The 288,358-nt window shown below is 45.0% G+C and overlaps 1 protein-coding gene, 4 long non-coding RNA genes and 1 other non-coding gene across 14 annotated transcripts; 2 read left to right on the top strand and 4 right to left on the bottom strand.

Annotated features, from left to right (window-relative positions):
• Positions 1 to 97,483: 97,483 nt before the first annotated feature.
• Positions 97,484 to 156,642, bottom strand: LOC118907089 (uncharacterized). Its single transcript, XR_008997304.1, has 6 exons — positions 154,824 to 156,642; positions 153,536 to 153,600; positions 129,915 to 130,019; positions 106,646 to 106,822; positions 100,081 to 100,218; positions 97,484 to 97,932 (listed from the first exon to the last, which is right to left on the bottom strand). It is a non-coding gene; the product is annotated as an uncharacterized LOC118907089 (long non-coding RNA).
• On the bottom strand, positions 133,525 to 145,532 carry LOC118907029 (uncharacterized). The gene is made up of 3 exons (XR_008997305.1): positions 145,422 to 145,532; positions 141,335 to 141,429; positions 133,525 to 134,590 (listed from the first exon to the last, which is right to left on the bottom strand). It is a non-coding gene; the product is annotated as an uncharacterized LOC118907029 (long non-coding RNA).
• An 18,003-nt stretch (positions 156,643 to 174,645) lies between the features above and the next one.
• On the bottom strand, positions 174,646 to 186,570 carry LOC130683553 (uncharacterized). The gene is made up of 5 exons (XR_008997321.1): positions 186,221 to 186,570; positions 185,623 to 185,701; positions 183,270 to 183,316; positions 182,657 to 182,862; positions 174,646 to 174,946 (listed from the first exon to the last, which is right to left on the bottom strand). It is a non-coding gene; the product is annotated as an uncharacterized LOC130683553 (long non-coding RNA).
• Positions 186,571 to 195,834: 9,264 nt separating this feature from the next.
• Positions 195,835 to 211,386, bottom strand: LOC118907002 (uncharacterized). Of its 9 annotated transcripts, XR_008997319.1 has the most exons (10): positions 211,310 to 211,386; positions 210,583 to 210,867; positions 209,857 to 210,084; positions 208,297 to 208,482; positions 206,419 to 206,543; positions 206,202 to 206,269; positions 206,054 to 206,130; positions 205,726 to 205,901; positions 204,650 to 204,814; positions 195,835 to 196,688 (listed from the first exon to the last, which is right to left on the bottom strand). It is a non-coding gene; the product is annotated as an uncharacterized LOC118907002 (long non-coding RNA). The 9 variants fall into 9 exon arrangements; XR_005022652.2 differs by lacking the exons at positions 206,202 to 206,269; positions 206,419 to 206,543; positions 208,297 to 208,482 and having other exon boundaries at positions 195,835 to 196,173; positions 196,535 to 196,688; positions 209,761 to 210,084; positions 211,310 to 211,377; XR_005022646.2 differs by lacking the exons at positions 209,857 to 210,084; positions 210,583 to 210,867; positions 211,310 to 211,386 and adding an exon at positions 209,761 to 209,839 and having other exon boundaries at positions 208,297 to 208,489.
• HES1 (hes family bHLH transcription factor 1) lies at positions 210,946 to 213,422 on the top strand. The gene is made up of 4 exons (XM_036875136.2): positions 210,946 to 211,296; positions 211,430 to 211,525; positions 211,731 to 211,818; positions 212,502 to 213,422. Exons 1-4 carry the CDS (start codon positions 211,189 to 211,191, stop codon positions 213,050 to 213,052), a joined length of 843 nt encoding a protein of 280 aa, XP_036731031.1. The 5' UTR covers positions 210,946 to 211,188; the 3' UTR covers positions 213,053 to 213,422.
• A 41,443-nt stretch (positions 213,423 to 254,865) lies between these two features.
• On the top strand, positions 254,866 to 254,972 carry LOC118907118 (U6 spliceosomal RNA). Its single transcript, XR_005022713.1, has one exon. It is a non-coding gene; the product is annotated as a U6 spliceosomal RNA (small nuclear RNA).
• The last annotated feature ends 33,386 nt before the right edge of the window (positions 254,973 to 288,358 follow it).

Genomic DNA, 288,358 nt, shown 5'->3' on the forward strand with positions numbered 1-288,358 from the left:
GGAGAGAATGGAGGAAAGAAGGAAGAAAGGAAACTTGCTAGAATCCCAGGCAGATGCAAATTCACTAGTTTCTTTCTTAGAAAATAAGTTTTCTTTTTGTATAATTGCAAAGCTAATTCTCACCTCTAATAAAATATTCAAACACTTAAAAGAGAATATACAGTGAATAGCTTTCTTTCCTATCCCAGATGTCAGTCTCTCTCCCTGAGAGGCAATTACTATAAGGGTTTCTTGTGTATTCTTCCAGAAATGTTATGCATATAAACATATATGTGTGTTTCTTTTAAAATACACATACTGTGGACCTTTTTTTTTCATCCTTTTGTTTCAAGGATTGCTTCATGTAAACATGTGTAATTAACTCAATTTTTTAAAAAGTTCTGTCATAATTCTCCATCAGAATAACTTTCATAATTAATTAAACTAGTGTCCTTTTGATGGATAGGTAGTTTTTTCTTTTCATTTTTTTTTCTCAAGGGTTACAAGGACCTGTTGAATATTCTTATGTATCTTTCTCTGTTATGTGTTAAGAATATTCGAAAGATTTCTAGGAGCGAATTTTTTTTTAAATGTGCAGTTAAACTCTTAGTAGAGATTGCCAAATGGCTCTTGAAGGATTCTTGCAGATTTACACTCCTACCCCAGAGAGGCAGTGCCTCCTGGTTTCTCCACTTTCTCAACCCTGTGCTCTTTATGAATTTAGTAGGTAAAAAGTGAATCTTGTTGTTATTTTAATTAGCATCTGTTTAATTATGAGTGATGACTGACATGTTATCATTTATTTATAAGCCAGTTGTTTTCTCTTTCTGACACTTGCTGTTGAAGAGACAAAGTAAGGTAAATACACATGCTCTGAATATAGACTATGCCTGGATGAATCACAATTCTTTGAAAATCATCACTGGCATGTGCCACAGGCATTGTGCCAGATGTGGGGTGACAACAGGGACACAGGTGATAGAGCCCCTGCCTGGAACCCTCACAGTCAGACGGTGGTCATCCAAATAACCCCACGTGGAAACAATGTGCTTAGGTGTCACAAGGGGACCTAGAAAGTGCCACACAGCAGGCGCGAGTCAGCGGACCTGCGCACCTTTCCCCAAGGGAGGGAATTTAAAAGTTAAAAAGACAAAGCAGATGGAGCAGACCATTATCAGTAAGAGATGTAGGACTGCAAGTGTGAAGCCCCAGGCGCCAGACAGCATTAATGCAAGAAATTCAGACCGGGTGAAAATAGTGGGGATGGGGTGGAGGGGAAGGAGAAGAAGAGCAGAGTGAAGGGCCAGCTGGGTTTCCAGGGACTGAGGGGAACCCAGGGCTTTCAGTGCTACAGTCAAGCAAGTCTCTGGCTTATCGGGTCGAGTTGGTCACCCAGGGGGCTGAGGCCACATTACAGGGGTGCTTATAAACGACTGAGGATTTTGGACTTCATCTTTAAGGCAAAAGTGAACAATTTGAGTTTTCGATAGGGAAGTAATATGTTTGGAGTCACATTTCTCAGGCTCAGTGTGGTAGAGCATGTCTGATGCGAAGAGGAGAGAGGATGCCCTACAGCAAGGCTGCAGCAGGCGAGACTCGCTGGGAGGCAGTTTGCAGGATTATGGATGAGAGATTATGGTGCCTCCCACCGTGTTATTGGCAGTGGACTCCAGAGCCATGGGCCTATCTGAGAGGTCCTTAGGAAATAAGATTAGCAGGATCAACACAGAGAAGGCAAGTAGTGATTCTACAACATTTTGCTATGCTGATGGACAGTGACTGTAAAGGGGTTTATGGGGGAGACCTGGTATAGGGGAGAGCCTAGTAAACATAATATTCGTCATGTAAGTGTAGATTAGTGATACCAAAAACAAAACAAAAAAAATAAAAATAAAAAAGGGCAGTTCCTGTGTGGTAACCTCCAATGAGTTCTACACAAGGGTATAAAGGGCATATAAAAGTGTAGGCAAAGGGTCTGTTTGCGTTTATACAGAAGATCAAAGCCTAATTGGGCTACCCCGAAAATGAACTATGATACGATATGAAAGAGAACTTCCAACATCTGCACTCTCTGGAAGACTCATGCCAGAAGATGATCATCAAAAAACCCCAACAAAGATCCACGCACTGCTACAGCTGTAGATGCACTCATCCCACCAGTTCCTGGACTTGCCATGGGAATGAGGAAGGAGATATCTAAGCTGGCTGTGCATACAGTAAAACAACAAATTTGACTGGATCTATACTGTTGGAACTCAACCAAGAATTAGGAGAAGTGCAAATTATAGCGCTCCAAAATCTTACAACTACAGACTATTTACTGTTAAAAGAACATAAGGGATGTGAACATTCCCCAGGAATGGGTTGTTTTAATTTGTCTGATTTCTCTCAGACTGTTCAAGTTCAGTTGGACAATATCCACCATATCATAGATAAGTTTTCACAAATGCCTAAGGTGCCTAACTGGTTTTCTTGGTTTCACTGGAGACGGCTGGTAATTACAGGTATGCTTTGGTTATGTAACTATACTCCTATTATGTTAATGTGTGTGCGCAATTTAAGTAGTAGCTTAAAACCTATACATGCTGAAGTTACTCTGCAAGAAGATATGTCAAAGAAATAATCAATATTCCCATGTTTTCTTCCGCCTGCTACTTCTATAGCTTTTCTTCTTCCTTCCTAATTACAACCCTTAAATAGAATTCGTGCCTCATCTCAAATTTACCGAGTATCATAATTCTTCCAAGTGGTAAAGATACCTCAAGACAAATGCTGGGCATAGAAGCTACAGGGCATAAATATGCAAAGAAATAAAAAGCTAACCATTTCAAACAATAAGGCTTCTCTCTCACTTACCAACTTTACATTTCCCTGTATGGCCCTGGAAGATGACTGGTTAGCCAGAGACGGGTAAGATTCCTCAAGGGAGGAACAACCTAAGACAGGCACGGTTGCAGGGGGGTCATCAGGTGAGAAATTGGGGATCAACAGAGGTGAGGCTTAGAACCTCACCCCCCCGTTCTGAGAGAAATCTTCTGCATACGTGGATGTTTTATTGCCCTTGTCTAGCTTGGATTAACACATAGTCTACAGGCACACACCTGATCATCTACATTTGCTCTCTTACAACACTAAACTATGTTTTCTACCTTTATCTTGTATCTACCTACCACTTCAGCATTTTATGAAAAATAATAATAATAAAGAGAGAAATGTGGTATCCACATATAAATCAAGTATAAAAACCAAATGAGTATTCATATTTGAACTGACTGTTTATAGTTCATAATGCATGAGCAAAACCGAAAGTTTCTGTGATGACTGCCCTTGTACTGTTCACTATGTAACTTATTCATTATGTAAGAATTTGTTCTCCATGTAAGAACTTGTTTGTTATGCCTCAGAAGATTGGAGACTGATGAAAATTAGGCTTGGGGTGGATTAATGATTGTGCATTGAGCATTGACTCCCCTATACAGAATTTTATTGTCATTAACAACCATTTGATCAATAAATATGAGAGATGCCCTCACAAAAAAAAAAAAAAAAAAAAGATTAGCAGGATCTCAGGACTGGGTACCAGGAGTGAGAGAGATGGAGGGTGTTGGGTGGAGCTACTGCTCTGGAGCCCAGGAAGAAGCTCTAGGAGGTGCTGCCTGGGGGAGGGAGCTGATGGCTTTAAAATTCACTGCTCAGAGGCAAGGGGCCTGAGAGACTCCCCATGGTCACCTGCAGGTGTCAGTTTGATATGTGGACTGCACCTCAGGAGATAAGATCAGAATGGAGATAAAATTTAGGGCAACTTCACCTTAAAAATGTTAACTGAAGTCACTGGAGTAGATAAGAACATGCAGTGATGTCTAGGAAAGTCTGAGTCAGGGCTGTAAATATAATGACATTGATTAGAAACAAAATTTTAAAAAAGCTTTCACAAAAGCTCAAAATTATTTGGTTTAGAAGAACTTCCATATATTTAGGGAAATTTTCTTTGGTGAATTTGTGTTCCGGCAGGCATCCATACCTGCCAGAGTGTGTGTATATATGGGGAGAGGGGTCAGGGTTTGATAAGACATCTTCTGGACCCCCTTCAAATCATACTCTGTTTGGCAATGTTAATCCCCTCTGCTTACAGTAAGCCCACAGTGTCAGGAGGGAAGTTCTGAGGATGGAGACCTCAGCACACAGACCAGCATGCTGTCTTCAGCTGCCCAGGCCAGAGGCATCATTTGCCTGTGGTTGTGTGACTGGTCACAGCCTCCTGACCCCCACCAGTGCCCTCCCTCACACACGTGTTCCTGGAAGCAGCACAGTCCATTAGCCCTTGAAGGTGTCCTGGTACACTTTATTTTACTGGGAAAGTGCTGTTTTTATGGGGAGAGGAGAGAGCAGAGCTTACTCCAAATGAGCTGGACAGGCTTAGCAAGGGGGACCCCTGGGAGGTCTGCTCTCCTCAGTCCCAAGGCAAGTTTCTCTGCGTCCACTGTGGCCTGAGTGTGGCAGCTCTGGGGAGTTTCACTCCATGCTCTGCTCTTTACAGAGGAGGCATCCAAGGCCTGACCAGCTGGAGCAGACTGCCTGGGTGCCTGGGTGCCTGCTAAGGGAAGCAGAGGAGTATGCAGCAGACCTGCCCGTCACAGGATGTCATGGCCCTCTTTCCCGGCAGGTAGAACAAGACTGGATCCTTCAAACATGCAAAGTACTTCAGCTTTTCACAGGAGTGTCATATGCAGTGTCCCCTTGTCAGAGACAAGGATACCTGTCCAATGCTACCTAGCTAAGAAGTGGTAAAGTGGGACTTGAACCCAGGTCTTTCTCATTTATTTCATCATCCATTCAACCAACAGTCACTTTCCCTGGGCACCTATCAATCCCCTTATACTCTTCTAGGCCCAGGATAAAAAGAGTACAACTCACAGCCACTGTCAAAATCACTCCACGGACAATATCCCCACCCTCCTCAGGCCAGATGCCGTACCAGGCCGCCTCAGTAAGGACACCAGCATCCTCCCCTGGACCACCCCTCCCACACAGATGCCCTCCCCACCCGACTCGGGCCCCAAGTTCTGGGGAATCCCCCTGCACAGACACCCTGTGGCCTGAGACTCATCCCATGGCCACCTGCAGGTGTCAGTTTGGTATCTGGATATGCAGTTCAGGAGACAAGATCAGAGTAGAGATAAAATTTAGGGAAACTTCACCTTAAAAATGTTAACTGAAGTCACCAGAGTGGGTGCCTGGACCACCCTCTTCACCCCCTGGGTTCTGACACCCTGCTGGGACCACCCTCCTATGCAGACCCTCCTCACTGCACTGAGGGTCTGAGACCTGTGCCAGGGACACACACACAGGGACTGTCTTCTCACCTGGCTGAGACCTGACAGCCTGCACTAGGCCTCCCTTCCATGAGACTCGTCCTGCCACACCTGGGCTCTGGCACACACAGGGCCACGCTCTCATCAGGACACCCACCTCACTTCACATGGCCCCAACCTCACAGTAAGCCACCCCCCCCACATTGTGTGGACCTCTGCCTCACCCCAGTTGATGCTACCTGCCTGCTCTGGGTCACCATAGCCCCTCCCCACTCGGTACAGAGGCCTCCCTTTCTCCACCTCATTTAATGGCTTCTAAGACAAATTTTTTAGAAGAGAAAGGAAGAAGAGAGCTCATTGTCTTAGCCTGTTACTGTGTCCCATCTCTCCCCTTTGTCTATACCTCCATTCTGTAGGCGCCAACATCCCCTGGATTGATGGAGTTCTCCGGTTCAGGGAGGTCTCCGCTGGGTCCCACCAGGGCTCTCCCGCCTCTTAGCTCATTTCTCTGCCATTTTTGATGACATGGAACTCTTCAGGTGCCCAAGGTATGTGGTTCTGCCAGAAAAATGGAAAAGAACACCTCTTCTCCCACCCTGCACAGTTTGGGCTTAAACTGGACCCACTTCTATGACCTGGCTGAGCATTCTGCTCTTGGGCTGTTTCCCCGCCCTTCAGTGCGCTCCGTGTACTGCGGTCCTGTGTCATCCCTGAGGATCCTGAGGGCTGAGGAGTTGGAAAGGCTCATGGAGAAACAGACAAGGGCCCGTCTGTTAAAATTCAAGTCCCATTACAACCTAGAAGGCACCCTGGAATGCTTTTCCCTCCTACTTATCTGGCCTTTAGCCAACCTGGAGTAAATTAGGATTTGTTTTCTTATTTTATGATGAGTTAAGGAAGAATTAGATACAGGAACATTTAAGCTACCTACAATCGTGTAACCATCTATGGAGAGAGATTTATCAGACCATGGCCATGTCTCCAGGCTGGCACACCTTGTTACTAAAATACACACAGGGGACCAGACTAAGTCTCTGAGAAGCTGTCATGGCCTGGATAAACCAACTTGTTTTCTGTTTGCCATCTTTTTAGACGTCTGAATTCTAAGGTAGAATGGGCAATTTTTAAAAGGAGCGATGACAGGAGAAGGAGCTGACCCAGTTTATGAGAGAGCAGAGGAAAGCCCCAGCTGCTGAATGAGCCAGGTGCTTGCTGACATGGATGGCAACGGGAAGAGTGTAGCCCCGCTCAGCCCAAGCATGTCAGGCAGCCTCCACCCACATCAAGGACCCTCTGGCCCCGCTAGGAGTCCCAGGGAATGACCCATGCTGCTCAGGGACAATCCTGCTTTCACTCCCATCAGGGCCCCCCCAATCCCAAGGGTGCCACCACCCCTAGGCACTAAAGTCCTAGCCCAAGGAGTGTAGGAAATTGGGGAGGAAGAGGGGAGAATCCATTCTCAGGCACCCACCCGTGGGGAACTATAATATCTTTGCAGACTCTTGGGCAGGAGTAGCACACAAGGCAGGACCACGAACACATTACATTGCCCTGCCCCAAGTGCCATCGCCCTCTTGGGGTGTCATTACCAAAGCCCTCACAGCACTGCTAGCCCACGGAACTGTCTACAGTGAGGGACACATTCTCTAGCTGTGCTGTCCGGTAGGGTGACTAGCCATCTATGACTACTGAGGACTTGATATGTGGCTACTGTGGCTGATGAACCGAATTAAAATTTTTCTTTAATTCTGATTATTTCACATTTGCGTTTACATAGCCACATGCAATATGTCTACCATATTAGCCCTGGACCAGGCCCTGCTCACCTCGACCCGTCACCCCACTCAGGGGTTGTCAATGTCAGCCTGAATTCCTTGGGGCCCCAAAAGAGTGGTTCATGGGGGAGTGGAGAAGAATCCCCCTCTCCCTGCATCATGCTCTGTTATGGGGGGGCCCAGAGAGAGCTGCTTCTGCATTGTTTTTTCTTTCAAACTAGCCCATTGTGTTCAACACATCTCCTGACTCTCCACTGAGCCTGTGAGTCCAACAGGGTCTGAGGCTGGGTGCTGTTCAGAGGTGGCTAAAGCTACTGGATAAACTGCTCAGATCCAGAACCCCTCTGTTCAGCAGGCATTCACCCAGGAGCCTGTCAGCTACCCGCTAATACCCTGGTATTAACCAGCTGCTTCCTTCAGGAACCTCAAACACTCCTGAGAAGACACAGAAATTCTCTCCTTGGTAGAAGTAGAAACAAAGCAACTGAACAGACCAGGGCAACAATGGAGAAAGAAAGAAATTTTCTCTGGAGCCCTGTCCTCCAAATGTAGTCATCGAACCAGCAGCCTCAGAGTCAACTGGGAACTTGTTGCAAATAGAAATTTTCAGCCCTGCCCAGATGGTTGAATCAGAAATTCCAGGGGTGGAGCCCAGCAATCTGTGCTTTAACAAGCCCTCTTCTGCTCTGAAGCCCTCTAAAAGTGTGAGAACTGCAGGGTGGTGATGGGTGGGGGCAGAGGGAAGAGGGCCGGCTTCTCAGGAGTCCCGAGGAGCTTGCCCAGGGGCCTGCAGAGGAGCCCAGGGACAGGCCGGGAGGGAGGGAGCGCCCGGCGCAGCACCTGCCCTCACCCCGCAGCTGGAGTCCAGGCTCAGCTCACCTCCCGCTGTACGTTAATAATCTCGGGATCATCATTTTATTGTTCTTATACTGTTGAGAGTACATAGCAGAAGTTTTTTAGAGTCAAATAAAACTGCTCTAACCTGATTTGGCCTGTAAACTTAAGAATTATCTTTACACTAATTTTTGAAAGTTTACAAAATTTACCTGATGAACTTATGCAACCTTTTTCCTATGACTCCTTTAAAGAAAGCATATAGCTTTTAATACAAAAATTCCAAAGATGGATACTGCTTGTTTAGTAATTCTTTGTCTTGGACACTCATTTCTCTATCAACTCTTTCCTCCTCTGCAATTCACCTACCCACCACCTTCCCCCCAACTCTCCACACACTTCCCACACACTTTCCCAACAAGGAAAGCAGGTAAACAGCTTGTTAAAAATGTACAAAGGTTGAAGCTCTAAGCAAGAGACTGTCTCCCTTATGCGTGTTTTCATGCATGGACCCTACTCTGAAATGCCATGTTTTAGTGAACAAAAGCACAGGTTTATGGTCAAATTAAGGTTCAATCCTAGCTATGCATCTTAGTAGCTAATCACTAGACTCTAAGTCTGTTTCCTTGTTTCCTTGGATATATAGCATGGGGACAAGGATGTGTTTGGGAGTTAAATGAAATAATCAATGTGTAAAGTAGCCGGCGCTTAATACACTGTTTGCTTGTTTCCTTCTTCCAGGATGAAGTGGAATGTGAAGAGCTCAGGCTCAGAACCAGACAGTTCTAAATCCAGCACAGCCACTGAGTGGTCACATAACCTTGGATAAATTACCGACTTTTCTTCATCTCACTTTCCTCATGCTTAGATTGGGGATGGTGAAATAAGAACTACCTCATAGAGTTGTTGTAAGGATTAAAAATCTTGATAGATATGAAGTCCATAGAAGAGGGTCTGGAATATATTAAGCACTCGATATAGGTTAGCTAGTGTTACTGATGTTATTAATCTCAGTTCTCTCCTCTCGTGAGCAAGTGAGATCGCCAAAGGTAGTAACATGTTCCCCTGCAGTGAGACTTCAGGAGCCTTGATCAACTTCTTAGCACCACATAATTCTTTCCATGGAATATGGAATAAAGACTCATGTTCCCTCCAGAACTTCTTTATCATTCCCTGATTTTTACAATTTTGTTCTGGTGGGTTTTGATGATTTGTGTGATCTGAATCACTACCAATTCCATGAAATGATTTGGAGAAAGTATTTTTTAGGAAAAGGGCAACAGACTGACCAATTGATTGATTCTCCCCCTTTGCTTCATGAAAGATTTAAGATGATGAAGTTGGAGGGGTCTAATTTTATGCTAGTACAGCATTTTATTTTTCAATTTTTATCCATAATCCCCCCCCAAAAAAAACTTACTCAAGAAGGTCACTGGATTAAATAAACTGAACTTTAGTGGAGTGGTTTTGCACTTAATAAATGCAGAGTGCCACCACCAACCAGCTGAACTCGGTTCTCCCCCGGTGGGGCCCAGGCATCAGTATTTTTCAAAGCTCTCAAAGTGCATCCAGGGCTGAGACCCACTCCTCCAACTGGATGCAGGCTAAGTGAGCCTTAGTGACTCAGAACTAGAAGTAGAACCCATGTGGCATGATTCCTTACCCTGAGCGCTTTTTGTTTTCAACTTTATTGAGGTGTAATTGACATATGATAAATTGCATAAATTGCACATAGACTATACAATTTGATGAGCTGTGGCTTAGGTATACATATGTGAAACCTTCACCAAAATAAAGATGATTAGCATATCCATTACTCCTGCAAGTTTCCTTGTGCCCTTTTATAATCATTGCCTCCCTCTCCTCCCTGCCCACACCCCATCTACCCAGCCCACAGTCTTAAGGCAATTGCTGATCTGCTTTCTGTCCCCAGAGATTAGTTTGCATATTCTAGAATTTTATGTAAGTGGAATCATACAGTATGTAGTCTTTTTGTCTGGCTTCTTTATCAGCATAATTGTTTTGAGATTTGCCCATGTTGTTATATATATATATATCAACAGTTCATTCATTTTTATTTCTATATAGTATTTTGTTGTATAACCAAACCACAATTTTTTAGTCAGTCATCCTGTTGATTGACACTTGAACAGTTTCCAATTCTTGGCTATTACAAATAAAGCTGCAAACATTTTGCACAAGTGTTTGTCTGAACATACACTTTCATTTCTCATACCTAGGATGAAAATGACTGGATCGTATGAGAGGTATGTGTTTACTTTTTAAAAATAAACTTCCCAACTGTTTTCCAAAGTAGTAGTACCATTTGCATTCAAATACCAGCAGTATTTGAGAATTCTAATTAATTACTTCATATCCTTGCAAACCCATGGTTTGGCCAATCTTATTAATTTTTGCCATTCTAGTGGGCAGTTAAGGGTACTTCTCTATGGTTTTATTTTGCATTTCCCTAATAACTAGTGATGTTGAGCATATTTTCCATTTGCTTCTTTGCCATCCATAATCTTCTGTGGTGAAATGTCTGTTCAAATCTTGGCCCATTTCTACATTGGGCTTGCCTTCTTATCATTGTGTTGTAAGAGTTTTTTAATATATTCAAGACATGTCATTTATCAGATATATATTCTGCAAAATATTCTTTTGCAACTTGCATTTTTTATTTTGTAGCTGTATTTTTGAATAGCAAAAAGGCTTCATTTTAATGAGGTCCAATTTATTGTTTCTTTTTAAATTTTTTATAGTTGACGCTTTATGTATCAGATTTAGGAAATCTTTCCAAATTCAAGATCTCTAAGATCCTCTCCTATGATTTCTTCTAAAAGTTTTATAGGTTTATGTCTTATATTTAGGTCTATAATTTGGCCTACGTGAAAAACCTGAGACTCATGTGTTCGAGTGGCTTGGCGAAGGTTACATGGTAAGTTAGACCCCAAGCTGGCCCCATATCACATGACTCCTTGTCCTGAGCACTTTGTATTTATATTTTGGACTTAGTTATAGAATTAAATTTATCATATTCCTTAATTCATAAGTGCACTATCACCAGCAGTACAAGACAAAGCTCCTATTTTTAATTATGTTTTATTATTTTTATAGCATTGGGTATTTCTTATTATCTCTGAGCCCAAGCCCATATTTTTGTATTTTGCTCTATAATACTGGGCTTGGCCTCTAAATTCACTTCCCAATTTCTGCCAATTGGCTTCTCGCAGTTTCTACCAATGGGACACACTGGTGGGAGATGGGAAAGCAAGAGGCTAAAAAGAGCTCTCTTTCAGATTTCCGGCTCTTGTCAGCATCCCTCCAGCAGCAGAGGAGAGAGAGCCTTAACTCCAGTCTCAGCCTCCTCCAGCTGTAGTCCCCAGCATCCTTCAGTGCTCCCAGCACCAGCTGTCAGCCATCAGCCTCTGTGGTACCCCTACCCAGAGCTCTGAGCACCATGCCAGCACACTAATTTGACATTCCTTCCTTTGAACTCTATCTGATGATGTCTGATAACACCATCTCTTCCTTTTTGTTCTACCAGCCTTAGATGTGTTAGACTTTCTGTGCAATCAATAATATTTTAGTTCTTTCAGTGACCCCTTTCTCACCACTTGGTCTTCCATTCCCCTTGTAATTATTTCCCTGTATTAAATCCCCTCTGTTTAAAATACCTGGAGTGCTTTCTGTTTTCTTCATTGGACAATAAATATACATTATCCCCATTTCTTGCTCCTACTTAGCTGCTCAATCTAGTATGTTTGGTATATATCTTTGGATATGAATGAATCCTTGCAAAATATATATATTTTTTCCATTGTGATTTTAATTTATATAAATGCTATTGTGCTATATATCTCATCCTATTTATTTTCTTGCACTCAAAACCATTTTCCTAAGATCTATTCATGTTGGTGTTTTACTTCCAGTTCTCTGTTTCTGATTATTGCATAATATTCCATGGTATGTGTCCACCTCACTTCATTTATCCATTCCCCTAGAAATGATCTCTGAGATCATCACCAACTCCCTGCCACTGCAAACAACATAACTCTGGCTTATGTGAGTGTTCCTATGGTATTTACCCGTGGAGTGAGATCTGGCCAGATATTGCAGCCTTTTGTCAATTAAGTACACACTGTACATGAAGTTTGTCTTCAAGAATGACTGTTCTTGCAAAGCTTGCGTGTGCCTATTGGTTCACATTTTCCCTGATAGCTATGATCTGATCCTCTAAGTTTTTGCAAATTTAGTGAGTTTAAATACAATTTTGTAATTTTACTTTGTACTCTTCTTTGATTATTACTAAGGTAGGACACCTCTTTGTGTACTTGTTAACCTCAAAATTTCCCATGTGTGATGACTTGCTTACACATAGTCTTCAACCATTTTTCTTTTGGATTTCATATACTTTTCTTGTTGGTCTTCAGGAGTTCCTTGTCTATTTTATTTACTCCCATTAATGTAAGACATTGCAAACATCTCTTCATCTATTGTCCTTCTTTGATATTTGTCTAATGTATCCTTTTGTGAACACAAAATTTAATATTGTAACCAAATCCATCAATATTTTGCCTTAAGATTTATGCTTTTAGATTCTTCTTAAAAGTCCTTCTACACCCAAAGTCACAAATGTATCCTCTCATCTTTTTTTCTATAGCTTCCTTTATAGCTTTTAATTTTATAGCTTTTTTATATCTTTAATTTTACCTTTCCATGTAGGTCTTTACTCTAAAATTCACCTTTTACATAATATAAGGGAAGGATTCTAACCTTATTTTTCTTCAAAGAATAGCCCATATTCCCAACTCTACCTGCTCCTTTTCCATTTTATATGTAGAAAAGTCAGGCCCTCCTCTTTGTGGTAGAATTATTATCTAGTTTAATCTATGTTAAACAACTTAAATTTATCATTTATCTAAATGTTTTAAGTGAGGTTTGACTAAACTGGGATGATAAAATAAAGATAAAGAGATGATCATGTGCTTCAAGATCCATTACCAACTAGTTCCTTCCATCCCATGCAACTACCCAATCTCTGATTTCACCACACGGAAGCTCTTGACTCTTGTCAAACACACCTCTGACCATCCCTCAGGGTTCCTCCCTCCAGATGACCTGCCTTCACACACGCCACTCCTGCAGAATGTCTATGCCAGGCCACTTCCTTCTTCCCTATGCCACACTCACCTCTCCGAAGACTGCCCATGGGAATCTCTCCAAACCCAACCCTTTTAATGCTTCATTAGCACTGAAGTCTGTGCCTGGTCCTAAATATCCTGGACTCAGTAAGCTCAGAGTGTGTGCGTGTGTGTGGGTGCATAAATATGTGTGTGTTTGATCATAGTTTATAAAAGCCTTTCACATTCTTGCTCATGAATCCTATAAAGCAGGCAGAACACTAAATGCTGTCCCATTTACAAATGAGGAAACTAAGATTAAATTTTAATCTCTTAAAATTTAGTCAGTTTGATTAAGACCTGCTGCAGGAACAAGGAATGGCTGGGACTAGACTCCAGATCTTCTGGTTTTAAGTCCAATACTTACTCAGCATACCACACTCTTAGCATGAGTACAGGGTCTGGCTCTACAATTAGATGGATTGTTCCTCAAGGGCAAGGCGGAGTTTGAACCTCCAGAAAGCACTGGCTTCAACTGATTCCAATGAACTGAAGGCACAGAGGCACTTGGAGCCTGGCCCTGAACTCCTGCCCTTTTGCTTGAAGCACTTACACTATGCTAGCCACAGAGTGGCTTTTGTAATACTGTGTTTATCCTTGTCATAGCATTGATCATGACTATAATCAAATCATCCCAGTGCCATTAATATTTAACACCTGCCTTCCCCACAAGTTCCGTGAGGGCAGTGACCCTATCTGTCTTGTTTATAACTGCATTCTCAGTGCCAAGTTCTGACTCAATAAGTATTTTTTAAGATATTATAAGATTTTTATATATAAATTTATAAATCAAAAAATTTTTTAAATATTACAAAAATAAATCTGTATTCAATAAATATTCTGTACTCAAATAAACACTGAATGCATGACTGAATGTATGAATGAATGGGTGAGTGTATGTTTCCACGCCTTCTCAGCCACTACCTGGGCTTCTGGGCTAAATGAACCAAGCTACTGTATTTGCAGTGCTGACACCCATCCTACTTCAAGCTCCTCTACCACCCAAGACCCTTTCTCCAGTACACCCCTTCCAATATACCCCATACACTTTCGGGTTCATCGTGAAGTCCATCCAGTGCTACCACCAGGACATTCCTCCAGTCCGGAGCCTGCCTCACTCCCCTGCTGGCACTGTCTCCCCGCTGTGCGTCCCAGCACACCCCCATGGTCAAGGCCTTCCAAACCAAGGTCCTCTGTGGCTCCTTCAAGAGCCCAGCCGTGGTCGCACAAAACAGACTCTCAATAGATTATGATGAATAATGAGCTCTTTATTTCTCTTGGAAGTCAGATTTTTAATCTGTCTCATAGATACGAATGGAAAACACAGCTGATTGGTAAATAGGAAAAAATGCTTCCCACTTCCAGTAATGTGCCTACCCCTCCATGTTCAGAAATGTCAGCCATCAGAAAACAACATATCAGCAGTAAACAATATCTCTTGAACAATTACTCTGGAAAGAAATATGGCTCTAAGCACTCTATAGGATGTGAGCCTGGGCAAGAGAACCACTAGAATATTCTTCCAGGAACCCAAGACTGTCTAGGTGCACTTCCCATTTTCAGGTGAACCAAATACTAAAACATACAGGGAGACACACACACAGTCACATGTGCACACATATGGAACTGATTCAGAATGGCAAAGTGGTTTGGGACACAGGTTTGAAGTCTGACAATAGAGTTCAAATTCTGTCTCCAATTCTTCCTAAGTGATTTATCTAAGGCAAATTACTTCTCTGGCATTGTTTTCTCATCTATAAGCTGAAGTAATAATACTTACCTTATAATGCTGTTGCAAGAATTAAATGAGATAAAGCTTCTGGAATGCAGTAAGGGGCAGAGAAATAGCGGCTGTTATTAGCATCAGAACAGGATTTTTAACATTTCAAAGCTGAACATGTAGATATTGAGATAATGCAGAATAAAGATGGCAGGGAAGGGATCTGGGGAGAGGTCAGCCCAGAGCTAGATTTGGGGGAAGGGGAAGAAAAAGGTTTGGAAGAGAGAGGTGAAGAGGTTGTGTGAGGTGGAAATAAGGGCCCATGAGGACACGGTGAGGAGAAGGTTCAGCTCCAGGCCCCAGTTCTAGTTGTGGTCACTGTTGAATAGTCCCAGGGGGCAGTCTTGTATTTCCTCTGGATCTTATGCAATTACTTGCTTTTTTTTTTTTTAACTTTCCACTGAAGTAGCCTTCTGCCCAGCAGCCTGTGAAGCCCTGGGGGGTGTGCCAGGGTAACTCATGAGATATCCTGCCCTTAAACACACCCTCCAATCCAGCCATCATCTCATCCTGCTCAGGGCTCAATGGGACAAAGCTTATTAGTGAGGTCAGTGAGCGGCAATCATCTCCAAAGCTCACTTGGAAAGGCAATCTTCATCTTGTGTCTTGTCTTTTAATTTTAACGAGCTGGAGGAAATATTTTTGTGTTCCAAAGTCTCTCTTGCTTAGGGAAAAGATAATATTTAAGGGCTTGCTATTCCAAATGTGGTCTTTATTTAGGTCAACAGTGTCACCTGGGAACTTACTCAAAATGCTGATTCCAGGGTCCTACTCCAGACCTACTGAATGAGAGTGTCTGGGGGTGGCTGCCAAGAACTGGTGTTCAAACAAGCTCTCCAAGTGATTCTTAGGCACCCAAAGTTTGAGAAGCGTTGCTTTAAAGCACAGTGCCAATACAGCAGCCTCTCTTGAGCTGACTCACAGCACTGGAGCTACTTTTCACCATGTGATTCAGAAAAAGTCCATTTCTATTCAAGGCAACAGGAAGTTCACTCAAAGACACAGTTGCCAAAGCCTTCATTTCAAAATAGAGAAGATTTTTAGAGAGTTCCACTGTGGATCAGCCAAGAATAATCACAATGTAAGTTAAGCTTTAGAAATATAGATATTTGGCCTGACCTACTAAATCAGTTAAAATTCTTTGATAGCAGGCAAGAGAAATGGAATCCCACTAGCTTAAACACAGAGAGGATGTAATAGATCCAGGACCTCTTACAGAGTAAGAATCATAAGAATCAGTCTCAGACGGTTAGGAGCCAAGGCAGGCTGCAGGTAGCAGGGCCTAATGGGCAGTCAGGGTAGGGAAGTGCTGCAGGGATCAGAGACGTCCTGGCTTTCTGGGCCCAAGACACAGATTCCCAGGAGAGAATGTGACTGGTCAAGGCAGAGTCAAGTGCCAAGTCCTGGCCGGTGGAAGGCAGGACCCCTTGACTGATGGTCCCAGATCTCCTCCAAGACTGCATGCAGTGGGTCCTGGATGGTTGCTCAACACAGAATTGGGTGTGGCTCCCAGACATGTGTGGACAGAGCCAACAGGCAAAACAGCCCTCCCCGGGCTGGCTGGGTTTGACTGGACATCAGCAGGAGCCATCCAGATGTGTAAGCCTTAAGAGAGATGAAAGGAAATGTGAAAGTTTTCTTAGAGCAGCTGGAGGAGTTCAAAAGCTCAGAAAAGCAGAGTGGAGACAACAGCATGATTGGGTGTCGCTGTGAAGGCCAAAGAGAGTGACCTGAGGTAATGGCTTCAAGAAGCTCAGTTCCTGGAAGCCGGCAGGGGCAGATGCACTGCACACTCCTGGCAGGAAGGGAGGGAGAGACAGGCTCAAAGAGGGGTCTGAGAGCCACCACCACAGAGCATGCCTGGGTTCCTGGCCTCTCCAGCTCATGCCCAGTAATCTGAGCACCCAGGAAGAGGGGACCTCGCTCCCTCAGGACAACAGTGGGGTGGTGCTGGGGGGCAGTGGCTGGGGCCACAGAAGGACCTGTCAGCTACATTTGGGCTGTGGGAGGGTACAATGTGACAACCAGGATCCACAAGAGGCAACATTGCCAGGATGTTCCAGAGACTGTCCCCAACACTGCCAGTGGGTAAGGGCTTACAGACCTTGATATTTTTTAAGAGAAATGCTGAAAACACCAATTTCTATATAAGATAGAAAAAGCTGATCACAGCTATTAAATTCCAATTAAAGGTACTAGAAAAATATGTAAAAAGTGGAAAAAGTCATAGCATTTAATGAGTACCTACTACATGACAGGCATAATGCTAAATACTTAATGTTATCTCATTTAATTCACTGAACAACCCCGAGATCTCTGTTTCACTTGCTCGTGGTCATGCAAATAATATGTAGCAAAGCCAAAGTTTCAACCAGGTGTGTTTAACTACAAAGTCTATAATACATATTACATTAGCAGAGTCATTATTATTCAATTCACTAGCAACTTGAATTGTAAAACTTTCTTCAAGGTGGCATCAGAAATAAGGCTTTTGCTCATCGGAGCATATATATTTTTGTACAAATAAATATTGGAGGAAAATATTGCATTTTTCTGTGGTATTTGTTTGCTTTTTACATAGTAGGCATTTTAAATATAGTTGTTTAATGGTTAAGCATCCATAGATATGTGTATGGTTAAAGATACAAAATACGTTTTATATTCTAATTTATTTTTATCTAGCTAAGTCTGAAGAGAACGTATCAGAAGTTATGTAACTAAAATACACTTGTCCAACTGTAGCATTAAACATGAAAATCTAAAACTTCCCTAAGAAAAATCTTGAACCGTTTCCACACCAAATAAGGCAGGCACCATGGCTCAGTGTTTGTTACACGTTGGCCCCAATGAAGTGAAGTGAGGGTGGGGTCTGTGAGAGCCAGTCAACTGATGATGGCCCCAGGCTGATTTAAATCATGAGACCAAGGCCTGTAGTTCACCGACTGTGACCATTTATTCCTGAGGCCACCACACCCCTGTCACAAAGTCAATGGCAAGCCACACCAAGGTCGTGAAGCCATCCAGCGGGTGTGGCGTGACCGGGGATTGAGTGGGGGCAATGGAGCAACAACCGACATGAGACTTTGCAAAGTCCTTTTCGTGTGGGGTGGGGAGATATCAATAACAATTAGCATTGTGCTGTATTTTTGTCTAGTGCTCGATAAATACCCAGGAAAATGCCGAATAGAGCAAATTATGAGGCAGGGAATTGAAACAGTCTCTTTGGAATCTTCAAGAACGTTGTAACCCACCACCAGGAGGCCTGCAGCCTAAGTACTAGGCAGAGACTGCTCTCCAGAGTGTGGTCTCCTCCCTTAGTGCTCGGGAAGGGTTCCCTAATACTACCACTCCCCTTGGACAGCGTTTTAATAGCACCTCCTTCCACATCAGAACGCTGACATTCTGATTTGGTATTTGGAAGTTGACAAGTTCACCCTTCAGCCCAGTGCCCAGGGGATCCCCTTTCCCTGAGCATTCCCCGCACTCCGCCCACCCAGACATGCTCACTCCCTAGGGACGCTTCTGAGTGTCCCCCCTTTCCCGATCCCCTTAGAAAGCAGTCAGTACATGATTCATCTTCCTGCTCATACCAGTGCTTAGCATTGTGCTGTATTTTTGGTTAGTGCTTGATAAATACCTGGGAAAATGCTAAATAAAACAAATTATGAGAATAGCTGTATAGGAAGATTCTGTGTACCTAATTTAGGAACTCTTCCTGACTTATGCCTTGGGGGACAAATAAACATGTTTTTTAATGCCTGCTGCAGATTAGAAGTGTGGAAGCAGAGTGTATGGCACATAGTTGTTTCAATGAATATTGACTGAATTAATTGACTGAAGAATGCATGCAAAGAAAGGAAGGTTATTATAAGCATTTCAGCAGTCTTCGAATTAAGAAAAGTCAGTAGTAAGACTGTGGACAGACTCCATTTCCACTGAAATTTGTTAAAAATCCACAATTCCACAAGTTCTGTGAACAACTAAAAACCTTCTATGTATCACTCCAGTATCATTGTACTATATTATCAACATATCAGGAGGATGTGGCTTTTAAAATTTCTCAAGTTATCTTAATTAAAATTACCATATTGTTAAAAGAAGAATTCCTGTCCATGATGGGAAACTTTGAAATACAATTTAGCTATAAACAAATGTACTTCAATTCCCTTCTAGATTGCAGAGGTCAGACAACTTTCTAAGGTCTGGGTTTTCTTTAGTGAGGAAGATGTGCAAATTAGGAATTAAACGATCAAGTCAGACCTCCTCTTCTGGAAGCATGGCCTCTCTGATTTTTAATAGGACTGTTTTCCATTTGGTTTGAGATAAAGTGGCCCCAATTATTTTAGAATCCTTTAGAGGAAAAGATATCCATAAATTAAGCTACAGTCCTCTCCTTATTTCCCAGAGAAATTAAATTCTTACCTTAAATGACTTAAACCAGATTGCACAGAACCAGACAAACCTCCCTTCTGTAGTGTTATAGAGATGGACACAGCCGCACAGAATTTTGGAGCTAAAAAGATAAATGGAAATAGATATACCCATACCCCACTAGCAAAATTCAATAGTAAGATCAAAGCTAAACTTTCTCCTTCACAGAGCTCCTGTTAAGATTTTTTTCCTCTTCTATACCATAATCTGAGTCTTGGATACTTTCGTTCCTATTCAGTCTCAAGATCAAACAGCTCACACACATCTGCTGGGGGAGGTTTTTTTTTTTTGGAAGGCATTCAATAATTGATGCGGGTGAGGGGAGAAGAGGAGTGAGCATCAACACAAAGGCAACGGCAAAGTACACCATCACACGCCTTCTGCCCATGGAAATGAGGGGCCCCGTGCAAAATGTGTGTATTTGAAGATGCAAATATTTGTAAGAGGTAATATATCAACCTGTCCCAAAGAGGATTTTCTTAGACTGCTTGCCCCACCATTTAAAATGATCTTTTTTTAAAATTGGAAGATAGCATTTTATTCTATCTATCCAATGGAATCTTGCCCCTGGCTGGTTTTGAGAGCAGCGAGGTCAGAGGCCTGGCCTCGGGAAGCATGCAGTCTCATGCAGGAGTGAGATATATACATATACAAGTGGAACAGAGGGCAAAACGTGGCCTACAGTCAACAGGGATATTTTGTGGAAGTGCAGGGCAAGAAATACTGGATTATGACTAGGGAATAGAGGTGGCTTGCTGGAGGAGGTGGCATTCAAACAGGGCTTTGAAGTTTGCATGAAGTTTTGCTAGAGAAGCAGACAGAGCATGCCCCAAGCAGAAGGACTAAAGCAAAGTGGTGCTGGAAAATACTGTCATGTTCAGGATCCAGTGTAACTGGGGTGCAGGGGCTGGGATTCTGGAAAGACCATGGAAACCAGTGAAAATTCTGATGTTGGGATGGGAGATCAAGGATACTGTACATGCTGATGTTATATTTATTTACCCTTAACCTCATCTTCCCTTGTAGTCCCAGTTACTCCCTGTCGCATCCACCTCTGGTTTTGTCCTCCTGCTTTCCAAACCATAAGACTCAGTAGCATGCTAAGGTCCTCTGTTATAAATGATGCAGCTTGAGAAGAGCAATATTCAGTGATGAAATAACAAAACAACCTGTGAAGACCCACCAAGCCTAAATGAGCCCCAAAAGGTGAGACTTCATAGTCTCTTCTCCTACTACCTCCTTGGTGGGTAATACAGTTTCTCCTCCAAAACCCATGAGCTCTGCTATTTGAAGGGCATTGTCCTGGTCTCTCTGCCCCTCTCCTAGCCCATTGTATTAGTCAGGTCAAGTAGTGCTGGCTGCTATAATAAATAACCCTCAAATCACAGTTGCTTAATACAAAAAAAGTTTATTTCCTGCCCAGGAAAAGTCTAGTGCAGATCAGCAGCTCTTCTGGGTGACTCAGGCTGCTTAGGGACTCAGATTGCTTCCATCTGTCACTCACCTGCTATGTGACTTCAGGCAAATCACTTCCCTTCTGTGGACTTCAGATTCATTTACAAAGTGGTGCTACTAGGCCTAGCCCACCTACCTTATAGGAATATTGTGACTGGCAAACACTTAGTAAACAATAATTATAATTATAAAAGTGGTTAACATTTATTCAGTTCTTACTATGCAAAGACACTGTGCTAGGTTTTACTTAATCCTCATAACAGCACTGTCACAGCAGTCTTACCACTATTATTGTAGTGTTAAATGGGTTGTTTTACATTCATAAATGAAACAGAACTGTAAAAGAATATTCCTCAAACATATCAAGCACATTCTCACCTCCAGGCCTTACACTTGCTAATCCCTCTTTTAGGACTGCTCTGCCCTTTATCAGCATGGTTTATGCTCTCCATTCAAGTCTCTAGCCTCAGGTCCTTATCAGAGAGGATGTTCCTATCCACTTATCTATCCAAAGTATCACCTCTACCCCATCATCCTGCTTTATCCTCTGACCCTGTCTGAGTGTTCGTTATAGCATTTTAACTCCCTGACATAGGGGGAATTTATATGTATAATTATTTCCTTGTCAACAAATTAAAAATAATTTTATAGAATAACTATATAAATAATTTAAAACAAAATACAAGACAAACTAATGAAAAAAATACACAAATCCAGAAATAGAAACTTCATGAATACAGAGAATCAACTGGTGGTTATCCAAGAGGGGAGAAAAGGAGAGATAGTGAAATAGGTAAAGGAAATAAAGAGGTACAAACTTAGTTATAAAATAAAATGTCACATTGACCCAGGAATTTCACTTCTAGAAATTTACCCTAAGAATGCAGCACTCCAGTTTGAAAAAGACAGATGTACCCCTATGTTTATCGCTGCACTGTTTACAATAGCCAAGATATGGAAGCAACCTAAATGTCCATCAGTAGATGAATGGATAAAGAAGATGTGGTACATATACACAATGGAATATTACGCAGCCATAAGAAAAAACAAATCCTACAATTCGCAACAACATGGATGGAGCTAGAGGGTATTATGCTCAGTGAAATAAGCCAAGCGGAGAAGGACAAGTACCAAATGATTTCACTCATATGTGGAGTATAAGAACAAAGAAAAACTGAAGGAACAAAACAGCAGCAGAATCACAGAACCCAAGAAAGGACTAACAGTTACCAAAGGGAAAGGGACTGGGGAGGATGGGTGGGAAAGGAGGGATAAGGGCGGGAAAAAAGAAAGGGGGCCTTACGATTAACATGTATAGTGTGGAGGGGAACGGGGAGGGCTGTGCAACACAGAGAAGACAAGTAGTGATTTTACAGCATCTTAATATGCAGATGGACAGTGACTGTGAAGGGGTATGTGGGGGGGACTTGGTGAAGGGGGGAACCTAGTAAACATAATGTTCTTTCTGTAATTGTAGATTAATGATACCAAAATTAAAAATAATAAAAATAAATAAAATAAAATAAAATGTCACAGGGATGAAAGGTACCACATGGGGAATATAGTCAATAATATTATAATAACTTTGTATGCTGACAGATGCTAACTTACACTAATTTTGTAATATATAATAAATATTGAATTACTGTGTTGTACACCTGAAACTAATATATCAACTGTACTTCAAAAATATATTTTATATAATTTTATATAAATTATAAAGACATAAATGTATAAAAAATATATGTAAATATAGTTTTGTTTAATTATATAAGTAACTATATAAAATTATTTATATAGTTATTTATTTGTCAGTCTCCCTTAATTAGTCTGTAAGCTCCATGAAAGCAGGGACTTTGCTTGAAGCATCCAGGGCTGTATCTCCAATACCTACAACAGCGCTAGCACATAGTAGGTACTCAGTAAATTCTTGCTAAGTCAATGTGATCCGATCTTTATTTTATGCTACAATTTGGCTTGGGGAAACAATCCTCTGTTATTTGACTTTTTGTGCAAAGGAGCCATAAAAACAACTGCAGTTATTTGACTTTTTGTGCAAAGGAGCCATAAAAACAACTCAGTGCAGAGGGTTCTGAGTCTAAAACATTGGCCCCTTCAAGCTTAGAGTGAGGAAATCTACCAGTTGCAACCTGTCACTTTCCTTCTGGTGAAAGGTTAGAGTCAACGCATGCTCTTTCAGGCAATTCCCAGGCATCCCCGTCGCCTGGGCAAGCCTTAATCAAGTTATCATATCTACCCAGTGTCTCCTGGATCCCGTCACTTCTGAATGAGAAAAATTTGCAGACAAATTTCTAGCAGCAGGAAATTGGTGCTCTCCTGCGAGGCTGCCTGAAAAGGCCTGCAGCCTCAGCAGCCTCCCTCCCATTCCTGCTGGGAGACAGCTTCACGCCTCTGGCTCCAGGACTCCAGGGTGCTCTGCTCCTTCACTTCCAACCTACCTGGCCCTCTGAAATACTGCTATGGGGCCAAGAGTGCCCTGAGACAGGTCCAGATGAGACATGAGCCCATGTCCAGGCTGGTAATGTCTTCCTAATAGGCTTTCCTGGATTGCTCTGGTCAAAGCACAGGGCTCTGCCCAGAAGTCAGGATGCCTATCACCACCAGCAAAACCTGCCCTCCTCATTGTTCCCATGCTAAGGGGCATTTTATTAAGTGCCAGGAAAGCTCACTTTAACTTACAAGAACCTTCGTTCAGTGTTTCCAAGAAGGAAGGGCTGTGCTGGCCTCCAGGCTTTATCTATAATGTGTACAACCATTTTCACTTTTTACTAAAAACTGTAACTGCAAGAGAAACAAAAAACACTTTTCCCCTTTCATTAGAAAGGAGATTTTTTCTTTTTCCTAGGAGAGAGAGTTTTGCTGGAGAAAAAGAACTGAGAGGATAAAGATATTGGCAGAGTTTAATGCTATAAATCTGATTAATTTATCTTGTGACACTCTGAACAAAAAAGTTAAGGGTCAGAGTCTTGCTTGCAAAGTGACCTTTCACCTGCAGGCAAGGCGGTCACAATGGGGGCCAGAGCTGCCTTTCACAGCTACCTGCTGCTTCCTACAATGAGATTGGACACAGTTTTCATCATGATGGAGAACACCTCTAGAGCAAGCGGCCTTTGTTCTTTCTGCCTACACAGTGGACAGCATCCAGGCCAACATCTTCACCTTCCAATGTTCACATAGGACTAGACAAGGGTTTGTATCCCTGCGACAGGGTGGAAGGAGACTAAAACTAGAAAGATCTGTCTATGACTCATCACATGAACTATATTTAATAACTTACAGAATATACCAAGATGAATAAGTCTTGGTCCTTGCCCTAAGGGCACACAAGGGACGGTATCATGAACCAAAATAGGATACAGTCAATGCCTAATGGATGGGAGGTTCTTGATGCTGATTTACATGATGGATGATTGAGTGATCTCTGAGAGTGCTTTGTACAAACACCCTGTGAGACGGAGTCTGGAATTCCCAGACGGAGGAAACTCAGAGAATGATCTTCACATCTGTATCTTAAATTATGCCTATACATGTAAAGGATGGAAAATCAGATGACCCTCTCCCTTCTCACATGTATGTTAAAACATCTCAGATTAAGATCTCATTAGGCAAACAGCTCACACGGGGGCCCCTGTCATGCAGCTCTTTCTGGGAACGTGCAGCCCCATGTAGAACACTTAGAGGTTTCTCTGTTCCTGTGCATTGCCACATCATGCTGCCAGCAATGCTCGCAGCTTTCTAGTTTTGTGTTTCATCTCGGCTATAGCAGAATATATATTAATAAGGGTGAACATCTGGCAGAATGGCATATGAAATGGGAACCAGATGCTCAGTCAAGCGCCACAGAGAGCTGTCTATCTGTGGAATCAACCTTTGGTTCGACATTTGTTTTGTGGTGGTGTGGTGCTGTGTTTTTAAATTCACATTTCTCCCAGTCTCTTTGAAAGTCACCCACTTTTGCTGATTCAGCACTTCACGTGCCTGGCAGAAGGCCGTTGTGAACAGCTGGCAGCCATGGAGTCTTGCAAGCCCTCCCGTGGGCAGTTGAATCTGGCTCTCTGTAGATTTACGAAGCCACAGATGGGCCCAGGTGGGCTTATGTGAGACTCCCAGGCAGGCCCAACTCCATCTGAACATTGAAATTGTGTCTAGACAGGAGGCTAGGCACACTTGCCTTCCAAATTCACTCTGAAACAGCTCAAAGTGTGAAAGAAATTTATTGCCACTGAAAGGTCTGTAGCACGCAGGCAATACACCAGGAAGTGCTCAGAAAGGAAGATGGGAAGGAAGGAGGGAAGGAGCGAGGCAAGGAAGGAACGAGCACTTAGCAGAAAGTGTGCCTGCCAAATTAGCCCAGAGCACCCCATTACCCCACGCTTGTCTGGTCTCCTGGGTGTTGGGGACAGGAGCCCCGTCTGAGGCAAGTTAACCTCCGAGGCTCAAGAAGGAACAGCAAATCCTCATGTGTCACCTGGAAGGGCCCCTTAGGGGTCATCTATGCCAGACATAGCCCACAGAGGCGGCTACTGTTGTTCTGCCTGCGTTGGCACGGAAGCCCACATATAAAATAGATCAAAGTGAACTGGCTCTGACTGAAGTAGGAGTAGGAGATGACCAGGAGCCACTGCCTGAGGCACTTCTTCCACCTTCCCCACCAACACCCAGGCCAGGTGTGGGCCTGGGTATCTCCATTTCCCAATTCTGCAGAAGAGGAATGGAAGTTTCTACAGTAAAAGGAGAAGCAAAAGGAAGCCAGTGGAGGACTGCAGGTCCTCCCCACCCTGGCACGTATTCCCAGCTGGCAGACATACTCTGCATGCAGCTGAAACATTCTAAAAGCACCTCTAGCCCCAGATTCAGACAACCAGACTTCAGCTGGGTGCCATATGTCTGGCGTCTTAGAGATTTCATTTTACATTGAAAATATAAGTATCATAATAAGGGAAAAGCTGAATTCATTCAATGTTTATTCAGTGAAGGGTTTACTTGTGATTTATTGATTTTTTTAAAATAGAAAAGTAAAAGAACAACAAAATAACAGATCACATATTCTCTAAGTCATTTATGGCCTGATGCCAGCATTAAGGCTGTCTTAAAGAGGATAGCCTTGACTTGTTGAAAGGTATATTTCAGTAGGAAAATCAATGAAAGAACATGATACAATTTGAACAGATGAACAATGTGAGCAAAAGAAGTGCCCTGGCTCTTAGATAACATTTTTGGAAGATTATATAGGCTTGCAGTTTAATACCAGATGTTGGCATCTGGAGAGAACCTGACTGAATAATTTGGCAGGAAATATGAAGAAAACACAAATGGCAGTTAAAAAAAAAATGTTAAAGAACAGATTGCTGCAACGGCCCAGCAGAGCAGTCCTGGAACGTCAGAAGCAGGGTTTACCACCCGTGAAACTCCAGTGATGTCAAGTGCAGCCTGGGCCCAGGAAGGCTCTGGAAGGGTATCTTAGGGTGAGGAGGGAAGGTTCCCTGGTGAGCTCCATGAGGCAGCCAGTGGTGGGGGAAGCAGGCCAGAGGGTGTGGCTAGTCCCTGTGATGTGGCTGCAGGGCTGAAAGGAAAAGACTCTCCCAACCTGCTATTACAGCAGCTGTGGCTGGACCCAGGCTGACAGCTAGGCTCTGGCAGAGGACACAGGAAGCTGGCTGATGCAGCCATTTGCACAAACGGGAACAAACAGCAGCGCTTCCAAGCTCTGGATTCCAGAACATACCACTGCAAACTCCCTCTAGCAGAGTCCTCACCTCACATACTCTCTTCTCAACCAGAGTATTGGTATTGTACATTTCTATCAGTGGCTAGAAATTCATTAAAAAAAAATTTTTTTTTTAAGGTATGACTTATATGCAGTGAAATACTCAGATCTTAAGTGCTTGATCAGGTTTGACAAATGAACACACACATATGCCCCCTATCACCCTGGAAATTTCCTTCCTTCCCCTTCCTAGTCAATGTCCCTCCACATACGCACAATAAGAAGCAACCATGGATCTGATTTCTGTCTCCACATATTAATGTTGCTATTCTAGAACTTTATATAAATAGAATCACACCACATTCCATTTTGTATCTGACTTCCTTCATTATGTTTTTGAAATTCATGCCTATTGTTGCATGTATTGGTATCTCATAGCTTTCTTTTCTTTCTGAGTGGTATTCCAATGTATGGATATGCTACAAATACCATAATTTGTTGTTGGACATGTGGGATGTATCCAGCATTTAGTATTTATGAACAAAAATGTCTATCTATGGGCATTCCTGTACAAGTCATTGTGCAGACATATTATTTCATTTCCCTAGAGCAAAGACCTAGGAGAGGAAGTGGTGGGCTGTAGGGTAGATGCATATTTAATTTTCTAAGGGACTGCCAAAAAGATTTCCAATGTGATTGTTTGGAAGTTCACATTTAGAGTTCTGACTATCATGGTGCTGCAATGTTTCAAGGTGTGTGAAGGGCAGCGCTGCTATGTTGGGGAAACAGGCTAGTCTGGGAGTTTCTGCTTGTGGCTCTGGGAGTAAGGGGGTTCCCTGGACCCAGGCAAGTTCCCTATGAATCCGATGAAACTGAAGGAGGACAAGGAGGGGGCAGGTTGGGTAAAAGGGGTTTCTCACAGCTCATGGGTTCCCTAGCCAGGCCCTGCACTGTCCGTCCCCTCGGCCAAGGCACATGCTCTCCTCTACCGCCCTCCCCTTCTGGGAGGAACTCCATGGGCAGGTCCTTGGTGACTGCTGGGCACCAAATCATTTAGGTATTAGGAGCAGAGGGGAGGAGAGGATAGCCATTTTCTCTCCACCCCTTGACCTGGATAGACGGGAGGTTCTGCCATGGTAAACATGCACTGGTACATAAATGGACTAAGGCCAGGTAGGAAATTCTGGAAATTCTGGGTGAAAACTTCCATTTACCTAACACTGCTGAAGTGTCTGGGTCTCAGTTCCTTATCTGTTGAATAAAGTGGGTGAACAGATGATGTCCAGGGGTAATCTAGTTCCATGCTGACATCATGAATCATATTTCATCACTTTCTAGGGAAGTGAAACAAAAATGCATTCTTTATTATTCTCTTTCAAAGTCAATATCTGATTAGTAACCTACTAATAGGGTGAATGGATTTGTCACCTAGCAACTTCAAGCCCTGGGTTACTTATGGTACTTCCCACTGCAAATAACAGAAAATCCATTCAAACTGGCTTAGCCAATAAAGAGGAGTTACTGGCTCATGGACTTGAAACAAGCCCAGAGGAAGAGGTCAGGCATCTGCTCCTCTTCTCTGTGGTCCCCTCCTGTAGTTTGGTAACAAGATGGCAGCAGTTCCAGGCTTCACTTCTCCATACAATAGTCCTTTCTTAAGAATGAGGATATTTCTTTCCCAGAAGTTTCTAGAAAACTTCTCCTCATGTCTCATTGGCCTGCACTAGATTATATGCCTCTTCCCTTCCATCTCTGTGGGCAGGATAATGCCGTGAGTTTATTTGTCTAGGCCTGGATTCCTGGGCCAGTCTGTGATGCATTAGACTTATCAGACCGACTAACAAAGAACACACTCATGTGCACACGTGAGCATGAGGCCAGTTTCCCCTAAAGCATGAGATGGTGTGGAGAAGGAATAGGTACCCCAAATAAAAGAGGGAGAATAGATATTTGGTAGGGAGCCAGTATCCACATAAAGCCCTCCTTCACGGGTATGGAATGTAACACACAGCCCTTACCCAGGGCTAATGGAATCTTAAGGGATCACACAGAACACCCAGAATCAGAGGCAATTCAGGAAGGAAGTAGATTAAATTTGATCACACATATTTTATGGTGCCCCCTGTCAAACAGCAAGTCTATTTCCCCATCCCTTGAACCTGAGCTAGTCTTGCTTTGGCCAATAGCAGGTGGCATGAGCAATGTCGTGTGTGCACTATCACCCATGCTGGCAGCTTCTTCTCTTCTCTCGCAACACTCCCAACACCATGTAAGGAAATGTGGGCTAGATAACTGACAGGTGAGGGACCACACAGAGAGGAGGCCCAGCTGACTGCCAACACCGAGACCCCAGATACATGAGCCAGCCATTTTATGCCCTCCAGTTCCAGTCAAGCTGTCGAATGACTCCAGTCCCATGAGTGACTCAGGGCAAGAGCTATAGAAAAATGGCCTGGCTGAGCTCAGCCAACCAATAGACTCATGAGAAATAATGAACCATTGCTTTAAGCCACTAAGTTTGGGGTGAGTTATTATATAACAATAGGTAACTGAGTCAGGTGGTTGTCTCCTGAGCCTGATAGGTATGCCCACTTCCTTACGAGGTACAGGGCAGCCTCCTGCCCCCATGTTTTGAGAGCTCCAAGAGGATGGTTTCCTACTGTGGAGGCCGACGCAGCCTCCTGGCGCTTCCACCTCCCGCCTCAGTGCTAGCTCCCCTGCTCCCTGGAGTCCCAGGGAATTATGTTAACCCCAGTAACTCAATCACTTCCACTATCCGGTCACTCTCATCTATTCACAAAAGGATATCCTTTTCCAGGCTAAACAATCTTTTCTGCTGCTGATAGGATGGAGGACAGTGAGCCTATCCAGTTAGGAGGACATTTCAGTGACCAAATGATGCCATGAGGGCATCCTGAAACCCTGGGGCAATGGCCAGAACACCCCCAGGCAGGAGCTGGCCACAGTGGAACACCAGCCAGCCTGCTCAGTACACAGGTGGGTTTCTGGTGAAGACAGTTTGCTGAGCTGCTGGAAGCTGTTTAGAGAGGGTGGCAGGGTATCTGAGGGGTAGGGCGCGGGGCCTATGAGCTAGTTCTGTGGTGGGTGGTGGGGGGCAAGGGGGTTAGGGGAAGATAGGAGATATTGGCCAGAAACCAGATCAGCAGGGTATGTGCTAAATGGAAGAAATAGGCAAAAAGGCCCAGACTTTGGTCTTGCTTTAAGAGAAGTGAGGCCAGCAAGAAGGGCAGAACTGGTGCTCACCAGCTGCTGCTTGAAGGTCGAGGGTGCGCTGGCTGGGAGTGAAGGCCGGGGCTCATCAGACAGACACCACCTGCGATTTCTGTGCCTTGGAGGAGCTGGGCCCTGGGCAAGGCAGGAGAGGCCACCTGCTTTACAATATCCTCAGGCTGGTCTCTGCCATCCTTTCTCCCTCCCCACTGTCTTGTCATGGGCGTCCTGGGCCACTGGCAAGCAGGCCTCGAGTGTCCCAGTAGATAAGGAGCCATGGTGGTTGGCCCTAGGCTCTCACAGAGCGAGGTGAATCTGTGGGCTACCCCAGCAGCCCTCAGGGCCCTAGGACCAAACCACATTTCCTTCTTCTCTTCATGCTGTGAAGCATACTTGAGCATGGGGCTTCTAGGAGTCCTCAATAAATATTTGCCATGAGAACGTTGCTGCAGGCAAACAGAAACTGCACGTTGAGTCTTGGATGAGATTACTTCAAGATGCTCCTCAGCCGCCCCACGGCATGTCGTAGGTGGAGGAAATGGAAGTGTGTTCAGGATGTGGCTCCAGAAGCAGGCTCTCCCTTCCGCCCTGGAGGCCCTGCTCAAGATCCCAAAGCCCCGACCAGACCCCAGGCTCAGAAACCCCAAAGACAGAAAGCCGTGGAGAAAGAAGGTAAATCCTGCTGCTCTGCTAGGAGTTCAAGGCCTTCCTTCCACAAGGAGGCCTTGGAGAAGACAGGACAGTGTAAGGAATCGGGTGCCTGAGCTGACTTTACGGGGGTGAAGGGACCAGCTGGACAGCAGCAATCTGAGTCCTACAACTAACTCCCACATGCTTACTTCCTTCAGGCTTTTTCATGAAAATGTTATGCCTTGACTTTTCTTGGTTTATCAATCATGACATCACAAGCTACTTTCCACATACTCCCTCCTCCCCCTGACACCCTTAGGGGTGCATGATTTTGCAATTTTTCCCCTCACAAATGTGTATCTTCACACCCTTGGGTCAGGAAATGAGAAAATAAATTAGCAAGTGATTACACAGTGAACAACTCCCCCTCTACCATTAGAAACTATATCAAAAAATTATTGTGAATCTTTAGATGGAAATTACATGAATACAAGCACTTAAAACTTGATGAGCCTGATCAGGATGAGCTCAGACAAGTCTGGGAGCTCTGTGTGCACAGAGCTACTCGTGAACCACGGTGGGGGCGGCGGGTGGGGGGACCTTAGCGAGGTCACTGTTACTAATACTTGCCTCAAAATGGCAAGATGTATTTAGCAGAGATAAGGTGGGCACCAAGGCAGCTTTTCACTTCAGATAAAACTGTAACTTTAAGAAATAACCCTAAAATGTCCCACAGTAGGGTGGGGGAAAGAAAGGGACTTAGCTTATGCCACCAAAATGCTGAATTATCCTATCTAAAAACACGTTTTGACCACTCTTAAGAAAGAAGTGTCCTCCAGGGAAATGAAAACCTATGAGATGAAGAAAGTGAGGCCTGGAATGCATAAGTGGTTTATCCAAAATCAAAGGCACTTATTTATTATTTCCTTTGCGTTTCACACCACAGGATCAGCAGGCATCCAACTGGATGGCACTAAAACCCAGTTCGTTTCAGGCAGAGAAAGGGCTGAACACTATCCTAGAGCCAGGAAGTCAAAGGACTGATGGAACTGCTTCCTTGTCTGCCCCACCAAATGTTGCAGTGCATTAAGGGTTAAATCAGACAAATCCCTGAGTGCTCAGATGCGTGCAGAGCTGCACGTGGCAGCCAGGGAGACCGGCCCTTCGGACTGGACTGCTCCTTCGTCTTATCTTGATGGCAGGAGTATTCAGTGCCCTTTGTGTAACCCCAAAAGCCTTGAGTCTGCCCGCAAAGTTTGCAAAGACTGTCTCCAGGCTGTAGCCCTTGCAAGAGCTTTTGTAAAGATTAGGCTGTTTGATAAACAGATAAACTTGGATCTGGAGGGACTTTAGAGTTTGCCCAGCTCAGCCCCTTTAGACTCATTTTTAAACAGAGAAGGAGCTGCCTCCCTGAGAGGAGACAAGCACCACCCAAATGCACACTGTACCTTCCCAGGAACCAGGATGAGGATGCAGGCTCTGGCCCCGCCATGCATAGCCTCACCTGGGAACAGCTGCTTCTCAAAAAACACCCAGAACTCTCCCTCAACCCCATGCCCTACTCTTCTTCCCGCCATGACTGTCAGCCTCATCTCCTGCTCTGCCATTGCTGACTTTGCATGAGAACCGAGAGCAAGAAAGCATACTGTCGCTTTTAACACGTCAGTCAGTAAAGTCCTCGGCAGTTGACAATATCCCCATTCCAACCCTAAGTTAAGAAAAGTTTCTTGAGCAGCATTAGAATCACTGGGGACTCCTGCTAAACCTCACTTGCCTGGGCTCCATCCCAGGGAGGGGCGTGGGAACCTCGCTCATTTTTGGTGAGTCTTACGACCAGCTCGTTCTGGGCAGCCCTCCCTCAAAAGGTGGGGTGGTGGGGCTTCTGCTGGGTCTCCACAGCCCGGCATTCAAGGCTTTTCACTGCCAGGCCTCAGCCACCTTCCCAGCCTGATTTTCTAGGTTTCTGCCCATCACATTCTTATGTCTCAGCCTCATCGAACTCTCTAGCATTTAATAAAAATACATTCATGTTAGTGAGAGCTGTCATCTACTGTGTGCCTCCAAAGCACCCACAAGCACCATCTCACTGCAGTGCCTCTCTGAGGAAGACGATGATTCCACCCCCATTTCATGACTCTGAAGGCCGGCAAGGTGAGTAACTCCTCTACGGGCACAGCCTGAAGCCCTCAATCCCAAGCACCTCACGCACTGACTCCATGAACACTGCCTTTGTTTTTCTCACATGTATCTTTGTTGACACTGCTTCCTCCACAAAGCTGATGCTCCCTCTGCCCACTATCTTGATAAAGTCCAGCTCATTCTTCTCAGGCCGCACCACAAACCTATGCCTCTTTCCAGGCGTCTCTGGCTTGGTGCCTCATGGTGGAGGTGATCATGGGCACTTCACCCACTGCCCTTGACCCAGGCCTCCCTTAACCATCCCATATAGGAAGATAACTCCTCTGGGCCTGCACAAATGGGGAGGCCAAGGCCAGAGAGGGAAGTCCATTTTCCCAGGTCATCTGAGCCAGTGGCAGTCAAGATTGGAACCTGGATCACTCAGCTTCTTGTCGATCCTTTTGCTGACAACCTATCTGTATGATCAGGAGGTCCCAGCGCCCTTTCTCCGTAATGCGTGCTTTTGTCCACTTTCTGCCATACATGGGCTATATGAACCCAGAGAGAGAGTTTTGTATCAAAGCCTTAATTTCCTTAAACATAGTAGGGAGGGGGAAACAAGAAGCTTGGATGTAGTTAGTTTCCAAGGTCCCTCTGAATTAAACAATCTTTGAGGAAGGGTCAAGTTTTGCTGTAGGACACCCGCCCCCAGACAGATCCAAGTCACATGGGGGCTAAAGCAAATAGAATTTTGAGAGCCTTTTATGAGAAAAAGCATACAAAAGATTACAAGTAAAAACTTAGGTACAAATGTTGATATTTGTTTAGGAAGCTGGTTAATACCATAAACAATCAAAATCCTAAAGACAGCTTCATATTTTTAGTAATTAACTGCTTTTTAAGGTATACAATTATTTATATACTTATATTTACATATTTATTTATATATTTTTTAACCTAGATTTTTACTAACTACTCTTTGATTGCTTCTTAATATGGCAATAGTTTTATTATGACATATTCAATAGAGATAATGGAAAGATAATTCACTCTTTCCTCTAGTATGGTTGACTAGAGTTTGTCTCTTTATTGTTATTGAAAGTCGAGATGCCTAAACTTATGATTTCTCACCAGTTACTCTTTCTTTTTGTAGCACTCCTACAGGTCTGCATCTTTAGCCACAGAATCGTGATGAATACTATTTCAGACGAGTCTCATTTTAAAACAAATAAAAATATGGTGAACTTGTAATTACAAATAACACCTTATTAAGTATAGTCCTGACAGGAAAGAACTTTGCTTTCACAAGGCATCATTGAAATGGCATCACCCATTTACAATTGTATACACATGATGATTAGACACATTTTTCCACAGGCTGGCCTTGAGTTCCATACCTGACAGACCTTGCTTCTTCCCCACCCCCCAAGACCTAGTGTTTATTTTAACTCTTGATGGAACCTTTGATCTGCAGCGCTGTGTCATGACAGCTGGTGAGTTGGCACAGTGGAGGAAGCAATTCCTGGAAGTCATCCTTATATCAGAAAGTCTAGAAGTAACTTCATTATACACCAGAGGGACAGCAAGTCACATAAATATGTCCTGCAAAGCCCAAACTAGGGTAATCCCAACTCAAGGTCCTCTCAGCTAAAGTGCACAATTGCTCTGGGACCACTTTAATGCCACTTGACTCCCTTGGGGTTAAGATAGAAGAGAAGTTAGAGTAGAAATAGCAATCGTGGTTAAAATGTCTGATTTTTGCAAATTTTACAAAGACAAATAGCATGAGAATACCTTGGGAGGGCCTGTGCTGATTAGAAGCTAAAATTTCATTATCCTCCCTGTGAATTTACTCCTGCCCTTGAATCCAAGGACTGCCCCTTATGCCTCCTGTGTGAGAGGTTCTAGCCAGGTTAGCCAGTGAGTTAAATCTAGGGTAAAGAAGCCTCCTGGATCCCACAGGAATATATTTTCCTCTCTATGGAATAATCTGAATAAACTCCAGACAAGAACTCAGGTATAGAACAAAACCTTGATAAGTTCAAATACAAAGGATTATGCAGAGTCCTGCCTCAAATATTGTGGCCTTGTATTTCATTCTCAGTGTCCAAAGTACTCCACACATCATTTATAATCCTCATGACATTCTTGCAAGGCAGCTGGGTGGCAAGAATCATTCTTTATAGTGTTGAAGCCATGGATCAAACAGGGCCAGAGTCTGGCAAATAAAATATAATCAGCAAATTTTAAGAGAAAAAAGAAACCAAACATTTAATTTTTTGCTTAGGCATGTTTTCTGCTTACCCTAAATACCATGCTTTGTATAGTTGGGGTACACAACTTAATAGCAATATTTTCACTAGATTGGTGACAACGACTTTTAGAAAAGGCAAATTTTTAAATCAATTAAATATCATCAGCTACCTTCTTAATATATCTCTTTTTATCTTTTCAAAGGGATTACAGAGTAAAATAGCTTGAAGATGAAAGAGTGTGATTTTCCATTTAAGGAGCAGTCTGCCTTTTCTGTTGACCAAGAGATGGTTGATACACATCTGAAGATAAATAGTTAATAAAGGTGTTTGGATTGTAACATCTGTTGCCATTCTTGGAAGCTGGGACTTAATTGCAGTCTAGAGCATCAAATCTTCAGAGAGTTTGTAAGACAGAGATTGATTGGGGTCACCAGGTTAGCCAGAAGTAAAATCCCAATCCTTATCTTTAAAATGCAGTGTCCAATTGATTCTCTCTGGATCATTACACACAGCACATAGAGGCAAAGCCAGGAGAGGAGTGGTCAAACATTTCCCTTTTCAAGATAATTTCAAAATAAACCAGAATGGTGTTCTGATTTTGGCAAGGAGTCCTGAAGTGAAGTGCCAGCCTAGGCTTAGAGATGGAAGCAGCAACATTATATTACTGGATACACCTCCTCTCTTACATCCAGGGGAGGCGATGGCCCTGAGAGGCCTTCTCCACTCTCCACCTCAGACCAGACCTCAGATGCCAGATCTGTCCAGCCAGGAGCGGCAGGGTGCAGCCTCAGCCTATAACCCAGAGGGTCCCCCCGCCATCAGCGATCGGTCAGATCAGAAGAGTGACATGCCTCTATGATTAAGGTGTGATCAGCACTGATGGCCAGGGGCCATTCTTCAAATGAGTCAGAAAAACCGAGTTCCGATCAGGCTGTACCACTGAGGCACCACGTGACCTTGAATAGGTCCCCTTCCTTCCCAGCTGCCAAGGCTCCATCTTTAATATGATGGAGTGGACTTTCTTCTCAGAATTTGAACTTGAGGGCCTGTTATCTTTACTGCAGTTGGTATCCATATTCTGGGTTTTAACTGAATACCTTTCCTGGGACTATGGCCCCTGAATTTGGGAAGCTGTCCCCTCAAAGACAGAAGAGATAGACAGAGGAGGCCTAAGCCCTGGTCAGACGTATTGTGGACCAGAGGGCCAAAGGACGTGATTCTCCAGCTCTGAGAATTACACCAATGGTCAGAAATTCTAAAGGAAACCAATAAACATATCTCTGAAGTCTCTTTCATAGATCTCAGAAAATTCTAGAGAGATGGTAGCATCAGCAAAAGACAAAATGTTGCTTCATCCACAAGAGCTTTAGGGAACAGACTTGCAGCTTCCTGGAGACTTTAATTTCACTAGGTGGTCCTTTTTGATGGTCACAACCAAAAAGTCAAATATGGAAGATAACTCCTAACACTCCCAGAGGGTCAGGGGAGGTTGTCACATGAAACCATCTGATTCTACTAGTTGGAGGGCCAACAGTATCCAGGGCAGTGTCCTCTCTGAAAGCGACATGTGCAAAAATGCTTGCGTAAGTTCAGTGCCATGTTTTACGTGCTCAGGAAAGCAGGGAATTCAAGGCGGCTACTGTTTGTGTTCCCTTTACGGTGCATAAAAGGTCAGCTCTTACAAGCTGGGATCTCAAAGGCCAAAAAATACCAAAAAGGACTTCCCTGAAGAATCCTGTCAACCTCGAGGTACCATTAATTACCCTTTTTTAAATTAGAATTAAACTAATTTAAATTCATTTCTATTTCACAGTGGTCAAATAAGAAATTTATCTTGTTATAAGGATCACAAAATGCAGCACTTTATATAAAACAGAAAAAACATTTAAGCAGTTCCATACCAAAGTCTACTGACCATATCTGTGATGTAGTTATACTATGGAGTGTTAGTCCCCTTTTTTAAATTCTTGCTTTATTTTTAATTTGGAAAATATGCACTTGGAATTGTTACATAAATTTTGTCATTTGTCCATGTTTATCTGAGCCTTAAAAAAAAAACTTTGGAAAGAGAAGAAATATGAAATCTATTCATAGTATAGCTATTTGCTCCTTTAAGCTCACTACCCCTCACATGTCACCCCTTTTCAGATTCCTCCATAACTATTTAAATTTCTCTGGCCTTCTCTGATCACCTCACAAGTCTGTTGCCTTAATTAGCTTCTGCACATTTTCAGAGGTTTAGGAGGGTAGAGATTGGTGCGTTTCCATTTAAAGGCTAGGATGCTTTCTGCTGCCTGGCCATATAGTAACATATTCTGCTGAATTGTGCTGTAACCCAAGAAAGGGGAGATTCATACCGAGGAGACAGCTTGACTTTAGCTCCCTTTTCCTTTCTTCCCGACCAGGGTGCTTCAGGCTGGCCCAGAATGAAGTTCAGATATTGTGCCAGGCAGTCAGAGAATGGGCTCCTTAGTGCTTTGCACTAATCCTCCTCTTTACTAAATAAGCAAGTCAAGCTTTGGGGGTAGGAGTGGGAGGAAAATTATATAATTTGAGTTAATTGGTTTGGGGCTACCTAAAGCCCCAGCTGTCCTGAAGGGAATTGTTTGGTCTTCAAGACCCAATTAGACACATTCAGCTGATGTAAAATAGATTTTATTCTATTTTTTTCAAGTCATTGTCAAGAAACTCAGACTATATCCTTTAATCACAGCCTACCCAAATGCATCCTGAAAACATGTCTGGAAATAGGTATATCTAAAGGCATGGGAGAATATAAAGACATGCTAATTAACTAGTTTATTCTACAAGTTCAAGAATGCACTCTTGTGATAAAACAGGAACTCCTTTCAGTCATCCTTCAGGTAGCATAAAGTGTGTTTTAGCTAATCAAATTGTTTGAACAAATGTCCCAACCACTATCTTTTCTCCCTAAATAGAAATTGGTTGGACAGGTTTGAGAAATTCATGTTTGGCCTCTCTAGATCTGAACAAAGCCCCATGAGACTGCTGTCTCAATGATCGATATGTAAGCCATGGCCAGGGGGACAATAACATGCAAGCGGTAGCAGTTGAGTTTCCAGATATTCAGACAGAGCAAGAAGAGTTGCATGCTTAAAGCGATCTGAGATGGCTTTTTACTTAGGCAGCTTAAGCAAATGCTGAAATCAGCTTTTGTTGATGACAACAAAAATCATTCCTTTTGTAAAGTCCATTCAACCCAGAAAGAAATGAGAAACAAGAATTAAGTGTACAGGTAGTGCCAATATTTGCAAAATCGCTACTTTATCAAGCAGTTGTTCAGTTTAGTTACATCCTGAAAGAGTGCCATGTGCACAGTGCTGCAAAGGATAAAGAATTAAAGCCGTCCTCCTTCTCAAAGAGCTTCCAGTCATACAGGGGTGGGAGGGGATGAGAGAATTTCTGAGACATTTGGAAAAGGTGTGAAAAACAAGGAGGCGCACAGATGCACATGCTAGAGGATAGGAGGAAGAAAAGACCTCACCTCATTTTGAGATAGTATAAACAAAACGGTATGAAGCTGGGGCTTGAAAGCTCTAAGGGATTCCAGCAGGCAGAGGAATCCCTTACAGCTTTCAAGAGTCCTCATGAACATCATTCTGTCAGGACAGTTGTCTCAAACAGAGGGAACAACATGAAAAAAGGGATGACGACAGAAAGGTTTGAGAGGAACATCTGGAGACCATTGAGCAATGCAACTGAAATGCAACCAAGTGCCCCTCTGGGGACCAAATAGAGCTTGAGTTTGGAGGGCGAGGTTGGGGGCAGACCCAAGGTCTCAATGACCAATGGGGCAAATTTATGCTGGATTTCAACAGCCGTGGGGAGCCATGTAAGGATTTGAGCTGAGAAATGGTGGGATGAGAACAGTGTTTTTACCTGGGAGGCCCTGAGACCAGGGTCTAAGTGAGGATGAAATCCAAGCCTGAAGAGCAAACCCAGAGTGTGGAGAGCATGAGCCTTGTGTGGGTAAAAATCATCTATCCAGGAGGAAACCAAGGCACGCCACCTTCTACAACCAGCCAAAGAACTGATTCTGAGATAAACAAGACACTTCCTTGAGAAGTAGCTTTTATCCATTTGAGAGACAGGACTGAGCACCCACTGTGTGCTGGGCACTGTCCTGGTGTTTGGGATACATCAATGAATGCAACACATACAGACCCCTGCCTCAGGAAGGTAATAATTACCTCTCCCATGACCCTCAGAGCCCCCTTCCTAAACAGCAGAGAAGAGGGGCCAGTTTCCAAACAAGAACTTCCACAAGTACAGTCCTGTCGTCTGGGAGTCTGCAGCTGCTAAACTGTTGCCTGAGACCACGACATGTCTCCATGAAAGTAGGAACGCTGCCATGTGCTTTACAGAGCTAAGCCATCAGAGTCTGTACATGATGGGCGACATCAGGGAGACAGGGGTGCCCCCAAAACCAGAAGATGACAGAGGCCAGAAGCAGGAAGAGCAACACTAGGAGCAGGTAAAATCAAGGGCCTGAACTTAGGCAAAGAAATAAGAGAGGTAAGTCATCAGAAAGCAGCAGAGAAAAGGAAGGACAGTGTTGGAAGTTGGCATTGTTTGTACATCAGAAGAGCCCTGGCTACGTGCAGCTCTGCCCAGACCCTGGTGAGGGTGGATGCGTCAGGCCGTCCGTACTGCCCTCACACATAAGGCAATCACCTCACTGCCCTCTCTTGCTGTGAAACTCTGCTCATCAGGCAAGAAGCTGGCTCCAGCTGGCTTCCTTGGGGAGCTTCCCTACAAGGAAATGATGGGCTAGACGTGAGTTTGCAGTCCCCAGAAGAGGTCAGCTCCACCCATAAACGGATGAATTGGAGTTCTCATCCACACATCACTTGCCCACATGGCAGGCTCTGTGACCAGATCCTCTCAGTGGCTCAACAAGGACCAGACCTCAGAAAGGGTGACCTTCCCAAAGCACAGCCAACCCTTATAGGGTCAATATATACCAGGCACTGTAGCAAGCACTTCATGTGCATTATTTCGTCTTCTCCTTACAACCATCCCATGAGTTAGTTCTCATGATTCTGAGTTATGGCTAATATTAAGCAAACTACTCAAGGTCACACTGCTAGTTAGTAGATCTGGGATTCAAGCCCAGCTTCTCCTGATTTCTGACTGCACTGCATGGGTGCCCAGCAAGCCTCCTCAGGATTCCTCTCTGCTGCCCCTCCACACTTTGACCATGTGGCCCACATCTGGGTGAGCACACTGAGGGTATTCTTCAGCGCCACTGTCACCTCACCTTAGCAGAAGCATGTCACTGTGTCCAAAGGCCTCTGCATGCATGTATATCATGATCCTTGCTAGACTCCTGAACAGGACAGGGTAGAGCTCATCCTCTCCTTTTGACAGAGGACATGGAGATTCAGGGAGACGAAGCAGCCTGCTGAGGCAGTGTGACTGGCATGAGAGAGACTTGCCTCCAGAAGTCATGGCTTCTGAATCCCACCCAGGAGCTCTCTCCAATTGCTCTTTAGGAACAGGGCCTCTTTCTCCCATTGACATAGCCGGTGCCTAGCAGAACGCCTGGCATGTAATAGTGCTCAGAAAGACTTTGTAGGAACCAAAATGAATGACATCAGGCCAGCCATCCCTCACACCTGCAGTCTGAGTCTGACCTTAATTTCAAGGGACAGTCCCTAGTAGTGGGACCGTGGAAGGGGGTGTGGACCATAATAATCATAAAATCTAAAGCTTGCTTAAGACTGCCTTGGTCCAGACTTCTCTCCAGGAGCATTATGTCTATTAGTGCACTTAGACCTTACAGCAACCCTGAGAGCAGACTCTACCCTTGTTCCCATTTTACAGATATGGGACAGGGAGGACAGGACGCTTGGTCATTTGCCCAAGGCTTCACCATCAGCAGCAGCAGAGCTAGAAGCTGGTCCAGAGCCCTCTCCTCATCACACCATGTGACCACACCACACTGCCCCTCAAACAGTGGTTCCTGTCTGCCCCAAGGAAACAGTTTCTTCTGAGTGTCCTTTTAGAGTCCTTCTGTGGGCCCCAGTCTCCCCATCTGAGAAGTGAGGAGATTGCACTCTATGCTCAATAACAGCCTCTGATTCTCCAATAGATGCAGGCTGACTTTCTGTGGAATATGGCCCACTGAAAACCCCCCTGCCCCTGCTTATATTTTTATTTAGGCCTGTTTAGTATTAAGTTCAGAAACAGTTTCGATATGTAAAAACTCTAAGAAAACTGAGCAGGAAGCCCACCTGTAACTCCTCTTACTCCGACGAAAAGGTGGAGCATCTTGAAATACAGCTGCTAAGATTAATCCATCATTAGGCCCCGCCAGGAGCCGAGCGGCGCGGCCTCTGGGGGGTCCTAATCGGCCCTTGTGGGAACAGCGGCTTTGAATGCTCCTCATTACCGCCTCACAGGCGCGCTGGCCCCGCAGTAATTGGGCTCCTGTCAGTCGGGCCTGCGGGGACCACAGCTGGAGCACTCAGCCCAGGCTCCCCTTTTCTTTCTTTTCTTCCCCCCTTTTTATTTATCTATTTACTGGGTCAAACAATTGGGAAGACTAAATTCTAACAGCTTTTGTTGTTTCTGCTCCTTCATCCCCTCTAAGTCAAAGAAGTGGAATTGAAAGCGTTGTCCATCTTCCGGAAAGTTAAGCAAGGACAGCAGGTTATAGATGGCAGATAGCACTCATTTGTCAACACTCAATGGAATAAGGACACACTTGGGTGACACGCCAGCACTAAAGCTTCACACCCAGTGGTTTTACCTGGGGGTAAGTGCTCAGCAAGGCGGGCCAGTCTCCTAGGGAGACAGCTTGGACTGTCAGGTAGGGCACTGCCCGCCCTCATGTGGGGAAAGGGGGTTTATTAGCTCACACACCTCGTTTGGTTCTGGCCGAAGAGCAAAAACTGGGGGTGAAACAGAATCCTTGAGACAAAACAAAACTTGGAGCCAAGTCACATTCATTCTTTCAACATTTATTGTGCACTTACTCTGCCCAGTGCTGTTGAAAGTTCTGGAGTGAAAAAATAGAAATTTGTGCTCTTAGGAAACTTACTTACTAGAAGATGGGTTTAACAATAAATAAACATGTATTATTAGGTAATGATAGGTACTATGAAGGGAAATAAAACAAGGTAAAACAGAGAGAGAGAGAAGAGAGGAAGAAGGGGTGTTTTTTAGATTGGGGGTTAGGGTGGTGGCAATTGAATGAAGTATGTGAGTTGTACAAGTATCCCAGATAGACTGCTCCAGGCAGATGGAACAGCAGGTGCAAAGGTCTGAGGCAAGATACGGTTTGGCTGCTTGAGGACCGGCAAGGAGTCTGCCATAGCTGGCTGGAAAGAGTGAGGGAGAATTTGGGAGATGCCCACCCCAAACTTTGCGGTCTGGAGCTGTCATCAGGAGGAGGCTGGAGCAAAGCATCCAATGTTATCATCCTGAGAGGCTGTCACAGGGAGCTATTGTTGCTAAAATCTTCGAGCTCTTTGAACAAAGTGCATTCTGTTTTATAAAGAAACAAACTACTTTTCATTCAACTGTATATTTACTGACCTGCTCTTTATCAGCTCCCAACAGATCTTCTGCCCCCAAGCCAAGTCAGTCCTGCTCTCCAGATATCATTCAGTTTGTGTGATATGAGAGAATTATCCTTTCTCCTTGTCAATTGGCAACAAGCAAATGTCTCAGCAGTAGTATGCTGGTAAAGATTTAACAACTGGAACTCTGGAGAAAAATCAGATAAATAAATGATGATCAATAGATGATAGTCATAAGTTTACTGTGAATTTTACTGATATAAAGAATTATACACCATATCATAGATAAGTTTTCACAAATGCCTAAGGTGCCTAACTGGTTTTCTTGGTTTCACTGGAGACGGCTGGTAATTACAGGTATGCTTTGGTTAGGTAACTATACTCCTATTATGTTAATGTGTGTGCGCAATTTAAGTAGTAGCTTAAAACCTATACATGCTGAAGTTACTCTACAAGAAGATATGTCAAAGAAATAATCAATCTTCCCATGTTTTCTTCCGCCTGCTACTTCTATAGCTTTTCTTCTTCCTTCCTAATTACAACCCTTAAATAGAATTCGTGCCTCATCTCAAATTTACCGAGTATCATAATTCTTACAAGTGGTAAAGATACCTCAAGACAAATGCTGGGCATAGAAGCTACAGGGCATAAATATGCAAAGAAATAAAAAGCTAACCATTTCAAACAATAAGGCTTCTCTCTCACTTACCAACTTTACATTTCCCTGTATGGCCCCAGAAGATGACTGGTTAGCCAGAGACGGGTAAGATTCCTCAAGGGAGGAACAACCTAAGACAGGCACGGTCGCAGGGGGGTCATCAGGTGAGAAAATGGGGATCAACAGAGGTGAGGCTTAGAACCTCACCCCCCCTGTTCTGAGAGAAATCTTCTGCATACGTGGATGTTTTATTGCCCTTGTCTAGCTTGGATTAACACATAGTCTACAGGCACACACCTGATCATCTACATTTGCTCCCTTACAACACTAAACTATGTTTTCTACCTTTATCTTGCATCTACCTACCACTTCAGCATTTTATTAAAAATAATAATAATAAAGAGAGAAATGTGGTATTCACATATAAATCAAGTATAAAAATCAAATGAGTATTCATATTTGAACTGTTTATAGTTCATAATGCATGAGCAAAACTGAAAGTTTCTGTGATGACTGCCCTTGTACTGTTCACCATGTAACTTATTCACTATGTAAGAATTTGTTCTCCATGTAAGAACTTGTTTGTTATGCCTCAGAAGATTGGAGACTGACGAAAATTAGGCTTGGGGTGGATTAATGACTGTGCATTGAGCATTGACTCCCCTATACAGAATTTTATTGTTGTTAACCATTTGATCAATAAATATGAGAGACGCCCTCACAAACAAAAAAAAAAAGTACACACTTCCAATTGTAAAATAAATAAGTAACCAGGATGTAATGTACAGCATAAGGAATATAGTCAAAATATTGTAACAACTTGGTATGGTGATAGCTGGTACCTAGAATTATCATGTATATAAATGTTGAATCACTATGTTGTACACCTGAAATATCTACCAAAAAAAAAAAAGAATTATAGCACACAGTTTAAAAATAACAACACACATAGTACTACTCATTGTAAATTTCATTTAGCCAGTTGAATCTCAAAAATGCTTTCATTGATTGCTTCTAAAATATTAAATAGGTGGCCAATCTATGGAAGCACCTGACAAGTGTGTAGTCTTTGACACTGTTGATATTTTCATTTAAATTAATAAGTAAGACAAAAGTAAAAAATAAAGATACATAGGAACTTTACTTTTTCATCAATGATGTGAGAAACTTCTTTGCTGAATTGAATAATAGTTTTTGCATCCTGGAAGAATATTTCCTCAGCTTTTTGTGCTAGTCACAATGTAATGGCTATAGACAGAACACTCTTTTAAGTTTAACCTGAGTTATTAATATCTCTCCATCACTTTCTTCAGTTTAAATATCAACAAGGCAATAAATCACTCCTTGCTTCTAGTGTTTGCCCATTTCCATGGAGTATTCCATAAATACTCATGCCACTAATGAGTATTTCAATGATAATCACTGAATGCAGAACTGGGAAAAGAGGGTCAGTAGCACACCATTCTATAGGATCATCATCTACCATGCAGATACGATAAATGTTAAGAATCTCAAGAGCACGTGTTGTGGTAAAACATAGTAAAATAACTAGGAAATGATGAGTTTTGAGTACGTGCTTCTTTAAAATGTAATTTGTTTAATTGTAAATTCATATAATTTAATTTAAATAATGGGTCTATTTAACAAATGGCTAACAGAATTCCTAAAAGTCAACAATTGACTCTCTGAGCTGGTTAGGAGCTAGCCCCAGCACACCCCGTTCCCTAGTGCTGTCTGAGCTGGCTGGCCGTTTCAAGGTCTTTACCTCTCTTTCATCCTTCCTACAGGAACTGGTGTGAAATAGACAATCATTTTCTAAAGGTCTTAATACTGGCAGGGGCCCATGGTGATTCATCTAGATACCAGAACTTCACAGATCGTGCAGTGTGGTGTCGACACATGAATACTGAAGTTCTGACCTATCGCTGCTGGGCGTGTAGATGCAGAGCATCAGGGCTAGAATGGATTTGAAGGGTCATGGGAGTCCAGTCTCCCATCCAGTGCCTTCTTTCTGTACCCCATCATACGATCTGTCATTAAATTTATTACAAACAATAAAAATAAAATATCACCATGGTATTTTGAAGAGAATTATAGTAATTAGGGAACTGTGTACTCTCCATTCTATTTGACAAGGATCTCAATGCCAGGCCTTCTGTGCTATTGTCTGGGTATTTGTAGAATAATGCACTGAAAACTAAGAAAAAGTAGATCATGGAGCCTCTTTCACCCTGAACTTGCAGAAGTATACTAGCTACACCTATAATGAGATCTACACACATTTGTTTAAACCTCTGTATTCATCTCCCTTCCCCCAAAACTTATCTGCCATGTCACACCTCTGTGATATTTTGCTGAGGGTCTGTCTTCCTCCTGGAGTTCCCTTCCCCTATTTGTACCTAAAAAATCAAGGCCCGGGTCTGTCTAGATCCTTCCTGCTCTTCTCAGGAGATACTAGCTGCTCTTTGCTACTATGGCCCTCTATGCCTCCAGCATTCTGTTGCAATAATGCCACTTTCTGCTGTGAATTATTATTTGTGAGCTCCTAGAAGACAGAGATCATACTGTCTTCATCTTTGGCACTCACTCTCAGGGTCCCCCACAGTGGGATAAATGACACAACCAGTCTCCCCAGCCTCAGGGAAGGAGTCATAGGGATGTGCTGCTGGGATGCAGCTCTGACACAGAGGACGTGTGAGCCTTGCAATTAGCAGGCAGCAAGCACCCCAGCTTACCCCTTGTGCCTTTTCGGCAGAGCCTCATTTTAAAAATCATTAAAAGAAAACTGAATCACCTGAAGTTTCTAGAATGTAAATAATTCATGTTCAGACCACAGCTGTTCAGGGGACAGACTCTACTGCCTGGCCTTGCATACCCCTGGCTTTAGGTGCACTCCCAGCACACTGCCTGCACACTGACATGGCAGGTGTCACTGGGATGTGCACAGGACGAGGAACTGAGGTTTCCTGTCAATGCAAATCAATACTGGCAATAATGATCATCCCAGAGCCTTGGCTAGGTCAGCATGGGGCAATAAGGCAGTGAGTCCAGGATCCTAAATTCTGCAGGACAGCCTGGCTCTATCCTTTGCCAGCTGTCTGACTTTGGGCAAGTTACTTAACCCTCCAGCCTCAGCTTCTTCATCATAAAGTGAGAAGAGTAGCCACACCAATTTCAGAAGGTTATTGTGAGGATTAAGCTATGTATGTAAAGTGCTTAGAACAATGCCAGGAATAAAGTAAATACTCAATAAGTGGTAGCTATTATTTATAGTAATAATAATAATTGTAATTAGAAAACAAATATTTCTATGGCCTCTTCTGTTGTGGGGAGATGAGGAGGGCAGGGGAAGGTAAGATGCATAGCAGAGCCATCTAGAAGAGAGAGCACTAGTTGCAAGTGTGGGAATATGGTTTCTCAGCCTGACTCTATCATGGTTTAGTTCTATAACTGGGACAATATCACTTCCCTTCTCTGGACTTCAATGTCTTCATCTATAAAATGAGATCATTGTATTAGATCAGAGTTTCCTAAACTGGACTAAACATCCAAACCTTTTGGGAAGCTTTTTTAGAAATCTAGGTTTTCAGGCTCCACTTCTGGTTTATTGAATCAGGCTCTGATATTGTGGAGCCCAGGAATATTTGTTTTTTAAGCTTTCAAGATGAGTCTGATGCACCGAGTTATTGTTTAGGAGCCATTAGATTCAACTAAAAGCCCTAACCCCAGGACCTTTGCACCTGCTGTTCCACCTCTGCATGGAAATCACTCCCCTAAATGTTATCTTGTCTAGTCCTCTCATTTGCATCACTGCATATATGTTACCTCTACCCACCCTGTGCGATACAGTTTCCTTTCAACCATTGTCTGACCTCTGAGTGTGATTTCTTTCACCCCCATAGCACTTCTCACTCTGTGATTGGCTGGTTGTTTCTCATCCCACTGGAACGTAAACTCCATGAGGGCAGGGACTGGGTCTTGCCTACTAGTACATTCTAGCACCTCTAGTAGTGCCTGGTGCATAATTGTAAATCAGGTTTGAATTAATAAATGAATGGCTTATGCATCAACTTTGCTTCTGCCTACAAGTCAGAATAGGGAACTAACAAAGAGCAGCGTGGAGGTGAAGGCAGTTAGCCTGCGTAGAAACCAGGAAATAGTGAAGGCCTAGCACCGAGCTCACCTGTGACGGGCCCCCAGATTTACCAAGACTGGGGGACATGCATCTTGCTACAACCAAGGCGCTTTTCCCAGGGAGAGGTTTTTAAGTCTAGCTGACATCCTTAGTCTATGTTGTGGAGCTTCATTGCACTCACGGTTTCCAGGTATTTACTTTCGGGGCGGATGATGACAAACTTTTCAGCCATTGCTTTATGGAGGGGTGGGGGAGCAATCCCAGTCTCCATTATAGAACAAGGTACACCAACAGACATGATGTCATTTGGTTTTAAAAAGGTGTTTGAGCTGGGAAATGTTTCCAGAAGTATTTTAGGGGGTTCATAAATGACTAATAAAAATTATATATGTGAGTTATTATCTAAAAAATACAGTAACATAGGAAGTACTTTCGAAGGTAAGACTTTATAGGTTAGCATTACACTTTCAGGTTTCTATAGCTTTAAAGTATATATATATATGCTGATCTAAATCCATCAGCTTTAAAGGAAAAAGTATCTTTTTCTGCAACACAGTCTTGTTTGCATATTTAGGATGTGTAACCTAGACACATAGTTTGCTGGAGAGGTTTAAATTATTTAATTGCTGGCTCTACCAAAAACATTCAGCTTAAATATCATATTGGCAGCCTTCATTTTGGCTGATGTGCCAGACCCAAAAGCTGTCTTTTCCCCTGTAAACAGTATATTCCCAAAGCTTTGGTGAAAATGGGGAAATGGTCAGAGAATCCATAAACCTAAAAAGTACATGTCTCCTATATTAATAAATATTTGCTGAAGAAGTTCCACTAATCAATTAAGTTTGGGTAACATTGACTTAATTAAAATTTTCAGTAATACTTGTCAGAGTCTTTAATATGTTAATGTGTGTAAGCGACTCTCCAGGAAGAAACATCAGACACAACATTTCCACCAATTATCTGATCATAGAGCCTTTAAACACAGATGACGTTTAAATTCTTATGGAACCAGCATTCCTCAGAACACAGTTGGTGGAATGCTGGCCTATGAAGGATTATTAAAGGCTGGTTAGAATTTTTAGAAATTATGATATATTTGTTTGCTAAGGAAGTTGGAAGACAAGGATAAGAATCACCCAATGATTTTTCTCATTGAGATATGACTTTTGGCCTTTGCTAAGCACCAGAGAAATTAGGGAGATGGTATAGGTTTATTCTTGATTTGGAGGATCTTGTGACAAAAGCAAGTATGGGTGAAATTCGACTTTTACCCATGATGGAGTAAATTAGTATTGGACATGGCTTTCCACAATAAGTAATGATTAAACAGGACAAAATATATGCAGCAACTCTTCTCACGCATTGAGTGACAGACAGTAGGGCTGGGATCCTTGAAAGAAGAGAAGCAAATGATGTGAGCCCTACATGCCACCTGGCTTTCTGCATGGGGACAGTTACCGGATCATAGTGCAAGGAGGGGGAGAATAGCAGAGTATAGCGAGCATGCTTAGCTGAGGAGGCAGAGATTGGACTTTGTGGGTGCTGAAGGAGCTGGAATTTGCAGGGTGGGGTACCAGCAAAGAGGTAGCTGTACAGAAAGGGTGCCAGCAGTTTGTACAGGGGAGTCCCTCTGGCTTTTTGGCTGAGAAAAGGACTGTAAATGCACAGGACAAAACCCCACCATGCCTATGAAAGGACATATTTGATGGGGATAAAATCTGAACAGACAGGCCAGTGGCTCTTAATGTAGAAAGACGTTGGAGTTTCAGCCAAGCAGAGTGAAGAGACATCTTGGTGAAAAGAAGTAAAATAACTTTCTTTACTTGTAGATGATACGCATACATATTCAGAAAATTCTAAGGAATCTACAAAGCTACTAGTAGAACTAATTAAGGAATTTAGCAACATAGCAAGCTACAAGGTCAAATATACAAATATTAATTCTATTTTTTATACACTAACAACAAACAATTAAAAAATAAACTTTTCAAAACACATTTTACAATGGCATCAAAATATATGAAACATTTAGAAACAAGTTTGACTAAAGATGAGCAAAACCTCCATATTAAAAATTATGCAGTATTGCTGAAAAAAATAAAAGAAAACAAACAGGGAGCTATACCATGTTCATTAATTGAAAGGTTCAATACTGCTAAGATTTCAGTTCCTTTTCTCTACCAGTTGATCTACAGATTCAACACAAACCCAATCAAAATCTTTTTGCAGAAATTAATATGTTAATTCTAAAATTTATATCAAAATGCAAAGGACTAGAGTGGCCAAAATAATCTTTTAAAAAGCAAGACTAGAGAACCACAGTATCTGATTTCGAAATGTATTAAAAATCTACAATAATCAAGGCAGAATAGTATTGGCACATAAATAAGAAACAGCTACGTATATACAGCCAACTAATCTATGACAAAGACATCAGAGACATTCGGGAGGGGAAGAGAAATCTTCATCAAATGGTGCTGGAACTACTGGATAAGCGCTTGGAAAAAAACAAACCTCCACCCTAATCTCAAACCATACACAGAAAATTAATTTGAGATAAATTACAGAGTTAATCACAAAAGCTAAAACTGTACAACTATTGGGAAAAAATAACATAGAAGAATGTCTTCATAAACTTGGGTTAGGCAAAGATTTCTTAGGTGGACAGGAAAAGCACTAATCATAAAAGAAAAAATTGAAAAACTGTACTTCCTTAAAATAATGAACTTTTGCTCATCTAAAAGATGCCATTAAGAAAATGAAAATGAAAGTCATAGACTAAGAGAAAATATCTGTTATACGTGGATATCGGAAGAGACTTTTATCCAGAATGTAGAAAGAATAACTACAAATTAGTAAGACAAACCAATAGATAATGGACAAAGGGCTTAAACAGAAACTTTACAAAAGAAGATATGCAAATGGAAATAATCGCCTAAAAAGGTGTTCAACCTCACAGTCATCAGAGAAATGCAAATAAAACCACCATATGATTTCCCCATCATACCCCTTAGGCTAGTGTCAAAAACTGACAACACAAATGTTTGTAAGTAGGTGGAACTACTGAAACTCTCATACATTGCTTTTGGAAGCATAAGATGGCACAGCCACTTTAGAAAATTGTTTGGCAGTTTCCTGGTTCCTATAAAGTAAAAATACACCTAAGCTGTGACTCAGCAACTCCACTCCTAGGTAATTACCTAAAAGAAATAAAACATATACCCACAAAAAGTCTTATACAACAATGTTCATAGTAGCTTTACTCATAGTAGCCTCAAACTGGAAACTACCTAAATGTCCATTAACACAAGAATGATTATATATATATTGTGGTGTAGTCACACAATGGAATACTGATAAATAAGAGACAGTGAACTTGCACATTCAATCAAAATCATGGATTAATCTAAAAAATACTGTTTTGAGTGAAAGACATCAAACAAAAGGAATTCATACCATACGATATCATTTATATAGAATTCCAGAACAGGTAAAACTTAACATATAGTAATAAAAATCAAAAGAGTGGTTGCCTGGGGAGGGGGCATGGTTACTCCTCATGAGAACAGAAGATTTTGATGTAAAGGAAACACTGTATCTTTTGATTGTTGCATGGATTAACAGGCTGTGATACAGCTAACCGGACCCTTAAGATCTGTGCATTTCACTGCATGTACATTTTATATCAATAAAGTGTTGCAGGAATTGGAGTAAAGGAGAGGAGAGAATGAGATGTTAGAGAAAAACAAAACAAAATTAAATTATCCCATACTTGCAAGCATGGACACCCACACTCACACAATGTAAATATGTGTAAGTATGTTCATTGTGAGCAGGCCAGTGTTGCACAGAGCACCATACACTTTAGGTGCATTTCAATAGATATCTTCAAATATCATTATGAGAAAGTTAGTTCCTCTATTCATTTTTTTTGCTGTCTTGGGCTTTATTACCAAAATACCCACACATGTTTGAAAAGAGAGGGAACAGAAACAGTAACTCTGAATTTCACACTTACCAAAATCTAAGACAAATTATTCATTGTTGACACTTTTAAGATTTCATTTCCTGACACATTCTCATCGGAAAGGAAACTAGAAAGGAAATGACACAACTCCCCTTTGGCCTCCCAAATCTGGCCACTTGATTTGAATCTAGTGTTTGATTGATAGCAGGAAAAAAAATACAGGAATAAAAAAATTGTTATTATTTTTATTCTAAGATATCTCCTGAACTGACCTGATATCACCTTCCCAATATGACTGACCAAGTCGTATTCTCAAAAAGCAGCATCTTGCTTCATTACTAAAGTATACTGGTCACATTAAAATGTAACCACACAGAAATGAATCTCCCCGTTTTCACATTTCTGTCCTTGGTTTCCATGGAAGAGGCCTAATTACCTTTTTAATAGCCCTAATTGATGGGCTTGCCATCATATCTTTCAGTCCCCACTTGTGTGTGTGCTGCGGGTGGGGGTGGGGGGGCTCTCCTTTGCTCCGGACCCCTCAGCTCCGCTCTTCCTTGTGGAAGGAGAGTTGCGGGCTCAGGAAGGGCCCCTGCCTTGTGTTTCTCTGTTTGCAAGACTACCTGCAGCCCATTGCGGGCTGACCAGGAAGCCTGGCTTTGTCTTGGCCAATTGACACAGCTGCACACTCGGTAAATAGACTCAGATGTTGAGCTTTTGTTTGAAGGATCTTTTCAGATTAACGCAGAGAGAATTCGTTTTTAAAACTTAAGCCGGAGCCAGGATGAGTAGAATGGAGCTGTGAGCCATTGAATTCCCATCCACAAAATGAGACCAACTGTCTTACAAGGGTGTTTATACGTTTCTTTGGGGGGTAACACCGAGGGGAGAGGCTCCCACTCAGACCATTGTGAGGAGAAGATCTGACCTGTGAAACACTGGCTCCAGCTTCATTTTCCAAGGAGAGAGAGCTCCATCCTTGCCACGTAAATGCAATCACTGTGAACTATTTATGTACAATTGATTTGGGTTTTCTTATTTCCAGATCACAAGAGGTTCTGATAAATGGCATAAATGAAGATCCATGAGCTATGGCATAGACCATTTGAACAGACTGGCAGATAGAGCAGCAGTCTGGACTTGGTGCCGATTAGCCTCTCAGACCCTTCAGTCTTCACCGTTTATACCACCCAGTCTAGCCCTCTCCTGACGGCACATCCGGAACCATTCCCTGTCAGTACACAAGTAGCAGACCTAGCTCCCAGAGGACAAACGGCCTCTTGAGGGTGGAACCACACCTTAAAATATGCCATTGCACTTGGCACACGTTGGAATTTGAGTCTCAATTTTGTGTTAGAAACTATAGTACTTTTTGCTTTTCTGAGACAGACTCATGTTGCTCAAGCTACAAATTGGAGGTGATTGCTCCTCTTTGCTAATAATTCTATATAGTTCATAATACTGGGGAAAGAAAATTGGGTCTGACTTATACAGAGCTGAATTCAAATCCTGCCTCTGCCTCTTATTAGCTGTGAGATCTTAGGCAAGTCACTGCTCTGAGTACAGAACTCTCACCATAACAATTAAGATATGATTGCTTGTCTCATGGTGGTATCAGGGATTAGAAGAGTTTTCTCATATATACGTGGAAATGAGAAGCACGTTTCCTGGAGAACTGTAGATTCCCACACATGTTAGCTCTCCCTCTCCAGCTGTCTGCTTTCCAGTGATTTCTTTTTAAGGAATTTAAAAAGTTACCAAATGGAGAAAGCACCTAGTGTATTATAAAGCATATATGAAGCAACGCTTCTTCACTATATTCAACATACAACAAAGACTAAAGAATGGCTATTGGTAGGCACTCACAACCCTAACTTTGTCAGACACCCCTTTCCCTCCACCAGCTCCATCGTGGGAGTGACAGCCACCCCACCTGCCCATGTGCACACCCATGCTCCCACCACCCTCCTCCCCACATACACACTCACCAAGCAAAAACAGAACTGCCCGCAAAGCAGACAAGGCAAACCAGAGAGCATCTCAGAGGGAATAAACATGAGCATTCCAAAAGGGGGGTGATTTCATAAACCAAGTGTAGACAGGGTGGTATGTCCCCTATTTCCCCAAGGGGAATGGCCCTGTCCTTGCTCCAGGCTTTGGGATTTAAAGAAAATCCTTGTTCCTCTTCTGCTTTACGGAGACACTAACTAATCTGGATTCCCTATCACATGTTCTCCACACAGCATTTTGTGCTGAAGAGTCAGATCACCAGGCCATCCCTGCCACTAGCTCGCCATGGGCTCGTGGCCCCTCAAAATTCAACAGCTTAGACTCTATGACCTTAAGGGCTCTTCCCAGGCCCAGCATCCAGGACTCTGATTCTCCAGCAGCTTCCTGGAAGGAAGGATGTGAGAGCAGAAACGTGGGTGTTGAACTGGCTCCCACAGTAGGAAAAACCCCGACAGGATAAGCCTGCACTGTGGAGACCTACAGTGACCCCAAGTTCGGTCAGATTTCAGGTTTTGACCAGCAAGCTCCTTCAACTCTAAGAACTTAACACTGGAAAGGAAGTCTGTGCTTATATAATCTAGTATCAAGTCATCTGCTCCTACCCTTCTTCTTCCAGATGTAGAAATTGAGGCCCAAAGTTGAAGAGGCAGAATCAGCACCCAGGCTTCCTGACTCTCTGCCCAACACTGTACCTTAGTGTCACTTTCTTTCTTGTGACTTAGAAGGAGAAAAAGAGAAAACTTCTCAGCCTGATAAGTGACTCCGCTGTGGGAAGATCACAAGGCAGAGCGGCTGGGCTGGGGATCAGGAGAAAGGCGACCCATCTTGTAGAGCTTTGGGCTAAACATCGAATCTCTCTGAGCCTCAGTTCCCTTCTCTGGAGGGTGGAGATGGCATTCCTCCCCAAGCACCCTTCATCCCACGAAAGGAAGGACAGACACCGCAGAAGACAGGGCGTGATTTGGCAACACCACGTTGCCTGCCTGCCCCCACCTCTTGTTACGGAGCAGAGGAATTATTCTGCCTATGCTTCTTGAATGACCGTATCCACCCACATGGGAACTGAACTGCTCACCGAGGACATGGGGGCGCTTCCCAACATGCCCGCGCCGGGAGTCAGCACCAGGAACTCCGCCGAATGCTTGGAAGGAAGGAAGGAAGGCGGCAGGGAGTAGTGTTTGAAAACTCTTAAACAGAGTGAACTAAAGACAAGCACATGTCAGGGTACTGGAAAGGATAAATAATTCTGAACATGTGCTGGGAGATGCAGAGGGAGAGATGACAACGCACCTGTCATCTGCTTAAATAAGATGATTCAGGAGCACTGGGCTGGGTCAGGAGGCCCGGGTGCTGATTCTGCCTCTTCTTCTTTGGGCCTCAGTTTCTTCACCTGAAGGAGAAGAGGCAAGAGCAGATGACTCCCAGGGTCCAACTACTGCTGACATGCTGAGAACGCTGGGGAGCAGTTTAGTGCCCATTCCCCCATCCAGGGCTCTTGAGCCTAATTTCAGAAACAAGAACTTACAAAGTCAAGAGTCCCTGAGGAGCCACCTTTGCTTTGGAGGCTTGTGGCCTTCCAGCTGAGTGTCTGGGTTTCACCCAGTTGGCCATGTCCCAGATTCCTTTCACTCCTTCTACCTAGAGGTAGGCACAGGTGGCTTTGGCTGGAGCCCATGGATTAAGGACTAGACGAGGCAACATGTGTGTTTCCCCTGCCCATGGGAAGGTCCCACAAAGGGGTTAGAATCTGAGCTGCATCTGAAGGGACATGTGGAAGGGGCACTAGTGGATGAGCATTCTAGACAAAGGCAACAACTCCCACAGTTCGTAGTGTTGACATATCAAAGTGCAGCAAATTCTCTGCTGCAACAAATAGTCCCCCAGTGTACACTGGTTTCAGCTCCACAGATATTTATTTCATGCTTACATATAGGATGAGTAGGTGGCTACTGTTCATCCACCATTTAAATTTTTGAGCTGACTAAAGCTTTGCCATTTCTAACATTTGGCTTCAAAAGTTGCCCAAAGAGTCATCTCCACTCCAGGCAGCCAGAGAGGGCTGAGAGCATGGAAATGACCCTTTATTCCCCCCCCAACTTATGTCTAACTGTAAGGCGAGCTGGAAAATGTAGTTTAGATGTGTTCCCAGGAAACATATGACAGTGAACTGTAGGGAATTGCCAAGTCTGGTCCATTCCTCAGGCCCTCCTCTTTCTGGATAGATCTAAAAGAAAAGTAGCCAGACCCCCAGGCAAGGCAAGAGAGAGAAGGAATTTTCTGGCACCTGGGAGCAACATTCTGGGGGCAGTCAGACACACTGGTCATCTCCAGCCAACTCATGTTCTTGGTAGGCTATTTCCCCTCCAGTGGGATAAAGAGGCCTCCACATCTCTCCCCGTTATTACTGGGAAGGAGAGAGAGTGTGACAAGGTTGACTTTTTGCAGACAAGCCATCAGGCCTCCCAGGGTGCAGCTTGGAAATCCCCTGGCTTTCCCTGGCATTGCTCCTTAGCCCTGGGGCCCTCCTCCTGCCCTGTTTGCAGGCCTGTTTTCTGGGCAGGCTCCCGAGGCCAGGTTGCCACATGGCCTGACACCTCGGCTCAGTGCCCAGCCTGTGGGCCACTTTGGGCTCAAGTTACTGGTGGGAGCTGATTCAGGAGTCTGGCCCAACCCTGTGGCTTTGATGGGATTTCATCATCCCGCCTGTGCTCCCTGGCTGGGTGCCTAGGAGAGCTGCACAGCGTTGCCCCGGGCTATCTGCTTTCACCCGGGAGAGGCCCTCCTCTCTGAACAGAGCAGAACCTGGAGGTGAGGAAGTGAGGTTTGGGGCTACCCAGTCTCTCCAGCCTGGGAACTAATCCCATGCCAAAGCCATCTGCCTTCATCCAACATTCCCAAGGGGCAGAGACAAGATAAAGGACAGAGAGAATTAACACTGAACAACTTGTTAATGATTTTATTGCAAGTTAAATAAAATGTCTCAAATAAAACTACAGGAGACCTTCTTTAACCTTACTGGGCTGTAAATATGTATTAACTCAATTACTATCAGCAATTAAGGCCTAGTTTGGGAACAGTAGCCTGAGACAAAAAAGACATTATCATCCTGGGAAATGCATCCAGAAGAAAAGGAATTTATTCCACCTTAGCTAATGAGCAGCTGTATAGGGATGGAAATGAAGGCCTTTGCTTCGGAATTGCTTTTGACAGTTCATACAGGGAGAGGAGAAAAGGTTCGCCTTTATGTAAAGCTCTTGGAAGCACATTAGGGACATTGTTACAATGCAAATGAGGAAGACCATCGTGTTTGGGTGGTTTATGGGTTTAGTAAAAGGAGTAACATTTCAATTAGTGGGGAAGGAATGAGAACCTGCCTCAAAGAGGCTTAATTGGCAACTTGGCTTTCCCAGGGGGCTTTGAAGTCGTATCCGAGATGGAAGGTTTTCAGGGATGGGTGGAGAACAGAGCAACTGCAGCGCCCTGGGCTGTGGGTGTAAGAGGGCAGATGGGGATGCTCAGAGGTAAAACCCATAGCGCCCTGCAAATCCCAGCCCCTCCTGAGCACGGCTCCAATCTCCCAGGCTTCTGAAGCATTCCCCCTCCAGGAGCGACAGGAACCTTCCCTTTACCAAGCAGCCAGCCTCCGTGAAACCCCCCTTGCTTTTAAAGACCACGGCCCTAATCTCACCAGTGTGGAATTCCTTTTTCCTTCTCAAGAGTCCCTTTTGCTTGGTGGGTAAGCCCAGCACAGCCCAGCAAATTGGGGGATGCAATTCCTGATTGTTGTGATGCGTACGGGAGGGTACAATACTGCCTAAAGTGGGTATGCTCTGTGTGTGTGTTTGTGCATGTCCAAGGACTAAGGACCTGAAGATTCGAGTATGACCTGACCATAGGCAAGGAATTGAGCAGGTGACTTTTCAAAGGCAGACCTTCTCAGAATCTGCAAGCTTCCCATGGCTTCCAGGCCTACATTATGCTAGGACGCTGTCTCTCTTTGCTACTGCACCCGCATGAGGGCTCCATCAGAGTAGCTCACATGCAGGAGTCACTCAAATGTTCATGCCTCTTGACTGATTTGAGGTTTTATTTCCCAATCCGATCATTCACAGGATGTGGTAAAAAAAAAAAAAAATTTTTTTTCCTAACATGGAAGAAACCCCTGCAAAGGAAATATTACCAAAAAAATGCCAAGATGACTGTTTGAAATAAAGTTTGGAAGAAAATTCAACCAACTGTGTGTTTTAGTTAAAAGATAGCAATCTGACCAGGGGTTTTGGAGAGCCATCCAAACCAAGCCTCCTAAGTGGTGGATTGGTTTTTCTGTGTTTAGAAGGAAAAAAAACACCATAATGAAGAACTTCCAACTGACCTTACTACTCCGTCAGCAATCATGATGTTGACTTTGGGGAGGGCAAGCCGAAGTCCCGGCCATGTGAGCATCTGTGAATGCGAACGGGGTTTTGTGTGAGGTCTTACCAAGAAGCCCCGCACTAGGAGGTACATTAACCCTTCCTTTGGAGCCATCTGTCCCAAACCCGTGGGACCCTGGGCCAGGCCTTCTCCCTTCAGCCTCCCTGTTCCTGTGGTGGCCTCTCCGGGAACGCTGGTTCGTATCTCTGGAGCCTGTGGTTTGGGGATTGCTATTAGCCAACTACAACAGGGCCTGGAGAGTTTACTTCGGATCTAAAATAGGAACTGGACCCACCCACTGAGTAATGCTCATCCCTTGGTAGGTCTTACCACGTGGCCTCCTACCTTACAAATGAATCTCTTCCCACCACCGTCTGCCTGGTTGCCCATGTAGAGTGACCACTCCCCTCCCCAACCTCTTCCCTTGCTTCTTCAGAATTGGGAAGGAAAATATGGTATTTGTATGCACCTGGCACATTCCTGCATCCGAGGCAAGCTGGGACCCCAGGCAACTGCTGTGATGTGTCTAATCCCCATGCCACTGGGAAGAACAAGAGCCAGGGACTTAGCAGTGACATCACCTCCTGATCACTGCCCTGACAGGAGGTCCTGCAACAATAAGCTTGTTATTCAGCAACACGAGGCTCTTCAGTCACTAGAAAGCATTATTCACTACATGCTTTGGGACAGTACAGAATGCATTTTAAGTGTTAGAAAGGACTTTGATTATATCCTGGCCAATATATGCATGACAAACTGAGACCCAAGGAGGTGAAGAGATCCACCCAGGTACCTGCAGGAAGCAAAAGGGCAGATCTGAGACCCAAACCCAGGTGGTAGGATGGAAAGCAGTGCCCCCCTTCTAATAATGTGGAATCTCAGCTTCCACTTTGCAGTGGGTTCCTGCTTCGGCTAGCATGGAAATCAGTTTGTAAAACCTTGCAAAGAGAGAGAGAAATATGCTGAGAGGCAATAGGAAGCCAGCAAGCATTTGCCACAACTCTTCCTGTAATGGGTAATCAAGATGTTATTATATACTCTTGCTGTATTGAATGAGCATTTTGCATACTTTCTTCTTATTTCTTTAAATCCCTTTATTATAATCAAAGCTGCTTTGGTGGTGCTTTGGTTAATGCTCAGGAGACAATTCTTGCATGAGACCATTATTTCAAAATATACTTTTCAGTGTCCAAAATATTTCCACCCCTAACACTACACAATCTGTAAGGTCAGAATGGCAAGATCTATTATCTCCATTGCTATTAAGGGGGAAAGGGAAGTGACTTGCCCAAAGCCACTCCTCACAAATGGCTCATACAGACCAAGAACCCCCGTCTTCCAACACTTGGCAGCATTCTAGCCTCCATCAGGAAACCACCTGCTCAGACAATGTCTCGTTATTTACTCCTCCCCCGTGGGCGATAAAGAAATCAATGTTCCTTTATGCATTTGGACAGATGACCCCATGTACTTGTCCCACCTCCCCTTCTCTCTTTCACCTGGCATGCAGGTGCTGAAGAGCATTGAACTTACAGCCTCCTATTTTAAATGAATAGGACGTGGAAAAGTACATCAATCAATCCAGGGTGATGGAGAGTAGAAAAAAAATCTCTTCATGAATTTCGCTGCTTGGAAATTTCTTCTAGAATATGTGAGGAAAGAAGTGACTAGCTAAAGGTGGAAAAGATGAGCTAATATGGGGGATTCGCTCCCCAGACTAGAGTCTTGCCAGTAACGTAGATAACAGAAAATATTTCAGAGAAGAGACGAGCAGCAAATAAACCCCAAGAAGAATAAAGAATTACCTCCTCACAGATGTCTCCCAAAAACAGAACCACAAAAGACACGAAATGCATGCTGCTTATATCTGACATAGGAGGCATGCATAGCATGAACTAGCACTTGAAATCTCCTGATATTAAAAAGACTTTTTTAAAGATCCAAATGAGTTCCTCTTAAATAATTCTACCATTGTGTCTACCAAGTTCAAATTGACTTTTCTGTAGAATAATACATGAACATCTTTGATTGGAAAATTGTGTGTGTGTGTGTGTGTGTGTGTGTGTCCATACTGTGCATAAAAACTGGCATCTTAGTTTGAACTCTCACCAGCCTCTCATTTGGAAAATGGCAATGGCCTTGAAACCTCCCTGCCCTTTGTCTGATGCCTATCTCCACACTGCCATCTAAAAGGCAGATCTGGGCATGTTCCCCCTTTGACAGCAATCCACTGAGGGGATTCCCATTGCCCAAAAGATAAAGCCTACCTCAGAGACATAAAGTCCTTACCTCCCGCTTCAATCTCAGTGATCATTTCCTGCCTCACCGCTTATGCTCCAGCAACATGAGGCTCCTGTCCACACCATGTGGGTTCTCCACCATGACTTTGCTCACACTGAAGCTCTGCCAGGACGCAGCCTGCCCCCCGGGAAGCCTACCCTAACACAAAGCACACCCTACCTTCTTCTGCTTCTCCAACAAAGCCCAGAGCATGTCTGCACCTAGCACTTAAAATGGTCTGTTTTTGTGTTTATGTTTGCTACTATCCTTTTTTTTTTTTTAACTTTCTTTTGGGAAATTATATACATCAAAAATTGCCCAGATCTTGAGGATCAACTTGCTGAATGTTTACAATTTTTAACCAGCATCCAGAACAAGAAGTGGCCATTATATTTTGGGGGGCAGAGGCTGAAGTTGGTTCATCTATAACCTCAGCCCCAAGTATAAGGACTAGCATGTAGCGTGTACCTGACAAATGGTTGTTGAATGGATCAGTGAATGGTTATCTCCCTGCCTCTTTCTCTCCATTTGATCCACATACCTTTTCTACCAATTCCCCCTTTACCTGAGTTGCCTAAAGGATAATTCAGGATTCCTTGTCTGGGCTTCGAGAGCCTGAAGTCTGAGGGACGAGGCTGTGAAGAAATGGTGGTGGTCAGGAGTACAGAGCCAGGGAGAAGCTAAGTCCAAACTTGCATATGCAAATGGGTAAGATCCAAGGCCTGGCCACAAGACACCATGGAAGTCTTCTCTCTTCATGGACCTGAAGTTATCGTCACAGCTGCCAAAGCAGGTCGCAGTACCTAACATCAGTTAAGAACAAAAGAAGTCAGAGAATTGTATATTTCAGCCTTATTGCATTAGATCTAAAGGAGAAGGAACAAGTGGTGTTCATGTCTTCCACCCACAGCTCCTGGTACCAGGCCCCAGCACCACTGTCAGTCAGTGGCTGGCAGCACAACTGAGGAGGGAAGAGTCCATTCTCCCCGTGCCCAGGAAAGCAATTGTAGGATGTGTCACCCAGAGCGGGTGCTTCCTGAGCATGAGCATCTCATCTACGTACTTCTCCATGAAGAGCACAATGGGAAATAATAAACCTACCATTTATTTAGTACTTACTATGTGCCAGGCACTGTGCTAAGGAACCACTTAAACATATTATCACTTTATTCATCAAAGTTACTCATCCCAGGTAGGTGATACCACGTCCATTTTACAGATGAGAAAACTGAGCAAATTTAAAGCTAGGGTTCACACCTATGTCTTTCATCCCAAGGCCTATAATGATAATCCCTCTGCTGTAGTACCAGAGCTAGCTCTCCTTCTCCTACATCCCTACTGCTAATGAGATCAACAGTGATGAGGTTGAGAAGCCCTGATCGTGAGGACTTCCCCAAATGAACCCATAAACCCAGGAACTCCAGATGGGTGGATCCATCTGCAGTTGGGTCTCCTGAGCAGGGCCAAGAGCAAGTGCCTCTTGATGGCTCACCGCACAATCTCAGTCTCACTGCTGGGAGCCCAAGTTCAACATTACCCAGGACTGCAGCCTGAATTAGTACAGCAGTTTTTCTCCGGTGCAATCAGGGCTCTTCGCTGATGTCCACACAAGGCCTTATTTTAGAAGAAGTATTTTGGGGAGGTTCACAGCACTCAAGGATTGAAGCATGGACAACACCCCTTCCTTCCCAGGGCAAGGAGACAGGTCCTTCTGAAATGGCTGAGAACTGTTCTCTAGAGGGGCATTCCTGAGATCAGCTGGGATCTCCTTAGCAAATGGCTCAGCATGAGAGAGAAATATCCTACCTGGCAGGATGAGCGCTCCATGCAGAGGGGCGTGGTGTCCTGGGACCCACCCAACACCCTGGAAAGCCCCAGGAAGGGACATTGTGGCCCTCTTCAGGCTAATGACCAAGCCAAGGAGACTGGTGAATGCTCACCAACATCTGGGCCCTTTCCCTGGCTTGAGGACAGACACAAAGCCACCCTGTTCCCCAGCCCAGACCTCTGAAGAGCCCCGCCTGCTCCCCCCACAACTCAGACGTCCCTGTTTACATTCTACTCACTAGCCAGACCTAATCCCTGGGCTCCGGATCTGCACTTAATCCTGTTTCTGTATATCCTCTAGATCAATACATGTTAATAATAGTCATCACTGTGGCTAAGAACTGTGTTTGAGGAATTCTGAGCCCTTCAGGTTTGGTGCCAACAGGAGAAAATATGGAAAAGGAAACCCAAACATTTACAAACATTCCAGAATGTTTAGTTCACACTGCCCTATGTAAATAAGAGAGAGCCCAGGAGATACTCATTTTCCTGAGACTTACTTATTTTGTCCCAAATAAGGTTGGCTTAAAAAACAAAATCCAGGTCACCAGTCCCTGCTTCTCTCTCCCTTCTCAGGGCCATAAGATCTTTTCCATGTAGTTTACTTCAATACTATTGTATTTCTTCTGTGCTTTGAAACTGAGCCCCTCTCTTTGATGGATATTAGCAAAACGTGCTTTCGTGTCTCTCTAATGAACTTTCACTTGCAAAATACCCCAACCAAGGAAGATGCTAGAAGTGTAGTGATATTTTGTTGAAAGCAAAGAGAGACCTCTTTTCTGGTTTCCTCCTCTTTGGTCCACCCCAGAGAATAATCAGCCAAGAATCACAGATGGGATCATTTACAGTTTTACTTTCAAGCTCCCCGGCCCCTTCAGATTGTGTTCACTTGGTCAAAGACTGCAGACCAGCAGGGTGGGCCTCCTGACAGCCCCATCTTGCTGGCTCTCAGATACTCTGATGGGGATTAAACCCATGCTGATCTGTCAGAAAATGATAGATAGAGAGGCTTCTTTGTGATGCTGGTGGTGAACTTGAAAGGATGGAAGAGCTGAGATGTGGAAGCAACATCTTTCAGGAGGCCCATCAGCCCTTGCCTGGAGGAGCCCAGAACAGCCATCCTGCAGTAATTACTTGCTAAACCAAAGGAAAATCCACCCAAAATGATAGACAGCTTTGTGCCAAAGTGAAAACCCTCTTTAGTGGGGTGTTATTTAATTCTTTTTTTTTAACAACTGAAAAGAGCCTGTGGGGAACAGTTTTCTAAAATCCAGTAGACATTCATTTTCTAAGTAAAACTAAGGAAAGAGGAAATAAGTGAGCAATGAAACTTTAAACCATAAATGTGCCGAGGTTGGGCATTTACTTAGGAAGAGATTAGCTATAATAATTAGTGTTTAGTAAACAAAATTGTGTAAAGCTGGACAATTTACCAGAGATCAAACACATTCGTCATGAGCACCAACCACTCATTGTGGCCATGTAGAAAAAGGAATGGATTGGACCTCAGGAAACCTGTGTTTTTCTCCTTGTTTAGTCACTTGTTAGTTGTGAAGGTTTGGACAAGTCTTTGCCTTTTGACTTTCTGCTTCTTCATCTATAAAATGGGGACATCCAGGTTCTGTCCTTTATGAGGGTTTGTTCTTGGAATCAAACATGGTCATGGAGGTGACACTGATGTGTGACTGGTTACTACCACCTTTGGTATGTGGACTTTGGAAGCAAGATCCCCTCCTTGGTCAATGGCACTCATAGGTATAACTTCCCAGCTCAGGGGGCAGGATTTCTCACCGGCTGCTTTTGCTCATGATGTTGGCTCTCCCTGGAATGCCCAACTACCGTTTCCCTCTTCTGTTATCTCCCAAATGCACTTCTCTCTCAAGGATCATTAAATAGTTCCTCCATAAGCCTTCTTTGAGTCTCCTGCCACGCCCCTACTCTGAGTTCCTACAGCGCTTCATCTTATAACTTTCAGCTGTCTTTGTCTTCATTCAGTCATTTCTGTCCACAGTGTGACCTTTCCTTCCCTTCTGCTCAAATGTGGGGGCCATGTCAGCTGTATTTCAGTACAGAGACAAGCATGACACCTGGCACTCAATGCAAATCCTCACTAATTATTTAAGAAATGAGAACTGCTATAGTCGCATTTCTTCATCCATATTTTATTCAAAAGCAACTACATGTAGTTCTTACATGGCACAGTACCATGTTCACTGAAACTGGCGTATATCAGACCCGTGTTCTCACTTTGCGGTTACCACGGCTCTGGGAGCCAAGCCATACCAAATATCAAAGGTGGTAGTAACCAGTCACACTCCGTTCTCATGTGCACAGGTTTTAGTTAACTGGTACAGTGCAAAGAGGATTGCCTGTATACCTAAACAATAAATGTAAAACATAAACGTAACCCATCTGATCATGTGGGGGAAAAACATACCAGCAAGTTGCATGCATTGAGGGCAGCCAGTCGCATATATTAAACACAGGACTCAAATAGCATCTCATCAAATCAGAGCCCTGGCAGGAAACAGCAAGGCGTGTCCAGCCTCAGGGCGGGAGGGGCTTTAGTGATTGCGTGACCATGTCGTTCCCATTTCAGAACAGTTAGAGTGGCTTAGGGAAGGCTATTTATGGAAATCATTTCTGGGGACAAGAGGCAATGTGAAATGCCCAGTTTAAATGCTGAAACATGGTCATTTCTGGAATATTTTAGTAGCTTCTGGGACAGTGAGACAAAATATAATCTGTATGGTCCCAGGAATGCCTTAAAACCCCCTAAAATTGAATAAACTTCGACCTCCTTGGCGTCCTGCTGCTTCCCACAGTGAACACTGCTGATTCACAGAGATACTCACAAAATGATATACTTTAAGCCACTAAAGTACCATGATACTGCGCAGCTGATCTATTTTAAAGCTAAACATGCTAAATTGATGTACTCTGCAAGAGAAAGGGACACAAAACAGAAATGATGGAAGATGACAATAAACATGAGTTTAGGCAACTTTAGAGGGAGTCAGGCTGTCTGATAAATGCTGAGGTAGACCCAGAGGGCAGAGCTCGGACCAGGAGGCTGTGCTTCCAGTTCAGCTGCTGAGCTCCAGAGGCTTCCGAGAATGGCTTCGCTCGCCTTTATTCCCAGCACCCTCACCGAACACCAAGGTGAGGGCTACAGTCAAAGTCCACCAAAGGCAAGACAGAAAGGACTAAATGTCAACCTCTCTGAGACTCACATTGTGGTCAAGTGAGAAGTCACGGCAGGGGGTCAGGCGCTCCAAAGCCACTCCTACCAGGCTGGCAGCCTTGAACAAATGCGCCTGCTTGTCTCATTTCATTTCTTTCCCTGTAAAATGGAACTCATAACCCTTTGCTGTGCAAGGCTGCTGTGTGGATTGAATGAAGATGTGTATGAAAACACTTATGTAAAGATATGAACACCACTGTCAGTGGGTACTTGGTAACCAATCCCACACTAGCTTCTGAGTAGAGACAAGCAGTTAGACCATCATGAAAGAAACACAAGACCCTGTAATGAGTTGGATTGTGTCCCCTGGAAAGATATGTCGAAGTCCTAATTGCCGGTACCTCTGAATGTGAATTTATTTGGAAACAGGATCTTTGCAGATGGAAGTAAGGTAAGGCTCTCTTCTTATAAGGACATGAGTCATTGGATTAGGATCCCTTCCACCCCCCAATCTAGTACAACCTCGTCTTAACTTAGGGTGGACCCTGATCCAATATGACTGGTGTCCTTGTAGGAAGAGGAAAGCATCATGTGAAGACAGAGACACAGGGAGAATGCCATGTGATGACAGAGGCAGAGGCTGGAGGGATGGAGGGGACAGCCAGGGAGGGCCAAGGATTGCCAGCCACCACCAGAAGCCAGCAAGAGGCCAGGACAGAGTCTACTTGGTCTGAAAGGGAGCATGGTCTGCTGATAACCTGATTTCAAACTTTTACCTTTAGAACTGTGGGAGAATAAAGTTTTGCTGTTTAAGCCACCCAATCTGTGGTACTTTGTATGGCAGCTACGGGGAACAAATACAGATATCTATTTTCCTCTGCCCTGCTCCATTTATTCTTGTTACATTTACCTTATAAGACCTCTCTAAACTCCAGAATGAAATTCCACCTGTAATCCAGTATATACCTCAATGTTTTATTTCTAAAGAGCTGTGCCATTGTTTTAGCAACTTCTGTTAAGACCTCTTTAGGGAACTGCTTACAGTACGCCTTTGGGACTGGTGCTCCTGGAACTACCATAAGCAAGCCGTCTGGCTAGTCCTCCTGGGAAGCACATATTCTTGGGCCAGCTGGAAAGGAAGCAGCTTTCTGCAGAAGGGCTGGCTGAGACAGATGAAGAACACCATGAAACTCTTTTGAAGGGCCTGTTGTGGACTTGTCACTGCCCCTCTCCTTCAGTCTGACAGAGAGTGGGTCCATAGAGCTTTCTTCCAGCTCAGTTCACCAACAGAATCTAAACCTGCCTTGTTTGAAGGCTGCACGGAGAGGTAAACACTTGAATCCGTGGAGTGATCTCTGGACGGGAGTCAAGGACCTTGTGATCTGCTCCCGGTTTTGCCACCTACCAGGTCTCCCAAATCTGCATCTATAAAATGGGTGTATCACTTCCATCACCCAGCGTGGTCCTGAGCTACATTGACAAGAACATGGACTGGCATGGAAACTTGTGAAGCGCTGTGCAAACGGAAAGTGGTGAAATCATTATCACCTTCGTCCTCCACCAGTTGTCAACACGTGGAGGTGGGGGATGCGGGCAGGGTGGGGGGATCCTCCAAGAAGACCAGGAAAACTGGATCAAAGTGACCAGCTGTTAAAAAGAGGAGTCAGCTGTAGCGCCTGATCCTCTGTATTGGCTGCCCAGGGGGAGAACAGTTGAGATGAGCTCTCCCAGTGGGTAATAAAATGAGTCCACGTAGGGAGGCAACAGGATGTATAAAGCCCAGGAGCCTGATCTGTTTCTGAGATCAAACAGAGCAGCATTGTGCCGGGGTGTGGAGCTGATGTCAGCGTCTAGAGTGCTGGTCGGAATCGCCCTGGTTACGCAGCTGGACCGGAATAAGGCAAGTCTGTATCTGAACTCATTAATTTTTACAACCAACTGAACTGTTCTGCCTTTTTGAGGAGGGAGGGGTTCAGAGAGGGTGCAGGGGGAGAACAAGGGAAAGAAGGGAAAGGAAGGGGCTAGTATGTATGGAACAGGGAGCTTCCCACCAGCAGACACTGTCTCATTATTCCCCAGCAGCCCCCTGGACAGTTAGGCAGGGCCGCCGCGGCAGGTCCCGCCAGCAGCAGGGAGAGAAGCCTGCCAATGAAATGTAAGGATAATCAGAGTGGCACAAGCCGCTCCTAGGAGTTCAAGTTATGTCAATGTTTCCATTATATGCCTCACTTTTCAGGGTTTATAACGGAGCTATAAAAACTCACGCCAGCTGAGAATTTGGCAGGCCAGGTCAAGCAAAGGAGGGACTGTTTTTTAATTCAATTCAGCTGCTGGTAACTTGGGTGGGGGAGCACATTGTACATTTGAATAACTCAAACGGCCGGTTTAAGGTACTGAGCACTATTTTGCAGTCTGATGTCCTCTCCTCCTACGACTGTCATTCCTTTGTGCAATTGCAAGAGAAACAGCATTATATAAATACACCCCAAACCCTTTCTGAGCTGAGAAGCTACCAGCACTCTCCAAGGGCCAGCTAATTCAGCTTTTCTCCATTCCTGAGAAGTATATGGCTCAACCACCTTTCAGCAAACACCCAAATCATTTCATTCAAAACTCTACACAAGAAAATGTCAAACCTCTGCAAGCAAGCTGTTTGGTGCAAGAGCTATTCCCGACACATCCCAATATTTGGGTCAGCCTTTTCACATTGTTGTAACACAATTTGACTTGGTTGTTAAGTATTATCTCCATCAAATAGGTGGGTTTGTTGGTCTCTCAGGCACTGAGAGAAGAGAGATTTCTCCATATTTTACCCTGTAGTCTCTGATTCATCCAGAGAACCCAAATCCTTCTGGGTGCTTAGCAGTCCTGTGCATAGAGCTCTCCCACCATGAAGCCTTCTTTGATTCTCTTGTAGAAGTCCTCTCTCTTACCTTTGGTCTCCTATCTGCTCTTTTCCTATAGTAAAATTAAAAAATTAAATGTATAATTTAATTGCTGTGTTATCTTTCAGTCATTTGTGTATATTTCATACATTTTATCTCTGTAGGATGAACCCCTTCTGACAGTCCTGAGCTTATTAATCTCTGTCTACTCCAAAGTGCCAAACTTAGATAATATCTGCTCAGTAATGTGGATGTAATTATCACTCAAATAATTAATAGACAATCCCCAAGCCAGGTGGCTGACAGCAGATGTACAAGTAAAGCTCAGAACAGATAGGTACTTATCAATTCCTTTCTCTTAGTAGATAGGAAGATAGCACATCAAATCGATTCCTTACCTTGTTATTGATAGTAACACTAAGAAAGTTATAAGATGTGGGGGTCAAGGTCTCTAACCAGAAAATAGTAATAAAATGCAAGCAATAGCATATAGGTACACATATATGTACATGATTATGTTAACATATAATAATAAAAACAAAACCACATATGTCCATGTACACATAATTATATTAACCTGTATAAACAATGAGGTAAGTGTATTTTATCAATATGCACTGCTTTTACTCTCTGTTGTAACCCAGATCTCAGCCCCTAATACTATGATAAGTGCTTTTATAAACTTGGATAAGTAACTGTATAAATGGATGGCATCAATAACACTGTAGCACATAGAACATTCAATAAAAATGAATCAACTAAAGGTAATTTCACTGAGACAAATAATACTTCTTCATACACTAAAGGAAATATTGCTAGTGATAGAAGTTAATTTAGGTTCCATCATAAATACCCATCTCTGATCAAAGAGCTAGTAATAAATGGGATTTCAGTCTTCCCTAGGGGTTCAGAGGGCTATCAGTGCATTGCCCTAATCAGGCAGTGGGAGATTAGACATATATGTTAGTGTCATTGGAGGACTGATCTCTCCAACATATTTGCACTAAGTGTGACAGCTTGAGGTAGCAGAGCTGGAAGGGCCCACATAGGATGAATGGGTGGGTGAGCTAAGAAGATATATCAGAGTAGGAGGCTGGGACTGGTTTACAAAGAAGTGTAGGTCCAGATGCATTTTCTGGAAGATTTCTAGTTTGCTCCATAATTTTGGTTTGATTAGAACTTCAAGGTCTTCAGAAGCTTAGGAGTATAACTGAAGTGCATGTCCATAAGTTAGAACACAAAGCTAATTTAAACTGCTTCTTTCTGTAAGGAACAAAATCTGAACAAATGCAAGATTGTCCATTACAGAAGACATATATCAAAGTCCAAAGGTTTTATTTATATGTATAACTGTAGGTGGCATTAATTACCCAAATAATTAATAAATGACAGCCAGAAGTCAGATAGCTGACCACAGAGGTACAAGTAAAGCTCAGAATAGATAGGACTTATCACTTCCTTCTTCCTTAATAGAAGGGAAAGCAGAATAACATATACAGGTAGGAAGGAATAATTAGAATGGCTAAGCTATATGTTAGTGGAAAATGCCGAGGACTTATAATCAAGAAACTTGAATTGGAATTTAAGTTCTACCAGTATATGTCATGTGTCACATTCATTTTTCTGAACCTCAGTGTCTTAATCTATAAAATGGGGTCAGTTCTAACTATGCCACCAACATCATAGAACTATAATAGGTTTCATCAGTTAGGAGTGTGTTTGGCTGCAAGTAACACAAAAATGGATTACAGTGGTTTCGACAAATGAGAGTGTATCTTTCTCCCATAGAACAAGTTGAGGCAGGCAATGTAGGGCTTGCAGCTCAGCAATGCCTTCAGGGACCCAGGTTCTTCCTGTATGTGTGTCTGAACATCCCTGCCATGTGGGTTCTCTGCCTTGTGCTTGTCATCTCTTGGTCACAAGATAGCTGCTGTAGCTTCAGCAACATGTACACATTCAGGAAAAAACAGCAAGGGGCAGAGCCATTCTTCTCATCCGTCTTTGTCAGCGAATTCACCCACACACCTCGTTAGACACTACAGGGCACTTGCCCACCTGCAGGTCAGTCAGTGGACAAAAGACCAGAGATTACCGTGACCAACATAGTCCCAACATCATTCCTCTTCTGGCACTGAGTCAGAGACAAAGCAAAGAATCTTCCTGTGCTGCCAGAACAACTCACAGCTCTGTCAGCAGGGAAGAGGGATGGCTGTTGGGTAAGCAACCAACAGGGTCTGCCCCATGGTAAAAATGATAAAGTTGAGGTCCATGGAGTGTCGTCCCCACATCATCAGCATCAGCAGTATCTTGGGACTTGTTAGAAATGCAAAGTCTCAGGCCCCACCCCAGACCTACTGAATTAGAAAGTCTGGGGTGTGCTCAGTAAACTGTGTTTTAACAAGATCTAACAAGATGCTCAGTCAAGTTTGAGAACTGCTGGGATAAAGTTGAGAAAAGACTTATGTTACTGAAATGTGTTATTCATCAGAGCTCTCCTATGGGGAGGGGAGGAGAGAGGAGAGGGAAGCCGAAGCAGCTCGCCTTTACTAGTACTACTAAACATGGGCAAAATTCTTGGTGCCTTCTCCTGTCTCTAGCTTAATCTGCATAAACCCCATTTTCACACATGAGAAAATGGAGTATCAACAAGGTTAACTGACTCCAAAGTTATCCACCTGGTGAATGATGCAGCTCAGAATCAGAGTTTGGTCTGATTCCAAGCCAGTGAACTTTCAACTGTTACACCTAAAATGGAGGAAGCCTGGTCAACTTAGAATGATTCCATTTATAAAAATGTGATTGAAAAGTTACACTTTCAAGTTCACTGTTCCTTTACTGGGCACGCAGAGCCCTCTGCAGCTCTGCTCTGGTCTGTCTTCCATCCTAACCTTCACCACAGCTCCCACCCTCCCCCACTCCAGTACACACATCTGGGGTCAGAGCCGTACCCGACCTCTCCCCATTTCTTGGGCATGCCATGCAGCTCAAGGCCTCAACTCAGTTTCTGCTCCCTGGAATACCCTCCCCTCCCTTTTCTGCCTGTTGAACTTTATTCTTCTGTAAATAATTAAACAACTAAAATTGGCCCTCTCTGAGTGTTCATGGTATAGTGCATGAAACCAATTGAGCATTCGATAATTATGTCATAATTGAATGTAAGAATGCCTCATTCAAATTCTTCCTCTACCAAGAGGTACCTCCAAATTTTCCTTTCTAACCCAACAGCATTTTTTTGTGTGCATTTCTAATTTCTCAGTCTGTCCTGTGATGAGACGATACATATGCCTCTGTCTCCCAGCAAATGTGCGAACTCTCAAAACCAAGGCAAGTCTCTCATCTCTGTACCCTTCATAGCACCCAGCAGAGGGTATCACACTTAGTGTAAGGATAGGATTGAACTATATAACGTAAGTGCACAACTGCACTTCAGAGAGCTGGATTTTTCAATTAGCTGATGAATTCTACCGTTTTTAATAAACAAAAGCTTATTTTATACTAATGCTGTTGAGGCAGGAGCAAACCTTTCCTTTGGCTCAATCTAGTAGATTTTACCTTGCCTGGTGTTTAGCTAATCCAATTCTGAGAATACAGCGTCACTGCTGGACGTTGAAATGGAGCCACTTTGGGAAGCTGAATGGAAAACTTACCAGTAGGAGTGATTTATGCACCTGCTGAATGGCCTATAATAAATAATACTGGCCAACTCACTGTGTGATCCCCCTCACACACTTTGTACCCTGACCATTTCACTCCATGCCTGAATTTATTGGATGACTTCCAAGAGTGTTTGAAAATTAAATATATTTTGCAACCTTCAGAAAGTATTAAGGGGCTTTAAAAGTGACACTAAGCCATAGATAATTGCATGTCTTTAAAAAAGTCTTTAAGAGAATACCTTTTTGCAATAAATTTTGGGTGATGGAAGAATGGATAGTGAGGGTTAGAAGGAGGGATCAAAGAGAAAATGTGAAAATGGGTATACTAAAATCTGGCACTTTCTAGGCAGATAATATCACAGGTTCAAAAAAGGCTTAAAAACATAAGTATCAAAGAAGGCAGTGATAATATACGCAATCACTCTGCCATTCTTTGTCTCCTTAGGCATTGTTCAGCACTTTCAGACATTCGTTCTAAATAACTAACCAACAAGGGTTTACTGAATACCTTCCGTACCATGAGCCCAGCCTTCTAGGGGCAAAAAGAAAGAACACGAAAAGAAATACTGCCATTTCTTACATTTTTTTTTAGCTTTTAAGGACTTAAAAGATGCTCTCAAATATTTGATCTCATTCAAGCCAAGGTATCGCTCTCATTGCACAAATGAGTAACCCCAAAACCGGGATCATATGGTTTATAAGTGATCGAGTTGTGGCTCAAGCTTAGGTCTTCCAAGTCCTGTGCTCTTAAACTCTACCCCTCTGTCTACAAAGACAAGGATTTGTTTTTAATAAATTTATAGCATGCAATACATACTCTCACAATAAGAGAAACCTTTAAAAATGCCTTTTACAGACTCCTAGGTAAAAAGGCGTTGGAGTTCAGTGTTTAACTTCTGTAGCAGATGTCCTCTAAAATGACACAGAAAAGAAAAAAAAGAATGAGCTCTCAGGGGAGGGAGGACAAGTACAGGAAAGTGTTTCTTCCACATGGTAGAAAGCTCGGTACCCGCCTGTCCAACATGGAGCAGGTGGCACCAGATGAAGGAGGACACTAAAGATCATCTCCAAGTCCACCTCCTGTGAAACAGCTGTGGGCACAGGACGTGAGTGGAGGGACCGTGACATCCCCACCAAGCCCAACTGGCTCCCCCTTTCAATTGTGAAGTTTTGAGGGTCAGAGGCAGCAATGAAAAGGGTGCTGGCTCAGAGGAGGCAAAATTTTACAAGAAAGTTAAGGAAACTTAAAAAAGCAATAGCGAATTAAAATTTTCGTTAAAAGCAAAAAAGAGTAGAAAGGGCACAGCAGAAAGTCAAAATCAGTAGTACAGAAGAGAAACTTCGAAAGCTGCCATGGAATGAGGAGGAAAAAGACAAAGTGATTCAAAGAATGAGAAACGAATTGTTAGATTTAAAGAACATGTGATACAGGAAACATAGATAAGGAATATTTCTGGAAAAAGAAAAGGGGAGCAGAATAAATAAAAACAAACAAAATAACCAAAAATACAAAAGAAAAATCTTCCCTGAGCTGATATATCCATAAGGATCAGAGTCAGCTGCCTGTGGCAAAAATGCAATACTAAACTTCAAGGAATATGGCAAAACAGTTTTTATTCCAAGCAGCTATGTGCCCATATGAAAATCAAGTATTATGTTACTAAGAAGGAAAAGGCAGATTTGGGGGAACCACTATCAGCCTCCACCATAACTGAAAGAAAGTACATGCAGATCAAAAGATTTCCTTGAGTACCTGGTAAACTGCCTTGAAGACTTTAACTACTAGATACATTCAAGTTCAAGAACAATAGAAGAATTTTACAACTATCCAGGCAGAAAAAAATCAGGTTAGCCTCAGATACCATATAACATTAAAAACAGGTGACAATAGATAAACATCTGTAGTTTTAAGTGCAAAAGGTTGCCAGTCAATAGGCAATGTATTGGGGGAAAGTATATTGGTATCTTCAATTTATTTAAAGTGCATTTTTTAAAAGATGGGTTGATGAATACTTGGATAGGAGAATAGATACATGATAATGCAGGCATGGTAAATGGCAATACTGGAAACTGGATGGTGGGTATACAAGCATTCACTATAAAATTCAACATTTCTATAAGTTTGAAAATTGTCATAAACAAAATGGTTGGGAGAAAAAGTAATACATGAGTCTAAAATCCCAGATTAAATAAATAAAACAGGGAAATAGGGAAGAAAGAGAAATAAAAGTGTTTATTTCTTAACCTTATAGAGGAGACAGTTTATAGGCAGCATTAAAAAAAATCAATAACTAGGAAAATATAAGTTTCTCAATGTAATTCAAATAGAATTTTTAAATAGGACCAATAAATTCCATATCACTAGCAGGAAACAAAATTTTTAATAAAATACACCACAAAAAACAACTTTAAGTAAAGAGTGAGAAAGTATTTTAAAAAACAGGAGCACAAGCAACTTAACTGGAGTAAAAACTAACATAGCAATGATGATAATGAGTATAAAAAGCTCGAACTCCCATATTTGAAACTAAACCTAGAAAGATGCTATCTCAAGATACACAACTAAAATAAAGGAAATTACCAAAGTAAGGAAAGAAACTAATAAATCTATCTCACATACAAACACACAATCTTTAAAGAAATCAGGATCACAATATTTTTGTCCAAGCAGAATTTAAAGCAAAAGCTTAAGTGAAATTTAAATAACAAATATTGACAAAATGAACAACTCATCAAGAAAACATAACTGTCATAAACCTTCAATACCACATAATAGAGAATAAAAACAAAGCAAGAATTCTTGGAAATTCAGGGGAAAACTGATGGAAATGTAATAGTAATGGGAGACTTTAAGATAATGTCTTTGACAGCTCAGAAAGGGAATACACATAGAATGATGTAATAGTAAGTTAAAAAGCACCCCCAAGTGTGTTTCAATTGTACCAAGCTGATCAGGACACTATCTGCACATTCTAGACACTGCATTTTTCTCAACGAAAGCATACTGTATGCAGGCTTCTTTGGCATCACATCCCATGGAGTTACACTTGGCTTATGTTGTCTACAAACCTCATTTGCACATGTGATGCTAACAAACCATTCTCCACGTGTGAGATCTATCAAGACGTGTGAGCTATCAAATCTAGAGAGGTTTCCCCTGCCGATCTGTAGGAAGAAGAAATAGTGTGGGCTGTAAGAACTGGAAAAGATGTCTTGTGACTATTAAGCTCTGAGGTATTTCAAAGGAGTAAGTCCTGGTAAAAAAAATCAGATGATAGAATGAGGTAGAGATCTTCCAAGCCAGTTTTCATCCCCTAAGACATGCTTCCTCAAACAACAATGCAAGAGATAGAAAGAGCAGCAAGGTTAAGAAAAAGTTGGTGGGCGGACATGAGGACATTTTGAATTTGTAGCAGTGACCAGATAGCCCACTGTAGATGCTATGCAGGCTGCTGGAAATGTACCAGGTTCTGGATCATCAACGTGGACTGGAGAGTAAGCATTGCAAAAGTGAGTCAAAGCCACAGGATTCAAGGTACTTGGGGAGCAAAGATAGGATGAGCACAGCCTGCAAAGCCAAATGATGGAAGCGTTGAAAGCATGACAGAAAGTTCTGCACAGGACAGGGTCGGCAATGAAAAGCCAGCAAAGCTTTTGGATCAGGAAAGTCATTCCAATTAATAGGAAGTTCCAATTTTTTAGCCCAGTTTTGCCTCTATCTGTGTCTGTCAGCCAATGCTTCTTCCGCCCTGTGGGGTAACACAAAATGCATCTGCTCCTCCTCCTCCGCATGCCAACAAAGGAAAAAGCAGCAACAGGCAGCTCGCAGGACTAGCAGGAAAAACCTTTTGAGAAGCTACAATGCACTCTCAGAAAACCACATTAATCATCAACCCAGGAAGCTGGAACACTCTACAAACCCATTGCTATAAATTCAATATTTACACGAAATCTGGAGGTTGAAGTTCTTGTTACTACAGGGAAGGAAAACATGAAAATCTGCCAGAAAGAGAAGCCCACTTGCTACCCAGACTCGCCAAATTTATACTGAAGCACAACAGTCTCATCTTACAGGAAATGAAACTGAACTGCCAAATGACAACAATGGCTTGACCAGTAGCGTGGCCAGGTACTTTACAAGCTCCACACATCTGTGTCCACTGGGAGTGGAGGACACTGTAGCCCCCGGAGCATCACGACCTGCCTGAAGTCACACAGCAGGTTAGCATCCAAGCCAGTAGTAAGACCCAGTTTGCCCTGCTACTCAACCACACAAGCCAACCACAGCATGGGAGACAGAAAGAGAGAAAAGCTGCTGTATTGTGTCAAAAGACACAAACCCATGTAAATCTTATTTGGTCTTTTCTCTGGAAGATGAAAACCCCTGGGGTTGGAAAACCTGCATACACTCAGCTGGGTTTTGAGTGAAGTCGATGGGACCCTCAGTACAATTTCTACAAAAGATTTGGCATCTACAAGCCTCTTTGCAGGGGCCTTATTCCAAGCATGATTTGGCTGGAGGCCCTCCCAGACTTCCTGGGTCAGAATATCCAGAGGAGCCCTGGAACCTGAGTTCCTAACAAGCCTCCCCAGTGGATCCCAAACAAACTCAAATACAGAAGCCACTGGGGTTTACATTCTTGACAAACAACACTCAAAGAGTGGATCTGGAGCTCGTCCCCAAGCCCGGGGTCAGACTGGACAGGAATCCTCCCCTGGCCCTCCGTCCCTAGGCCCCCATCTGCCTTTCTAAGCCCTGCTGATCTCTCAGCTCATCCCAGCCCAGAATTAGCCCTCCTGAAGAACATCCCTCTGCCATTTTAGTTTCCAAAACCTGTCACAAAAGCAGCTCTTCTTTCCTAATGAGTTCATAGGTGCCATAGAAGGTGCCCCTAGTATGCGGTTCAATTAAGAAGATATATTAAGTGATTTACATTTCTTTTATTTAGCTGAAACTCTAGTTCCAGACTTGCTAAGTAATATAATGTGTTAATGAACTGGAGTATAGGGCTCATTTAATTCTGTACTTTGGCTCTCTAACTGATGCATTCTTATTCCTTATCCCCACTGTCCAGTCTTCTCCCAATGCTGGAAACACACAAAAACAGATTGAAAGAGAGAGAGAGAGGAGAACAAGAACCACTCAAGTGTCAGATGGCGAAAGAGAGAACCTACATGAAGACTGATTCTCAGCCACATTGTGACACCCCCACCTTACAGAGAGATAGGACTCCCTATGTTGAGAGAGCACCTTGCAGATTCATTCTGGGTTTAAGCTGAACCTAGAGGCCTGAAGGGCCCTGTTTGGAAGGCCTGGTTGCAGTAGCCCCATCCTGTGAGTTCTGCTGCTCTCTGGGGGAGTCTAGGGGAGTTCTGACTTGGGACCATCTAGCGTTGTTACTAAAAGTGTAGTCCAGGGCCCAGCATAGCCGCATCACCTGGAGCTCATTGGAAATGCAGACTCCCATGCCACCCCAAACCCAGTGAATCACATCTGGATCCAACAAGACCTTCAAGTGATCCTGTGTACTTTGAAATTTGAGAAGCTAGCCTAGATCATTCCAGAATAAATCAGAACTTCCCAGGCCTCTCTCACAGAGATCTACCCATTAGAAGCCAACCCATGCCCACCCTGGTGGCAACATCTCTTTTCTTAAATGTGAAACTGTTCTCATGGGAGAATAAACTTTTTTGTTCTTCTAAAGAAAAAAAATCCCAAAGAAACAGAAAAAACAAACAAACAAGAAAGAGTTTCTGAACTCTTTTTGAGAAGTTCAAAAGCCCGTGTTTCATTTTACTCATAACCAGCCATCTCTCCAGCATCACACCCAAGGGCTGCAGCTCTGCCTCTGCCAAGCCACAGCTACATGAAAAGCCAGAAGGAAAACACTCCTGACACAGCAGAGCCAAGAACACCAAGACAGAGACCAACCTTCTAACCTCATGGAATCACAGCATGTGGGAGCAGGCAGAGGCTTTATAAGTCACTTCCCACCCCTTCATCCTACAGAGCAAGAAACTGAGGCCTGCAGGGGGCAAGTGATTTTTCAAGCAAACTGTGCCCGTTTGTGGCAGAGCAGTCTGGGACTGGGCCCAGGCCCTGTCTCCAGTTCTCTTTCCATCACACCAGGAGTCCTTGGGAAATTTGTGCAAGGACTTCCTCCAGGAGGATGTGTGAAAGCCATTTCACAAATTTGCACAACGTGAAATTGTATTCTTCTAAAGCAAATGTAACATTTCACCATTGCAACCGCTGCTGTGGAGATTTAATCCTGGGAAACCAGTTTGGCTGCTGGTCCCCAGATTACAGATCAGCTGGGATATTAGTCAGAAAGTGAGAACTAACCCAAGCCATTCTCAAAAGTGAACTGAACTTGTCATCAAATTAGGAAATGGATCCAACCCTTCCTTTTTATTCTCTTTTATTCCCCACTCGTTTTCTCCTGGCAACCACCAATCAATTCTGTTGCTGTGAGTTTGGTTTTTATAGACTCCACATAGAAGTGTGATCACACAGTATTTGTCTCTCTCTGTCTGATTTAGCTCACTTTATTCTCTTCGCTTAACATGCTGCTCTGGTCCAGCTTTTGCACTTGCACATTATCTTGTGTGAGAAGACTGGTACCACCAGCTCAATGGAATATCTCCACAACTGACTGATGGGCTGGTTGTCCACAGCCACTACCCCTTTGTCTTCACATACACACAGCCCAGCATGAGAACCAAGGCAGAATAACATAAATGGCCCTGAAAACCAGAAACTTCAACCAGCAACTCCCAAACCTAGCAGACCCCAAGAAATTCAGATGCAAAACGGCCATGGAACGGCAGTGGAAAACCCACAGGAGGAAACCTGTCATAAGGAGCATGCTTCATAAAAGCCCGCTGAAGAAACCTTAAGTCTCAGAACCCCCTTCTCTGCTGCCTGCAGAAGCCAGACCACCTCCCAGTCTCAGCGTGTGCCTCTGAAGTGAGCACCTCCTGTCCTTCTAATGTCTAAACTGGCAGACATCAGTCTCATGCTCACGCTGTTCATGGAAGTAAGGTCTCTGCATCCAGGGAGCCTGCAATCCATCAGCCTCCTCCTTCTTATTTTTATTTATTTCCTTTCAGTCTTTCTTTCCTTTCCTTTGGTCCTGATGAGCACCCTACCATTTTCCTAAAATGGAGAAAAGGGGGAAAAAGAGACGCAGACGAACCGTTCCGCAGTGATGTGAGTGACTGCTGTGTTTCCATGGCTCCTTTCCACTGTTGGCGGTGACCCCCGCAGACTCCCCTTATGAGTGAGTGTCCTGGAATGTCTCTTTATTAGGTGTCTGGAGAAGTAAAGCTGTCCTGATGCCAGCGCCCCCACACTGAGGACTTTATTAGTTTTTTAATTTTCTGTCTGGGTGCTCCTGCCGCATCAAACTTTCCACAGCTGTTAGGAGCTAGTAAGTAAGCGGCTTCCTTGGGCCCTTTCCCCACCCCCACCCCCTTCTTAATAACATGAGAAATTTCTGGACATGCTACATGGAGCCTTTAAAATAGATACTTTGTCTCTTTGGTGAGAAATTATTGGGGGTCTGGGTGGGGAGAGGATGTTCTGCCCTAAGAATAGCACCTTGTCTTGCGGGTACCTTGGAGTAGGGCTGTTCAGACAAAGAGAGGACCCAGCTTGGGGCGGGGGACCTGCGGAAGGGAGAGCCCACTCTGTCGGCCATTCTGCCCAGCAAGTCGGGGACCAGGGGCTAGCTCGGACGGCTTTTAGAGCTGACTTGGAATCAGGCCCAGAACTCGATGCCAGTTTGAAGCGTTCCCTCCTGAGTGGGCATTCTGAGACCCACAGCAAAAAATAAAACACAAGGACTTGCCAGCATCCCCTTGTGGGCACACAGCTGTGGTTTCGCACAACAAGCCAGTCCTGTGGCTCATGTCGCCCCGAGAAGGAAATCCTGATCTCCGCCCGCCCCAGAGCCCCCTCTGCCAGAGTCCTCATGCTCTGGACCTGGAGTCCTGTGTGTAAATCCAAAGAGGGGGGCACGCACACACAGCACACACACAGACCGATGCGTTATTAGACCAGGTGACCCCGCCCTTTCCCACAGCGTCCGTGGGGCTGGAAGGTTATGACCGCCTGGAGGGCCAAGGAGGCCAGACTGTAGGCTTGAGAGCCCAGAGAATTCTTAGCATCCCTCCTGGCTCCAGCCTGCCCGGCAATTTGCTTTCCACTGGCTGCCTTTAAGCCTCCCTTTGAGAAGACCTTATTTGCAGGGTGAATGTGAAAGCCTAGAGAGAAGAAAACCCTTTGGTGATGCTGCCTCGGGAACAATTTTGCCTCTGAGAACAAGCTGGTATTTGGGGTTAATCCCTCTGTGGAAACACCGGGTTGAAAGCCCAGAAGAGGTCAGGGGTCTGATTACGGTTTCTGTTTACATATAAACTTCCTGGTCCTAGGAGACGATCACACAGGTGGGGGAGGGGAGCGGGGAAGGAAAGAAAGAATAGGAGAGGTTTTTTAATTAAATGGCCTTCTCTCTTAAAAATAAAGTCAACATAATAAGGTGGAACTTCTGGAGGCAAGGTTTGATTTTAATGTCTAGCTACAAATATTTCTTTTAAAATCTTCAGTCAGGATTTACATAATAGGGTTGAAGCATCTTTAGCAACACAATTTGAGTTACTGCCTGAGACCCAGAGGGACAGTATTGTGTTTTTGAGAGTGGGCTCTAATCTGATTTTAGTTTGGGTTGGCTTAGCAGAGGAAATCATCATGAGACTACAACAGGCAGATGAGCTGAAAACCATGATAGTCAAGCCAATTAAAAACTGCTATAAACACACACGCGCAAGAAAATCCTCGATGACAGTATTAAAGCCAAATAACCCCATGCTTTCAAAAGAATAAGGAGGAAAAAAAATTCTCAAAGCAAAACTATGCACTGTTTGGAGGTGGAGGAGCAAAGAAAAAAAGTGCCAAAACGGATACCAAAAAAAGAGCAGTTAGTTTTTAAGATCTATAACTTGCCCAACTTTTAAATGATTAAAGACAAAATAGCTACTTTTTTTTTGAGACAGAGGGTGCTAAAAGTCTGTCCTAGATGTTTTTAAGAATATTAAGCAAAATATTCATGAAGAAACTACAGCAGTCCTATTGCTTGGGACATTTACATCTAGATAAACTCAGGTATGGCAGATTTAAATTCAAAACATCCCGTAATAAAAAAGAGATTTCAAATACTTGTTCATTAGCTTCCTTTGCATTTCTAACTGGTTAAGTTTTTTTTGTTTTTTTGTTTTTCTTTTGAGGCTATGCAGATATTACAGATGTGCCTCAGTGTTTACTTTGTCAAATGAAAAGGAAAGCGTTTCTTCAATAAATCTTCATCTTTCCACTTTGCGTCTCCAGATAAAGACTTCTGGAAAGCCAAACTGCTAACATTTTGATAAGGAATTTGTCCATGAAATACCTCCCCCACAAAAAAGTGAACAAAGTCAAAATCAAATCCTAGAAGCCACTAATTGCCCCTTCCAAAGAATCAAGAACATTTCTAATTATTTCATTTTTCTCAATTAAATTCTGTGATCTCCCCAATTCATCGACTACATGGTTCCTGTCTTGCCTGCTTGGCCTTTTTCCTTCTATTTCTATCAACCCCTAGATGAGAATGGTTTCTTGGTATTTTCTAACACAAATTCCCGTGAGAGCACCTGACAGCAGGAAGGTGAACTGTTTCAGTGGCAGGAATAAAAAGGAGACAAGAGAAGGAGGAGAAAGAATGATACAAACAAACAATTCAGCAACAAACCAGCAACGAAGTCCAAAAGTTCACGAGCTGAGGAAGTCAAGAAATGCCACGACTTGCAGGCATGCATTGTCAAGGGACACCTAACACAAAAGGTCTGAATTTCTTAGGGGCACTGATTTTCTGTTGACCCCCTTGCAGAACCACTTTTGAGAAGGTGAGGCATTTTGCCAGGCTGAATATGGTGGCTGAATAAAGGGGAAAGAATTTGGGACCCACTGGCAAATATCAGAGGTTGTTAGAGAGCAAGTGGTGAGTCAAAGGGTGACATCAGTCTGTGTTATGAACAGAAGCAAGCTTAACAATGAGCTGCCCTTTGGGCTCCAAAATGCCAAGTGGCTGGGCTCTGCGGTCTGCAGTGGGTTATGATAGGTATGACCACATAATTTATCTCCCAAATCAGGGCACCTTTAAGAGTAAAAGTGGGGTGTCTATCAGAATTATGACTGAGGCAACCTGCATGAACCATGATTGCCCTAGGCAAATTGGGAAGTTGCTGATTCTAATTACAAATCCCTCCAAAGTCTAGGAGATAAACTTGAGCTGCCCTCAGAATCTACTGCACACAAGCCTGGGCCCCCAGCTCAGCTCCTTTCCCCAGGGGAGAGCCTCTACAATGGCAAGGAGTGGGGCCTGAGGAAGTGCTCTGGTCAATTAAATGTGGGAAATGAACTGTTCATACTCTGACCCTCTCTGGGAGACTCATAATACATCTGCAGTTGACCCTTGAACAACACAGGTTTGAACTGAGTGGGTCCATTTATACAGAGATTTTTTTTCAATAGATATACTAGAAAAATGTTTGGAGATTTGTGACAATTTAAAAAAACATTTTCTTTTCTCTAGCTTACTTTATTGTAAGAATACAATATATATTACATATAACATACAAAATATGAGTAATCAACTTTTGATGTTACCAGTAAGGCTTCTAGACAACAGCAGGCTATTAGTAGTTAAGTTTTGGGGGGGTCAAAAGTTATATGTGGATTTTCTACTGCACCAGGGGGCTGGCGCCCCTAATTCCCTCATTGTTAGAGGGTCAATTGTACTAGCAAATTAGAGATCTTGAGAAGGCCTGCAGTAAATTAAACAACTTAGCATTGTTCCAAAGGAGGGTTTTTCCCAAAGGTTTTTAACCACCATGAGATCTTTCTCTAAACCTTTGGAGGCAAAGTGTGGAGAGCAGGGCTGGGATTACAGGCCTTCTGCTCTGGGAGATGGAGGCTGGCAGAGGATCCAGGAGCTTCCATTGCTCCTGAGGATGACACTAGCCAGTGTTCCGCAGGGTGAGGTAACATAAGAACCTACCATGGCACAGCCAAAAGGCCTGCAGAAACATGTCTGAAACCATCCCACACTGCCAGCAGAAAGCCTTTGAGTTCATATTAATGCAGGCAGGCCACCCTGGTACACATTTCCTCAAACAGGGTGGCAGCAAGGACTACATTTGATATTAAGGAAATGGTGAGCCTGATCCAAATTAGCTGAGACACACACAGACAGCCTCTGTTTCCCTGTACACATTTCCTCCATGGGGTCCTGAAACTACATCTCATCCTCCTGCCATGTCTTTGGCCTGCACGTCCCAGGAGGCAGACCCAAAAGAGTGTGGGCAAAGCGGCCCCAGTCAGGGCCACTCTAAATGAGATGAGGGGTTCTGGTAAGGAGGGGATGGGTGACCACAGAGGCTAGGTGTTGAGCCAGAGGTGGCCCAGGCACCTGGTGGAGCACTTGTCACTGGGGGGGGAGGCGCAGCACTGACATCAGCCCATGAGACAGAGGCTGTCAGTTTCCTGGACACTCGACAGTTCCCACTTGGGTTATCATAAAACCTCTGGGGACATTTCCTGGTGTCTGGTCTCTTGCTATTCCTGTTTGTTCTTGACTTTACAGCCAGAAGCACACAACTCTGCAGGTTGAGAGCATCTCACAGTGAAGTAAGTTGGTGGGCAGGAAAGCCCCACAGGAAGGTCCTGGTGATGTGGGCTGGGGACAGACACCAGTGATCCCATCATCAATGTGCAAGCCACCTCACAGGTTCCACGGCCCTGCATGACAGCACTCTAGGATGAGGCCCAAGCCCTCCTCCTTCCCTCCTCTTCTGCCCCCACCAACTACATCTCTTCTACCCAGCTGCTCTTTGATCCCTAAACATACCACTCTTCGCATAATCTCCTGCTTTTCCTAATACTGTTCATTGCCCATAATATTCTTGTCTCCCTACCAAAGTGTTAGTCATGTACTTTAAGACCCACCTGAGGTTTCACCTTTTTAGCTCAACAGGCTTCCCCGCTGGCCCCGCACCATCCCCACTCAGGCAGCATTCAAGCCTTCCTGCTCAGGGTACCCTCATCTCCTTGTCTGGCCCTTACCATGCCATGGGGAAGTCTCCCTAACCAGACTCAGAGTGCCTGAGGGGGGGAAGCACTCACACCAATTCCTTGTCCTTTCATGCCTTCCCCAGAGTCTGTTGCAAAGTCAGTGCCCGGTTAGTGTGGGGTCACGGAGCAACAAACAGAACTCTGTAGAATTACATTCAAGATTCAGACAGTTCTCCTAAGGCTTTAGCATTTTAAATTTGAAAATAAAAGGCACGAGAAACACATTTTTATGTTGAAGTCTAGAAAGAATGATTAAAATGTAGAAATGGACTAGGACTTTACAACCATGGCTGAACAAAAGGATGTCTACTGGAGTTTACCGTCCTGTCAATTCATTCCCCAAGAGAAATGGTAGCCTGAATGACTAAATCCATTTCAAAGGGAACTATAGCTCACCCACCCTATATTCATGATTCTTTCCAGGAAGCAGGTGTATACATTGAGGCAGACAGGTACCTTCAGCTCAAATAGTAGGGATTTCTAAGGAACTCAAGGAGAAGGACAATATCCGGGAGGTAAGAAGAGGACCAGAAGACTTCACAATAAAAACACTGAGCTGTGGTAGCACCAAAGCCCTGTCAGAGAGGCCCAGAGATCTAGAATACAGCAGTAGGAGGCAAGAAGAGCTCACCCTCGGGATATAAAGCTGAATAAGCAAGCCTGTATTTTTGCAGTGCTCTGATTAATTTCCAGCCATAAAAATATGCCCCAAGACTTGGTAAAAATATCCCTAAAACATTCCACATGCATCTCAAGGCAGAGGATAATTGTTATGAACAAATCCACGCTAATTCTTGTGCCAAGAGCAACAAACTGAGAATAAAGAAGGAATGGGGCAAATGAGAAAGGGGGCTAGTCAGAAACCAGAAAGACGAATGTGGGCCATCCTCCCCTCCCAACAAATCCAGAGGGAAGTGGAACTTCACAGCACCCTTACACGTTTATTGCTATGGAGAAAGATCTAGAAAACAGTCCTAAGGGCTATTTTCATGATGGAGAAAACACCGAGAGTGCTGCTGAGTGAATGGCAAGATCAGTCTTTGAGATCACCGCCTCTAGTACTTGGAGGGAAATCATCTAGGTCAACCCCCACTCTGTCCCCTCCACATGGGCTCCTTCATGTGGGCAGCCAGTGTCTGGTATCTTGACTTGTAAAATGTACTTTCTTATAATGAGCCAAATTCTTCCCCTGGAGAGTCAGGAATGAGGAGGAAAAGTTGGAAACTCACAGTTAGCTAGTCTACTCCCATGATCGGGCCTCAGATATATGAAGATAAGTCAAGTGCTCCAAACTAAACATCCCTTTACTTTCTGCGCCATGACTTCCAGTCTGTTACTCTCCTGGGAACATGCTCTGGTGGGAACTGAGTGCAGAACTCCTGGGGGCCCCACCTGTCTGTTACTGTGCAGCCATCAGTGGGCTGTTCTGGTGCAACCGCAGCTGTATCTAGATATGACCACAGAGGCATGGCCAGATCCCATGGCCTTCAACACTGGCTCCCCAAGAATTTCCTTCCTCTTGGAGATCCCCACTGGCATCTCAGATCAGGAATCCAGGCAACTCTCTTAATAAAATCAAACACCAGCCCTCCAACACTGGCCATGGCCAGAGACTCTTCACAAAACAACTAGAAGGATCCAACTGCCTGAAAAGAAATGGCTCCTTGCTTTGCCATTTATGGACCATTATCAGATTTGGTTCTCAGCGTAATCCAGTGATATGAGTAGGGCAGGAGTTATTTTAATTTTTCATTTGAGACAACTAAGGCCTAGAGGAGAGACAGTGATCATCCCAATTTATAGACCAAATCAGAGAAATACTTGATTCTAGAACCAAGGTCTCCAGGCTCTTTTTGATGGTCGTGTGCTGATATGTTAACAGCCTTAAAGTGTCCCCATCTCAATCACTTTATGCACACAATGAAAAGCCCAAAAAGTTGACATTTTGTGGAGATCTAATAGGGCTCAACACAAGAAACTCCAGTCCTGCAGGTCCAGCCCTCAACTCATGATGGTGCAGTGACATTCTTTGAGAAAAAAGCCATCTGTGTGGGGCCCAAAGGAACACACAGCCACACCCTGGGGCAGGCAGACCCGCTGACTCAGGAGGAGCATTCCCACGGGTGACCACAGCCTGCCCTGAGGCTGTTGCCCTGGGAGACGAGAGAATCAGCAAGCAGAGATGCCTGCCCTGCCCAGCCTCTCAGGGGCAATAGCTTAGCCCCAAAGCTGGCAAGTGCTCACAACTTGGGTGTGACTCGGCTGTATGCCCAGCCCTGCAAGCCTGTCCAGGTCTCAGTTCCTGGTAACACCCTCATGTTTCACCCTCTTGCACATGGGAGCAGAGTCATCAATCTGGCAGCAGCCCAACTCAGCAGCTGATTGGAACAGGGAACAGCAGAAATCATCCGACCAACCGTTCTTCCATGAGGTTAGTCAAATGTGAGTTTTAAAGCTACTACTTCAAAGATTTGAACATCAGGCTCATATAATGTGTCTCTTTTCTAAACAAATTCATTTTCTCATCCACAACAGGAATACATTTAGTGCTCTCAAACTAGCAACCTGGAAAGACATTCCTTTACATGTCAGTCAGTGGGCATTTGCCAGGCATGTAATCACACAAACACATAAAGGGGGATAGCCACGGGCAAGGTGCTGTGTAAAATGGGATGGAAGGATAACAGAAAATATCTAACCCTCCTCAGTTCAAATGCCAGTTAACCTATTTAATAGTTTTGCAACCTTGGGCATGTAACTCAACTTCTCTGTCTCAGTTTTCTTCTCTGAAAAATGGGGATGACAGCTCAGAGAGTTGTGAGAATTAAATAAGATGGTCACACTATCTTAAATACTTGACACTTAAAATGGTAAGCCCTTGAGAAATGTTACCCATTATTACAGGAATATTTTTACTTACTCTTTTCAGTATCCCAGTGAGATGAGAACTATTACTGTCCCCACTTCTCAGGTGAGAAAATGGGTTTAGAGTTTCCCAGAGTTATTGTGCTAATAAGAGACAAATTCAAGATCCTAAATAGGTTTATCTGGATCCAAGCCCCATGCTTTTATTTACTGCACTGAACAATGCAAATGCCTTCCAAGAACCCATGATCTCACGTGGTGGGAGGGAATTAGTATCTGTCCTGTGTAAGACACTTTGTTGGGATTTACACATATTAACCTAAGTAAACAAATAACTCCAGTTCAAATCAAAATGTGATTAGGGCCTCACCAAGGGTCACTGAAGGTCAGAGGAGGGCAAGTGCCACACTGCCAGTATCTCCGGGCCCGCCAGCTTTGCTCTTCCTCTTGGGGTCCCTCTTCTCGCCTCTGCTACTGTCATGTCTTTGTGGATCAGAAAGTCAGGCAACCTCCTGTCCCCCCTGGAAGTGGGCTCGTGCAGGCAGCCATGGCATGTTTCCTTGGCACTATTCACCAAATAATAAACCTGTCAGAACAAGCTATCCACAAATAAGTTTTATTCTGGTTTCCCCATTCCATCCCCAACCACCCAGATTTCCAACAGTTTGAGGTTAGCTGGTCGCATTGAACCTGGGCTCTATCCTCAATAACCAGTCAGTGGGGCAACTCAAGGGAGCAAATTAAATTGTAACTCTAGGCACTTAACAAATAATATCACTCCAGGTACTAAGTACTCAGAAGAGATAAGAGATTTCAAGGGAAAGGTGTCTTCACTAAAACCCAAAAACATGGACTTGAACAATCATGTTTAATTCAAAGACTGGAGAAATCCATTCAAATGCTTCTTTATAAAAATCGGGAAAGCATCAAAATGTAAAGAAGTTTGAAATGTTCTTCTTTGCATAACATAAACCTGCACATTTAATCTTACTCAATTTTGTTTCATATACACATGCAAATGCATAGGTACATTCATACCAAAAGCAAGAAATACAACAAAATATTGATAATGGTTAGTTACCTCTAGAGCATGGGTTAATGTTAATTTTATTTCCTTCTTTATACATTTCTGTATTTTACTAGTTTTATTTAGTGAGTCTTACATTATTTTATGATCTAAAAAGATACCAAAATTATTTGTTTTAAATCAGTACAAGGGAAAACAAGTTAGTTCATATTAGCAACCAATATTTCAAATCCATCAAAAAGTCAAAGAATTCAAATAGAATAGAAAAAGAACTAATTAAGAAAAATCAAGAAATGAGTTAATGAATATAAAGGGAGAGTAGTATATAATTCATATTTATATTCTAATTCAAATTTTGCAACAAATACTAATGATGCATCATCAACACACTGGCTGCTTGTATCCATTTTAAAAAGGTATAATGCATGCAAATTTATCTCTAGTTATAAACAGTGGGTTAAACCTTGAGGAGGGGAAGTCATAGATCCATTTGAGAATCAGAGGAGAGCAGCAAACAATAAGGCTCCCCTCCTCCACCCCCATGAGGATACACACACACACACACACACACACACACACACACACACACACCACAAGTTTACCTATAAATGTGGACACATCCTGGTCCCTGACATCCCTCCACTTCTCCCCCATGGAGTCCATGAAATATAGATCAAGAAACTCTGCTTCAACAATTTTCTTCTCTCAATCTTGCCCAAGTTTTTAATCATGAATAATTATAAACGTAGAGAAAAGTTGAAAGAATAGAACAATGAACATCCACAAACCTTTCACTTACATTTAGCAATTTTATGGTTTTAAGTTTATCTATCTACATCTTCACTGAAGCAGTTGACAATGGTAAACACTCTTAACACATCACCCATAAATACTTCAGCATGTATTCTGGAAGAATAAAGATGTTCTTTCTCATAACAACAAGCAGTTTATGCCCGAGAATATTAACAATAATTTCATATCTATTATCAAGAAACTTTTAATGTAACAAACAATCAGGAAGAAGGTAAAGTCTTAGGAGAGTGTAAAGAGTTGGATGATGCCCTGAGATGATTGTAAACACGCTGTCCCAACAAGAGAAGTAAGCAAAAACCCAGTTCTGTCTGACCAGCACGCCTTAGGGCAGTAGCTGCCTTCCCACACCACACCAGGCCCAGAGAGAACACATGGCCCAAGGCCTTGGGGCAAAGGAGACTCAGGGGGGCAGCTGCCCAGGCCTGTGGCATCAACGCACACGCTCTGACCTGGGGGGGCCGGCAGGTGCTCCTCTAGTCCATTCTTTACCACAGAGCACGGGATGACCCATGTCATGGTGCCCAGCTACTCACCCCCCCAGCAATATAGCCATCAAAGATCTCATCCAACTCATGGACTTTGGCTTTCTCTCACTTTTCAGCCAACTCCCTCAAACCTCGAGATAGCCAACAGGCCTGGTTGAACTCAGCCAGACCCAACAGATCTGGTTGGGCGAGTATTAATCCTCTCTCTTCAAATTGGACTTGTTGTCTCAATCTGATGGCTTTCTACAGTGATTTCTAGATGCCAGGAAATTGTAGAGTTCAAAGGTTTAAAAAAACACACACCCCATCCCTGCCCCACCAAAACCTCCGCACCAACTCCCAGGACAATCTTTTGAGAACTCTCAGCACATGGAACACGGCTCTGTCTGTGGTTACTCCCTTGACATTGTTATTTACCTATGTCTCCACCAAGAGATGGAGCTACTTGAGGACAATAATCCTATCCTCTTCAACGTTTTACCCTCTGTATAGTGGTCCCCAAAAAGATATATCGAAGTTTTAACCCCCACTATCTATGAATGTGACCTTATTTGGAAAAGGGGTCTTCAACAGTGGAATTCAGTAACAGATCTCCAGGTGAGATGGGCCTGGATTACCCAGGTGGGCTCTCAATCCAATGACAAGTATCCTTATAAGAGGCACAAGATGGAGAGACACTCCAGAAGGAGGAGCAGGCCAGATGAAGCCAGAGGCAGAGATGGGAGCAGTGTAACCACGAGCCAAGGAACTGGGAGCCACCAGAAGCAGGAAGAGACAAAAGACCATTCTCCTTCAGTCTTCAGAGGGAGCACAGCCCTGCCAACACCTTGATTCCAGATTTCTAGCATCCAGAACTGTGAGGGCATAAATTCCTGCTGTTTTAAGCCACCAAGCTTATAGTAGTTTGTTACAGCAGCCCAAGGAGACCAGTATACTCCAGTAGCTCCACCCACGGTAGATGTCTTGAGCAAAGCCTCGTGGTTGGAGAATTTCAGGAGCTGAGGGTGTGGCTTTATGCCTTTTTCATATCCACAGACAGAGAAGCATCTCTGCAGGGCACTGGACTCTGGCTAACAAATACACAAGCATCATTATTCTGGTGTCAACTGAACAATTTGTACCTTTAATGAAGTGTTTTAATCTCACTTTATATTCATTGTTCTGCCCTCCTTGATTTTACTGTAAGTGACTGGATTGACTTTTGATGTATTGCCAGCACACCATAAATTATGAGCCTTTTTCTTTAAGGTTGGAAAGGGGAGGAACTCTACTTCCCTATTCAGTTATTTCAGGCAAGGGTGGGAGTAGGTTTTTCATGCCAGCAGCATCCTGATTATGATTCAGGATGTGCGGCCAAAGGCAAACAGTTCCTCCTCAAATTCAATCAAATAGGAAGGAGCAAAGGCCCAAAGAAAAGCCGAGTTCCCTTTGTGTGCACAGCCAAGGGGTCCTGGGAAGCTTGTGAGGATGACACCTTATCTCAGCCTTAGCATGACTGAACTCAGGGAACTTCTGCACAGATTCCGGACAGGTTTCCGATACTGGCCTTATAGAGTCACATTCTGGACAATTCCAGATCAACTGCAGTGGAAGTTACTTGCAGGCTCTAAGGACAGAGGTTATCCAGAATCAAAACATGTACTTTTTCTCTCTTCTCCTTGGAAAAATTTCTCTATGCACTTCTATGCTATTGATTGGGCTTTAGTAGGGCTGAAATTATGACTTCTGTGGACATTGTTTTGTTGATACATGGCTGATATTTTGTTGATAACTCAGAACAGTTATTTTTTACTCAGTAAGTCATGAGCCTTTAATGAATTGCAATTAAGTGAGAGAAGCCAGCACTTTTGCTTAAGTGAAGTAGAAAAGAATAGAAAATATCAGAATATATCTTGCCTAGCAAGGTAAGTATTATGTCATGAAATCTGGCTTTAGTTATATATGTACATATGTGTCACCAGCTTGTGGCAGAAAAGGTACTTCTCACCGTAATCAGTCATAAGCCAAACAATATGACACCACTGTCTTAGAGAATCTCTTGCACCAAACCAAAAAGCACTCTCTCGCCTGTCGCATCCTAGGCCTTGAGAGCATTGTTTGCAGTAATGAGGGGAACTGAATGAATGGGAGCAGTTCATCACACAGCTCATGAGAGTGGCTGCCACATATGACCAAGGAGCATTCACTCCCGTCACGCCATTGTGTGCCTTCCTCCTGCTCAGGCCCCAGCCTGGCCCCCTTACCTGATCAGCATGCATCCATCTTACCAAGTTCACTTCCTTCCTCCTAGGCTCCAGTCTGTAGTCCTCGAAACTCCGCAGCCTTTCACAACTCCTCTGAAAGAGATTCACACACGGGAGCTCCTGAAGTTTTTGAGGAGGGACAAGAACCACCTTGATTCCTTTCACTAACCATCCCCTTTGTCTTTGTATGACAAAGTGTCCAATTTCACCTTTTCCTGTTTTGCCAAGAAGACAGTCAGTCTCTATTAAGGATTCTCTCTCATCCATGAATTCCTAGCCTCATGGTCCAATACTCTGGCCAATGTCCCAACCACTGTGCCCTGTCCCCTGCAGGGCTTGACTCAGTGGATCTGCTCCTGGCTTTCTGATAAAAATGGCAGCTAGAGTTTGCTGATCGCACATAATTAAGAGCTATAACTAACTAGGTTAGCTGAGTGGTATAGACTGGAGCATGCACTTGGCATCGGCAGAACTAAGTTCAAGTTTTGGTTCTGCTGCTTCACTGGCTGTTGACCTTGAGCAAATTGCTTAACCTCTCTAAGCCTCATCTGCAAAATCAAGTTAATGCTAACACCCATCTCAAGGGAGTTGTTGAAGCTAGTTTTTTTTTTTTTTAAAGATTGATTGAAGTTTCTGAGATGAATCCTTCTGGTGCATCTTATGAATGGGCTTCAAAAAAGTCCTCATTCTCTCAGTGCTTCCAGCAATCTATATGACCTGGGGAAACATAAAACACAGAGACTTTCTGAAAATTATGCATCATCTAATGAGTCAAGCCATTCCCAGCACCTTAGAATGACACAAGAGCAGAAAAAGAACTATGGAAGGAAGGGAAGAAGAGAAAGAAAATGCTATGCTATGTGCAGTCTGGCCTCCAGCAACCGTGCCACAGTCTCTTCTCACTCGTGCAGTAACACCAGCCCCGGGGCAGCCTTCTGCCAGCAGCCTTGTCTGTCTTGCCTGGTCTGCCAGTTGGCAAATCTGTTTTAGCACAAAAGCTGAAGGCAAGTCTGCTAAGGGAAAAACACTGATATTTTTTTGTGCATTCTTTATCCAAAGAGGAAATGATTCAAACTCAAAACAACCAAAGATGCATTTGAAGGAACTGCCCTTTACGTCTGGGATTGATCTTCCTTCTAAGGTGGCCATGGATGATGTGGTGTGAAAAAAATGCAGTTGATTTTAAAATGTTTTTTAAAACCTTCAGTAACGCATCTGTAGCACACCAGCAAGAAAAACAGGAATATACCCATTTTTTTTCTAGTGGTCAAAAATATATAGATAATTCAGAGAAAGAATAAAGTTGCCAATAAATACATAATGGTGAAGTTCACTAATGATCAAAGAAATATGTAAAAACAAAATTGAAAACTCATATACTATAATCAGATTTGTAAATATTGAGAAAGATAATTAATGTTAGGGTAGAAATGATAAATCGGGCATTCTTCTCTACTGATGGGATTAGAGAAGAAAAACCTTCTCACAGCAATTTGGTAATATAAATTTACCATTTTAGAAGTTCCATACTTTTTGGATAGTAATTTAAATTCCATAAATACATTGAAGGGAAATGATCTGATACGTAGGCATGTAGATATACAGACATATGTATAAAATTCTCATTACAGTAATTTTTGTAATACTGAAAAAATTGACAGTAGCCCAAATGCCTATTAAGGAAATTGATAAATGATAGTTCACCAATGGAATATTATATAGCTATTTCAATTATATTCTCAAAATTGTTAATGGCAAGGGAAAATGTGTGGTATAAAACTTTGCACATACGATTAGGTATACAATTAGGTAAATAGAGACATAGACAAAAGAATGTTAAAATGAAATATACCAAAATATCAATAGCAGTTGTCTCTGGATGGTAAGATTATAGTATTATAGGTAAATTTATACTTTATATTTTTCCAAGCTTTTATAACTTGACATGTATAACTTTTAAAGTTATGTATTCAACTCACTACCACGTTATAGCAGAGTTCTAGCAGGCTGTGGATTGACTAATGCACCGACAGTTAGCTGTAAACTCTGATGTGCTAGATGGGGGAAGGATGCATGTACTACAAGTGGTTCCATTCACTAAGAGGTACAACACATACAGAGAGACGAACAACTGATAAACAAGATTTGAGGCAATGTAGGATTATGATCAGCACAATGCCTTCCACATAGTAGGTGCTCAATAAATGATTTAATTAACTTGATTAACAGATGAACAGAACAAGCAGTAAATACTACTGGAATCAGATGGATGTGAATCCTGTGGCCTGAGGAAGAGAAAAAAACAGTCAAGGGTCCATAGAGGGGCTGGTGCCTGCACTGGAGCTTAAAGGAGGGGCTACCTGTGTGCAGGTGTGGAGGATGGGGGAGGGAAGAAAATACAGGCATTTCTCAGGGGCACCCCAGACATAAGGCCCATGGCCTCACTGGCCTGGTGGTTTCTGCATGCTCATTTCAAGCCATGTTGGAGCCTCCCTAAATGTTTATCTTTTTTCTGGAGCAGCAAGAAGCAAATGGAGACACAGGGCTGTCAGGTCATCAGCAAGTGGCAATCGATGTATAAGGCAAGGCGATAGGCTCTGCATGTCCATCCCTTGGTCATGGTTTAACCTGAGGGCTGATTACAGTGGATCCTGAAGACCCAGTCTTACCTGATCCCATCAGCCCCACACTTTAGAGTGTAGCCAGCACTTCAACACAGAGCCTTGCACTTAATCTCCCACTATTCTGTGTAGCAGGCTCAGTGTACAGGTAGGGAAATGGAGGCCCACTGAAGTGAGAGGAGATGCTGCCAGTTGAGCAGTCAGCCTAGGGCTTCAAGTCAGCCTAGGGCTTTTCTACTCCAGGATGAAGCTGAGATACATTCCTGGGGAAATACTCTTCTCAGAAAGCACTGACTATCTCTTCTGTCTGCATTAAAGCAAACAAACAAGCCCATCCATCTCATGTCAGCCTCTCCTCTGTGTCTTGAAGTCCTATGTCCATCAGCATTTGGGGGGCCAGAAAGTCATACAAAACATCAAATGTGGTAGTTGAAGATTTCCAGAAGGGAAGATCAAACCCCATTCTGTGCATTTGGTTTGTTGGCAGGTATGAATGCTTCCTTGGGGGGCTCCTCTTTGCTTCCATCAAATCCCATAGAAATCTGTGAATCAGAAAAGATGAAAAATTACTGAAAGTTAATCGCAACATACCAAGGTGGGCTTGTCTGGACACTCAGTTCAGTTCTGAGCTTCCTGGTCACAGGATAATCAACAAAGTAATGATAAGGCAAGGACTTTCTATTAGAAAATAACTCTCTCATCACCAAAAGACATGCACGCACATACACATTCCAAGACAACTGGAAACCAAAATAGAATTGGCCTCCCATGCTGTCAACCTTGTAAAGTTACAGGGCAAGAAGTGGTCAGGAGAGAAGCCGTTTCCTTTTAGTAGATGAGCTTAATTGTTTTAGTGAAATTCAGGAATATACCAACACAAATTCATAGAAGATGAAGAAATTCATAAAGCTGTCCAAGAAATCTAAAGTATTCATTTAAAGATGAAAAAATTGAAGCCAGGAGAAAAGAGACTTGCCCCAAATACATTTGGAAAACTGTAGCTTAGAATCCACACCAACAAGCTCGTGGTGTTCACCAAATATTGCCCCAAAAAGCTCCTACCTGATCCACTTTCATAAATAGAAAACCCGTGAATGTCATATTAACATTCAAGTAATTCACTTTCTAGAAAGCTGAAGAAGAGTTTAATTTCCAAAAGGCTCCACCTGCCCTACCTGGCTTACTCTGTTAATCTCTTTATCTTTCTTCAGAGAAAATGCCGTGGTGAGCGTCTGCCTCCTTCTCAGGTATCTTTTTCCAAATTCAGAATTAACAGGTTCCTGATAAATAAAGGGGTTTGTTAGTAGAATTGGGTTTGGGGGTTTGGAGGGGCTTTTGTTTTTTAATCCAGCAGTTCTCTCTTCCTTCCCTTATTAACCCTGGAGAAAGAGAACTTAAAAAATATTCCTAGGTAAGCTATATTCACAAAGCCAGCGGAAGCACAAAACCTTCCCCAAGCCTAAACCTCTCCTCTGAATTCACGGCCTGAATGTCTAGAGTCAAGGGGTTCTTTCCTCTGGGCGCTGTGAAATAGCCATAATTAACAATGAGGGAGGTAGAGGTTTATGATCCAGTGGTATCATAGGCAGAGGGGTCAGCAAGCTGTGTCCTGCGGGGGGATTCCTAGTAGCAGCAGAGACCATGTGTCCTGCAAGCCAAACATACTTACCGACTGGCCCTTTGCAGAGGTTTGCCAGCCAATCCATGCCCCCTCACCTTCATTCTCAGAGCCACCCACCAAGAAACAGCACTATTATTCTGATAGTCACCGGGACTTCAGCAAAGACAAGAAATTGTTCATGGGATTCCTTCTGGAATACTACCTGCAAAGAATACAACTTACTGGGGTGAATGGGGAGGGGATGGGAAGGGAAGGGGACCGTGGGACAACGGATAGAAAAGTGACCAAAAAAGCAAATCAGGTCAATGGAGAGAAAACTCCAGTGTCTGCACACTCCCCCTGAACAAGCCCCCAGATGCTGTGACTGCTCCTCCTGCCGTGCCACCTCCCCACCAGGAGCCACCTTGCACCAGCTCAGGAGTGGCAGTTGTGTGCATCTTACCTCAGCTATGTTCAGTGACATCACCTTGGTAAATGGATATCAACCACGATAGGACTATTTATACCACAAAAACCAGCAGAAGTTACAAACCAGAGCTCCATCCCCTAACCCCAAGACCTGATTATTAAACATTTTCCAGCATGCCATGGCACCTGTATCTACATAGTATATACATATAATTTCACGTACGTGGCACCATGCACGCTTTGTGGAGGATGCTAGGTGTGCTGCCCCAATCCACCCCAAGCCCCAGACTGCAGCTGAAGGTCTGTTGGCTGCTCACAGCTCCCATGAAGTCTCTCTTCCTCTCCAGAAATCAGAAATTGCCCGAAGCTGAAGGAAACTGCCACACCCTAGTCTGCTCCCTTCGGTAGGAGCACCCTCTGTGCACCTGCTGCTCAGGGCTGCCCTGAAACAGGTCCTGTTCAGGAAAACTCCAGCTCCGAAGTTCCCCCTTGGGTTCAGCTGAGGCCTTTATTGCAACTTCCTGAGAGAGACAGGGACAGAGACAGGAGAGACAGAAACAGAGGAGAGAGAGGGGCACAGGGAGAAAGAGACAAAGACAGAGGCCCACCACCAACTTCTTTCTTCTTCTCCTATCTTGAGTTCATCTGTTTCAGTTCATTGTTTCATGTACTTAAGGTTCTTTACAGAGTGTTTTTCTCAGACGGATGTTGAGTAATACTTTTTATTTTTTATCCTGACCATCAAGAAGTATTCTGAGTGGCTCTAGTATTTTATAGACATCTCCAAGTTCCCATGATCATACATGTGAAATGTGACACCCACCTCTTTCCTTTCCTCTGTAATTCATGTTTTCCTCTTTGTACTGAAGGGGCAAGAGGTTCTCTTTACACCTGCTCGGCAAGAATTTTATCTGGATGGGCTTAAGTATGTGGCCTTCAGTCTGAGTTGACGCCACAAGTTCTTTTTTTTAAACCTCAGATCCAGGTCTTTTCTCACTCAGGGACAATTATCTTCTGTCATTTGTCTAATTACTCCCTCCCCTTTTCCTGTTTATTTTTCTCCTCCTGGAACTCCTATTATTGACATCTGAGGTCTCCTGGGTCTGCATTCCTAGTCTCTTATTTTGGCCTCATGATTTCCATCTCTTTGTATTTTTGTTCTGTTTGGGATATTCTTGCCCTTGATCCTCTAAGTCAATATTCTGTTTTAATTCATCTAATGAGTATTTCAGTTAAAAATATGTTTCGGTTCCCTCTTTTTTTTTTCACTGTTAATGTCCTGGTTACTTCTGCTCCAGCTGTCCATCCCAGCAGGGTTACTTATTCCCTTGAAGGGCTGTTCTTTGAGTTCCCCTTCTCCCTCTCTGTGCCTCTTGAGCCCCTTTAGGTACACAGTTTCCTTTATCTGTTTTCTTTATCAAAAGCTCAGGGCCAGCTTCTGAGGGTTCCTTAGGTGACGGCAGTCCTTTAAATAGTTACATATAGGTAGTCAGTCTGATCAAGGCACCAGGAGAAAGGAAGCCTCTGGGCTCTGCGGTCCCCCCAGGTTCATCTGCAACTCTGTGGGACAGGGAGACCCACTCAGGAATGCTGATGTAGCCCCAGACCCACCACAGCTAGAGCCTCATCCCCAGCTCTCTGGCTAAAGGGGAGAGAGCCCTGCTCCAGCTCCCTTCCCCAGGTCTCTGACAGAGCCATGCTTGTGCTCCCCTCTCCAGGCACTGCCTTGGTCATTCCCAGGGGTGGCCTCACCAGAAGTACTAGCTTGGAGCCGGGACCAAGCGCACCATCTTACAGAATTCTCCACTCCACCCCCAATCTCTTCATATAGATAAGAACAAACTTGATTTGCTGTCCCTGGCAAAAGCCTAATTTACTTCTGAGATGATTAAACCCTTTGCTCTCTACTGGTTTCTTTGGGGATGTCTCTCAAAGTTGTATTTATTAATGGAATATTTTTGAATAATTGGATTTACTTTATAATTGTGCTCATTGAGAAAATAACTGGGTAAAAAAGGCAGAGGACAAAATGCATATATGCATGTACAGATGTGTGTATGTATCTCCCCTAGCCACAGAAATATGAAATACACTGAGGAAAAAAGTCTGCATGGACAACACCAGATTGTCATCTGTAGATGATGAATTTATAAATGATTTTTATTGTCTTTCTTTTTATCTAGATTGTCTACTATTTCTAGTTTATGAGAGGTAACAGAATTATTCTGTTCAATTGTTAATGCAGCAAAGTACATCATAAAATGTTGTTCGCTGCTCACAAGCATTTCCAGAGAGTGTGAGGAAGGAGATGGCAAACAGCCCCTGGCCTCTCTGTCTCAGTGTCTGTACATAAGAGCCGATCTTGAGAGCTCCAGGCTCTCCGTGGACTTGCCAGGCTATTAGCAACCTGTGGGGGCAAAGGAAAACAGAAGTTTCTTACTGAAGAATGGACCAAAGATGGACCCAGGCCTGAAATGGGGTTCAGAAGAAAAGCTCAACTACCCTTGACTCCCCTTGTCTTCCTAGCTGTCTAGTCCTGGCCCCAGCGGACTGGACAGTCTCTCAGAGCAAAACCATTCCCAGGTTACTGCTGAATCTTCAGTGCTAGGCACAATATCTGACACTTAGTGGCCACTCGGTGAATGCTGGTTGAATGTGTGAGTGATTGCATGACCTCTCAGCTCACTTGTACAAGACATGTGAGATGGCATTTCTTGCTTTGGGGCTATCTTTGGACTAGCAATTCCATCTAAGTGAGGGACCAAAATTTGAGATATAAATGAAGATTTCAGCTCAACAAAAAGGACTCACACTTTGATTTGTTTAGGAAGATTTCAGCTCCTGTTGATACATTCAGAAGGCTTCTTGCAGAGAGCTGAGTTCCAGTCAATAGACATGATCTAGAAGGGGCTGATATAGAAGGGGTCCCATGCTGGCTGTGAAAAGAGACCAGATGTTCCCTAAGTATCCTTCCAATTCAAACTTTATGGCGACTGCAATTCCTGGTTGGGAAAACTTAAGGGAACTTGTCTCTTTCTTTCAAAAATATTCTTTAACCCTGAAGTCATTCCTATGCTTATTAAAACTCCCCTTTGAGACAGCCAAATATGATTCAAAGGAATGGAAGGGTGTCTCCTTGCAGCAACCAGAGGAGAAACAGGCAATATTTAAGAAAGTCTCCTTTGGGCACCCTGGACTGGCCTGGGATCTATGCAGGACAGTGTTAAGGAACTGAATTCTTGGTCCTTTCCACAGGCATCTGACAGCCCCAACCCCTGGGAAAACATGCTGTAAGACTGGTGACATTGTAAGTATTTCACAAGCAATACTGCATGAGCACCCGCCACTGAGAAACAATGTGACGCGGAGCCATGGTGTAGAACAGGATCTGCAGGCTCTCTGCATTTGGCTGCTGGATCCTGGGGAGGCCCTAGAGAAGGGGTGGGCAGCCAGTGAAGCCAGAGGAGCACCTAGGAAGCTAAAAGCAGCAGCTCTTTCACAACTGGCACAGAAGGTTTTCAACAGTTTCAGAACCAGCATGATCATCCTCGTGCATACCAGCTTGATACCAGCCACGCTCTAAAACCACTTCTGAGCAGGGTGACCCTCTGGCAGAGGCTGCAACCCCATTGCTCCAAGCCACATTTTATGGAGTTCTTTTATTAGTCTCTCATGTAACCCATAGCCACATCATAAAATTAAATACCCCATTCTGTACATCAAGTCCACTGACTTCTTGAGCCCTGATTAGCCTGGGCTTTTCCCTCTGGGGGTTGTATTACAGTAACATTATAACTGACAAAAAAGGAATCTTTCCTGGGAGCAGTCAAATCCCTCAGACTAACTCAGCTTAAGCTCTTGTCCCACTGTGTCCTTCCTCTGATGCCCCTTTGCCAGCTTTCTGTTGATCTCTCTCTGAGTCTTTCCTTCCCACCTTCTCCCATCTCTCCTTCCTCCTCCTTCCCAATCTCCTTCCATCACTTTTGAAAACATTGCAGAGCTGCAGGTGCTGAAATGCTTGCCTGGAATCTCTGGTCGGGGTAGCCCCAACTCACCCCTGAGAGTAAATTTAGCCTGTGAGTGATATCCCAGAAGGAGAGGTTATCTTTAGCCTAGCAGAGGTTGGGAGGCAGTCTGGTCCATGAAGAGAAACAGCAGAGGGAGGGGAGAAGGGAGAAAGGAAACTAATACTGGAGAGTCCACAATAGCAGTGCTCAAGTGTACTAAGGTGGAAGAGAACAAAAAGTCGTGGTGTGCTTCCTGAAACATGAGGCTCTTCCGGGAAAACCCTGGAATAATGGTCTGTTTCATTCCATCCATGAACTAGGAACAATTTTAATAGCAGAAAAAACGGCTACATTATGGGCAGGCAGTATAAAACCACAAGCACACGTGTTCTCTGAAAAAAAGCAACTCAGCATGATCGGTGGTTTTCAAGCTTTCCAGTTCATATCTGTTTACTACTTGTTCATTAGTTTTGTTGCCTGCAGGTGCAAAAGGTTTAAGACTTAAGAAAAATGCGTAGAAAAAAATTTACATGGAAAAATTACATTACCTGAATTGGGGGAAAGGCCACTACTATTCGATTTTAAAGGTGGAACATCTCAGTCCACCTCAGGAATATCAAGGGCTCAGCATGGAGAGAACAAGGACTCCTATTCCTGAATGTTCGAGAAAGACCATTGGCTTTTCCCTAGGAAGATCAAAAGAACCTTCCTTGTTATTGTCCTGATGCAAGAAATCCTTCCTTTGCGCCCATGAAAACCCTTTGTGCTATTGTTTATGTTCACAGCCTCTTGTTTGGCCTTCCTTATACAACAATTCATCAGAATCTTTCATCAAAACAGAGCACTTGCTAGTTATTATTAGGGGGAACTGAGGTCCTAGTGTGAACCTGAGCTGGAGTTCTAACATGTCTGAGCATGTCTGACAACTGCCTGAGATGCCGGGAGCCTCCTGGGAGGGAGCTCATTCTTGGGAAAGGAGACCAAGAGACCTAGGTTGACTCAGAAGGACAGCCCTGTTCACTGGACAAGAGCAATTAATTCTGAGAATCCTTTGGCCAAACATGTATTGGACATCAAGAGCAGCAGGACCATATGGAAAAACTGAGACCACTATGTTGGAGTTTTGTGGGAAATCTGAGCAGACAGCAGAGCTTAGCACATGGGAACATCACACAGGAAAGGTGAAGAGCAAAGAACCTTCCTCACTCCCCAGAGCTCTGGCTCCAGAGTGCCTGGAGGTGCCCAGCAGGAGCCAAGCAGCCAGCAGGAAGAGGTCCCAAAGACTTCTGGGACTACTTGGATAGGCTTTGCAAAGGGCTGGAAATCCTTCCCTATGGGCAGCCTTAGGGTATGGGACCACAAAGAAGTTATCTGTCCTCAGGCAGTGAGACCTGGGGCACTCAGCTTACTTTGCCAAGCACTTGAATAATTAAGTCACCTTTTCTCCTTTCCATCTCTAGATTAGATGACACTACTTAGACAAGGAGTCTAATGAGGGTATCTTTTATTTAATGTGATATGAATAAGGTCCTCCTTATTCAATGAAAAGTTACTTTATTTATCTCAGTGAGTCTTCCTCCTACCAATGATAGCAGAGTAATCAAGAAATGACAGATTACAAATACTTTAATGAGAGTCCAATCCAGTAAACAATTTGCTGATCTCCATTAGCTATATTCCTTATGATACACCCTGAAAGCATACTGGTGTTTGCCAAAATGGCCTAATATTTGCTATCCATATTGAGTCTGTGGTCAACCATGTCTCCTTAGATCCTTTTTCCACTACCCTTGACCAGACCAATCTTTCGCCAGGTTGTATTTGACATATCCAGATTTTATCACTACACAGTTTTTATTACTAAACATCATTCAGAATGTGCAAGTTCTCCAGCTCTCAAGATCACTGAACCTTAACAATGTCACCATCACCCACAAATGTGTTGAGTATGTTCACAGTAACCTTATTAGGTCACCACAAGAGTTACAAAAATATTGTGCATGTGTACATATAGCATCTCTGGGAAAGAAACTCAATGGTGGTTGCTCCTGGGGAGGGAAATGATGAGTTAGGGAGTTGATGGTTGGAGGCACAACTTTCATTGTACCCTTTTGAATCATTTTAATTTTTAAATCATGTGCATGTATTACTTTTCCAATTAAATTTTTAAAAGGCTAATTCTGAAAAAATAAAAATACAGCAAAGAACAAGACACAGTTCTGACCCCTGATCAGTGGTGCTGACAGGTGCTCATAGTTGATACCATACACTATGGAGTCAAATGTCCACACAGTGCCACTGGCCCAGTGGAATGCCTCACTGAAAGCGTGAAGGATCATGCAATGACCTGCCTGGCTCCTGGCGTCGTAGCCCTTTCCCCATAACTGGGGCAACAAGACTTCCTGCTATGCCCAAGGCCCCAGGACTAATTCTGCCCCTAGTCTGCAGGGACTTCAAGAGACTCCAGGCTTGGGTGACTGCCTTTGTGCTCTCTTGGCAGAGGGTGGTCCAGACATCCCCTGGTGGGGATACACATCATCTTCATTTTTACATTGCTTGCTTATGAAATCCATTGAGGGATAGCAGGTATCACTGAGATCAGCAGTGTCCCTACTCTCCTCCATTTACTCACCACATGCAGGTACTAAGAACCTCCTTTGGGTGGGAGCTTAAACCAGGCCTGGGGAAGAAGTAGGTAAAGTGGAAAGGAACAGACCAGTGCCCTCTGGGAGCTCGTAATCTAGTAATAAAAACAGATGGAGCCCAAACCGAGGAGATTTACTGCATATAGGTAAGTGTGAGGGAGGAACAGAGAAGAAAGGATTGCTTTCAGTCATCAGCAGGGAGATAAGGAGCAACCCAGGAAAGCTTTTAGGAGGGGACGACATTGTGAAGACCTGAGAGCTCCTGGGATTTCAGGAGCTGAAGACAGAGCCTTCCAGATCAAGGCTGTGGCTGGGAAGGGGGCCTGCATGGGAAGGCTCTGTACTTCTGCTCTCCCATTCCTGGGACAAGGAACACAAAATGGAAGGTGAAAGGTGCTGGTCCTGAGAACCCGAGGCCACATTAGTTCTTTCTGTGTAAAACTGCCTTTCTCTACCATCATGTCTGTCTTGTCAACACCTTCTCTTCAAGCCCATCCCTAATAACACCCCCTCCCCCAGAAGCCCACTCCGACTTTCCCAAGCAGGATTAGTTGTCCCAGCTGCTGCCCTCCCACTGCTCACTGTTCTAGAGAGTCAGGAAAATTTAGAGGATGTGCACAGGTTCTGGGGCCATTCTGCTTGGGTTCAAATCCTGGCTCAGCCTTTGACTTTCTGAGTCATCTCAGGCGAGTCACTTACCCTCTCTGGGCCTCAGTTTCATCATCTGTAAAATGACATAACAATGGCACATTCCTCCTAAGGTAGCTGTGAAGATGGGACAAGTTGATGCAGCAGAGCAGGCCCCGCCTCAGTGTGTGCTCTGGGCTGCTTACAGCCCTGGGCTGGAGGCCCTCCACTTGGCTGTCTGCCTCTGTGAACATGAGAACCTTGAGGACCAGGGCCCCCTCTTCACCTCTGAATCGCTCTTGCTCTTTCTGCGGTGCTTAGACGTGTCCGGCAAAGTAGGGGTCCAATTACTGTTGTCTGAAGGGACCAACCAAACGCGATCACGAAAAGGAACAATGAGTCAAGTACAAATGCAAAGACAAAGTAATATAGGTGAAATGATGGGAAAGGAATGTTGAAAAGTAAATGCGGGGGATGAGAATTTGCCACAGTTCCAGAGGAGGAAAATTCCTATCACCTCTCAGCCATCTCTCCGCATGGGGACTACGCATTTTTATTTGAATGGTAACTGCCCTCTTCCTTGCCAGCTTCCCCGGGCTGGCCGTCCTCCCGGGGTCTCCCCTCCCCTAACCCCTCCCCCTCTGGGACTACCGCGACCCTGACCTCGGCTCCCACGCAGGGCAGCAGCCGGCCAGCCGGCGGGCGGGGCAGGAAGGGGGAGACGCGGCTCCGACCCCGAGATCCTTAACTGCAGCTTGCAAAGCCCAGGCTGATCCTAATCAGTGTGGGAAACGATCGCGGGTCCGCCCGCCTGCCCGAGACGCCGCCTCTTTTCATAAACTTTATCGCTGTGCACAGCGGCTGATAAACCACCATAAATAAACGACAGCGGAGTGTGCGGCTGGCCCCAGGCTGCCGGCGCGCACGCCCGCCTCGGCCCTGTAGCTCCCGAGGGAATGAATCACCCGCCAAGTTGGAAAGAGTTTCATGCTCTCCGCCTCTCCAGACCAACGCCATAAATAATCATAAATTCTTCCCCTTCCCAGCACCCCCTCACCTTTTGTTTCATGGATTCAATAAAAAGCCCGGGAGTTTTCCTTCTGGCTGCCGGGCCACCCCTCCTGGCTGGGGCGTAGAGTGTGCTCTCCCCGGTTACCCTCTTGCCTCCGGTCAAGCTCCTCAGGCCTGCCTTGGGCCTGTGCCTGTGGCTTCCTTATCGCAAATCCTCTCTGGCTCCTGCTCAACCGGGAGGCCAGGCGCTAGAGCCAGGTGGGGAGGGGTGACTTAAAAGTCTCCAGTGGCAGGTGATGAGAACTGGTTCCCACAAAAGTAGCCCGAAACATGTGTGGACGGATAGCTTATTGCTGCCAAGTCACACCAGGAGCCCTGGGCCCTGGGCTTGGCTGCACCCCGCGTGTTTAGAGGCAGAGGGAACAGGCAATACTCTGCAAAGGGAGGGAGGGAGGGACCCCTCTCCACTTAAATAATAGTGTAAGCAAATGTCTCTTAAATGTTATTTGGAAGATCACATGATCTGCATTCTTTGGTTCTTGAAATTTTGACTCAGGGGCCCCCAAATAAATTGATTTGGAGACTGAAGTTTGAGGATGCCAGGAAGATGAAGGAGTAGAGAAAGGCAGAGTTGTGTAGAATAGCCCAAAACGCGAACTACACAGAGGCTTCTCACCCAGCTCTGCTCCCACCTGACTGTGGGCCTCGGGCAACTACTGCCTCTCTCCAGGCCTCCGTTTCCTCATCTGTCTGTCTCATGGGTGAATAATATCTAAAAGGATCCTCCAGCTTTCCTACTCTGTAGGAAATAGCATCCTTCTTTTAAATCACTACTTTCTGAGGTGTCTTATCGGTGGCCCTTCTGAAGAAACAGTCACCATGCCCTTGAAAGAAACTGGGGCATGGTCAGTTTTTGTAACTTTCTCTTCATTAGTGAGATTAACACCAGACCCTACCCCTCACAGAGGTTACAGGGGTCCAGGGTCCCTTCAGCCAGAATGAAGTCTGCCTTTGAGGTAAAAAGACATCTAAAAATCCAGCAAACTAATAGTATTAGCTCAGTGCTTCCCGGGCCCCAAGTGTAAGGGGCCTACTATGACTATGATTCTGCTTCATACGGATGGGACCAGCTGGCTCAGAACAGCTAATCCAGAAGAATTAATGTTTCCCTCAGTGGAAAGCGAGGCTGTAGAGGAAAGGAGCCTCTGACAGAAGTTCTAGAGATAGCAGATGGGAGTCAGTTGCTCTTTGGTTTAGTGTTCCCGGGGAATGGGTGTTCGGAGCCGCCCCTCCAGCCACAGCCAAGAGGAGGAGCTCACTTATGTAACAGACGTGGACAAAGACCTGCTTCTTCCAGGACCCATTTAGGACACTACAACATGTCCCAAGGGAATGTGTGGCCCCAGACAGGCTTCATTTCCTGCTCTTTGGACAGAAAGCCACTCAGTCTTGCTTCCCTCATTTGCATAATGTCAAGAAAAATGAGTCATCCTGAATTGTCATTTGTTAAGAAAGGTTGGCAAGAGGTTTGCGGCTAAGACTGACATTGATTTCTCAGAAAGGAACGAACACTAACTCAATCACTGATTTACTGTGTGAATGTGTGATGGACATTCCAGGCCTCAGTTTTCCCAATGGATTTTTAAGGTTTCTTTCTGCTCTGTCTTACTGGGACTCTAACACATATGGACTGCCATGAGTAGAAGCAAGATTTTAAGTTGTCCAGAACAGAGTTAGGAAAGGGAAACATCTAAAAGTGACTTCTCCACATTGTTCTTACTTTCCGTTCTGGCTGCTATTGTGGGAGTCAACAACCAGAAAGCAGAGAATCGTCAGAACAGGTACAGCTGAGCGTCAAGATGAGCTAATCTGCCAATTCAATTGTTTTACAGGAAGAGAAGCCCTGGCTGGGGTAGTGGGTCTGTACCATTTGCAATCACAGAACTTCGTAGAATTTGATGAAATTCACATGCCCCCCCACCCAATCGAATGCACACGCAAATACATACTTGTCTTTGTAGATCGTTTCAGGGGTTCAGAGAGCCATGAGGCCCCATAGGAAGACTCTGTTAGGAATCTGTGCTCCAGAGGCTAATAAAATACTGGTGCTCTGTTTCCTCATCTGTAAGAAGGAAATACTACACATCTCCAACCAGCATCATGCAGGAGGAGGAGGAGGATAAATAGACCTGTGCTATTAACACACATTGGTTCTATGCCTGGTAGCCATGTAATATTGATGCATCCTATTACCATTGGCTGCCATAGTCATCCCCTATCCTACTTTATGGGATGTAAATTCCCTTACAAGACAGCAGCAGCCCTGTCTGTGAAACTCCCTAAGCAAATCCTTCTGGGACACCAGCACTGTAAGTCTTTATACTTGCCTGTTAGAAACATAATGAGTCCCCACAGAGACCAAAGGGAAGGCTGGAGGTGGCCTGCACTCAAAGGGTGATAGCTGGTGGGGTAGGAATGTACCAAATGTCACCCTTGTGACTTTAAAAGTTAATGTGACTTTCAGAAGAGTCTTCCTTTCTCCTAGAGTAGGTTGTGATATTACAGAAATTAACTCATTGAAACAAAACCAAAGTTTAGGGGGAAAGCTTTTGATGAAGTTATCAGCTAATATATTACATAGAGTCAGTCCATTTGGTGCAAGAAACCAAACCTCTATTTCTATATCACCTGCATAATGAAGGGACTGGTTTAGATTCCATAGTTGTTAATCTTCCTGAGTTCTCAGATTCTTTGAGAATCAGACATAAGCTGTAGTTCCTGGCCCCAGAAAATACACATGCACTGAACATGTACTCTCACACAACTCTACTTACAATTTAGAGAGTTTATAGAGCCCTGGCAGTCCATCTGTGGCCCACTAGGTTCATGGAAGCAGCACTCTGCCTTCCCAAGGCCTCTTCTGCCTTCATTGTTGAAAACTTTTGGGATCCACAGGTGATTTCATCTGTGGCTGCAGGGCCAAGTCCTTGACCATTTCTCAGAACCTCTGCAAACAGAGGAAGGAGCAACGTGTTCTTCATACGGCTGCTGTGAAAATAGCCATACTTGATGCACTCAATCTAGATTATGTCAAGGAAGCACAGTCCAGCAGCAGCTCTTCCAGACAATGGCATGAAACTGTAACTCAGTGCCTTTGTCCTGGGAGATGGGGAATGAGGAGGGATAAAGAGCAAGCTGTAGTCAGAACATGCAGACAGCGTAGTCCTTGGAGATGTGAATGCTCAGGGTTTTGCAAAAGGCTGGATGAGGAGCAGCCTTCCCTATGTGGGGAGTGGTAGAGGAGGTTCTCAACAGACAGAGAGGCTCCTCCTGCAGCACCTGTAGCCTACCTGACTGTGGTTCATAAATATTCACTGAGAAAAAAATAACTTCCTCCTCCTCATTGACATCAAAGTTGGCCATGTCATTTGCCTGGCCAGTAAAATGAACAGAAGCGACACCTGTCACTTCCAGGCAGAAGATTTAAAAACCAGCTCAAGGTTTACCATGCACTCTTCTCCCTCTGCCACAGGACTGCCCATATTCCAAATCCACCACTCCACCAGCCTGGTCCCAGAGTGAAGGTGACCTGGAGCAGTCTTGCTGTCAACCTGTCATAAACCTGAAGCAAGTGCAGGAAAAAGTTTGGTGTGTGAGCCAATGAGATTTTGGAGTCATTTGTAACTGTAGCAGAGCCAGGCTAGCTTACTGACACAGCATCCTGCTTTGGAAAGGAAGAGGGACGGGTGCTCAGAATGGCCCTCACTAACCTGCAGGGCTGCTGATGACACCACCAGCCGGTGTCAGCAGGGCCATGCATGTGCTTCGCACTCTTTCCATCCTTCTCCTCCGTCTCAGTTCACTGCGCCCCCAGTCCATCACTCAAGTGCTCGAGAGCTCAGCAAAGAGCCAGCAACCCATCAGCCATGCCACCTGAAGGGGATCCAGTGAAAGCCTCCCAAAAGATGTGTCTACATCCTAACTTCAGATCTTTGCAGATGTAATTAAGTATGGACCTAGATGATCCTGGATTACCTGAGTGCACTCCAAATCCAATCTGTAAAGATGAAGGGAAGACAGAGGCAGAAACTGGAGTGATGCAGCCACTCACCAAAGACCACCTGGAGCCCCCAGAAGTTAGAAGAGGCAAGGGAGGATTCTCGCCTTGAGTTTTTAGGGGGACCCTGCAGTTCTCCAGACACCCTGATCTCAGACTTCTAGCCTCCAAAACTATGAGAAAATAAATTCCTATTGTTTTAAGCCCTCCATCTTGTGGTAATTTGTTACAGCAAACATAGAAAACTAATACTCCACCTTAGCGAATAACCTTTTCTTCACAAGTTCCTCCCTTTTATATAATTCTTAAAGGTAAAAAGTATACACCAGTATACTAATGGATGCAGAAGAAAGCCTCTCTTTCTCACTACCCAGTCCCTAGGGCAAGGCCTCAATTATGTTTAAAGGGGGGAAATTGCCAGCTCACAAAACCTGACTGGTCTACTTCCTCTCCAGAGGAGACACCAGCAGTGAGAGAGGTTGAATCCTTGATTATGGGCTATGCAGAAACTGATGCTGAAAATAAGTAGCTCCTGGAATCAAAGCTCAAGGGACGGTGCATAGAATTTTAGAGTCTTGAGGATGGAGAGATCATGTAACCCAACATCTACAGACAGTTTTTAGAGATATAAGAGAGCTTAAAGGATTTTTGCACATTGAGGGGGAATTTTGTTTTGTTTTCATAAAGACTCTGAAGCCCAGAGAGGGGTGCAATCTGTCCAAGATCACAAACTAGAGGTTGATTCCTTCCCCACCACCCAGCACAGGAAGGAGCTTACTTTTCCACACAACTCCAGCTGTCCGGCCTGTGTGGCATAGCCCACATTAACACACCAGGAACAGGAGCTCACTACCTAGCTGGTCTGGCTGCCCTAGGTCCTTTGTGAACCCTCAACTCTCTTGATTTGGTGTCCCTACTTCATGTCATTTTAAACATCTTAAAATGCATGTTCATCCCACATCAAATATCATCTTTACTTAAAAAGTTTTCATGGTTCTTTTATAATTTTAGCTTTTGTAAGTAATTGCCTATGAATAATTCATTTGATTTTAGATTTTCTACAGTGTCCCCAGCAATCCTCATACAGACCCAGAAACATCAGACCCTAGATTGTTTTCAAATGCAGTGAAATCTTTATGAATACTAAATTTCATGGCTAATAAGAGCTGAGATCATGATTCCTTTGTACAGATTCAACTCAGCCAGTACAGATATTACAGGTATTGATCATCTCCATTTTAAGCCTTGGAGTAGAAGGGCTACTCTCCCAGCGATGCCCAACAAGGAATGAAAGAAGCCAAGAACGCTGCTACCCAGGTCTTCAGACTCTAAGAAAGAGCCCCTTTTCCACTGAGCCCAGCAGAGCTGACGCATGAAAGACCTCCCAGGATGACAGGGATCCGTCACAGAGGCACAGAAGTCAGCTTGAAGGCATCCCCCCACCCCCGTCACATTTGTGGCCATTTACTTATCAAAATAAACAATGATAGTAATAGATTACTATAACTGAGTAAGATAAGAATCTGATACATAAGTCTATACTAGTACAAAAACATAAATAGGAGAGAAAGCTTTTCCTTACAGTAAAATACCAACTAAGAAAGGGAGAAATGATGGAATTAGAAAAATTACCACTTAGCAACCAGCATAGTAATAATCAACTCATCCAAGAAACATCTGTAGATGTTAAAACTCATGGGTGAAAGATTGGTAAGAAATGGCAAATTTGCGAAGTTTCAGAGTACCTCTACATAAAATTCTTATTAACTACAAAGAGAAGCAATTTTACAATGAAAAAGCAGGAGGAAATATCTGATAAATACAAACTGAAGCACATTCTACAATATAATCAGAATGTGATACTCAAAAGTGTCAAAGTTATAAAAGTCAAGGAAAGATTAAGGAATTATTCTGAATGAAGAAACTAAAGTGATATGACAAACTAAAGCAACAGGTGGCCCTGAATTGGATCCTTTGTTATAACAAAGATCATTTAATTGTCAGAACTTGAATGACATTTGAGAATTAGATGATAGTAATGTATCAATGTTAATTTCCTTATTTTGATGATTGCATTATAATTACGTAGGAGAATTTCCTTATTTGTAGGAATAACACACTCAAGCAGTCAAGCTCGGGAAAAAAGTTCATTATTTTTGCAACTTTTGGTCAAATATGAAATTATTCCAAAACAGAAAATTCAAAAAAGAAAGCCAGACACAAGCAAGTCAGAGTAGTGAATATTAAACATATTTTTATCACTTCTTCCAAGAAATCAGTTGCCTCCCTCTAGGACAGGCTGGTCACCTGTCAGTTAAGGCAGCCTGGTACATTGCTAGAAAGACTTGCATGCATTGAATGCCCAATAACCAGTCCTGTATCCTCACTAGGTTAAACTGATGATGCCTGATTGTATTTACAGTCAGCTTTCAGTTAGCAATGGCTCTTTCGCTTTACCTTTAAATCCAACCCATTCAATGAAAAAAAAGTTCTGAAAAACAGAACACTTAAGGGTATTGAAATGAACACTTTAATGTCTTTTTTTTAAAAAGAGCAAGATCTAGTTTTGTAATGTGAATGCTGGTTTTCTTCCAAGGGGGACACACCAGAAATGAATGTGCTGTCATTACAGTGGAAGATGAACCAAAAGCAACAGCAACTTACGGCCACACAGAACAATGTACCTTCCTTGTGTTGGCTTTTCTTGTGCTTTCTACTGCCTTTCCACTAAATGATAAACTTCTAATAGAGTATACAGTGTATGTCTCTTCTTGCCTACCAATGGCTGGCTCGCCCTCCCTCCTTCCCTTCCTTCCTGCCTCGTTGTCGAAATGCACTCACCAGTGTCTGGGTCGATCAGAAAGTCTATTTTTCTTTTAGACTTTAGAAATCTACATCTAGTGAACCTATAATTAAGTTTAATATAACCTGGGGAAGGCAGAGAGAAGGAAAATGAAAGCTGTGAGAAAGAGGAGACATACAGTTAGTACATACCCATTTCCTTTATGAAAACATGAATAAAGTGTGCAAACTTTGAGTGTCTTTATGTGTGCTGGGTTTAACATGAATCTCCAGCTATTTCAACTCATCTTTTTCAAAGAAATGACACACCTGGGGAATTCTTGGTGCCTTTCCACACCATTCCACAGAAAACTGCACTGACCCTCCATTCTCTCCAAGTAAAACAGACTGTCCCCTACTCACAATCTTGTTACTTCCCCAGAATTATTATTTAAAGCTTGGAAACAATGTTACAATTTATAGCTTGATTTCCAGATTAACAAAAATCTCCCCATAATTAGTGTATGAAGTAACACACACACACACACAACTTCATCATTAGAACTACTAAGGTAGCATGTTCAGGTAATGGCTGTGAGTTAAATATTCATAGTTCAGATACTACATGATGTAAGTGACACATGCTGGCAAATGACTCCTTTACTAGGAATTCCAACGTGAACACCAACATGGTGAGGGGTTCAAGTTAGGCCACTCTCTCACTCCTGCCCACACGTTCAGACCCCAAGAACCTACACTGAACTATACTCCATGTACATCATTATCTGACCATTTTTATCCCATCATCCACAGCTTCCGTTTCCTCTCAATCTTGTACTCTCTCACTCTCTGCCTGTCATAATCTATTTCACTGAGCCCAGAAAATACAACATGTTGGCAGAGAATGAGGCTTGAAAGGAAGTTTAAGAAAGCAGGTACTATTGATCATTTTACCACTAAATATGTATTTCCTTTAGGATGGGTTTCTATTGATACTTGGTGGAATAAAATATCTTTAGGATATTGTACCTATCATGATAAAGAGAAAAAGGAAGTGGAAGAGGAGGAAGAAGACCTAAACAGCTATTGGTATCAACTCTTTGCTGTAACTGCACATGGCTATAAATTTATTAGATGTGACATGATTTAAGTTTTGAAAAATGATAAGACCATCGCCAGGATGATCTCACTGAAAGTAAAAATGGCACTGAAATTCTTATTCTGTGACCAAAAAATGGGGACAAAGCTGTCTGGTATTCTCCCTATATGTTCTTCAAGACAAAGTTTCCAAAATAATCTCAGACATGGCGTAACATTTGCCAGCCAGCTGTTCTAGGGAACACCAAGAAGATAATCCTTGGGTCAATCATAGTCTTTGTATTTTTTTCTCTCTTCAGTGAATTCTGGGTCCAAGCATGTTCCAAAAGTTCAAATAAGTTTCTCTAAGGAGGCTTGATTTTACTTGAGCCTTTTAATGCCTATTCTACTGACCTAGCTGAGAAGGCAGTTTTGGACTTCTTGGCAAAGGAATTGATCTTAACTCTGTTTCCAGAGGGCAAATGTCTATGAAGATGAAGCTTCCACAGAAGTTCACCAGCCTCAAAATGTACCTCGTCTGAAGGCTCCTTCTCCATCCCTGAAGTAGCTCCCATCCAGAGTGGATGGAACCCTGGGACAGGGAGTTACAGATTCATTGATCTTAAGGGCTAGAAGAAAGCTGGAGGCCATTTGGCCTCCTCCCTTCCAGTCTGTTGGGTACCTCCACTATCTAGCAGATATTTTTCTAGATAACTAAATTCTTTCTACCAATAAACATATTCAGATTCTCATGAATATTATAATACATCTGACCTGATCTCTCATTCAAATTAGTTCATTAAAAGAATTTTAGAGAGAGAAAAAAAGGATTTTGTGTGTTTACATAGACCTAGATATAAAACCTTAAGGTCAGCCCTTCCCTCAAATCTTCAAAATGCCAGTTCTCTGATGCTACTGCTCCTTAAGTCTCCATCATCTGTCAAAGAACAAAGAGGACCATTAATGGAAGAGGAGACAGAGAAGCATGCAGTATGGACATGGGGACTGGAGAACAGAAGCCATCTCGGGCACAGGCAATGTGAGGGACATTCACAGCTCCGAGGTCCTGACATATTGTTGCAGGAAGCCAGATTTCTGGCCTGGGGAAAATTGTTTTCTCTTGTCACAGAGCTTTCTGCAGCTCTACCAAGAAATAGGTTAGTGTATTAGTTTTCTAGGGCTGCCATGACAAAATACCACATATTGGGTGGCTTAAGCAACAGACACTAATTTTCTCAATAGTCCTGGAGGCTGGACATTTCAGATCAGGTTTGGTTTCTCCTGAAGCTTCTCTCCTTGGCTTGCAGTTGTCTGCCTTCTCACTGTGTCCCCGCATGGCCTTTCCTCTGTGCATGAATATCTCTGGTGTCCCCTTTGGGGTCCAACTTTCCTATTTTTATAGGGACATTAGTAAGAATAGATTAAGATCCACGCCCCTACCCACTCCTACCCCCCCACCCCCGCCACCAACTGCATTTTAACTTAATCACCTCTTTAAAAGCCTGATCTCCATATGCATTTCCTGCAGACTAGCCGATGTATTACAGTGATGGAATGTGAAGAAATGTTCACTGAGACAAAAAAATGGAGAAGCAGCAAATCAATGGTGAAAAGCAGGAAGTCAAATGGCCTTAGAGGATCACCAGCTTTGGGAAATTATACGGGAGGTGGGTATCTCCAACTCCCCCAAGGGTTTTGAAGGTTTAATTCATGTCCAGAGTTCAAGCAAATGGCCTAAAACCTGTTTCCAGCCGCAGCAGCACAGGCTCTCTCCTGTTGCCTGTCCTGAGAGACGTCACCTGAGTGTGTTGTTAATAAGAAAGAATTCCATTGCTATCTACAAAGGTCAGACTTGCCCTAATAGCACATTCCTAATATTCCTAATTCTGCCACCTGCCATAGGCATATGTCCGTGAAGTTATTTGACCCCTACAATGTCTCTGCAAATAGAGTAAAAAGCTGAGGCTCATGGAGTTGGCACAGTTAGTGGGTTGCAGAGGATTTAAAAATCTACATGAATAGTACATGGGGTCACTGATATGTAATGTACATTTGGCTAAATAAAACCAAATAAAAACTGGTTGAGTGAATGAATGAATAACAAACTGAATTTCTTGAAATTCCTCAGGAGACACTGTTCCCAAATTTAAGTATGAGATCACACATCCTCAGGAAAAGTGCTCAGGAAAGCATGGTTGACTAAGTAACATTGTTTAGGAACAGCAGAAAGCATTTCCTATAGTCTAGATTTCTTTGTGAAAGCATTACATAGAAGTAGTTTGAGAACAACCATCTCTGTTTCTCCAGGTTTCTTGCAACAGTGTACAGACATCCCCACAGCAAGTGCTTAACATTGCCCAAAGCAGCCTTCCCTAGGACAGTGTATTGTCCTCAGATGACTGTGGTCAGCTGCAGAGACACAGTCAGCCAGGGCAACAAAGTGCTAGCCAAGTCAGCCTCCACCAAGGCCTATGCATTCTTCACTTATCTGGAGGTGGAAATTTTTAGGAAAGAAGATGCTAGAAAGGGGGCCAAAGGAATTCAACAGAGGTAATTAGGAAAGAGCAACAAACCAGGTAAGAGAGAAAGCTATCTACTTACAGGTTCTTTTTGTCCTTCAAGTTCAAATCCACTTTCCCTATTTCTCAAAGAAAAAAATCATTCAATGGATCTCTGACACCTGATGTTCAAACTGGAAAAAGTTTAGAGATAATAATGCCAATACTAACATTTGCACATCACAGGCATGATCTAAACACTGTACCTGTTTTAATTCATTTAATCCCCAGCAGGTACTTTGAGCATCATCTGCCTCTTCAGTACCCCATCTTGTACAATACAGGGTGTCATTGCTCACATTAACTTTGAGAGCACCAGTGGCACCCCCTGGAGTTGTGCAACCCTGCAGAGTTGCTCACATTACAATGGGGGAAGCACTTTTGTTTTTTACCACTGAAAAAATTGGTATCTGGTAACTCACCACACAGCAAGTTACTGATGGAACTGATTCTAGAAAGTTGACCCCCAACTTTGGGCAATCTGACATGAGCCACATTCTGGAAGCTGTGAATGATTTCAGCATCAGTATCTTTAAAGAGCTCACAACTAATAGGGGAGGCCCTGGTAACAGAAGTACATGGGCCGACCCAGCTCCACTTTCAGATTCTTATTAATGAATGGTTCCATTATCCCCTCGGTTTTACTTGATTTCTCCTTCCTCAAGTCCCTCCTCCAATAGGGTCACCACACTTCCATCTCAGCAGAGTTGAGTAGTTGAGGATGTGTTTTAAAGTCCCACCTCTGTATGACCTTGGGCAAGTTTCTGTGCCTCAGTTTCCTCCTCTAGAATGTGGAGATAATAGCAGAACTTATTCCTGGAGTTGTTGGAATTAAATGAGTTTCTGTTTCTAAAGCAACTAAAATAGTTCATGGCACAAATGAGCACAGTATGCACTTGTTTCATAAAAGGCTGGACTGTTAAGCAGCCTCCTAGCTTCAGTCTCTTCCTACCACATCAACATACTCTTCTGGAACCCACGTCTGCTTCCCAAGGGATCTACAGCAGTAGTTCTCAAACTTCAGTTTGCACAAGGATCCCCTGGGGGTGCTTTCAAGAAATGTAAACTTCTGAGCCACTCCCTGGAGTCTGGTTTAGGAGGTCTAGGTGGAGCTCAGGAATCTACATTTTTAAGGCATACCTACAAGGGATTCTGATGTAGGTGGTCTGAAGGCACAATTTGAAAAAGAGGGGCCTCCCAGCTGAAGTCCACTTTTAGCGCAGCTCTCAGTGACCCCAGTCGTTGGGCCTTTGTCCACCACTCCAGTCTCACTGTTCAAAGCCCCGCCCCGCTCCTGCCAGCCAGACCTGCGTCAGGAAAAATCCAAAGCCATGCTGAAGTCAAGCCCAGCTGCACTTCTCCTTCTGACTGCTGTGTTGCATGAGATGAGAAAAAGGCTGAGCTGACACCTTGCACAGTCTCTGTGGCCACGCCAGTGGGTTCCTGTGGGACTGCACCTCTGTGAGTTAGTCCCAAGTGAGCAGAAAAGCTGAGAGAGACAAAACACATCGTTTTTCTGAGCTCCTATTCTATTTCTGGATCTCCCTTAGAGACTAGACCCCTTGTTTTCTTCTTTTAAAGTAACTCAGGGGGTTGTCAGTGCTACATTTGGGGAAAGGAAGGTGAGAAGGGGCAGATCAGAGACAGAAGAAGGTCTGACGCCAAGGGGACAACACACTGGAATAAGGAAATATTGAGATCAAGGAACAGCCTTGCTCCGAACCATGAACTCATTCAGAGACAATGAACAGTTTTTCTCTCATGGCAGAGCAACTCAAACTGACTCAGTGTCATAGTCCCTGAAAACTTCAGTCTTGACATACTAGTCCAAGAACTTTATACCTGTTTTCCCCAGTTATAAAATCCAAGCACCATTTTAAAAGGTGTTTATTCAGAAAATAAAAGTCCCTGTTAACACCACTATTCCCAGCCACTGCAGTCCCCCAGCAGGAAGCATCCTTCTCAATGAATTCCAGGTCAAACCCATTTGTTTTTCGTATCTAAAGTAGACTTCATCAACCACCAGAGCAGCAAACTACATTCTATGTCTGTAATGGGTTGAATGCTGTCCCTCCAAAAGGCATGTCTATCTGAAATCTGTGAAATACAATCTTATTTGAAAATAGGGTCTTTGCAGATATAAGTTAAATGTAAATTAACTTAATTAAAATATAAGTTAAGATGAGGTCATACTGGTTTCTACTCTAGACCATTTTGGACCACCGTAATAAAAATATCATAGACTATGTAGTTCATAAACAATAGAAATGTGTTTCTCCCAGTTTTGGATGCTGGAAGCAGGATGGGGTGACAGCCCTCCTCTGGTTCCTGGCCAGCGTCCTCATGGGGGAGAAGGGGTAGGATGCTCTGTGGGGTCTCTTTTGTACAGCACTAATCCATTCACGTTCACGAGGGCTCCACCCTCACGACCTCATCACCCCCCAAAGGCCCCATCTCCTGACAACATCCCACTGGGGGTTAGGATTTAACATATGAATTTGGAGGAGCCCAAACATTCTGACCACAGCGGGTAAGGTCATACTGGGTTAGCATGGGACCCAAATCCAATCACAGATGCCCTTACAGAAGAGGAGACACAGAGAGGAAAACGCCCTGTGAAGACAGGGACAGGCAGGGAAAAGACCAGGTGCCCACAGAGGCAGATCTGTGGGTTGGTGGGGCGGGCCCCGGAACGCCGGGAATGCCCACCACCCCCGGAGCTAGGAAGAGGCCAGGGAGGATTCTCCTCTAGAGCCCTCAAGGGAAGCACTGCCCGCCAACACCTTGATTTCAGACTCTGGCCTCCAGAGCTTTAAGAGAGGAAATTTCTGTTGTTTTAAGCCAGTCAGTTTGCGGGGCTGTGTTGTGGTAGCCCTACCGGACTACCCAACAGGTCCCTTTCTTGATGATGGAAAATTATACTCTGCTGGTTTTCAGACTGATCGTTAGACAGCCATAGGGTCAGTTAAACAGGGAAACATCTCTAGGATAAGCTCAGCTAAGGGAAAACAATAAAAAGTAGCTTTCTTTTTGAATCAGGACCTTTGCAAAGCCAGCATGGGGTGGAGTGAGAGCGCCCTGCTGGAAGCAAGTCCTTTCCATGACAGCGTTCCATTTCCTTGGGGGGTCTGTCCTCTCCCCTCATTCTGTGAGGGTTCCTGGAGGCTGTCAAAATTCTTAACTTCCCCAACAAGCTGCCACACGACCCACGCTTTGTTGCTTCAACTCTCTTCTGGGTTTTTTGTCCCAAGACAGTGATGCTGCTAAGCCCCAAAGGGACTGTGCAGAAGGACCTGCTGAATGGCTTTACTGCTATGTCTTCCGAAAGGCTTCCTCTTCTGCTGAGTCAGCCAAAAGCAGTTTTTACTGCCTGCAACCCAGACCTCTAATGGAGACGCCTGCCTGCACACAACAACCCTAGCAAGAGGGAGGACAGAAGGGAACTCCTGCGAGTGCCTGATGAAGTGTCACAATCCTCCCCCACCCGCACACACACACACAGCTGCATCTGTTGCAAAAGTCCAGCTAAAAATAGAGTCATCATGTTTTCCAAAGCACCTTATATAGAGACCTTTGACAGAAAGTTACTTTAGAGATCAATAGAGTGCTAGATAAAACTCCACTCTCATATTTCTTTCTACCAGACAAAACGCATCACATAGCTTGGTGTGTTTCCCTGCTATCCACATAAGCATTTCGTTTCAGTTAAAGCTACTACCTGACCAAAATGACTACAGTAGTTCACAACTTGAAGTACATTTTTCCCTCCCCTTTTACTTACTTTTGATCTTTGGGTTTCATTTCAAATGTTTGTTGTAAGATCCCTAAAATCTTTTGTGGAAATAGGTGAGATGTAAATTACAAATTAAGTAGAAAAATGATCAAATGATCTCCATAAATCTTATCAAGTGAGATCTATAAGTGATCTAAATTTAGTTTCCAGAAGTGTTTAATATATTCCCCAGACATAGTTTAATTAGAACTGGGGAGGAAACAGGACCACAAAATACAATATGCTCCACCCCACCTGCCTGGATGTTGCCAGCATTTTCATGTTATCCCCAAACTCTGATGCCATTACCTTCGAAGGCCCAACTTAGCCCCCTGAAATACGTCCTGCCAAGCTTTCAGCAGCATTCACGAAATAAACCAGACAAATTCCTGCATCACTGGTTAGGATCCCAAAGGCAAAAGGCTATGCCACACCCTGGCCTCTCACCAGAAACTTTTGAGAACTACAGGCCACACTGGTCTTGTTTTGTTCTGTTTTCATATTTTTTAACTGAGTCGGTGTGCTCACCTGAAAGAGCTGGCCCGTCGGGAAGGGATTTCACCAGGTGACCCTTTGGCCAGAGAAAAGCCATCTTTGTTTTGCAACCCCTTCTCCTATCCCCTGGCCCTGAAAATAACACCAACACTAACTTCTCTCAAATCTGAGGAGCCATTGTGTGGATTTGAACAAGTCGGTTACTCTTTCTTTGCCTTGGGGAGCAGGAAAAAAAGCAAAACAAAACACAGATGGGACTCCTCACAGAAACCAGACCATAGAACTGAAAAGATTAATACTTTCCATGGTCAGATGAAAGATGGTATGGGAATGCAAAATGGGTCACTGTACATTATTAAATTTCTATTATACTTGAATTTGTTATAAAGTGACATTTTGACCATTCCCTCCGTGTAATTCTCATAACTAACTCCACCTGTCTGACATTTCCTTCCTCTCTGGGGCCCATGAAGGACAGGTCGCACTTTGTGGGAGCGAGGCCACCCAGCAGAACTTCACGGACACACTGTGGGGAAGCCCATTGCTGAGGCACACACAGGAACTTTCAGACACTCGCAGACATCAAGAGGTTAAGCACCCTCAGGACTTGATCGTTCAAGAACTTCCCATGAAAGACAGAGAAAGTTCTTTAGGAGTCAAAGCCTTTTACCTCCTTGTAGCTCTCTGGGACAAACGACTCTGAGTAACCAAATAGACACTTCCCTCCTGATGTGAGTGGGCACTCAGAGAAAAATCGTGAGGATTAGAGGTTTGGCATCCACTGTCCAAAAGACACAGAGATAGCAGTAAGTGAGCTGGGAGAGAGGAAAGAGGATGCCAAGTGCTGAGATTTATGAAAAAGGAAAGGGAGAAGAAGAAAAGACAAAAGGCAACTACCTCAAACAAATAAAATCTTTACTGCCCTGAGGTGAAGGACAGGCAGAAGGGTTACAAGCTGCCCAGGCCCCATCCGCACCCCAACTTTTCCCTTGGGACACAGCCATTTCCATGGTATCACAGCTGAGATTCAGCAGGCCGGCCCCCACCGGCCTTATGATAACCAGCTCAAGCACAGAGTTCACTCTCAAGCATGTGCTTCTGTCTTGGATAAATCCAAGGGGCATTACCTGACAGGAGCCCCTGAAGGATTTTGTCACAACATGGTGGAGACAAGAGGGTTTTGTCCCCCAGCCTGGCTCTGTGGTATTATGGTGTCATGAAGGTGGTGATAGGACCCAGCCCAGAAGCACAGGCATTACCGGCTCTGCTGTCTGAAGCCAGTGCTTCTCATTTCCCCTTAAGTGTCCCAGATTGGAGAGGAAAATGAAATCATTCCCCCAGGGCTTGCCAGAGAGGGCCTGGGTATGCCACACCCTCATCTCAACCTCCATCCCACCTATACTCAAACTCAAACTTACCCTAAGGCCTGTGGTTAAGCTTAGAAATTCATGCTAAATTTGTATCCTACTACTCCATAATCTTTGTTTTACTATAACAATATTTCAAATTACTTATCACTAAGTGAACTTATATCCCAGGAAGATACATCAAGTTTACCCTGTAGATTAATGTATTTCTCTGTGTCACTAACCCAAAGGGAGACCTTGTACCCAGTTTGAGGGGTATGATCTTAAACAACTGCCTCTCCTAGAAGCAATCATTCAATCGCTTTTTGATTCAGTCATTCTGGAGACACACTTGGCAGCCACACTATATTACTTTCTGTTGTCACCAAGAAATGTTTTTGAGAGGTGAGCAACATTCCTATAACTCAATGCAAAGGTGGACGCTCTCCAGTGGTGGTGTGCCTGGCTCTCTTTCCTCATCATTGTCTCTGGGAAGCTGGAGAAACATGATGTGCTCATGCTTAATCTCTCAAATCTTAAAACGGCCTGCAAAGCCCTGCATGATCTGGCCCCTCTCCAACTCTCCAACGTCACCTCACAACCTCTCTCTCTGGATCATGGCATCTAACTTTGGTCCTAATGACCTTCATTCAAACAGTAGTATCTGCCTTGTTGCAAATCCCCTACTTCAGTAAGAAGCCAATGGTTCTACTCTTGGTCTGTGTGGGTCTGAGGCTTTTCTCTTAATAACTTGTCCAGACCCCAGCTCACCTAGGACTTGCTCTCTCAGGGATCATCCTGCACCAGCCTTACTCTCCTGGACATTATAGTTGGCTTCCCCAGCACCCATTCCACCCTTCCCCTACTTTACAATAGTCATTCAGTCTTGTACAACTGGTTGCAAACTAGCTCCAAGATCTAAGTCAATCACAGTAATCCTCTTCATGTTTTCTACAGATCAGGTGGGGGTATATGGGGCTCTTCAGATAATCCAGTCAGGTGAAAACCCAGGACTTTTGTTTGATGGTTGAAGGAGAAACAATCTGTGCTTTCTTTTTCTCTCTGCACATAGACAAGAAAGCTGGTATCCTGGCATCTCCTGGCAGACATGGTAAACTAGAATAGGAATCCATTTTAGGATCAAGGCAGAGAAGAGACAGCAAAAGAAACTGGGTCCTTGGTTACATTCCTGAGCCACTGAATTAAAGCAGTGTTGAGGTCTACCCTCTAGAACATTTATTTTTAAGAGGCAATATACAATTTCATTATTTAAGGTAGCTTGATTTGGGATATAACAGAAAAGTTTCCTGCCCTCAGAGAGCTTACAGTCCAGCCAAAGAAAAAGAAAAGTATGTAAATAATGATTGCTAACACTGGAGGAGGTTGAGAGGACTGAGAGTCATAAAGGTGGGCCACCTAATCCAAACTTGGAATCCAAGCTTGGAATCCAAACTAGGAAAACCAACCAAGATTTGATGGATGGATAAGCATTAGGCAGGCAATATGAGGGGAAGAAGAAAGAGAAGAAGGAGGGTACAGTATTCATACAAGAATGATATATTGATATATGCAAAGACTTCCCGTGAGAAAGAACATGTTGCTTTCATGCAACCAAACATGGTCCCAGGCTTTGGTGGTCCTGTGTTAAAAAGCAATCACTGAGAGAGTGGTTCTCCTGGAGCCTGCCCAGGATCCTGCCATCTTTTTTACATCAGATGTAGCCTGATGGTTAGAACCTGGTGTCATCATCAGCCCAAAGGCATTCTTGCATGAGTAATACAGGTAGAGGCTGCAAGTACTGGCCCCTCGGGGCCTTTGGGAGGCTGATGCACATTCTCTGCATGCCCATCCCCACCCACACTTGTGGGACTAGCCCAAGACCTCCTTCCATTGAGTCAATCCCAATCCTCCTTCTCAGCCAGGATTTGTACATGGTGGTATCAGGTCAGAGGACTCTGGCGGGATCCTGGTATAAGCTCACCCTCATCATTTGCAGATTCTCCTATTAAATCCAGAGTCAATACTCATGGCGCTTTGGTGGTCACTCATGGACATTTGCAGAGGGACAAAAACTTTGGTTCCCTTGACACACACATTCCCAGCTGCGGTCCATGCTGTGCCTTCTTGTTTCAGCTCTCATACTGTAAAGTGTCCTCTTCACAATATATTTAGTGCTACTTTTTAAATTTTTTGTATAGTTTTGGTTTTTCTCAGTGATTTCTCTGTTTAAAATGATCCCTAAGGATACTGCTGACATGCTGTCCAGTGTGCCTTAGTGTAAGAAGCCCCTATGGAGAAAATGTGTGTGTTACATAAATTTCATCCAGGTATGAGCTAAAATGCCATTGGCTGTAAGCTCATTGTTAATGAATTAATAACATATTTAAATAAGGTGCCTTTAAACAGAAGCGCACATAAATCAATATTATGTATTCATGGGTTGACAAAAATGTTGTGATCAGAGGCTCCCAGGAAGCTAACCCTAAATTTTTCCTAGGAGCAATGATCCAGTATTTGCTAATTTAGTGATCACAGCAACTTTGTAGAACATAATTACCATGAAGAGGGTATATAGGCTTAGATTACAAGGACTAGAGACTGTCTCTCTAGCTCAAATGTTTGTTCCTGTATGAGTTAGTATCAGTGCACTGCTCTAGCAAACAAAACCCACAATTTCATGTTCACATAGCAGGTTTGACGTGATCAATGAGTCAATCCAGGGGCTCTGCAGTAATCCAAGCTGGATGGACACAGCCATTACAGTGTGTCTTTTGAGGGTATCTGGGCATTATCTTCATTTGGCCCACAGGGGAAAGTAACATATAGAGGCGCACTGAGATGTTTTGACCGACCAGACCTAGAAGAGGCTCTCATCATTCCTACTCACATTCTATTGGCTAGAACTCAGTCACATGGCCATGCTTAGCTGCAAGGGAGTCTGGGAAATGTAGTCTTACTGACAACCAGGAAGAAGAAACAAGATTTCTCTGACTGGCTAGCAGTCGCTGCTGCCACAGTTTGTTTTAAGGACTCACATGAAGTCAGGTTCATGCCAAGACCTATGACTGTCCCAGAAAGATTAATAATTTGCTCCCTTTCAGTTCTTCTTTAAATATTTGTTCATTTTATTTTGAGGTAAAACTAAGATCTATGTAGAGGGAGGGAAGGAGAGAGCTGTACCTTCCCTACAGGAAATCCTGCCCAAATCTTTGCTCTGGTCCTTCTGCCACCTCCAGACCTGATGAAGATTCCCAGTGCTGACTGAAAGTGCAACATTTTCCTAAACCTCCTGCAAATCAGAGCCCTGGGGCATAATGCAGTCCAAAGGCAAGGGAGGGTTTCCAGGCCCGTCAGGAGGTACCTCTGGGACCAGGAATCCCCTGGAGGAGATACACAGGCCCAGCAAGCACACTCCCTCAGACAGAGGGAGGCCACAGAGGACTCTCAGCTCCAAGCAGGAAATGCTGAGACCCTAGCAGGTCCCAGAGCAAGTGGTAGGTCACACCCAGGCAGGCAAGGCCTGAGCAAGACGTGACTTCAGCTGTCTGAGCCCCCTGCCACACTGAGGCCCGACCGTGAGGAACCGGAAGGGAGTGTTACAGTGTGTGAGGGACTTCTGGGTAAGAGTGGGGAATGAAGGGACGTCATCTCCAGGCCACGTCCTAGAAGGAGGAAGCCTCTCTGTGTACTCTGAAAGTGCTTGTAAGAGATCATGTAGTCGCAGGCTGCCCACGGGATCTCATCCTGTTGCCCCCATATACTCTAGCCAAAGTCAAAAGTAAGATAAATAGGTGATAGCCTACAAAAAGCACTATAGACTCTGTCCTCCCTCTATTGTATTTCTCCTGGGTGCCAAACAAAAGACTCCTGTTCTATAAACCAGCAGTTCCCTGGGGAACTGGAAAAAAATCCCCAAAAGAACAAAGCAATAATAATTTTATACTGAAGGCCAGGCCCAGTGATAAACATTTGACATGTGTAGTATTGAATTCTCACAATGGCCTGTGAAGTAGATACTCTAATCCCCATCCTACTGATGAAGAAACTAAGACTCAGAGGAATTAAGTACCGTGCCCATGTTCATGCAGCTGGAAAGAGGCTGAGCCTGGACTTTCTGTCTGGCTTCTAAGCCTGTCTTCTTAACCTCTTAGCTCCATGGCTCTGACTCGTTGGTCATTTGCTGTGTGGGGGCAGGGGAATCCCTACTTGCCAACCTTCTTATACCTGCGCCCTCCTTGTCCACAGTTGAGGCCTGTTTCCCCCAAGCCCCCGAGACCCACCCCCATGCTGACCACCTAGCAGGGCAGCCCCATCACCTCCACACATTCACAGGCTCCACTCTTTCTGTCCGGCAGGCTTTCGGGCCTCTCCCTGCCATGAATCCTATCACCATACATCTGTCAGTTCCCAGGCCTCTGCTCACCAACCACCTGAACTCCAATACTGAAATAAGATGACAGGGACGAAAAGGAGCCTCACGTGGCAGAGCTAACCATAAGAATGCTCTTCCTCCTTGGCCACTTCCCTTCAGGTGGCTCTGTATCTCAGGACTTAGGGCTTCCCTTAACCTTCCCACAGTAGCTCAAAAGGTAGCATGACCCATCAATCAGAGGTTCATGACTAGCCCAGTATCAGGCCAGGCTCTGACCCATGCTTCCACCTGGCAGATGGCTCACACTGGTGCTTGAGCAACACAGAGATATGGCTTGACCACCACCTGTGCAAACAGCCCACAGGAGAAGAGCTGAGCCCTGGACAGGCAGGAAGGAGCTGCCACTATTACTCTGTGTCTTGCCAATGGGTTTCAGCCCTGGGCAAGTTCACTATGGATTCAGTGTGACCAAAGAAAATGACAGCAAAACGTTCTTGGGGTGAAAGGGTTTTACACAACTTTATTTCCAGGTGGCAGGTCAGTCACTAAAATCCCGTTCATTCAAAGCAAGTCTGCATGCAGCAAGCCAGTCTCTGCCTCTAGGCCCGCCTGTCTGCACAGCCATCCTCTGGGCTTCTCTGCCTGCACAGCCATCCCACACAGCCATCCTCTGGGCCTCTGTCCTCGGTGCTGCACCATCTATCCTCTACTCTGTTCTCCTGCAGTCTTGCAGCCGTGCCACCATGTCACACCCAGAGCACTGCGTAGAGCTCTTTATATAGAGTCAACAGCCATGAATTGCCCACAGGTGTGCAGTGAGCCAGTCAACCAGGACCAGGTGAGAATCCTGGCCACAGGAGCTCTCATTTTATCCACAATTGGTGAGCTTGCTCTGGGCCTAACTCTGCTGAGACCCCCCTGGAGAACCCCTTACCCTGCAGCCCAGGTCTCAGTCTCCTCATCTGGAAAACCAGCAGGGAGGGCCATCGAGATGACAGATACTTAACTGATCTAAGCCCCCTTCCACCTTTGGGATTCTCTGACTACTTTATAATTGACAGGTCCAAGATGTCCCCTATGCCTTTCCCATTTGCACAGGAAACCTCGATGCAGTGTCAGGCTCTCCTCTCCTTTCTCACTCTAGCCCCAGGCCAAGGAAATGAATTCAGACCCATCTGGTCCATTTATCTAAAGGCAACCAACAGTGGCCTTGCAAAGTCGACCCAGTGTTTCCAGAGCCATGCTGGGCCTTCCAGAGGATGACGTGTAAGGCTTCTCTCCGTCCTTGGGACCAGAAAGCTTTATCTGACCAACATTCAAGCTCCAAAACTTTGAATCTGCCTGGAGCAACCCCAGGAGTCTTCACCCCCTCAGCCTTCATCAGATACCTCAAAGAGAAGGGGGTGCAGCGGAGACCCATCACACCCATGCCCTGTGACATCCTCATCCCCCTACAGAGAGAGCTGGTCCCAGACCATGTCAAGGAGTCAAAACTAAGCTCCTTTTCCATGTGCATTTTATTCCTCAAGGGCTTAGACTGTAAAGTCATCACTAAAGGAAACATGGTCTAGTGCTGCAAGCTCCAGACAGCCTGACCTCTGTCCCGGCCCCATGGTCTGGCCTGGACCAGACGCCACTCCCCCAGGATTGTTTCCTCATCTGCAAAGCAACTCAGGCTTCCCTAGGCCTGTTGGCCTCTCACTGCAAAACGACCCCTCCCCACTCCTCCAGCAGCAGCCGGACTCAGGAACCAGCCCGTCTTCAGGAGACGGACTCGTCATGGGCAAGGGCATGGAGGAAGAGCACGGCTGTCAGAGGAGAGTTGGCTGCACATGGCAGGCAGGGGAATGAAGATTTCAGGGAGTGTCTCTTCCATCTCCCCCCTGTCCATTCTCCTGGCTCTGAAGAGGAGGGTGTCTGCGCTGGGTTCCCCTGCACTGGGGCCAGTTCCCTTTGTAGGCAAAAGCCTGATGTGCACATTAACAGAGCGGCCCATTGTGGATGGCCACTGGGTTTCTCTGGGGATCAGTAACACCTTCATCAGAGAGGTGCTTTATGTAAGCCTTCACTTCCCTTCCCTGTGCCCACCCCTTAAATAAACAGGCTCTTTCCCTGGCCAGCCTCTCCCCTCGCGGCTAGACCATTTTGCCTCCCTCAGTCTGGAGCCTGACTTCTCAGCTCATTTCAGACTTCAGCTGCCCTTAGCACATCCTGTCTTCCACTACTTAAGAGTTCTCTTTTTATACCTCCCTTTAAATAATGCCCTGACCTGACCATGAAGAAAACCTATCTCTGGGTCTGTGCTGGACATGGCAAGGTTTTTTCGAGCCAAGAGATGAGGTGAGGCCTTGAGGTTGCTGAAGAATGGGCCCTTTCCATGACCCTCCACCAAGCTTCTGGTGAGGATTTTCATCTGATCCCTGATCCACCTCCTGCCAAACACACCTAATGTGGCCTCCTACAGTGGGTTCAAAACATCCGGGGCTCTACAGCTATCAGCCAAAGACATTTCGTGGGCCCTTCATCACTGTCACCCAGTATGGGGATTCATCCTTAGGGGAGGAAAGGTTAACAGGTGCCAGGGAAGAGAAGTCCAAGTATTTCAAGAGCAGACACCCTTGCTCCCAAAAGTCAACCACTGCATAGTTTCGTGAGCTGCTGAGTAAGATCTCTGAGCGTGGTTCTCAACCCTGGCTACACATAGGAATCCAGGCCACCCCTCAGGCCAATAAATAGAAGTCTCTAGGGGTGGGGTCCAGGCATGGCTACTTTAAGAGCCACGGAGCTAAAACAATGCCCCATTTGGCAGCTTGGGACAGAGAAGTCAAGAGAGGGGCAGGGACTTGCCCAGAGTGACATGGCTGGGGTGACAGAGGCCCTGAGCAGGACTGGGTCTTGTGGCTACCAGTCCCTGTGATTTTCATCATGGTTTCCCTGCTGGTTGCTTCAGGAAAGAGGGACTTAGTTTCACTTACATATTAACAATATCTAGGGTACTTTAAATCATGTGATAACAGGCTTCATTGTGAAACTCTGATTTAATTGCTCTAGAGTAAAGTCTGGGCATACATATTTTTTGAAGTTCCTTGAGTAATTATAACACACAGTTTGATTGACAAAAGCCCTGCTTTGAAGGTAAAACTCAGAAAAAGAGAAAGTAAAGGAGGGAGAGAGAGAGAGAAAAAGGAAAAGAAAAGAATGCTGAGGAGGTCAGGGTGGGGAAAAATGTCCATGTAGGAGGAATCTTGGGATCTGTAAAAATAAGTGTTGGAGCTGGATCCTGGAGGAGAAACAGACTTAGATCCTTTGAAGTGGTAAAAAGACTTTCCAGGAGAAGAAACAGTCTGAGCAGAGTCCCATGGGAGGAGATGTGGGCCATGCGACAGTAGAGAATTGGATAAAGAGGCAAACCGGAACCCAGGTGCAGGAGATGGTGGACAGCACACAAGAATGGGGACGACTCTCCCAGGCCACGTCTCAGAATCACCTGGAGGGCTTGGTAAACAGGAGTTCTGATGCAGTGGGTCTAGGCTGGGGCTGGAACTTGCATTTCCAACAAGTTCCCCAGTGATGCCTATTCGCTGGTCCTCAGGAGACACTCTAAGAACCACTGGTCCTAAACACAGAGGGTTTGGGCTCTTCAATCAGAGAAAGAGAGAGAGAGAGGTCCACTAAGACAGGAACGTTGATCTGGTAGAGAGAAAACAAGGACAGAGCAGCCTGGAAGCTAATGCAAGGGCTTCTAGTAGAAGGAGCAATCGAGGTTAGGAGGAGGGGTCCTGGGCAGAGGGACTAGGGAGGAAGGGTGGTTCAGAGAATGACCAGAGGATGACAGTTCAGAACATGGTGACCAGTTGGATTTGGAGGAAAGAGGAAGCAGAGTCCAGGGTGAGTGAGTTTTGGAAACTGAACAGTACAAACACTGAACCCTTGTCTCAAGCTCCTGGAAAGACCTCTGACTCAGGTCTAGTGCATGCCAAAATAAAGACTTGGCCCTGTTCCCCTAAAAGTCAGCTTCTCCCCTAAAACCCCCACCATCTGGGAATAGGGGAGCAGGCTGAGCCACCGTAGCCCTCACCTACCACACAGAGCTTTGGTCCAGCTCCCATCCCATCGCTGGTGGAGGGGGAGGCAGTGGTGCATCTCTTCAAGTCAAACCAGGGAGCCAAAGTTACTGAGTGTTGTTTTGTTACTCGTGCTACAACTCATCTGGCTCCAAACCCTCACTTTTTGCCTGCCTTTGCATTTACAGACTATGTTCCCTAAAGCAGTAATTCTCAATCTTGGCCACACATTACAATCATCTGGGAGCTTTAAAAATTCCTTGTAGCTGCACTATATTTTTACCAATTAAAACAGAATCTCTACAGTGGAAACAAGGCATCAATATATTTTAAAGCTCCTGAGTGATTCAGAAGTGCAACCAGGACTGAGAACCGGGCCCTGTAGGGTGTGTATAGGTAGCCTTCAAATAGCATATTTATGAAAATGACATTTCCTCCCTGAGGAAATGGTTTGAATGTGTCTAACATCACCCCCCAACCCCCACTCCCTTTTCCCACACATGGGAACTGGGCAAGGGACAGGCCGGCCTTTTTGACCCACAGGCATGCAGTGCAGGTTGGGGGCAGGGGCTGTTCACCATCACTGTGGTTTATGGAGACAGAGGGCCTAGAAGGGAGAGACCTGAGTGCCTGAAGTCCAGGCAGGCTTTCCTAAGGAGGCTGGCCCCAACTGGGGTGCAGTGGGGGAGATGTGTGGGGAGGGCTGTGGCACCGTTCAGAGCAGAGCCAGCAGGGAGTTTCAGGATGTGAGGAAGCCCGTGGGAGGAGCAGTGGGTGTGCACGATAGGAGGCGTTCTGCATGGATTTTAGCAACTCTCACAGCCGGTCTTCGTGTACAGACAAGTGTGGAGAAGCCAGGAGAGGGCACGGTGCACCCGGAGGCAGAGAAGATGAGGGGGCTTCCCGTGGAAAGATTAACTCTGGGGGCCACTAAGATCGGGGTTCTGAAACTTGGATAATTTGGGAGCCATCTTTTAGGAAAAGACCACAAAATGACAAGTCTGACGTGAAGTGCGGGCCTTAGAAGGAGCTTGGGTAAATGAGGGGCCCTGTCGAGGTGCTTTCTCACTTCCTGCTAAGTCCACTCTGATTAACATGCTAATGTCTTGTGATAGGACATCAGCTGAGTGTTTCATTCCCAAATCTTGTCATACCTTCCAGGGTTGTGCCTGTGTGGTCCTGCAGGAACTGTGATCTTTGGACCAACTGTCAGACCAGGGAGGTAGGTCAGTTGCCCATTTTATTTCTCAGAGAGCTAGCTACCCGTGGTCACCCAATGTATAGGTGACTGTGCCACCAGCCATACCCTCAGGGCCAGCCCTGCATGCCATTTCCTCTCTCCACAGACTTGCCTTCGAACCTGCTATGCATCAGGGCTGTGCTGGGCACGGGAAGCATGACAGTGACCCAGACATGGCCTTGGTTCTCAGAAATGACAAGACCCTACCACAAGGAGCTCTAACTATGGTAATGAGGCCAACTTAGGCAGCTAAGATGAGCAGGAGGCACATGAGAGATGTGTCTGCAGGATACCCTGGGGACACAGGACAGAAGGAGAAAGGAAGGGAGGTGCTCACCTCAAGGCAGTTAGGAGAGGCTTCCCAGAGGGAGCAGCAGGACAAGGGAGCCTGAGAGAGTTCACCATCAAGGAAATTCACCAGCCAGGGAAAGTCGTTCTTGCACTGCAAACAGCCACAAGGATATTTATTAAGCACCTACTATGTACCAGGTCTCAAGCTAATCATTGCATTTTAGCCAAGGAGTCTACACAAATTCTCACAAGATGGGTCCTCTCATTATCCCCATTTTCCAGATAAGGAAGCTGAGGCTTAGTTTACAGGAGCTTGTTCTCAGTTTCACAGCTATTTAAGTGGTGGTTCTCAGTTTTAAACCCAAGAAATCTGGCTCCAGAGCTGATGTGGACATTAAACCATGAGGGGCCACCTTGGAGCATTTGGGGAACTGCAAGAGATTCAGTGCCTCACACACAGGAAGCAAGGAAGGAGGCTGGGGAGGCCAAAAGGGCAGGCTGGCTCCCAAAGGGCCCAGATGAACAGGTGGAGGAGTTTGGGTGGGCCCTATGAGAGGCAGGACAGCTAGGCAAGGGTGTGTGTATGGCATGAGATCCAGGCTTCGGAAGTGGCTGTGTGCAGAAGCGGTGGTTGTAGGAGGAGGGTGGAGCCCATCCACAGGAATGGACCTCGAGGAACACTGCTGCAGAGCCCTGGGAAGTGCTGCTGCAGCATCGCCTGAGGCTCAGCGACCAGCGCCAAGGTCTTCTGCTCCAAAGACCAGCCTGGGGGCAGTGGGAGGACTGGGGGAGAGCAGTTGGCAGCTTTACACCAGAGAAAGTGCTCTGGACTTGGAGCCAAGAGATCAGAGGCCACATTCCCAATGGCCACCTTCATGGAGTCAGTGAAAATCCTTTACCTCACTGAGGCACAATTTCCTCACCTGGAAAATGGGCATAATGATTCTTACTCTGCCTGATTCGATTTTTGTGAAATTCAAACAACATAATGTATGTGAAAAAAATGACCCCGAAGTATTATGGACAGTATAGTGGAAGCTTTTAAAATGTCTGCCCAATTAGCTGACAGCCCAGACACCAAGGGTTTCACATTCTTGGCCTACACTGGTTTCCTTTGCAGACACCAGGCCTCACACATCATGCACGTTCCTTCTTCCCACCTCCACACAACCCACCAAATCCTCCCTCTTCTTCAAAGCACGGCCTGAGGGCCACCTCCTCCCTGAAGCCTTTTGAAACCCTCCTTCTGACTCCAGGTGGAAATAACCTCTTCTTCCCCAGAAGGACGCCTAATTTCCTGCTCTTCCAGAGTCTCACTTTTCTCCCTTTGATTTAGCTGCAGTTGGTTATGGGCTCCATCTCCACCGCACCCCCACCACACCCACAACCCGCCCCCTGTGAGCAGCTGCCTTTTGTGGAATGATGGAGATACAGAGGGAGGGAGCGAGCTGGCTGCGGCTCCACAGAGAAGTCTGGGAAGACAGTGGCCCTACCCAGCAAAGGGGCCCGAGAGCCTCCGTGATGGCATGAGAGGGTCAGAGGCATGCATGGAGGCTGCAATGGCCTTCCACATTCCACGCTCCTCCAAAGACAAACAGAAGCAACAATAATGGCGAGTACTGTATTTGTTAACAGTGACTGAGTACTTATTCCATGATGATTTGCTAAGTGTTTTACTGAAGTGTCTAATTTAATCCTCACAACACATCTGTTTTATCTAGCACTGCCTAGGACAGAAATGGTGCTCAGTAAATGTATGAACAGAAGCGAGAGATAAGGAAATGGCACAGGAGGGTGAAGTAACTTGCCTGAGGTCATGCAGCTAGAAGCCCACAGAACTGACAGTCAAATCCCTCTGGCTTTACTGCCTCATACTACTTCACATAAAAGAAAAGGTGATGGGCTGTGGGCGCTGTGAGGGAAGGGAAGGCTTCCTTCCTCTGCACTGGAAGAGAGGGACTCAGTGAGTCTGCAAATGCGGGGCAGACACCAGAACCAGCGGTCCTGCGGGGCCAGCCTTCCCAGCCTGAAGAGTCAAGTACGAGTCACAGGCCCCACCAGAGCAGGGATATGGTTTTGGAGTCCAAGACTAGCAGAGTCCAGCACATGAGGGATAATGAAGCTTTATTTGCCAGTACAGTTTCTTTTCCAGACATTTCCTTACCAGCGTTTTTTCTGGAAGGACCTTGGCAATAACTACATTACAGGTGCCCAGTTTGACAGAAACCAGCTTTAATAAACCCGACAGTTTATCAAAAAGGGAGTTTACGACCTGTCCTCCTTTCCCTTGGATCTGCTGAATGAGAGAAGATGGGACGTGAGACAGAGAGGACGTGAAGTTGCTGGAGAAAACCTCCAGCCTACACCAGCAAGAGCAGGAGAGGAGCAGATCCTGTCTGGCTGACCCCAGCCCCTCCCCCTGCCTTGCTGACATTGATAAATGCTTCCTGGGAAAATGTTTACCCAGGAGGAAACGGATCGTGTTCCCCTTCCTGCATGAGGCTGGTAAGGACTGCACGGGTCCCATAAATTCCGATGACTGTCACGCTCACCAGCTCACCTCCCTGGGTGCCCTGAAGGGGGTGAGACAGAGGTGCCAGACACAGGAAGCTGTGACAGGAGGCAGGCATGCAGCCATCAGGTCTTGGACATTCGCATCCCATTCACGTCCATTTGTCACCTTTCCTCCTTTTCCCCCTCCATTTCTCTTAAATTAAGTTGTCATGTGTTCTTGTTTTATCCAAGAAGTTCTAAAGGAACCAGTGGGAGTTGCCCCCTTTTCATTTCATTTTCGCCTACTTGGGAGGTGATGTGATGGGTGGATCTTAAATCTTGGGAGCAGGAGCGTCCACAGGCCTGGAAAAACCATTTGCTTCCCCAACACTCAGGGTGTCTTGGTTCCAGTCTTCACAGTGCTGCTGGCTTCTCTAGGGAGGCAGTTGAATATCTTGAAAAGAGTGTGATACCAGGAGCCAGAGCAGCCAGTTTGAGTCTGGTGTCATCACTTATTTACTTTGTGACTTTGAGCAGGTTCCATAACTTCTCTGAGCCTAGATTCCCTCTGCTGTGAAATAGAGGCAATAATATTTCTTCAACAGTTTCCTATGAGGGTCAGGTAAGGGAATGCATATCCAAGTGCTTTGAAATAGTAAAATAATTCACAGCTATAGATAACCCCATGTTTGTTTTTTTTTAAGTCAAGGAACTTGGCTGAGTTCTCCATTTTAAAATGAACACAATAATCTCCCTATTTCACTTTCCTGAATGTCAGGACATAAGAGATATTTACAACAGTGTTCAAGATCCAGGGTCAGTTTTCCATTGCACCAATATCCAAACAACCAGAAAATGAAAAATACCCCAAAACTTATTCCAGTTCTAAACAATGACTGCCTCAGCCCACAACAGTACCTTGGGGCAAAGCTCCAAAGACTAAATTATTTTGCATTCTCAGTCTCTGAAAGTTCTAGATACATATTTCTAGCTTAGCCTGAATATTTAATATCATGCCCCTATTCCCTTCCATGAAGTATAACTCAGAGAGCACATGTATCAGAAGCAACCCAGCAACTTATTTAAAAATTCAGATTCTTGCGATGTACTGAGTCAGAAACTCTGGGGGATAGAGCCCAGAAACTGCATTTTAACGTGCACTTTATGTGGCTCTTCTGCATGCTGAAGTTTGAGAGCCACAAACTGGAAGCCCCATAATGTGCTGCAGAAGACTCATGCAAGCCTTCTCTGTGTCCTTTAGCAGTAATTCCTGGAGCACCCCCAAAGAGAGACTCGAGTACACACAAGTCTGTTGGAGCCCAAATCATGTGACCCCAGCTTCCAAGGCTCCACATCCACAGGTCTGATTCTGAAAAAGGCAGATGGGAGGGGCTGGGCCCAGGGGCAAGACTTGAGACCACAGCAGAGGTCAGCACACGGAAGCAGAGCTGCTGCATGGTACAAAGTAATGCATAGGGCCACTGTGCCCCTGAAGGGAGGGAAGTAGGCTGGGAGTGACATCAGGGTACAGGGTACAGGGAGCCGATCCAGATCACAGGTGCAATATCAGAGGAACGTGGAAGAAAGAAACAAGCAGGTCATTACAGATTCATGGGCCATGAGTTTTGATGACTTGGTTATTTCATTTTAAACAATATACAATTTCTTCTGAGTTTCTGGGGACAAACCTTGAATCTTAGAGACCTCAGAGGGATTGATGCATTCTCAAATACCAGCTGAACCATGGCTGGCCCACCAGTTGACAGCATCCTTTGACTTTTTCTACATGGTGTTGGAGTTGTATGTGGAAATGCTGTATTTCTCCATGGGACTGACCACCCACTTATTCATCAAGATGACCTGGATTTACAGTATTTCATGATGATTGTTCACTGTAGCTTCCAGTCAACCTGGAGGAATGTGGTGAGCGTCTGCAAATGAATAAACCTCCCAGTTTTTATTATGTTGCTTAATGACAGCCACAGCCTCTGTGAGTAAGACAGGATGGGTTATCATCTCCATTTCTCAGGCAAGCAAACTGAGGATCAGAGAGGCTAGAATAATTTCCCATCACAGGTATAAAGTTCAAAAATGGGACTCCAGGGACTTCTGGCTCCAATTTCCTTCCACTGCAATTTCTTAGTAAGTCTCAGAACTTGACTTCTTAGATCACCTAGAAGCTTTCTTCTCAGCATCTTGAAAATCTTTAGAGCTCTTCCTTCTTGTTTTCTGGTTAATAATAATATCTTTATTTAATACTTTGGCATCTGAATTAGGTTGACCAATCATTTCAATTTCCCCAGGGCTATTCTTGTTTTAGCACTAAAAGTCCCACATCCCAGGAAACCCCTCTGTCCCCGGCAAGCTTTGAGAATTGGTCACCTTACTGTGAGCTCAGTGCATCTCATCCCCTCAGTGAGTCTCCAGCTGTGCAGACACCAATGTCACCTGTCTCTCCATTCAGTCTCTGTCTCACTCACCTACATCCTCTGCTCAAGAATCAGACTCTTCAGAACAAATACAACAATCTCCATCTAGCTACACAGTTTGGTGAACTTCAGATCACAACGGATATATCATCAATGTAGGAGAAAATTTACAGAAAGCAATCATATTAAATTCATGAGTATCGATTTCCAAATGACCATATGCAAGAATTTGCTTTACTGAATACTGGTGCTAGAAGTGAAAAAATTATTCAGGACCTAAACTCTATGTTGCTCTACAGTTAATTTAGAGAAAGTGTTATGCGCATTCATTGTTATGGCCACTAGACCAGCCAAGCCGCTTAAATCTTAGCTCTGTCACTTAATAGGTATGTGGCCTTGCCTCTGTACCTTAACTTCCTCATCTATAAGATGGAAATGACAGAATTTCTTTTATAGAGTTATTATGGGAATTAATACATATAAATCATTAGAGGGTGCCTGCAGTAAATAACATCCACTATTATTCATTGCCCCCATAACCTACACACTGCATGGTCAATGTTAACATCTAAATATCACACAAACCAAGCAGAGGATAACAGGGAATTAGTTTGTTTCCCAGTAATTGGGGGAGCATAAAAGGGAGACTGGAAGACTGTTTTCCCAGAATGTATTCTTCTCTCTTCTTCGTTTTGAGAGTCATTTTACCCTCAGAGCATTATTGCTGGCTTTAACCTCATGATCTAGGCTACCACAAATAATAAAGGAACAATCAACTGAATAATTAATTGCCTCTCACATTAGTACAATACTTTATATATGTCATCTCACCCTAAGACATGTCACCTCCCCAGACCTATATGAAACCCCTTCTCATTAAACTAATAAACCAAGGTTGTTCAGCCCATGTTGTCTGACTAGTATTTACTATTGAGCATTTACCATAATTTCTTGCTGAGCTGGGTTCTATGGGAGGTGAAACAAAGTATAAGAAATGGGAGGAGGTGACCCTTGATACAGTTACTATTTATCTGGAGGACAAACTATCAGTGGTTAAAATAGAATGTACCAAGTGCCAAATGACGTGGGTATTCAATAAGGACAAGAGAAGGCAGAGGTCACTGTGAGATGAAGCATTCCAGAAAGGGAAGCAGAGAAATAAGCTAGCATTTGTTGGGTGCCTGCTGCGTCCCAGCGTTTTACATACATATGGTCCGACCCTCTCTAACAGATGCTGTCAGAGCCCTGCCTGTGACCCTCCAAACTCACCCTTTCAGCATGTTCCAAGGACTTCCAACTACCAGTATCTGTGTCTCTGGGCCTGAGGGCTCTTTCCAGAACCAAAGCAGTCCAGATGAGCTAGGAAATCAGCTCATCTGAGAAATTCTCTCTGAGAAATTAACCCCCTCTGGAGAACAGCCTTCAGCCAACAAACGAAAGAAGTTGGTCTTTAAATACTCCAGCTCCTTTGCCCCTCAGGGAGGATGATTCTTGAGGCTTGTATCTTACACCTTTCCGAGAGAGTCTGTACAGGGACCAAGCTGCAGTGCCCACAGTGGTAACTGGCTTGATAACAATCCCTTACTGGTTGTCTTCCCTTCCCTACAGCACTGCCCACGCCTCTACCTGTGCTCCCTCCCCCTCCCAAATAGACCCTGTGCACTCACAGCCTTGTCTCAGAGTCAGCTTCTGACCAAACCCAAATTGAGGCAGCCTTGTATTTCCTGTGAAATTGGTTAAAACTATATCCTTCTGAATAATGAGAAAACTAAGACTTGAGATAAAATAAATTGTCTAAGGTCACATATCAAGAATGTGATAAAGCTTACATCTGAACCCACATCCTTCTGACTTCAAGTCCATGTCTGTTATATCAGCATACTGAAAGAAGTGCACGCATAAGCATGTCTCTCCCATTTAGGAAACTGCAACTTTCCCCAAAATCAAGGCTGAAAAACAGGCTTATGACTTGGTTTCACTCTGTTCTCATCAGCTTCTATTTGTTTTAAAAGGTCTCAGTCGAGTTCTCCCTGTGAAGAATGGACGGATATGATGGTAACAAGGGGAGAAAAACAGCCATGTGGAAATCCTATACTCCATATGTGACAGTAGGTACAAGTCAAGCAATACGAAGATAACCTTTCTGTATGTGGAGATGCTGAGAAAATAATGTCTCTACATTTGTTTATACAATCCATAGAAAGTGGCTTTTGCAGCCACACTTCCATTTTTTGGCAATTTTTAGCAAGTCATGTGGATTACAGTAGCATGCAGCCACTGTGTCGGAATAAGCAGAGTATATGGCTGGATGTGGAAGTTTACTGACAACCAAACCAGATTTTGGAAGCTTAAAAGCTTTGCTGCCACTCAGGGAGCTATCTGTGAACCCAGGTGAAGTTTTGGCTCAGTTAAGAGGTAATTTGATCCAAGTTTTAAGCAAAATGGAATTATGGTCAGGAGCAAATGGATGGGGTAAATCACAGGAAATCAGCAAAAATTTAACAAAAGACATTGGCCAAGTTTCTTCTATTGATGTCTAGTATTCTAGTTATCTATTGGTATATATTCAACCATCCCAAAATTTAGTGGATTAAAACAACCCTTTTATTATATCTTGAAATTTCTGTGGATAGAAATTCAGGCTGGATGTGGTTGAGCAATTGTGTTCCACGTAGCAACAACTATGGTTACTCAGAGATATTCAGCTGGCAGATGGGCTGGTCTGAAGGGTCAAGAGGGGGCTTTACTCACACAACAGGCTCATGGGTGGACATGGTTGTAAGGCTTGGCTTGGCGGGGACTGCTGATCAGAGAACCAAGTCTCCACTGAACAAGGTAGAAGTTAAATGGCTTTTTATGATCTAGCTTTGGAGTCACAAAGGCTCACTTCTGCCTTATCACCTGACAAAGCAGTCACAAGCACACCCAGATTTGAGGGGAAGTCACTTAGACCTAAACCCTTAATGATAGGCTGTGTACAGGGGTAACATCCAGCTTGGGTTAGAAGCAAAGAAGGGAAGTCAGAGCCTGCAGGCTTTCTTTGAATCTGAGATCGTATCTGCAGCTCCTTTGCTGCAGGAGTTGTGGCCTCGGCACAGGCAGGGAGCTCGTAAAAAATGCATGGCTAAAATCTCTGCTCTCCTGACAGTGTTCTCTGCTCCCAGCTTTGCTTAGCTGGTGGACATTCTATACTCAGCTTCATGGTCATGACTAAAGACATGCATGAAGGGTTTTTCACCTGCTCCAGGGCACTGGTCTGAGAAGAAGAGGGGAGGCCAATGTGGAAGGATTTGGCTGATTTGAGCAATGTGCAAATCAAGCAGGAATCAAGAGCCTGAGAAACAGTGCCTGGTGCTGCTCCCACATCGAAGATCTACAGCTGACGTCAGGCTCCATAGGGCACTGTTACCAAAGCCTGCATATTGCTAGAGATAGCTCAATAAAGAGCTCAGATGTAAAGATGCTCCAAGCTGGAATAGACATTGTAGGTCATCCAGTCTATTGCACTCATTTTATAGTCAGGAAAATCTAAGCTAAGAGAAGAGAAGTAACAAACTAGGTCTAAAACCCAGGCCTCCTAACAGTGCTCTCTTCACTTACAACATACTGATCACTTTCCTTCAAGTTATCATCCATTTTTGTACTGAGTCCTGGAATGGCTGCCTGCAGAGTAAATCCTTAGTTTCCCTATAACCATTACTGACAGAGCCATTAAAACCACAGTAATTACCTGACATGTTCATATTTCTGAAGGACTATTATGGAATATTCTATAAGAGCTGAATGCTGGAAGTATTTTGCACTTTGGCATTGGACAATGGAGGCTGCTCCAATTAATGCCATTCAGATCCACCCACTCCTGAGAAGCCCAAAACTATATTCTGATTTATTGAACCTACTATAATGTTCCAAAATAAGTTTTTTAAACATTTCTGTGAACAAGGACATTACATAGAGGTTAGTTAGTTCATTGGTCTGAACTTAGTATGTATTCAATAAATGTAAGCTGAATGAATGGATACTCCATTGGCTAGAAGCCAGGACATCTGAGTGCCAGTCTAATTCTTCTACTAACTGGCCATGAGGTCTTGGGAAATATCACTTCTCCTCAGTAAGCCTGGTCTGTTCATCTGTAAAATGAGGCATATGGACCAACTCATCTTCTCTGAAAATCCCTTGCAGCAATAAAATTACATGACTTCATGAAAATGCTAAATCCATTTATACTATTGGTGTCAAAGGAAAATAAAGTAGAACTAAGTCTTATTAACAGTTCCTGTTTTATATATCATTGTACATGCTTTCAGATCTATTATATATTTTAGTTATGTATCTATCATGATTAAATTCAAAGGAAATATTATTATGCTCTGTTCCTACACTCAGGAAACTAAAGTTTTATTAACTTGAAAAGACTTCAACTTCTAGTGACCATAGAATTACAACTGCTTTAAGACATTGGAAAATAGGCAGTCCAAAACTGTGATCCCTGAGGAAAAGGATCAATGAAATGAACCTTAAAATAACACTGGATTTATGCTGGGAGGCAATTACCATCTGGAAGTCACAAGCACAATCTGGCAGCTTTGCTAAGTAGAGGAGACAAAGACCAGAGATTGGGGAAGCTTCAGTGGCTAGGAGCTGAGGATAACAATTCCAAAAAGGAGGGGAGTTACACAAAAAAAGAGTGCCATAAGTCACCTTTTGAGTCCGCCGAGTGTTAGGCCAATGTGTATAAACAAACTCCACAAGACTGGGCAAAAGAAATGACTAGAGAGTATTAAGCTAAACAGCTTAGAGTTCTCACAAGGTGAAGAAATGGTTGTGCACCAACCATCCAAAGTGGAAAGTCCTTGGTAATGCCCTGGGGCAGTCACCGAGGGCCCAGAGAATCACACTGGAGTAAAGCGGCCATTCCTAGAGTAGTTATGCTGGATCCTCCATAGTAAAGCTTAAAGACAGAACTGAAAGGGATCAAACTATTTCATGAGTAAATTAACTGTCTGACAAAACAAAGTTTCACACTCTTTGAAAGAAGACAGCAAAAGCCAAATACTTAACAATATAGATGTACAATGTCGACCATCTATAAAAACTACTAGATATATAAAGAAGTAGGAAAATGTTGACCCATAACCAAGAGAAAAATCAGTCAATAAACACATCAGTAAATGATAAAACTGATGGGCAAATATTTAAGTAACTGGACAAGATCCAATGACAAGTCAGTAGAGGGTTCAAATTCAAACCCAGGTCTCTTGACACTTTCACATAGTGCTCTTTCCATTACCTGAACTTCCTTGTCTCTCTGTGTCTGTGGCAGTTCATACGTTTTCCTAGGACAATCCCAAAGCAATTTCCCCATACTTTGGTCTGCACTTTAGTTAGAACCTCTCAGAAGCTTACAGAGGTAAACACAGACTCAAATCTGTGAAGGCCAGTCTCTGACAAAGACCACCACAGGCCAAAATTTCAATGCTGTCTTGTCAATGTGCTTCAGCCACAGACAAGTTCCGTATGGATTCAGTGACACCGAAAAATGACAATGGAACATTCCTGGGGTAAAAGGGTTTATGCCCAACTTCATTCCCACGGTGGCAGGTCAGTCAGTAGAATCCTGTCCACTCAGAGCAAGTCTGCATGCAGCAAGGCGGTCTCTGTCTCTGGGCCTCTCTGCCTCTGCAGCCGTCTTAGTCTCTGTCCTCCATGCTGCCACCACTCCAGTCTCTGCTCTCCTGCAGCTGTGCAGCTGTGCAACCATGCCACCTTCTCACCCAGAGCGCTGGGCCAAGCTCTTTATATAGAGTCAGTAACAACATATTGCCCACATTTGTGCAGTGAGCTAGCCAACCAGGGCCAGGTGAGAATCCTGGCCACAGGAACCTTCACTTTATCTACAAATACTGCAACTGAACTCTCTTGTCCCTCCTCTTCCCCTACTATGACATGGGAATTCCCATGGCTATTCCTAGTCATATCTCCGGCCAGAGGGGCTCTGCCCCGGGGGCTGTGGCTTAAGGGAACAGAAGAATTAGTGAGTGAAGAGTGGGAGCACACACCAGGCCTCAGCTTCAGCCCTGAGTTGGCAAAAACTTAAGCAAGAGGTAAAGGGAAACACAGAAAGCATCACAAGATGCTGTCAGCCTGTGAAAAGGGGCAAGCTCCCTGCCCCACAGTGCTGGGGGCATATTCATATGAGTGCTGCCTCCAAGTGTTTGTGACAAAATGGTTCAGGGGGCATAGACACAGGGTCACCTCCCAGGCTGGGGGTGCAGTTTTCCTCCCTGTAGTTAACTATACAAGTTGTTACCAAAGCAAACATCAAAGCCCTGCAATTAGCTAATTACAGATGGGGTCTTGGACTTGTGGGCCCAATTAACCACTTGTTCCTCATTTTCTGTGTGTCCCCCACCAACTGCACCCACAATTACCCACTTGTCTTTTAACTGCCCTGAGAGCTGGCTAACTCATCTCCAATTCACTCCCACTATCACCTCCAGATGGCCTTTGGTATCTTTTTGCTTTCCAGGTTCCCCCAACTCACCTATTGTCTCTCTTTGTGTCACAGGGCAATGTCTGCTCTCCCATCACTGGGGCTCCTAGCAGATTTCCTGGTGTTGCTTCTTCCCAGCTTGGAGCCTATAAGGGAAGTAGTAGCTCCGTTGGTCTGGCCATGTTGCCTAATTCCCCCAAGGAAGCTTAGGAGGCTATGACCACAGCTGGCCTCTGCCCCCAGACAAAAAAGGAGTAAAGAAAATTACAGCTTCTCCAGAACCAGCCGACTGCCAGAGCTCCTGCCATCCTCTCCTCGGTGCCTTGCTAGCTCCCTACCTCCGCCAGGCCAGGTCTGGATCCAGGGAGACTCTGCCAGTCCTAAGGAGGGAGGTCCCAGTAGCTGCCACCAGTAGCTGTCCAGGGAGACCAAGCGGGAGAAGGAGAAAAACCCCTCATGACCTCCTGCTTCATTAGGCAGGCTCCCTGGCAAAGAAAAAATTTCCTGCAAAGTTTTTGATGATTTACTTCTTTCGTGGTTCCTATCTTCTTTTGTGTCACAGACACCTTTGAAAAACTGATGAAAATTCTGGACCCTCTCCAGCAAGAAATGTTCATATTCATTTATCCATTTACTTAATCATTCAGTGTGAGATAATGGTGGCAAATATTCATGGAGCATTTATGTGCCAGGCACTATTGCAGGGACGAAGGAAACATCAGTGGACAAAAATTTTTTTTAATTCCTACTCTCATGGAGCTGACATTCTAGCAGGAAGAGATGGGCAATAAATAAATACAATAAGTAAATACACAATTTGTTAGAAAATAAGTGCTATGGAAAAAGAAAAATTTGAGCAGCATAAGAGACAGATCGGTGGTGATGTGACTGAATTTTTAAATAGGGTATGCCAGCCTGACCTCATTAAGAAGAGAAACATTAAAAGAGTTTAAGAATTTAAGAGGTTTCAACTTGTGTGTATCTAGAGAAAGAGCATATCAGCCAGAGGGAAGAGCCTGAGGGCAAGGGCCACGCTGGTCTGGGGAGAAGTGAGAACAGTGTGTCTGGAGAGAGCGAGAGGGAGGCGGTCTCAGTGGGAGATGGGGTCAGAGGGGCAGGGGATGGGGAGGGGTCCATATCACACAGGACTTTATAGGCCTCAAGGACTTTGACTTTGATTCTGAGTTAAATCAGGAGCCATTAGTGGGGTTTGAGCAAAGGGGTAACATGATCTAACTAAGACTAAATTGTAGATAGCTGTCATAGGCAGCAAATGGTCCAAGTGTGAGATAATGGTGGCTTGGACCCGTGGTAGAAGTGGAGACTGAAAGAAGGTTGAGTCAAGAGGATTTCCTGAGTAGCTGTGGTATATGCAAGAAAGATGTGCATATATATTTCACATACAATTCAGCAGTTTCCCAAGCTCTTAAATCCTACCCATGGATGCAAGTAAAAGGCCCCTTATGAAATGACCTCAAGGAGGGAGTGGAAAGTGGTGACCCCAGTGGAGAGGGAGAGCCTTAGCTGTATCTGAAAGTTTCATTTGTTTTTTAAAATATATAAGAAGATATTTAAGGCAAACATGGTAAAATATTAACATGTGGTAATTTGCAGTGGTTGATACCCAGGTGTCTATTACAATATTTTCTGTATATTTAAAATAATTCATAATTTTTAAAAGAGCTGCCCATCTCAGGGCTTTTCGAAGAGCCTCCCACTAGCTCTGCCCATGCCGCAAGGGAAATGAACACCATCAGTTCTGCCGATAATTCTGGCTGTGACATGTGCCTGGGCACACTTCCCTTCTCTAACCTACTTTCCTTCTCTTACAGCTCACATTCCAAAGCGAGGAAAGTCAATGACTAGCACAAAACCCCACCATGCTAAATAGAATCTAGAAAAGGAAGAGGGGAATGGTAACTGGGAAGACTGGAGAAGGCCTCCCAGCAGGACAGCCTTTCAGCAGCACCCAGGAGAGCCGGCAGCCTGGGACTTTCAGAGGAGGGAGTCTCCAGCATGAGGCTGCATCCTGAACAGAAGCACAGTGGGGGCAAACGCAGGACCCAAGCACCTACCCTGCTGCGGTTCGCTTTAAGAAACACAGGCAGATTTCTTCCTCCCGATACCGAATTAGAGAAAAAGGCCAGATGGGATGTGATTTTGGAGTCCTGCAGTACCTCAGTGGGGCTAAGGGGGAAAAATTTGGATCCAGTCTGCAGCAAGCTGAAACCTGCAGATAAAGATGAGTTCAGGCCCCCAGGCAGTAAAGCTACTGAGCTGGGTGGAGTCTCATTGCTGACCTGCAGGGAGACTTCCTCAGGAGCAAGAGACCAAGGAGACTCCCTGGCCAGCTCTGTGCTAGCCACCTCAGGCCTTGGCCCTCAGACAGCACATTCCTCACAGGTTGCAGCCCCATCCCAGGAGCCTGGGGAAAGGTCCCCTGCTGCCCACATTCTGCAGAAACTTGCCATGTCACAAGCTCTGATTAGGTGCCAAGAGAACAATTTCCCAGGCCACAGCTTTAACAAGACCATGCTTCCTAATTACTAGTTTTTTCCTAATTAAATAAAAAGGAGGGAGAGAAACCAATGATTACTCTACCTTATAATACCACCTTCCATTTATGTGCGTCTTTCTTCAGAGGAACTCAAAGTGCTTTGTATATTGTTGTATATTTTTCCCTCATAATATCCTTGAGATTCCTAGGGTGGTTATTATTATACCATTTTACAGCTGGGAAAGGGGATGTGGCTGAGGTTAAGCCAAGTGTCCAAGTGCCCTCCCTGGCTATGGTCAGTATTTTGGAGCTCTTACAAGAAGCCTCTTCATATTTGAAGATAAAGTCCCCTGGGAAGTAAACTAAGCTAAAGCAACACATAAAGAATAGTCATTTACTGCAAGCTTTACAATAGTAATTAACACTATTTAATTCTCACAACATCCTATAAAACACAATTACACTAATCTTATATATGAGGACAATAAGACTCAGAGAGGTAAAGTAAGCTGCCTAGAATTATAAAATAATAATAGTTGTAGTAAAAGCAGAAGTTAATATTTATTAAACACTTAGCATGTGCCAGGCATGTTAGATTTATTGACAGATTTTAATTCTTGCAAAAACCTTCTGAACTGGTTATGAGTATTATCATTATTTTGCTGATAACAAAACTGAAGCACAGAAAAGTGACTTGCTCAAGGTCATGCAGCAAGTCAGTGGCAAAGCCATCTAGGAACCCACAAAGCTACACATGTCCCACCACACTAGTTTAGCCATCTGAAGGAAGACCACTCTGTAGGTTGGCCTGGGAACACCCAGATATAGTACAGATGCCTCAGGTACAGCCCCAGGATTGCTCTGTACCCTTATCCCTGCCCTGGGAACAGTGGGGGTGTACGTTCTGTACACTGCTGTGTGCCAGCCCACTCACTGTATGAGTAGGCGCCAGGAGAGGGGATTGCAGGGGAAAGGCCTTCCTGCCCAACCAAAGGCAAATGTGGTGGATACTGTTGCTGGCAGAAATAGCACCAGAGGGGCTATTAGCACAAAGGTAGAAATCCACAAGCATGAATTAGCCTAGAGAGATAGTTAGGCTAGCCGGAAATGAATTGGCTACAGAGTGGGGGAGGCATTGCATCTAGCTCTTCCACACTCCAGAGAAGTGAGTCTCCAAACCATCCTAAAACCTTGGCTTTTCCACTACCCTCTCCCCAAAAGCATCCTCTAATAACTCATTCCATGCCTCATACCTACATACCAGGAGGGAGATGCCCAAATGGGGACCCCAATTGTAACTCCTGTGGCAGTCATGCCAAACTTGCCCACCAAGAAATTGGCCTGCCTGACTCAGGCTTCAGTAGGAGGCCTCCAAGGACCTGGCATACTTCCCGGTGCAGTGAAAGTGAGACCTGGTCCTTCCCCTGACTCTCAGGTAAGGCCCTGGCTGGGCTGACAGGTGGTATGTGGCTCCCAAACCTCTCCTCTTTTCAGACCAACACTTGGTAGCAGACTGACTACAATCTCCACCTCCCGTCACTGCCTTACCCTTTCCCTTTCCAATAGGTGAAATTGCCAGGGAACCCCACTGAGAATGACAAGATGAGCCTTAACAAACATGTCCAGGACAGACATACTTACACCGTTCCTGGTGAGAGCTGGATATGCCACCCCGATGACTCCCAACTCTTTCTGACCAAATCAGAACACGTGGGAAGGTCCTGACTTGCCATGACTGACTTCGAAACTTTCCAGAGCTTGTTCCTCCACCTTTTTGAGGTCTGATGCACAAGCAGAGGAATTCTAGAAGACAGCCTCTTCTTTTACCTGGTGAGCACAGCAGTTACAGCACTAGCTCTAGAGCAAGGCTGTGGAAATTTAAACCTCAGCCCTCCCACTTACTAGCTGTGTGACCCTGAGCAAGTTGCTGCACCTCTCTGTGACTGTTTTGTTACCTGAAGAGTGGGGATAATAAGAATTCCTACTTCCTAGGATTCATACGATTGTTAAGAATTAAACGACTTATTGCATGAAAGTGCTTAGCACAGATTAAGGGCTGAATAAATGTAACTACTATTATGTGGCCTTGAAACGTGTTCCCCTGAAAGAATCCATTATTTTTTTTGCCAACTTCACCTTCGCACCCCAGCACTGCAGGCAAGTAGAGGCAGCTCAGTATGGTGAGAACTTGTATTGGCTTGGAGGAGGGAGAATGGTAACAGAATGGATATTTCATCTGGAAAGGGTTTAAATATTCTCAGCCCTTGTTGAACACGTATCTGCGTAAAATGGGAAAAGAATAGAAAGAAAAAAGAAAACTCAAGGCCCGGGACCTACCCCAGGGAGGAGAATGAGCCGCGTTCCTGCAGCCTCGCGCCAGCCCCCACCCGCTGCCATCAACTGGAGGTTGCACCGCAGATGTTCAGACCCTTCAGAAATATAAAACCAGGGAAAGGGAAGCTTGTGAGTTCCCAGGGCCTCTCAGGCACGCGGCATCTCTCCCCACCGGCAGCGCCTTAAATACCAGAGGACTTGCCAAAGACGGAGCTGTTTTGTCGGGAGCTCAGGTTTCTCCCGCCGCGAGGCTGAGCCGGTGGCGCAGCTGCTCAGAGGTCACGCCCGAGACACGTCCGCACAAGCCCGACGGGAGGGGTGGGAGGTTGCAAGGGCCGGCGGACGCGGGGGTGCATCACCCTCCCCGGGGACCTGCCGAGTCTCCGTTCCCAGCTTCATTTAACAATCATGCTTTCCCTTCCCAACAAAGATTATTTTTGCAACACAAAGGGATGCAAAGCAAAACAAAATAAAAAGACCTTAAGAGAAAATAAATGCTTCTTTAAAAGTGCTTATTGTGAGCTTTTTCCCCCAGTTGTTTTGGAATTCCGCCTATATTGGATCTGGAGTTCTTTTTCAATAAGTGGCCGTAAGAGAAAACCCTAAATTTGCCATAGGAAACTTGAAGCCGGTTAACCTTGAGAAATTAATCTTCATTTTCTATTACTTAAAATATTTGCACTTGTATGCTTAAAGCCCTCTACATATGGTAAAAATAGAGGGTCTGAACAGTTTCACCACCTGTGTTTTCCTTGGATTGCGTATTATCCATTGTAAACAAGAGAACACAGATTGGAAATCCACTCATTCCTTTCTAAAGAGTGCTTCAGGTGGGGTTTATTTATGTTTTCAATCACTGGCAACCAAAAACAACCTTTGCAAGATTAAGATATTTCATGTGAAGAAACTCCAAAACATCTTTTAATCCCCTCTGCAGCTATTTCCTACATAAAGCCCCAAGTTTTGTAAAATTCAGTTAATAATCACAATCACCACCTAAATTGCTGAGCAAATGCTATGGCACATACTACATGTTTGACTTGTCATCTCGTTTTGTGATACTATTGGGAAGTAGTTATTCTTCTCATTCCTATTTTACAGACGAGAAGACAGACTCAGAGAGAACAAGCAGTAGCTAATAAGTGAGCAGCCTTTATGTTGGTGACGCTCAGGTCTGAGAGCTGCAGAGCTGTGCTGCTTTTACCACCGTGAACCACTTCGGTGTTTCAGTATTTCTACATAAATAAATGGTTAGGAATATAGAGGCGTATCTGATTTTTTCTCTTAATTGTCAGTATAACTTTTAGTGGAAGAGGCATTGGTTTCTAGAGCTCGTGCTGCCTGTATTATCTTGCCATCCGACCTCAATGAGCCTTGAGCCTTGACATCCCCACAACATGAGACATTATCTCTAAAGTTCTACCAAGCCGACATCTGAAGATTTATCCTCAAAGCTCAGACTCTTCAGCTTGTTATCAGACATGGCATAATATTAATCACTACTTTCCTGATTCTCTAACTCCCTTCGTCTAACTCTTGGTTCTCAACACTGGCTGCACATTACACGCTTCTGGCTGGGGGAGCTTTGGAAAATACAGATGCTCAGGCCACACCCCCAGAGATCCTGATTTAATTTAATTGGTCTGATGTGTGGCCCAGGCATCAGTATTTTTCAAAAGCTTCCCAGATGAATGTACCCAGGACTGAATATTGATCTAACCTAGTGAACTACTCCAATTTCATCTACCCTAGTTGTGCTTTTATAAATGTAGTTACTGTAACTGGAATTCCTTTTTTACAACATCCAATAATACTAGCCCTACCAGAGCTGATCTCAAAACAGATGTGAGCTTTTACTTTATTTGGTTAATTTGCTTAAATAAGTTAAGTGTCTTGCCAAAGCTTCAAAATGCTATAAGATTATGTGCGTGTTGTTGTTGAGATAATAGATTATTTTTTTCTTCAGGGGTAGAGACAGAAGAGTGTCACCCTAACCAGTAGGTTCTAGGTCACTCTGACCCAGTAATTGATTGGCCAGGTGAAAGAAATAACACAAAATATTTATTTAACCCAAGGGTAATACCCATTCTTTGGAAACAGCCTATTTGAGACCTGGCCTAAAAGACTGGCCTGAACTGGAGGGGGTAGGCAAATGGAAGTCTGGATAAGAGGTCAGCCTGCAGCCATCTGAATCTTGAAAGTCCCTAGGCTGTTTTGTGTGCTATTTGTCTCTCAAGTTGGTATCTATTAGAGGGAGTTGAACTTTCCAAAGATTCCATCTAAATGTGACCCAGGGACAGTAAGTACCCAGAGAAAGTCCAAACATTCTTATGAGTTCAAAACAGATTTGCTTTTTTCTTTTTGGAAGGATCTGCTGATTTCTTTCTAGAAGAAATCTAGAGTTTGTTTCATTTTAAAATGTCTGCTACAGTTCCTTTGTTAAACTTAAGCTTCTCTCTTGCTGTTTTGCAAGACTCCCTGCGCCACATCACACACACAAGCAGAAATGCTGTTTTCTCATTCAGCCTCTGGTGACAAGTTAAGGTAGGTGAAATACTAGCAGGTGGTACTAGTTGATACTGTGGTAGAGAGTTGTTTCTCCAAACATCTTTGGTGGGACTGACATTCAAATAGGAACATCAGGCAATTCTGTGGACCTTTGGCCTTTACCTGTTGCTTGTAAACAATCTCTACCATACCAAAAGACACAAGATTCTACTTAAATGTAAAATGTGTGAAATCGCCTTACATGTTAAACTGCTGTTTCCCCTTGGCAATAGAAAGATTAGCTCTGTAAAGGGAACGGTTTTGATCTTGCCTTCCAGCTACAGTATTTACATTCCAGTAAAGTACATCTGGATCAGTTAATAGTCACATGAATGAATATGCAACCCAAGATCATGTTTTTAAATAAGGTTATCAGCCAAAGAATGGGGAGAGGGGCTTACCCTAATAATCTAAAGATGAAAATCCCAGAAAGACACAGAAATTTTCTCTAATGTGAATTTCCGTGATAAACTCTGGGTTGAAAAAAAAAAGTCTTTTCAGGACAGGAACAAGGCAGGAATGAACTAAATCTTTAAATGAGAAAACCAGAAGTGGGGGGAAATCTTGTCACCCCAGATACATTGTCTTGCACAGATATCAGTCTGTGCTTTAAAAATTAAAAAGAAAAAAGCAGTCTAGGCAAGAGACATGGACTTTCAAAACAGGGAAGTATTCACTTCTTTTGTGAACTACAGAAATCAGATCAGAAATGCTTGCCTTGAGGAAAAAAAGCTAATATAGGACAGTTTCCAATGGAGAAAATGATTTTTTAAAATCTCTATTGCATGTAATGATATGTAGTTTGAGTTTGGGGACAGAAGTAGCCTAATAATTGTGTTTTATTTCTGTCTAATCCAGAAAACATTTTGCACTTACTATGTACCAAGCACTAGGCTGAGCATAATGATCTCAAGCTAAGTAAGACTCAGACCCCTTCTACGAGACACCCACCATTAGGTGACACTGCTTACTGTGAAAATTCACACAAGTATTAGCACAACCATAGTTTCACGGCAGATGAGCCTAGTTGCTCAAGGCTCAGAGGTCAAGAGGGTCGGTAGTAATTTGAACATGTCACCAGCTTTGATCATCCGTTCAATCCAACAGAAGTCCCCTCAGAGCCAGCCCTAGACAGGAACTCAGGAGGTGCTATGGGGGGTGTAGGGATGAGTAAGACAAGTTCCAGCTTTCCAAAGGGCTCCCAACCACGGTTCCAGATGAAATAGAAAACTAAATGAGTAACTTTAAGGATAATTCATTGTAAGGGCAAGTAAATAGTGTTTCTCCTCAAGAGAAACTAGATAGAGAAACTTTTGAAATGCTTTGTGAGAATGATGCTTTAAAAGCACAATAGGTTAAAACAGCAGAAGGACAAATCAGCTCTTCAGTCATTTAGTGACTGGCCTTGGGCTGCTTAAGAAGTAGGTATTCACTGGCAGGCTTCTCTGTCTCTCACAGACATTTAACCCATTGCAGAGGTTTTAGGAGCCACCAATTTGTAATTTAATGGGCTTTTCAGGGAGAACAAAGATGCTGTTAAAGCCTTACCAATGACTTCTAGACAAGAGTTGGGGCAAAAAGTATAACTGAAGGAAATGTTACCTCAATGCAACTATCCATGTTGACTCCCTCAGCTGTTCCCTCAAGTCTTCCCCAACCATTCCACCCTGGATGGCTGTTACTGTTCCTAAATTCTCCCAGGCCCCTGGGCTGTATCCCTGGATCTCACGCCCCAGCCAGTGAAGTTTGGAGCTGTTCTCTGGCTGGGTCACGGGCCTCCTGATTGCTCTGTGAGACCGACACTAGAGATCACATCTTCTCTCCCCTCTGCCTCCCCCACTGCTTCTGGCGCAGGGCTCTTTGTATAAGATGACTTGAACATGGCCTGACAGGGGAGGCCTTGTACTTGGACAGGAAGATCTGGAGACCATGCCTAGTGACCAGCTACTGACCTTTGAAAACTAACTTTCTATCTGGACATAGTGTCCTCATCTACAAAGTGAAGAGTATGGGTTATATATTTCTTTTAGGCCTGTTCCTAATACTCTATGATTATGTTTTCTAGCAAATGCCAAATATTTCCCTCTCTCTCTCTCTCTCTCTCTACACATACACACACACACACACACACACCATCTCCCACCTTATATCTCCTTTTTTAAATGAGACAAATACACAACCTCAAATACTGTTGCTAGGCCTCTCCAAATGAATGTTCCTAAAACTGACATTTTATCCTAACAATATCAACACATTGAACCCAATCCCACTGAATACAAAACTGAACACAATATGTGTCCAATTCTTTACAGATTACAGTCTCACATACAATCCCAAATAGAGTGGTGTAATTCTACAGTAGCCTGTTACTGTTGGGCCCATTTTACAGAAGAAGTTTAATAGCCACAGAGCTAGCCAGCAAGTTGTCTCCACTCCACAGAAGCCAAATACCCTCTCCCTGGGGTGCCACAGGCAGAGCTACAGATCCTTCTTCTGCAGTGGGAGGTAGGAAGGGAATGGTTGAAGTTCAAAAAGAGAGAAGAGCAAAGGGAAGAGATGGGGAAAGAGAAAGGCAGAGAGGAGGGCAAGCTACATTCCTGACCCTGGTGTCAGGTCCTCCACTCCGATGGGCCCTCAGCTCACAGCGCCTCACACCTCTAGGACTTAGAACCTCTGGGTTATTCTTCTGACCCTCTGCCATCTCCCTGCCCTATCCTGCTCTCTCCCCTGCTTAGGCTGCCCTAAAAAGAATGCCCACTGCAATCTCTCTGCAGCTGTTTGATCTTTTTAAATGTCTCTCACTTGTCTGTGGCATATGCTCCAACCAAAAAATAGACCTTGGGCATTCAGGATGGGAAAGAGTATTAAATGGCAAAAGCCAGCCTCGTGCCAAGGGTGCGGGCAGCCCCTAGATATCTAGGATCACCAGATGTCCTGGATTTGCTGGGATGGTCCTAATTTAAAACATTCTAACCTCTTGTGCCCATAAGTATCTTCACACTTGTCAGACCATGTATCCCTGTTTGGGGTTTGGAAAATATAGTTACTACAAGGATACCCTATATCCAGGTGCCAAACAGACCTGGTGTCAGAGTCATGGCGATGGAAAGAGGACAAATACGGGGGCCAGATGGATCTTGGGTCAGCTGCTCTGCCACCTACTATCTGTGTAGCTTTAGACAGCCTTTGTTCTTTCTGAGCCTCAGTTTCTTCATCTAGAAAATGGTTAGCTTCCCTTTAAGTCAGACCCATGGATTCTGATTTATCAGAAAAACCATTGCTCACAGACAATATCTTCCAGATGTTTCTGTCTTTCTGTCTGTACTATTGTATTGTTTGAATTTAGGTCAAATCTGGTGTGTTACTATTTAAAGCGTTAGCTTAAATGTATGGTTCAGAGTGCCATCTTAAACAATTACTATAACAGCAACCAAAATATCCCAACAGATATAAAATGCCTTGCTTTCTTCTTGCCCATCCAGTCCAAATCCTCCTCATTCCTCAAGACTCAGTTCAAATTCACTCTCCACTGCTCCCTAACAGTTTCATAGCCAGGTCAGGGGGTTCATCTAGACTGTTTCTGCTTTGGCCTCTCCTCTCTCCTCCCTCTGATCCACTTGTCACAAGCCCACCATGTGGACCTGCCTGTGACCCCTCTCCCCACCTAGTACTCAGGGGCCTAGGCAGACAATGGAAGGGGGTTTGGCTGTGGAGCCAGCCAAGCACCATATCTGACCCTGGCACCCCACTAATTGCTGTTGACCTGCCTCTGATCACTTGACCTTTCTCAGCCTCAGGGCCCTCATGTGAAAACTGGGATAAGATTTCCTACATGTTGTGCCCACAAGAAGCATTTTCAGAGCCTTCTTGTTGCCATGTTATTTAACAAGCATTTACTCCTCCCCTCCCAAACCTTCTTCAGTTCCTGTTCTAGGTATATAAGGCACAAGCTCAACACCCCAAACTCTCCAGAATCTGGTCATACCTCAGGCATCTCAAACTTACTTCCCACCCATCACAGCTTTTGGTACCAGCAAGGTCGGGCTCCTGCCTGCTCACTCCCCTGCCCCTGCACTTCCACCCAAGCTACTCCTTTCCCCAGGCAGGCCCTCCACCCAGCTATCCAAGGACCTTCAAGTCACACCATTACCAACTGCTCTGGGCTGAATTGTGTCTCCCCCAAAAATTCATGTGTTAACATCCTAACTTCCCTAATGTGAAATGTATTTGGAGATAGGGCCTTTAAGGAAGTAGTGACAGAAGAGTTTATGAGTAAGGGCCTAAGCCAATAGCATGAGTGTCTTTATAAGTAGAGATACCTAAGAGCTTGCTCGCTTGCGCTTTCTCTCTCTCTCTCTCTGCCACCTGAGGACACACCAAGAAGGTAGCCATCTGCAAGCCAGGAAGAGAGCTCTCAGCAAAAAGCAAACAGGCCAGCCCCTTGTTCTTACCTTTCCAGCCTCCAGAACCGCGGGAGAATAAATTGCTGTTGTTGAAGCCAGCCAGTCTCTGATATTGTGTGATGGCAGCTTGAGCTAAGACACTCACCATCACTGCCCTCTCCTTTCTCAGAACCCTGTGTCACTCATCACCTACCCCTCACATGATAGTCCTAAATGAATGACACTCTATCTTGCCGACTCAGTGATTTTCCATGTGCCTGTCCATTTTGCTCCTCCATTAAGGAGAGCTCTCTGTAGGTAGAAGCATAAGAGTTTGCATTACCCACAGGCCCAGCACAAAGCATGGCACACAGCAGCTCAAGACATGTTTAGCTGGTTAAAAGTCATGTGCTGATAGAGGAGGACCAGTGGTCCTGAGAGCACAGGAGTTTTCCAGTTGACTGTGGGACATCTTCAAAGGCACACACTTACCTCACCCAGACATTTGCTTCTCGGTGTCCAGTCTTGGCTCTGTCTCCACAGCCCCTGGCAGAACACTGGGAAAGGGCAAACACACAGATGACAATCCACACGAATGCGACAAGGAGTTTCTCTAGCCACTCAGCTAACAAAGAGAAGTACCATATTGAAATAGTATGTATGTATAATTGACCACCTGCTGCATGCCAGCCACTGCGTAAATCAGACCCAATACCAAACGAATTTTTCTCCACTTTACAGGTAAGAAAACTGAGACTTAAAGAGGGTAAGTAACTTGCCAAGGTCACAAACCTTGTAAGTGAAATTGTGAGCCATTGAGAAATTGAATTGAAAAGCTTTCATTTGCTAGTTTTTTCAGCCAATGAGTAGGGCAGATACCATAAGCAGAACCCCTAAATTATTGTTTGTGGGAGGATAGAGAAAGGAGACCAACATAGATTCAGTCCTTAAGAAATTGTGGAAAAGAGGACATGCAGATGATGAGTTATAAGTGGTTACAAATGCCATAAGAAGAGACAGGGACCAAGTGTTTCAGGAGTTCGAGAGAGACCCCATTGCACCCTGACTTTGGCAGTGGACACTGAAGGACAAGCAGGAGCCCAGTGCAGAAATGGAAAGTGCTGGCAGAGCTTTCACTAAACAGGATGTAAGGCTTGTAAGGTGGTGCACCCCAGGAAGACAGGCCAAGATAAGAGGAGTAGGACCTCTGGCAGCATGAAGCCACCTTTACACAAAGCTGCCAGAGCCCCATGATACTTGGTTTACCCTCATCCCCAAGCGTCCTATCCCCAACTCCTCTAGTTTAGGCAGTGAACTCAATTAGGGGCACTAAGCTGCTGAGAAGGGACATTAGGCCTAGAAGGAGAGCATTGGCGTGTGGCACAGAAGGGGCACTGGACTTGGGATTCTAGAAGCAGCTCTGCTGCCACCCAGCAGGGTGACCTTGGATAAGCCTCCAGCGTGGCTAGCTTTAGAAGGCCCTCATCTGCGGAATTTCTGATCACCACGTGAGTCCCACTCACACCAGGTGCCAGGCTGGGCCACAGAGTGGAGGCCTGACTCTGCAGGGTGGCACGGATCACCTGTGCAGTCTTGGAAGAAGCCGTTTCTGATTTGGGGGAAGTAGGCGCAGCAGGGCCTCCCACTCAGAGCTCTCAGTTGACTGAGCGTGACCTCAGGGTGCCTGGTGTGAGGCCAGTTCGGTGCTCAGTGGGGAGGGCCTCTAGCCCTTCTCTGGGTGAGGTCCGACTTTCAAGACCACCCTATTAACAGCACTAACCTAATTAAACAGAAAGAGACTAGATCGTTCCGCCGGAATCTGAAGGGCAGGAGAGGCCCCATGGGGCTGCCCCATCCCTCGCTGGTCCCAGGAGCAGACGGGGCGCCGGTGGGTGTGGGCCCCGCAGAGGCTCGAAATGCCCCGGGGGCCTTGGCGGCAGGCAGCTCCCATTTCCCGGCTCAGCCCGGGCGGGCGCGGGGCAGCTGCTGGGAGGTGAGCGGAGCAGCGTTTTCCCACAGTCTGGGGCGGTGACACATGGCGCTAACACATTCCACAGCCGGCGGCCGCGCCAGGCCTGGCCCCGAGTCAAGGCAGCGCCGGGAGCTGCCGACCAGCAGGTTCTGACTTTGGCACCCGCTGCCGCCTTCCCGCCTTCCCCACGCCGGGGTGGCCGGGGCGGGGACGCAGGGGCCCGCGCCGCCTGCTTAACCCTTGGACGTCTGGATACAGAGGCTCAGAGGGCTTTCTCAACTCCGTGAGGCTCACTAGGTGCTGAATAAGGTGGGATGAATAAATGAACGCGTGAACGAAGGCAGGCAAGAAGGCTGAAGGGAGTCCCTCTTGGCTTGCACCCGGTGCGTCTATACAGCTGTGAGCAGTTTCCACAGTACCGGGTGCTCACTCTATCCACACATTCTTGAGAAGACGCAGAGGAGTTAGGGGAGCAGGTATTGGTACTCCCAGCTTTTCACGGGGGAAACTGGACTCAGAAGAGGCTTGCTCAGGGCGGCGCTACTCTTGCCGCTAGATTCAGACGGGAACTGCCACAAGGATGTGGGGAGGGGGGGGCGCTCTCCATCACGTTGGTTCTCCACCTCTGAGTCTGTATGGGGCGGACTGCCAATCTGGCCGGAACCCATTCCCTTAGTTGCCTATTTACCGATAGGCTATGGAAGACTTGATCACAGACCACTTTAGCAACCATTTGAGAGATGCAAAAGCAAACATTTAGAAAACTGCTCATTGATCAAAATTCAGATTCTGGGGGTAGCATCCACAATTTGAGCTCCCAATCACATTTGGGAAAGACCCATAAGGAGACAACTATATCATAGGGTGATCAGAGAGGTATGACCTAAGTGGAGGTACAGAGTTGAGAATACTGCTGCTCGAAGCTTCAGAAAGAGCTGACCTTTATGTTAGGCCAAGAAGAATGGTAGGTCTTCAGACAGAGGCATCAGGGAAGGCCAGTCCAGGTAGAAGAAACACAACAGGATTACTTAGGACACAGAAAATAAGAATCGTAAATAAAACATGGACAAACTGTATGACATCAAAATTTCAGATGTGTGTTCACAAAACATTATGCCATCAAGAAAGAGGCAAACCACAGACTAGGAGAAAATGTTCACAGAAAAACATACCTGACAAAGGGCTTATATGCAGAATATATAAAGAACTCCTGCCACTCAATAATAAAAAGACAACCAACCTCATTTTTAAGAAATGGCCAAAGACTAAACACTATGTGAAAGATATGCAAATGACCACAATAAGTACATCTGAAAGCCCTCAAACAACATCAGTCACCAAAAAAACACAAATTAAAACTACCATGAGATACCACCTAATACTTACCAGAATGGCTATAATTAAAAACTGACAACAGCCAGGTGTTGGAGAAGATGTAGAGCAATTGGAACTCTCATACAACACTGATGGAAATAATATATGTTACAGCCACTTTGAAAAACTGATAGTTTCTTAAAAAGTTAAACATACATCAACCCAGTGATACACTGATAAATCCTTAACAACTGGCTCCCCAGAAGAAAAAAAGATATAAATACTTCCACCACAGCTGACTTCAAGCTGCCAACATGGTGTCACAGTTGGGAAGAGGTGAGCACAGTCGCCTCTCGCTGGCTGGTACCAGTCCACTCCAGCACAGCACCGCATCTACCCCATGACATAGCAATTCTCCTCATACGTAATTACGTAAGAGAAATTAAAATATATATGTGTCTATGAAGAGTCTCATACAAGAATGTCTGTAGCAGTATTATTCATGATAGACCATAACTGGAAACAACCCAGTTGCCCATCAAAAGAGGATAAATAAGTGGCACTGTATTCATACAGTGGAATACTATATACCTTCACTGTAATTCATAAACTAGAATGGGTAAAAATAAATGATCTACTGAGACATGCAACATGAATGAATCTCAAAGAATCATTTTATGTGAAAAAAGACAAACATGAGCAGAACACCCTGTATGATTGCATTTATACAAAATTCTAGAATAAATCAAAATTAGCCAGTGTGATAGAAATTAGATCATGATTGCTGAGGGGGACAGAGATTGACTGGGAAGGACTCTGAGCAAAGTTCTGGGATGAGAGAAACGTTCCAGGCCTTGATATGCATTGATCAAAAAACAGAACACTTAAGACCTAAGCATTTTGCTGGTTATTAATTATAAGATAAGAAAAGGGCACTGCAGAGAAAAAGCCTGGATATTCTTCACTAGAAAACACACACCAGCACAGGAGCAGAGGCCCGCAGCCCGGCACGGGGGCAGCAAAGCAGCTGGTTCAGCACATGGGCCTTGGGGAGTAAACTGTGTTTTCTCTTACTTTCTTTTAGCAAAATCAACAAGGCATTATTTGCTTTGCCGCCTACTGTGGTTACTAGGTCCCCCAGTCGCAGAGCGTAGTGCGGGCTGGGCAGCTGAAGGGCACTGAGGTCATGTGGCCAAGTCATCCCCACAGTTCCCCTCATCTTTCCCCACCTCTCTGCCCCCTCCCCCACTTTTGAGGAATCCATTTAAGGAACGTGCAAAGTTACTTTTCCTCCCAGTTCTCCCCACTCCCTCATATACATTCCCTTCCTCCAATCCCAACCTTCTATTCCTCTTTTACATACAGAGATACATGTTGACTATTTAATAGCCCAGGGCAGTCAGGAATCCTTGTCTCTAAGAGTTCTACCAATGGCTGCACAAAGATCATTAAGTAACTTCTCAAAGATCACCCAGGGTGTTGATTTTGAAACATTGTTCTGTCATCACTTAACTAGCTGTGTGATCATGGGAATGTTACTCTCACTCTCTGAGAGCCTCAACTTTCTCATTTGCAAAATAAGGGAAATAATTCCTACCTCAGTGGGTGGGCTATCCAGGATAAAATGAGATAACCTGTGAACGATCAACATATTTGTGGGACTTAAAGTTTGGGTTTGTTTTTTTTTTTCATCTTCCATTGTAACTCATCCATACTATAAACATTTTAATGATGCTATTTTAAGATGTTGCGCAACTCCTCCAAGTCACGCACCTACAGAGGAGCAAAGACAGGATTCCAGCCAGATCTCTGCTCTTCTTCCTGTCCTCAGTCCATGCGGTGCTTCCAGGCTGGAAATCCATCTGGCTCAGGACACTGAGTGGACTCCACCCACTCGGCCTTCCATTTCTGCAATTCCAGAAATACAGCATAAGAGAGCCAGGTGCAGGAAGGTGGAAAGGCTCTTGTCTCACACAAAAACAGTAAAATTCCTTTCAAACCCTCCTACCTCCCACTCCTTAATGAGTCTCTTACAAACATAAAATCTCCTTGACTTTTCAAAATTTTAAAAGAGTTACTTGTAGAACTCTTGAAAACTGAATGTGAGGCACTTGAAAACTTCAATACACAGGATTTCCTTTTGCTTTTCCATACTTTCTTCACACACCCTTTCCCATAACAAAATTGTCTAGTCGCTCCCCATCCCTCCCACCTCCTTAACCTCATTCTCATTGGCACTGTCTCTACTGTAAAGATGGCTGGTTCCAAGGTCCTCCAAAACACTGCTAGCTACTCCTTTTAATTGCCTTGATCCCCAAAGCTGGTGTTTCTTCAGTCTTCTTTCTTATTGGACCTTTTTTCTCAACTACTCAGTGTCCCAGAGAGCACAGGACTTTCCTATCTCTGTGCCTTTGCTCATGCTGTCTACCCTACTCTTCTCTTCTTCATACGGTACCCATCCTTCAAAATTCAGCTCAAATGCCAGCCCTTCCATTAGAGCATTCTCTAATGTCTCCATCTAGAAGGGATCTCTCCCTCCATTTGAGCCCCATAACACTTTTCTAAACCTTCTTGTTATGGAGTCCATCCCTGTCCCCTGTGTAGGGATGGATGATGAGACAGACAGCTATGAGACATACTCATATTAACATGATGCAGACACCCAGATATACTTACTTTTTCACTATTTATTTAACAACTTCTATGTCTTGTCTATCTATCCATAATCTATTTCTGATCTTGGGAATAGGCATCAGAAATATTTAATTCAGGCTGGATCCCAAGTCCTGTTGTAGTCAATACTATATTTGACAAAGGGCCAGATATATTTTAATTTGTCCCTCACCTGAAGCCTGATGAGTTTTACTAGCATTCAGAAGTAGACGTCAATACATTCTTGTTCCTGCTCTTTGGGTCTTAACAGAATCAGAGGTCAACCAATCCAACTGCTCATTTTTCAGACGAGGAAAGCAAGGTCTAGAGAGGGGCAGTGGCTTGCACAAGATCAGATATAGAGACTAAAGATCTACCATGAGTCCCGACTACCAACTCCTCACTCTGTCCTTTATACCTTAAAACTTAAAGTACTGGTTTATCCATTCTAGGTAGGTTTCAAACCTTGATGAAAAGCAGGTTTGGGAAGAAAATCCCAGACTTCTCTAAAGAGAGGTAAGATTTCTCTTCATATAGGTTCTATTTTTAGCACCATTAGATTTGGGGCCTTAACTTTCCAAGGTGTCATTTGTACAATGAAGAGAAAAATGCTATATTCCTGACTTCTTCCTAAGAGCTCTGGAAGATTCCAGAGTTCTGTTTGCACAGTAAGCTCCTCTCTGGCATGGAAAATTAAAGACTGGAGACTTGCATGCTGTAGGCTCTGACTTTTCTTCTTAATAGAAATTCTAACATCCACAAGGACTTGGTTACATTTTGAAGAGCTCCTCTATTATCAGACCAGGAATTAACCACTTCTCTGCTCTTGTAATGTAATCACTGTCCATAGTTTTTATTGCAGAACAAAAAGCTCAGGTAAGCCTCTGTGCACTACCAGTTTCTCTGTCTTCTCGAGGGAAGGCTCTGGCTTCTCTATCCCAAAGTACAATTCAACAACACTACCCAGGAATTTCTAAAACTCTGATCCAAGGTTTCCAGAAACACCTTTGGTTCTGTTTCTGTATTGTAATAGAATTTCTTGATGACCATGATTCAAAGCCTCAGTTCCCCTCCTTTGCAAAAATACTGTATGTGAAGGAAAAGGGCACAACTTATCTGTGTGTCATGAATACAGCCAGTGTCTATTCATGGGCATTAAAATAGTTGTCATTTTCTCCTGGAAAATCCAAAGATAATAGGAAGAAATTGGGAGAGAGTGGCCAGAGAATGGGGGCATCGGAATGGCGGCAGGGTCTCTCTGCAAGAAGTTCACCTTCTCCCCAAGTGCCCAGGCAGCAATTCTGACTGGTCAGCCAATCCAAAATACATCCTGCTTTTATGAATTTCTAATCAACACCCCAAATGCCAGAAGTTTCTTTTCAAATAAAAAAAAAAAGCGAGTGAGGAAGAAAGGAAGAAATCCCAAAGTGGACACAAACCAGGCACCGTGGCCCCCCACTCCAGCTTGTAAAGCAGTGACAATGGTGAGAAATCAATGCACAGAACCACAAGGCAGCCTTCAGACACCTCTTGACCTTGTCACTTCCTGGGTAATTAAGAGGCACTACAGTTCCGTGTCACTGTCAGGGGCTGAATGTATATCGATAGATAGATATATATGTTCTTAAAAGATTCTTTTTCTACAGCCTTGGTCAAGGTTCCGCCAAAGAAAAGGGAGAAAGAAAGGCATTTTGTTCAGAGTGCAGTGAAAGGAAACATGAAAGGGGAAACCTAAATTTTTCAACACAGTCTGCTCCTGACATGGGAAAATGGTGCAGACAAGAATAGATGGCTTGTTCACTGTTGTTTTTTTCCTTCCTTCCCTTGACAGATTATCTTGTGAATGTGTTGTAGGCAGCAGGGCACCCCCTCCCATGCCATGTCCTTCTTCAGATACCTTAAGAGCAACAGTGCAAACCCTGAGGTCTCCAAGACACACTGAGTCACTGCTTTGCTTCACGGGACCCAAAGGGAGCCGTTTTCCTTCTTTTGGCCTCAGTTTCCCCAGTTGAAAGAAACTGGACTAAAGCCTCTTTGGAGACATTTCCAAGGCTGACTTTCACAGAGGCCATAAGAAATGGCTGCTGACCCTGCCAAGGAAACAGGCACATTGAATTCTGGGAGAATAGGAATCCCTACCCAGGCCTGTCAAACACCAGCTACAGAGGCCACTCATACCCACAGAGAGCCTCGTGGGAAGGTCGCTGGGAAAAGGTCGCAGTAAGTCATGGGAGGGGAAAGTTCTAACAGCACTCTGCCAGCTCTAAGGCTGATGGTTCTTGGGTGAGTGTGTGCTCTTTCCCAGTGGATCTGATCTCAGAGGGCTGTTGAGAGTGTGCTTCGTAAACTGACACAGGATCATGTCCATCATGGACTGTGGGCTCTCTGGCCCAAGGCCCTCACTGATTATCTCAGCATCTGTCTCAGCTCCAGGCTCAGGGCCCCACATGCAGGAGGTGCTCTGTGAATACTTATTAAGCCAACATCTGAATTTAAGGAGACGGTGGGAAAAAGAAAGCTTGTTGGTGTGGGATGCCTCGGAATCACTTCCATGTAAAACAGGTTTTATTTCAGCAAAACTAGGCACTTTTCTAAGTTCTCAGTAACAAGTTTTAAGCCTGGAGGACAAGAATCTGGTTCTATCATCTCTCTATGCCCAATACTAACACAGTAATGGGGTATGTGCAAAGCAGTAAAAATTTGGGGGAAGGACTAGCTGAAGGGTGTTGCCTGCTGAGGTTTTCCTGTTTGGTGTGCCAGCTCTGCACCTTGGCGTAGGGGCTTGTGTATAATAGTGACTGTCCTGGAAGACCTGTCAGTGTGGCCCACTGAGACCCTGCAATGAGTTGCATTCTCTGCATGCTGTCATAGGCAGTTACACATGCCTGAGCTCCCAGCAGGCTGCAAACTACTGTGGAAGTTGCATTTGCTGTCACACCAAAGATGCCCCTTTCACTCTTTGAATATCAAAAGTATAAATATGGTCTAAAAAACAAGTAAATGTGGTCTAGAGGAAAGTACAATATAAAATGTACTATCAAATAGTACATTTATAACTCACATGAAGCTTGTCCTGATGTTATCTTCAACTCATAGGATAGGTGCTGTGTTTTAAAGGATTCTGACAGAACTTCAGAAAAGCTGGCTCCCAGACTACCTGGCTTCCCTCACAGTCCCACCTGCGGGAAGGCACTGGGTCAGTGTGATCCAGCCTGCAAATGGGCAGGTACTGCCCGGGGACAAAAAGATCATTACTACTTTTGTCTCATGGCCACCGCTTCTTCTGGCCAGCTTAAAGCCTTTTCATTTCTTCTTACAGTGGCTTGAGAGGCAAGAGGGGCAGTACTGCCAGCCTGGAGAAAAGTAGGCACAAAAAAGCAAAGCCACTTGCTCCAGTGAAATGCAAAACAGTGGAGGTGAGACTGGACCTCCAGGACATCAACATCAGCGCTCCCAACTGGAGTCCTCAAAAAAGCCCTTGGGGAGAGACCAAAGGGAGCAATCATTTCAGGAAAAAGGTAGAAGACAACAAAAATAGCTAACCCTTTCAGAAAACACTAAAAGCCAGTGACTAAAAAGCAACTTTAGGTGCCAGAGTGCCCAGTGCAGTGTTCAATGATAATGGCACAGTCCTGTTCTGTGCTGTCAATATGGTAGCAACTGGTCACGTGTGGCTGCCAAGCATTAGAAATGTGGATAATGTGACTAAAACACTGAATTTCAATTTTATTGCATTTAATTAATGTTACTATGTTGGACAGCACAACTCACACCCAACGCCATTGTTCAAAAACATTACAAAACTTCAAGTACTTGGAGACTTGCAAAGCCTTGAAAAACCTGAATAAGACAATATGCAAACCAACTAAAAGGAGGAAGAGGCTTCTAAACTGTACCTTGCCATCTACCCAGGACTATTTTCAAAGCCCATTAGGTCCTGGCCAGAGTTGGTGGCTGAGCCTGCCCTGAGGCAGCCCTTGCAAGATGCCTCTTCTCCCTCCCGGGAGCCTGGCACGCTCTGATCCCCACTCTGCCCCCGCCATCCCTGGCCATCCTACTTCTGATGGTGTGCACCATTCTGCTATGCAGTGGCAATCTGCTGGACCGTGAGCTCCTGGAGGGCAGGCACTGGGTCTCACCACCATGGAAAACCTCCCTCCAACTCCCAGCCCAATGCCTGTCCTATAACAGTTACTGAGAAGAGGGTTGTTTTTAACAGAATTCCTAATCGTTAATTCAGGGGTTGTTATTACAAGATAATGCTATGGACTAAATGTTCATATCTCCCCAGAATTCCTATGTTGAAGTGCTAATCCTCAGTGTGATGGTACTTGGAGACAGAGCCTTTGAGAGGTAATTAGGTTTGATGAGGTTTTGATGGTGGGACCCCATGATGAGATTAGTGTCCTTATAAAAAGAGGAAGAGACCAGGGCTCCTCTCTTCCCCACAGGAGGACAGAGTTAAAAGGCAGCATCCTACAAGCCAGTAAGTGGGCCCTCACCAGACACCAGACCTGGGGCACCTTGATCTTGGACCACCCAGACTTCAGAACTGTGAGAAATCAATGTTAATTGTTTAAGCCACTGGGTCTATGGTGTTTTATTATAGCAGCCCAAGCAGACTAAGACAATGTCTTTGGAAGAGGCAGTTTAGACACCAGCTTTTTCACATGCACTCATTAAAACTAAAAACAAAACCAACCAACCAGAGAAGACATCTGACCAAGCTCTTCCCATGAGGACGAGGGGCCAAGGAAGAGCCATTCTCTGCTCTGAAGAGGCCCCAGGGCAGTGGGAGGAATGACCAAGTACACAAGTAATTATGATCCCAGCCATAAAGTCACTGGTTTCATTTGAGCGATGCAGATGGAGCCCTTGGGGGCTTCAAAGAAAGAACAGCGGATTATTGCTAAAATCAGAGGATGGCAGAGAGAGGTGGCAGGAGCAGACAGCTTCCTGGAGACAGTGGCATCTGAGTCAGGTCTAGAGGGATAAGGTGGATGTGTGTGGATAAAATGAAAAATGAAAGTTCCTGTGGCCAGGATTCTCACCTGGCCCTGGTCAGCTAACTCATGTGTGGACAATACGCTGTTATTGACTCTTAAAGAGGCCTGCCCAGTGCTCTGGGTGACATGGTGGCACAGCTGCAAGGCTTCAGGAGAGCAGAGCAGAGGCTGGAGTGCTGGCAGCAATGAGGACAGAGACTGGGATGGCTGTGCCCAGAGGATGGCTGTGCAGGACAGCTGTGCAGGCAGAGGGGCCCAGAGGCAGAGACCGGCTTGCTGCATGCAGACTCGCTCTGAGTGAATGAGATTTTAGTGATTGACCTGCCACCGTGGGAATAAAGTTGGGTATAACCCTTTCACCCCAAGAACGTTTTAGTGTCATTTCTTTGGTCACACTGAATCCACAGCGAACTTGCCTGGGGCTGAAACCCATTGGCAAGACAATGTGCTTGTGCAGAGGGGAGGCTGGGGTGGAAGCAAAGAACAGGGGATACAAGGCAGGAAGTGGGGGAAGGGAGGGGGACATCTGGAGACTGGTGACTAGTCTAGCCTTTTACGCATCACTGCCATATAGGCTGGAAAGCAGCTTGGTTCTGGTGAGGCATTGATGTTAAGGGGTTCCCACCCCCCACAGCTCTTTGGAGCTCAGGTTTAAAACCATAAGGAATTGGGATATTTTGTATTTCTAGTTCCTAGTCTCACCTCCGCTGAAGTGGATCCCCCAAGCTCAAGCCCCACCCCTTTCACAGGGAGTGAACATGGACAGCTGGACAACCAGTGTGGCCTCCCAAATGGCCGTGGGAAGGGGCTGGGTTGTCTGCTCCCCCTCACCCTTCCACCCGCTGTGAAAACCACATCAGCTTTTGGAGATGCCCAAGAGATTCGTTTCCATCTGTTCTGGGCATGGTTGGTAGGGAAGCCCCACTTGCAAGAGGGCAGCTTGGCCTATCAGCATGACAGAGACAGCTTTGGATGGGGTTGGGGAGGGAGCCCCTGCAAAGGCATGTTCAGCCAGCCTGGGAACAGCTGCCCGGCCCTGGGGCCAGGAGGCCTCCAGCTTCCCAGCCCTCTCAAATCATCCATTTTGTAGCCTGCTCGCTAATGATCCAATTAAGTTCATCAGAAAAACATCTGTTCTGAATGGTAGGAACAGTGGTATGCTCGGAGAGAAGCCTGCCAGAGTCAGGGGAACGTGGGTAACTAAGTAAGTAGAGCCCTGGACGTCCCCATGAACCTGGAAACTGCCTATCCAGACTTTATCCATCTCTACACCAGCAAGTGTCCTCAGCCAAGACCCCAGGACAGACTCGTCTACAGCTGCGCTGCTCTCTGCATACCCAACACCCCTCACCCTCACAAGCTCCTGAGAGCTCTGTGAGACTGGGCAGGGGACATACTTTTGAACAAACACTAGATGAGCAGCTGTTCTGTTCAAGCATATTCTTAACAGTTTCTTCCAAGAGCAGGGCTGGAAACAACAGTTCCCACAGAGGTGTTCATGGGGGTGATGACCCCCAGGCAGGAGTGAGGTTCAGTTGAGAGGGAGTCAGGGGGAAGGGGTGACCCAGTACAAGGATGCATTAGTGTAGCAGCTTCCACCTGGGAAAGGAGTGCTCAGTTTCTTGGAAACTCCTCAAAAGCATCTCTGAACTGCCCATCTGAGAGTGGAAAAGGAGAAACGTTTATCCATAGGTTCCCATCCACTGTGGGTCAAGGCTGGTCCTGTGCAATTCAAGGATGCCCATTGGCACACGTCTAGGCCATGAAGCAGAAAGCCCCAGGATGGAAATGAGAGGTACATGATGTGGCCCAAGGTGAGGTACAGCCAGAGAACATCCGTGAAGCTGCTCAAAGCCTCCGAGCACTTGGGTGCTGCACCATGGCGAGAGTAAGAGGAGTGTTCCAGAAAGCCTTGGAGAGTTGTGTCTGCTTCTGTCATGTCCATCTCTGGAGTCCAAGGCCTAGGCTAACCCCACTTGATGCTTGCTCCCTGCTCAGATGCTGTATTAGTTTCCTAGGGCTACTATAACAAATCATCACAAACTTAGTACCTTAAAACAACACAAATGTACTATCTGATAGCACTGGGGCTCAGAAGGCCAAAATGGGTTTCCCTAGGCTAAAATCAAGGGGTTGGCCAAGCTGTTTCCTTTCTGGAAGCTTTAGGAGAGGATCTGTTTTCTTGCTTTTGCCAGCTTCTGGAAGGTACCTGCACTCCTTGGTCTGAGGCCCTTCCTCGATCTTCAAAGCCAGCAGTGGCCAGGTGAGCCTTTTTCTTATCGCACCATTCTGACACTGGCTCTCCTACCACAGTCTTCTCAGTTAAAAGGACCCCTGTGATTACCTTGGGCCTACCTGGATGAGCCTGGCCAATTTCCCCATTTCAAGGTCAACTGGTTAGCAACCTTAATTCCACCTACAACCTTAACTCCCCTTTGACATTAACAAACATATTCAGAGGTCCTAGAGATTAGGTCATGGCCATCTTTGAACCACTATTTTTCTGCCTATCATAGGTATTATTCTGCCTCTCTCTGGGAAGGGGAGCTCAGGGCATTAATGCAGTTAATTGGGGCTGAACTTCATGGTCCTTAGTGCCAGGCAGGGAGGGACTGTCCCGAAGCTGTCTCTAGGGCCCCCCATCTTCCTGGTACAGCAGCCCACTTTGTCAAGAACAACTAAACACAATCAAGTCAAGAGACAGTAGACACAAGGACCCCCAGGCATCATGGAAAGGGCCTGAACTTCTGGACTGATCTCAAATCCCAACTCACTCATTAGCTAGTGGTAGGGACTAAAGCAGGCCACTCAACCTTCCCAAGCCTCCATATCCCCACCCATAGAGGAGGGCTGATGCCCTAGCGGGCTGTCAGCATTTGATATTGCTTTCCAACCTCTAAAAAATATCTGTTGAAGAATGACTATGTGGCCGCACTCTCACAGGCCCTGAGACCCCAGGGAGAGCAAGGCCAGGTCCCATCACTGGGGCTGTCAAAGCTGCAAGTTCTCAAGGGAATAACCCTTTGGCTATTTACTGATTTATAATATACAAGATATAATCATGACCATTACCTCATTTGATCCTCAAAACAATAAGCCAGAGAGATAGGCCAGACAGCAGCCCACTCCATGGGTCTTCCTGCGATCTTAGGGAGACCTGTGCCCAACACCATGTACAGCAGGCTGCCTTCTGGCCCATTTCCATACTTTCACTAGGCGAAGAGAAGGGGATTGAGAAACTAAAACCTAAAGAAATTAGAATGGCTCTTGTCTAGAGCTACAGAGGCAGTAAAATATTTTAAAGCTATTCTCTCACCTGCTATAGATGTTTTAACCGTATTTGGGGGTGTGGGTTGGAGATGGAAATATTTGCACCTTTCTCTTTGCATTCAGCCCTTGTGCAAGCATTTTCTTGTCTCTGTCTCCCACAGACTTGTGAACTCATCACCTAGGAACAGCAAGGCTTCATAAGGGGCTTTGCTATCCTTTTTAGTAGCCTGCAGGCTAAATATGTCTCCTCTCCCATCCTGAGGTCTCCTGGTGGGTGAGAATCTAGAGATTCCTTATTAGAAGCCTCAAGTAGCTACCCAATGCATGGCAATTTCTCTCCAAGTCTCTAATTTTGCACCCAGGTTGGCAGATAGGAGCTTCAGCCAGCTGGCCAAAGCATTCAGGTGCCAGCCCTCCATCTGCAGAGTGAGCTGGAGGAAGTCAGTGAGCCTGCATTTGGCTTTCTCCTGCAACTCTGCCTCCAGTTGCTGGGAGGGGAGCTCCTACCTAACAGAGCCTGAAGGGGCCAGGGAGGAATGGCCTGGTGCACAGGGTCCAGGGCAGTGTCCTTTGGACCCCCTTATCCGGCGCGTGCCTCTGCCTCCCCTGCCCACCCTCTCCCTGACTCTGCTTGCTCCACTACTAGGGCTCCCTCCATCACTTGTCAGATCTCCCAGGCCCTGCAGGCAGGATGCCCTAAGTCTCAAGAATAAAGAAAACATCTTAGGGTTTGACAAGCCCAGCATTTGCATGTCTGTTTTCAGAGAAATACCCATCTAGGGGGATTAAGCCTCTTTTTTTCCTCCCACCCCATCCAACCCAAAGTATGAAAACATTCTTGACATAGTTCCCTGCAGAAAGACTTCTAAAGAGAAAAATACCTCCTATGACCTGTGATTTCAGTGACTTGGTGTGAAAAGCACCCAAGAAAAAAGATGGGGTGGAGAAGAGAAAAGAAAAAGAAAATCTCTTTAGTTAAATTTAGTAACTATTTAGTAAATTTGTTAGCTATTTAGTAGGCAATGCATTTGCTTTACTCTAGGCTCAGGAAATACAAGTGTTGGTATGTATTTCAGTCTTGGGCATTACCTTTTCACTGAGGAGCAGGGCCTGCGCTCCTATAGGCCCAGGGGCTTGGAGGTGGGGGTGGGGGAGCAGGACTGGGTGGAGGAGGTGAAAACCCAAAGCCCAGAGCCACCAGGCAGAGGTGGAGGGACAGGGAGCATTTCTTCAGGCATTTTTCACTGGGACTTAGGCTATCCAGGTGTTAAAAGGCTCTGAATTACAGAGAAAAAAAAAAAGATTTCCCCTTGGGAAGCCCTGCTTCTCAAAAATGTGCCTCCCTCTTGGGGAGGTCCTCTCTGGTCTACTCTGAGCACATAAAGTGAATTCAGAGGGGAATTCCTAGAAAAAGACTGAGTAGAATGACTCATCCTAAATTACAAAAAAATTTAGCTGAAAATCATCTCCTGTGACAAGATGAACTTGGCTGCCATTGTTCCAAGAAAGGCAGAGTTATGCCCAAAAAAGTGAGTGAGGACTGAGAGCAGATGATCCAGGTAGATGTAGCAAAAGGCAATTTTAACATTTTGAAGGCAAAGGAAATGTGGCATTGCCCAGGATAAGAATCATCTACTCATCCTTCCCTCAACAATGGAGCATGTACAATTGAGCAGACCCCCATGTGAAAGGATGATTCCCTTCAAGCTCAAGAGGGCATGCTGACCCACAAAGCCCTGGAAAGGAGATGTGGTGGAAAGAATGGGAAAAGTAGAGAACCCCCAGAGAGCCGGTTGACTGTGGAAGGGCCAAGACAAGTTCCAGCACAAACCCCACCCGAGACAGGGCCCAGCACATGTTGCTGGAGACAGGTGGCCTGACACACAGAGGATGCTCAGAGAGTTCCTGTGAACCAAGCCCAAAATGGCACAGCACTTCTTGTATGTCAGTCAGGAGAGCTGTTTCAAAAGGATGCCCAGGAGGAGAAGCCTGCAGGAAAGGGCCCCTATTTCCAAGGAGCCAGGGGGCTGAAAGGGACCACTGAACCGGCCCTGAGATGAAAGGAGGGAGACTCATCACAGCCCCCACACCCAGACCCAAGGAGCACATGTCAGGACACTGGGACAGGGCCAGGGGAGGCTAAGGCATGAGTGCCCACATGGGACCTGCCCTCGGGCCACTGAAAAGGGCAGTTGCCTAATGGCCGCTGGAAAGTAGAGGGCTGGGCCAGGGCTGGCCAGAAATGGGAAACTTGAGGAAAGAAAGGCAGTGGGGTGGATTGGTTATGAAGCCAGACACCCTGAAGAAGTACTCCCTCCAGTCTTCTTAATCCTAGAACCTGCAGTAAGCTGCCTGCGATACGTGAGGAAACAAGCCAGGCCAGGAGTCCTTCATCTGGGGTTCTCATCCCAGAAGCGAGTGAAAAAAACTCTTCTTACCACCTTTATGGCACCTCCCAATAACAGGTAAATTTCAAAATTCTTTCTTAGATACACAGAAGGGTATGTCATACAAAATGATGCAGTCAGCCCTCCCGCCTTGGATTTCACTGCTGGATTTCTCTGTAAACATTTAGCTTTCCCTCCACAGGACCAAAGCTGAGGCTGGAGGGGAAGTTAGCAATGGGCTGACTGCAGTGATGTTCCAGGTAGACAGGCTCTAGAAGACGGTAGAGATGGGTGTGCAGGTAGGACATCTGACCCCAGTTCTGTGCCACTAAAAGGAGAGCATTGAGACCCACAGGCTTTCAGGCAGAGAGCGGCCCTCTCACCCTGGGCATCATCTGCCTTGGTGCTACCCTCAGCCCCGACTCGACCACCCAGCTCTGCTCCGTGCTGAACTGATTAGTCATTCATAACACTTCAGTCATTAATCCAGGAAGGAAGCCACGCTCACTTGCTGCCTCCTTTTCTCTCTGGGAGTTTGCTGCCATTGCAAAACAGATGAGTCATCAGACGATCCCCGAGCCCTCGTTAAGCCCATTGCCAAGAAAGGTGTCTTGCAGCTCATTTGCTGGTGGGGAAGCCACGCTACAGGCCCTGAATCATGCTGGATCCAGGGGATTGCAAGGCCAAACTTGCCTGACTGAGTTCACTATTGCATCACTGAGATCAGCGCCAGGAGAGGCTGCCCAGGTCACCAAGCCCTGTCTGCCCCACCCAACAGCTGCAGCCAGGGCTGATTGTGGGACACAGATGTTTCTAGGTCTTGGGGACACTCAAGGATCCAGAGACAGACAGGATGGCAAAAACGCTAGATACTAGCTAGAACCCAGTGTCTCCACTTGGCAGATGGTAAAACTGAGACCCAGGGACGCTGTGGCATTTGCCCAATGACAAATAGCTGATTAATAAAGACAGGAGAGAACTCATATTTCAAGTTTCTGTCCCTAGCAATTCCCACTGCACCCTGTTACTCCAAAATAATGTTAAGGCTTGGATGATAAGGAAACACATGAAAGGCAAAATAAAAAACAACCCAAATGTCCATCAGTAGGCAGGTAGTTTAAAAATTAAATATAGGTTAAACAAAATGAAATGCTAATAGGCCATTTAAAGAGATTGGCACAGCTCTCTATGCTCTGATATGGCACTGTCTCCCTCATATAGTTTTAGAAGGAAATCAAGATAGAGAAACAGTACATGCTACCATTTTGGAAGAAAGGTAACACACCACACATACACATGCATGTGTATGTACTTGCATATGTGTGGACTAGCTTGAGGCATGCACAAGAAACTGGCAACAGTGGTTGTATCTGGAAGAGGCTCTGAGGGACAGAGTATAAAGAATAAGAGGAGAGGACCTTACTTTTTACTCTTTTCTCTTACAACCTGGATTGTTTAACATGGTCCTGTGCAAGCTAATTAAAATCTAAAAGTCTTACCTAGCTCAAGACTGGGAGTCAGGAATCCTGATTAGCTATATAGCATATAGTAGTTATGCAGGAAGCATCAGCTGAATAAACAATGGATTAATGATTGAAAGATGAGCGAATGAACAAAAATGTGTCTTTTTTTTTTCCTCAGCTCCAAGATGATAATTAAATATATGGCAGCACATTTTGGGAAAGACCAGAAACACAGATCACAGTACTTAAGAGCCAGACAGAAGCATTAGGGTTATTGTGGACAGCCTCTCGTTGGGCAGAGTAGGAGGAGCCTGAGAACCTGGGTTCAAGTCCTTGGTCAACCAAAGTCTCAGGAATCTCGTTTCCTCATCTGCAAAATGGGAATAGTAATACTCCTTCCTGGAACCTTTGTGTGACTCAAAAGAGATCATTAATGTGACAGCAACTGCATATTATCTAGTGTTTGCAACAGGTTGAGGGACTGTGGTTATTAGTAGCAATACTAGTTATTTTCAGTGTCCTTTCTCTGACTAGTGCTCTTAACTAGTCAGGTTTCCAAAAGTAACTCTCATTCACTGCCATTGAGCCCTGCAAGCTCTGTTTCCTCTACAACCCTCTTCTCCACAAACAGGTCGGAGTGCTTTGCCCAGCATCTTCCTCCTCAGCACACAGTGCCTTTTACTCTTACTCTTTTCTACCTGCTCAGGAAAAGCTCTGGGGGGGCCACTGTAGTGCCCCTCCTACCCTTTCCCCTCAGCCAACAAAGGCCCAGATACAGCTCGCCTGACATCTCACAAAGGGACAGCCCCAAGAGAATGACTTCATTCCTTCATGTCTTAAAAGCTTTCATTTTAAGTCATCTGATCACACGTAGAGGCCTTGAAAGGAATCATACCTTGAGCTAAATCAGCCACCACCTCATTATTTACCCACCAGCCTCTCACTGGGGATTGACTGACATCCAGGGGACAGCAAAGCTCTCAGCAATAGTGCCTTCCCAGGTGGCTGCATAGGACGAATCACCCTCCAGCTCTCACTCTAGGATGTGGGAGGAGGGATCTTCTGGGTCAGATCCCGGGGTGACGGTGGGGAGTTGCCAATAGTACCCCTGCTAGGAGAAGCCAGAAGGAAAGAAGCATCCCTCAGGGAATGTCCTCCACAGTGATCCCAGAAAGTGATTCCGGAGAGCACAGTCCCATCTTCCCACCTCCAATAGACCTGCCATCCACACTCTCAGTGGGGCCTCAGGAAGGCCCAGCTATGCTTCCCATCTTGTGGCTGAGGCAACTGAGGCTCAGAGAGAAGAATGGAATTATAGATCTAGGTTAAGAACCAAAATCTCCTGCCTCCATTCCAGTTGTTTCCATCTATGTCCATGGAAAATGGTTCCTGAAGCTTAGTAGGCATTCAGTCAATGGTAGTTGACTAAATGGAAGAAAAATCCACTATGGTGCTTGGAAAGAGTGGAATGCTTATCATTTAGGATACAAATATTTGTTGCCTGAGTGGGAGAAGAAAACAGGGCAGTGCCTAGAGATACAGGGACTTTGTAAGGAAACACAGTCACTAGTTTAGAGCCATCGATCACATACTACTTATGCACTACTAGTTACGCATAAGGCTGTGGTGGCCACCCTCTTACATACACTCCTAATTGTCACAGCTCCTCTCCCTTCTCCCTCTCACGCCGGCTGTGTCATTGCTGCTGCTGCATTTTCCCTGTCCACCCTACACTGGTTGCCATCCCAGACCTCTTCCCCAGGCATGGCCTGGGCTTGCCTTCATGTTGACAAGGCGTGTCTGTGCATGGCCACAGCTCTCCTTTTTGAGGTCCTCTCATCTTGCACTAATGTGCTCGCTCATTGATTAATTCACCAAAGATGTACCAAATGCTGATGTACCAGATACTCCACTACTATCTTTTCATACAACTAAGCAATTGAAAATTACATAGAATTTGGTATATCTTTCATAGAGAGCCAGAGAGAAGAGCTGTTCCAAAAAATCCTGAAATGAATTAATCTAGAAGCACAGGGACAGCAGTAAAAAGCTTGAGTTTTTATTAATGCATTATCATTTATTAATTATATTCCTGTCTTAAATGTTCCCTCAGTCACCAGAATGGAATCAATAAATGGCAACATTTTCCCATCTGATGTTTTTAAACCAGATTACAAAGCCATGGAGTTTTAATTTCACATGCACTCGTTTCTGGGTCTTAGATTTTTTTTTTTTTTTCCTCAAAGCAGATAAATGAGGTTCTAAACTTAGGATAATAAGGCTTAACAGTGAGGCGCTTTTTAAAAAGTGAATCATTTCTCAGTTCTCCTTTGCTAATCTCTCTTGGTAACATTAATTATGAGTTTGTGCAGCATGCCCCAAGGCGAGCTCAGCTTTCCCAGGACAATTAAAGTTACTTAATTATTAAAAACTGTGTGTGCTGCTGCCCAGAGAGAAAGAGGCGGCCAGGCCCAGCTCCCACAGCCCCCCACAGGAGTGACCGGACACTCTGTGGGAACTCGGCTCCTTTCCCTCACCATTGTAATTCTTTCAATATAATCTATGAAAATCCCCTCGCCGACCCCTCCCACCCAAGCAGGAATGATTTAGACGCCTCTCTCAGTGCTGATTGCAGCCTGCTGGCCCCTCACAGCCTCAGGGCCAGACTCCAGCTTCTCCAGGCCAACAGCCTGGAGCTGGAGGCCAGGGGATATGACAGGGCCTCCGCTGGGTATTCAGGCTGAAGCCAGGCCCCTCTGACTGACGGGCACTGGGAACGCTGAGCCGTGGTGCCGAGTGGGCCCTCTTGACTCAGGCCTTCAGCCTCGTGGGAGCCTATCACCCCACACCCAGAAAATGAGTTAAGGAGATGATGAAGGCGCCATCGCCAAACTGCATTTGCAGACATTAATCACCAAGAGCAGATACTTACTTGAAGCAGCCTTTTTCCCAGATGGTTCTTCAGCTGTGGGAGTGAAGAAACTGAAGCTGGCCCTGGTTCTACCATCAACTTCCCAGAGAGACCTCAGGCGAATCACTCTGGCAATTCTGAGTCTCAGCGTCATAGACTGAGGCATCCTGCTCTAGGGGCCTCCAAGTCCTGATTCTCAGATGAGTCTAACACTTACCTTGAAAGGAAAACTCAAATTTTCCTTTCCACTTTCTACTTTCTTTCATTCATTCAGCAAGCATTCCATGGGCCAGGCATGGCTCTAGCTCTGGGGATTGGGCAGAGAACAAAACGGAGAGGAACCCCAGCCCTGCTGGAGGTAATGTTCTCTAGGAGAACAGGAAGGAAGGTGGTTGTCCTGGGGTCTCCCAGCAAGTGACAGTGAGACGGGCAAGGACTCAGTCTCCCGACCCCCAGCCTGGGAGCTTTCAAAAGGCTCTTGCTAGCTATCTGTTTCTGTTCCTTTGCTGTCTCCCCTTCTGCTCTATTTAGCTCCTTCCCATTCCAAGTCTCCCGGAAGCTTAGTCCAACAGAAATATGCTGCTTGCAACCATGAGCCACATACATCATTTTACATTTGCTAGTAGAGGCATTTTTGAAAGCTTTAAAAAAAGCTGAAATTTATTTAATGATATATTTTATTTAACCAAGGTATTTAAAAATTGTCATTTTAACTCTTCATACAAAAATTATTAATTAGTAAAATATATCTTACATTTTTTCATTTAAATCTCTTAAATCCAGAGAGTATTTGACATTTTCTGTACATCTTCACTTGGCTAGCCACACTTCAAATCCTCAGTAGTCACATGTGTCTTGTGGTCACTGTCCTGGGCAGCATTCTGAATGCTCCATCCTCCTCCACAGAAAGTACAATCCAGGAACAGACCTGCACAGAGCATGGCAAGGGGAGGCTGGAGCACGGCTCCTTAGATATGTTTGCATTTTTCTGAGTACACTGACACTATGGAATACTTTGTAACCAAGAAAAAAAGATACTCTTTCATTATGGCTGGTATGGAAAGAGCCCTAAGATACATCGTTAAGTGCAAAAGGGCAAGATATAAACAGCACATATGGAATTCTGCCACTGCAGGGAACCCATGTCTTTGGTTGTATACACACAAACTGTCTGTAGGAGGACTCATAAGAACTAAGAATATTGGTAGGAAGAAGATGCCTAGGGGTAGGAGCTCGATGTTCACTGATTGTATGTTTACCCTTTTGAATTTTGAACTACGTAGATATATTACTTATTCAAAAACTAAAACCAAACTCTCCAGTGAGTGGGCATGGGAGGCCTGCCCAACATAGCACTTGCCCTATTGCCCATGGCGGGGCGTCAGAAGAAGCAAATACAGGTCTCTGTTTCTACTGCCGTAGCACAATGGAAAGAGGGAGGCTTGGCCAAGGCCCAGGTCAGGAAGACATGATATCAGGTGACTTTAAAGGGCTCTGTTGTTTCTGGAAAGGCAGTGGTCTCCACGACCACACTCAGAGCCCACTGTCCTGGGACCACTCCACCACGTGCTGCAAGAGAGTGCCGCTGCTCCCCAGGAAGGACCCCTGGGCTTGAGGGGCGAGGAGGGAGACACTGGCTGGGAAGAGGTGTCATCCTCCTTTCCCAAAGGATGTCATTCATTCCTAGATGTCATTTCCAGAGGCATGACGCCACCCTGCCAGCTGCCCTCTAAATCCTGGCATCTCCAGCCCGTATATGACACAGAGCAATGGAACCAAGAAAGTAGAGCAAAGATGTGTTTGGGCATGTGTGTGTCCACCTGTACACATCTGTGGCCCATGCTTGGCATTCACTCTCTCATTCATTCATCAGCTCAACAAATATTAGTTGGGCAGCTATTATATTCCAGTAACTGTGTTAGATTATTGGGATACAGCAGGAACAAGACAGATGAGGTCCTGCCCTCATGGAGCTTATAGTCCAAAAGGAGAAACAGGCATTAAATTAAAAATAATTCACTCCTGTCTACTGTAATAAGTGGGAGGGAAAGTGCATGAAATGCTCTAATCCACTCTGGGAGGCCAGGGAAACCTCACTCAAGAACTGGCATTTGAGCTAAGTCTGAGAAATACATAATCCCCAAATGATAAGATGTGACAGGTGGGCCTTACACAGGCAGGGGTCCCACTATTAACTTGCTCTGTGCCCTCAAATAAACCCCATCACTTTTTTAAAGAATATTTTTATTTGAAAATAAATGTAAATTTTCAAAAAATGGTAAAAATAAAAGTAGTATAAAAACATCTGTATGTTTTTACCCAGGTGATTCACAATTGTTCACATTCTACCCCATTTGCTTTATCAGTTGTTCCCTCTCTCTTCCTCTCTCTCTTTACACACGCATACAGACACTTTCAGTCTGAAAATGTGAGGGTGCCTAACATACATCATCATGATCCTTGATGACTAAATGTTTCAGAAGCCCACTCACCTTCTGAGCTCAGCTCATTCCTTTCCAGCATTGGAAGATAACCTCTGTCCTCTCTCCTCCCCTTACAAGGAGCACACAGGAACCTGCATGAGCAAATCTTGGGCACATGCAACAAAATCATTATCATTTTTTCACAAAGCACCTCTTAGGATTCAGAGATGAAAATCAAAGTGTTTTCCCGAAGCAACACCCAGGGTCTCAATTCCTCCCAAAGACAGCCTGCTGTACAGCCAGGCCTGGGGTGGGAGTGGGGAGGCGTAAGTGGGGGGCAGTCAGCCATGTTCCTCTTGCAGCCCTTCCTCTCTGCTGGGCAGCCACGAGCCCCAGGGAGGATGGTTCTGGGCTGATCTGCCCGCCCGACAGCTTAGGGGAAGCATCTCAAGGCAGCCGTGGCTGACACAGACAATGCTCGCACACCCCAAGAAAGGGCTCCTTCGCCATGATGAATTGGAACAGAGCCAGCATAGAAACCCTCTCCTGGCCAGTCAGCCCTGCATTCAGGAGCACAATACCGTTGGTCCTCCCAGCGGGTTTCGAGAGCCATTCCCTTAATGAGAACGATAAATTTGCAAGGAAAGGCTGGTTGCCAAGCACAAGAAAGGGAAGTGCACCAGGCCTCAGGGCCCCAGCGGACCACCCCACTGAGCACAGGACCTGCAGAATCAACTGGATGCGGACTAGGCCCTGACCTACTGAGTCAGAACGTCTGGGCCCAGAGCCTGGCAACGTGTGCTTTTCAAAGCTTCCTGGGTAATGATCTGTCAGTTTAGCAACCACAGGCCTAGATACCCTCTGAGAACCATCCAGCACCAAGGTCCTTTGATAGTGTGAATGGGGAAAGAGACCTAGAGGTAGAAGATTACAGACTCACTTAAAGGGCACACGCTCACCCCTTGCACCCGAGGGATGAACTGGATTAACAGCTTCTCCAGAGTAGAAACTTCAAGTCCTTTGCTGGCAGCCCATGACTCTTGGAAGGGAAACATGAGCAGCCAAGTGCCAGTGTGTGTGCAAGGATGTCATATAGCATCTCTCAGCCTTGGTCTACCTGGACCACCTCTGATGTAGTAAAGCTCTATCCTCGAAACTCAATTTCCCCCTGAATTGGGGGAGAGAAGCAGAACAAAATCAGTAAGTGGTCAAATTCTGCTCTGGCAGCACTAATGAAAGCTGGCTGCTGGCATGGGCCAAGCTGGAGCACAGCTGTGGGCAAGGCCGGGTGTACCCAGGGGTGGCCCCTGGGTAAGCCCAGAGGGCCCAGCTGTCCGTCCATCAGCAGCACTGCTGGGCCTGACTCATTCAGCCCCTCTCAGCAGGCAGGACTGGAGCTGCGCTCTCTGCCTGTCCTGAAAGCTTCTCCCCTCCCGCCCCCATGCCCCACGGCTCGGGATGGCAAGCTTATTTTCTTTTACTCCAGTTACCCACACCCCTCAGTGGGGTCACTCTACCCCATGCTGGGGGCTTTGTCTTGAGTTTCTAGGCAAACACTGGGACCCTGGAGCCCTGCAACCTTATCCCTCCCATCATTAAACACTGAGACTCCCAGGGGGCCAGAATCTGTGTCAGAGTCAGCCCCCTCTTCCTTCCCCTTCCCCAGCATTCCACCCCACCCCAGGCAGATAGCAGGCTCTCAGGACAGAGCAAGGGGGAAAGGAGAGAGGAAGGCAGGAAGGCCGCAATAAATCTGCAATAAAATCCAGCTCTTCTTGACCCACTTCACCAAATCTCTCCCCAGGGTCTGTTCCAGGAAACTTCCTTAGTTAAACCCATTTCAGAACTACTCTCCCTCCCACCCCCATCATTCTAGGATTCTTTTGTGAGGGCAGAGTGTGAACTAAGCTAAATATGTGAACTAACTGGATTTTATAAAGATTTGCCAGATGTGAGAAGTCACCCACATAGCCCACAGAATGAATAACTGATTGAAATAATAAATATCTCTGGATGTTTAAATCTGGGCAAAAGCCACCTCCTCAGTGAAGGTTTCCTGGATTTTTCTAACTGGAAGTGATCGCTCCCTCCTCCAAAACGGCACATTACCCAGCCTTCTTTGGCTGACAGATGCTGTTTTCTACCTTGAGATTCAGCCATCTTTGTATACATGGTAGGGTGCTATAAAAGATCCAGTAAAGGTTTTGCAGTCAGACTTTCCCAAGTTCAAATACCACATCTCCCTCTTACTAGCCAAGCAAATGTAGAGGAGGTGCTTAACCCTTCTTTCCTTCTTGTTTCTTCACGTGTAAAATCAGAATAATAACTACCTCCAGGATTCTTATGGGGGTTAGCGTGTGGTAGGACTTAATAGAGTTCATATTATTTCCATACTTCCTTTAAGGACCAGGAAAGGATGACACTTCTCTGACTGCTAAAGTTAGGTTTGGCAATTGACATCCTCTGGCCAATGAAATGTGAGCAGAAGGGGTGCAGCCCCTTCCTGGCAGAGTCCTTGAGAAGCCAGTGCATAGTTCTCCTTGCTCTCTTCCCCTGCCACAGTGAATCCTAGGAGCTCATGCTGAAATGCCGGCATCAGAGGATGGGAAGCACTCACCAGCTTGGCAACCATGAGCAACACCGTCAACAAAGAGCTGTGCTGAGAAGGTAACAGCAGTAAGAAATAAACTGGTGCTGCTTCCAGTCGCTGAGATTCGGGGATTGTTTGTTAACACAGAGCTACCTAACCTATCCTAATACAAGACACAATACATGTGGGACCCTTAGCATGGCTCTAATATGTAGTAAATGCTTGATAAATTCATCATGATTGAAGAAATACACAGATGACTGTCTGAACAAATGGACAAATGAATAAACTAGTAAATACTGCCGGACTGGTGCTACTTTCTCTAAGGAAACTCTCCTTGTGACAACTCTCCTGGCTCCTTCTGGGGAATCTAAATGCCTTGTGCAGATGCCCCTGGTGCCCAGGCTACCGCCCAGGCAGTAGGGATGACTATCCTTTATGACACTTTTTCCGGCCTACCTGGGGTTGCAGCGTCACCCACGCGGCCCCACACACCTCCCTGGGCACCACTCTGCCACTTCTAACTGGGATGTGACAGGAGTCAGGGTCCTTGGTTCCAGCATGTTTACCATGGCAGATGCCATCTGGAGACTCCCAGCAAAGTAACCCTTGAGAATCCCCTGAGCCTCCTCATCACTGACAAGGCACGCTCCCTCTGGGAAGAGAGCCTGAGGAGATGGGTCAGTTGGAACTCCTCACTGCTATTCTCCAGTCCTGGAAACTGAGAGGCCTTTGCAAGGGGCCACTTAGTACAGTCCAGGCTGACCCAATGGAGGGTACGGAGACCTTTACCCAGAGTAGGGCTGAGAACTGCCAAGAGCAGCTCCTGACAAGTGCATGGGGCTACAGAGCTTACCCAGTATTTTCATCTACGGGATCTGCTGCAGTCCAGATAGCACTTTGATGAAGTTACCTAGACTGGAATCATTACTGTCCTTGTTTTTTAGAAAAAAGCCGAGTCTCAGAGCAGAGAGCAGAATGTTTCAGGACACTCCATAGCATCTAGAAGAGGAGGATTCAGTCACTGATGCAGGAGCCTGCCTCGGGATTTTGCCTCTGCCTTCTGAAGGGAAGGCTGAGCGCCCCTGTGATTTCTTCAGATCATCTGGAAATTATACATCCCATCCTTTGTCCTCCTGTGGATTCCTATTGCAACATGACGCAGACATGTGGCGTGTTCACCCAAAAAATCCTCAAAGACTGCTCCCCCCAGTTACTAAAATAAAAAATAAAAGAGAGAGAGAAAGAGAGGAAATGCCATTCCAGAAACCAACAAAGAACCCAGGAGAAGAGGGCAGAAGGGAAGAGCATGCTTTGGAAGCACTGACCTCCTGGCCCCACAGAAAAGGGAGGTGTACACCCGAGGCAGCAGACATTATGCATCTGGTGTATAAGCAGAGTCTTTTTTGAGTGAATTCAAGGCCATGGCACGGAATTGGCAAATGTCAAACCTAGAAGTCAAGGCACCTGGGAGAGCAAACACCAGGTCGGATGGAAGGAGGGTGGTGGCTGAGAATAGGTCCAGAAAACCTGAGGGCTCCCTCTTCTGTGGTGTTTGTATGGGTCTGAGGACAGGTGTGGGGCCACAGGGACCCAGTGGGGCAGGGCGTTGCTGGCTGCAGTCTCCTCTTCTGGTTGAAGAAGGGTTGACCCCAGGGTCCTTTGCCTGCCCAGCCCTGACACAGAGATGGTCTTCATGAACTGAAAGCCCTCCAGTTCTCCATCTCTAGACTGCTGGGGGCTGGGTCATGGCAAACCAGCAAGCACGGCAGCTGTCACTGCCGGGGCTTCAGTCCTCCTGACCCAGCAAGGAGGGCAGCTCGCTCCCACACCCACTTTGGGGTGGGGTGGCAAAGGTACTTTCCTAAGGACCACAAGTCATAATTGGACAAGCCTGGATTTGAATCCAGTCCCATCTGGCTGCAAATCTCAGGCTATTTCTCTACATCATGCTGCTTCCCAGGCTTTTAGTCAAGATCCACTCAGAGCAATAACCCCATGGGGTCGTTTTTTAAAAAGTTGGTCAGCCATGTCAACAGAGAACTGAAGGGGCCAGTGACAAGGAAAGGTTCTGTCTCCTTCCTTGGCCCAAAGAGAATAAACAGTAATACTGAGGGCGGTGCAGCAGAAAGCCATTTACCCCAATGTCCTTGCCAGAGACAAACAGATAACCCTTATTTGCAAATTTGATCAAATATTAACTCAGCACCCAAGGGCGCTGTCCCATGCAAGCAAGACAAAGTCCTTGCCTTTAGCTTTGGAGCTTAGAACTGAGTAAAATGAGCCTGGGCATCCACTGGCTGCTTTCCTCACACTGAGGAGACCCTGGGCAGGGGTTCCTCCCATCGCCACCATGGAGTTGTACCCAGGCACCACATATGCACTGGGACAAGCGAGAGCTCAGCCCTCATGTAACTTAAGTCTCCTGACGTGCAGGAGAACTCAGATTACCCTGGGCCTGCTCTGCTCTCTACCTGCTCTGCACACTCCCCTTCGGCATCACCCACTCCCACTCCTGCTCTCACTGCTGTGACCAGGCAGAGCCCAGAAGCATCCTCAGCTGCTGGGCATGGAGCCACCTCTTCCAGATGCATCAGAGTTTCTGCTCTCTGGGTCTCAGTAGCATCTCTATTCTGTTGTTTGCCCACTAGCTGAAAGCCACGTCACCCTGCGCCTGTGACCACTGTTTCTATAGACACAGGGAGGTGGCAGCAGGGGAGCAGGGCAGTGCAAGATCTCACTGGCATTGCCTAAACATGCTGACATCTCAATTCTCAGGTACCATAGGTGCCAACTTGCCTTCCCCACTGGGTTGTAAAAATAAACGACAGATCTGGAAACCCACTTCCACTCCTTAACTAAAGCCTGCTACTCAGTGTTATGTTAAAACCTTAGCAAGTAGGACATTAGTGTTGGCAATACACTTCACCCATCAGAACAGATGAGGAGTAAAAAAGAAAAAGAAAAACAAACCCAGTGTCCTCCTCTTAGACAGTTGAGACTGTAGGCAGGACAATACTGTTCAGACCAAAGGTCCAAGAGAGAGAAGACAGGTTGCGGAACCTCTCCTGTCCATACTCACCGGCAGGTCATGGCCCACCGGAGCACACTGCCACTGCAGCCGTTCTTGTCAGATCTCAGGACTAACGGCCACCCCCTCATCTCCCACCAGCTTTAGTACCTCAGAACTGTCTAGAAGGGCCTTCTCTTCCTTCTCCCCCTGGCTCATGCCTCCGTCAGTTCAGTCCCACCCCCTCAGCACAGCCTGAACTTCGATCAGAATTGATTGTCCCCCCCACCCAATCATCTCCTATTTTGAATATAGCTATTGGACAACATTTACCACATTTTATTGTACTTAGCGCTTTTAAAAATCAGACTTTCAGAATACTTTAAAGTGTTCCCTAAGCAAAGCAAGTATTTTATAAACCCCAAACTTGCCTTACAGTAGCTGCTCAGCAAATATTTATCGAACAAACTATGGAGTGACTGAATAAAATACTTTTACAGTTATAAACTACTTTTTTATTTGATCTCACAGTATCCCTCATATAGGAAAGAACAAATATTATTATCCCCATTTTACAGATGAGAACAGGCCACAGGTCCAGTCTTGTTTACTCACCAAAGTAATGTTTTTAGTGTGCGGGCTTCAGGCCAGAGCAGTGCTTCTCAAACTTGAACACGCATACGAATTTCCCAGGGAGCTGGGTCAGATGCAGATTCTGGCTCAGTGGATCTGGAGTGGAGCCTGAGCTTCTGCGTTTCTAACAAGCTCTCAGGATGCTGGTGGAAGGGTCTCACTCGAGTCTTACCTATCTAACGGGATGGCTGAGGGAGGGAAAATACCTAATGAGCTTGAGTATGCAGCAGGGACTAGAATCTCCCTCAAAACTGTAGGAAGGAGGAAGGATAGATTTTACCCATTCTATCCACTATGCCATTTTACAAATACGGAGACCGTGAATCGAAGAGACTGTGCAACTTCTCCAAAGTCTCACCCAGCCTGTCTGACACCAGTTCAGGACTGCCTGGACTGCCTCCCCTAGCCTTGTGAGCTGGGAGGACTCAGAGACAAGGCATCATGTCCCATCTGAGGAAGTTGACAGGGGGGGCACCTGCGCCAGGGACTGCAACACGAAGTTGACTGAAAGAAGAGCCTGAAGTCCAGAGGTGGGTAAGCATGTGCCAGCCAGATTCTACCCCAAAAACATGCCACATCTTTGTTTTCTACTCACAGCCCAATTAGACTGTAGATGGGGGTCTACTTCCATCAGCCCAATCCCTTTAAATGAAAGAAAAAAAAAGCTGGCTTTAGTATTTTCCTTTTAAGCCCTGAACCTCTTCAGTGGAAAGTGCTGCCCTTCCGACCTGTTGATGTAATTGCCATAATTGAAGATTCCAGGCCCCCATGTGGGTGGACAGGGCCCCATTCATCCATCGGGTCAGCGAAGTGTAAACCTGCTGAGTCCTTCAGATGCCCTGGCCATAGCCTCCCCTCCCGTCCCCCTCTGGCCCTGCGGGCTGGACTCCCCGTGACGCCAAGGCAGCCAGGCCCAGGCTGGTCCCTCTCTTGCTCTGGGAATGGTGCCTAATTAAGGGGTCTGTTCGCATCTCCAAGGGGCCGACTTAAGGCCTCCTGACAGTAATGAGAGCCACACGTGTGGGGGTGGGGGGCAGAAAGGACAGCCCCCCTGCTGTCTTAGCACCCTATTAAACAGCAAGTCACACACACACACACACACACACACACTGCAATTCTGCAGTAATCACCACCAAGTCTTTAAGTGCTACAAGGAGCTGCTCCAGTTCTGAAAGAGGAAGAAACCAGAGAGAAGAAATAACTTGCCCAAGGGCACACAGTGAGTCACTGTCACTGGCCTCAGGTGTCCTGCTGCACCTCACAGCACAGACTTCCCCCTGGAGGGTGGGGCTCTCCACTGTGGCCCCTGGGGAGCAGATATGGGGTGGAGGGCAGGGGGAGGCTCCCAACTCGCTCTTCTGGAGCAGCCAGTTTCAGAGGGCTGGCCGCAGCAGAGCAGAAAGGAGCATTTAGCCGGGGCTGGGATTGTTGGCCTCTGGAGATACCCTTTGATCACACGACAAAGGCAACCTCAGAGTGGGACATTCACTGCTGCCGGTGGATCCATACCTAATCCTCGCCCTCCTGGGGGAAAAAGGAGCCAGTCTGGTAGCCCTCTCCTGCATTCTTTGTGTCCCTGTCTAGCCTCCTATGCCTTCCCCTCCCCCACACCCTCTCTCTCAGCCTCCTCCCCTGGAGGCCAGGAGCACCTGAAGCAGGGCTGTGCAACGCATTCCTTCTGTTCCCTCAACAGAGGAACTTTGCAGAGTGCCCAGCACATAGCTGGTTCTCCATAAATATTCATTAAATATAATAAAACTCAAGTGGATATTTGCCCCAACTCTAAGTCTTATCAGTGCGTTGTTTGAATCCCAACTTTGCTTATAGAGAGAGCGCAGAGGTGGGGTAAAGCAGAAATCTGAAAATAATGTGGACCAAATATCAGAGATACTAGCTCATTAGTATAAAAATAGTGAAAGAGAGGGACAGAATATTTCAGCCCCATCTAATTCTAATTTCATGGCACAGTGATAAATCCTCAGAAAGAAGCCAATAATATCCTTAGAACAAACAATACTCTTGCAGAAGTTTGCCCTTATCCCTCCAACTAGCATCTCTACTCCCATATTTCCTCTTTGCACTTCCCATTGCTCTGTGCACACTAGCATCAGGCGGGTGGGGCTTATCACCTGATCATGTGACTCTCCTGCTCAAAAGCCTTTGCTGGTTCCGTTTCCTCTACAGGAATCTGCACTGCCTGACTCTCAGGACCCTCTCCAGTCTGGCTCAGGCTTAACTGAACACCATAGTTCCCACTGCTCTCTAAGAGCACTTCCTCCCCTTCTGTCGAGTTGGTCTTCTCATCTAGCTTAAACAGTGTACAGAGGATGGGGGTAAAAATGAAATTGGGGTGCAGAAGACCCAGACGTAAGTCCTAGATCCACCATATGACCTCTCTGAGCCTAGTTTCCCGTGGGTAAAATGGGGACGACAATAATATCCACCCTGTAGAGTTGGTGTGATGATGAAGGGGCATAATGGATCTTAAAATAATTTACAAACTGTAAGGGCTAAAAGAGTGGCCATTTCTCATGTCTAGCCATGATTCTTCCCATCTCAAGCACTGGCTTTGATCTTCCGACTCTTACACCCAGTCAAACCCAACTCAAACCCTGCCACCCAAAGTAAATCATCCTGATAACTCTAGTTTTCACTGACCCTAGCTTTTAAGGCCTCACCTGTGATTTGTTCAGTGTGTCTTGCACCTGTTAGCCTTAGAACTCCAAGCTTATGGTTGTTTACTTGTATATATGATACAAAAATTTAAGTTGCTTACAATGAAAAAATAAATGTACATATAATAGTAAATCTCAAGCTACAAATGTAGGAAAAAATCAGAAACATCACTGAGAGAGGAAAAGGACAATTATGTTAGACATCCAGGTTAAGCTGGCTGCTGCAGTTAAGTACCCTTACCCTGGGGGTAATCTTCATTTTATCTTTCTCACCTTTCTGTAGAGGAGAGACTTGCACTCTTCAGCCCACATGAGGGGAGGGTTGGAGTAGAACTCTCCCATCTCCCTCCTCCTGGAAAGGAGGAGTAGCTAATGAGATCAGCGAGGGGTGCATTTCCCAGGAGGCAGCTACTGAGTCAGGGCACAGTGATGCAGTCTCTGGCTTTTGCTCCTTAGTCACATCAGAGGAGAGCAGGCTTCTGCTCTCTGTCCCACTCCAAGCTTCTGTGATAGACCACCTGCACAAGGACTCACCCCTCACTGCCCACCACCACCACTAAGCCATTCTCCAACTGTTTCTACTCCACTGGCCTTCTACAAGCAGGCCCATAAGCTTTTCCTTGAAGTAGCATGAATAAGTGTATCCAGAGTCTGCTTAGCAGAACATGCAGATCCCAAAGTCTAGCTCCGGGAGGGAACAGGAGGTCCCCCGCCCCACTCCCTGTTACAGGGGTTAATAGAGAACCCGCAGCTTTGGAAGCCTCCCTGGTCATAGATTAGCCTGAAACTTAATGTGCATTTGGCAAGTGGTTTTTGAGCCTGTTTACAATAACCCCAAAAGAGGAAAAATGATGGTTTGATGGCCCTTTACCTTCAGCAAGCATGAATGTGAACTCTGAGCTCTTGGTAGCTGAGGTATCACTACTTGATTTAAAAAAAAAAAAAAAGGAAATAAGGCTGAGGTTAAAGTGGAATATGTCCTGATATAAGGGACAAGAGTAACTCAAAGGATGGGGTCCTCAGTGATGGTTTAGCAGAAGAGGCCAGAAGTGTCTTTTTTTGTTTATTTGGAAATAATCCATTTTAAAGTTAAGGGCAGTATCAATTTATAATTCAATGTGAAGGAACTAAACTAATGCAATTCAAGCCTATATGTTTGTGTTGATCCCAATCAGACCCAAGGACAGGGCTTAGTGCCTTGTTTCAATCCTGTTTTATCAAGAGATAAATAGCAGACAATTTAGAATTAAACTCATATACTTCTATATATATGGAAATAAAAACTGACATGACCCTTTGGAATGGCAATATGTATTGAGAGTCTTAATAATACTCTCCTTTTTTAAAAAAATAATACTCTCTTTAACTAGCAATTCCATTTCTGGGAATTTATCTTAAGAAAAATAATTCTTTTTTACAGTTACATGCTGAAATATATTAAATAAATCATTGTACCTGATTGATGAAAAATTATGCAGTCATTTGAAATGAAGGTTATGTTGCTATCATGTTAAATAGCAAAAGCAGAATATAAAATTGAATCTATACAATGGTCATAACTATGTAAAATCATGAAAGAAAAGGAGGAAATATATCAAATAATGAGAATGGTTATCTTCTTTCATCTTTTCTGCAGTTTTCTATTTTTTAATGTGCATAAATCATAATTGGAAGTAAAATGAACCTTATTATACATATATCTATATATCTGCAATATATAGATATAATATATATATTAGCTGTCCATGGATCCTCATACTTTAGATACCAGCCTGGCAGACATCAGAGCTGACATGCTGTTACAAAAATTAAGAGATGTACTTAATGCTTGATCCAGATGAGGGGCATCTCTTTCCCACCCAGAAGGAAACCCATTGTTGCTAGTGGGTAGGATCTGCCTTTACTAAACAGGAGCTTTGGAGGTAACTGGACGCACTTGGCCTACTCAGTTTAGCTATAGAACCCCTGAGGACAAGAGAGAGTTCTTCCAATCCTTTTATTTAGTCCACAGTGTTTTGACTGTAGCTTGTCACCAGCCAGGGAACCAATAAGATTGTTGGCTTGACTGCCTGATCTATTGATTTGCTTGCTGGTTCACTAAGAACATCAAAGGCACTCAGTCCATAGTTACAGAGTGATTGGATGATGAAACAGGTATCATTTAACTTCGTGACTGGGAAGCATCAAAAGAATGGAAAAACCTCTACACCTGCTTCCAGTTGTCCCTGCCTGAGCGCTCTGCCCTTGCTGCACCCCACCCCGCCCCCACACTCTGCTGTGGCCTTGAACAAACCACGGCTGTACCATGGCTTGAGCCATTATCCCAGTCTTGATGCAATTTCTTTACTTCTCTGACCCCCCACATTTGACTTTGAGCTCCTTGGGACAAGGACAACAACTTGCATTTTGTTCATTTTTTAAAAATCTGCCTGTAAATTAATTAGCAGAGTCTGGGACACAAGTCATTTAACACCACATATAATAGAGGCTCAGCAAATGTTTGCAAAAAAAAGAGAAAAATGGATTCAGGACAAGGATATCTCCAATACCATTGAGCCATCCAGCCCTTGGCTAGGTGCAGCCTTTGAGGGCATGGAGGAATCATGGGAGACAGCATTTCTCTCAGCTCAATTACTACAATCCACCCTTTACTTGTTTCTCTTCCCTTATAGATCATAAACGCCATGAGGGCAGGGACTGTGTCCATCTTATTCACCCAAAACTCCAGCCACTCACACAATGCCAGGGAAGGGACGCAACACATTTCTGTTGAAGGAATAAATGGATGGCAAGGGAATCTCAATTTTCAGTTTTGATTTCTTCCAATAGTGACTACTCCTTGAACAGAACAGCACATTGCATGCAGTGCCACACAGCTGCCCCTTCAGGGCCCTTCCTATTGTTTTTTGCCTGAGAGCTAAAGAGAACTGTTGGGATAGGTGGGGGCTTTCTCTCTGCAGCTGAAGATTACCTGGAGACTTAAGCAAGGGCCACAGCAGGGCCTGCACAAAAGGAGCCTCAAAGGAGACTGTTAATCCTCTTCAGGCAGGTGACTGACGGCCAGACAACAGAAACAATGCACCACCAGTCTCTTTAGGACAGTAGGCTCATCTTCAAACATCCTTACATAAACGATGTCCTTAGAAAAGACAGGGAAAAACAGCAAGGAGAGAAGAGTTCCTGAAGTTTTGAGACAAAACCTGTTATGGGACACAGGGCTCTATCCATGGGCTTTGGACAAAACTCTCCTAGATTGTCTCTTACTCAGCTCTATCTCAGCCAAGGCCTCAAGACCTCAGTTATGAATGAATTTATAAATACTTGGGGCTCTGGGCTTCTTCCCCAAGGCCAGACTTCCTTACTCTGTTGTACACTACCTGGATCCTGAGCTCCTTGGAAACATCTTTTTGCATGTACTAGCCTGAAGCACCCCAAAGCGGTGTTCTCCAACTTTGTACCAAAGAATCAAATGCAGCTTCCCAGGACCCATTCCAGAAACTCTGGCTCAGTATGACTGCAGTGGGGAGTCTGGAATGTGCATTGTAACAAACTCCTGGAGATGACCTTGATGTTGAGTGCCTAAGGCTTATGTTGAAAATCGCTCTTCTAGTCCCAGAATAAAACTCCCCTCCCGGCTATCCCAGGCCATTCACTGAGCTTCTCTGTTCTCCAGGACTCCCTGTTCCCTGGACAGACTCCTCCTCAGGCACTAGTCCTGTGAGTAGCCCTGAATTGCAGTACTGCCTTCCTTCCGCAGGACATCACACAGCGCATGGCCCATGGCGAGCATTCCGACAATGTCTGCCTGACAGAATGATTACCTCCCTTTGTTCCCCCTCAGTTCTTCCAACTCTCATGTGAGGAAATCATGACTTGCTGTTGGAGATCACTGTCCATCCTCTTGCTATGGCAGTCATCTCTCAGACACTGGCGGGAAAGCTTGCACCAACGGCAAAAGCCAGTCACAAACGCACCCTAACGGAAGCCCTCTGCCAGAGCCCAGCAAAGACATTTTCCCCATCAGACCTTGGGAAGCAGAGACACCCACTGCTGCAGCACCGATGGCAGAAAAATGGCACCAGAACCTTCTCTTCCCTGCAGAAAAGCCCTGGTCATCCAGGTCAGGTTTGCAGGTGGGAGGGTGACGGTTTGTTCATCTCACATCTACTGCTGAGTGAAGCCTTGGGCTGGAAACCGGGTTGGGAGGTTGATGGCGAATTTTGAATTAAAATACAGCAAACCCCTCATTCTTTCCCCATTCCCATCTTCCATTCCCCCTTGTGCACAACTGCTCCAGGCTTCATCAGAACCTTAAGCTGCTGTCATTCATCGTGTGGTGACCACAGTGACAATCATCAGGTTAGGTGTTCAGAACAGTATGATGTCAGCAGGGCTTGTGATGAAAGGGTCGCTGACAGACGTGCAAGCTGACACTCTGAGAACAGCTGGGGCGCTGAGGTCATTCAGTCCTGCAGGTAGGCCGTTCTGTTTTCTTAGCCCTGACATTTGATGCCCTGCCAGTTATTCAATAACCAGAAGTGAGGTGGGTCCTACAAATTCCTGAATCTCCTTGTGGGTGGCGGGGGAGGGGTGCTTCCCTGATCAAGGGAACGGGAGGAGAATGCCTGCAGGAGGATTGGTCCATGAAACAAAACACATGAAAGGCATTCAGAAGCAAGTGGCACTTCTGCAGGAGAGATGAGAAATGATTGTACATCACATTTAATACAGACAATCATGCCCAGCTCCTAGAGGGGAAAGTGAAACTCACCTCTATGCTGAACAATCTGTTCAAACTCTCAGGTAAATGAAGCAGCCAATTTTCAGCAAATCTGCCTTAAAAAAAGATAAGGACCAGGATGGGACTTTTTTGGTTTGTTTGCAGGGAGGTGGTTTGCTTTTTGATTTATTGGACCACTCAATGTATGCTACACATGTGACCCAACATACAAAGGTTTTAGAGTTTTAAATACAAGAAATATTTTTATGAGAGACCACAATGAATGCTTCAAAACAGTAAGTTCAAGCCTAACATATTTTCCAAACATTTTATTGAGGTTAAAGGAAAAAAAAGGTTGTAGAGTTTCCTTGTAAGCATAGTATCAGGAGTAGGGTGATGTATTAGTTTGCTAGAGCTCCATAACAAAGTACCATAAACTGGGTGGCTTAAAACAACAGAAATGTATTTTCTTATAGTTCTGGAGGCACCATGTCTGAGATCAAGGAGTCAGCAGGACCACACTCCCTGTGAAACCTATAGTGGAGAATCCTTGCTTGCCTCTCCCACCTCTAGGATTTGCTGGCATTCCTTGGTGTTCTGTGGCTTGTAGATTCACTACTCCAGTCCCCCCCCCCCCACATTAGCATGTAACCGTCTTCTCCCCGTCGGCTTCTGTCTGTTTCTGCTCCTCTTCTTAAAAGGACACCAGTCATATTTGATGAAGGACCCACCCTCCCCAACGCAGCCTCCCTTCAGCTGATAACACGTGCAACAACCCTTCAGCAGACCTCTAGCAACCTTTATACCCAAATATGGTCCCATTCCGAGGTACCAAGAGTTAGGACTTCAACATAATTTTTTAGGGAACACAATTCAACCTGTAACAGATTATGTCCCCAGTAGCTGTAACTGGCCCAGTTCATGAAAGGGAAACACCAAGCCCCCAGCACCTACACAGCTCCAGTGAGTGCTGGGAAGGCCCTTAGCTACCTTTGCATCTGTGATTCCTCCCAAAGGGAATGAGCCACTCATTCAGCAGTCCCTTCAGCAAGTATTTACTAAGCACCTACTAAGTGTCCTGTATATGCTGGCTGTGGGTGAGAGAGATGAGACAAGGTTCCACTTATTGGTGAAGAATATTAAAAGTAAGACACCGTGAGGTTTGGAATTTTTTGTCAACTGTCTCCAGCCCACCCCACTGAAGTGTGAGCAGTCTGAGGGCCAGGTACACTCTCCCACACAGCCTTTATGACTCATATCACATACTCATAATTATTTTGGGGGAGCCTCTTACTTGCGGTTTTCAAACTTAAATACAAAAACCAGTGAAACACTTTCTTTGAACAAAATCATAGGAGGACATGCAATGTGTGAACAGCCCAACACCATATCAATCTGGTAGAAGGATGAGAAGGTTTGTAAGAAGCCCTGGTGCTCAGCACCACCTCTGGGCTCTGACTCTGCACCCCCCAGAGAGGCAACTCCTCCCAAAGCATTGGTTGAAAACCATCAGGCTACTGATGGGGAACCTAAAACCCAAAGAGGCAGCAATGAATGCCATCTTTAGGGACATACACCATGAGTCTATGGCTGAGGTAGAACTAGAACCCAGATCCTTCTCTGACTTCCAGCTAAAAGCACTGCTTCATGTTCATGGAGCAAAGTGGACAAGAAGATGGAGTGTTACACCCTGTGATCTCCCTTTGCATCTAGACAGACTCCCCATTCCTGTAGACTCCTTCATGTCCCCACACTGCATTTCCTGGCAGGGACATATCCACAGTCAACCCTGGGCATGTGCTCTAATCCCCTGCCTCAGGGGAAGAGACTCAGATCATGTTCTGGGTAGCTTCCAGCCCAGTGATAGTACAGCTGCAATTAGGGTTCTCAGCTCTATATCCCTCATGAAGCCTTCTAAACTATCTGACACACCCCACTCCAACAGTGGCCTTCCATACTTCTGCAGAGGAGAAAAATCAAGATTCAAGAGACACAAATGAGGAGACATTTCTTGCTCTGAATCCACCTTTTTCTGATCCACACAATTGAAAGAGACAGAGTGAGTCGAGGTGATATATAAACTAGAAGGATATTTCTAATCTGGTTTGGGACAGTTTAGAAATCCATACCCAAAGAACAATACCCATGACCAGGTTTCTTAGCCCAATGAACTCAACTCTGGAAGAACCTTCCAAGGAGGTGGAGTCTCCTCATGAGGTATCCTGTCCACATTTGAAGTCATTTTGGCCTCAACCCATTGAAATTACTCTCCAAAGACCACTGCAACCTTCAAGGAAGTTGACTTGAGTCACTTTGCTGCCACAGGAAAGGCAGTAATCTGGAGAAATCTCTAGAGGGTGGTGCTTCTAGGAGTAAAGACAGGCCTTGATGTATATATTCAAGACCTCGGAGTTCAAGTCCAGACTCTGTCACTTACTACCAAGTAACTTGGGACCAATCTCTTAATTATTCTTGAACCTGTGTAACCCTCTAAATTAGGGGTTTACTTAACATTCTTTGAGCACCTACCATGTGCCAGTTGCAGTGAAGAGCTATGGTCAATTTTGCCCTTCCCTACTTCACAGGCTGTTGTGAGGATCACACTAGTAGGAATCTGAAAGTGGCTCATAAGTGGTGATAATATGTAAATGTTGTTTCTACTCTACAGGGTTCATGGAATAGGAGAGATTTGTTTTGTTAGCATGTCCTTTACCCCTTTAGACCTCATTCTCCTGCTTCAAATGTGATTGGACCTTAGCTTTTTTCATGATTTTCTATCACACCACCCATTTTGAGGGGTGAGTCGGCACCTGAAAAACCTTGGTCCATGCAGATTATTATTCTTCATTTTTGCTTCAAAACTGGTGAAAGGCCTGGACTTTGCCTTATTCACCCCGCCTGCAGAATCAGGCACATAGTAGGTGCTCAATAAATATGTTGAATGAATGGGAAATCTTGCCTCCAAGGAGGAAAATTCTTAGATTTAAGAATAATTAAATTAGAATTAAGAGGAAATAAAACTTTGAGTTTACTTTACCCGTCACCCAATAGATCAGCATCTTCTCTAAATACTTTCCTGACTACCATGAATGACTTCTGGTTGCACAATCCTCTCTGGCTATGGCACAAAAACCCTTCAGTCATTCGGACATTGTGTGTTGTCCAGCAGCCAGGCCCAACTTCAGTCTCCCGACAACTTTCTATTACAACAGTTACACAAAAAGGAGTGGGTGATGCGTGTGTCCCCTGCCACCCTCATGCTAACTGCCAGGGCCAAGGGGAATATTTTCATTCAGGCTGTCTCCCCTTTCTTTTTTCTTTTAAGCTTCTTTTAGTGATAAAAGCTGAAGCAAATTGAAATTGGCAGCTCTGTGGTCTTCAAGCAATAGGAAAAGTACTAGAGATCATGTGAACCACACTTTTGAAAACTTAAAAAAAAAAAATCTAATCTTGCCTCAATAAAAACGACATCATGTCACTGTAATCGGCAGGGAAAAAGGCTTGAAAGTAGCTGGCAGTGACCCAACAGAGTTCAGGGGTTCTGCTTGCTGCTCTGAATTCCCACGGGAAAGGTAGTCGGGGGTGCTGCTGCCTTCCAGGTGAGCCTCTGAGGCACAGAGGAGTGCGGAGGGATGACAAAGCTCCCCTGAAATCTCGCTGTCATCATGGCTCGGGAGCTGGCATTCTCCACCTCTTCTTCCACCTGCCTTTCTTCCTCCTGTAGCTTTCGGCCGCGCTTCTCCCTCTGGCTGGCTGACTTGGAGGGAGAGACAACAGCCAACCTGGGCAATCTTGGGGACAACTAATCTCCCTGTGAGGGCACAGATTCAGAGCCAAAGAGGGTGGTACCAAATGCCCCAATTCCACTGGAGTGTGGTGGCTTTGCAAACTCACCCCTCTGTGGTCTGAGCCAAGCACAATATAAATGGCAGGGTGGCCTTGCTGCAGCCAGCCCTTCTGACGGTGCTGCGTAGCCTTGGGAAGTGCAGTGTGGGACCTAGGTTTCTCCACACCTCCGTTTACCTTCAGCTGGTCATTACTATCTGCTCCCAGCTGCTAACTGCATCAGCAACCCCTAGATAGACATTTAAGGGACAGGTAAGAGTGACTGACTCTGGGGCAGGGCTTGGCAGATGCAGGCCACTGAAGGGTTACTTTTCAGGATCTACTCTTTTATGCTGCTTGAAGTTTTTAACCATATGCATTTTTCACAAGTTTATTTCAATAGATAGATATAGAAATCCATTAGCAGCAAATGAATCCTCAGGGATGCCTGCCTTTCCTTGTACCCCTCACCTGACTTCTCAAACTATTTTTACAGCCCCTCCACCAAAAGGTAGAGAGAGCCCCCCAAAAAAGAAAGATGGAATTTCAATTTCACTTGAAGGCTTGGGCAGAGATAGAGGCAGAAACACTATTTTCATATTTAAAAATATATATATATGTGGAGTATAATTCAAAATGTACATGGATGATTAAGAGGAAACATATTTTCAAGCCGATGACCAATTGATGAAGCACTTGGGACCAGTTCTTGTGGTTAAGGGTCTCCGAGGCCGCAGGGACATCTGAGGCTGTCTGGAATCAGGGCCACTCACATGATGCAGAGCCTAGTGAGTGTTCCCGACCAGGAGGGCAGTGTTCAGACAGTGGGGCTGGAAGTGAGCCTTGGAGGATAGGAAGAATCTTGGTTGGCAGAGGGCACTGAGGACTGAGAGACTGTGAGCAAATGGTGGGTTGGCCTGAGCAGAAGGTTGGCCCTGGGGAGAGAGAAGTGTGTGGCACAGTGCAGAGGAAAGGAGGGTGGACGCAGATAATCCAGGGTTCCAATGAGGGCCTTAGACTCAACATGGCCAGCCAGCACTTCTCAGACTTGTTCCTGAAGCCCCCTTCAAGGCAGAGGAGCAAGGATACACACCCTGGGGACCCAGGAGGTGGCCAGAAGCTCCTGGCCACAAGGGAGAGCTTTTGTAGCAGTGTTAGTTCTACCTTCAAAATACATCCAAATCCAAACACCTCTTTGTTACCTTTCTGGTCCAAGCCACTTTCATCTCTTACCTTGATGACAGTCATTGTTTCCTACCTGTGGTCTCCATGCCTCCATCCTTGCCTACACAAAGCAGCCAGTGTGATCTTTTAGTATATGAAAAACATCACGTGACCCCTTTGCTTGATGGTTCCCACCTACGTTAGAGCAACAGCCAGGTCATGAGAACGGCCCCAAGCCTGCGCCACTGGCCCCGTCACTCTCTGCCTCATCACCCTCTCACTTCCCTTCCCACTTTGCTCACTTGTGCCAGCCACTCTGGCCTCCAGGGCTTTCCTAAAGCACATAGGCTAAGGATGGTCCTCCCTCAGACCCTTTGCACTCCCTGGTTTCTTCTCTTTAGAAATCTCCCCCCTTCCCCCATGATTTCATATGCTGGCTCCCTCCTTTGCTTTAGATCTTCTCTCTAAGGCCTCCTCTGACCGTGCAATTTAAACCTGCACCTCCTGATGCCCTTCCCCTACCCTCATCACTTGATTTCTCTCTATAGTACTTGTCATCTATTCATATATTATCTAACTTATTTCTTTATTTTGTTTGTGTATGTCTCCATCTAAAATTTAGGCTCCAAAAGAGTATGGACTTTTTTTATAGCTGCCTTATTATAATGTAAGGTCATGCAATTTAAGAACAGTTCCAATTAGTTAACATAGAAGAAATGAGGGAAATAAAAAATCACTATTACATTACCATGGTAATAATTGCCACAGACAAGATCCTTTGATAAACTCTGTATTTAGTGGGCACACGTCTAAGCAGAAACAACATATCTGGAGAGTCTTGAAGTTGCACCCTGGCCCCCCCAGACATTCAGGGAATACACAAGGGAAGAGTGTTAACTTCACAGTGACTATCCTGACAGAAACCATCTTAACCTCATGATCATGGTTAACAATAGCAGTGCAGTGAAGCAACATCAGACCCCAAAGGAGGACATTCTAAAAAACAATTGGCAAATACTCTAACAAGTGTCATGAAAGCCAGACCAACTGTCACCGAGCAAAGGAGACTAAGGAGACAAGACAACTCCATGCACTGTGGGGCCCTGGATGGGGTTCTGGAAAAGAAAGAAGATACAATAGTAAAGAAATGGTGAGATGTGAATAAAGTCTGTAGTTTACAGGATTTTATCAAAGTTCTTTTCTTAGTTTTGGTGATCACTCCATAGTTATATAAGATGGTGACAAAGGGGAAGCTGGTTAAAGGAGCAAGAGAGCTCTCTATACTATTTTTTGCAACTTTTCTTAAGTCTAAAATTATCTCAAAATAAACACCATTTTTGTAAAGGATCGTAAGAGGTAAATCTAATTGTCTTTCTTCACTGAACTCCAGACTTTGGGACAGGAGGAAGGGACAATCAGTCTAAGAATTATTATTGAAAGCAGAACTGTGGAATATTAGTTGTGCCAAGAACAAACCAGTGTCGTCCTTTGACTCCTTCTCCCCAGCAAGGTCCAATCAGTCTCCAAGGTCCAACAGGCCTCAGTCTCATGGTCCCTTCTCTCCAGACCACCAGCCCCACTTTAAGGCAGCTCTCCATCTTCCCTCTGGATTACTGCCGGAGTCTCCCGGCTTCAGGGGAAAACAGAAGAGGGTGGTGAGACTCCAGGGAAAGCACACCCCCGAAGACCCCTACGGAGACTGCCTTGCGGAGGACTGCCACGGAGCCACCATGATAGGTGTGAGGAACGCATGCACAAGACACAGAAGCAGAGTGGAACGTTCGTTGCCTCAAACCTATCAGCAAGTGAAAGGAAAAATCTATAAAATTCAAAAGCCCCAGTCTTGGTCATTTACACAGTCTTTATTCTGTGAGAGAATGCTATGGGCCCCACACAGCATATCAAAGGCTGAGATCCCATGTTATCTCCAGTTTTTACTCAAAGAACTCAGCATATTTGGGTGTGTTTTTTTTTTTAATCTCCCCCTTTCATTTATTGTCTCAGGGTAAACACTTGTGATTCATAAATGCCTGAAGAGTGAATCAGTGTTTTCCTGTTCAAACCAGCAGAGGCCACATCAAACAATAGCCCACAAGGTATTATTAATCATTAAATAGGCACATATAAGTACACTCAGGCAGGGGGCCATTTTTATTTTCTTTCTTGTCTTTTTTTTAGGAAATAACAAAGAGCAAACGTTGACTTTGACCTATTCAGGAAAAAAGTATTTCTTGTTTGTTTGGGGGTTTTTTCACCCATTAAAGACTTAGTCAAATTCAAGGCTAAAAGGGCAGATATTTCAGGTGGGAAAAAGCTCCTTCCTTTGAGGTCTTCCTTCAGCCATTTCAATGGCCTGGATTTCAAATTGGAGCACTTGCTTTTTCCACATTCACGTGTCTGAGAAAAATGGATGTTCTCAGCCACGGTTGGTAGATGCCAGAGTTCCTGACAGCATTACTGTGCTGTAGGCACAACCTGGGTGCAGGATGCAGGTGAGTAAGCATGAAGCACACCTGCTCTCTCAAAGAAGAAACGAAGCCATGACAAACATACCTGAAGCACAACCACCCAACCATCATGGAGCCTCGCTCCCACTCTCCTCTTACCTGTATGCATTGAATAAGGTCCTAGGTTCAACAATGGGGCTCCTCCCTCTATGGAAGGTAAATCAATGGCATCCCTTTGCATAAACATAGAAGTGCTAAAATATTAGTGACTTAAAAATAATCTCTCTTCTTAGGAAGCATCTCTGATGAAAAGAAACTGAATAGACAGAATGATAGTCAAGCACGTGCTGCCACAGGCCCACAGGATGAGGATAGCCATGTGTCCCAGCTGACACCAATGTCCTGACATGACTGTTAATAGCATTATCTTTCACTCTCGAAGTGTTCCAGCTCGGACCACAAATGATATGGTCATCTACAGAAACTTGCTAAGCAGGAAAGGAATCAGATGTTCGTCTTTGTCACCAGTTTCATCTCGCATAAGTGTGACTGGGACCCCAGGAGGGCCTGCTCAGGTGGCCTTTTTTATTGCGCATCCCTCTGCAGCTCTTCCCATTCCCTCGTGGGGGTTGGGGCTCGTCCATCTTATGTGCCAGGTCCATGCTGATGCCCTTGCCTCCTTCCAGAGCTCTCCTTTCCGTAGACCTGAGGCTCACTTCAGTTATTGACAGCAGGGCTACCCCAAGGTCTGTATCTGCCCACAAACACAGCTGCAAACAGAATGCTTAGGTGGTAGGGACCCTCCTCCTGGGAAAAGGAGGAGCCAGATAAATTTTTAGGTTTCTCTAGGTCCCACAAACCTGTGATTCCTAAAAGGCTGGCTGAAGCTTTTGCTTTGTCAAATACTCATGGGCCAATGTACGATTGTCCATCTGTTTCTTTGAAAATATTAACATCTTGTGAATGTTTTTAGATGAATGTGGGCACCTACCTTACGTGTGAGAGATACATACATAGCGACGGTGAAAGCAGCTGCAAACTTATATTGCATTTACAGTATGCCAGGCACTGTCCTAAGCACATTACATATATTCGTCCTCAAAACACTCCTGTAAGTAAGTACTATGAATATCTCCTGATTAGCAGGTAATTAAATTGAAGAACTGAATAGTCATGTTTCATAGCTAGAAAATGAACAAGCTGGAACATAAACCCAAGCAGTGTGGCTCCAGAGCCTTTGGTTCTTAGCCATCCTGCTAATAGCTTTTCTTGAACATGTCTAGAGATATGTGTTCAACATTCCTGACAGAGAAAATCAACAGGTCAGTCAAATCTCTGCTGTAAAACACTTGAGAAGTTCACAGAGGAACATGCTACTTAAATATATGAGGCCATTTCACCTCAACTTTATAGTCCCCTTTATCAATATCCCTCAGCATCGTAAAACAACCAGGTGTGTTGGGGTGCTCTACAAAAACAGGTGGCTTTGTCAATCCTGAGAAGGAAGAATAAAGTGGGAGGGATCTCGCCCCCCAACTTCAAGTTCTACTACAAAGCCACAGTATTCAAGACAATTTGGTACTGGCACAAGAACAGAGCCACAGACCAGTAGAACAGAATAGAGTCTCCAAACATATATGGTCAATTAATATAGGATAAAGGAGCCATGGACATACAATGGGGAAATGACAGCCTCTTCAGCAGCTGGTGTTGGCAAAACTGGACAGCTACATGTAAGAGAATGAAAGTGGATCACTGTCTATCCCCATACACAAAAGTAAATTCGAAATGGATCAAAGACCTAAATGTAATAAGCCATGAAACCATAAAACTCTTAGAAAAAAACATAGGCAAAAATCTCTTGGACATAAACACGAGCAACTTCTTCATGAACATATCTCCCCGGGCAAGGGAAACAAAAGCAAAAATGAACAAGTGGGACTATATCAAGCTGAAAAGCTTCTGTACAGCAAAGGACACCATCAATAGAACAAAGAGGAATCCTACAGTATGGGAGAATATATTCATAAATGACAGATCCGATAAAGGGTTGGCATTCAAAATATATAAAGAGCTCATGCACCTCAACAAACAAAAAGCAAACAATCCAATTAAAAATGGGCAGAGGAGCTGAACAGACAGTTCTCCAAAGAAGAAATTCAGATGGCCAACAGACATGTGAAAAGATGCTCCACATCGCTAGTCATCAGAGAAATGCAAATTAAAACCACAATGAGATATCACCTCACACAAGTAAGGATTGCCACCATCCAAAAGACAAACAACAACAAATGCTGGTGAGGCTGTGGAGAAAGGGGAACCCTCCTACACTGCTGGTGGGAATATAAATTAGTTCAACCATTGTGGAGAGCAGTATGGAAGTTCCTCAGAATGCTCAAAATAGAAATACCATTTGACCCAGGAATTCCACTTCTAGGAATTTACCCTAAGAATGCAGCAGCCCAATTTGAAAAAGACAGATGCACCCCTATGTTTACTGCAGCACTATTTACAATAGCCAAGGAATGGAAGCAACCTAAGTGTCCATCAGTAGATGAATGGATAAAGAAGATGTGGTACATATACACAATGGAATATTATTCAGCCATAAGAAGAAAACAAATCCTACCATTTGCAATGACATGGATGGAGGTAGAGGGTATTATGCTCAGTGAAATAAGCCAGGCGGAGAAAGACAAGTACCAAATGATTTCACTCATATGTGGAGTATAAGAACAAAGGAAAAACTGAAGGAACGGAACAGCAGCAGACTCACAGAACCCAAGAATGGACTAACAGTTACCAAAGGGAAAGGGACTGGGGAGGATGGGTGGGAAGGGAGGGATAAGGGCGGGGAAAAAGAAAGGGGGCATTATGATTAGCATGTATAATGTGGGGGGGGCACGGGGAGGGCTGTGCAACACAGAGAAGACGAGTGATTCTGCAGCATCTCACTACACTGATGGACAGTGACTAATGGGGTACATGGGGGGGAGTTGGTGAAGGGGGGGTCTAGTAAACATAATGTTCCTCATGTAATTGTAGATTAATGATATCAAAATAAAAATAAATAAATAAAATAAACAGGTGGCTTTGTGTGCTGTGTTTACACTTATTTAACACAAAGTGTCTGGGCATGATTACTATGCACTTCTTGCTTCACAGAATCTTCCACAAGAGGCTGGCGTGAAAAGAGAGGCTGAGGGAGGGAGAAGAGGTGAGCCACAGTCCTCCCTCAGGACCACTCGTGGGCCTCTGCAGCACCTGGGTGACCCCTTTCCCAAGTGTCTTCCTTCTCGTTTTCTTTCCCAGTTTTCCAAAAGGACCACGAATGTCCCCACTGGCCGTTTTTCCCTTTCCATCTGCTGCCCAGTGGTGGAACCTGCCTGCCTAACTCTTACTTATTAACCATACACAGATATGGCAGACTGCGATTATGGTAAAATTGTTTGAGAGCCCCATATCTCATGTCTTCCCACGTACCTTACCCTGGGAATTGCTTTGTACTTTCACGTTGCCATGTGGTGGTGTGTCTTTAATAACCATCAATAAAGATAGGCCTGGGAAAACACGGACAGCCACAGACTGTCTAAATCCACCTGACTGCAACAGAATAGAGCTGTCTGCAGCGGTATCCTGGTTGCCCAGAGATGGTTACCAGGAATGGTCAAATTAAACCCATCCCTTTAACAGCCAAGGAAAATCTGGAAAAATATGCTGATGCTCTGAGGGTTCCATTGAATTGGCAATAAAACATATTTCTTTAAGTCAAAGTTCATGCACAAATTTGTGCTCTAAGTATTTGGGGCTGCCTACTCAGTGGAAGGTATTGTACCAGACACCATAAGGAGTTTCATAGCTTCTTTTTCAGAGAAGCAGCAGAGATGAAGAATGTGGGAGGTAAAGGGGAAAGGTTTATGATATAAACTGGAGATGTCACTGCTCTGCACAGATAAATAGCATTTGAAAAGCAAGCATAAATGGAAGTAACCATCAACAGAGGTATGTAGTTCTGCCTCATACATTGTAGGTGCTCAAAAATAGTCACTGAACTGAATTAAGTTAAATAGGCAACTGAAAACTGGACTGCACTGTCCATCTGCTACCATCAACAAAGGTTCACCTGATTCAAAGAAAAGAAGCTGGGACTCGACCCTCCATCCAGATGATCTAGACACCAAGTCTAAGTCTGTTTCAGGTGTCAGGACTCTGAGGGCAGGGGTGAAGTGTGTAGAGGTTTGACTAGCCACCCAGGACAAGGAGATCAAATACTTGAACATGAATATCAGGTCCCTCTGGGACTGTGGGAGCCCAACTAGATAAAGGCCACCGCTGGATATGCTTTTGATACGTGCACAGCTTGGCAGTCTCCCCCAGGAGCCAGCAAAGCTCTGGGACTTTATGAAGAGACCTCCACCAGTCAGGCAAGCCTGTCACATGCCAGCATGTTACAACAGAACCCTCCCTCCCTGGCTCCTCTCAGATTTTGGTCAAGGCTGGCCTGTGGAAGTACAGCCCTGCAAAAGGAGAGGCTCCTTTTCCCTACCTTACATAGTGTCTCATGCACAGCTGGGCTGAGGGGACCCTGGCCCTTTCCCTGATGCTGCGAGGTTTCAATACGTTTGCCTCCTTTGTTCTGAGCCATCCTTCTCTCTCCTCTCTTGGATGTCCACCTTCAAACTAGCCACAGAGCAGGATACACTCTCCCCATGGCCCCCATTCCCTGCCATCACCCAAGACAAGCCCACAGCCTTTTCCAGTCTATGGGAGTTTAATGTTATGCCTATAGCAATACAAACAGCTTAGAACAAAATTAATTAGCGGGGAAAGGGATACAGGTTCCAGAGTTCCACAAGGGCCCTCAGTTCCACACCTGTCCTCCCTTCTTGAGTGTTTCCCAAGAAGCCTCTCAGAAGGCACTGGATGCTGAACCAAGCAGTCTAGCCTCAGCCCAGGGGAGACCATGTCATTAGCTTTCTGTGTCCTTTCCAGAACCTGCTTAGTCATCTTCTTACTAAGTGGGAATCTTTTCCCTCACTGCTTTTTCCCATCTAGCTTCCTGCCACAAGAAAGGACCCTTCGTCCTTGCTTTCCCCCACCAAAGATGTGACCTATAGATTACTGATACTCCATACCAAATTGACAGAAATATGCCTTCTCCCTTCTGTTCCAGTTCCTGGAAATCTTATTCTTGCCCACGGTTAAGATAAGTCGGTTCTCTACTGGCTTCTAGTCTTCCTGCCCTGCCTTATCTTTCTAGAGGCCCTATTTTCCAGAAAGCTCGTCTATCCTGTATCCTGTGCCTCCAACAGCCTGTGGGCCAGCCAAATGTCTCCTGCACTGGCTGCTTGAATCCTCTCTCTTCCTCACTGGACCTCCCACCAAAGTCCTAGTCTAAATCACAAGGCTATAAATGAGGACAAAATGCTCTAATGGACTAACAAGTGCCCTGTCACTGCCAAGTACTACAAGGCAGGAGGACAGGTACCTCCAACTCTGTGGAAGAGACCAGAGGTCCTAACCATGTTAGAACCCACCAGAGACTAAAGCTGCAGTTGTGGCAGCTGCCTGGACCATCTTCTCTTGTTCCCTAAGCCCTTTTCCTAAAAGGAAAATATATATTTCATATGCAAATACCACCTATTAACTTCTTTAAAAGTCCATTATTTTTCTCACCTCTCCTCTGCTAAATGTAAGCCAGCCAGCAGCTCAATGTTTCTTTGCTCCAATACCATCACTATATTCTTAGTATCACATCTTCTCTACTCCTGATAAAAGTCCAGTATTAACAGAGCACAGATTCAGGGTGTGTAAATATTCTCCCCCCTAATCTTCCTTTTAGAGCACAAATAAGGTAAACAGGTTGACAATTATAAGAAAAAGAAAGTGGGGGGGATGACACGTGGTTGACTGAGTAGCAGGCTGCCCATTTTGTGTGGCTCCTGCAGGTGGCTTCCTATCTCCTGGAACTCCAAAATTAAGATCCTTTCTTCTCCACAGATTAAATGGTTATGAGTAAATCCAAGAGAGAATTATTGTACAGCAAAACTGGAATTTAGCCCTGCTCTGTGCTGGGCATATGCTGTCATACTACAAAAAATCACTCACCACACATAGCTCAGGTTCTCAAATAGAAAATCCATCTTTGGTGCTAATGTTAGTCATTTGTTGTAGATATTTCAAAATGTTCTTCTCATATAAAGATATAGTGGGTTGGGTTTCTGGACTGGTGGTCAGGAAACCTGAGCCTAATTCTGGCTTTGCTAGTCCCTCTCTGATGAGGCTATTTCACTTTGGACAAATCACATCCTCCTGGGCTCAGATGTCCCATACAGTCAATGAATGGACCAATTCAGCCACTTCTTATGTCCTTTCCCCTGCCTCCCCCCATCCCTTTTCTATAAGCTATGAGATGATGCAAGGATAATAATGATGATGATTTTAATTAAAAGTATGTTGTATACACTCATCCCATGTCACTTGCAGGCCCTAAGTTTTACCCAAATGGTTTTCTTGGTTACCTGAGATATTCTGCTTTTGTGTTTGGATTTTTGAGAAATTGATCTGATGTTACAATTTGAGCAGCTATCAACAAGCCAAACAAATGCTTGTCCTGGGTGTAAAGGGGTTCACCCCTACCTTCCTGAGCCTTCCAGAGACACCCACAATGCAGTTCCGAGCCTTCTGCCCACAAGAGTGCAAGCTGGCATCTCTGCTCTCCCTCAGGAATGCCCTCCTTTATCCCTGGGCTTGCAGCCTTCCTCACTGCAGCCCTGCTCAGAGGGTGACTAGTGAGCTAAGGCACATTTAGAGCCTCCTACCACTACTGCTATGGCCAGGCCAACTGCAGCACGGAAGCCATTCTAGGGTGCCCTGCCCCCACCCCACTGGGAAAGCTCTTCTTGGCAACCACACTCTTTCAGAGACCATTAGAAACGCTCACATTCCCTTGGTCTCACTGGCTCTAGTCAAATTTTCCAAGGTGGGGGCCAGGGGGGCATGGGTGAGGACAGCAGAAAGCATTACTGGCCTGCTATTAGGCAATGTTGAAAGCTTGTTGTCCGCCCCCCACCCTGTTTGCTGTTCAAGGTCCCAGGTTGGCCAGACACCAAGGAGGCAGTTTTGTTCAGAAGTAGCAACTTACTTTTATCAGAGATGGAATGCAGAGTTGCAGTTGTTTCTAATGCCTCTGCATGCCAACCAGGACTCGGACTCCAGGCATTCCTGAATCCTCTTCTCTGGGGAACATCTGGCTTTCTTGCCTATCATTTTCTCTCACCAAGCACCAGGAGCAGAGCAGCTCAGGTGCCTCAGAATTAAGAAAGAAAAAGAAAGTTCTAGAAATTCAAAGTATCTTTATTAATATGTCTATTTTAAATCCAGGCTTTGGTGGTAATCACAACTCTATAAACCCCACCCCAATTTACCAACAACCACAGCACTGCGGTGTGGGGGAAAGAGCTCTGAGCTGGCTTCAGACCCCACTCTGGCCGCATATTGCTATCAGCCCTTGAGCCAGCCTCTTGCTCTTTCTGGAGTTTAGGGTACCCACTTGTAACTGGAGGTTGCCTAGAACAGTTTTCTCAATCTTTTAGGGTCACAAAAAGCATACAGATTCTGGCTGAGACCTACAAACTCTCCTCAGGAAAAAATGATGATTTGTTCGTTCATTCAAAAAGTATTTATTAAGCTCCTGCTAAATATGCATGCAGAGACATAATTCTGAATTCCTTTTCAGGGGCTTTATAGGCTCCCTGGGGGTTCACCTATCAATCTTAAGGTAAGAAATTCTGGTTATGAGAATTTTATTGTTGTTAACAACCATTTGATCAATAAATATGAGAGATGCCCTCACAAAAAAAAAATATATATATATATATATATGTATATATATATATATATATATATAAACACACTTCCAATTGTAAAATAAATAAGTAACCAGGATGTAATGTATAGCATAAGGAATATAGTCAAAATATTGTAACAACTTGGTATGGTGATAGCTGGTACCTAGAATTATCATGTATATAAATGTTGAATCACTGTGTTGTACACCTGAAACTAATGTAATACTGTGTGTCAACTACCCTTCAATAAAAAATAATTATCCAGGAAAAAAAAAGAAATTCTGGTTATGAATTCTGCTGTTATGAGCGAGTATGGACTCTTATCTAGGAGGACCATAATAATGATTCTAGTAAAAGTTCATAAAACTACAAGTCAGGCCGATGCCAGAAACAGAGGCGGGATGCAGTCATCATGCAGGTGATTTCTGGCTTCCGTCCCCTTTCCGGTGCCCCCACCTGCTACATGTGGGCAAACACGCGTGCACAGCTGGTCTGGAATGTGCCGTTTCTGGGCGCTCAGACTGCCGGGAAATGGCTGCTGCAACCCTGGAGAGACGACAAACATCTCTTCTATCCTGGACTTTATTTTTCTCACGGTCTCTGAAAGGGCTGTGATCAGGTGATATGTGTGGGACTGCTCCCTGTACAGGTGCGGAGCAGTACGGAGGGGAGGAGAACCCCGCCCAGCGTGTACTTACTCAAGGCCCTTTCAATTGCCCTCCCAGGATAGCTCTTGGCAGAGCAGCTCCCACGTCTCTGGCAGGCTGCAGGGAATCTGAGTGTGAGAAAGTCAGTCAAGCGGAGGAAAAGGAGAAAAAAAAAGCTTCAAGTCCTCAGGCAAAATACCTTTTTTCTTCTTGTCGCTCTCTCTCCTTTCTGTAGCTTTAAACCAAACCCACAAACCATTCCGATACCTTAGGGACAAAGGGGAGTCTCACTAGAGATGCGGTTATTTGTTTTATGGTTTAAAACAAACAGGTGATGCAATAAGACAGAGAAGATTAGCCTTCACAGGGCAGAAAGGGGAAAGGAGACCAACATAGCAGCCCCTGGTTGTACTTACTGGGCATGGTACAGTGGGAAAGATGCCTGTGTTGTGCTGGTCTCACAGTGGGATCAAAGAGGTGACCTCCACTGATGAACAAGGTTCAATTTTCTCTTTGCTTTGGGAGGAGGGTAGAAAGATGACTGAAAAAGAAAGGCTGTTTCTAAGAGGCTGTTTCTAAAGACTTCCAAATTCAAGTCTTTTTTCAAGTTTAGGCCCTTCGATCCCCATTTGAGGAGGGGTAAGAGAGAGTGTCAATTTGGTGCTGTTTTCATTGCCCAGGAAAAGGATACTGAAAAATAGTCTATGAGCAATTCATGACAAATTTGCTCTCTCTCTCTAAAAATGTGTGTGTGTGTGTGTGTGTGTTTTAAGTTATTTGTTCATTCTACCAGTCTAAGCACTCCTGAAGTGGCAATAAATGAGTTGCTGATTAACTATTTGACCAATGAGGCTGCATTAGGAACTGTCATGAGACCCTCACTTGACTATATTCAACATTCTCCATGTACCTTCAGGGTGCCAAATTCAGAGGAGATAACAGAATCAGAGACAAAAAGGCTCTTAGTCTACAAGGGACACAGTGGGTGGCACACTGGCTAGTCAATTAGGACCCAAGAGCAGATAGCAGTCAATGTCATAGCAGAACTCAGTGGAAAAAGTCACTGATTCTCAAAGATTTGGAGAGGTGGGGGGACCTGGAAAGGGTTAACATACTTCCCTGGGAAGGGTTTAGTTCCTTGGAGGAATCTGGGTCAGAGTATTTAAGTAGTTTTTTTAAAAGTCAGATGCTGAGCAGAAGCATTTTAAGAAGCCTGCAAAGTTTGCATGGCAGAAAGGAGGGTAACTTCATAGGTTCATCACCTTTCACGAAGAGGATTTCAAACTCACAGGAAAACTCCACTTTTTCAAAAGCAACAGACAATTTTCTGTCATCACTACTTTTCCATCTGTTTAAAATAAGAAAGAAAGTCCTACCCTATTGGCCCAGGTTGCAGGTCAACAAAGCAGGCATTGTTCATCATTTCTTCAGAACATGACAGGGCAGAGCCTACTCTGCACTGTGTTAAGAAAACACACACACACAAAAAAAAAATCCCAGAGAGTAGCCCAAGGGGCAAGAGTGAGTAAACCAAGCCGGCAATGAGGTAAAGGTTTGGCTGCAGACTTGAGGGCTGTCCTGGAAGATGGAAATGAGGCTTGGAAGGTAAATACTGTCAGAGTCACAATGATTTCCTTAGTTAGAATCCAGCCAACTAAGGGGGAACATTGCATTAAAGGGTAGGCAGGTTTCTGGTGAATTTGGATCACTGGACAGTGTGTGCCCAGGTGAGCTGGTTCTTGGCAGGTGCTTCTACATGTTGGTGCTCACCTGTCACTTAGGAAACTCCTTTACTGGCTTGAGCCCCCCAAACTGGGGTCTCTACCTTTAAACCTTGCAATCCACTCTCCAACTTTTATCAGGGCCATCATTCTAAAGGAGAACCTTGATGTTCCTTCTTTGCACAAGAGCATTTCACAGCCCTCCATTGTCTAAAGGTAAGTCTAAAATCCTTCAGCAAGGTATTTACAGGTCTTGTGACATGGCCTGAGCCTCCTTCTTCTGTTCTTTCTTATACTCCAGGCTGTCACATGCCCTGGGCTCCAGATCCTGTTCCCTGAATAAGGACAAGTTCCAGAATCCAGTCCTTTAATGCCATGGGTACTTCCATCCTCCCCTGCCCCATGTCTCACATTTCCAATGGCCCAATGCAACCTATTCTTCAGGATACAAAGGACAGGCCAATTCTTCCAGGAAGTTTTCCAGGATATCCCAATCTGAGTAATTTAAGTACCTTAAACCTCCATAGCATTTATCTCTAGCCAGTAACTGTCTCTTTTGGATTTAGGACCTACCAGAAGAATATACTGGGAAGTAGGTATCCGCCAGCTGCATTCATGAGTATAATCTCTAGGCTGTAGGCCTCCTGAGGGCACTTAGTTCATTCATCCTCGTATTCCCTGGTAGACCAGCAACAGTGCTGGCCATGCAGATGAGGTTCAGTGTTTCCTTTAGGTTCCCCTCATCTCTTGAGCCATTATCTAAGCCCTCAGAGAAAGAAAGAATAGAGGAATGCCCCGTCATCAATCAGAAAACCAAGTCTGTCTGCCTCCAGAGTTGACTGTGAACTCCTTGCAGACTGCACTGTATCTCTCTATCTAATCCCAGGGTTTAACACGGTGTCTGGCACAGAGTTTGAGTTCCAAAATGAAAGAGAGAGGGGCTTGCCCAAGGTCATCCAGAGTCAGGAACCTCTGAATCTCATCAGGGGCCAGGATCTGGTGAAACCATTTACAACATTATCTCAGTGGGGAGCTCGGAGGAAGGAAGGAATGAAGTGTCTGAGAAACGTGTGCCAGGCCTCCTAGAGAAGGCTGGGAGGGCGGGGGGATTGGGGGCGCGACATCACACAAGACTCGTCTCCAGGGCTGCCCCCAGCCCCCGGAGCAGCGCGCCAAGCTCCAGGACGGCGGGAAGGGCAAAGCGGGTGGGGGCGCGGGGGCGAACGACCCGGCAGGCAGGCGGGAGTAAAGCGGAGGTGGCGGCCGACCGGCGGGGAAAGGGCTCGTCGCCCGCCCCGCGCGTCAAATCCCCCAGGGAGGCCGCCGCCAGAGCCCCGGCGCTCCCGGCCCGGCGCCCGCCACGTGGCACCCGGCGGCGGCTGCGGCAGCTCCTCCCGGCGCGCGGCCCGGCCAGCCGGCAGCACGCAGCCGCCCGCGCCGCCCGCCTCCTCCCGGCCGCCCGCCGGCGGCCTCCCGGGCGCAGCGAGGGGGAGCTGCCCGGCCTCCCAGGACCTGGGGAGGGGGCGGGCGGCGCGAAGCCGCTTTAACCGCAGCCGCCGAGCGGAGGCAGGAGGCTGACCCGGCCGCTTCCTAAGTGCGGTCAGGCATCTCGTGACCGCGGCGGGCGCCGGGGGCCCCGCGGGGGGAGGGAGGGAGAGAGGGCTGGGGCAAGGAGCATAGAATGCCCCCGCCCTTCTCCCGGCCTGCGCTGGTGAGTTTTTCGGCCGAGTTAAAACCCCAGGCCCGAATTAGGGGTGGAGTAGGGGGTTGGAATCATTCCCTGCTCTCCACCCCAGGGTGTGCGCTCGCCGGCCGGAAGGGCTAACCTTGGCCGGGGGGAGGCGGGAGGTGTGGTGGTAAGCGCCGGAGCTCGGCTCCCAGCCCGCCACCCCCTCGGATTCCTGGCCCGGCGGGGGCCGGAGGAGGGGGCCCCCGGACACACACACACACACCCCACACGCAGCGCGCGCCAATGAGCCCAGGCCAGGCGCAGGGGGCGGGGTTTTCCCAGGCTCGAGCACAGCAGCTGCTATTTACCTTCTTGGCTTCTCCCGGGGACCAGGAACCAGCCCCCGCGCTCCGCCGCCCGCCGCCGCCCCCCCACCTCCCTGCCCCCAGGGCGCGCGCACACACATCCTCTCGGCTCGGCCGCAGCCGCGGCGGCAATAAAACATCCTGGCACGTGCTTCGGCTCCAGGCGCGCCCTCGCCGGCCGGCTGATGTCAAACTGCCGCTCGGCTGGTGTAGCTCTTAAAGGGCCCGCGCGCGCCGGGTGCCGAGGCTGCCCCGGCCGCCCGCGAGGAGAGGAGGGGAGAGGCTGCCGCCCCGCCAACCGTCTCGACGTGCCCCTGCACCAGGAACCTGTGGATGGAAAGGGAAAGTGGCGAGGGCGCTCGCGCGTCCCTGAAGCTTTGCTATCAAAGCCCCCCTTGTTCATTTTTCATTTGAAATTCCATTTCCTTTCTGCCCAGTTGGAAATTATTCTGATTGTTTCCTGGGGAAGCACGAGGTCCAAGGCCCCAACTCCAGAAAAGGAAGGGGGTACGGGATGGGAGGACAGAGATAAAAAACCACCTTGTTCTGAAAAACCTGCAAAAGTAAGGTAGAGGCCTTTTTTCCCTTTTTCTGCATACAGAAAGGGATTTTTTTTGTCCTTTAGCTGCATGGTCGACTTTCACACACACACCCACACCCTCGCCCCACCCCCCGCAATATAGAGAGTCTGAACGGGAAATCACTTAAATATTACAGTGACTCATACCCTTGCTCACGTTCCCCTCATTTCTTTTTACCACTGCAAGTATAATGTTTTATCCGTCTTCCTAAACCTTTAAAAATATATATTTCGAATGAACTTACTAGTGTCAAAGCACCTCTGTTGCACATAGGAAAGGAAATAGAGCAAAGATCGTATCCCAAAAGACATAAACTAGAGTAAATCCAATGCGGAGAAGTCCTCTCTAAAGCAAAGCCCAGCAGCGAGAGTAGCGAAGGGTTAAAATCCTTTTGATTGACGTTGTAGCCTCCAGTGCCCCGGGCTCAGGCGCGCGCCATTGGCCGCCAGGCCTTGTGCCTGGCGGCCAATGGCGGGGCGCGGTCCACGAGCGGTGCCGCGTGTCTCCTCCTCCCATTGGCTGAAAGTTACTGTGGGAAAGAAAGTTTGGGAAGTTTCACACGAGCCGTTCGCGTGCAGTCCCAGATATATATAGAGGCCGCCAGGGCCTGGGGATCAGAGAGGATCCGGAGCTTGTGCTGATAACTGTGGAATTCCCCGTCTACCACTCTCCTTGGTCCTGGAATAGCGCTACCGATAGCCAAGTAGCCATAAGATACTATAATAAACCCTCAGCACTTGCTCAGTAGTTTATGAACGTCTCAAAGTAAAGGGACATAAACAAAATAATTTTTCTGTGTGAAGGACTCCAAAAATAAAATTCTCTAGGGATTAAAAAACAAAAATCCAAAATGCCAGCTGATATAATGGAGAAAAATTCCTCGTCCCCGGTGGCTGCTACCCCAGCCAGTGTCAACACGACACCGGATAAACCAAAGACAGCATCCGAGCACAGAAAGGTAAGGGCAGTACCTGTATCTCTGCAGCCTTAAGAAATTAAGCCGAGGTTGGTGGGTTCCTTTCTCCCTTAAAACCTGGGGTGAGATGGTAGATCCCATGGGAACTCAGGGGTCTTTTTTTATTTCTTTACAGTCCTCAAAGCCTATCATGGAGAAAAGACGAAGAGCAAGAATAAATGAAAGTCTGAGCCAGCTGAAAACACTGATTTTGGATGCTCTAAAGAAAGATGTAAGTGGGCAGTGCTTTTTCTTTTTTTTAAGCCAAAAATGAAATACTAATTCTCGGGTACTAAAAATGAAACCCCCTCTCTGGCGAGGTCTTTCCCGCCGGCGCTGCATTCTCTGAGGCGGGGGTGTCGGCGCCGCTGCCAGGGAAAGGAACTCCGAGACCCCTGGCGATCCTCTCACTTTCCTCCCTTGCCTCTTCTGTGCAGAGCTCGCGGCATTCCAAGCTGGAGAAGGCAGACATTCTGGAAATGACAGTGAAGCACCTCCGGAACCTGCAAAGGGCGCAGATGACGGGTGAGGGCTGCTTGCCGCGTCCCCCTCTGCGGGCATTCCTCTCTCCCCGCGGTGATTTCTTCCAGACTTCCGCCCGTGGTTGTGAGAGGCATTCAAATACATTTTACTGCCTTGGCTCACTCTTGCGTTCCCACGGTCTGGGGCTTATTTATAGCCGTAACTCCAAGTTGTTACTGTTCCGGAAAGGGAGGAAGAGAGGTTGTAGTGGCTAGGGCGGCGGACGGCTTGGCAGCGGGGAAAGTGAATGGGGGCGAAAGGACTGAGAACCGTAGTGGTTTTGAACTGCGTGGAGCCTGGGGGTCATCTGGTTTAGTACAATCTCCTCCCCCATTACAGAATGGGAAGTGAGTCTCGGATGGCGGGGGAGGGAGGAAGAGCATTACAGAAGGTCACATCGGCGTGCTGGGTTGGAGCGGGAGACGGATCTGAAGCTGAGATCGGTTTAAATGGAACGACAGGAAATGGAGAGGGTGCCGTCCCAGCGTCAGTCGCCAAGCTAGCGTGTAGAGATGGGTGGTTAGTGTGTAGAGGTGTATGGTTTTTTCTAAACCCACCCTCCTGGCCGGAGGCAGTTCCTCAGGCCGGTGGTCAGGGAGGCGCACCACGGGGACCTCCCAGGGTGGAGGCGGTGGCCTCGGGGCCAGGACCATTCGGTGACCCGTCTGTCTACTTCTGGCCCGCAGCCGCGCTTAGCACAGACCCGAGCGTGCTGGGGAAGTACCGCGCCGGCTTCAGCGAGTGCATGAACGAGGTGACCCGCTTCCTGTCCACGTGCGAGGGCGTTAACACCGAGGTGCGCACCCGGCTGCTCGGCCACCTGGCCAACTGCATGACCCAGATCAACGCCATGACCTACCCCGGGCAGCCGCACCCAGCCTTGCAGGCGCCGCCGCCGCCCCCGCCAGGACCCGGCGGTCCGCAGCACGCGCCGTTCGCGCCGCCGCCTCCTTTGGTGCCTATCCCCGGAGGCGCGGCGCCCCCTCCCGGCGGCGCGCCCTGCAAGCTGGGCAGCCCAGCTGGAGAGGCAGCTAAGGTATTTGGAGGTTTCCAGGTGGTGCCGGCTCCTGACGGCCAGTTTGCCTTCCTCATACCCAACGGGGCCTTTGCTCACAGTGGCCCCGTCATCCCAGTATACACCAGCAACAACGGGACCTCCGTGGGCCCCAACGCAGTGTCACCTTCCAGCGGCCCCTCGCTAACTGCCGACTCCATGTGGAGACCGTGGCGGAACTGAGGGGCTCAAGCCATCTGTCCTCCTAAACTCCCTAACCCACCTCTTCCCTGGGAACACTACACAGGAACTTGAACGCTGGGAGAGAAGAGGACTTTTGGGATTAAGTGGTTTCTTTGATTTTTTAATTTCTAAAAAGTTACTTTTTTGTAGAGAGCTGTATTAAGTGACTGACCATGCACTATATTTGTATATATTTTATATGTTCATATTGGATTGCGCCTTTGTATTATAAAAGTTCAGATAACATTTCGTTTTTTACACGAGATTTCTTTTTTATGTGATGCCAAAGATGTTTGAAAATGCTCTTAAAATATCTTCCTTTGGGGAAGTTTATTTGAGAAAATATAATAAAAGAAAAAAGTGAAGGCTTTTATGTCTTAGGACTGATTATTTAAGAATATATAAAACAAAAGAGGCTACTGGCAGAATTTGAATTACATGTAATGAGAATTCAGGAATTGAATTCCTCCGCTCTTAGAAACATTTTTTAAAATCCATCAAATCTTCTACCAACCCTCTAGAAGCTAAATAACGTACAATTTGCAAGAACCCATCTGATACGGTTTCTCTGATCTGTAGTCAATCTCAAAATGTTTTTTTTAGGTGCAGTTGGGTAAGTCATTCAGTCCTGGTTCTCATACTGGCTCCTTCTGAGGAAGGTTGAACAGGACTGAATTCCTCAAGTTAATTCATCAGTACTATTGCCCACTGATAAGGGGAGGCTCCTGCAGCACTGCTCCCTCTGCGTAGCTCACCAACATCCAAAGCAACAACATTCTCAGTGCTGCAGCCTGCAACCTTCAAGTGTTGGGATCTTCCTTTAATTAGTCAATCCTCAGGTGCAGTTAGACGTTGCCTCCCTACTAGCATCCAAAAGTTTGAAATGCTGCTCAGCACCCTCTTCAAGCAAGCTGAGAAGGTCAACAGATTCCTTCTGCCAAGGGACAGCTAGTTAGACTCCCAAGTGGAGCCCAAGTCCAGATGATTAACACCAAACATATGTTTTTGATAAGTTTCTGTGCTTGGCTCTAATAGAGAAAGCATGTGGGGGCCGTGCTTGCAGGCACACAGGCCATCTTCCCCTTTTAATACAAACAGCAAGCGACCCCTTCGCTTGGTCATGCCCCATTTCCAGGCAAGATGTGGGCTCCAGATAGAAGCAAGAGGGTTGTCTCAGGTTTCAGCTCACATAACCCTCCTTAACAAGTCCTAACTCAAAGCGGACAGCTTTAAACTGTGCCAGGATCTGCAGGGAATTTCTTCCAAATCCCATCACAAAGGCTTGTCAGATTTTGTCAGATTTGGCCAGGTGTTTGACTGCATCCAGGTGTTGGGGAAATGAAAACCACGAGCCCTGCGAGACCAGACACATCAGTCGCGCTGTGGGTCTGGCGGGCGCGCCCTCCTCCCCCACTGCTGGCCAGTCCTCCCTGTCCTGGCCCCTCCCGCCTGCTTCCTCTCACCCCACGTCTCTTAGAACAGCTTCTGGGAGGAGAAGGATGAGGCGGTAGAAATCAATCTTTGAAGCCTTGCTAACAAAGATAAAGCCAACGATTTTCTGTCTTGTTTCAAAAGCTTTACCTCTCCCCCGCCTTGCTCTGGCCTTTCCCACAGGCCAGTGTGGAGAACAGCTCTGTCACAGGAATGATCTAGCAGACAGCAGTTTTCTACTCAAATACCTTCCACCCAGCTTCAGACCCAGAGGGAGAGGCTGAAGATAAATTTTTAAAATTTGATTCCTATTTGCCTCATTTTGTGTATGTGAGAGGTGCACCGCCAAAGAAATACACACACACACACACACACACACACACACACACCCTTCTTTATATCATTTTTCCACAATTTTCCTCACTATACACAAACAAAAATAAGTGCTCTATTAAGACACCCAACCGAGATCAAATGTTTCATTTGTTCTCTGGCCCCACTAGAAGTCCTTAACTGTCCTGACAGAAATGAGACGTCAGGGTCCCACTTTTTTATAAAAGTACAGTAATGTTCTTAATTCATACACACAACGCCAGTGCAATCTACACCAACTTAAAACTACTCCTTGTCCATCCCCATTCCAAAAAGGAACAAACTAAAAAGTGAATTTTTAATATCATCAAAAGTACATAGATACCTTGAAGGAAACTAATAAATTTAAGGAAAAGAAGTAAACATTTCTTCATTTGGAAATAATTGTTAGTTGAAAATGGCCTTCTCTTTAACTGAAATTTGAATTTGGACTATTAGATGAGGCATTTTTTCTATACGGCATGGGGTGAAGGGGGAGACCCTGGGCCCCAGTGGGGATTTTCAACTCTTGTGCCACCTATGCCACTAAACTCACTGTGTCACTTTGGATGAGTCATTTCCCTTCTCTGGGACATTTCCAAGTCCGTAAAATGAGTGGGTTTATTTCTAAGACCTTGTGCCCTCCTGCACCCAGGCTGTTTCTGGATAATTAGTTGTGAAAGAGGCATAATTTCGAAGACGACTTCAATCTTGCTCCCACCCCATTCCACAGGTCTGGCCTAGTTATACGGCCTCAGGGCACACCCAATAGCCCCGTCTCCCCCGCCGGGGGCAGTGCGGAAGACTCCATGAGATAAGGCACCCCTCCACGCTCCAGGGCCGGATGCGGGCCGCCGGCCTCCGCGGCGGCGTATTAGCCTCTCAATGGAGACCCTCCCGGGCCCGGGCCCCCCGCAGTTCCCGGCAGCTTCCGGAGCGAGAACGACGCCTTAAGTGGAAGGAGTTGGAGGGCTCTCGTCGGTCAAGACAGGAGCCTTCTCTAAGAGGCGAATAAGCGCGACTCCGAGGCGCGCCCAGACCTCGCGCCCCAATCTACCCCACGCATATCTGGAATAGGGACCCAGGGGTTAAACTGGACCCCCTCGTCGTCATCACTGTCCCGGGAAACCTGTCATTAAAGTCAATTAACTTTTCCCACACCCCCTGGCCGCTAACAACCCGCTGCTAGTTTCCTCCCCGGCTCCTAAGTGCAACCAGATGGGCGGCCGAGCTGCCCCCTACGCGCGCCCGCCGGAGCGGCCCGGGGGTTCCAGGGAGGCCGCCGGGGCCTGCGGTCCGGGCGGGAGCAAGCCGGGGCGGCCACGCCGGGCCAGCCCCGGCGGCCCTGCGGCCAAGGTGGTTTGCTTAGCAGGCCCGACTGCTTTCTGGCAGGAAATGAATAGCTCCCAGATGAGCTCAGGCAACCTGAGAGGTCGTGAGAACGGCGCGAACCCCCGCCTGTGCAGCCGGCAGCCTGCCAGGCCGCGGGGGGAGCGGGCGGCGGCAGCGGGCGGCGGCGGCGGCGGCGGGAGGCTGGGAGGCCCGGCGGGCGGGCGGGCGCGCGGGCGGGCGGGCGGCGGCGGGGGGAGAGGGAGGAGGGAGCCGCTGACACACGAGCCCGCGCCCTCTCCCGCTGACAGGCAGGCAGCCGCCCGCGCCCGGCCGCCTCCCCCGCTTCCCCCACCCCGGGCCCCAGCGCCTCCCAAGCAGCAGGCCCTAGCCGCAGAAAGGCGGCCGCGCCGCCCCACCAGGGCCTGGGGGTGGGGCCGCCTGCCAGTGTTTTTCCAGTTCCCCCGGTAGCTCCGGGCCGCATTTAGAAGCCGGGGAAACTGGGCCGAGGCCAGGGTCAGGACACCAGAGGCCTTGGCGGCCTGCAGAGCACTGCCAAGTCGTAGGCCAAGCCAGGGCTGGAGTGGGCATGGGGGAGGGGCAAGGGCTTCTCAGCCCACACAGCCGTCCCCGGAAAAGACAGAGCCACCAGAAAATAATTCTGGACCCCTTAAAAAGTGAATCTCATTTCTAAAACCCTGAGCACCTACTAAGTGCCCAGCAGGCCCAAGAGAAGCGCCAAAAAGGTAACACTGATCCCACACAGCCCCTGTCCTCACAGAGCTCCCAGTTTAGCTAGGGAAACAGACAAATACTCAAGTGACTCATCCCAGGCATGATGTAGTAAGTGGCAAAAAAGAAGTTTGAACAAAGGGCACCTAAGAACAGAGAGATTCTTATTTGAGAGGAAACCAGGTGAATTTTTCACGAAGTTGGCACCTGAATTCAAGAGGTGAGAAATGAGTTCTACTGGAGGAGAAAGGAACAGAGAGGTGAAAGGAAACTCAGAGATAAGTAAAGAGAACCGGTTTGGGGAAATTTCAGGAAGCTTGCCATGATTGTTTTATTTAAAATTTCAAATATATAAATTGGCTTAGAGGTCAAAATAAGAGGGCCAAGTTGTCTGCTTCAGAATAGCCCAGGAGTTAAAAACACATGATCTAGCTTCAGATTGCTTAGATTGTAAGACCAAGACAAATTACTTAACTTCTCTGTGCCTCATTTGTAATTTAGGGCACATAGGGTAGTATTTCATAGGGTTGTGAGGATGAAATAAAAAAATGCATGTAAGGCATTTAGAATGGTGTCAGCACATAAACCGTCAATGTATGTCAGCTGTTATGATTCTTAAACAGCCACAGTGAGGGATATTCACCAGACAAGAAAGTCAACCCAGGCCTTGCCCAGTGCTTTTAGGATCTGCTTGTAATTGCACCCAGCATTATGTGAAAGGACCACGGCTTCTTCCTTAGTTTCTGAATTTCATGTATACATTCGATAAATTCGAGAACCAGGCACTATGGGAGTAAAGGGAGAACTGTGTGATCTCTGTAGCTGGAAGCTTTGCAGTCTGGAAGCCAAAATGAAATTTTTAAAAAATCAAAAAATTAAATTAAAAAAAACCCTCTGTGTTAAGTGTCATCAAAGAGAGACAGTGTGCACTGGTGGTGCAAAAGGTGACATGTCATAAGAGATAACTTTCTGGTCCTCCAAATTATGATTAATCCTGGTGAATTTTTGTGACCATAGAAATTGCTGGTACAGTAAATAGCTAGTCAAATTTCGCCTAAGAAAAGTCATCATCAAATGGTCAACTTCAAGTTTAATCATTTTCAAATACTAATATCTTCCAAATAAGCATGTCACCATGACGCAATCAAGGAACTGGACTGGTAGTCAGGGAATCCTGGTTCCAAACTGGCCACTACCTGTGAGATGCTGAGCAAGTCCCCTTAAGGCTCTGGGCTTCATTTTCCTCACTGACGGGTTGGTTATACCTTTCAGCTGTGCTTCTCTTTCCTCAGCATGCTTCTATGTGCCTCTACAGTTTGACACATGGTCTGTGGCTATAAGAACCTATACCAGACATACTTCAAGACTTTCAACAAAGGTCCATGGGTGATTTTACAGCCAAGCATTTTCATCTGCAGTTAAAGATGTGGAAACAGACCTAACAGATGGGTACCCAAAAACACAGGCCATGAGTTAGATTCTTGGAGACCTGCGGTGTTAGTGAGAATCGTATTCACTGCATGGTACATCAAAGGAAGACTGCATCTGACAGTTTTTGCTCACATATCTACTCCTAAGATCCTAACCTTTGCTGTGATGATACCTTGTTATCTTTCTTGGAAAACAGAATAACAAGAGTTAAAAATGCCACCACTTGCCCTCTTCGTCCTAAAAAATTGCTTCCCACCCTTTGTACTTCCCACTTCTTTTCTGAAAAGAAAATGTGATCTGTTGTTTATCAGGACTCTTTCCATTTAGGAAACATACTTCCCCAACTGGCTGCAATTTTTCCACTGGTACACTGACTGAATTTAGTAAACCTACTGAATCAGTCTAGTTACACAAGAATGTCAGTCTGAATTAGTGAAAAATCTGAATTTTAAATATCCAGTAGGAAAAGCAGTAAACTATGCAAATACCTGTAGTGAGTCTGAATTCACAGTTTACAAAAGCACTTGCATTCATAAAATTAATGCATTAAACTCATTTAGAATGTTTTCTTAAGCAACTGAAACATGGCTCTTTCGTTATTACTTATACTGTAAATCTTTCTTTATAGGAAGAATAAGAGGAGCCATGATTGCAGCCCAACTATAACTGGAAAATGTAAGTCATCACTGTAGCTATTCTTTCTATGTCCAGATATGTGTCCAGTTGTGATTTGCCTTTAGTCAAGCAAAGATGAATGCATTTCTTTCTTAGAATTGTTAAGTATCACTTAATGATAGTGACATCATTTAAGGAGCACTATAATTTCTTGCTTGTTCACTAATGTGATCTGTCTTCATGTTTAACTTTACTAGTTAGTCATCAAAGTGAGATGAAGAATTTATTAAAAGTCCAGTTTACATAATCCATTTTTTATTTTATTATATTTAAAATTTATATTATTTATATTATTTTAAGAATCCAGTTACAGAAAACTCCAGCCTAAAGAAAAACTACTGCCATTGACAAATACCACCACCCAAAACTTCATGGTTTTTGCTACAGAGTTTTTCTTCCATCACCTTTCCCCTTGGCCATAAAATTCATCCTTATGGTATCAAAATGTAAAACAGGAATATTTTGCCTCAACAGAACCAGGATAGGGCAAATGCAATGTCAGTATCAGTTTCCGAAGCAACTACTGTATTATCAGGAATAAAAATAAATGTAAAACTGTTGAAGGCATTTCTTCTCTTTAACGAATACCCAGTAGATACTGGGATTTGGATGGTATACAAAAACGTAAAGGAAGGCTTCCCACACCCCAGATTTGTGCAGAACAAATACTCCGGAACACACAGAGTTATTGTTTCCTGTGTTCTGTTCCATAATTAGGACCCTTATAAATATTTTCATACAAACAGAATCTTGCAGGATCAGATGGGTATTTCCCTTAAAACTCTACATAACAAAGTAATTGTGGAATTAGCCATTAATGCCTTATATTGGAGAACAAGCCCTTAAAAAAACTCTGAAACCAAAGATGGGTTTGTGTAATTTTTGTTTTCTTGTTCTGGAGTTGGGGGAAGTGATAAGACAGGGAGGCCCAGACTGGAGAGGGAGTATAATATATGATCATCTAGAGAACGCCAAAACTACTTCAGTGTGATCTTTTTGAGATTTCATTTTAAGTTCAAAACAGGGAGTATCCATCCAAAGAAGAAACATTTGAAATACTTTAATGCTGGGAGCAGTTCAAAAGGATAACTTAAAATGTGGTTCTTGCCTCAAATATCTGCACAGCTCCTATATCAAAGACCTAAGGCTATAGTCTTATTTACACACATACACTGGCTTAAAACTAGAAGTTGGATTTCAACAATGGATTGTCCTGAGATGTGTCAATCACTTTCCAACCTGCTGTTGGGCTGAATTCAACTTAATTTTTAAAAAGCCAAGTTTTCACATTTGGCATATGACTTCCAGCCACAGGTCCAGATCTGTGCTTTCTCCCATCCAATAGGTCCCTCCTCTGCCTTTCCACTCTACTCTCTGAAAACTTGTTCTGTTTAAAATAATGCCCCTCTACCTGCAGCTCCGTTGCCTGGTTCTGCCTTTCTTTTGTGCCTACTGGATTAATGACTCTTCATTTTTCCCACCCCAGTGTAAGCAGGGTAGGAAACAGGATAGGGGGATGAGGAGGGTGGGTACGTGGCTGGGAAGTGGGAAGCTAGCAGCTGGGGTTTGTACCTGGGCGAGGAAGCACAGGGGCCACAGGCTGGGGGGGCCTCCCCACAAACCTTGTCCAGCCACGGCCCCTCCTTCCTCAGGTAAAAATCCATCCTGGGTGCCGCCGAGCTCTCCTTCTGTTGAGTCTTTGGGTCCTAGTCATCTCCTGACTTCTCCCCATAAGCTTCCCTCCACCTGGCTCCATCCTTCCCTCCTTTCTCAGGAACTGTGATCTGGATCCCATCCCTTTCCTCTTCACCAGGGATGTGGCCCACAAAACATCTGCTCTTATTCCTGGGTTTTCAACCTCCCTTATTTTTTTTACTTTTTTTCTCAGCATATAAGCACATTTATTTCTCTACCAGCTTTCAGAGCCAACTTCCTCAGCCCTGCACCTGTCTCTCCGCCTGTGACTTCTCTCCTTCCTTCTCACCAAGGACCCTGAAATCTCACTCAAAGCCACTACTGCCTCACTTCTCTTTCACTGCCATCCTTCCAGCCAGACGTCTGTACCCTCTCTTTACTGACCTGCTCTGGCCGGAGCAACTCAGTGGAAGAATCAGATGGTCACTTTACTGGTATTCCCTCTGTCAACATTTGTGAGGTTTTGAGCATCTGCAAATTCTGTCCTTGAAATTCCCTCCTTATTTGCTGTGGCTCCTCTTTCCCCTGACTTCTTCCAAACTCTCTGGTGACTTCTCAGCATCCATGATTGGATTCCTTCCCTCCAACCACCCCATTAAGCTGACTGTCCCAGAAAGTGTTATCCATGTCCTTTGTCTTCTCATTCAGTAACCTGTTGCAGTGAACGGCATCTGCATGAAGAAAATCTCCACATTTGGGTCTTCAATTCAGAATTCTTTTCTGAGCTCCAAACCATGAACCCAGCTGTCCACAGGACATCTCTACATGCAAGTCAGTATGTCTCAAATTCAGTTTTCGACCCCAGTCCTCTCTCTGAGGTGCCCTACCCCTGCCTCCCCAGTCTCAATCAGTCTCCTCCCTGCATGTCCCAGGTTACCAGGAACTACCAGGTTTGCCTGTCTTATAAATCTCAAGCCCCCACTGCCATTGCCTTCATGCAGGCGTCCCAAGTACTTTTCTTTCATGTCCTCCAGACTAATCTCCTCACCTCTTGCCTTGCCCCCCTCCAATCTGCCAACCATCCTCCAGTCAGATATCCAACAACCACGTGTCTGAGAAAACTTTCAAACGATCCTTTCGCCCCCATGAGAAGAGAAACTTGTGTGACTTGCTCCAGCCCTACTCTCCTGCTTATTCCCTACAAGAGAGCCGCAGCCCAGCCATGTTCCACGCACATGCAAAGCTGTTTCAGGGCCTTGAGCCCTCCATGCCCTGTCTGGCTTTTACCCCTTTGCACGCACTGTCCCTCTCCTCCACTCTCCATCCAGGGACCTCCTACATCATGTGTCCTTCAAGACTCTTCTCAATTCACCTGCTTCCAGTTGCCTCCTGTTCCCTGATCTGACCCTCCTCATTCCTCTTGCCCTCTCCTGGGGCATTTAACACAGATGATACAGGATTATAGTGTCTGTTTATCTGTCTCCCCTTTCCGGACTGTGCCACTTTTGGAAGCAAAAACAATACTTTTTTTCCCCAGAACTCCCATCATGTGGTACAGTGCCTTCCATACAGAAGATATTCTGAATGCTATTCTGAATGTTAATTTTAAAAATAGCTCATATTTGAATAATACTTTAAGGTTCACAAAATGCTTTCACAAACACCATCTTATTTGATCCCCAAAGCAATTTGTGTAGGTAAGTAGGACTGGTAATGTTATCCTCATAGCAAATGGGGATAATTAGTCTCAAAGAGAGTAGGTGGTTTGGCCAAGGTGACAACTAGAAAATAACAGAGGTGGGTCTCTGGAGCCCACATTTTCTGGCTATAATGCCATACTTCCCTCATTCTCTGCAGAAATGGACAGGTCTGGGCCCTGTTCTCTAAAGCCTGTCCTTGTGGGTACATGAGTACCCCTTACCTGCTGACTACCAAGGGCATTAAACCTAGATTCAGTCTGCGAGGTCCATGCACTTTTGCTACCTATATAACCAGAACCAATGTGGAGCAGCTGGAAATCTGTTCTTCTCACTCCTGCTTTGCTGCCACAACAGGCATAACAAATCTCTCAGGGCAGGAGACCTACAGGTTCCTTCAGTCCTCCTGTGTCCCAAGTGGCATAACAATGAATGTAATCAAAGGCAAGCTTTTTTTAATAGATTAATGATCTTCAGCACAAATGAATTACCAGGAGTTTTCCAGAATCAAAAATGGTATAGAGAGAATGGGAAAGTAAAGCCTAAACTTTAGGAGGTAAGGAAATAATCAGATTTTGAAGATCATATTTTAGTGTGGCTGGTTAGCAAAAGAGTCCTCCTCCGATGGGTGAGGGAGTCACACGGTGACCCAGAGAAACCAGGGGTAAAAGCATGTAAGGACGTAACAAGTGCTTTCTGGGTGAGGCCACCTCAGAAAATCAGTCAGTGCCATGCAGCTGGTGCAGCAAGATCAATACAGGCTCTGTAAGCAAAATGTTCCCTAGTCAGGAAGCAGTTGCTGACGTTACAGATAATAATTTGTTTGGGCTTTTCTTTCCCGTCTGTGACTGCCAGTGTTTTGCATTCCAGTTTATGGTAGGTTAAAGTGAGCATTTATTACCTGAGGGGTTTCTTTAGAAGAGACACAGCAGTTTGTTCGGCTCACCTGCAGCTCAGCGTACGGGACCTGAAGCGAGGAGCTCCTGTCTCTGACCCACAGCACAGCTCCCAGCTGGGGTCAGCTGGCTGGTCAGTTGTTCGCCAGGGATTAGCGCCGGCCTACTCTGAGCCAGGCACTCTTCCAGGCACCAGAGTTTCTGCAGTGAACAAGACAGGCAAGGACATGGCTCTCCGGAGCACACATTCCACTGTGGAGAAGACAATACAAAAGAAAATAAATAAGTGAAAGAGAGAATGTCAGCTCATGGTAAATATTCTGAAGAAACTAAACTAGGGTGCTGTAAGGCAAGGAGACTGAAATGGGGCTGGGGTCTAATTTAGAATGGATGACCAGGGAAGGCCTCACTGAGGTGACTCCTGAAGCCGTGAAGGCCAGTAAAACAAAGTCTCAAAGGCCAGTGATGTGGGAAATGTTACCTGTGGCCAGCTGGGCAAAATGTATATATGGCTGACCATGTGCCCCAGGCCACAGGTAGGGCCAGTGTCATGAGCTATGGTTTCTATAATTATACAATTACTAAAAATGTCTCTGCAGTTTGCAAAGCACATTAAATATTTGAAGTAGATGCTAATTCCAAGATAGCTGATTCAATCACTCTGTTTACTGCATGAAGAAATGGGCGTATGTGGCACTTGTTGGCTTTGCATTGATTGATTTGCTCATTCCACAGACATTCTCTGAGCTTCCACTTTGTGCATGGTGGTGGGGTGGGAACCCTGGGGGATGCAGGGCTGAACAAACGTGAAGGCCTTCAAGGAGATCACAGTCTAGTGGACAATACAGTCTTAGACCACATAGGAGGTAGAGCGCTGAAAGCCATTATCCTGAGATCCCACCTGGATCTAGCCAGGGGCTGAGCCAGGACAGGAATCCGGGAATCCAGACTTCTGGGCCTGGGCTTTTTTTTCCTTCAATTTTTTTTTTCTTTTCTTTTTATTTCTTCTTTTTCCCCCTCAAATCTCTCCACTTTTAATTTACTGTTATTTCCACCTTGAAAAAACTTCCCCAGTCTTTAGCCCACCCTCCCCAGTCCATTTGGCTCATACTTAGCTTCAGGTCTCATTTTAGACGGCCTCCTCAGAAGTCTGGCCTGAGCCACCACCCAGCCCATGACTCTTCAGTTGTGTTCTCACAGTGTGTTATGCTCCCCTTAGTGTGTCTCCGTCAGCCCAGTCATCACACAAGCCCATGAGCTGTCCTGCATGGTCACCCCACATCCTCAGGCTGCTTACCTGGTCTGGCACAACATAGGGGCTCCATAAAGTTCTGTTTGAATAAGTAGGAAAATAGACAAATATGTTGAGCATGTTGCCCCCACCCTGCACTCAGAGGCAACCTTTTCTTTGCTCGTCCTTCCTTCTTTCTTGCCTTCCTACCTCCCTTTCCCGCCTCCAGGTACCACCTCTGACCCCATGGCACCTGTTCATCCTATGACGGCTCCATCGAGACCTGCCTCTGGAGAAGCAACCAGGAGCCTGTTCATACCGCATTTAGCTGCCACCCAGTCTAGGCCATGTGGTTTGATGAACAACAGGAGACCTGGGAGAGCCCTGACCAAGTCCATTTCTCCCAGTTGGATCCCTTTGCAAAGAACTGGGGTGTCCTCTCTGCAACCATCTGAGTAAGCCCCACAAAGCCACCCATTCCTGAGCAGTTTCCCATGTACCCCAACAGCACCCACTCTCAGAATGAGCCTGGGAGGGAGCACCCAGAACTGTCAGTGTCCCTTATTCGGAAGGAGAGTATGGGTGTGTTTTTTTTTTTTCTGTCCCCATTTTCCAAATACTCTGTAAAGTGGTTATGCTATTTTTATAGCTGAAATGTTTATATTTTTTAAAATGAGTCTGTGACAACAGCTTTAAAAAAATATTTCCCTTTTCTGAATGCCAGCTATGCTAATAGTTGGTACAGTTAGCTCAGCATTTAATTATTATCTTCCTGAGGCCTGAGTACCTTTGTCAGGTCTCTCACTGCTAGACCAGCACCCAGAGACAATCTGATGCTTTTCTCTGCATCCCTCTGCTAAGAGCAGCCCAGGCCTGCCTGGCATGTTATGGCTACTCAGAAAACATTGCTGGGCTCCTTTGCTCAAGCAACAAGATTGAGTCAGCCCCAGGGCTTCAGCATGAGGACTGAGAAGATGCCCTCTTACCTGGCCTTGCCTAACCTCTGTCTTTACTTTCTTCCCCAATTGCATAAGAAGCTAATGTCTTCTAAATCTGTGAATTCAGTTCTCTGACAGATTAAGGTGGAGGCAAATTTGCTCTCGTTCCCCCACTGGAGAAGTGGAATTTTTCTCCTCCCCTTGATTCTGGTCTGGCCCTGTGACTATTTTAACTAATAGAAAGTGGCAGAGGTGCCACTTTGCCAATTCCAGCCCTAAGCCTTAAGAAGGGCTGGCAGCCTTTTGCACATTAGAGAGCCCTGAGCTGCCATGTAAGAAGTCAGCTACACCGATGGAGAGACCAGGGGGAGCAGCCTCCTGGAGAAGGAGAGGCCCCAAGACTATTTAGAGAGAGAGGCCCTGACATCCCAGTATCCCAGCTGAGCCCAGCCTTCCAGCTGCCACCTACACAGCAACAGACCTGTGAGAGGGCTTGGAGGGTGTGGCTGGTGGCGTCCCAAGATGACTGCAGCACAGCCAGGGGCATCCGGACAGAAGAGTTGCCCAGAGGAGCCCAGTCAACCCACTGAATGATGAGACAAAAGAATGGTTTTTGGGGAGCCTGTCAAAGCTGGCTCCCAAAGAAAACCAGCACAACCTGCCGATAGGACAAAACTGAGTTCATTGCTCACTGCGGTAAGGGAGACACCACCAGGCAGGGCCCTCTTTTCCAATCTCCTCCCAGCACTACACTCTTACTGAGCACCTTCTATGGGATATCGCTATGGAAACACATGAAAGAGATACCTGCCTCTCAATCTCTGGGGAATTTAGGTATAAATAAATAATTTCTAAAAGGGGGTTCCCTGATGTGACTCAAGCAAAATGAGTGCTTCTTTTTTTAAAGCTTGGAGATTCTAGGCAGCTTGGTAGGTAGAAGTGGTTGGAGAAGCAGAGAAGAGGTTAGAAGTGGCTCCGGGGCTGGGTGTGATTTCTGAGAGGGAGAGCAGAGAAAGGCCGGGTCTGACTGGTTTCATGTGCTGATGAGTCACAGCCATCAATCATTTGTTGTCCAGGAAAATCTGCCTCTTTAAATCCCCTGGAGGAAGCCTGGTGGAGCCAGAAGAACCTGGGCCCTGCCCCAACTCATAGTGACCTTCAATGTCACTTGCCTGAATTTAACTCGGTTTTTTTTAATCTGTAAAATGGAAGCATTGGATCATATTGTCCCAGGGGCCCTCCAACTTTGAGACCAGAATCCCCTGAACTGCCCTCCTAAAAGGAATGGGGGTCAATATGTGCAGACAGTGTGAATCATGGAACTATTTGTGCCAGATGTTGTAGCTTGATGGTTATGATTCATGAGTTGCAAGTATACATTATCTGCCCCAGGACACAGAACCCCTTTCAATCTCTTATTTGTCTACCCTTGTCCCATCTCTGCCCACTCCTGATTTCTACCTCCATTGCCTCCCTCTATTCCCCTCTATATTTGATTCATGTTTTAATCATTTATTCATTCAACAAACACATTTAGCACCAAGTATGTAGTAGGTGCTATATTAGGCACCATGTCCACTCTTGAGTGCTGGTCACTGTGCATGTGGACTCTGCTGCAGCAGCCATCCATTTTCTGGATTTTTGACAAATTTCCGGCAATGGAGAGTAAGGGCAGTTACTGTCCTTGGGCTGCCACCACCCTTCAGACTCAGCATTACAAATGGAATTTGTGATTCCCTTCCCCTCATGTCACATCCCCTCAGGATCAGGAACACCCTCCCTTTCCCTGTCCAGTTAAAGCCATTCAGTCCCTCTGGCCTCCTTACACCCAAGTGTATTTGGGGTGTGCTGAGGGACCCACAGATGAGGGAAGAGACCCCAGGGAGCAGAAGGGCGAGTGTGTGTGTGACAAGCAAGCAAGGAGGGGGCCCTAGCTCTCCAGCAGAGGAGGAAAGCAGCAGGAACTGCGCTGGGGAGGAAGAAGGCCTGGGGCTCGCTGCACTGAGGCCCCTGGCAAAACCTGATGGTAGCTGAGTAATCTCTGTTTCGGGGTTCAGGTTACCTGACAGCAGCTGGCATTTGTCTGCCACCTCTGAGTCACCTTTCTCCTCTCTCTCTGGGTCCTTATTTGCTTTGAACTGGGAGAGCCTGTTGTGGAATCTAATCGATGCTCAGAGCTGGAGGACGCTCACCTCAAGGGAGACGGGGCGGGGCGCGCTCCCTATGGCCTGGCCTAGCAGGCAGGCCTGGGCTGCTGCAGGGGGTGAGGTCTTGCCAACTCCAGGCTGGCCTGGAGATTGACACCCCCCATGGGAGTGACTGCCCTTCCCCTCTGGCCTTTCTTCTTTGTCCTGAGACTGAGCATAGAGGCAATGAGGGAGGTGGGGAAGGCAGGAAGACAGTGCTGAACCGGGGACCCAGGACAGCCAAAATTGTTGCAGCCATAAAGAAAAACATGAATGAAAGAAAACAATCTCTGAGGTGGGGTGCAGAGGACTGCTTTAAGGCAGAAGTGATTTGGGGTGAGAGAGAGTGGGGTGGTGGGTGTGAAGAGAGAAAAGGAGACTGATTTACAGTACTTACAGGGCAATCAGAATCTTCTCTCCTGTCCACTGGATCTCAGGGCGCAGCCTGAGAATCTCAGTCTCTCTCCCCCTCTCTCTCTATCTCTCCACCACCACCCCCTTCCCACCCCCACACGCCTCTCCCTCTCCATCTCTCTTCTTTTGCTTCAGTGGTCTGCATTATCGTTTGCGAAGCTCCTCAGAACCTGGTATTTACTTCAGCCCCAGCTGCACATCTTCCTACTCCAGGAATTGCACAAATAAACTGCTGAAAACAGAGCTCCCCTCACCACAAACAGCACACAGGCTTCTGCTCAACCTCTGTGGCCTTGGACAAACTCCTGGGAAGGACGTCTGCCTGGTGACAGGCACAGACACTGCCTGCCTCTGCCAGCACTCATCCATGGGACCCCTACCTCCCAGGGGAACAGCTGGGTGGGAAGCAGCAAGGTCAGGCTCTGTCACAGCCACCCCTCACCCTGGGCTGGGCTGGGTCCAAGCCACTAGGCTTCTCTCCCAGAGGACCAACCACACCACTCAGCAACCTTGAGAAAGTTATTTTAGCCTCGGCAGACTTCCCTTCCCCTGTTTTAAAATAGATCAGAGATTTATGCTGCTTAATTTACAAAGACACTGCATGGAAAAAGACTGATTTGTTCTGAAGTGTTTTGGCTTCCTGAGAGGAACCCAAGGTTCTAGGAAACCTCCTTGATCTGGCACAGATTCACATGTACACACATGCATGGTGCACAGAATGGTCCACACACTTATGCCACATCCGTTCACCAGCTGAGCCATAACACCCGGTGACAGGAATATTGTTGAGTGCACTGCTGTCCTCTGCAATGTAGTGCTTGGAATAAAGTTAATGCTCAATAAATATGTATTTATTGAATGAATGTACTTGGCAAATATTTCCTGTATCCCTTCCTTGTGCCAGTCAGTACACTCAGAGCTTAGGGACAGCAGTGGCCTTTGAGTTGCTCACAGTCCAGGAGGGAGAGAAGCATGAAAAAAACACACCATTAAAGTGCTAACAGGGACATAAGAGGGTGACGGGCACAGGGAGGTTGGGAAGAGGGAGAGTTCAGCTCTGCCCTGTGTGTGTGGCAGGGGGCAGAGGGTAATGGCAGCTCTGAGAAGGAAGGGTGGGAGCTTATCTGTCAGACAGGAGGGAAGGTGGGCTGGGGGAAGCGGCAGCCACACACTTTCCAGCAGAGAGAAGATGTGTTCAAAAGCACAGAGCCCTGAAACAGCATGGCAGCATGTGGGCACCACAAATTGTCCGTGGGACTGAACCTCAGGAGGGTGGCAGAGCATTAAGAGATGAGCAGGGGAGGGGAGAGGCCAGATGAGGAGGGCTAGATCCTGGAGGTCATTGAGCTCCAGTGCTTTCAAGTGATTCCTATATTTACTTCAACATTCTTTGACCTTTCAAGTTCAGTAGTCTTACTTTCCTCTCTGCTGATGGAGAAACTATATAAGCATGACGGACTTACAACCCCCCACAGTAACTCTGAGACTCCCCTGCCCCCATATGCCTATCTCCACTTGGTGGCCCATATTTTGGAAAGCATCACTTAGGGTGACTATTGTTTATCACCCAGACTGGTTCGCTCACTGTTCGAATCACTGAATAATTGCACCAGAGCAATGAGCAGTAACTAGGACTGTTCTGGGCAAGCCAGAACGTACAGTCGTCGCACTAGCTACAAATCTTAAGGTGCCACTGAAGGGTTTTATAAAGGAAAATGGTGTGAACCTATTCACATTTTTGGAATTGAGTTACTGTCTCAACCTCATTTCTTCACAGAACAGAGAGAGTAAGAGCATCAGGGTGATTCAGACAGTCTCCGAGGCCCTTTCCAGCTTTGTCAATCTATAAATCTATGTTTGGTAGGCATTTCAGCAGTAAGAAGGGTTAGATAACAGGTCACCTCTAGGAAGTTTTGGGGGCGAACTGCAATTCAAGCTAAACCATGAAGGTCCATACAATACCCTGTGTTTTTAGTTGAAACTCAATAAAAGTGCCCAAGGAAAATACTCCCAAGGAAACTCCACTCATCCACCCATCCCGGAAGGGAAAGGCCAAGCCCATGAAAACATGCCATTGAAACGGAAGCTCTGCAGCCAATCGACCTCTCGCACAGGTCCCAGCCCTCCCGTCCTCTGTCCTCTCCTCCTCCTCCTCCTGACTCCCACAGCAAGCAAATAAAATGTGACGGGACCTGTGAAAGGATGTGAGCATAAAACAGCCAAGTTAGTGCTGCTGGTTCAACCCCCATAATAATCCTCCCTCTGTTTTCATGGTTCGGTTCCTCTTTGCCTAGAGAATTCAGCACCAGCTCTTCAACCTCCATTTCAAGATCCTCCACAATATGAAGACAACCCACATTTTCAGCTTTGTCTCCCATTTGATTCTTCATGTACCTTTCCTTACAATCTAGTTGGAATTCTTGCTGGACATACTATATTACTCTCTGTAGGTGCCATCTCATATTCTATCTACTCCTTACTTATCAAAATTCTACCAAGAAATTTCACCTCTTCTATGAAGTTTGTTTCCTCCTCCCTCGCTTCCTTTCTTTCAAGTTACTTAAACACTCGTCCTTCAAAATACTTATATACTATACTTCTCAATAGAGTAATGAGTGCTGGTACCTATCTCTGAATTCCCTTTCTTAAGGAACTGATAACCAGTGTGGTTTAAAGAAGTTTAGATTCTCCTCTGTATGTTCCACACTGAGCTAGTTCTGTCCAGTTTGGAAATGCAAAGGAACTAGCCAAAATACTTTTAAAAAAGAACAAAATTGGAGGACTTATACTATCCGATTTCAGGATTTATTTGAAAGGTAAAGTAATCAAGACAGAATGATATTGGTATAACAGTGGGCAAATAGATCGATGGAGCAGTATAGAGAGGCCAGAAATAGACCCCACTCATATAGTCAATTGATTTTTGACAGAGATGCAAAAACAATTCAGTGGAGAAAGATCTATTCAACAAACTGTGTGCTGGAATGATTGGAGAAACAATGCAAAAGAAAAAAAAAAACACTTCAATCTATACCTCACCTAATATTCAAGAAATAACCCCAAATAGATCTTAGACCTAAACCTAAGACCTAAAACCATAAAAGTTCTAGAAGAAACATAGGAGAAAATCCTGTAACCCAGGGTTAGACAAAGATTTCTTAGGTACAACACCAGAAGACAGCAATTACAAAAATCAGTAAGTTAGAAATCACTAAAATTAAGAACTTCTCTTTAAAAGGCACTGTTTTAAGAATAAAAAATCCTTCGGAGAAAAAAAAGAATTTGGAGAAAATATCTGCAAATCACAAATCTGATGAGAGAATTGTATCCAGATTAGATAAAGAACTTTCAAAACTCAATAACAAGAAAACAAACAAACCAATTACAAAATGGACACAAGATTTAAACAGACACTTGATCCGAGAAGAATATGGATGGTAAGCAAGCACATGAATAGATAGATACCTATTGTTAGTCAGTAGAGAAATGCCAATTAAAGTCACAATGAGATCCATGACCATGACACACTCACTCAAACTAGTCCAAAACTAAAAAGATTGTGTCCAGTGCTGGCAAGAATGTGGAGTAATCAGAACTCTCACACACTACTAGTGGGAATGTAAAATGGTACAACCATTTTGGAAAACAGTTTCTTAAAAAGTTAACCATATGCCTAACATATAATCCAGCCATTCTACTCCTAGGTATCTGCAAGAGAAATGAAAGCATACATCCGTACCAAGACTTACACATGAATGTTCAAGGCAGCTTTACTTGTAATTGCCAAAAACTGGATACAATACAAATGTTTATCAAAAAGTGAATGGACAAATTATAGTATATCCATACAGTAGTTACTACTCAGAGATAAAATGGAACAAATGACTGATACATGCAACACGTGGATGAATCTCAAAATAATTGAGCTGAATGAAGCAGAAAAAGAGAAGTACAACCTCTATGATTCCATTTACATAAAATTTTACAAAATGCAAACTAAGCCATAGTAACATAAGGCAAAACAGTGGTTGCCTAGAGCCTGGGGGAGGAGACAGATAGGGTGGTAGAGGGGACTGAAAAAGACCTTATAGGGAGATAAGGAACCTTTTGAGCATTGTGGATATATTCATTATCTTAATTGTGATGATGGTTTCACAGGTGTATACATATGTGAAACATTAACTTGTACACTTTAAGTATATGCACTTTATTTTATGTCACATATACCTCAATAAAGTTATCAAGAACTCACACAGTTTGTCATCTAGGAGCTCAGTCATGGTCTCACTGAAGAGATCACTCAAAGAAGAGAAGGCGTTTTGTTTGTTTGGCTATTTGTTTGCTCATCATCTAAGTCCAACATTCTCCACTGTCATTCAACACTTGTCCCAACAAACTTGCAACATACTGTTGTCCTCATGAGCATTCACACCTGTTGTTTGATCATCTGTGTGAGAAGAGGGTAAATACCAAAGTCTGATTTCTTAAGCCTCAATGCCAATTGATTCTGAACCACAAGTGGCCTTCTGGGACAGGATGGAGGAGCCAGTCCTCGGGGAGGGGGCCTTCTGCTCCCACTTCCATCTGGTACAGTAATTGCCTCCACTTTGGAGTAACCACCACCTAGTCCCTGACAATGTCTGCTGGGAAAGGAAGCACCCACTGTTCACTGCATATAAGATAACTAACTACATTCCAATGGGAAGAAACCAGAGTAGGACAAGCGGAAGGGAGGCATCTGTCCATGAAACCCTTCCCTATCCTTTCTTTCAGTGTGGTTCCTTTGGTCTCTTACATTTGGGAGGAAATCAATATTTTCAAGAGAGAAATACATTTCCTTTGTCCTGTGATGGAGGATGGATAAGAAGAAGGGGAGACAGATGGGTTTGATAAATAAGACTTGAGTTGCCAATCAATTCTTAAAAAAAAAAAATTTGCATGTCTGACCCAATGGGCCATTTCTGTTCTGTTGGAGTGTTTGTGTGTTAGTTGGCTCTAACTTGGAGCACATCTCTGAACATCTTGCCTTGGCTTCCCCAGTTTCATGCATTTAGTATCAAGAGACTGGACCTTCCTACCTCCTGATCAGCAACAAGCCGCATGAGAACTTTGAGTTCTAGAGAGAGAAAAAAGCTGCACATAGAAAGACCAGGACTGTATCATTTCTATTTCTCCTTGACACCTTTTTGTGCTTGATGATTTCGGCAGCTTCTCTGAAGGGAATAATCTTTTAAGCTCTCCATCTAATCTGTTCTCAGACAGGAGTTTAAACTCTCCCCCATTCGAAGTTTATCAGACAGATCTACAGAGACTTTTCCGGGAGGATGTTTACAAAGGACTTTGAGTGTTGCCAAGAAAAGAAAGAATGGGAAAGATAGGGTTTCTGAAGGGTAGTTTCAGAGGCAGCAACATTGAAACATAAAAGGACCTTTCTTTCCCTTATGAACAGGTTGTCCAAAGGCCAGTGGTGGGCAAAACAGTGTGTGACAGAGGCAAATGGCTTCTCTGTTGAGGAAGGTCCCTTGTAATCCTCAAGTTAGTGGGGTTTGCCTCTTAGAGTAGTCTTGCTCTCTCCTATTGCTGAGTTGGAATTATTCCAGAAATTAAAGCCCATAGCTCTATTTTTCCCCACTCCTCTGCTTCTTTAGGAATCACTTTATGGCTCTGGGGGGAAGGGATCTTCTTAAAAGGTAATGTCTTGCTTAGTAATGGTGTCATAGCTACATGACTGTGTAGGAGTAACCATGTAAGAATAAATTCATCTTCTCTGGGGAAAGGGGAATTCTAGAACATGGTAATCACCATATCTAATAAATCATGTGATACAAGCACAAAGCATTTTTAATCTGGCTTCAGCAGTATCAGAATTATTTAGAAATTGTGCCCCTATTCAAGTATTTACAACTCTGAAAGTCCCCAGTTGTAGAAATCTAAATGCATTTGGCTTATTAAGTTTGGATTCATATGTGAGAAATTTCCCCCATATTCAAACATACACTAATACATGGTTAGGTCTGGAGAGCAACTTCATTTAATGTATCACCTTAGGGGCTTTTTCTTTTCAGTTCTAGAAAATCAAACATTTTGGCAGTCAGCTTGGGGAAACAGTTTTCTCCTTTAAAGGATGACTTCATTTCATCCCAGTAGAAGATAAGTTTTCTTCATCATAATCAAGCAGGAGAGAAATGATTCCCAGTGAGCTGCATGACAAGTTGTGTAATCATAGTTAATTTTAATTAACAAGCTCCAATTTTGAATTGTTAATGTCCATTCCTTTCATTTTGGTCCTTACTAAAGCTAAATGGGTTTGAACAGTGAGTTTCCCCTCCCCTTCCATGAACTATTACATTTCAAACATCTTCTAGAGAAGATTAATTTATCCCACTTGTCATAAGCTTCAACTGTAGGAAGAAAGACCTTTTTATTCATGGCCTGTATGATGCAAAGGAAATCCCAAAGGAGATCTAAAGAGCATCTTCTGCAAAGTGCATGGGTGGGAGGACTCTGCTGAGAGGCAGGGAAAGAGGGTAGGCAGTCAGCAGGAAATTCCCTCATATGCCCAATAAATAGGGAGATCATTACGTACAAAGCTCTAACCTTCAAGTCGTGTAACATATAAATATGAAGAAGAGTTGGGAACCAAATTTTGTTTCATGGCACTGTTTTCAGCACAACAGACCCATGCACATGCACTCATATACTTTGAAATAGTCTCTATTTTCAGAGCAGTTTTAGGTTAGTTTTACAGTCTTTTAAAAGAAGGAAAGCTATGGGTCTCGCCTGATTACCAAGAAAGACCTTCAAGAATGAAGAGTGGCAGTACGATTTTTAAGAATTGAGCAAAATCAGTGTTCATCCAAGTTACTTCCACCCACCACTGGGTGGTAGTATGATGGAAACCTTCATTCCCAGGTAAACTGTCCTCAAATCTCCTTCATTGTCCCCAGGTCACTGATGTCACTGGGAAGAGAGGGAGAGAGAAAGCAAGTGCATGTGTGCATGTGTGTCTTTTGAATCAACAGAATACTGGCCTGATTGAATGTGATATGCAGCCATCATGACAGAGAGCATTATTCTGCCCTTTTCAATCAACAGTTTTCCATCTAAAGGACACAGAGGTGGCTTAGAAGGAGATTACCATGGGACATGTGGCCTATACTGTGGCTCTGGGCTTGTTTTATAACATCAGAAGATATGCATAGTCAGCCCAGGGGAATGAAGTGAAAGTCTCTCAATTAAATTTTGATCACACACCTGTGTCCATTCCACCACCCCACTGAAAAACATAAACAACTTATGGTCCCCAAAGTGTAGAGGGTCTCAACCTTTCACCAACCAGGACCCCTTTAGTTCTAGTTGGCTAGAGCTACAACTTGAAGGCTAGAGTGACAAGTTGTGAAAGACTTTTGCTACCAGTGCGCCGCTGTTGTTAAATAACAATTCAATTTCCCATTTTTTGTTAATCCAAGTTACTAACAATAACACCTACCTTTAATCAGATCACCATAACAAATGAGAGCATTTGAAATACTGCAAGAATTAAGACATGAAATGAGCAAATGCTCTTGGAAAAAATGGGTTCCACAAACCTTCAATTTATAAAAAATGAAATATCTGCAGGCATAAAAAAGCTAAGTGCGATAAAACATGGTAGGCCTTTTTCCTCTGCAGAATTGCTTTCCCTGGGATTCTTTTCCTCACAGTCCCAGAAGCAAAGGCTTTAGCCTTGACTAACAAATATCAGAGAATTTTATTGTTTTGTGTGGTTTTTTTTTTTTTAGTAATTCCTTCAGTTGTATGATATTACTAGTGTGTGTGACCTGGTGTCTAAGATTTCGAATATACTGCATACTGACTGCTTCTGGCCCTTTTGAAACAACCTAGGATCTAAATCTGCTGGCCAAGGAATACAAAGGGAGAGCCGGGCCATCAATCATTAGCAGACATCCCTACGAAGCTGCTTTTCACACTTCAGCGGTGGGAATGGGGGTGGGGCAGAAGAATGTGAACATTTAAATAGATCTTACTGGGAACTTAAAAAAATGAATTAATATCAAAAGATCTTTGAGACAAGCTGAGTTTATATTGAAAATAATATTTGAGGAGCACCAGGAACCCAGCTTCTCTTTCAGGTGCAATGGCCTAGGAGCTCACATCTCTGTTGACTGCTAACCCCTGGTGGCCTGGCCTGAGCCCGTTCATCTCTGTGTCCCCGCGGTGCCTAATACACAGCTTGGCACCCTGGAGTACTAAGGAAATATAGGCTTTAGGACTAAAAATAAAGCCTGAAACTTCCAGGGTTGGCATCGGAAAGAGACTAACTAGGGGGCAGGATGAGGGTTTGAGGAAGGCAGCTCCAGGGACCCTCAGTCCGTATCTAGGATTCACCTTCTCTTTGGAATGGTCTTAAGTCCTCCAATCCCACCTCCTGGGTTATCTCAAGGAAGAGCTGTCCTTCCTCTTATGTGCTGGCCCCCAAATCTTTCCAGATGAGGTCTGGAGCCTGCTGAGGGGAGGCAGGAGCAAGACTCCACCAAGGGGCTGAGAAACCACAGAGAGAGGTAACTGTGAGACCCAATGAGTCTTGAGACCTGGCTTTACATATACAGCTTATCGTCCACCAGGGGCCCTCTTCCCTGCCTCTGTGTGTCAGAGGACATCTTTCACCCGGATCCTTCCAGAGTCACCCTAAGCCTCCAGAATTCTCTATGCCCAGTGCCCAAAGACAACCCATGCATGTAATTCAGAAATTCTACATGCATTACATACAAATTTATATTTTTTAATATAATTAGAGATATTTTTTGACCTAGCACAAGAAATAATTCCATGCACATTCTGTGGAATTGTACTACATTAGCACATCAGAGACCATTAACAGAAATCTGTAACTCATTTTAGAGTCAACCTCAGAATAAAAGGTTTTCTATCTATACACTTGAAGAGTGTTTTATGAGAACAAAGCCACCCTCAGAAAAAAGCTCCTGTTTGCAACCTGCAAACGATGCAACAAAATAAATTATGAAGTTTATCAGATTCAGAGGCTGGCAAGATAGCAGCTGTCACCCATATTGTCTGATATCACAATTTTGTGTTAGTCAAAACAACCTCTTGCTAAATTTGAGCATACAAAATAAATTTATATCACCTAAACACCCCTTTTATTTATTTTATATATTGTGTTCCATATTAGAATTCATTTTGCAAAAAGCCTTCTGGTGTCTCAAAAACTTCAAAAGCCCCTCCCAAGAGACCATTACAGGGAGGTGGAGCCTTTTCTCCTGTTCCCCAGAATCCTCATTTGCATTTCCTGCTCCCCAGGACCCTGAGACCAACCTACCCACAGACTCTTTATTCTTGCAGGATCGAATGGGAAAAACCAGATCTCAAGGCAAATCAACCCAGATGCACTGGACTGAGGCTGCTGGGAGGAAGCTCATAAATAAAGCCCTTTGCTGACTTCCCACTTCTCTCCCTTAGAGTGATTTCCTAAAGGATGCTGTGACTTAAGCTAAGCGATGCTGGGGGTTGGTCCACTGTACCCTGGCATGAAATGAGGAAGGGGCAGTCATCAGAAGTGCTTTACAGGATGATTTTCTTATGTGCAACAGCCCAGTGACTGCTGAGATTATTGCATGACATCTTTGTACATTACCCCCACTGGGCCCATCAGTGGCAACCTAGATTAACCCCACATTTACATATGAGGAAACTGAGACTGGAGAGGGAAGTGATTAGCCCAGGGTCACACCACGCTGGCTCCCTTGATGTCGGGTCCCCTGCTTTTTTGCACAATGCCCTATCTCCTCACTTACAATAATGATGGGCTCTGAGGTGAGAGGGTAACCTGCATTCTGAAAGATGTTAACAGTGATTTATATTTTTAAATGTGGCTAATGGTAGAAATAAAATGATAATGAGAAAGCAACACATGCTTTCAAAGTGACTGTTCACTAGAATGAACATTAAGCCTGATTTGATCACACCCATTAGAGATTTCAGCAGAACATTACAGGGATACTTCTTATGAATCTACCTGATAGATGTGGCAAGGTCGGCTGCAAGGGATAAAGAATTATCACTGAAATGTCCAACTAGACAAAATTTTTATCAATTACAGGTACAAGTGAATTTGAAATGCTACATGTAAATCAAATTATTTCTAAAATGAAGCAGCTATTTTTAAAAGTTCTTTTTTATAACACAAGCAGCTTTACCCTTCTTGGCCTGTTTGAAGAGTTAAAAGGAGTTTTAGAAGAATGAATTTTATTTGTTAATTGATTCAGATGTTGGGCTTTATAAAGTGAGCAACAACTATATAGAGAGCTTTAAATCTGGAAGGTATCTTAGAGACTATCTGGTCCAACCCCTTCATTTTCCAAATGGGGCATCTGTGGGCCAGAGAAGGGAAGTGACTGTCCCAAGATAACACAGCAATCAACATTGGAGCCAGTACCAAGAAAACTTCTCCAGATCCAGCTCAAGGTGTAATGTGATTACCAACCAGCAGAGCTCCCTGTGCTACAAGTTGCAGGAACAAGATTACAATATGGAAAATACACCCACATCCCTTATATGGAAGGAAGGAAGGGAGGAAGGGAGGGAGGGAGGAAGGGAAGAAGGGAGGAAGGGAGGGAGGGAGGAAGGGAGGGAGGGAGGAAGGGAGGAAGGGAGGGAGGGAGGGAGGGAGGGAGGGAGGGAGGGAGGGAGGGAGGAAGGAAAGCAGGCGAGAAGGAGGGAGACAGGAAGAAAAAATAAAAATGTGTATATGATGCATGCACATACATATATGTGGGGGGGTGGTCAGAGGAGGCGGGTAGTCAAAGAATACATATTTCAGGTGAAATCAAAACCTCTTGGTCAAAAATTTAGATCTGAATTTCCTGGTATAAAGTTTTCATTTGCTTATTTATTTCCAAAAAACTCCAACAGAGGTATAGCTAGAAATTTTCCCTTTCTCCCTTCTAGTCCCATTACATCTTCCTCCACACCAGCCAGAGAACCGCTGAGCAGACCCGCAGCACCATGGAGCTGAAAGCTTCCTTAGACACGACTACGTCCAGCCCTCCAGTTGACAGAGGGACAACAGGAACCCCAGAGAGAGAAGTCGTTGGCCACAGTGATGGCAGAGTCCAAGATAAGGTAAGGGGGAGTGCAAAAGAGACACTGGACACCTCATATCTGAGTTTCGGGGATGTTATGACTTTAAAAAAATGTATTTAGCCTGTTTTAACAAATATCCCCAGCTGCATAGTAACAGACAGCATCCCTGATACCCTTTAGCCACCTCCCCAAGAGTCTGATGGTCACAGAACTTTTTGCCTCCATCTGACATAAGGAGATTAAAGTGAAAGAGTTGTTTTAAAAGAATATGGTTTTTCTTCAAGGTAAAAGATTCAAGGGCTTTGTGTTTAAAGCTTTGCAGAACACTCATGAGTACCTAAACAGATGGCCTGCAAACCTTGTGGTCACCCAGGGCCTTCTGGGCAGTAGGCTAACACTGTTCACAACTCAAAGAAATTAAGAGAAACTTCAAAATGAGATTCACAGGGTCTGGATGAGGCAAGAACTGAGGAAGACATAGGGAAAGTAAGCAGTTGTCAAGCATGGGGGAAAAATATTCTCTCTACAGTCAGGACCCTACCTCAGGGCCTGAGGCTTGAAGTTTAAGATAATCATACTAATAATCTGGCATCTTGATTTGATTTAAGTATGAAAAGCCAGCGTCTACAGGCAGCTGCTGAGCTAGGCGCTCATGCTGCTGGGACATCCATGGAAACATTGTCAGAAAGGCAGGATAACTGGAAGCAGAAAGAGCCCAGCTGGGGTATTGCCCCTCGCCCCACGCCCCCCTCCACCCCCATTTGAATTTGCAATGCCAACGGTTAGAAAAAGTGTCTCCATCTTGTAAACACAGCAAATTTGATCTGGAAGTCATTGAGAAAACATAAACACAGAGCCTTATGCGGTCATGTTTATACTGCTCCAATCCCAGTGAAAGATGAGCCCATTATGAAAGTATTGGTTTTTCCAAAGGCGCTTTTCTTTTTAAAATGAACATCCCAAGTAGTACATGTTACTGTGAAGACCAAAGTCCTGACGGAGAGACCACAAGTGCGTGGACAAGTGAGTGTTGCATAAGCAGGTAACAGACGTAAGGCCACATTTACTAGGGCCGTCTTCTGCAATTGCAGAAACTCGCTTTTCCCAAAGTCCACTGTTTTTAAAGTATAAATGAACAGTACTGGAGCAATTTCCAAACCATATCCTTAGTTGAGAATATGATTTCATGTTTCCCAAATCCATCCTGAATTTCCCATACCACTGATCAGGATCTGAATCCATTCCCTCTCACTTAACCAGTAGGTAACAGGGGGCACAGACGGGCGAGTGACTGACTTAGGGTCGCAGAGCTTGTTAGTGCCATAAATGAAGATAGGACAGTGGACAGGGGTGTCCTGATTGCTACTGGTTCCTTCAGGACCTGTTTCTTCCAGATGTTGCTCTTCACCCAACACTTTTGTCCAAGGTCATTTATTAGATACTATGTTCTCTATGGAGGAGGTAACAGATTTTATTCCACAAATGTGCACATGAAAGAAACACCACATGATTTTTCTAAAAACAGATTAGTTCTGATTAGGGGTGTCCAGTTCTTTGGGCTGGTGGAGAAATTCACCATTTCAGTAAGGAGTGAATGGGGCTCAACCCAGAAGCGGCAGGGCCACCACCACCCTGGGCACCATGAAAGGGCCCAAGGTGTGGGAGTGGGGCAGCTTAAGGGCCTCTGGTTATTGATGTCCTCACAGCCAATGTCCCTTCTGACCAGCAGATGAGGGTCCCTGGGCCCTCAGAGGCTCTGCTCCACACTGGGGTCCTGGAGTGGGGAGGGATTCAGGGCCTGGAACCCCAAACAATTTCTCTTTGAGTCTAGGAGCACCTCTGCAGCCCACCCTTCTCTCCCCATTCCCAGCTCTCCCTCCTCTGCACCTGCCTACCAGCCTTCCTTGCTGCCTCCTTCTCTTGTAGCATAACCTCCTCGACAGCCAGGCCAGGAAGGGAAAGAGAGGGATCTCAAAGGACTCCTGCTGTCAGTTCTATGGCCCGAAGAGTCCTGAAACCAGGAAAGTCAAAAGGCCTCACTATCCACCTGGAATAAGAGAAGGGAAAACACAGAAAGAATAAATTCCAAATGCATATCTCAATGAATTATTTTGCCATTGCCATATGCCACGTTTACCATGCAGAATTCAGATACTTTCTTAATGAAAACAATAATGCACTCATACAACATCAGACAGTCCGCAGGGTGCTTTCACACTCATCAGCTCATTTCATCCCCAAACACTGCCAGGTAGGTCTTGTCATCCCATTTTACAGACAAAATGAACAGGGCTTAGTACAGTGATATGCTATTCATGAGAAGAGGGTGGCAAGCCAAGCGTGTTAAATATCCTCTGAACTTGGCTGAACTCTCAGTACACTAGCACCTGTCAATACCTCTCCATGATATATTTCCTTCTTCCCTTCTAAAGAGCCCGATGAACTCAGGTGAAATACCCAAATACAACTTTCAGCAATCTTCTGGGGTGAGCTACACTGTTGCTGTTCACTCAGCTTCAAGGTTAAAAAAGAAAAAAAGAACCAAAGATCATAAACAATCTGCTTACTTTTTATTCTTCCTCAGTATTTGAAGATTATGGAAAGAAACCCAGTGAAACATGAAAAGGATTGTGAAAATTCCTAAGGCCCTTTGGCTGAGGTCTTTGTGCCCTGCAGCCGACCTTCCTGAGACGGGGTCTTCAGTCTGTGTGTATCCACAGCCCTGGCCCAATCTGCCTCTCCAACAAGGCTGCGGCATTGACTGGCATCAACGCTGTCTCCCTGGAGACACAGGCGACTAACCTATGAGAGCTTCCTCAGTCACCGTTATGGTCTGAACGTTTACATCCCTCCAAATTCGTATGTTGAAACCCTAGCCACCAATGCGATGGTATGAGGAGGTGAGGCCTTTGGAAGACACTTAGGTTCTGAGGCTGGAGCCCTCATGAATAGGATCAGTGCTCTTATAAAAGTGACCCTGGAATGTCCCCTGGCCCTTTCCCACATGAGGTTACAGCGGGAAGATCACCGTCTATGAGCGAGAAAGCAGGCCCTCCCCAGACACCCAGTCTGCTGGGGCCTAGCTCCTGGACTTCTGGCTTCCAGAACTCTGAGAACTAAATTTCTGTTGTTTGTAAGCTACTCAATCTGTGGTATTTGTTAGAGCAGTCAAAATCTCTTGGCTATTTTTTATTTTATTTCAGACAGTTGTTCAGTTTACCCAGTCACTCAGCAAACATTTAATGAGTGGCTGCCATGTGGTAGGCATAGTCTCTCTGCCCTCCTGGAGCTCCTGTTCTGGGGGGAGAAAGAGGGTATGACACATGGCAGATGGAAATAAATAAATACTATTCCAGGTGGTAATAGAGATATGAAGAAAATACAGCAGGGTAAGGGGATCTTCTAAAGAACAGGGTCCCCAGAATTGCCTGGGAACCCTATTGCCAGGCCAGACCCACTCCCAGCTTTCTCTGGTTTCCAGGTACTGGGTCTGTGAGCAGGTAGGGAACATGCAATGATTCCCTGAAAGCCCTCAAGGGCTGTGTCTCTCCACAAAGACACCGAGCACAGGTGCCACCTGGCCTGGGGCGGTGAGCATGGGGGCGCAGCTCTGGGCTACAGATGAGCAGCCACCCACTCTCAGTGTGGCCTTCCCCACGTCACCTCTCCTGTCTGGATCCAAGTGTTCTCCTATGTAAAATGGGCCACAGCACGCTGAGAGGTTTCTCTTTCCATTCATCATGTTGTCCAAGCAGTGCATTCTCTGAGATTTTCATTCTACACAGTCACTTTACTTTTGGTTCTAACTAGTTAATTCAGAAAAATGACCCAAAGAATGGCTGGTAGATCTGGTCAAAGATCTGCCTCAGGAAGGGATGGTACATTCCTTCTCCAGCAGGGGATGAAATTAGCCATCTAGAAATCAGAGCTTTTTGCACACACTTTATCTGGGAAAGACAATGTAAATAATGATAATAATAATAATAATAAATAGCCAAGAGAATTTTTGAAAAAGAACAAGGAAGAGAAGTTTATTACACCAAACATCACAACTTACTATATAGCCAGGGCATTGACAGGCAAATAGATTAATCAACTCAGGTACTTCCATGGAAGCTGGTAAACAGCTACTGACCTGAACCCTCTCAGTGTACCCTGCTGACCCAGCCACCCTGTCCTCTCCCTTGGCATCCCCCAGGACACTGCTTCAGTACTACACGCTTTAATACAGGCAGCTGCTAAAATCTGCATTGACTGGCAGATGGTATTCAGAATATTTAAAATCCTACCCCTGAGCACTTTTAAACTCTATGGGTGGTTGTTTGCCCTTAGAGGAGTATAATTTGATAGTTTCTACCAAAATAAAAGTCTGCACACTCTTCAGTCCAGTATTCCACTTCTACATTTTTTTCTACAAAATATTTTACATATGAAAAAACAGTCCTATAGAGATGTTTTTTGTGGTATTGCTTGTAATAGCAAATAACAACAACAAAAAAAAAAACAGATAAAATCTTAAAGCCCAACAATAGAAGCCCGGTTAAACAATGGTCTATCCACAGACTACTGTACAGCTATTTCAGTGAGGACTTCCACAAACAGCTTTAAACTGTTCAATTCATGGGCTTATTTAGTGGAAAAGTCCAGAAGTAGAGAGGGTTTCAGATTCTGTTAGAGCAGGCCTCAGCTGCATTTCTATTTTTCTCTTAGCTCTGATCACCGACATCTTCAGCTGGCTTCTCTCACAGCTGCTAAATTTCTGTAACATTCTAGGGCCTAACATCTGTGCACAGTACTACTCAGGGTGAGGAAGAGAGGGGTCTTCCTGCAGCCATCCAGAAACACCCTCACCCTCCCTGAGACTGGAGGGATCCTGAGCTAACTGCTGAGGCTTGCACCCACCAGGGCTCCCCTCTAGAACTGAGGAGGAGGTCAACCCCACCCAAATTCCAAAACTGCTCCCTAGTGGGGAAGGGGCAGAGGGGATGGCTGGGGGGACAACCACAATACCCAGTATGGTAGGTTGTTGAAAAAGAGCAAGATAAATCTCTACTTGTACTGAGACTGGAAGTTCTTCATAGTACATTGTTATATGGAAAGAACGAGCTGCTGAATAACATGCAAGATATGATTCCACTTAAATAAAAACCCTACTAACTAGTATACTCATAAGTGTACTAATATATGCATGTAAATGCTTGAAGGACCCAGACCATTGACAGAGATGTCATCTGGGAATGGAGCCAGAGGGTAAGATTGTTGTTAAGGTAGGGGTAGAGGAAGGGTGGGGTTTCTGTTTTAACTCTAAACTTATATTTTGTTTAAACTTTAAAATTAAAAAATAATTTTCATATACTGTGTAGACTTAAAGAAGTTAAACAAAAAGCAATATTACTTGGATTGTCATGTAACTGTCTTCTAACTAAAATCTCCATCTAGCATCCCTCCAGGATGTGGCCTTGCCCAACTCTACTATTTGTTCCAGGGCTGCCATGTTCAGGCATACAGGCTGTACACTGAACAACTCAAGGGGGAACCATTCTCACAAACCTTCTTGATTGTGAAATGTGGGACTCAACCTCTCCAGGAACTCTCTCCCCACCTCCAACCCCATGCCATCACATGTTCTGTGCTCACCATTTCCAGAATACATGATGTCCTTTTGTGCCCTTTACACACTCCAATCCCTTTCTTAGGAAGGTTGTCTCTTCACCTCCTTCTTCTGCAAACTCTCACTCTTTCAAGACCTGGTTCAAATATCTCTCTTCTTCAAAGGTCTTTCTTACTCCCTAGCAAAATCTGTTCCCTTATTTTGAAATGACCACTATGACTTGTCTTATCGTATTGGTTTGCCAGTTTTCCCAGTGAACCTCTTGGGGACAAATACTTAATGTCATATTCATTTTGGTTCCTTCAGAATTCTACATGAAATGTGAATGATAGAATGAATGAACACACACAAGTGGCAACCCTAGAGCCTTGGTTTTTAGATTGATTCCCCAATGGTTTTGCTATTAGACCAATGTTTATCAAAATTTTCTGCAAATCAGATCTCTTAAATGGTTAATTTTGCATTTTAAACAGAAGTTCAATTGGCAAATAGTAAGGAAATGTATTACAGATAAAGAGTTCCTATGATGAGTCTTCTCAGAAGCTTTAATATGCTAATAATCCTTTTGAACAGTCAAGGAGAAGAAATAGGAAACCAGGTTCAAATTCACTGGACAATTGATCTACTTTTTCACAATGGCCTATTCTCTCAAGAGATCTATTGTTATACTTCCTCTATACCAACATTCCATACTCTCTAACCAAGAGAAAGGGAAGCAAGTGTTTCATGCATTAGAATGCAGTAGAAGATAAAGATGGAAGGAAGTCTGAGGCAAAACATAGGACCTTCAAAGTCAAGCTAGAGTGTGGATGCTATGGATGCTATGTGGTTGGAAGTAGAGAGACATGGGAACATGTCAGGAAAAGCACTCTGGAATCACCAGAGAAAAAGGATTGATAGAGAACAAGGGTGGATGAAGCAAGAAAACAAGTTAGGAAGGTGTTGCTATAGTCCCAGCTAGAAAGGGGGTGGCCTCACATGAATAGGTAGCAGTGGAATTGAGAGAGACAGAGGCAGAAAGACAGAGAGACCTTCAGAGAAAGTTATAAGGTGGAATCAACAGGACCTAGGACTTGGCCACCAACTAAATTGCACTGGGGAATTTAGGAGTGGGGTGGGTTGTCAAAGCTGAAACCATGTGCAAAACTAAAGAGGGAGTCAAAAAACTCAATAATCAAGATAAATAATATTTTAATGCAATGTTTTTAAAAACAAAAATTAAAGTGAAACATTCATGATGCATAAAATATGAAATTTAAAAACAAAGTCAGAGAAAAAAAAGCAAAGTCAGGCTATTACCAATTTTTGCCTTTTGCCTCAGTCTGCAATATGGCTCAGCACGGATCTGAATGTAGGATGACCCCCAGGTTACAAAAGGGAGAAGGAATTGGCTTAGGATAGAAGTTGACAGGCGTTGTTTTGGCTGTTACAGGTATGTTCAGACCTCTCAAGCTGCAGTCCATCTAATGTAGCAATTAAAATCAATCTCTGAGACTGTGTGGTGGGAGAGGGAGAAGAGAATTTTGGCTCAGTATCGAGACCACCAAACTCCTTCTCTTCTCAAAATAGACTGCAACTTTTACTTAGCTTCACCACATCAAATGGAAATGTGACAGGAAGGAGTCCTTGGAAAAAGCCCATTGCCTAGTTCAAAATAGAGATTATACCATGTCAGGCCTCCACTCAGGTACCCCAACTGGAGCTGTGAAAACAATAATCACACTCATAATCATTCACCCACCAGTTCCCCCCACCCCCACCTCCTGCTTCTGTGGGCACGCCCTGGGGTGGGAAATGATGATGGTGATGGTGAGTGAGGACAATGGGGAGGAAAATGACAACAACGGAGGATGAAGGAAGAAAGAAAAGGTACAAAAGGAGGGGAAAAGAGAAAGTGAAGAAGAGAAGAAACAGTACCAAGTCCGGCTGTTGCTTTTCTAAATTATGAATAAACTATTCCACGTGAATTTTAAAGTTGAAGGTGGCTCCCCACCACCCCCGCTGTAGATGGCAATGACAAGCTGAAGGGTGATGACAGACTGATTAAAGCTTCTTTGTCTTTTTAAGGACAGAAGGTCCAAATCCAGAGCACAGAGCTGCCCTTGACTGATGCTCCCAATGAGCGTCCTGACTAGGACAGCTCCCGTGCACAGCGCTGGTGTCTGCGCTCAGCCTCGCACCTCCACGCTCAGCTCTGCAGATCCTCATGAAATCCCAGTGAATAAAAATACTCTAAAGGATTAGTGGTTACAAAAAATAACTGCTTTCTCTTCTCTAAAAGGAAGAGAGGGAGAGAAGGAGAAAGGGCCCATGGGGAGTGATTATATCGTCGCTACTTTGAATCTCAAACGTAGCTGTAACAACTGGTCTTGGACAAGCACTCCAGACAAGAGAAATGACCCAAAGGACACTGAGTCAGATGGAGCAAGTTGGGCAAGGAAGACAGTTTCTTCCAAGTGAGGTTTTGGTGCCATGACGTGGTCACCAGAAGAGGCAGCATCCCTGTAAACTCAAAGTATGCTGGCACTCCCTGACCATACGGGGCTATTCCTAAGCCCTGGAGTCAGAGTCGCCATGCGCACCAGTCTCTGGTGGGCCAATGAAGAGACCTACCCAAGGGGATAGACAGGCCCTGGAAACAGTCTTGGACTGGTCGGAACATCCCTGCCACTGACTTATCAGATGACCCTGGGCAGATCACGGCCTCCTTTTGTTTTCATATTTTTAAACAGGGGGTGGTAGTGCAGGGATTCCATGCGGCCCTCCTGGGCTGCCCAGATGTATATTCACCAATAAGCCAGGACCAACTCATCAAGGATGAGATGCGGAGCAGGGGCCTTTAAACATACTTTCCAGGTCAACCCAGACTCTGATTCCTTAGGTCCAGCAACCTCCAGGCTGGTGCTGATAACGGGCGATGTTAGGTAATCGCTGGCCTTAAATGACCTCTGAGGTCCTTTCTGGTCCAGAAACAGCCAGAGATAACCACTGAAAAAGGTTACTGTAAATTACATCAAAGTCATGGGGGATGGACCTTTCTTTAAATGGCATTGTAAAGGAGAGCAGGGCAGCCAAGATTTAAGAATGTTTCAAAAATAATGCTATGATGGGAAATACAATCCACATAAATAAACAGAACCAAAAAGGAAATTTTTTGCAAGTTTTCTCCTCAATTTCAAATCTTTATATATAACCTATAGGCAGTGCAGGAGGGGCAGGGAGTGAGGGAAATCTCTATCTCCCCAACGATTTACTAAAGTGATTTATCGCAGAGGTCACAATAGCCCCTGTTTGGGCCTGTTACAGCTCGCTAAGCTCCACTAAGCTCAGGTATTAGGGGACCCTTCACTGGAACATTTGTTATTGAAGAAAGGAGGAGGAAGAAGGGAGGAAGCTTCTTTTTTTTATAGCTCTGGAGCTGCCTGGGGCTTGGTCTAAATCTTGAAACACAACCCTGTTTGTCTTCCTTTTCTTTTCACATTGCTGATGTTCCAGGCTCTCTGTACCCCATTGCTCAGTGTTTGTTTATGGTAGTGAAGTAGAAAATTGTAATGTCTGTAATTGTTATTGGTTAGCTGATTGTGTGACCACCTGGTATGCTAGACCAGGACAAAGGCAGTACATCCCCCTTTAAGGCTAAAGCTGTGTACTCTGGGAGGAGGAAAGGAGAAGGGGATGTTTGGCTCTCTTTCTTTCGTTTGTCTGTGTTGTTTTGTAAAGAATCATTTAAATGAAACAATACAACCTCCTTAGTGCACTTTTCAAGGCCTAAATTTGCACTAGAAGGGCTTCCTTTTTTTTTGCAAAGAAATATGCTGAAACTGAGGAATTCCTCAGTAAACAACTTCATACATGATTTGCCTTGTGTGAAGTTGGATGTGCAGTTTCCAGATGTTTCCCAAGAGACCCTGTCGCCTGAGGTACACTGACTGCTTTGAGACATCCCTCTGGTCTGCAGAGACCTCACGGCTCTTGTAGCAGAAAATCATTTTCTTTTCATTTCATAAAATGCCACATTCAACATGCACCTTTCATCCAGAGGGCACTAAGATGTTCAAAAGATTCAGATTTACCAGCCTATCTCCTACCCTCTATAGTCATATTAATGACTAATATTAATATTAGCCACAAATATATTTAACATCTGTACTGCTACACCACCCAAAAGTTTTAAATTGAAGGAAGGTATTTTTCTTGCACTAAATTACCAAAGGAATTTTCAGAATACCTCTCAGTTACCCACATTGGTCAAGACATCACTGCAGGAAAACCCTTCTATTATTCTAAGTGCTGGGGGCTATGAATGGTCAGACATACGGCCCTTTGTTCTGCATCTCATGTAGAGATGTCACACACGGTACCTGTTTGCTAGCACTCAACTGGCTCTGACATGGTAATAATATTAATAACTGGTGTCATAGGGGGTTTACTGCATCCCAGACCTTGAGTTCAATGCATAATGTACATGATTTCATTTAATCCTCATAACAACGTTACTAGGTGGGTATTGCTACTATCTCTATTTTATAGAAGAAAACAAATACATGAGCCTCTAAGAGTTTAGGTATCTAATCAGATATCACAATGCTGCTAAGTTAGAATTCCAATCCAGGTTTTCCTGGGTTGGCACCTGTGGTTTCAGCCATTATTTCCCTGATTGTCCCCAACATTTCATAGCATAGATGCATGTGGAAAAGCATCAGCTGCCTTGTACCCCAGACGCAGAGCATCTTACAAATAACCTGTTAGGTGCAGAGCTGTGGGTTAGGGACAGAACAGAGATGAATAACCAGTTCTTGTCTTTGCTGAAGTTGCCATCAGGGTAGCCAATAGTCCCAGTTTGCCTAGAACTGTCCCAGTTTTAGCAGGGACAGTCCTTCATTCCACATGTGGTAGGCAGAATTCTAGGGTGACTCCCCAAATTCCTGGCCTCTGCTGCACCACTGTTTCACCCAGTGATTTGATCAAACATTAATTGTAGGTGTTGCTGTGAAGGGATTCTGCAGGTGCAAACAAATAGGCTTTAAGATAGGGAGACAGGCAGGCGAGCCCAGCCTTCTCAGAGGAGCCATTCAGATCTGGGTCTGGAAGTCAGAGACAGAGAAGGCGGAAAGATCTGAAGCACAAGGGGATTCAGTGAAGCTTTAGAGATGGAGGGGGTCACATAGCAAAGAATATGCACGCCATGTGGTAGCCTCCGGGAGCTGAGTGGCTTCCAGCTGACAGCCAGCAAGGAAACAGAGATTTCAGCCCCACACTATAAGAAACTGAATTCTGCCAACAATTTGAATGTACTTGAAATGGATTTATACCCAGGGTCTCCAGGTGAGAACTCAGTCTGGTGGATACCCAATTTTCAGCCTTTGAGACTGAACGGAGAGCCCAGCCATGTCACCCTGGACTTCAACCTACATAATTGTAAGATAATCCAGGTGCTGCGCTAACCTGCTAAGTTGTAGTGATTGGTTATGCAGCAACAGAAATGCGATGCAACAGGAAATTCTTCAGTCTCAAGCAAACAGGGAGAGGTGGTCACCCAGAAGAAGGCAGGTCCCTGTTATGTGTGGTGCTGGGAGATGTGGACAGCTTTTATGGAGTTAGCGACTGTACCCTGGGGTAGGGTTTAGTCTAGGGGGAAGGGAGGGGCTGAAAGGTACTCAGAAGGACACAGTATAAGCAAAGACAGAGAGGCATTTCATAGCATAGATGCATGTGGAAAAGCATCAGCTGCCTTGAACATGCAAGGGGTATCAGCTGAGATGCCACCAAGACATCAACTAAATCCTTGAGAGAATTAAGTGTTTGGGGGCAGCAATTTTGTGCCATCAGCATTTGAAAGGGTCTGTTCCAGGGTCATGAAAATGCCAATGATATTAGCAGCCTACAGTTGCATCGTTTTGTTTCCAACATCCTGGCGCTGACGCAGGTCAGCTATCACCAGAAACAGGATTCAATACAACATGCAGAAGCCCTTAGCACGCAGCTCAGCAAGAGGTAAATTTCAATAAGTTTAGTTGTTACTATGATTCATTTTTGTTATAAATAGCAACATACTTGTTGACCAAATTTGAGTGGAGACACTTTTGACACAAACTCCAGCCCAAGGGCCTTTCCATTTTACTAGAAGATTCCTGAAATTTAAAAAAAGCTTTGAGCTCCAATGAGAGGATGGTCCGATAGAGGTAGGTCAGACTGTGGACCTCCCCAGGCTGAGGAAGCTAGGCCCTCCAGACCACTACTACTCAAAGCATAGTCAGTGGGCCAGCATGGCCGCACCTCGGAGTTGCTGAGAGCTGCAGGGTCCCAGCCCTCCTGCCAACAGCCTGAGTCAGAAATGTGCATTCTCACAAGCTCCCCTGAGAGAAGCACTGGTCCAGATGAACTATCAGCCCTGCATCTGGGCAACACAGCATATATCTGACCTTTCCTTATGAATCGCTTTAAAAGTTAAGTGTTCAAGCACATAGGCAAGCCAGACCACAAAACTCTCAGCTGGCAGAAGAGAACCTTATTTCTAGGGACAGCTAACTCTCTACATGTTTCAACAAACTGGCATTATCCAGGAGCTCTAATGGTCTGAAGTCAGGCTTTAAATTCAGCAAAAATAAACTTTCCAGGAAATTTCTGGCACACCCACTTTTCAAACCCATCATCTCAGGAATATTATCCCAGCAGTGGCCTCTTTCCCCACTTCTAACTCCATTTCCTGGTTTTGGACAGTTCTCTTTCTGACCTTGAACTGACAAAAGGCATACTCATCAATGAGAGAAAATGGGGAAACTACAGTTAGTGTGGGGCTTTAGATAAGTTTTGGGGAAAGACGATGGTATCATTTTGGCACAATTACTGTTCTACTTCTTAATGCAAATGTTATTTTAAAAGAATATCTAAAATCTGAGGGACATCTGCTCTTGGTCACTGGGGTTCAGAGAGGGATACTTGTAAGTAGAAGCAGAGCCCACAAGTTTGCTTTCATGTGGCCAACAACATAATGTTCTCTGTTTTCTTATTTTCCAAGTGGACAGAACACTCAAATCTTCCTTGAGGACCAGAAATCAAATCAGCCACATCCTTTGGACTCATTCACAAATATTCATGAGTAGACTGTTGCATGATAGTTGCTCTGGGGAATATAGTAAGGCGTGGTTCCTTTGCCAGCTCAGTAGGGAAAGATGTTTATGTAACATAACAGTCAGTATCTGTCCTAGTTATTTCTTGCTGCATAACAATTCAGTCAACGTTAGCAATTTAAAGCAACTGTTTCCATATCTTTCATAGCAACTGAGGGATGGGAATCCAGAAAGAGTTCAGCTGGGGCAGTTCCGGCTGGTGTCACTCCTGTAGCTGCTGTCAGATGGGGGCACTGAAGCAAGTGGGGGCTGCCCAGGAATCTCCCCCTTCCTTTAGTCTCTGGGCCTCTCCATGTTGTCTCTGCATGAGCCAGCTTGGACTTCCTTGCAGTACGTCAGTCACAGGACAAACTATTTACATCTCAGGGCACCAAAGGTGTGTCCCAAGAGAATCAGGCAGAAGCTGTATCATCTTGTATGACTAACTCAGAAGTCACAGTGTCACTTCCTCTTGAGGGAGAATTGTCAAAGTCACATTGTAAGAAGAGCATGTGGGGTGGGAGATAATATTTAACATCGTTGGAAAATGTAATCTGCAACAGGTTCTAGCAAAAAACAGATGTTAGGATAGTCAAGGAGACTTAACAAAGTCACTAGGTATGAAGATATAAGTGGGGTGTAGGGGCAGTAAGAGGTAAGTACAGTATTCTGACATGGTTGGTAACAGAGAAATTGTTACTGCCCGCATTTCCTGCCTCCAGGAACAAGAGGAGAGAGAGGCTATAGGAACTCCAGAGAAGAGAGTTTGGGAGTTTAACCTTCTTTCCCCTTCCCCCAGTCTTTTGCCAGGACTCCCTGTTGGATGAACCCAACAGGAAGCCCACAGGCCTAAAGCCCACACTGACTAGCCTCTGGGGAAGAAAGCAGAGTGGAGAGCGCATCAGGAGAGGTGAAGAGAAGCTGTCCAGCTATAATAAATATCTATAATACAAGAAGGATTCCCATCTGATGCTAATAGAGAAGTGTATAATAGGAATGTTTCTGTAAGAGAGACATCTTGAGCTATTTCCATGTAATATCACAGAAATATAGATGTGGTACAGGGGAGAAGTTCACCAGCAGTCCTCTGGACATCTGGGATCCCACCCTTTATCTTGGGGCTTATAAGAGTCCCACGTGTTGAAAAGAGAGTTACGTACATGGCAAGCGAGAGAGGGACCTCACAAAGTCTCTGGGCACTGACAGGAGTGGTTCTTGTCCATGACAGTGGTCCAACAGGCAGGACAACTGATGTGGCTCCTCAACACCAGCAGTGCAGTGGTGGAATGGAAACAGGTTCCCAGTTCCCACCACAGCAGAGTCTGCATGAGCCCTGGAGGCCGATTCCTCTTCTGTCCAGCGGTCCCTCCAGGTCTGGTTCTTATACTGAACCCCTTAAACCTCTCTGCTCATCACGTTTGTGCCAGCTCCCCTCTCTGCCAGTCTGGAGAATCTTCATCTAACCTGGAGGTAAGGAAACCTGGTTTTTAATCTAGTCTTCTGAATCTATTATTTATCATATAAAATGCAAACTCAAAAGTCCACGTTCTTGTAATTCCACTTCCTCATCTTTTGAAACTCAAAAGCCAAGATCTGACCTATTTGTTCTCTGCATTCTGTACAGGTGTCCCCTTGGGGGCTGGGGAGGTTCACAAGGTATGCAGTGCTGGTGGTTGGAGGAGTATCGCAGAGCAAAACCGTGACCACAATTCAAACTAAGAAGTGTAAGAATGCAAAAGACCACCTTTGGGAGTGACCAGGAAAGATTTCACTTGATTATTTGAAGAATGGATAAGATTTCAACAGAAAGAGACAGAAGAAACACTAAGCAGGCAGAACGAATGAGCATGAGAATTAAACCACATTCAAGAAAAGACAGTTTAATTTATAAGGAGTATAGGGGTATTTGTAGAGGAAACAATTCTAGAAGAACAGGGTGAGGCCAGTTCATGAAGGCCCTTGAAAGTAATCTTTCATTTTGAATTAATGAAGCCACTGAAGGTTGTGCACGTCTGTAGAGAATCTGGGTCTGAGTGGTGCATTAGAAAGATTAATACAGCAACAGTATCTGGGACACAGACACTATGGTTAGGGTGTTGGATATTTGTTTAGGCATAAGCTCATCTGAACCTCATGCCTATGGCTGCTATCACCATCTGGCTTACAAATCCACATGTTCAGCTGTAGTCCTTCCCTCTGATTCCAGACTCCCTATAGGCATATATACCTACATGTCCCACAAGCTCCATAACTCAAAGCTGAGCTGCCCCACATCCTGCCCCACCTCTCTGCCCCCTCCTCCACTGTGCTCCCCTGGAAATTCTATAGCTCCCAAGCCAGAATTCTCCTTTTCCTCACCCTTCCCTCCCTTACTTCCTCCCCCAACCTCATGATTCCCTCCATTCCCCACTCATCATAACCAGATCCTTCCAAGCCTCCATTCTTTTTCTATTTTTCCTAATGAATCCATCTCCTTTTTATACTTTTGGAACTGCCCAAGATCAAACCATCAGCACCTCCCACTGTGACAATCTCAGCACCCTGGGAACTGGCCCTACTGCGGAGCACTCTCTGCTAAGCATCCTCCATAGTTCAACCATCTTTCTTAAATGCATATCTGATCAAGGTATAAAAACTTTCTCTGGCAATCTCACAGCCCATAGGATCAAGAAAAAACTCTTTCATTAAGCACTTAATGCCTTCATAAGGTGACTCAAAGCCTGAAGAACTGGTTACTCTGCCAGTTTTGTCCCCTGTCCCTGGGGACATGCAGGAGTTGAAGTCTTGGCTCTACGCATTCAGTGGCAACACCCTTCTTGGAAGCAGTGAATGCTGGGATTAGACCCCAGCTGTTTGGATTTGAGAGGAAGGGCCTCAGGGCAGAAGGAAATCCCTGCTGTGAGTGCTGGGGTGGAGGTGAGAGAGGGAATGAGAATATAGCAGTTAATTGTTCAAAAATATTGTCTGCCACCCAGTCAAATAAAGAGGCATATATGCTAAGAATGTTTGAACTGTCCTATGTCTAAAGACTGAAAACAAAAAAAGTGCTCCCTTCAGCAACACATACACTAAAACTGGAAGGACAATGAGAAGATTAGCATGACCCCTGCACAAGGATAATGTGCAAATTTGTGAAGCATTCCATTTTTTAATGAGTCTGAAAAAAAGAGACTGAAGAAAAGACTTCAAAAGAAACAACAAATTTGGACAAAATCTTATTCTCTGAAGGGCTGCTCTGGTGAGCCTCCCCACGTGGGTGTTTTTACAGGTTCCTGTCTTGAGACAAAGTAGATTATAGAGTTTCTTCCTCCTGCAAGACTCAAAGCTGCAGGGAGAGCCTGAGAAAAAGTCGAACCTTAGTAAACACTCTTAAGAGAAAGGAGGGAAGAAAGAATTGAGGGCCAATAGAATTGGCGAATCAAAACTAATTAAATTGTTTTTTCTTCTCTGACTCTGATTCTATTAAATAAACATGGATGATCTTAGTAAAATACGTTCTGGCTGACTCTATGGTATTCTGTTACCAGCACTGGAGCCAGGAGACCTAGGTTCCAATTCCAGGTGGGTCTCTATCAGTGTGATCCTGGGCAGTCTTGGCTCTTCTCTGAGCCTGTTTCCCTTTTTATTTAGCCAGAGGATTGAATCCATTTGCACAAGTCCCTATATATTTAATTCTACATTTCTCCAATTTTAGATCAGTAAAAAATTTCCCCTCTGTTTATCTACCCCTGAATTTTGCTTTCTGATTTATTTCAGTCCTCATCTTCTCTTCACTTTTTCTTCTCATTCTATCTGCTCAGGCAAGCAAGGCACAGCACTTGGCAGGCTGTATTCCAGACTCTTGATTTGGGTTTACAGAGTACGTTCTGCCCCCTGAATCTGTTCAGGAATTGAGCCTCCTTGGCTAGAACTCCAGCAGCCAAGGGAGCTCAGAACCTGTGCTGGGAAGGACCATATCCAGGCCTGAAGGAGATGGGGCCAAGGGAGTCTAATGCGGGAGATGGCATGCTAGCCTCCTCCAACTACATTCCCTGCTGAAATGAACCTATTTATGAATCCAGTTTCTCACCAGGCAAAGTACACCCAACAGTAATGTAAGCTGCCCTAGAAAAAGCAGTGACCAAACTAAGACAGTGACAGTCATTCTGATGGGAAGGAAATCACCCAGTCAGTTCCCCAGCTCAGGAGGCTTGGCACAGTCTTAACATTTGATACGTACACTCGAGATATTCCTGGGCTCCTTCATGTTAATGGACCCAAAATAAGGACCTTGTTATTAATGTGTTATTCTAAGTCAGGATATTTACTCTTTGAATACAAAATGTCTGGATGAGTGACTGGGTTTTCACATAAGAAATGATGTCTTGATATCACTTTAGCTCAGATAGAACAATGAACCACCCAACCACAGTACCCCAGGTACTCCTGAACAGGCAGCTGGTGTACATGGTAGGCGCTTCTCCATCAGCCTGTGAAGCCACTTATGATATTAAAATGTGTCAGACAGACACCAGCTAAACCTAAAAGAAGTCAGAAAACCAATACAACCAAAACTACCATGTGCAATGGACACATGCTATCCTTTTAGCCTTACCTTATTCACCCACATTAGATAATGTGGAAAATTCTTCAGATGACCTGAAGAATTTTTTCAGACAGGTTGCTTGAAATCTTATTCTCCCAATAATAGTCCTTTCCAAGTACACATGTGTTAAGTTTCACTTATTAGCCCAATTTCTTATTCACCTGTTTTCAGCATCTCTGACCTCTTCATGTTACAGTATTCATTGAACATCTGATATGTGCCAGGCACTGTGTTAGGATGGCACAAAGTTGAATAGACACAGTCCTGATCCAGGAGGACTCATGGTCTAGTCACGGAAAGCTACACTTAGACAAAGAATGGCAAGTAATGAGATGTATGCCAAGAAAAGACACAAGGAAAGGAAAATCACCCCTGTAAGAAATCAGAGGGAATGGCTTGGTTTTCTCAGTAACTATGGACACTCAGTGCAGGAGGGACTTTACAGATTATCTGTTCCAAACCCGTCATTTTGCAAATAGAGAGATGGAGAGGGGAAGTGGTCACATGGTTTTAAAGCTGGGGCCAATAGATAAATTCTCCTCTTTTGCTGGCTGATGACTTATTGTATGTTTCTCAAACAGCTTTTGAAAGTAGATGGAATGAAGTCCAAAGTATACTACTGAAACAAATCCATTTTATTTTCCAACTAAAAACATGCAAGATACCTCATCAACATTTGTTAAGCAAGAAGATATTTATTCTAAGATTACCATCCTCAAGTGACTGGCATTTGCCTTATCTGTATATTTTTAAGTCTTCCCTTACCCCCTCCTACCACTACTCTTAACCATTATGGTCCTTCATGGGAAACTCATCAGTATACTTGTATATTTGCCCAGCACTTTGGAGTTTAAAAAGTACTTTAAAGGCCATTGTCTCCATTTTGAGAGTCAAGTTGCAGGCTTGATAGTTTTAGAGGGACTTGATACACAGGAGGAAGTTCAGAATGGAGCTAAGCACATGATTGCAGCGTCAGGGAGCAAAACCTACAAGCCAGGTGAAGGGGGCAGTATACATGGCACTGCTTTCATGGGCAAGACAAGCTGAACAGTGCTGGAAATGGATTTCCAGTCTGTGAGGCCTGGTGAACTGGGAAGCAGCGAAACACGTGCTGAGCGACTCCTGTGTGGAAGGCACCATGCTAACCAGGTCTGAAGATGAGTAAGTAAGGCACCTCTTCAAAGAGGACCTTGGGTTGCTGTACAATCTTTGTAAGCCCCAGAGAGTGGAAGGCATGAGTGAACAGAAGCCACAGGGTAAGAGAAGTGGGTGTACCAAATTCCTGAAGTGTGGTCTCAGCTTCTCCGGGGGAAATGGAATCGCCGCAGCTAGTGGAAGGAAGGCAGGCACTGAGGCTCCTCACTGGCCATTGAACATGGCAACCGGATACACGCAGGCAGGGGTGGAAGATATCATCACAGGAATGGAACTTGAGCCCCTTTTCATGGACACCTTGTAGGTTGAATTCTCAGTGCTTCATTTCAGTTGTTGAGTGGATTCTCATGAGTGAGTTTCTACTCACTTTACAGACAACGGGATTTTAATAATGTTTATGTAGGCTGAGAGAGGCCAAAAGGACAATTTGTGTGATATTTAAAACTTGGGGCTCCACGGCTAAGTGCTAGTGGGGACGCAGAGGAGCAGCTAAGGGGAGTGGAGGGAGATAGATGGCCACTGGGATGGCAGGTGCTCAGCAGGCGTGACCCGCAAACAAGTTACTAGCCACCTTCAAATGAAGGGCACTCAGAAATCCCCTCAGGAATCTCAGATCAGAGTGAGCAGTGGGTGGGGGCTGGACAGGGGAGGTGAGAGCCAGGGCAGAGAAATTTGGAGAAACCAACAGTGAAGACAGAAACATCAGAAAGGAGGGCAGGTTTGGGACTCATGTACCAGAGGCAGTAAACTAGTATTTGGAGCTTCAGACCCATGAGGCTGTGCTTCATGCATCTGGACTGCACGTTCTCCTTGCTCACTTAAAATAGCCCCTGGCGGTGCTTACGAGATTGGCCACATGCTTCGGGCAGATACCTGGGGCCTCCATGTGCCAGCCTCCTTTCCCACTGCTCCCACCTGGCCCACTGGTTCTCTCCTCCAGAGCCTCTATCTGGATTCTTCCCCACAAATCTGTTGTATCCTCTCCATCCTTCAAGAGTCACCACATATGCCACCTCCTACAAGAAGCCTTTCCTGATCCATCCCTAGAGGGTATGTGCTCCCTCCCCATAGCATGTGCCTATGACACTTTCATTACCCTGCATTATAATAATTTGTGTGCCTGTCTGAGCTCCTACCTCCACCCCTCCTTAGAGAACTTCAAAGGCAGCAACCCGATCTCATTCATCGATGTATCTGAAAAGAACTGGGAGTAAGAACTGGTATGCCACAGATGCTTGATTTCAGCCAGTGCACACCTGGGACAAAGCTTTTGTCAGCCTTTAGAGGTTGCGAGCTGGACTCTGCAGTCAGACAGCTCAGGCCCTAATACTTGCCTCTGTCAAGGAGACCTAGGGCAATGTAACTCATCTGTGTGCCTCCGTTTTCTCATCTGCCAAATGAGTATAACTGGACCTACCTCACAGGGACTTTGGAATGGTCTATGCAAAGCCCCTAGCATACTGTCTGGACACAGTGAGCACTCAATTAATGTAGGAAATGGTTAGGAATAAGGGGGAGAAGGTGGGTGAACTCCTTTTGATTTCCAAGAGAGCTTTCTTTCATTTGTGCTACATATCCACCTGGAAGTCTTTGTCTCTCTTCTTTAAAGCACATATCTGTACATAGCAGTTCTATATCATTTCAGTACTATCAGATTTCTAGCCGTATATAATAGGAATGCTAGTAGGTAATTTGTTAACAAAGATTCAGAATAACCAAGTCCAAAATATTTTCTTCAAAGCAGTTTACCGATTCATCCACCCATCAAACATGTGCCCCCGAGCTGCAGAAGTCCTATGAAGCCTATAAAAATGAACGTGAGCAAGAGGAAATCCCTGCTCTCGTGTGTTCCACAGTCTCCTGGGGCAAAAGTGGTCCATGTCCAGATGGAGCTATGAAGAGGGACTATCGAGTCCAGAGAGGGAAGCAGCTGCCTCTGTGCTCAGTGAGGAGGGCAGGGATCAGGAGCTGCGGCAGGCTTCCCAGAAGAGGTGACAATCGAGCTGGACCCGAACAAGTGAGTAGGAAAAAGCGGGTCAGAAAGAGGAGGTGGGAGCTCCTCCAGGTGCAGAGGGACAGAATCCTGATGATCCACATCCAGAAACTGGTTATGTCAGCAAGTCTAAAAGGCCCCCAAAATCAATCCACATCATCCTAATACCCACACAGACCTTATTTAAAATAAAAACATTTTTGCCAAATTAGTTATACATCCCAGAAGAGATCCTCCTATTGCTAAAATATATGTTCTCTCCTTAGTTCTTCCCAAATGACTTGATGGTTATTTTTCTGAAGTATATTTCTGATTTCTGTTGAAAAACAAGTGCCCTCAAAAAGTTCCTTTGAGCCCAGGAGCTAAACCAGGCAGCACAGGGTCAAAACTGCTTAGTTAGCTCATCCCAAGAGCAGCCTCTCCATAATCTCTGAACCACACCAATAAATGGAGTGATTTCAGCTCCCTAAAGCCATCAAAGAGATCATTTAGGGCTCCTAAACTAAAGATGAACAGGCATCGAGCTCACACTATCCTGTTTGTTTGTTCCTCCAGATACTCTCTGAGGATGATGGAAAGTGGATGCAGCCAGAGGCCTCTTTCACAAGAACACAAGTGGAGGAGGAAATTTTGTTCACAGCTTTGCAGGGAAACTAGCCAAATGCAGTGGCCAGAGGTTAGAAAATACCTTTTCTTCCTAGTGCAGAAAGGAGGTGAGACTAAGACTTTGACCCAGAAACACACACATATGCAGACACACGCACACTCTTCATGTCAAATTAGACTCCCATCTCTTGAGATGGGATTATAATCTTCCTGAAATTACAGAGACAAAGCTAAGGTCTCATTACACAGTCCTGTATCTGACAAGTATGTGTGATCCCTTGGGAATTAACTATTTAAGCAGCCTTTGCATGTTCAGAATTTATGATCTGTGGCAACGTGGCCTGTTGGGACTAGGACAGTTGTTTGTTTCCCTTTTGTCCCAGGGCCTAGGTGGGGCTGGGGACCTGGAATTGCCAGCTGCCATGGACAGCCAGCCCTTCCTATGGTTGGTTACTTGAGTCAGTACAGTCTCTGTGATTGCTTTAAATGCATTAAAGAGAACCAGGCTGTGTCAGTGTGAGCTTGAATGAATTGCTTCTCTTTCTTAGACCTAGTTTTCTCATCTGCTAAAAGGAGTAGGGGTGGGGTGGGGGACTAAGAAAACCCTGAGATTCTCAAAATTTTCTGATTTAATTGACCTGAGAAGGGGTCTCTTTCTACCATTTTGGTTTGGGAGTATTCTGTGGGGGCCAGAGGGATTGAGATCCCTTAAGTTCATTAGTAGGGAACCAAAGTGATTATGGGGGTGAAGGGCTTAGTCTAGCAGCCACGACTGCTATGGAGAGACCACAGCCTGTTTTCCAGAACCAGAGGCCTCACAAATTTTAAACTTGTATTATGGATGCATGCTACAGAGGAAAGAACACAGAAAGAATACAAGTCCTAGTTGAGAGTCTAGCCACAAACTATCTCACTGAGATTGAGACCAGGGCAAACCCCCATCTTAGGAAATCAGATGACTTATGGGTGAAATGAATGTGGTGGACAGACTCTAAGGAGACCCCTATGGTCCATGCCTCCCAGATATTCTCCCCTCAAGTGTGGGCAGGACCTGGTACTTGTTACTAACTAATAGAATATGGCAAAGGTGGTAGTATGTCACTTTAAGATTATATTGCATAAAACTGTAACACTCACCTTACCAACAGACTCTGTATTGACTATATATACCCTTGCTGGTTTTGATACAGCAAGCTGCCATATACAGAGGTCTACATGGCAAGGGACTGAGGTGACCTCTGACTGACAGCCCGCAGGAGCTGAAGCCCTCCCTCAGCCCAAGAACTTTCAGGAACTGAATCCTGTCAACAACCATATGAGCTTGGAAGTGGGTCTTTCCCCAGTCAAGCTTCAGATGAGACCCCAGGCCTAGCTAACACTTGGATTAAAGTCTTGTGAGAAACTCTGAGACAGGGAACCCAGCTAAGTTATACCTAGACTCCAGACCCACAGAAACTGTGAGATAATTAATGTGTGTTGTTTGAGGCCACTGAGTTTGTGGTGACTTGTAATACAGTAATAGATAACTATGCAATGAAGCAGTTGGAACTTTCTATATCTGACATCCTGTGTGATAATTCTATATTTATGCTATCAGCATTATATGCATAAATAAAACTATTATGGCACAGACAAACACATTGTAAGCTGCTGTCACTGTGCTGGGCTGAAAATAATTTATCTTTCTAGAACTCCTAGGGTACTTGTTCTATATTTAGGTTCTCACTTAATCAGGCCTCAGTTCCAGGCTTCTTCCTGCTGATTGCAAACGCCATACTCACATGCACAGGTCCACATTCACACGCACAGGTCCTGCATTACATTGAGTTTAATCAGAGATCAACCTGAAATAAAATGACCCTAGCAGAAAAGAGGACTCTTCTGGAACAGATTCTGAGGACATGGAGCAACGGGCTTTGGTATTATTATGTGGTAGTGTGTTCTCTGAGAGAAAGGAACAAATAGCAGAATCTGCCAAAATGAATTAAGCCTGAGGAAGAATTAAACTAGCAGGGGAACCCCACTTTTGCAATTAAAAAAATGTGGCCACTGTATTTTAATAACATCTAAAAATATTTGGTTTCATCTTATGTACAGAAGTATTTTACTCAGAGTATCAAAGAGTCTTAATAAGCTATATGTTATGTATAACATATTTTGCTCTTTTCCAAGCCTGCTTTTCTGGAATTCTTATATCCTCTACAAATAAAATTGACATTGTGGACTGCCTCATTTTGTACATGAAAGTGATGGGATCAAAGTTTGACTAGTGTTTGAGGTGGTGGTTGTTGGAAGGTTCCAGAGTGGAGCTGGAGAATTATGTATGGCCCACACACATCCCTAAGTATGAGGACAGGCAAGTCTTTGCTTCTTGCGTAAGGGCCATCTAGGCCAGTGGGAGAGCTGGATGCTTTCTGTCCCTAGTGAGTCTCATAGGAGCTGATACTGCAGCAGACTGAAGAGCAAGATGCCAACAAGCACCAAGGAGGTGAAATGTTCTGAGATCAGTGCAAGCCTGGGTGGCCAGGGAGCAGTGCTCAGTAAATGTTTTTGAATAAGCGAATTAAGCATTAATTCCTGCACTTAGAGGCCTAGCAGTGGTATTTCCAGGGGTTGCCCCCCTCCACTTCAGCTTCAAAGGAAGAATAAGATCCACCACTGCTTTCAAGGAACTTACGGATGAGACAGGCAAGACTCACATAGTATAACACGTAATGTAAGACTGAAGTATAACACGATAAATAGAAGGGGGCAAGCAGTTCATCAAGCCTCGGGGAATCTGGGGACATTTCAGGAGACAGGAATTTCTGGTGACCCCTCCAAAGCCCTGGCAAAAGGCTGAATTAGGCGAGGGAGATTTGTGGACGTTTTTTGATGAATTAATTTAAGCTTTAAAAGTCTCCTGCTGCGTGTGGCTCAACAGGAGGCCTTTCGAATTCCAAGTTTAAGGTAAAATGAGGTGCCCTCCTTCTTCAGGTGCTCCCTGCCTGGTCTCAGCCCCTGCACGCTCCCGGGCAGCGGCCTCTGCTCGCCCAGGCCCCTGACGGGCTGGAGCGGCTGGCTGAGCGGGGAAAGCCTGGGGTCTGGGCTCTGCCGGGGGCAGGTCCCTGCTCCGCGCCGCCCACGATGGCCGGCCCCAGGGCCGCAGACGGGCTGCAGCGCAGGCCCGGCCCGGCCATTGTGGCGCGCGCCGCCTTTGTGCGCCCCGGGCCCTCGCGCCCCGCCGAGCGGCCGCTTTCTGCAAAGATCCCCCCCGCCGCGGCGCCGTACCTGGCCCTTTGTCACCAACTGCCAAAGAATTCAGAAAATCAAATTTACTTCCCGATTACAGCCCGAGCGCCTCTTTGTGCAGCGAGGTCCCTTTAACTGTTGAAATTCCAGCAGACATTGTGAAGGTCTTTATGGCGCAAAAGAAAAGCCGGCCGCTTGGGCCCTCGCCCCCGCCCAGCTCCCCTGACTTCCAAGTCCCTGTGGGAACTCGCCATGGACGTTCTTCTCTCAATAAAAAACGCTAACGAGCCCCAAGACATTGCGTTCTCAAGTGTCTTGCCTGTTAAAGGGGATAAATCAATAGGCACCTTGAATTCGGAGGGTGTTTCCCTCGGGAATGAGTCGTTGAATGATAACTCCATTTCCTACTAGCCCAGCACTGTCCTCAACTTGCCAGGCAAGTCCAGTTTCATCCCCTTTTGAGTTTCACCACTAGTAGCCCCTACCAAGTGCCAAAGTCCTGCCGAAGCTGCAGGCTGATCTGAAAATGCCTCTCTTGAGGCCGGATTCTCAGGTCTTGTGAAGATAAAAAAGATGTTACCTTTGTGACCCTTGAGTAGGTTGATTCCTTCTGAAATGAATACAAAGCCTTGCTTTGCCTTGCGAAGTTTTGATTTTTTTTTGTTATGTTTTTGGTGATTATGTGGGAAAATAAGTGACCTTTTAAATTTTTTTTAAAGAAAACTGATGCAAGAAGAAAGGTTATCTAGGGTAGGCACCAGATCTAGGTATCATCTACTTTTTGTCCACCCATCAAGTAATGCTTAGAAGACATGGATGTGCACAAGTATATCAACACATCAACCTCACTCCATTAACACTTGCCCATGAAAACAGTTATCATTCATATACTCATAAAATATATACTCTCATTATAAAATAATATATAGCACTATAATTTGAACTATATAGTCATGAAGCAAAGAAATCCACAGGAGAATTTGGTCCAGTGGTTGTAAATTACACTTTATAAAGCTTCTGCAAACACTAAAAAAAAACAAAAAAAAGATATATGGTGTTTGGGCAGGAGACTTTTTATTTCCTTTACCTCCTTTTTTATCATGAGAATTTGGAGATGCCACTCAGCTTTCCTGTGACTAAAGGCAGCAAGTATAAATCAATGCCACATTTGCTACCAAACCACTTTCCTCTCTTTATACACATCTGTGTGACTCCTCACACTCTCACACACACACACACACACACACACACACACACACACACACCCTGCACAAGCACTCGGCCCACTCAGCTTCCCCATAATTTCACAAAAGAGTAACTCTAATGTTTTCTGCTTTGTAGGGAGCCGGTGGGCACAGCAGTAAATTGGATACCTACACCAGAGAAGGCCTGAGAGGCATAATCAAATAAGGGAGCCACTTGAGCTGAACTCCCAGCAGGAGCAGGAGGGAAGCCTGGAGAGGTTACAGGTACTTTTTATCCAGCCTTGCAGGAGAGCACCAACTTCCTGCTGCTAGAAATTTGTCTGCAAATTTTTTTCCTCATTCAGACAGAGAGCTGGGGTCCAGGAGACACTGGCTTGATATGATAACTTGATTACAGCTGGGACAGATGACACGGGAGCACCATGTCAGCTCAAAGGAATCTGTGCTCTCCTCTTTAACCTCTCCTCGGGAGCCTACAAATTATATCTATTAATGTATCAGCCCCCTGGCCTCGCACGAATACGCTGTCTGTGTAAATGTATGTCAGTCATTCACCAGGGCCTTTGTGGAATTTCTACCACATTTTCATTTCTCTAATAAAAAGTTTATTTTTATTGTTGGGCCCTTCTGACAATGAATGCCTCACAGCCTGCCTCCTCCTGCCACTTTGGAGTGATAAGTCAAGTTCAAATGCCAAAGTGTTCAGAGAATCGTTTAACTGGACCCTGGGCAGCTGGAACATGTCCAGGGGAGGGACACGTCAAGCAGGGGTGGTCTGGAAACCATGTTCAGGGAGCATGGATGGGAAAGCTAGGAATTCATCTGGAGAAAACACGGAGAGAATGGAAGGTGGGAAGAAGTGCTAAAGGGCAGCAGGATGAGCATTTTCAGAGGCCCTGAGAGAGTCCAGGAGAGGTGGGAGTTCTCCAAAGGCCAGCACAATGCCTGGATGAGAAGCAGGCCACAGGCTGGCCCCCCAGGCCAATGCGAGGGAAGCTGCCATGTGACCACAGCTGCAGGCATCACAACTTCCCCCCTGGTCCTAAGCTGGCAGACAGCCCCCAGTGAAAGGTTGGAAACTTCAGCTCTAATATTGTGGGGGTTTTACACTGAGGGTTAATTGAACAAGCAATACAATGTACAGATTTTGAAGTGTGTAGTTCAATGAGTTTTGACAAATGTAACCTCCGTAGCCACCACCTCAGTCAAGGTATAGAACTGTTAGCCTGGAGAGTTCCCTTGTGCCTTCACCAGTCAAGCCACACCCACTCCCTCCCCAGGCAACCACTGTTCTGATTTCTATCACTCTAGATTAATTTTGTCTGTTTTTGAGCTGCATTTAAATAAAACCATTCAGTGTGTACTCTTGTGTGTCTGTTTTCTTTCACTTAACATGCTTTTAAGATTCATCCGTGGAGTTTGTTCCTTTTTCTCGCTGAGTAGTATTTCCTAGTAAGGACATAATGTGTTTTGTTTGCCCGTTCTCCTGCTGATGGGCATTTGGGTTTTTTCCAGTTTGAGGCTATTATGAGTACAGATGCTATGAATAGCCTTGCACAGTTTTTCACTGCTGGGTTATAGTATAGACATATATTCAAATGCCATTTCAAAGACCACTAAATTGGAAAAGCCTGAGATCACAAAAGGTGTGGTCTTCAGTCAAGACAGAGGGGAGCTTCTGGGACCTGACAGTTTCTGGCTGTCTGCAGCCTCCAGAGACAGAACAAGTTGCATCCCCATTCCTCTCATGGGTGGGCCAGAAGCATACACCAGGACTGATCTAAGGCAGCCCAGGGTGCTTCATGAGCAAGAATATCTACCTCAGTCAAATGCACATTGGCCATCATTCAAGTCTACTCAAAATGTTTGAATTTACATCTACTGAGCTCCTACTATGTGCACCCTGTGTGAACATTAGGGTCTATGGGAAGAGAGAGATGAATTTGAATTTGATAAGCCTGTCTTGGAAGTGCTTGCCATCTGAAAGTAATAGATTATGAAACCATAACCCAGTGTCAACAAATACTGCTGGTCAGCTGCCATGCTGGTGTGCTGGGAGATGTTCAAGCGACCTGCAGAGAGAAGGCTGAGCCTGCCCCAGTGAGCTCTAGGGAAAGAGACCCCCACCCTGGGAGAAAGAGAAGAGTACATCAGGCCAAGGGACAGGTGGGATTTAAACATGGAACAGGTATTGAAAGCATGGATCTGCTGTATTCCCCTGGGACATGGAATCTATGTGCAAGGTGTCACCATGTGTACTCTTCACCTCCATCTTCAGGTGCCCCTGAGGATAACACTGGCACAAGGGCTTTGAAGGTCACATCAAAGCCATCAATACACAGAATTCTGGTTGTGTGAGCGCCCTTTAGAGTTCATGGTTTACCCCAAGGACAGATGGGGAAACTGAGGCCTGTGCTAAGAGAAGTTACTTTCCCAATGTCACAAGGCAAAAATGTTTCCACCTCAGGACAATCATAATTCTACTGTATCAGTCTGCTATTTATTCTAAACTTCTTACTATAAGTTAGAGACTTATTTATACTGCTTGGTGTTGGAGAGATAAGATTAGCACATTTTCTGTAGGCTCAGCAGGTTAATTAATCAGACTTGGCCTATGTGCAGCTGTTACATTGGAAGAAACATGTTTTAATCCAGGAATATCTAAACTGTGTGATAGAAACAGTAGACCATGTTATGACAGGGCCCATGTGGTTTTGAACCATTTGCCTCCTATACCAGGTTGTTTATTTTTCTAGTTGTTAGGCTTTTGGTTTATTTCCATGTCATTTTTCCACACCAGTTTGACAACTGGGAAATCATGGACTACTGTATAAACTACTTAACATCTTGCTTTTTTGCTTTTTCTATGGAGTAAAACTTTCTTACTTTGACCAAATCACTCTGGTCTTTAAAAACATTGACATGTATTGTATTACAACAAGGGAAAAAAATTGTTCGAATATGTTGAAGTTACATACTGTCTTACGTTATGAACAATGATTTAAAAGGAAAAAAAGACATGAATTTAGATTTATGCAAATCTGGTGGGAATTCATTCAAAATAAATATGCAAATCAGATGAAATAAAGACAACAATGTTCATGATTCCCACTCTGTGGTTTTTTGATAATACCAAAAATTATACAGTACTTCATACCTGCACTCCTCTTTAGATTTTTCAAAACATCTTTACATCCATTCTTTTACTGGCACTGCTGACAAAATGGGCAAGGCATGTATTATCTCCATTTTGCAGATTAAGTAAATTTTAATTAAACAGAGGCCGGGAATAAGCAATTTCTCCGTGTTTACATAGGTAGTATGTCCACATGGCCTCTACCACACCATCCTTTGCCCACAGAGCAATGCAGTGCTGTGCAAAAACGCCACCAGCACCCAAAGAAAACACAGGGAATGGCCTCCTTAACAGAGTAGTTCTTTCTGAGCTAATTGTGAGATCTGTGATGACAGAAGACTTTTTTTTTTTAACACACACTCATTTCCATATGACTTATACCCGAAACAGGGCTGGCTACATAATTTTTGAGATCATGGCAAAATGAAAGTATGGAGCCCTTTGTTCAAAAGGCAGGAATAAAGTGTCATTAAAGGTCCTAAAATATAAAACCTTTTCCTTTCTTCTATGGTCTCTATCTCTTGACTTGTCATGTGGTTTTTACTTGCTATTTAATATCATTCTAAGTAAGGAGAAATTAGTTTTTTTAATTATTAGCATGAGTTTTACCACTCATCTTTCAGTTGTACAATGCCAGCTTTAAATGAAAACATAAGAGCATTTAACTCCTATGCAGAATCATCGAAATTATGAATTTTTATTTTGTAGCCCATATATATGCATATGTTTTTTGGTCTTACCAGAACATTGGAGCTTCTCAAAACTAACCCAACTGTTATTATTTTACTTGGAAACATACACACACTCCCCCAGTGCTGTCTGTCCCTTTGCTTACCAATGAGGCTCCTCAGAGGACCTGCAGCTCCCTTTCTCTCCCTCTCTTTCTGTCTTCATTTTCAGGGTAAATGACTGGCTAATATGGGGAAGTCACCTGAGTGAGAAAGATATGATGGGATTCATTGGAGAGTTGTGTTTCTTAGGACACCATTGTCTTCTTTCTGCATCCTTACATACTAGTTTGAACAGAAAGCATGGCCTCTTGGGGCCATCAGCACCCCACTTACTCAGTTGCAGCACTTACCGTGCTTTGACTTTCACTGAACTCCCATGCGCTGTGGGCTCGCTGGAATTCTGTTCTCCTGAAGCACAGAGAAATCCTCTCTGCAAATGGGGACAACAAGGAACTGCATGCATGTCCTTTGCTCCACTGTCCCATTGAACTTCACCTACAAAACAGAAGTTCAGCAATGAAATTATTAAGAATGTCAAGACGGTGACAGCAGGGCATTAAGCCAAGCAGGGCCCATTCAAGCACTGAGCCCTGTGTAACTGCACAGGTCACATGCCCATGAAGCCAGCCTTGGTCAAAAATCAAAGTCAACATTGATCATTACAAATCTAGAGGCTTTGAGGGTATAGATATGTCTGTCTGGCCTGAACCATAACCACACTTCTAGATGAGGTCCAGGGTGGATCTCAACACCCAGCAATGACAAGGTTCAGAGAGGCACCATCCCATAGGGAAGGTGAAATCTAGTCCTGCTCCACTCCACAACTCTGTGCCTGTAGCTGGGTGAGTGGCGGGTGGCCACAGCCAGCCAGGCACAGCTGAAATACAGTGAGAGAGGAAGTCCTGTCAGAGAAATGCTATTATGGCCAGAACTTAAGGGCGAAATCCAAAATGTCACCATTATCTACTGGTGCCCCTTTGTCTCCAAAAATAATGTTTTCAAGAAACTCCTCACTGACAACATCTGTCTGGCACACACACATAAATTATATACCATCCCTGAACAACTGTGGTAGGGCAGTGAAAGTCAGGGGGATCTAAGTTCTGGTCACAGCTCTGACTGTTTCTTGATGTGTGACTCTGGGCAGGTCACCTAATTTCAGGGCACAGTAAGTTCTCTTAGCCGTGCAGTGAGATCAATGATCCTAACCCAGAGGCGGGGTGCTCCTGAGAAGTAGCCTACAGAAAGAATGGACGTAAAGCGGGCCACGAGCTGAGAATCACTGCACACGTGCAGATGTGGGTTGCCCTGGCATGTTGGTAACCTGTGTGCGAATGGTGAATATCACATGCAGATCCCATGGGGAAATTTCACTCTGGGGCAGAGTGATTTACAAAGCCTGCTCAGAAGTGGAGTCAATTAAGGTCAGCTTTCTATGTTGCTAAACAACAGGGGATTCTGGGTTCAGTAACGTTGAAAGGCAGGCCCAACACACCCCTTGAAACCGGGCTTTTGAGAGGGTTCAAAGGAATGCGAAACAAAAGCCTCTCTTTGTGATGTTTTCACTCTTCCTTCATTGTCCTCTTTCACCCTCCAAGGGCCTTCATGTAAAGAATGGGGCTGCTAATGTGGCGAGTGGGAGTTTAAAATTGTCCTGGGCCAACAATGTTGGCACATTCTGCCGGGCCTCATTACAGAATCATCTGAAATGCTTGAGAAGTGTTTCCCACTCATTAGCATAAATAGCAGAAAAACTCTTTCACAAACAAAGCAGGTTCCATCTGCCCCCAGTATGTCCTCACCTTGACTTCAAATGGCCAGTCCCTCCCCCAGCACAATACCGGGGGCGCTGGTCTCCAATGCCCGGAGCACCCCACTTCAGAATGGCATTCAGTGAAATATCAACACGGTAACCGCATGTTATTCATTGGCCAGCCCCCTCCTTTTAATGGAGTCCCTTCCCCATTGTGGCCACTTGATTCTTTCACAGACCTAAAGGGAAAGGCAGGGAGAGGCCTCCTTTCCAAGCTGTTGGGATCCTTAGCAACCCACACCTTGTGAGTGGGTTGACCAGGCTAATTAGGTTTGTTCTGCCTTTTTGGACCAGGCATATTTTGTCAGGTATTCTGCTCTGGTAATAAAGAGTCATTAATCACCCCAGCTGAGGCTGACAAGGTGGCTTTCACAGTGAAGTCCACTTCCCTGGCGTTGGGGGGGCCAAACCGGATCTGTTTTGCATCACGCTGCAGAAGAACGCAACGGCTTCTTCTCCCCAGTCAGCCTCAGAGGACATCTTCCACTTTGGGCCCATTCTGCAGGAAGCTGGTGCCAGGGGGCAGAGAGAGCATCTGTCTTTCAGGCAAACTGCTAACAGCAGCTGGGTGGAGCCAGTTCTGGGAAGGGCATTTCATAGAATAAGATTATAACATGACAGAGTTGGGATGGGGGTGGGGGACCTTAGTCACCATCCACTCAGCCCCACATTTTACTGAAGAACGTTCTGAGGCTCTGAAAGGGGGAGAGCCCTGCCTAAGGATACACAGCAAGACACGGCAAGGGCCCAGATGAGAGCAGGGCATCTTACTGCTCCCACAGCTGACTCCGAATCCGAGTTTGCTGTAACTGTTCCCAACAGAACTGATGCTGGGTGTTGGCAAGTCAGGGCGTTCCGAGTTCCTAGAAGGACAAAGAAGAGACATGTTTTCATTACCAAGCACTACAAAAGGCTAGGCATTGACCTAGGTATTTTGCATACAAATAGTTTAATTTAATTTAATTTAATTTAAATGGGAGGACTTGTGAAAGTACTCCCCAACTATTCTCACTCAGCACAGCAGTTCTCCTAGGTGGGTACTATTAATGCTACTTTTTATGGACAAAGAAATCAAGACCCAGAGAGGTTAAGTAACTCATTCACAGCCTCTGTTCTTTCTCCTATGCCAGGCTGTCTTTTGAAAAGATGAGAGGAATTTCCTAGATCCAGATGTTCTTGTGAATTTTCCTTTTGATTTGTGGGAACCATAAATTAAAAGGTCAGTCACTGAAACATCAGGTTATCAGAATTTATTGTTTCCCATTTCTCTCTTAGATCTGTGATAACCTTTATTCTGCTGACATTTTCTTATGCTCCTTTCTTCTTGTATCCTATCATTCACAAACATTAATTGAGCACCTATGATGTCGAATGCTAGAAACAATGAGATTAAAAATGCATGGCTGCATGCTCCCTTTCTCATGAAGTCCTCACAAACAAGAGAGTGAACCAAAAATGAGGGGGTCATGGCATGCAGAAAACCGAGCTCCAGCCAGGAATCTCAGTGAAGGGAGCCCAGGGTGCCGCCTTGGGGGCAGGGGTGGGGGGATGGGGCGGACTGTGGGAGGTGCACCCGGGATGCCAGCTGGACACCGGGCCACGGAGGTTGCCAGCCCCACTGCTTCAGGGCAGAGCTAGGTGACTCGCTTCTGCACAAAGATGAATTTGATAGAAGACCTGACCACCCAAATAACTGTGGAGGGCGTTTAAATCTTTGGCAGAGTCGGAACTTTAATTATTGCTTAATACAAAGGAAACAAAACAAATGAAGAAATAAGACAGTTACTAACTCCAGGAAAGGAAAAGTAGTCAGTTTGCTGAAGGGCTCCATTATAAATATAACTGAGAATTGCATAATGTAAACACAGAATTTTGAATAAACCACATTAGCATATAACAACATAGGAAGGATGTGGAAGGGAAAAGGAATGTGCATATAAGGGGAGGCCAGGGCAGGGGACAACAGGTCTGAACCCATCTTTCATAGTAAGAGTCGGAGAGTTAGTGCACTTAAAACTGAAAAATCAGAACGGAAGCTCGGGCATATTAGAGACAACCTCTGTAGAACTATTTGACTCCCCAAATTCTGTGCTTGTGTAACTGATAAATATAAAAACTAAAATTAAAAAGCCATTGACTAATTTAATTTTAAAAATAAGACACTGTGTTTACCACTAAGGGGTTTACATCGTCATGGGGAGACTGCCAGGTAGAGAAGTATACCTGGAAATACACCTGGGACGTGCTGACCCCTCTGGGCTGTTGAGCACTGAAGGGAGAGGCACAGGCAGTTCTCGGGTGAGAGCATGGGGTAGACACGCATGCGCGGAGGGTGGGCCTGTGTCCTAAGTGGATGTAGCTGGGAAAGGGAAGGACACCCCCCACCACTGGAAGAAAATTTCCATGACCAATGGAAGTATGGAAGCAGGAGAGGGAGGTAGGACCTTGGAGAAATGATTCTCAGGCTGTCTGGTGAGGTGGACTGGACTGGGCAGGGAGCCTGCGCCAGACCCAGCTTGAATCCCAGCTTCTGTACTTCTAGGTCACAAGACTTTAGACAATCTATTTAACCTCATGGAGCCTCACTTTCTGTATGTATAAAAATGAAAAATGGTATCTCCCACACAGGATTGTTTAGGGTTGATTCAGACTCATTTATAAAGCCTCCACTAAATACTTAATACATATCAGGCACTAAATAAAAGCTAATCCTCAAACATATCATCAGCAAAACCCACAAGGCCAAGATTTTTTTCTTGATTCTTTAAAGTGTAGGAAACCTATGCAGATCTATTCAAATTCAAATCTGCAGAATGACTCAAATGAACACTTGCACCCGTTTATTAGCCCTACTGTGTGTTTAATTTCTAAAAGAAATTACCTGGATTTGGCTTTCAATTTGGAAAGATGCAGTCAACTCACACATTAAAGCCATTGTCCTTCCATGCACTTTTTTTTTTCTCATTTCAAGTATTTTCTTATTTGAGCACCCAGAAAACTACACAGGCAATCTGCCCTTTTTTCTCCTTTTTTCCCCAGGTCCTCATCCCACAGATGTCTGTCTCTCTCTAAAGTTGTTCCTCTCTGTGTCTGTCCCCCACCAGGCCCAGAGGCCCTCCTCATGCTCCCTTCTCTCCCTCTCTCTGAGCCGCCGTGCCGTCCGCCTGTGCTCAAGGATAGGAGGCCTGCCATCCCCAGCTTTGCCCCTCCTGTCATCAGCATGTGCACACAAGCCACATCAGTGTTTGTCCCAAAGACTTGGGGCTGTTTTTTAAAAAATATTTAATATTTCCACAAAAAACAAAAATTTGACTTAGCCTTAGGAGAAATATAATCAGGGGGTGGCCTGCCAGACTCTCAGGGGGTGGGAGTGGGTTCCCAAGAGGGAAGGTTTCCTGAAAAATCCAATACAAATGATATTCATCTGTGGTATTTTGGAGGGGAAGGAGGAGTAGAAGGAAGGAAAAAATCTGTCTGAACAAGAGAGGTATAATTCAAAAACTGCCACACAGTGAGTAGGAACCTCCAAGGAGAATAGATGATCACTCTTTACAGGTTTGACAAGAAGGCTGATGGGAGAATCATGATCAGACTTGCACCTGCTCTTCAAGGAGCAGGAAGAACACTGCTGGCTCCATGGAGCTCAATTCTAGGAGGGTGGCAAGGGCTTAGAGGCACCAGGGAAACCACCCTCCACAAAACCTTTATGTATATAATCACTTACCTAGGAGGTAAAAATTAGCAGCATATTTTATAACCATAGCTAACATCGTATTTAAATTGTACCGAATGTTTATTGAGGATCTGCCACGTGTCGGACACCGTGCTAAGTATTTTGCATACAATCTGCATTTAATTCTCATAACACTCCATGAAGGAGTCTCCGTAATGATTTTCCCTAATTTAGAGAAGAGAAAAATGGGGCTTAGGGAAGTGATGACTTGCCCAGGTAAAACCAGGACTTTGGCAAATGCAGATTTCCACAGATTGCAGAGCCCCTGTATTATGTCAAGATCATTTTTTGAAGTATTAATTTTTATGTATTTTTCCTGAACTTTCACAATCCCTCCAAGCAGACAGACAGTCCTGCCTCAGGGTGTTCTGCATGGCAGTAAGCAAAAAATGCCTGAAAATCAAGTCTTCTGCTGTCTTTTGTAGAAGCTAAAGTGCAGAGAGATGCTGGGGTCTGGAGAGACCATTCAAAGTAGCCCAGGAGACAGGAGTGGTGAGAAATGTCTCCCAGCCTTGGAAAGAGGTCCCTGCCCTGCAGGGAAATGGCAGAGGCCCCTGGGGATGGCTCCATGGTGCACTAGGAAGGCCAAGCCTGGAAGAGCTCACAGTTCTATGCCTCCTGGGGCCCTGTTGGGGAGAGCAGGGGACAGAGCCCCAGAAATGACTGGGATTGGGTTCCTCCACCTGAAAGGATGGGGACACAGAGAAGGATTTAAGATAATTTTAAACAAAATAAAGAAAGTAGTATTTCTTGCACAAATGAATTTATGTACTACAAATCATGTTCACCACAAACACAGGAGGGGAGTAGGCAGTCGCTCCATCTTGAACTTTTATTTGCTGCCTTTGGTAGGAGTCTGGCCAGGTGGGCTCAGAGGATGGGCATAAAGAGTTTAAAATGCCAAGTTTCATGAAAGTTTCTGTGATATGACTGCCCTTGCCCTGTTCACCATGTAAGAACTTATTCACTATGTAAGAACTTGTTCACCATGTAAGAACTTGTTCGTTATGCTTCAGAAGATTGGAGACTGTTGAGAATTAGGCTTGGGGTTGATTAATGATTGTGCATTGAGTCCCCTATACAGAATTTTATTGTTGTTAACAACCATTTGATCAATAAATATGAGAGATGCCCTCTCAAAAAAAAAAAAAGCCAAGTTTCACCTTCATCTGCTGCACAGAGGAAAACCACTCTTCACAGTGCAGAGAACCTTCTCCCCATCACCCCTGGCCCAGCAATTTATCCACTGAGCTTCCCCCCGGGCTCAGGAGGACCCAGCATGTCATGTACAAGGAACAGCGGAATCTATCACTGTGCTGGAGGAAGCATCTGCCCAGCACACAGCCCTCTGTCAGGGACTCAGCCAGGAACTCTCCCCAGAGCTGCTTCATCCCCTTCCCTCAAAGCTTAAACGTTCTTAAAGAAAATATCACTGTTTTTTGGAGCAGGTTTATCTAACCTTACAGTTCCCACAAGGTGCTCATTTATAAACTTCCAGTGTCCCTCTTACTTCCCCTTCCCAACACAATTTCTAATGACATGTTTATTTATTATCTGTTTTTCTGTCTCTGTCTTCTGGATCAAAAGTTTCATGAGGAGAGGGTCTGTCCTTTGTCCTTTGCTGTTTGCAAAGCATGTACAGCTTTTTGGAACATAGTAGGTGCTCAATTAATACTTGCTGCATGAACCATTGAATGAACATGGACCAGTCATACTTGGCAAAACCTTATGAACACCCAGTCCAATGCCCTGAGAAGCTAAGGTCCAGAGGAGCTAAACAACTTGCTTGAGATTCCAAACTTCATTGAAAAAAACTCAAGGACTCCAAGCAGACCTTTGGGTGACTTTCTTCTCCTTGACTCTAGAATCTTCAGTGTCTAAATTTATCATGGATGGACCAAGATAAATCCTGATTGTCCCTGCACACATCCTTGTCCTTCCTTCATGCTCTTAAGCTCACCTATCACAGTATTGTTTTCAACTTCTCCTATCCATATATTTTGGTGTCCTCTATCCCCTGCAGCATATCAGTCTTCCTAACACCTAAAAAGGAGGTTAATGCTTTCTTTCTTCTTGTAAAGAAATTTGTATCTTACTATGAGAACCAAAGGCTTTAAAACTTGTCCTTGTTCAACAGTATTCACTGAGTGCCTATACATATGGACACTGTTCTAGCCCAGGGGCTGCAGCAATAAGCAATATAAGCCCTGATGGAGCATATGTTCTGTTGTGGACGAGCAATAATAAAGTTAAACCAATGAACAAAGTAATTTCAGATAGTGAAAAGCACTATGAAGAAGATAAAACATGGTAAGGGGTTGAAGACACTGGAGGTATGGGCGATGTTTTTCTTTTTAAGTATCGTTGATAGACAATCTTATATTGCTTTCAAATGTACAACACGGGGGTTCAACAGTTCCCATTATTATTAAATCCTCACCCCCTCTAGTGCAGTTACTATCTATCAACATAGAAGGTTGTTACAGAATCACTGACTATGTTCTCCATACTGTACTACCGTCCATGTGACCAACTTATATTGTACCCCTTTATCCGCCTATGGTGTGAGCTATTTTTGATCAGGTGTTAGAGAAGAGTTCTCTGAGAAAGGCATACTTAAGTGAAGGCTCAGTGATGAGAAGGCCAGCCTGCAGAGTTCTTGGGGAATGCATTTCAGGCAGAGAAAGTTACTGCTGTGACGGTTCTGAGGACCTGGCCAGTTGCTGGAGCACAGTGACCAAAGCTTGTGAGAAGCAGAGAGGTGGGCAAAGGGCAGATCACACAGAGTCTTGTAGGCCACAGAGGATGACTGACTTTTATCCTATAGGCATCAGGAAGCCACTGGAGGCTTTTAAGATGGGGAGTGATGTGATCTTTCACATTTCAAAGTGACAACAAAGCTTGACCGCCAAGTAATCTGCAGCAGGGAGACAGACTAATTCTACTGCAGTGGTCTAGCCAGGAGCGGAGTGTTCAGGGACTAGGCCCGTTGCAGCGGAAACCACAAGAGGTGCCTGGACTTGGGATATGTTTTGGAGATAAAGCTGACATGAATTCCTGATGGGGTGGATGTGGACTGTGAGGGAAAGAGATGCATCAAGTATGAGTCCTAAATTTTGGCTTGAGTTTAGGTGAATGGTGACACACTTCTTAATATGGAGAAGACTGGGAAAGAAATTGTAGGGGTAGGAGCAACCAAGGGTTGGTTTTGGGTGCATTAAATTCAAGAGATCAATTAGGCAGTCCAGTGAAGATGCCGGTAAGCAGCCAGATACACAACCCAGGGATATACAATAACTGAAGAATTTCTGAAGTCTCATGGGGAGACCTAGGGCAAGACTAGGGGTAGGGGTAGGGGAGGAGGGCCTCCTAGTTCTCAAGTCTCACCAACCAGACACTGGACAAGTGACACTGCTTAGTGGTTTTAGCCCAAGAACCTCTTTAGTGTTCCATGAATCAGGAAACAATTGCAACCAGACTTTCTCTTTAATTAGTAAAAAGGTATGGTCTTTCTTAATCGTCCTGTTTACAAGTCTATCCTCCAGCTGTGGGGCCCCTGGGGCCTAAACTAGGAAGTACAGTGGACATGGCTGCTGCCCATGCCCAAGCCTGTCCTAGCCTCCCCCCACTGCACTGGGGAAGCCCCCTGGTGACATGAGGGAGCCACTGTGCCAATCCTGGAAACAGCGGGAGGGCTTTTGTTAGGTGCTGGCATAAAAGTCCTTACTTTTTAAAAAATTATTATTTTTTATATTTTTTTGAAGAACATTATGTTTACTAGGCTCTCCCCTACCCCAAGTCCCCCCCACAAACCCCATTACAGTCACTGTCCATCAGCATAGTAAGATGTTGTAGAATCACTACTTGTCTTCTCTGTGTTGCACAGCCCTCCCCTTTCCCCCACCCCCCACATTATACATGCTAATCATAATACCCCCTTTCTTCTTCCCCACCCTTATCCCTCCCTACCCTCCCATTCTCCCCAGTCTCTTTCCCTTTGGTAACTGTTAGTCCATTCTTGGGTTCTGTGATTCTGCTGCTCTTTTTTGTTCCTTCAGTTTTTCTTTTGTTCTTATACTCCACAGATGGGTGAAATCATTTGGTATTTGTTCTTCTCCACTTGGCTTATTTCACTGAGCATAATACCCTCTAGCTCCATCCATGTTGTTGCAAATGGTAGGGTTTGTTTTCTTCTTATGGCTAAATAATATTCCACTGTGTATATGTACCACATCTTCTTTATCCATTCATCTACTGATGGACACTAAGGTTGCTTCCGTTTTTTGGCTATTGTAAATAGTGCTGCAATAAACATAGGGGTGCATCTGTCTTTTTCAAACTGGAGTACTGCATCCTTAGGGTAAATTCCTAGAAGTGGAATTCCTGGGTCAAATGGTAAGTCTATTTTGAACATTTTGAGGAACCTCCATACTGCTTTCCACAATGGTTGAACTAATTTACATTTCCACCAGCAGTGTAGGAGGGTTCCCCTTTCTCCACAACCTCGCCAACATTTGTTTTTGTTTGTCTTTTGGATGGTGGCCATCCTTACTGGTGTGAGGTGATATCTCATTGTGGTTTTAATTTGCATTTCTCTGATAACTAGCGATGTGGAGCATCTTTTCATGTGTCTGTTGGCCATCTGAATTTCTTCTTTGGAGAACTGTCTTTTCAGCTCCTCTGCCCATTTTTTAATTGGATTATTTGCTTTTTGTTTGTTGAGGAGTGTGAGCTCTTTATATATTTTGGATGTCAAGCCTTTATCAGATCTGTCGTTTACGAAAAAACATTCTCCCATACTGTGGGGTACCTTTTTGTTCTATTGATGGTGTCCTTTGCTGTACAGAAACTTTTCAGTTTGATGTAGTCCCACTTGTTCATTTTTGCTTTTGTTTTCCTTGCCCAGGGAGATATGTTCATGAAGAAGTCACTAATGTTCACATCCAAGAGATTTCTGCCTATGTTTTTTTCTAAGAGTTTTATGGTTTCATGACTTACATTCAGGTCTTTGATCCATTTTGAATTTACTTTTGTGTATGGGGTTAGACAGTGATCCAGTTTCATTCTCTTACATGTAGCTATCCAGTTCTGCCAGCACCATCTGTTGAAGAGACTGTCATTTCCCCATTGTATGTCCATGGCTCCTTTATCGAATATTAATTGACCATATATGTTTGGGTTAATGTCTGGAGTCTCTAATCTGTTCCACTGATCTGTGACTCTGTTCTTGTGCCAGTACCAAATTGTCTTGATTACTATGGCTTTGTAGTGGAGCTTGAAGTTGAGGAGTGAGATCCCCGCCACTTTATTCTTCTTTCTCAGGATTGCTTTGGCTATTCAGGGTCTTTGGTGTCTCCATATGAATTTTTGAACTATTTGTTCCAGTTCTTTGAAGAATGTTGTTGGTAATTTGATAGGGATTGCATCAAATCTGTATATTGCTTTGGGCAGGATGGCCATTTTGACAATATTAATTCTTCCTAGCCAAGAGCATGGGAAGAGTTTCCATTTGTTAGTGTCCTCTTTAACTTCTCTTAAGAGTGTCTTATAGTTTTCAGGGTATAGGTCTTTCACTTCTTTGGTTAGGTTTATTCCTAGGTATTTTATTCTTTTTGATGCAATTGTGAATGGAATTGTTTTCCTGATTTCTCTTTCTATTGGTTCATTGTTAGTGTATAGGAAAGTCACATATTTCTGTGTGTTAATTTTGTATCCTGCAACTTTGCTGTATTCCGATATCAGTTCTAGTAGTTTTGGGGTGGTGTCTTTAGGGCTTTTTATGTACAATATCATGTCATCTGCAAATAGTGACAGTTTAACTTCTTCTTTACCAATCTGGATTCCTTGTATTTCTTTGTTTTGTCTAATTGCCGTGGCTAGGACCTCCAGTACTAAGTTAAATAACAGTGGGGAGAGTGGGCATCCCTGTCTTGTTCCTGATCTCAGAGGAAAAGCTTTCAGCTTCTCGCTGTTAAGTATGATGTTGGCTGTGGGTTTATTGTATATGGCCTTTATTATGTTGAGGTACTTGCCCTCTATACCCATTTTGCTGATAGTTTTTATCATGAATGGATGTTGAATTTTGTCGAATGCTTTTTCAGCTTCTATGGAGATGATCATGTGGTTTTTGTCCTTCTTTTTGTTGATGTGGTGGATGATGTTGATGGATTTTCGAATGTTGTACCATCCTTGCATCCCTGGGATGAATCCCACTTGGTCGTGGTGTATGATCCTTTTGATATATTTTTGAATTTGGTTTGCTAATATTTTGTTGAGTATTTTTGCATCTACATTCGTCAGGGATATTTGTCTGTAATTTTCTTTTTTGGTGGGGTCTTTGCCTGGTTTTGGTATTAGGGTGATGTTGGCTTCATAGAATGAGTTTGGGAGTATTCCCTCCTCTTCTATTTTTTTGGAAAACTTTAAGGAGAATGGGTATTATATCTTCTCTGTATGTCTGATAAAATTCCGAGGTAAATCCATCTGGCCCGGGGTTTTTTCCTTGGGTAGTTGTTTGATTTCCGCTTCAATTTCTTTACTGGTAATTGGTTTGTTTAGATTTTGTGTTTCTTCCTCGGTCAGTCTTGGAAGGTTGTATTTTTCTAGGAAGTTGTCCATTTCTTCTAGGTTTTCCAGCTTGTTAGTATATAGGTTTTCATAGTACTCTCTAATAATTCTTTGTATTTCTGTGGAGTCCATCGTGATGTTTCCTTTCTCATTTCTGATTCTGTTGATGTGTGTTGATTCTCTTTTTCTCTTAATAAGTCTGGCTAGAGGCTTATCTATTTTGTTTCTTTTCTCAAAGAACCAGCTCTTGGTTTCATTGATTTTTTCTATTGTTTTATTCTTCTCAATTTTGTTTATTTCTTCTCTGATCTTTATTATGTCCCTCCTTCTGCTGACCTTAGGCCTCATTTGTTCTTCTTTTTCCAATTTTGATTGTGTGATGTTAGACTATCCATTTGGGTTTGTTCTTCCTTCTTTAAATATGCCTGGATTGCTATATACTTTCCTCTTAAGACTGCTTTCCCTGCGTCCCACAGAATTTGGGGCTTTGTGTTGTTGTTGTCATTTATTTCCATATATTGCTGGATCTCCATTTTAATTTGGTCGTTGATTCATTGACTATTTAGAAGCATGTTGTTAAGCCTCCATGTGTTTGTGAGCCTTTTTGCTTTCTTTGTACAATTTATTTCTAGTTTTATACCTTTGTGTTCTGAAAAGTTGGTTGGTAGGATTTCAATCTTTTGGAATTTACTGAGGCTCTTTTTGTGGCCTAGTATGTGGTCTATTCTGGAGAATGTTCCATGTGCACTTGAGAAGAATGTGTATCCTGCTGCTTTTGGGTATAGAGTTCTATAGATGTCTATTAGGTCCATCTGTTCTAGTGCGTTGTTCAGTGCCTCTGTGTCCTTACTTATTTTCTGTCTGGTGGATCTGTCCTTTGGAGTGAATGGTGTGTTGAAGTCTCCTAAAATGAATGCATTGCAGTCGATGTCCTCCTTTAGTTCTGTTAGTATTTGTTTTACATATGCTGGTGCTCTTGTGTTGGGTGCATATATATTTATAATGGTTATATCCTCTTGTTGAACTGAGCCCTTTATCATTATGTAATGTCCTTCTTTATCTCTTGTTACTTTCTTTGTTTTGAAGTCTATTTTATCTGATACTAGTACTGCAACTTCTTTTTTCTCCCTATTGTTTGCATGAAATATCTTTTTCCATCCTTTGACTTTTAGTCTGTGCATGTCTTTGGGTTTGAGGTGAGTCTCTTGTAAGCAGCATATAGATGGGTCTTGTTTTTTTATCCACTCAGTGACTCTATGTCTTTTGATTGGTGCATTCAGTCCATTTACATTTAGGGTGATTATCGATAGGTATGTACTTACTGCCATTTCAGGCTTTAGATTCGTGGTTACCAAAGGTTCCAGGTTACTTTCCTTACTATCTAAGAGTCTAACTTAACTCACTTAGTATGCTGTTACAAACACAATCTAAAGGTTCTTTTCTATTTCTCCTCCTTTTCCTTCCTCCTTCATTCTTTATATATTAGGTATCAGATTCTATACGTTTTCTCTATCCCTTGATTGACTTTGGGGATAGTCAATTTAATTTTGCATTTGCCTCGCAATCAGCTGCTCCACCCTCCCTACCATGATTTTACTACCTCTGGTGACAGCTATCCAACCCTAGGAACACTTCCATCTATAGCAGTCCCTCCGAAACACACTGTAGAGATGGTTTGTGGGAGGTAAACTCTCTCAGCTTTTGCTTATCTGGAAATTGTTTAATCCCCCCTTCAAATTTAAATGATAATCTCGCTGGATAAAGTAATCTTGGTTCCAGGCCCTTCTGCTTCATGGCATTAAATACATCATGTCACTCCCTTCTGGCCTGTAAGGTTTCTGCTGAGAAGTCTGATGTTAGCCTGATGGGCTTTCCTTTGTATATGATCTTATTTCTGCCTCTGGCTGCTTTCAACAGTCTGTCCTTATCCTTGATCTTTCCCATTTTAATTACTATGTGTCTTGGTATTGTCTTCCTTGGGTCCCTTGTGTTGGGGGATCTGTGGATCTCCATGGTCTGACAGACTTTGTCCTTCCCCAGACTGGGGAAGTTTTCAGCAACTACCTCCTCAAGGACACTTTCTATCCCTTTCTCTCTCTTCTTCTTCTGGTATCCCTATAATGCGAATATTGTTCTGCTTGGATTGGTCGCACAGTTCTCTCAATATTCTTTCATTTTTAGAGATCCTTTTTTCTCTCTGTGCCTCAGCTTCTTTGTATTCCTCTTCTGTAGTTTCTATTTCATTTATTGTCTCCTCCACTGTATCCAACCTGCTTTTAATACCCTCCATCGTGTTCTTTAACGATTGGATCTCTGACCTGAATTCATTCCTGAGTTCTTGGATGTCTCTCCGTACCTCCATTAGGATGTTGATTATTTTTATTTTGAACTCCCTTTCAGGAAGAGTCACGAGGTCCATATCATTTAATCTTTCTCAGGAGTTGTATTTTACTCTGGACAAAGTTCCTTTGGCGTTTCATGGTTGTATATAGCGCCCTCTAGTGTCCAGAAGCTCTATTCTGGAGCTGCTGAGCCCCTGAAGCAGTATCGGGGGTCACAGGGGAGCAGTACTGGGGGTAGGAAAGAGCTGTTCCCCACCTCCTGGCTGCTGTGCCTGTCTCCACTGCCTGAGCCAGTGGGCTGGGCACACAGGTATAAGTTTTTGTCCCAGAGCAGCCAGATATGGATCCCTGCTTTCCACAAGCAGCCGGAGTCCCAGTCTCCCCAGGAACTCTGCCTGTATTAACTTTCCAACCCGGTAGTCATGTGAGTCTCATGAAAGCACCATGAAATGTAGGTTTGTGCTCCCAGAGCAGATCTCCGAAGCTAGGTATTCAGCAGTCCCAAGCCTTCCACTCCCTCCCTGTTCCATTTGTCTTCCTCCCGCAGGTGAGCTGGGGTGGGGGAAGGGCTCGGGTCCCGTGGGGCCACAGCTCTGGTACGTTACCCTGTTCGCTGAGGTCTGCTCTTTTCTCCAGGTGTGTGCAGTCTGACGCGTCCTCTTTCCTGTTGCTCTCTCAGGATTAGTTGCGCCAATTAAAATTTTCTAATTGTATCCAGTTTTAGGAGGAAGCCTCTGTCTCTCCTCTCACACTGCCATCTTTAATCGAAAGTCCTTACTTTTACATCTACTTAGAATTGGGTCCTCTCTTCCTTCATATACTTAGATTTCCCATGGAGCTCACCCCTTCAAGCATAAAAACTCCTTTATTCTCACCACCCTCACTATCCATTCATCCTGCCTCATGCTAGGCAATCAGTAAGGTGGTGAAGAAACAGAATTGTCTTGGTGGTGCCCATCTTCGTGCATCTAATAGTCTAGCATGGAGACAGGTATGTGAGTAATGTATCCTCACCAACTGTGACTAGTGCCCCTGTGAAGGGGAAGTGTACTAGGAGAGACAGCCTTCAGGTCTGACCACCTGAGAAGGCATCTCTGAACAGGAACGTTTAAACTAAGGCCTGGAAGATGAGAAGGCTCCAGGTGGGGGAGCTAGGACAGGGGAGCCTTCCAACAAGAGGGCACAATCAAAACTGTGACGTGTGCTGCCATTTCCTTCCGTCTCCATCTCTGAACATTGCACACCCTTTTCTGTATGACTCAGTGTTGTCTCTCCAGACCCGAATTACCTTAGGACCCAGGAGATAGAAGAGGTGCTTTGGCCCCTTCACTGCACACCCCAATGTCTGCTCCAACACCAGCCTCCCAGACACCATCACTTGTAAGTCATTTACAAAGCTTTCAAGCAATCCTGGCCCTGCCCTCAAGCAGACAAAACCAAGGATGGTAGCATTCCTTCCCCTCTGAGTTAGACCAAGTAGGCTTGCTTTTTTCTTTGCTCTTTTTGGAGGTAACTTTCTCTTCCCCTTTTTTGGAGAATGAGAATTATACTGGTAAGGAGTACTCAAGGTTCCCCTCACTGTGTTTTGACTCCCCTCCTTGGTGCTGGATTCTGGTCAGAAGAGCTGGCCTTAAGAAAGGACTGTCAACGCCAGGGATCCAGAGGCAGGCAAGCCATGCTTGCCTTGTTTAAAGATCAGTCAAAGATTTCAACTTGCACTGGCAAGATGTCAACATCGTACAATGAAGACCTAGACAGACAGACAGACAGACCTGGACTTGAATTTAGATTCAGTTCTGTGACTTTGGGTATGTTACTTAATCTTTGCAAGTATCAATTTACACATCTGTAAAATAAGGATAATAACTTCTTCCTTACAAGAATTAACCACGATCATCTGTTTAAGCACCCAGCCTGACATCTAGTTAATACTCCGGAAATGCTAGGTCTCCTTTCAAGGCCTGGCTCTTCAATTGGCTAATTATATCTTTTGAAGCATTCAAATGTGGCTATAGCCAGTGCACTTCAGGGAATATTGCAATGACAGGTGCCCTAAGTGGCACGCTCTCAGCTGGAAATCCGTACTTAAATCAGCAGTAGCTGCAGCCTGCTCAGGTGTGTCAGAAGGGCAACCACCCAGCTCACCATTCCTCCTACCTGGTCCATCAAGCCAAGTCAAAAGTCATGGGGAGCTATAGGAGTAAAAATTATTTAACCTGTATAGAATATTGAGAAGCTTACAAAACGCTCTTACCCTCAGGGCAGCATGACAGCTGGCATTATTACTGTTGCATTACAATGGTGACAGGGAAACTGAGATACAGAGAGGGGAAGTGATATATTCAAAGCCCCAGAAGTAAGTTGCAATGCCAAGTCTTTCACTTAAAACTCCAGAGCTCCTGCCACACTGCCGCATCCTGACAAGGGCAATCTGTCCTTTGATAGAAAAGCTCACCACCAGCAACCGTCCTGACTCCTCAATTGCCTTTCCTGCCTCACGCTGTCCCTTGTTTCTGTCCTGTTCTGCCAGCTTTCCTAGACCACAGACAGTTGCTGACCCTCTGGTGTCAGGAGAATCCGGCTTTATTCTGGGGCTCTGACTTGCATTTCTCACCTCTGGCACTGTGCATTCACAGCTGATGACAGGTCACTTTTGAGCCCTCTCACCAAAACTTGTGACCTTTCCTATTAGGCATATGTGGGAAGCATCAGTTGGACTTTGATCTGGGTTTGGTTCTGGCCATGGCTTGAGAGTAATGAGCACCGGGCGATATGGGCTTGAGAGTAATGAGCATGGGCGATATGGCCCACCCAGTTACCCAAAGCTGACAAAAGTAAATGAAGAACCACTCTACTTTATCTTCAGGAAAGGACCAGCCAGGAGAAATGGAAAATAGGACTCCATCCTCAGAAAGTCAGGATGGAACTCCAACAAAGCCAAATTGGTTGAATTAATTTCCTAAAATAGAAACAGAGTGTCAGAAGGGGGCAGAGATCTGCTTCAGTAACCTCATTCCACACAATGGGAGACTGGGAAACAGGGGGAACGTGGCCTGTTCAAGCCCACACAGCTGGCACAGGAAGACCTAGAGACCAAGCCCCAAACCCCTGGTTCATTTTTCATGCAGTTCACTCACAAGTCCTAAACTTGTTCAATTCGGATGATCCGAATGATCTTTACTCCACCACTTGACCCACTCCACCTGCCACTCCCAGAACAGTCGCACTGTAATGGACGCAGGTCATGAACTTGGAGAATATGAACCTATGTCTATGAGAAACTGATCCAGGTAGAGAGGTTTCCAACAAGGATTAACCAAACAGGCTTCAGCTGGGAGTGAGGCCCCCCACATCGCCCACCGAAACCAGTGATGCAGGAGGAAAGGATTTGCATGCCTCTGGGTGAAATGGGATTCCTGGGACAAGCTCTTGGCTCCCCTCGGCTTGTGGGGTCTGCTAGAGCAGGGTGAAGGGCGTGTGGCCAGCAGCCTGTGCTTGGTTTCGGCAGCCCTGCTCATTCTTCACCTCTCCCTCCACCATTACCTCCCCACCCCCTCATGCCTTCCTCTACTTCCTCTACCATCCCCACCATCTCTCCTCCACTTCCTCCTCTGCTGCCATCACTACCATCATGACCACATCCCTCACCTCTTCTCCCTCCGTGACCACTCCCACCCCCACTACCCAGCCCCTCTATCCCCTCCCCTACCTCTACTGCCATCACCACTTACTCCGTTTCTTCTACACCATCACCACCACCACCGCCCTCCCCTCACATCCCCCGCCGCCTTCCCTACCTTCATCTCCTCTACATTAACACCAGCACCACCACACAGACCCAAGTCCCCTTCCTTCTCCCCTCCCTCCACTCTCTTCATTGCCTGGACCCCTACACCACCACCAGCTACACTATCACTTCATCTGTAGCACTGAAATAGGTCTTCCTACCTCCAAGACCTTCATACTTTCAAAACAAAACAGGTGATCAGTATTTAAATCTGTAGCTAGAGTCAATGAGATTTATGCATTTGAAATAAAATGAGAGTATTAACTCCCTCTCTTCCTGTTCATTTTTTAACCTGCTTATCTAAACACACACACACACACATACACAGTCTCACCATCTCTCTCACAGAAGAATATAGGTACTCTGAAATGAAGCAGACAATGGTGGCCTTGTTGCAGAAGACTGATATTAATAGACTATTCCTTTTGATTTCAGCCTGGAAACATTGGCAGCAAACCAATGAGAGAAAAGAGGGACTGTGTAGCAAAAGTTTAAAAGAGGAATGAAGAAAAAACCCAACCCAGCTTTGATCACAAGGGTCTGAAGATGAATTGTGGTCATTTCACAGGTCTCTGGGTGGAGGTTAATGTCATTTTGAGACAAGGAAACTGGGTTAAAAAAAAAAGGAAACTGAGAAGGGATGCACTTTCTGATGGAACAGGGCCGCCGCGTCGAGAGGATCAAAGCCGCTCACCGTGCAGAGAATGAAGGATTATTCACTTTCTATTTTTTCACGCCTGCAGCACACATGGGGATCTAATTGGTCAGGATGGGAAATACAGACAGGCAGCCCCAGAAGCAGGGCAGAGCGAAGGGGGAGGCGAGTGTGCTTTGCAGCTGCAAACCATTAAAGGCAAGCTTACCACCCTGCGCTGGCTTTAATTGCTCTTCTGTGTGTTTCCTCAGCTCACTACCACTAACGTCTACTTTCCAGTCTTTCTGATCTCCGAGGTGATGAGCTTGACGGCTGTCATGCCTGCCAGGGTCAGGGAGGCGGGAGCCAAGTCTCCTGGGAGTGGGGGAGGCCCCCAGCGTGTGGAGGGGCTGCGGGGCTGGGAGGGGCATGAGGGCTGTGCAGGCACTCTGCAAGATCTGGCCTGCCCCCCCCCCCCCCCTCATTCTTGTTCCCTGGGGCCTTCAGTTATAAAGCCAAGGTCTTTCTTAGGGTGGCATTGTCTCAGCTCTGAGCTATTACACCTTGGGAGATAGAGGACAAAATGAAAACCCACCCCGCTGTGCAGTGTCCGACCTTGGGCACATCATTCAACCTCTCTGAGCCTTAATTTCCTTGCCTTTGAAATGGGGTGTATGCCTAGCCCACAAACATCCCGTTGGGATCACATGACATCTTGAAATGTTAAACAGTCAAGGGAAGTTCCTGTCCGTTGTTATCATGGACCACACCCCTCCTTGAACCCTCTCTGCCAGCCTCCTGATCTGCTTTAGGTCAGATTCCTCCTAAGCCCACCTTTCAGCTCTTCACAGGGCCACCTCCCTGGTGAGAACTGCCCTGACCACCCAGGTCTGCCACATCACAGAACCCTCACCACACTAGCCCCTCTTGTCACTCATTTCAGGCTCCAATCACTTCTCTTAGATGTCATTCTTAGCCACACCTTCCTGGCTGGCATTGCTGCCTCCACTGCCAGCACC

Source organism: Manis pentadactyla, chromosome 1, assembly GCF_030020395.1.
Source record: "Manis pentadactyla isolate mManPen7 chromosome 1, mManPen7.hap1, whole genome shotgun sequence".
Classification (NCBI taxonomy): domain Eukaryota; kingdom Metazoa; phylum Chordata; class Mammalia; order Pholidota; family Manidae; genus Manis; species Manis pentadactyla.

Excerpts from the sequence above, each read along its gene's own strand:
- HES1 (XM_036875136.2), top strand. The coding sequence starts at position 211,189 with ATGCCAGCTGATATAATGGAGAAAAATTCCTCGTCCCCGGTGGCTGCT. Across the intron at positions 211,297-211,429 it reads CAGCATCCGAGCACAGAAAG|TCCTCAAAGCCTATCATGGA; the intron begins GTAAGGGCAGTA and ends ATTTCTTTACAG. Across the intron at positions 211,819-212,501 it reads GCAAAGGGCGCAGATGACGG|CCGCGCTTAGCACAGACCCG; the intron begins GTGAGGGCTGCT and ends TCTGGCCCGCAG.